This window comes from Zosterops lateralis, assembly GCF_965231275.1.
Source record: "Zosterops lateralis genome assembly, chromosome: 17".
Lineage (NCBI taxonomy): Eukaryota > Metazoa > Chordata > Aves > Passeriformes > Zosteropidae > Zosterops > Zosterops lateralis.
In genome coordinates this window covers 12756565-13024166 of record NC_139777.1, presented here as the reverse complement: position 1 = coordinate 13024166, position 267602 = coordinate 12756565, and the positions used below count along the sequence as shown (strand labels likewise).

General features: G+C 51.4%; 11 protein-coding genes and 1 long non-coding RNA gene across 25 annotated transcripts in view; 6 read left to right on the top strand and 6 right to left on the bottom strand.

Moving 5' to 3' along the window:
• The first annotated feature begins 34035 nt into the window (after positions 1-34035).
• Positions 34036-224879, top strand: LOC310916337. Its single transcript, XR_014591282.1, has 2 exons — positions 34036-34339; positions 224774-224879. It is a non-coding gene; the product is annotated as an uncharacterized lncRNA (long non-coding RNA).
• LHX5 (LIM homeobox 5) lies at positions 91118-98006 on the top strand (the record flags this gene model as incomplete). The annotated part of the gene is made up of 5 exons (XM_083873969.1): positions 91118-92166; positions 93807-94030; positions 95104-95381; positions 96533-96698; positions 97639-98006. The coding sequence occupies exons 1-5, from the start codon at positions 91994-91996 to the stop codon at positions 98004-98006; spliced, it is 1209 nt and encodes a 402-aa protein (XP_083730095.1). The 5' UTR covers positions 91118-91993.
• Positions 102131-110979, bottom strand: LOC310916558 (putative phospholipase B-like 2). Its single transcript, XM_083874177.1, has 21 exons — positions 110749-110979; positions 110516-110609; positions 110272-110430; positions 109755-109855; positions 108846-109060; positions 108682-108776; positions 108451-108611; positions 108237-108332; positions 107858-107929; positions 107606-107758; positions 107345-107507; positions 107064-107228; positions 105131-105182; positions 104214-104329; positions 103745-103930; positions 103616-103655; positions 103386-103525; positions 103063-103151; positions 102730-102957; positions 102520-102644; positions 102131-102425 (listed from the first exon to the last, which is right to left on the bottom strand). The coding sequence occupies exons 1-21, from the start codon at positions 110961-110963 to the stop codon at positions 102232-102234; spliced, it is 2859 nt and encodes a 952-aa protein (XP_083730303.1). The 5' UTR covers positions 110964-110979; the 3' UTR covers positions 102131-102231.
• On the top strand, positions 111517-117524 carry SLC8B1 (solute carrier family 8 member B1). Of its 4 annotated transcripts, none has more exons than XM_083874040.1 (15): positions 111517-112540; positions 112962-113114; positions 113198-113250; positions 113345-113403; positions 113619-113723; positions 113816-113983; positions 114100-114207; positions 114293-114349; positions 114550-114680; positions 114798-114939; positions 115299-115420; positions 115607-115760; positions 115848-115928; positions 116454-116518; positions 116603-117524. In XM_083874040.1, exons 1-15 carry the CDS (start codon positions 112418-112420, stop codon positions 116798-116800), a joined length of 1719 nt encoding a protein of 572 aa, XP_083730166.1. In that variant the 5' UTR covers positions 111517-112417; the 3' UTR covers positions 116801-117524. The 4 variants fall into 4 exon arrangements, with proteins under 4 accessions (XP_083730166.1, XP_083730167.1, XP_083730168.1 ...); XM_083874041.1 differs by lacking the exon at positions 111517-112540 and adding an exon at positions 112549-112815 and having other exon boundaries at positions 116690-117524; XM_083874042.1 differs by lacking the exon at positions 111517-112540 and adding an exon at positions 112549-112815 and having other exon boundaries at positions 116685-117524.
• Positions 118459-161345, bottom strand: TPCN1 (two pore segment channel 1). Of its 2 annotated transcripts, none has more exons than XM_083874037.1 (26): positions 160725-161345; positions 143027-143151; positions 140413-140589; positions 139481-139594; positions 138666-138796; positions 136863-136951; positions 136268-136302; positions 135660-135718; positions 134828-134927; positions 133776-133892; positions 132779-132903; positions 131529-131577; positions 131266-131329; positions 130422-130466; positions 129617-129673; positions 129473-129526; positions 129055-129127; positions 128749-128856; positions 127465-127536; positions 126521-126610; positions 125712-125827; positions 124981-125027; positions 124380-124533; positions 122932-123068; positions 122137-122217; positions 118459-121097 (listed from the first exon to the last, which is right to left on the bottom strand). In XM_083874037.1, exons 1-26 carry the CDS (start codon positions 160834-160836, stop codon positions 120975-120977), a joined length of 2454 nt encoding a protein of 817 aa, XP_083730163.1. In that variant the 5' UTR covers positions 160837-161345; the 3' UTR covers positions 118459-120974. The 2 variants fall into 2 exon arrangements, with proteins under 2 accessions (XP_083730163.1, XP_083730164.1); XM_083874038.1 differs by lacking the exon at positions 160725-161345 and adding an exon at positions 145797-145851.
• Positions 162563-165951, bottom strand: RITA1 (RBPJ interacting and tubulin associated 1; the record flags this gene model as incomplete). The annotated part of the gene is made up of 2 exons (XM_083874176.1): positions 162563-165552; positions 165731-165951. 2 exons carry the CDS (start codon positions 165949-165951, stop codon positions 165018-165020), a joined length of 756 nt encoding a protein of 251 aa, XP_083730302.1. The 3' UTR covers positions 162563-165017.
• Positions 166034-171404, top strand: DDX54 (DEAD-box helicase 54; the record flags this gene model as incomplete). Its single annotated transcript, XM_083874070.1, has 20 exons — positions 166034-166075; positions 166462-166597; positions 166684-166754; positions 166831-167016; positions 167105-167154; positions 167263-167304; positions 167550-167645; positions 167755-167876; positions 168040-168101; positions 168228-168359; positions 168613-168823; positions 169091-169225; positions 169459-169680; positions 169770-169843; positions 169934-170131; positions 170283-170428; positions 170501-170614; positions 170703-170807; positions 170989-171092; positions 171181-171404. The coding sequence occupies 20 exons, from the start codon at positions 166034-166036 to the stop codon at positions 171402-171404; spliced, it is 2472 nt and encodes an 823-aa protein (XP_083730196.1).
• Positions 171582-175021, bottom strand: CFAP73 (cilia and flagella associated protein 73; the record flags this gene model as incomplete). Its single annotated transcript, XM_083874049.1, has 8 exons — positions 171582-171863; positions 172034-172192; positions 172463-172684; positions 172786-172986; positions 173054-173158; positions 173298-173421; positions 173891-174096; positions 174980-175021. 8 exons carry the CDS (start codon positions 175019-175021, stop codon positions 171582-171584), a joined length of 1341 nt encoding a protein of 446 aa, XP_083730175.1.
• VSIG10 (V-set and immunoglobulin domain containing 10) lies at positions 173498-180728 on the bottom strand. Its single transcript, XM_083874043.1, has 8 exons — positions 180624-180728; positions 180125-180409; positions 177029-177310; positions 175980-176273; positions 175772-175882; positions 175506-175518; positions 175231-175391; positions 173498-175114 (listed from the first exon to the last, which is right to left on the bottom strand). Exons 1-8 carry the CDS (start codon positions 180706-180708, stop codon positions 175047-175049), a joined length of 1299 nt encoding a protein of 432 aa, XP_083730169.1. The 5' UTR covers positions 180709-180728; the 3' UTR covers positions 173498-175046.
• PEBP1 (phosphatidylethanolamine binding protein 1) lies at positions 181495-183863 on the top strand. Its single transcript, XM_083873814.1, has 4 exons — positions 181495-181707; positions 182016-182125; positions 182724-182824; positions 183028-183863. Exons 1-4 carry the CDS (start codon positions 181573-181575, stop codon positions 183243-183245), a joined length of 564 nt encoding a protein of 187 aa, XP_083729940.1. The 5' UTR covers positions 181495-181572; the 3' UTR covers positions 183246-183863.
• Positions 183620-260729, bottom strand: TAOK3 (TAO kinase 3). 10 transcript variants are annotated; one of them, XM_083873812.1, is made up of 22 exons: positions 260604-260729; positions 259855-259917; positions 227718-227807; positions 226329-226545; positions 224022-224093; positions 222997-223098; positions 222671-222716; positions 221928-222024; positions 219893-220006; positions 218561-218652; positions 216539-216632; positions 215097-215178; positions 211949-212116; positions 208960-209166; positions 200857-200991; positions 192529-192765; positions 191645-191773; positions 190723-190926; positions 188265-188504; positions 186941-187153; positions 186402-186584; positions 183620-186322 (listed from the first exon to the last, which is right to left on the bottom strand). In XM_083873812.1, exons 4-22 carry the CDS (start codon positions 226446-226448, stop codon positions 186161-186163), a joined length of 2697 nt encoding a protein of 898 aa, XP_083729938.1. In that variant the 5' UTR covers positions 226449-226545; positions 227718-227807; positions 259855-259917; positions 260604-260729; the 3' UTR covers positions 183620-186160. The 10 variants fall into 10 exon arrangements, with proteins under 10 accessions (XP_083729938.1, XP_083729930.1, XP_083729939.1 ...); XM_083873804.1 differs by having other exon boundaries at positions 226329-226542; XM_083873813.1 differs by having other exon boundaries at positions 227718-227802.
• A 3683-nt stretch (positions 260730-264412) lies between these two features.
• SUDS3 (SDS3 homolog, SIN3A corepressor complex component) overlaps positions 264413-267602 on the top strand; it is a 19193-nt gene continuing 16003 nt past the window's right edge. Inside the window, exons 1-4 of the mRNA XM_083874270.1 lie at positions 264413-264587; positions 266106-266175; positions 267104-267159; positions 267487-267558. Coding sequence (XP_083730396.1) covers positions 264428-264587; positions 266106-266175; positions 267104-267159; positions 267487-267558 — 358 coding nt within the window. The 5' untranslated portion in view covers positions 264413-264427. The remainder of the gene's footprint in view (positions 264588-266105; positions 266176-267103; positions 267160-267486; positions 267559-267602) is intronic.

The window sequence follows — 267602 nt, the reverse complement described above, 5'->3', positions numbered from 1 at the left end:
GTGTGGGGGGGGGGGGGGGTGTGAGGAAATTTTGGGGGGCTGAATCCAGCCCCAAAGCACTGGGAGAAGTTCCTTCCCCTGAGTGTGCTGCCCTTCTGCTGCCTGCCTCAGTTTCCCTTCCATTGTCTCTGATTTTCAGCCTTCTAATTGTTTCTCATTCTTACTGAAGCTTTTTCACGGTTTAAACATAAACAAAGACTGATGTTTTTGTAAACAAAATTCTTTCCAGGGGTAAAGACAAAGTGATGGACTTCTGAGTTGACCACTGGGGTCAGAGAGGTGGTTCTTTCATCCCCCAATCCTTAATCAAATTCTAAATCCTATTTAAACCCCAAATCATAATAAACTTTCTCTGCTCACCTTCTAAACCTGACGGGTGAGTGTCGTTCCTTCCTGTCGTGCTTGCGACATTCCATCACCTCTGTAAGGGACCCATCACATCCTCCATGGGGAAAACCACAGGGTTATGTGCTGAGGGGCCAGATCCTACCCCAGGGAGTGCAAAGAATCCCCAAACCGGGGGGTTTCACCAGCTGGGGTGGGCCAGGGTGGCTCAACAGCCAGGGAAAACCCTCTGCTCCCATTCAGAGCTGAAAACCATATCAGCTGCAGCGAGCTGTCCTTGCTCGGGTGCCCATCCACAGCCCAGAGCTGCGTGCCCGAGGCCGTGGCAGGGTTTTGGGGCACAGGCAGGCAGAGGATCCTGCAGCAGGACCGTGCTGCAGCCTGCTTCCCATCCCTGCACCGAGCAGGAGAGGGAGAGAGCGGGAGGGAAGCAGGAGGGAAAGGACGTGTCAAATCAATCATATTTAAACAAAAGCCTCTTCGGCCCAAGGGCCCTTTTAAAAGCTGCTTATTTAATTAAAAGTCCCATTTTCCATATTTATGGCCCTTATTCAGTTAAATATTAACCGCCTGGGCCAGGGCTGGTTTGTTCTTTGGGAAGAGGCAGAGTTGGGAGGTTCATTAGGGGTTTATCAGGCAGATGGATGGAGGGAGGGATGTGGGACAGCTCATGTGGGCTCCTGACAGTGCCTGGGGACTGTGGGCATGACACCTCCACTGCCCTGTCACCTTCCAGCAGGACACAGGGTTAAATATAGGGGAATTGGAGCTGTTGGGATGGTGTGGGAGACCAGCAGGGACAGGTCCTGCAGGAAACCACCTGAAACACAACACCAGGCACAGCTTATGTACCCAGATCCCCTAGGCTGTGGCAGAATAATCATAAAACCACCTCAGTTTTTCCCTGGGGTCACTGGTTCCTGGCCAGGACTGTTTCCCCCAGGACACTATTCCCAGCAGAGTGTGAGAACCATGGCTGTGCCAGCCCCAGCTCTGCTGGGTTTGACATCTCAGGGCTGGACAAACCTCACTGAGGGTTCATCTGTGGTGTCACTGCTCCAGGCTGGCCTTTGGCACCTGGGAGCAGGACAACACCCATCTGAGGGGCTCCTTGGAGCCATGGAGGGGCCAGAGCAGCTCAGCTGGCTGCAGTGAGCCGGGGGTGGCTCCAGGAGATGTGGGAATGAGGAAAAGCTGGAGTTTGTTTGGGTTGGAGGGTGGCCAGGTGGTTCCATCGCTGTGCCGTGGGCAGGGACACCCTCCCCTAGAAGGGAGGAAGGGAAAACCACGGAGCAGAGGAGCAGCCGTGCTCCAGAGGGGTCTGCGGGACCAACCCCTCACCTGGCCCCAGTACTGGATCCCCTCAGCGCTGGATCCTGCTTGGGATGAGCTAGGGGATGCCCTGTGAAAGCTGCAGGGGAGTGGAGCTCACCTGGACAGACAGCTCTGAGCTCTGTCCACCCTTTTCCCGCTAATTTTTTGGGAGCTAGTAAATCACCCCCGTGCAGCTTCACTCCCGGCACGGCGGGGAACGCGGGGGGAGCGACGGGAGCATCACCAAACCCAAAGAACGGGACACGGAGCGCGGGGACCCTGCCCGGGGAGGGCGGTGCCGGCGGGGCAGGGAATGAAACGGAGCCGGTGATTTCCTCCGGGGAGCTGGGCAGGGAGGAGGGAGGGGGTGGCGGCAGGAGAGGGAGAGACACCGGGTTATCAGAGAAGTGTGAAGACAATAATGCAATCTGACATTTCTGAAATGAGACCCCCCGGTTGCCCTGGCAACGGCTCACGTGGGACCGGCTCCCGGGAGACGGCTCCGAGATGTGCTATAAATGATGTTTGATTAGAATTTAAATCATTTAGGCGGAGAGAAGATAGGCCTTTTGTCAGCGCGGGGACCCGCGGGGGTCACCCAGCCAGCAGCTGCCGGCCCGGGGAGCGGGCCCGGGGGTCACCCCGGGGATGGATCCTGCCCTGCCGGGACAAGAGGCGGCTCCCGGCCGCAGCAAACACGGCACGGCAGGAGGACTGAGGTGCCTCTGAGCCCTGGGGATGGAGCTGGCACCCGGAGCTGGCATCTCGGCAGCCTCACCTGAGCTTGGGTTTCTCCCCAGCTGGGGCAAAGCCACCGAAACTCTGCCGCGGCTTCCCCTGGCTGAAAGCCTGAGCTTTTCCCGGGCTTTAATTGAGATAATGACACTTCAGGATTAATTCTGCCTCCCTGAAAGTTTCCTTCAGGTGCAGGGAAGGCAGCACGGTGTCACTGCAAGGGGAGAGCCCTTCCCCGGACTGCCTCGGGGGATGTGCCCAGGTTCTCCCCACCGCCTCCACACCCGGGAAATTCTCCAGCAATCCAGAGCTGCTTGGGGGCTGGAGGCTGGAATTTTGCTGGACAACCATCCCCTGAGCATTCCCTGCTCTTTCCAGCTCCCTGGCACGCAGTGAAGCCCTTTTTTTTTTTTTTTTTCCTGTACAAAGCCTTCCTTGGGATGAAATAAATTCCCCTGGCTCCGGGAGCTTGGAGGACTTCATGCCTGGAGCAGCAGAGCTGGAGCCGGGGTCAGCAGCCGTGGTTTATGTTCCTGCCGTGCCCAGAGTGCAGCTGGGGGGCTCCTGGGGTGAGGGAGGGCTCCAGGGGACCAGGTCAGGGCAGCCTCATCTCAGGACAAGGCCTCTGCTTGGCACAAAGGGCTCGGGGTCACTGGGTTCCTATGGGGACACTGCCCCAGTCAGCCCAGCTGGCGTCACCCAGCTCAGTCAGGAGATGACCTGAAGGCATCTGGACCTTCTTCTGAGGTCTCAGGGGTGGTGGCACCCTCAGAGCCAGGAGGCCACCCAATTGTGGGAAGCTTTGAGCAGCTGTTGATTTGCTTTGATATCAACCAGCCTGGGCTGAGACTGAGTGAGGAGCAGAAGTGCCTGAGTCCCCAGCTGGTGGGAGAACAGTGTTAGAAGCAAACCAGCAGCTAGGCACAGCCTCTTTTCCTGGGAAATTTTAAATTTCCTTGCCATGATTTAGATCCAACGAATCTTTAGAGCTTGCTTTTCAATTCCCCCAAAAATGCCATCTGATCATGAAATTAGAGCTAAACTAATAAGTCTCAACAAATATTAATCTAATGAATTTAGCTCCTTTCTGTTTGTGGACCAGCAAAGAGGGGAATTGCAATGTTCTCATATGTATTAATTATGTGAATGTATTCACCAGACCTTTCCTGACTGCTTTGGGCTGGAGCCTTGTTCAGGAACATTCTGAGTTTTGTTTCATGCTCGTGACCACCCTGTACATTCAGCTGTGGGTTTGGGGAAAGAACTCAACCAAGGGGAGCCTGGATCTTGAAATCATTAAATGGCTTGTGTTGGGAGGGACCTTGAAGCTCATCCCATCCCAGCCCCTGTGGCGGCCAAGGGACAAGAGCAGGTTGCTCCAAGCCCATCCAACCTGGCCTTGTCTTGCGAGCTTTGCTGTAGAATTCCCCACTTCTGATGGTCTTTGATTTCAAATGGACTCTCTGAGTGTCTGTAGGATGAGCTGGGTGGGAGGAGAAGCCTTAAGTTATGTAGGTTCTGGATGTGCACGTGTTTTGGGGTGAGGGATGCACAGGGCTGGGCTTGAGGGCTGGAAGAGGCTCCTGGACACCTCTGGGTGGTTTTGGTGGGAATCTCCACAGCTATAAAATCACTGATGAACATCTGGGGTATCTCCAGCCAGGTCTGGGCTGTTGATTTATTGACAGATGTTGTATTTGGAGTGGTGATGAGCTCTTCCCTCAGGGAGCAGTTCAGCTCTCACCTGGCCAGGGCAGTGTTTGGGCTCCTCAAACCACCCCAGCAAGCTCTGCCAGCCCAAAATCTCTGTTCCTGTGCTCCTGTGTGGCTGCAGAGCCAGCCCAGCTCAGGGGTGCAGGGTTTCAGGCAAGACCTGCTCAGTTGGAGCCCTCCCTTCTCTCTGCTCTGGAAGTGGATTTTGGAGCAGGAGAATCCCTGGGCAAGGTCCCACCTGCTCCCAGGGCCAGAGCAGGGCACCTGAATTAAAGGTGCTCTGCTCAGCTCTGGAGCCTCTCTGCTGGGAGGAAGCCTGGGCAGTGGGGCCAGAGGGTTGGCACTGGGGGTCTGGGGACTGGATTTCCCTCCTCCAGCCCATCATTTGGGATTTGGGCACCCCCTGTTTGGTGAGAGGGACAGAGAGAGCTCTGCCCTGTGGGGTGTGGGCAGGAGGGGCTGGCTCAGGGCCCCACTGCGGTGACACCTCGTTAATTGGCCGGGGCTGGAAGTGCAAACCACGGCAGGAACGGGCTTGTCCCTGCCCGGAAAGGAGCCCTGCAGCCCGGCATGGACAGAACCTGTCACTTCTGGGTGGGGCCAGGAGGAAAAACTAACGGGGTTTGCTCCAGTTCAGAAGTGAATTCAACACCAGCTCCACCTGTGCCACCTCACAGAAATGCAGAACTGCTTTTTGTTGGTTCCCTAGCAGCACTTTGCTTTTTGGGGCTCACCCTGCACACATTGGGACACTCCCCTGGGTGCCACCTGCACCAGCTCCTGTGCCCTCCTGGATGCTGATCCCTGACAGAGCCTTAAGGAGCTGGAGTGGCCCAAGGCAATAAAGGCTGATCCAGAACGGACATAAAACTAAATATATGGCTGTGTCTGATTAAAGACAAATTATTTTTGGCAAATATTAATGTTCCAGCAGGAGCGGCACAGCAGCCACTTCAGCACTCCTGGGAACGGTTCTCTATTTCCTTCCAGCTTTGCAGTTTGATGTTTGAAATACCCACCCAGGGCTGGTGCATCCTTCTGTGGGATGGGCTGGGGACAAGGACAGGGAGAGGCAGCCCTTGTCACCTCCCTGGCACTGGCTGCTCCTTTTCCCTGCCTGGAAGTGTGGGGAAAAGCTGTGTTTGCACCTCAGCTGAGGTCTGCAGCACCTGGCTGTGGAGAGGCTTTTCCCACTGGGAAAATACCAGTGCAGGGAGCTGGGAAGGGCAGTGCCTTTGTTTTCATCACAAAGCTCCTGGCAGTGGGAAGGGAAGCTTCTGGGTGTGGTGGCCTTGGGAAAAGCTGATCCTTGGGAAGGGTCAGGGTTGGTTCAGGGATGGTGCTGCTACACTGGTTTGCACTGGGGAAACCTGGAGAGGAACTGCTAATAAAGGCCTGGAGTGACAGGGGAAAGGGGGATGGCCTGAAATTGACAGAGGACAGGGTTAAGTGGGATATTGGGATTAAATTCCTCTCTGTGAGGGTGCTGAGGCCCTGGCACAGGGTGCCCAGAGAAGCTATGGTTGCCCCTGGATATCTGGAAGTGCCCAAGGCCAGGCTGGATGGGGCTTGGAGCAGTCTGGGACAGTGGAAGGTGTCCCTGCCCATGGCAGGGCTGGAATGGGATGAGTTTTAAGCTCCTTCCAACCCAAACCATGCCTGATTCCCGAGCCCCTGAAATCTGCCAAAGTCCCTGGCCAAGAGGAGAGGCCCCAGCCCTGCTCCTGGGAAGGCTCTGAGCAAAGCACAGAGCCAAGAGCTGCTGCTGGGGCCGGTGACCAGCAGCACCTCTGTCTGCCTGCACCATCTCTGTGACCTCCCTGCGACCTGTGACATCTCCAGAGCAGGAAGAGCCATCGTCCCCCTCTGTCTGGCTGCTCACAGCCGTGGCTCTGCCTGATGGCAGCACCGAGGGAGGGGGTGACAGGCACCAGCACGGCCGGGACACTCAGGGGAGCAGCTCCTCTCGCTGCCTGAAGCTCTTCTGCTGCCAGTGTCTCCCTCCCAGGTGTCCATTTCCCAAAACAGGCCTCTGCTTAACCCTCCCCACACCCCAACCACTGCAGGATCCACCTCCTGAACTCGCCTGATTTTTATCTTTTTTTAATTTTTTTTTTCTTTATCTCTAGACATTTGCGGTTTCCCCTCGTGCTAATGCAGGCCTCTTCCATCACCAAAACGCCTCGGGGGCAGAGGCAAATGGCACCGGGAGCGCCGGGAGCGGGGACAGCGGGAGCAGATGGGGCCGCTCCTCCTCCGCCGGCAGCAGCTCCAGACCCTCGGTGCCTCTCGGTGCACCCACCCTCTGACCCCCTCGGCGCTGAAATTCCTCCTCTTTTTCTCTTTTTTCTTGGAATATCTCCGCGTCCTGGCGCTGTTTGCTGCCCAGCTGTGCGCGCCTTTTGCTCCGGCCCTTTGGCTCATGAATATTCAGGCCAGGAGCCCAGGTTGTGGCTGCTCGGTGCTGGAAAAGCCTCAGGGCCGATCCCGGTGTCCTGGGGATGCGGAAAGGGGAAGAAAAGTGGGAGTCTGGCAAAGCTAAACCCATTTCTGCGATTGTCTCGCAGCTCGAGGGCAGAAATCCCTTCATTTCTCCGTGGGAAATCGGAGGATGGATCCGTGTCGGGTCCTGCTGAGGCAGCGGCGTGTGAGAGGAGGGGGATTGGGGGTGGTTTGGGTCCATCCCACACCCTTCAGTGCCGTGGGGAGGTGGCACCAAGACCCCAATCCCCTCCGCAGGGTCTGTAGGGAATCCCTCCTGCTGCTGGAGCGGGGATGGGCACCCCGAGTGGGCACGGGGTGGGGGTTCTGCCTGCTCGGGGTGACAAGGGACATCCCAAACCCCCCCTCGAAGGCCAGGAAAGCTTGGATGGCCACGCTGGGCCGTGCCCCATCCCTCCTGCAGGCGGGGAATGTCCCTCAGCATCCCCCAGCCGCCTCTCCCCGTGTGCACCGCCGAGCTGGGCATGCAGCAGCGCCCCGGATAATAAACAACCAGAGCTTAGTGAAGCTGTTCGGCCAAATTTACACCTTTCCCCGGCCCGCGGAGGGGCGGGCAGGAGCCGCGGCCGCTCCCCTTGATGGCCGCATCCATCACGGGCTATAAATGGCCCCGCTCCAGGAGGTATCGAGCGGGGCCGGGCCCGGCTGTGTCAGCTCCCCTCGTCCATCACCGGCCGGGGACAGCGCTGGCAGCCGGCACCGCCAGCTCAGGGATGCTCCGGGAGCGGGAGAAGCGGCGGGATCCGTTTCCCTGCCAGCAGCCGCACAGAGACCAGGGTGGCACAGTGGCCACAGTGGCACAAGGAGGGCAGGGGCTGCAACCTTTTAAAAAGGGAGTTTTACAGGCATTGCTGATAACTTTGCACAGCTCAGGAAGGTGGCTTTGCTCCAGCTCCTCGATTCTCTCGGAAGCCACGGTGCTTCTTTCTGTCTCCCAGCTCTTGTTTTGTCTCAGTTCCCATCTCCTCTTGCAAGCACCGTTCGAGTGCCTCTTACCTATTTATTTCCTCTAATGGCATCAGCCTACAAGTGGCTGAACAGTTAAAATGAACACCATCACGATGGGTTTCTCTTTTTCTCTTTGCCCTTGCATCCACTCTGCAAATGGGGATTTTTTTTGCTCTCCTCTAGCTGCATTCCCAAGGGGTTGGGCCTGTCCCTTTCTCTCTGTCCCCCTTCTGAGAGAATGTCAACCCAACTGCAGGAATGCAGAGAGGTCTGGAAACACAGAGGTCTCAAAACGTGCTCCTGTGCTTTTGGGGTGCAGGCTGGGGCCTGGAGGGAGCAGATCTTTGATGTCTTCACCCAATGGAGCTGGAGGAGCAGTGCTGGGTGCCTAGCCCTGCTGCAAGGAGGGGAGTTCTCCTGCAGAACAGGGAATCAAACAGGGGTTTGAGGGAAGGGATTTCCTCAGAGGGAAGGGGTTGTGTGGACCTTCCCTATTGCTTGGTGCTCCCAGTGTTTTCCTGGCTTTCCTCTAAACCCCCTGCTCCCCATCCTGCTGGGATGGAGCTGTTGTGCTCCTGTGGTGGTAACCAGGGTGGGATCCTGCTTCTGGGAACATGGGTAGCCATGGAAAGTATCTCCTGCCCGGGCTGTGGGGATGTTTGGGGGGACAAAGGAACCTTTTTCCAGGTGGTTCAGCCTGGAACCACCCCTGGGGTGTGACGGGTGCTGACACAGCTGCTGTGACCCTGAGCTTTCCCCTCACTGTATGAATCCATATCCACATATTCCAGCTGCCTTGGTGGTTAATGCAGCTCAGCTCCTCCAAGTTTATTGCTCAGAAGTTCAGAGCAACTTCAGACCCCAAAAAATGTTGGTTTCCCCTCTCCAAACTATTCTTCTCTGGTGCTGGCAACCAGCAATTTCAACATCCCAAAGCTCATGAGGAGGGTGAGGGATCTTCCTCCTCAAGCTGGGCTGAATGAGGAAAAAACGAAGATTGCAAACAAACCTCTTGTAATTGATGGGGTTAACAGAAACTTCTCTGCTGGATTTGAAGGGAACAGATAGTATTGCCAGGCCAAAGCTTTGGGAATGGAGTCACCTTTCTGCTGCTCCTTCCTTCTCCCCACTGTCCCCAAACTAACCTGAGTGACTCCACAGGTCCGAGACTTGAACATACCCAGAATTTAGTGATTCCTGAGTGTTTGGGGAGGGGTGGGAGTCAGTGCTGGGGGGGATCCAGCCCCTCCAGCCAGGGCCCAACTCAGGGTGCAGGAACTGGTGCCAGGGGCCCCAGTGTTGGGGCACCATTTCTAATTTCCAAGCTGCTGCCTTTCCCTGGGATCCCAGGCAGGCAGGAGCCCCTCATCGGGACCTCAGGGCTGCTTTGGGAATCGCTGTGGGGCAATGCTGCACAGCAGGGACAGGGAAAATCCCACTCCGCTGCTGGGATAAATGGGATTTAGGGGAGATCTGGACGGTACCAGGGGAGTTCCCCAACAACCTGAGCTCGTGGTCCCCGTGTCCCCCCAGCCCAGACCCTGCACCCCAGCTCCTTATCCATCCCCAGTCCTCATCCCTCCCCAAGCCTTCATCCATGCCCAGCCCCTCATCCACCCCCAGCCCCTCATCCACCCCCAGCCCCTCATCCATCCCCAGCCCCGGGTCCCAGCTGCAGGACGGGCTGGAGCTCGGGCTGCTCCGAGCTCTTCCTGCCTCGGGCCGCCTCTCCCGCCCTGGGCGTTCTCCATCCCCATCCTCCCCCACGGCTCTGCTTTCCTGCTTCTTTCCTCACAGCTGCTTTCTCCTTCTGCTCCTGCTCCCCTCTCGCTCCCTCCACTCTGCCTCAGAGACACACATAACTCTCCCGTGAAATATATACAGTGTAAATATATAAAAAGCCGGCGTTTGCCTGCTGCTTATGTATTCATGAAATAGTAAATAAATTTTATGGGATAATGTGAAGGCTGCCAGGGAGCAGGAGGATGAAAACTAACCCCTAATGAGGCTCCGTGTCAGTTTGGCACACTCGGGATCGATCTGCCGCTTCCATTTAGCGCCCGAGCGTGGGGCGGGGGGGAGGAGGCGCTTCCCCGGCGTGGCCTCGGCGGCGACGCCGCGGTGACGGTCACCGGGTCACGGGCTCGGGGACAGCACCGGGCTGGGGCCGGGGGTGCTCAGGGGGAGCTCTGGGAGGGTGCAAAACGGGGCTGGGGGAGCGTTTCTGGGGAGGGGAGGCTCAGACTGCCTTGGGGAGAGATGTGGGGACGGAGGCAGGGAGGGATGCAGGGATGCGGGCAGGGATGCAGGCAGGGATGCAGGGATACAGGCAGGGATATAGGGAGGCAGGCAGGCATGCAGGCCGGGGTACAGGGATGCGGGCAGGGATGCAGGCAGGGATGCAGGGATGCAGGCAGGGATATAGGGAGGCAGGCAGGCATGCAGGCCGGGGTACAGGGATGCGGGCAGGGATGCAGGAAGGGATGCAGGGATATAGGGATGCAGGGGGGCAGGGATGCAAGGATGCAGGTAGGGATGCAGGCAGGGATGCAGGGATGCACAAGGATGTGTGCAGGGAAGGATGCAGGGTCGGGATCAAGCTTGCACAAAGAGGGATGCAGGGTTGGGTGCAGACCTGTGTGAGGGGAGATGCAGCGAGGGATGACAGGTGGGAAACAGGTCTGCACAGGGAGGAATGTGGGGAAGGATACAGGGAAGGATGCAGGCAGAAGTGCATGGAGGGATGCAGGAAAGGATGTGGGGAGGGATGCAGGGAGGGGTGCAGGCAGAGATGCAGGGATGCAGGGATTCAAGGATGCAGGCAGGGATGCAGGCAGGGATATAGGGATGCAGGGATGCAGGTAGGGATGCAGGGATATAGGGATGGAGGGATGGAGGCAGGGATGCAGGGATACCCAAGGAGGGGTGCAGGGAAGGATGCAGGTTGGGATGAAGCTTGCACAAAGAAGGATGCAGGGTTGGGTGCAGGCTTGTGTGAGGGGAGGTACAGGGAAGGATGACAGGTGGGAAACAGGTCTGCACAGGGAGGAATGTGGGGGAGGATGCAGGGAAGGACACAGGCAGAAATGCATGGAGGGATACAGGGATGCAGGCGGGGACGGATGCAGGGAGGGATACAGGGGTGCACGGATGCAGGCACGGATGCAGGCAGGGATGCAGACAGGGATGGAGGGATGCAGGCAGGGATGCAGACAGGGATGGAGGGATGCAGGCAGGGATGCAGGCAGGGATGCAGGGAGGCAGGGAGGGATGCAGGGATGCAGGCAGGGATGCAGGAGCCTTGCAGAGGTTTCCAGGCCACAGAGAGGACAGAGCCCTCAGCAGGCAGAGAGGAGCTCTGGGGGTGGCAGGGTGGGGAGGGGCTGCAGGGTTGGGGCACAGCCAAGTGAGAGCCAAACTGCAGCTCCCTCAGCCTTGCTGCTGATTTTGGCCACGCAGGAGGGGCTGAGCTCCATCTTCCATCCTTCCGCTGAGACCCTCCCCTGGGAAAAAGCAGCTCCTGGGGCTCACCCAGGGCTGAGCAGAGCTGGGGTTCTGCAATCCTCCCCCAGGGAGCAGCTCCAGCAGGGATGGAGCAGGGTGATGGCTGCCCTTGGCACATGAAGATCCCCTTGCTCCTGTTATGTCCTCCCAGAAGGAACAGTGGGGACACAGGGTGTGGTGAGAGGGGAGCTGGGCTGGGGTTTGGCAGGACCCAGTGAGACCCTGGGCACCCCACAGCCCTGTGGGGCTCAGCCTTCCCACAGGAACTGCCCTGTCTTGGAAGGGCTGTGAGTGCAGGACAGCAGGGTTTGCCCCAGGGCTGGGTCCTGGGCATGGATATGCCCCAAACATGGTTTGGGGTTATTTGGATATGATACAGCTTCTCCTTTAATTCGGGGTTTGAGAAATAGGGTCATACATAACAGGGGAAAAGCAGAAAAAAAATGAGTGTGTGCTTCCAAACTCCTGGGGATGTGGGAATTATTGGGCACACCTGGAAAGCTCCCTCACTTTTTGTAGCTAAAAACCCAGCCTGGGTTGGAAAGGAGGCAGAAATGTTGGTCTGGTTGATACTCTGAGTCAGCTGCAGGTCAGCAAAGTGGGAATACCATGCCAGGCACTCCTGTATCGTTCCAGGCATCCCTGAAAATTTATGGCTTCATTTAGAGAACAGCCAAAGTGCCTGATGGAATGCCAGAGGGGATGAGAAATATTTACACACAGAAACACATTGAATTTTATCCTCTCTGGTGCACCCAGCTCGAAGCCACCTTTGGGTGCAGTGTAGGGGAGTCCAGCAGGATGGATGCAGGATGCTGCTGCCGCTGGAATTTTGGCTTTGGATGGGTTTTCCATCCAGGCTCTGAGGAAAAGCAGAGGTTTTTCCAGCCTGTGGCAGTGCCGTGTTGGGGGAGGCAGCAGCGTTTCCCCTCCAGCGTCCTCAGCAGAGCTGCCCCGCGCGGGGCACAGGGCTTTGAAGAGTCATATTCGGGGTATTCACTGCGCTGTTTCATTCCCGATCACCATCCTCACCCGGAGGACAGCTGGACCCGGATCTCCGGTGCTTTCTGTGCCTTGTGAGGAGCTGCAGAGAGGACCGGGCTCAGCCCCACACGGCCCCAGCCCCTCTCCCGCAGCCCCCGCGGCTCCCACGGGGCGGGACGAGCTCCGGGTGCCGCTGGCTCCCCTCGGCCTCCGCCTCCGGCCCTTCCCTCCCTCCCTCCCTCCCGCGCCGCCTCCTCCCTCCTTCCCTCCCTCCCTCCCCCCTCGTATTTTTTTTATGGACGGAATGAGATGGAGAAGTAAAAATTATTAACCCCGAGGTCAGCGCTGGCTGCCTCATTCCTCTCTAGCTTCAAGCACTTTCTCCCTCATCTGTTTCACAGACAGCGATGTTCGGCTCAACACATTTGCATATACTTATTGCCTTTTTTTTTTTTTTTTTTTTAGTCTTTATCTATTTATTTATTTTTAAAGAGACAGAGCTGCTCCTGCCTCTTTTATTTTTTTTTTCTCCTCCTGTGAGTTTTCCCCAGCCTCTCTTTGGGATTCGATTCAGGCAGAGCTCACTGAGGGAGTGCAGGACCTGCAGGGATGCTGGGCTTCTCTCTCCTCCTCCCACCTCGATCTCACCGCCGCTTTTTTTCCACGTTTTCCCTAGAAAATGGCTGAGTTGTCCCTCCTGGTGCTGAGGGAGCAGGAGCAGGGTGGAGAATGGCCAGAGGGATGGATCCATCTTGCTCTTCATGGCTGTATTTCCCTCTGGAGAAGCGATGGGGAAAGGCCCCAGGAAAATCCTGGTGGTCCAAAGCAGGGTGGAGACGGAAACTGCTCACCATTCCTGGGCCGTTCCTGGGCTTCTCATGGATGCCATGGCCAAGCACAGCTGGCTCCTCCAAAAAGTCATCAGCACATGGCAAAACCTGCACCCTCATTGAGGAGGCAGCACCCTCAGGCTCAGCATTCTCCTCCTCTTCACCACAGAGAAGCTTCAAGGAACAGCAAGGAGGGGGAAAGAAAAAAAAAATGTAAAAAATAAATTTAAAATTCAGCATTGTTATATCTTAAGCTCAGCATCTCCCCAAAACCCCTGGCAGATAGATATCCATTATGGTCCGGCAGCTATTAGAGGCGCGGGAAGGAGGGAAGGGAAGGAAATGAACGCCGGGGTGAGAAGAGAAAATTCATAGCCCAGCTGATACGCCATGATAAATAATTATGAGTTATTAATTTTAAATTACATCTTTAATGCGTTGCATGATTTTAATTCCCACCACAGTATTAATATAGGGGCTGTGGGTTTGATTAATTTAAAGCGGAACAGAAAGGTGTCGATCCCCAGTGCTGCCGGGGCCCTCTCGGGGCTGCGCGGGGATTTATCCCGGGGTGAGGGTTGGGATGGCTGATCCTGTGCTGTGGGGTGGATGGGAATAGCCCAAATAGGGTGTGATTTGTGGGGTGGACAACAGCAAAGGGGTTTAAGAGCCCACAGCTGTTTCATTTCAGAAGGAATCCATGAGGGTAGAGCGTCACAGGAGAGCTGGGAGCCCCCAGGTGGATGAAGGCAGCCAGAAATCCTCCCTCAAGCGCTGCATTCCAAATCCAAATCCCGACAAAAAACAGGGATCATCATCACCAAACCCCACCGGGTGCCCCCACGCTCAGCCCCCACCCCCCTGCACCGCTCCACCAGGGCCAGGGAGCTGCTCCAAGTTTGCTCGGCGAGTAAAACTTCCCCTGAGTGTGACAATCGCTTTAGCTCCCCAGCGAGGATTTACCGGGCTTCTGTTATCTCGTTGAAAGTCGGAGTTCTCCAAATGGGCATGAGAGAGCACCCGGAGAGGTCAGAGCCAGTTAGGCTGCACAGCCGTTCAAAGCCCCCTTCCAAGCGGCATTAAAGACGGGATTAAGTCTAAGAGGGTTATGGAGGGAGGAGTAAAACAGCCTTGTCCTGCACACAGCGCCGAGATAAGGCTCTGTTCTCTAGGTGTGAATTCCCGCGTGTGCAGGCCCAGGCACTCCGGGCTTTGCGGCACAAATTGGAGGGATAATGCCGGAGGCGGCGGGATCAAGCGGCAGCCGAGGCGGCCCCCGGCGGGAGCGGGACCAGGGTGGGGCCAGCCCCGCTATTTATGGGATTGTTTAATCCGGGGAGCCGCGGCACAGGCGGCCTCCTCCTCTTGTGGGGCACAGGGATGTGGGGCGCACCCCGCTCCCATCTCGCCTCCCCAGGAAGGGCTGGGAGTGGCTTTGGAGTCGAGGCTGGGTTGGATGTTGTCCTGAAGCATCACATTATTCTGAAGGATCTTCTCCTGCAGCATCACGTTGTCCTGCTGCATCCCCATGGCCAACACCTCTGTGGGGTCACACGGTGCTCCCTGAGCCCCAGAGTGAGGGGGTTCTCTCACTTTTCCTGTCGCCCTGGTTTTCAGCCTTCTGATGATTGTTTACATGTTTCTACTGAAGATTCTCACGCATGAAACATAAACAAGTAGATTGTTTTCTCATCCCTCTCTGCAATGGACTGCTGGTTTGACCACTGAGGTCACAGGGGTGTTCCTCTCATCTCCCAATCCTTGTTCACATTCCAAATCCTATTTAAACCCCAAATCATAATAAACTGCCCTTCTTTTCTTCATCACTTCAACCTGATGGTGAATCTCGTTTCTTTCATGTTGTGAACAGCAACATCTTCCCCTTTCTCAGGGCTGGAATGGGGTTTGGAAAGGATTCCCACTTCCTCCTGCAATGGGGTTTAGAAAGGATTCCCACATCCTCCTGTATCTTCCTAGGAGGTGGAGCCTGATGGAGCTCCCTGTGCTCTGCCCAAGAGGAGACACAACCCTGAAATCCTCATGGCAGGGGGGGTTTGCTTAGGATTAGGATGGGGATGGGAATGGGATGAGATGAGGCTGGGGATGGGAATGGGATGAGGTTGGAGATGGGGATGGGATGGAGATGGGATGGGGATGGAATGGAGATGGGATGGGGATGGGATGAGACGACATTGGGGATGGGGATGGGATGAGGTTGGGGATGGGATGGGGATGGGATGGGGATGGGGACAGGATGGGATGGGAAGGGGATAGGGCTCGAGCACCAGTTACATTTATCTTCCCAGCCCCTCTAGGCAGCCAGGGAAAGGCCCAGCCTACGGAATGCTCCTCACCAAGCACCCTCCAAGGACAGTGGGATCTTCCCTGTTGGATCCATCCACGTCTTGCTTCGACACCCTCCGTGTGTTTCCCAGCCCCAGGAGGTGCTGCTGGCAGAGGGAGCAGGAGCTGAGTGGGATTTGAGCCTCTCCCAAGTGCCGTGTTTGCGTTTTCCCTTTTCTTGGCCGGGTCCCGAGGCCGCTCTGGGAAGAGCCAGGTGCCAGAGCTCTGCCTGCACGCTCAGAGCCTGTTCAATTAAACAGTTCAGGGAATTAACTGCGTGCCACGAGCTGCAGCAAACCCGCTCACAGCCAGGGACGGCTGGATTTGCTCCTGGCCAAAAAACCCCCAGGGAAACAACAATAATAAAGAAGGATAACCGAGTCCCTGCCTGCTGCATGGAGCCTTTGCTTTCTTCTTTTGCCTTTCTTCCTTTTCTTTCCCAGCTGGGAGGGCTGTAGGTCAGGATGCTGCTCCCTCAGGAGATGACTGGGATGGGGATGCCTGGAGCTGTGGCTTGGCTGGAGCCTCCCTTTTCCTCAGAGCCCAGGAGGGATTTGCCAGGGCTGGCAGGCAGGAGAGCTCCAGGCTCAGCCCAAGGTCAAAGCCTGGCTGGGCCTGTCCCAAGCAGGCAGAGCTCAGCTCACCCAGGCCAAGCATTCAGGTTTTGCCTTCCCAAATGTCCCCTGGTGTTTTGGAGCATCTCCTGGGTGGCTTCATGCCCTGTCTGCTCATGGCCCTGTCCCAGCACTTGGCCCTCACTCTCTCCTCGCTGCTGATTTTTTTTTGTCCTGTGTGTCCCATTGCCCTTCCCTGTGCCAGGCAGGGCTGGGTGTTCCTGCTGCCCATCGCAAGGGGTTTGGGCACACAGGGAATCCCCATCCTGCCTATCCCCAGAGCAGGGAACAGAACTGGTTTTTTTTCCAAGAGAGCTCAGAGGCACTTTTCTACTTAGAAAAGTGGTTTCCTCTCCAAAGACAAAAAAAAAAAAAAAAAAAAAAAAAAAAAAAAAAAAAAAAAAAAAAAAAAAATCGAGTGAAGAGTGGAAGCATTTCCACACCTACAGATCTCACCCAGGGGATTTTCCAGGGCAGGTTTTCCTTGGTGCTGCCTTGGGATGCAGGGATGGAGCCCCACTGGCTCCACACCCACACTGTGATGCCCATTTGCTGCATCCAGGGGTTTTTATCCTCCCTCTGCCATACTCAGATAAGGATTTTGGGTGAAGGGACTGGTCAAAGCTCCCTGTTTGCTTCCAGCGCTCTGAGCCCTGGACTTGGGATCTGTCCCCAGTGGCTGGAGCAGGGCTCCCTCCCCACACCGCTGTCAGGGAGAAGATGTAGAGCAATCAAGCTCTGTGCTGCAAATATTAATTATCCACTAACTGCTCTCCAGGCAGCCATTAGCTCCCAGCTCTCCGACAGCTGTTCCCAGCCCCAGGGATGCTCCGCAGGGGGAGCAGCCAGGAGGGGGCAGGGGACTGCCAGGGAAGGGGTCCCCACGCTGCTGTGTCCCCAGGGGTGGGGGAACCACTGAGAGCAGGGAGGGTTTGGGCACTGGGGCTTTGCTTTCTGGGAAAAATGTTCCCATTCCAGCGTTTTTAGGGTTCGTTCTTTCCATCAGTTTCCCATCCCTCCCACAGGAGGGTGAGGAGGATTTGCTGTCACCAGGAATTTCACCTGTCCCCGTTGTTTTGTCTCACTAAAGAGATCTCAGTATGGTCACTTGTGACGTCCTCATCCTCTGGCTCCTTTTCCAGATGTTTTTTGTTCAGTCCCACTCCCACCCTTACCCTGATGCATCACAAACCTCTTCCATTTTCCTACTTCTTGGGCAAATCCAGCTTTTTTTTCCCCTTGATCCCCCTGTTGGCCACAGTTGGGGTGAGGCCACACCAAAGGGGGGTTACCCACAGCCCCCCAGTGCCCCTGGAGCCCCCCCCCCCCCCCCCCCCCTCAGCCCAACCTCTCCATCACCCCACAGATTTTGGCCCTGATTGCACCGAGGAGCTGCAAAGGAGGAGGGAAATCCCTCAGCACCCTCATTTCCAAGGATGGGAAGCATCACCCAAGTCCTAGAGGGGCACACCAAGCTCCCAGGGCACAGCAGGATGCACACCCAGGGCTGATCCCACCACGGATCCCACATCCCTCCTTCCCCCCATCTCCCACAGGCAGAGACACCAGTGAGGAGCTCGTTAATGAAATAAATGAGTGAGGTGGGCCCGTGCTGGTATAAATCTCTCTGAGAGAGCATTCAGACGTTCCATATTTGAGCTGGCCATCATTTAAATTACTGCTCTGCCTCCCCTCAGCCCAGCCCCTTATTACCAGGGGTTTAATGCTCAGGGCTTAATTGCCATCGCTGGCGAGCTCCCCCTCCAAGCTCTCATCGGGAATTAGCTGCTTCTCCTGCCCACTCATCATCCACCCAGCCCAGGAGGCTCCAAACCAGCCAGGGAGAAGGGCTGGGTGACTCTCAAGGGCTTTCCTGGGCTCCAAGGAAGAGCCCCTTGTCATGGGAGCTGCCTGGAGAGTTCAGAATAATTCTGTATAATTGAATGTTTTCCTCCAGTTGCCCGGGGAGCATCTGGGAATGTCTGGAGAAGCTGTTGGAAGCAGGAGATGTCTTCTAAAAGAAGTGGGGATGGCTTCCACCTTCCTTTTGTCCCTATTCATCCTCCTGCCCTGGAGGATTCACTGCCATCTCCCTTCCTTATCTACCAGAGACAGGAATTGTCACCCAAGAGCTGGAGTTGTCCCATCCCTAGAAGTGTTCAAGGACAGGGGTAGTGGAAGGGAGGGTGGAATAAGATGGGCTTGAAGGGCCCTTCCAACCCAAACCATTCCATGATTCTGGGACTTTTTCCCTTCAAGAAGAGACAGGGAAAGGGCAAAAGGATTGTGAAGGACCAGGCTGAGAGCAGGGACCACTTTCTGGAAGGAGGGAGATGGGACCAAAAGGGAACAATTTTGCCTCTCTAGAAAATGAGCCAGAGGATGAGAGGCTTCCAAGAAAGATTTTGTGACCCTGGGAAGGTGAGATTGTTCAGCAAGCCAAGAGGAAAGGAGGAAAATAATAAGAAAAGGTAAAAAAATAGGGAAAAAACCGTATATTAAAACATACAGTGTGTGCTCATCTCTTGAGGAGGAGGATCCCAAAAGAGCTCAGAATTCAGGCCAGCTTTGCCAAGGGGTCCAGTGCAGAGTGGAAAAACCCTATGAATCCCCAGAAAAAGGTGAATGTTTCAGGTTTGGACATTTTCCAGTGGAAACACTTGCCCACCTTGCTGCAAAACCAGATTTCCTTTACCAAACTTGCCTCTAACCCAACCCAAAACCACTGCAGTGATTTCTGTGTGTCCTGCAGAGCCCCAGGGCAGCAGAGCCTTGTGCCAAGTGCCAAACTCGAGGTCACACAGGTGGCAGAGGGCACAAAAGGGATGCCAGAGGGGCGTGGAGTGGTCCAGGGGGTCCCAGGGATGCTGATCCCAGCAGGGCAGAGCCCGGCACGGGGGAAGGGATCAGTAATTGGCAGCGGGGGCTCGGCTGCCCTTTCCGTGGCATCGTGTTTAATTGCACTGGCTGCCGGTTCAGGGGAAGAGCTGCTCGGGGGCCTTATCTCTGCTTTCACCATTTTTCTTTCTGGGAAATGAAGTTAAAAATCCCTTCACAGCAGCTCCAGCGGAAAAAAAATTAGTCCCATATCACTATTTAACATGCACTGCTAAAAACTAGATAAACACAGGCCGTCACTTGGAGATTAGCTCCTCACATGACTAAATGATTTATTTAGAAGATTCCTTCTTTTCTCTCCCGCTCCCTTTCTCTCTCTCTCTCTCTCTCTCTCCCCTTTCCTTGGCTAAGAACATATTAATCAGAAATTAGAGGCAGGCTGAGGGATGGAGAACGGGCTGACAAAGAGCAAACAGGGAGAAAGGGGGAAAGGGGAGCAGGGGCTGAAGGAAGAGAGGATGTGAGGAAGGTAGGGGGGAAAATGGGATGGGGGAAGGAGATGGAAAAGGCTTGAGGGGGACCAAAAAATGGATAAAGAGGGAAACCTGAGAGGGGGAGAAATGGGGACCAAGCAGGGAAGAGGGGGCTGCAAAGGTGAAAGAGTGGAGGGCAGGAATGAAAGCGAGGGGAAAAAAACGTCTAGAGGGAGGTGGGAAAGAGCCCTAATTGTGTGCGGCAGGAATGCGCAGGGCTTAGCCCGCGCCCCGGGGGACTCCTGGCCCTGAATGATTAAGGTACTTATCAGGCAAGGAGCTCCGGAGGGGCACGGAGCAGCCCCCCGCCCCTGTAAGCCTCCCTGCCGGCCGGGGCTGGGGGGATTGCAGCCCCCAGCCCCGCTCCCCCGCTCCAGGTGTTGGCGATAAGAGCATCCCCGCTTGGCCCTGCCCGGCCTTTCCGCATCCCTGCTCCGCCGGGAGGGACCAGCGGGGCCGGGGGCTCCTCGCTGGGGATTTGCGAGAGCGGGATAAAGGGAGAAACAACCCTGGCAGGATTAAAGGGGAGGGGTCTCTGCTGGGATAGGTGCTGTGCAGTGTCCCTTTTCTTTTATCCACATAGATAACCAGGCCCAGAGGCTGAGGCCTACAACGATAAGGAGATTAGGAGGATTGCCTCATTTGTAGTGAGATCCTCCAGCAGGGATATTGGGCTCTCTATAGACCCACCAGAAGGTTATCTAAATAGGCTAGACTTGAACTAACCCGGAGCCGAGCCCCGGGGGACACTCCCGGGACAAAGCAGGGCTGGGAGGGAGGGGATGGGCCGGAGGATGCCAGGGATGGGGGAAGGATGGGCCAGGGGATGCCAGGGATGGGGGAAGGATGGGCCAGGGGATGCCAGGGATGGGGGAAGGATGGGCCAAGGGATGCCAGGGATGTGGGGAGGTATCACCCTGATTTTTCAGCTTTCTGATTGTTTTACATTCTTGCGTTGGAGTTCTCACCTATTGAAACATAAACAGAGTAGATTGTTTTCACATTCCTCTCTGTGATGGACTGCTGGTTTGACCACTAGGGTCAGAGAGGTGTTCCTCTTGTTCCCCAATCTTTGACCCAAAAATTATATATATATATATATATATATATAAAATTATCCCCCAAATCCAAAAAAATATATAAGTTGGGATTCCCAAAATAAAGTCCTTTTTTTTCTCACTCTCAATTTGACGGGTGAGCATCTTTCTTTCATGTCCTCTTGTGACAGAGAATATGGGCCAGAGGATACCAGGGATGTGGGGAGGATGGGCCAGGGGATGCTGCCCTTATCCAGGGATTTCCACATGGACATCCCGTGCTCACAGTGACATCCCTGCCCATTCCCCCAGCTGTGACCCTGCTCCTGCCCAAGTGGCACTTTGGGATGCTGCAGGATAGTGGCTGAGGCACACAGGAAGGATTTGTCCCCAGGCTGGGATGCTGGGACAGGCAGGACAATGGGGAATTCAGCATCCATTGGCACCAAGAGGAGCTCACCTGGTCACCTGTCCCTGCACAGCTCTGGCACTGCCACCACAGCTCTCCCACCCTACTCCACACCAGGTGCCCTCAGTGCCCAGGAATTCCATCCCCAAACCTGCCCCTGTGGGTCATTATTTATTTTTCTGTCAGACTGAGCATCTGCAAGGTGGGAATTGGAGTTCAATTCAACATATACAAAAATAGGATTTAACTTTTTTTTTAATACATTAACCAAATCTTATATAAGCTGAATAAATAAGAATAAAAAGTCTTGCATGTCCTACACATTAAACAGGATAAATTCTGGGAAGATTGGGAATGTTGTCTGCAGCAACAGACCCAAACCTCTCAACAAACCAGTCTTCACTCAGCTTTCTCCTGCTCAAGTGGAAAGACAAAACCACATTTTCCTGCCTTCAGCCTTCCAATTCCCCTCCCAGCTTGGACAAACCAGTCTTTAAGCAGCACCCATCGAGGAAATTGAAATAAAATAAGAGATATTTTACACACTGGATGTTATTAGCAAGGGCCACTCTGGTAATTTGGGGTTTAGGTACTTAGCAGACAACTTTTGGATGGTTCAGTAATTTAACTTCCTTAAAAATTTCAGCAGCAAATATGTACAGCTATCTTTTTATGTATGTACATAAAATTGAACATATATATTTAATTTCAGTGTGAATAGATTATACTAACTTCAGGCTTTAACACAAGTTTACCATAATGTTAACTTTAATTTTAATTTGATTAAGTTTTTAAGGCAAATGTAATTCATTTAAATTAAAAAGTCCAGCTTCAATAAAAAATCGGATTTTAATTATAACATCCACCTTTTCATTTCTTTTTTTTTTTTTTTTTTTTAGTTGATTTGGATCCCTCTCCTTTGCTCAGAATTATAAGCAACTGTCCTCAAGCATCGTGGGGGTGACTGTGGTCACTGGAGTCAGCCCCAGTCAGAGCCAGACCATCCTCAGGAGCCTGTCCATCACCTCCATGAGCTGCATCTCCTTTAGTTCCACATCCATGGGCCAAGTTTGAGAGGAGGAGCAGGGATTGGAGTGATCCAGCCTGGCCTTGGGCACTGCCAGGGATCCAGGGGCAGCCACAGCTTCTCTGGGGACCCTGTGCCAGGGCCTGTCCACCCTCCCAGGGAACAATTCCTGCCCAATATCCCACCCAGCCCTGCCCTCTGGCAGTGGGGAGCCACTCCCTGTGTCCTGTCCCTCCATCCCCTGTCCCCAGTCCCTCTCCAGCTCTCCTGGAGCCCCTTTAGGCCCTGCCAGGGGCTCTGAGCTCTCCCTGGAGCCTTCTGTTCTCCAGGTGAGCACTCCCAGCTCCCCCAGCCTGGCTCCAGAGCAGAGGAGCTCCAGCCCCGGGAGCATCTTTGGATCTGCTGCAGCAGCTCCAGGTCCCTCCTGTGCTGGCTCTGAGCTGGGCTCTCACCTGGGCGAGGCAGCGGGGCACAACTCCTCATTCCTGCTGCCCACCCTGTGGATCAGCCCGGCCCAGGGAAGGACTGATGGGATGGTGACCACTCCCAGCTCTACCCAAGAGGGTCCAAGCGCTGCTGGAGCCGGGACTCGGGCACTGGGCAGCGGAGCTGTGCCCCCATCTCCCCCGGCAGGGCGGGCATCATCCCCCCATTCCCGGGAGGACGCGGGCAGGGATCGCTCCTGCAGCCTCCGTGCCGCTGCTTATCTCCGCTCCTGACTCCGGGAGCCTGGGAATGATTTTTTTTTTCCATGCACACCAGGCCTTTCTATTCCTCCCACGGTGTTTTTTCCCTCCCTCCTCGCCGTGCCCGCCCCAGCCGGGAGCGCGGCGCTGCTCGGGCCGCCTGACAGCTCTGCACGCAGCATCCTCCTCTCCTCCTCCTCCTCCTCCCCGCGCCGCTCGCTCCTCTTCCCTCCTTTCCCCCTCCTCCTTTTTTTTTTTTTTTTTTTTTTTTTTTTTTTTTTTTTTTTTTTTCTTTACACTCCTTTCTCCTTCCTCTTTATTTTATCTCGATTTGCCACAAATCTATCCCTCTCCAGAGCAGCTGCCATCTTTGTTCTTGGCCATTATCAGCGGCGGCGCACGGCCGGGCCGCGCTGCCGAGCAGACAATTGCTGACTAATAGACTGTCTGAGAGCCTTTGTCAGGGGTGGCCGAGGCGGATCTGTCACCGTGTCCTGTCACCTGTGCCGCCCTGACACCCGGCGACAGCGCCCTGGGACGGGGAAAGGGCTGGGAATGGGGGGGAAAAAAAATTAGGAGGTGGAGGAGGGAAGGATAGAAGGGGGAGAAGGAGAAGGAGAAGGAGAAGGAGAAGGAGAAGGAGAAGGAGGAAGAGGAAGGAGAAGAGGAAGAAGAAGAAGAAGAAGAAGAAGAAGAAGAAGAAGAAGAAGAAGAAGAAGAAGAAGAAGAAGAAGAAATGAAGAAGGAAATATAGGCAAAGAGGGGAGGAGGGGAAGAAGAAAGAACAAGATCAAAAGAAAAGGGGAAGAAGAAGGAAAGAAGAAAGAAAAGAAGAAGGAAGAAAAAAGAGAACCAAAGAAGGAAAAAAAAAAAAAAGAGGGAGGGGGGGGAAGAAAGGGGAGGGGGGAAGAAAAGCAAGAAGACCAAAAGAAAAGGGAGTGGGGGAAGGAAAAAAAAAAAAAAGAAAAAAAAAAAAAAAAGGAAAAGAGAAGATCCAAGTAAAAGCAAGAAAGAAGAAAAGAAAAAGAAAAGAAAAGAAAAGAAAAGAAAAGAAAAGAAAAGAAAAGAAAAGAAAAGAAAAGAAAAGAAAAGAAAAGAAAAGAAAAGAAAAGAAAAGAAAAGAAAAGAAAAGAAAAGAAAAGAAAAGAAAAGAAAAGAAAAGAAAAGAAAAGAAAAGAAAGAAAAGGAAGAAAAAAAAGAGGGGGAAAAATCTTCTCTAAGGAGAGAAAAAAGTGGAAAGTGGAGGGAAAAGAAGCAAGAGGGCAAAGAAAGAGGAAAATAGAAAGAAAATAGTTTAAAAGAGGAAAATAGAAGAAGAAAAAAAGAATAAAACAAGAGGGGGAAAGGAAGGAAACAGATGGAAGATAAGGGGAGAAAGAAGGAAAAAAAGGGAGAAGACATTTTTTAAAGGGCAGAGAGAGAGAAGGGGGAAAAGGAAAAAGGAAGAAATGGAAGGCAAATTAAGAAAGGCAGAAGAAAGCAGAGTAAAAGGGGCAGAGCCCGGGCGGACTCTGGATGCTCGGGGCAGGGGGAGCAGCTCGGGCCGTGCTCCCTGTCCCGGCCCAGCGGGGGTGGCGCTGGGACATCCCTGTCCCCACACTCACCGGGGCTCTGTCCGTGCCAGGGGCTTCTTTCTCCCCTCAAAGGCAGTTTGGGGGGCCCAGGCTGCTGAGCTAGGCTGGGCTTCTCTTGGGGTCACCCCACAATTTTCCAGTGCTTTCCCTGGCTCCCACCTCCCGCCAGCCTTTGAGCCCATCAGCTCCCGGGCGGATGGAGAGGGAAGGGGCGAGGCCCCAGTTCCACCGGTCCTGAGGCTCTGCAGTTCCCCTGGAAGTGCTCGGGTGACGTCTGGGACTGGGATCTGAAACAACAGCTGCCAAGGGCAGCAAAGGGCGATCAGAGTGGTCCTGGGGATGCTGGGGGGATCCCCACTCGCCCCCTGGAGCACACACGATTATCCCGGCTGGGATATGGAGCCTCTGTGCCCAAAATAAAGTGTTGTGGCAGAGAAACACCAAGGACCCTCACCCGGCAGTGCTGCTGTGCTCAGGGGCTGAACCCTCGCCCTCCAGGGCTCCGTGGGATGATGTCCCGGGCCGGGCATGAGAATGTGGGACAGGAGCCCCATTCCTGCCCCCACAGCAGCCCCCCAGCCCGGCAGGGGCTGCCCAGTGCCCCAGCTGCTCCCTGAGCTCCCGAGGAGGGCAACAAGGAGAAAGAGGCGACCTTTTGGCCTGAATTCTTTGAAGTTTGGGAGTTCAATTCCCTCCCTCACCCCAAAGGCCCTGAAAGAAGCAGTTCAGTGACAACACCAGCCCCGTGAGCGGGACGGTGCCTGCAGGGAGGGAAGGAGGGGACACGGCAGGGCTAGAGGGACACGGTGAGGACACAGGGGACACGTGAAGGACACAGGGGACATGGTGAGGACACAGGGGACACGGGGAGGACACAGGGGACACGGCTCCCGGCAGAACTCCGGCGCTCCCTGCGGGATGCATCCTGCGGGCTGCGCCGGGGCCAGGCGGGAGCGGCGAACGGCAGAGGGGGCTACAGGTCAGGAGGAGCGGGGACACGGCGGGGACACGGCAGGGGACAGGCACGGAGCAGCTCAGGGCTGCCAGGCCGTGCAGAGGGGGGGCTGCATCTACCCCGGGCTGGGATAGAACCGGGGGGGCACTGAGGGCACCACAACCCCGGGATTCAGCGGCAAAACGCCGACATCTGTCCCCCACCGGGGCCCAGGTGGCTTGGCCAGAGCCGAGCCGGACCCCAAAAAGCAGCAGGGCTGTCGGGGGAGGCAGCTCCATGCCGAGCATTGCTGCTCAGAGCGTGTGCACACAAGGTGAGAGGAGCTGAATTGGTGATTTCCCCAGCGGGTTCTGCTCCCGCTTGCTGTAAAGTTGTGAACAAAATGACCGGCCATGCATTGAACGGGCTTACATCGCTCTCCATATGGAAATGAAGATAATCCAAGTCTCAGCTTTGTGTTCTCCAGGAGGGAGCAGGGAGGGAGCGGGGGGATGGGGGGATGGGGCAGGCTGGGGCTGGGAGATGGATCCGGCCCCAAACCCCCCTCCCTCCTCGGCCAGGCTTCATCCCGAGCCAGCACCGCCGCGCTGGGGGGGCGAACACTTTTTGGGGACACATCAGCACCAGTTCCCAGAACCTGGACAGCCCCACTCAAAGCCGAGGCGGACCGTGCACACACTGAAATCCGAGCCTCCTGTCCTGACATCCCCTCTGGAATATTTGGTTGCATAATTCAGCCGGTCTCTGCCTCTCACACACACTGAGACACACACACACATCCCACCCACCCACGCCTGTTTGTTCCAAATAATAACAAAGAAGGATTATTCTCCCTAAACAAAGTCTTGCTAATTAGAGAGACATTTTTTTTATTTGTCACTTGTAAACCCCTTGAAGCGCTGTTAACAACTCGTTTAACAAAGGCAGGAAAACTCCAATGAGCAAATAAATAAATTATTTGGAATTAGGTCCGAAATGAAATCATCCTTCACTGGGCAGTTTTTAAGGCTGTGGTTTGTGTGTTTGCCTCTGGATGTTGGCTGGTTTGCCGCTGGAGAGGACGACATCCTGCAGCGCCGTGTTGGTTTATGCACTTTGCCATTTGCGTGGCTTGGTTTCAGTTCCGTTCCTCCCTTCGGGGTCTCTTTTTGTTGTACAAACCTGCAGGAACACACCGCTGACATCAGGAAGAGCTGCTGGATCGGCCTCGAGGAGCAGGAGGGGATGGGGGATCAGGATCCTGCCCTGCCTCTGTGTATTTATTATTTCTTTATAATATATTTTTATTTAATATTTTTATATTTCATATTTTTTATTTCTCTTGGCCACCCCGCAGGAGCCACTGGGGCCCTCAGTGCTGAATCAACGCTCGCAGCAGGGTCAGGGATGGAGACATCCTGCCCTGGTGTGATTGTCCCCACTGCGGGCTGCAGGGCTGAAAGGTGGCCACGAGAGATGAGCACCAGGCTGGGCCAAGTGGGCTCAGTAACAGCCAGAGGGGCTATTCCCGCAGCAGGGAGAGCTTTGCCCTGTAGGAGCCCTTCCCCAGGGCACTGGGATGCTGCACTTCCAGCGCCACCCCAAAAAACTCCTGTGCGGTCGGCAGCTTTTCTCCCGCTGTCCCCACCGCCTCCAGCAGGTCCCGGTGGGAGCAAATCCTCAGCGTGAGCTTTTCCCACCTTTCCCCGTGGATCAAACAGACATCCCGGCTTAGCTCGATGTCTTGGCTCCCCCTGTAGCCGCTGCCGAGAGAGGCACCCCCAGTCCCCCCCGAGCAGAGGGGGGCCAGCCGGGGCTCCCCCTGCCCTGCCAGCCCAGGCACTGCCCCGCGGCTCCCCAGGTGCCACCCTCACCCCAAACCCCTCCTCTGGGGGGTCCCTGTGCTCCTCCAACAGGGACAGGGACAGGGACAGGGACAGGGACAGGGACAGGGACAGGGACAGGGACAGGGACAGGGACAGGGACAGCGCTGGCTGAGCCCGAGCTGGGTCAGAAATGTCGCACGGCACGGCGGAGGGACAGCCCTGCCCCGCAGGTGTCGGAGCCACGCTCAGGGAGCTTTGGCCCCACGGCAGGGACATGGAGGCGGCTGGAAATGGGGACAGCCTCTCCATCACAGCACCCCGCGCTGGCAAATTGCCGTGACTTAACAAATTCCCGCTGCCGAGCTGAGCTGTGGAAATCGCTCCAGTGCACGTTCCCAGCCCCCTGCACATGTGCAGGCAGCGCTTTGCTTCTTTTTTTTTTTTTTTTTTTTTTTTTTTTTTTTTTTTTTTTTTTGCTTAAGCCACATTTTCCTGCGCCGCTCGCCTGAAGGGTCACCTGGCAGCGGGGGACGGCCGTCAGCGGGTCCTCAGCCAGTGTCACCTCCCTCGGGACACGGGTTTGGCAGCCGGGCATGGTCCTGCACCCCTGGGCTCCCCCCACCCTCGGCGGGGGCTTCAGCTGGATCCCATCCCCAGGGAGCTGTGCCCAGCCTGGCGAGCACCTCACCCCGCCCCAAGCGTTTGGGATTTTCTGGGATCGCTTTGTGCCTCATCCCATTGCACAGCAAGGCTTTGTAGGCGGTCAGGGGCATTTTGGAGCAGAATCCACCCTCATCCTGAATTTTATTTCCTTTAGGGTTGTCCGGTGGGGTGAGATCTGCCCACATGGGATGGGGCTGCTCCTTTCTTCCTTTCCCCACAAGAAAAGGGGATGAAATCGAGCTAAGCATGAGATTTTACCCAGGGCTGTGGCAGCTTTTGTGTCCTGAGACAAGAACTGAGGGATCCTCACGGAAAATCCCCCTCTCAGCAGGGATCTGGTGCCACTCCGTGCCCCCCAAGCACTCAAGGCAGCGAGGGGAGCACCAGGTGACAAATGACCTGGGACAGGCAGCGTCAGATATTGGATAAAAGCCATTTGTACACGTTCCTGAGCCCATGGACACGGCAGGATCACAGTCTGCCCAGCCAGGAGTTATTCCCACATAGGTTGGGCTGGGAGGAGGAGAGGATTTGTGGCAGGAGTCCAACAAAACCCAGAATTAATGGGATGAGTTTCTAGAAAATAAGAAAAATGGAGCAGCTTCTCCTCCAAGGGCTGAGATCTGAGCCTGGGGGCACCTGTGCTCAACCCCTCCTGTCACCCTGATTTTGGGGACACGAGTGGCAGGGCCAGGCTGGCACCTACAGGCAGGTTTTGCAGAGGTGGGGGGGAGAGATGATGTCCCCGAGGTCTGGGCCACACTGTGACAACGTGGGTGTGCACTCGGCCCCGCTGCAAAAATCAAGGCTGACTGGTTAATTAAAGACTTGGGCCCCGAGATCTGCTTATTCAGGTCTGTGGTAGCACTGCCATAAAATTGTCACGCCCCATTTCCCAGCAGGGACTGAGGCAGCTCCTGGAGGAGCCGCTGGCTCCGTGTGGAAGGGGCTCCTCTGCTCCCCCCGGGGTCATTTCCCGTGTGCCGCAGCATCACAGGCAGCTTTTGTCCTGGGCAAGCTCAGCAACAGCTCTCACCCTGTCCGGGTGGAGCTCAAAGCCTGAATTTGGGCATCCATCCATCCATCCCTCCATCCATTCGTGAGGCCGTCCCCAGGAGAGAGCAGCCAGAAAACCTCGGAGCTGCCCACGGGCTCCTCTCGGCACACCCAGAGAAGCCACAAAGTACAAGCACAAACCCCCCGCGGGATGTGCCCACACTGAGTGACACCCAGAGCTGGGGGGGGCTCTGGCTCCTCACCCACCCCAAACCACGGGGAAATCACCCAAATCTGGCTCGTTCCTGCAGAATCAGGCAGCTCCCTCTGCCTGGGCATCTCCCTTTAGCATCCCAGCCCCTCATTCCCGGCTTCAGAGCCGCCCCCAGCCCCGCTCTGCACCACACGACCCCTGGAGGGGCGATTTGGGGTGGGGGAGAGCAGGGGAGGGGAGGTGGGGAGGTTTGGGGGGGGGTGGTTTGCCATGTATGCTTTTTATTTCAGTAATTCTTTTATCTTGTTCTCGCACCCTGAACAGTATAAGCGTTCATCAAAGTAATTGACGTGGATGAAATTAGCGCTTCCTGCTATGTCGGACAGATAAACTTTGCTGAATATTGATTTTGCACAAAGAAAATGACATGTGCTTGGTCCTCACCCTTTATCTGGACGGAGCAGGGAGATGCTGGGGGAGGCAGGGGGGAAGGAGGCGAGCCTCCGCTGGAGAAGCATCCATAAGAATTACTTTTATCTCTTCTTCCACGAGAAGACAACAGGAGATAAGGTTGGGAGGCAGTGGGGGGGAGGCGGGAGGGGGGAATGAAGGAGAGAAGCCCAGCAGAGACCTCCGCCGTGGGTTGGGAGCCGGGCTGGAAGGGGCTGGGGGCTCTTTGTGCGTGGCTGCCCGGGCAGCAGCGGGGTCTGGAGAGAGATAATCGCCTTTTCAGGGCTGGGAAATGCCGGGGGAGAGTGGAGAGAAACGCGGGGTTGTCTTTCCCCTCCCCGGACTCCTTGGCTGGGGTTGTCCTGGGGTGCTCTCCTGGAGGAGGGGCAGCTCCCTGCGGTGGGACATGGCAGGACGATGTGACAGCCCCTCCTGCCCCTTGGGCTGGATCTGCAGCGCTTGGGAGCGCTGGGAACGGTGTGTGAACATCTCCGGGGTTGTGGGAAGGGAAAAGAAATCCACAGGGAGCGCTGCCAGGAGAAGATTTGACTTTGGAGCTTCATTTTCCCTGCTTTGAGCTGCTGGAAAGCAAAGCATCTCTGCCCGACCCCATCCTGCTGCTTCCCTCGGGCCACACGGGGGGCAGAGCCAGGGGTCACCCACCAAACACACCCCAAAATGTCCTTCTGCTCCCTGGGGACCCGTCCCCTGCTCCAGCCCTGGCACAGCAGAGGATTGACACCAACACCAGGCTCCAGGGAAAGGTGCTAGGGGAACAAAGCCTTGCCAGGTGCCTGTTTTCCCAGAGAAAGGGCCAAAGGTGGCCCTGGAGAAGCACATGGGGTATTTCACAGGGTGAACAACAAACCACCCAGCTCTGAGTGCTCCAAAGGCTTTAGGGAAACTCATTTATCCACCTTGGCCTGTCCCCGGGGCTGGGCCTCCCTGGAGGAACCAGGCAGGGTCACCAGTTCCTGGGGACACCACCTGCCAGGGTTACCACTGGGCTCCATAGGGTCTATAGGGTCTATAGGGGTCTGTGGGTGCCCATAAGGTTCTATTGGGGCCCACCCATAGGGGTTGATCCCTGTTGATCACCACTGATCCCTATTGATCCCCACTGGATCTATAAGTGCCTGTACAGATCTATAGGATCTATAGGGGTCTGTGGGCACCTATAGGATTTTATTTGGGCCCATAGGGGTTGATATCTTTTGATTGCCATTGATCCCTATTGGATCTATAGGTGCCTGTACAGATCTATGGGGTCTATAGGGTATCTATTGGGGATTTATAGGGTATCTATAGGGGATCTGCAGGGGATCTATAGGAGTTCTATCCATAGGGGAGCTATAGGGTATCCACTGATCTATAGGATATCTACAGGATCCATAGGGGTTTATAGGGTGTCTATACGGTATCCATAGGGGTCCATAGGGTGTCTGTAGGGTATCCATAGGTCCCACCTGCATCCCTCAGCCAGGTCTCCAGCAGCAGTTTCGCCTTGCACAGGGCAGGATGTGGGATATCTATGGGTACCTGTTTGGGATATAGGGTATCTATAGGGTATCTATAGGGTATCTATAGGGTATCTATAGGGTATCTAGAGGGTCCAGGACAGCTTGTGCAAAGCCTGACACTCCTGACAACACAGCCTGACTCATGAAGTGCTCGGGGCACTCAGTAAAGTGCCAAAACTCTCCCTGTGTGAGGCTCAGAGAGCCACGAGGATGGGCCTGGGGAAGGAGAGGCTGGGCAAGGAGCAGCTCCTGCTCCCTGTGCTGGCCAGTGGGGATTTTGTATCTCATTTATGGGTATTTTATATAGAAAGGCTGAAACAGGGGATGTAGAAAGTAATTATCCTGAATTTCCCACCTGGTGCTGAGTAGGGCTGGGCATGGAACAGAAGGTGAGGCAGGAGAGGCCAGGAGATGGATTTAGGGGGGAATTCTGCTCTTCCCTGAGCACATCCCCATATGGAGCTACAAGCAGAGCTGGACAGTTTGGTTCAGTTTGGACGGGAAAGTGTGGCTCAAATGAGCTTCTCTGGGTGATGGTGGCAGGTTCTTTACTTGGATTCACTGAGAGATGGTGCTATGAAGCTCCAGCAAATCCCTCTCCTGCAGGAAAGGTTCTTCCTATACAAGGTCCCCTTGGCCCTTTATTATTTCTGCAGGCTAAACCACAGGAGCTGGAATCTTGTCCACACATTCCCAAGGCCCTGGGCTCACACCCCCTCACACTGAGCTGAACAATCCGTGTTTAGTGGCTAAAAATCCAGAGTGTCACTGGTGGCCTGGGGATTTCCCAGGTGCAGCTGAGCCCTCCAAAGACGCCAAGATCTTCCCTCAGTCTGGCTGTGCTGGTGAAATGCTCTGCTGGGCCAACACCACCTCCCAGCTCTCCTATTCCCCCAAATCCTGCTGGGGAGCAGCTCAGACCTTGCCAGTGCAGAGCCAATAAAAGTCTGCAGTGTCCCAGAGTGCTAAAAATGACTCCTTAAAACACCGTGGGGATGAGGCAGCCCAACCCAGCACCCATTTCACTTCCCACATCCCACCAGCAGCTCAGGAGCAGACAGCCCCTTCAGCTTTCCTGGGAATATCCACACCTGATCCCGTATCACCAATCCCTTTCCATCTGGGGCACTAGGAGCCATTTCTGGGACTGTTTCCCCAGGGTAATGTTCCCTTGGGAAGGCTCCATTTAAACCCTTTGCACCCTCATGCACCAGCAGAGATTTAACAGCCCTGGTGGATTTGTTCTGCTTCCCACCTCCCGTGGGGGTTTCCTCCATCCTTGGGTAAAGGGAAGCCAGGTTTCATCTCAGCTGGATCATTACAATTTCTGACTTCTCTTTCTTGATTTTTTTTATTCCTCTAGATATATTAGGCCTTGGGAAAAAGAATAAAAAAAGGCAGCCTTTGGTTGCTGCCTGTATTTTCTAGACACAGTGGCCTGACATTGAGAGCAAACAGTTATTAAATAAACGCATTGTTAGGCATGCTTTTAGTCCTGACACCTCTGGTAAATCTGCATTTATTATTTAGTGAATTAAGTGGTTTTAAATCAAGTTATAATCGGTGGGTGCCCTTGTGCTCGGTATTTTATATCCTCCTGTGCCTGCTTTGTTTGCAATTTCTGTACTATTTCTTTAGGTGCATTATATATTTTCCTTGAAATACCATCACAGGCCTCTCATGTGGGTCCCCAGCTTCCCAGGAATGCTCCTGCCATTAACAGTTTGATGTCCAGCCCTGTCCCTGCCCCCCCCCCCCACGTCCCCTCCTGTCCAGGTCTATCCCATGAAAAGAGACCTTTGTAAAATTCTCTTTATTGCTGAATTTCACTGACAGCAGTTTATGGGCTCAGAGCTTGGAAGGATTTTCCTGCAGGAGACAGAGGATGTTCAGAGATGCTCATGGACCCCAGGACTGGTGGCCTCAGGGCTTGTGAGGCAAAGGGGAGGTGCCACCTGGCATGAGGCAGCACCAGCCTGACCTCAGCAGCCCTTGGGGTCTCTCACTCTGCTTTTCTTCTGTTGAAAAGGTGCTGGGGAGCAGAAGCTGAGTGAAAGCTGGGTCACTTCAAGCTCAGGTTGGTGTTTTGGTCACCTCAGCAGCACCACAAATGCCATCTGCCACCCTGCCCATGTATGTGAAGTCCCTCCTGTCTCCTCCCTGGGCTTGCCCAGCAGCAATGTGGCTTCCTAAGGAAGGGGACACTCTTGCTGGAGGGCTCTGTCCCCTCCACGCCTGTCCCTCTCCACTCTCCCCCACCTGCCCCCTGTCCCTGGGAAATGCCAAGCACAGTTCAGGAGGAAAGAGCTCTCTGCTGCTCTGTGCTCCCTCCATCCCAGTCACTCCTCAGGCTGCAGCCACCCCTCACATCCCATCCCTGTGTCCTCCATCTCATCCCCCAGCAAACCCCAGCTTCCCATGCCCGAGATCCTCCCCAGTTCAGGCTGGAGCAGCACTTGCACCACCAGTTCCTCCCCAGAGCTCTCCTGCAGCCAGAGCTGGGCCAAGCACTGCACTCCTGCCATGGCTCTTCCAGCCTGAGATCACTGGGCACCTACCTCTCCAGGGGTGGGGTGTTCATTTCTCCATGGCATGGTCACCTCCAGCTCCCCAGAATGTGGTCATGTCCATTTATCCATCACGTGGTGACCTTCATCTCTCCATGGCGTGGTCACCTCCATTTTCCATGGTGTGGTCACTCCATCTCTCCATGGTGTGGTCACTTCCATCTCTCCATGGTGTGGTCACCTCCATTTTCCATGGTGTGGTCACTCCATCTCTCCATGGTGTGGTCACTTCCATCTCTCCATGGTGTGGTCACCTCCATCCTCCATGACATGGTCACCTCTATCTCTCCATGGTGTGGTGACACCCAATTTTACATGGTGTGGTCACCTCCATCTCTCCATGATGTAGTGACCCCCAGTTTTCCATGGTGTGGTCACCCCCATCTCTCCATGGTGTGGTCACCTCCATTTTCCATGGAGTGGTCACCCCCATCTCTCCATGGTGCGGTCACCTCCATCCTCCATGGTGTGGTCAGCTCTATTTTCCATGGTGTGGTCACCTTCATCTCTCCATGGTGTGGTCACCTCCATTTTCCATGGCCTCCTGTGACCTGGAATGGTCAGGACAGAGCCTGGACATATCACCCTGCACGGCACCACCCTCTGTGCCAAGGATGAGGTGTAAGAATCACCTCACCCAACTTTCTGGTGTCTTTAGTGAGCTACCAAACCCTGCCCTAGCTGAGCCCTGCTTTGTGGCCCCACCCATGACGTTTCTTGACTCACAAATGTGCAGAGGAAAGGGCTTGACCCAAACCCCATCATTCTCCAGGGTGACTTCCCGCCAGCCTGGCAGGAAACCCTGCCCTCCCTCCCCTCTTGATTGCCCAGGTGCTGTTCTTCCTGCCCCTGGCTGTTGTCCTCTCTGTCACACGTCGTGACACCCAGCTCAGCCCCACCTTGGTGGTGGTGCCTGTGCCCACACACTGCCCTCCTCATCCCACCCTGGGGTTGCTGCATCCCATCCTCCCCCCACGACCGACCTCCCTCCCTGTCCCCCTCTACGCCTGTTTTCCCATTTATCTCCTTTGCCTGGTGAATATACATAAATATGAGCAACTGTGTCTGCCAGTGACCTTACCTGCCCTGACTAAATTCATGTAGTGTCTGTGAAGATAATTCGAAAGCCATAAGAAGATAATAAAAAAGGAAAGATAAAAAAAAAAAAAAAAAAAAAAAAAAAAAAAAAAAAAAAAAAAAAAAAAAAAAAAAAAAGGGCAAGCATTGTGGTTTGTATTCTCTTATCTAACCTTCTGCAGGCCCCGGGTGGGAGTGCAGTCCCTCGCTATTTAAAGGGATGCTGCAGCTGGGAACTGCACGAGGCAGCTGCTCACAGGCAGAGGGATGGCACAGCCATGAGTGCCACCAGAGACAGGGCTGCTCAGCTCCTTGTCCTCTCTGCAGTGCTCATGGGTGTCCTTCTGGGTGGGGAGCGGAAATCCTACTGCCAGCAAAATCCCCCTCTACAACATCAGCCTGGCCTGATCCTCTCCCCTACCCAAATCTGAGGGGACACCCCAGCAGGGACAACCATGGAGACAGCAAAGAGATGTAGGACCCCAGCACAAGCAGCTGTTGCAAAGACTGAGCTTGGAAAGAGAAAAACACATCTTGGGTGTGATTTTTATGGGGTTTATTCATCTAAAAAATCCCGCTGCAGCTGGAGGCAGGAGAGGGCATTGACTGCAGGGACGGAGGGAATTATCACAGGTGTCATCACTGCCGTGTCATCTCGGAGCAGGAGGGCTTGTCAGATAGACGGGAGCCAAAGTGATCCAGGGGAACAAAACACGGCAACGAGACCCCAAGGAGATAAAGCAGCAGGCTGGGGAGAGAAATCCTGAGATTTCCCTAGCTCCAAGGAATGCAGCAATCTCTGAAATCGCTTCTGAAATCGAACCTCCGCTGTCCCAGCCGTGCTGCTGGGGCCTGGCTGTGCCCATCCTGCCCTGGCCTTGAGGGCTCACACCAAAACCAACTCAAGCTACCCTGAAATCCCTCAGAGTTTTGCCCAAAAAACCCACTTTGAGGTTTTTTCCCCCCCTCTTAGCTTTGTGGCTTTGCGCTGCTGGAGTCTAAGCATGACGAGCCAAACTATCACAGAGCTGGGAATGAAAAGCTTTGGAAGAAACAAAAAAAAAAACCTCAATGTGCAAATAAAGTTTGTGGTTAATGGGGTCACCACAGCTCTGGGTGTGGATCTAGCAGGTCTCAGCCCTCAGGAGCAGAGGGATGCTTGCAGGGAGCCAGGTGCTCATCCTTTATGGCTCAGGCCACGATGCTGAAGCATTCAGAGCTCCTTGGGTGAGGACACTCCCTGGGTGACAATTCTCCCTTGGTGTGAGCAAACCCCAATCCCCAGAGGAAGAGGAGGTGGGAGAACACAGAACTCCTCACCCCTGGCAACCAGGGCAGCAGGTAGGACCTGATGGAGAAGGTCCTGACAGGAAAGAGACATGGGGACTGAGACAGGGACAGGGACAGGGACAGGGACAGGCAGCGAGACGAGGGACACCCAGAGGGGGGACAGGGACACACCGCCCCTCCCCGGCGCCCACCCCCCGGACACGGCGGGGCCTTTCTGCCGCCTTTGTTCGGCAGCTCCGGAGTGGTGCCGCCACAAAGGCGGGGGTGAAAGGGGTTAATTCGGGGGACAGAGGTAGGATGTGAAGATGCAGAGCAGGACAATGGGCCGCCTTCCTCTTTTGTCAGCGCGGCCATTGTGCGGCGTGTGAAAAATGAAATCTGTTTCATTTTCCTCCCAGATGCGAGCGGGCGCCTCTATTTAGAAGCCATCAAAAAAAGCAATCCAAGTGCTCCCGGGGGTGGGGGGAGCTCCGGGGGGGTGCAGCCCTGCCAGCCACGGGTGTCCCCCACCCCACAACTCCCTCCATTTATTTATTTATTTGGCGTTTGACATTAATTTGGATTTAACCCACTCCCTGCCTCCGGCGCTCAAGTGGCTGAAACAATGCGGGAAGTCAGCGGGGCGAGGTTTGGGAAGGACCAGGGGTTGGCAGGAGCAGGGCAGAGGAGGTTGGGATGAGCTCCCAGCTCTCCGTGACCATCCCTCTGCATGCCCAACCTTGTCCCCTGCTGCATCCCTCAGTCCTCTTCTATTTTTGCAGCAACTGATAATCAATAATTGCCCTTCATCCTTGCAGAAGCAGATGAAAGTGGAAGGAAACCCAGTCCCACCGCTCTCTCCCCCCTCCTATCTCTGCCCAAACCAATCCCCGGGTTCGCTACCAACGTGAGAAATTTTCACCTCCAGAGAAGGTGTGAAACTTGGCAGTTTTGTTCCCTCCAAAGGGAATTACAGCTCTTGCAGAATGCAAACAAACAAACAAATGCAAATTAACCGGGGAAAACACGGTGTTGTTGTTTGGTTTTTTTTTTCAATACACGTTTTAACATTTGCCTCAAATTAACAAATCCAGCTGGAAACTCTCAAGTTTTATTTTTTTTTCCCATCCAAACCCACAGCTGGTTGTCCCTTAGGATGCTGGTGTGGGTGACAGTCACCTGGCAGCAGGGGGGAATTTGGAATCCCTGAACCCCAAATCTGCTACAAGAACCACCCAAAAAACACCCCAAAAACCAGAAGGGAAGGTGAGCAGAGCACAGGACGCTGGAGAGGGGAGTTGGAATCACCATCCTCCTGCTGCTGGGAGCTCCCTCCTCCAGAGCAGCCATCTGAGCCCAAATAAACCCATCCCAGCCATGCCAGGGGGCACTGCCAGCTCTGTCCTGCCTCCCTCAGGCTCCCCAACCCCTTGGGCTGGCCATGACCACATGTGGACAGGACCATGATGCTCATCTCTTCTGCACAGCCCCATCCCTTGTGTGGTTTGGGATCTTCCCCACTCCCACTGGGTGATGGAGGACACTGGGTTGGAGCCAGTGCTGCTGGTGGCAGCTCTGTGAAGGGCAGGTTTGGTAGCCAGGACACTTCCAAAGGTCCTTTCAGGTCTGTAGTCACCACATCAGTGTGGTGGTGGTGGGGAGGGAGGGAGGCCCTGTGGAGGTGACAGACATGCCCAGGGATCCTGGGGGATCCTGTCCAGGGATCCTGGAGCAGAGGACAGGATTTATCTGCTGCTGGAGCCTCTCAGCAGCTTCATTCCTAGTCAGGGGACACATATCCTGCTCCTCCTCCCATCCCCAAACACCCACGGACACACTGCTGTCACCACGGGCAGAGGTTGGGGCTGGAGGGTGACAAGAGGACGTGACTCACAACCAACTTTTCCCAGCGACAGCAGGTGTGACTGGAGGGAGGGAGCACAGGTCAGGACCATCCTCCTCCTCCTCCTCTCCTCCTCGCTGGCTCTTTGTGCCAGAGCCGGGCAGATGGGGGTCCCTGCCAGCTCGGTGGCCACAGCCCGGCCTCATCTGCCAGCCAATAACCCCGCGCTCCTCTCCACCTCGGCATTGTGTCCTCACACGTGTCCCCAGACGTGTCCCAGCCTTCTGGCAGCACCGGGTGGGCTCCAGCCCCTCGGCATCCCGGGAGAGGCGGCGGGTGGGACCCCACGGCCGGGGGAAAGGCAGGATGGCAACTTGGCGGAGAGAGCGTGGGTGTCAGATCGCATAAATCAAGCTCCAGAGCCTTCCTATTTAACACACTCTTCCCCTTCGAGTTGTCAGTGAAACCGTTAATTAATTAGCTAATCCCGCAATGAAGTGGATTCTAAATGGATCTCCCCTCCCTTCCCCCCATTTAGGTAATTACTGCTGAGGGAGCTTTTGTCAGAGTAATTTTCCAGCAGGGACAGCCCCGGCTGGCGGAGGGAGATGAATTTAAAGGGGGGAGGAAATAATAATGCAGGAGGGGGGATGAAGGAGGGTTCCTCCTGCAGGGCAGTGCACTTTGGAGCCACGGCAGGGCCAGGACACCCCTGTCCTGGCCTCTCCTGGCCCAGGTGACCACCACAGGACATGTCCAGCACCCACGTGTGGGACAGGGGGGAAAGGACATCCCGACCTGCTCCAAGCTGCTCCTAAAGTGGTGCCACAGCACCAGCCCAGCTTCTCTGTGCTCACACAGGGGCTCCATCTGCTCCCTGCCTCCCCCAGGACACGGCCAGGCTCTGGACAACACCAGAGTGCTCCATGAAAGGCCATTGAATGGGACTCTGAACACAACCTGATCTGGGGGGAGATGTCCCTGCCCATGGAACAAGATGATTTTTAAGGTCCCTTCCAGCCCAAACCCTTCCATGACTTCCTGATCCCTGCAATGGGGGTGGAAAAGTCCTGGCAGGTTTCCTACACCAGGTCACCCCTGTCACACCAGGTCACCCCTGTCTGTCCCCCCTTGACACTGTTTTACACCACAACAACACAGATTCTGAGCTTCAGAAGGCTGAAAATGACTCCTTTATTTTGGGGATGTGTCTCGCTTTTATACTATTTTACACACAGATCAATTTGATTGGTGACACAAAGACAAACCTCTTCACTCCCATTGGTCAGAGCAGAGGGACAGCAAGGAGAAGTCCCTCCTGGGGAAAGGAATGAATAACAAAGTTACAGTTTACAAAAATACTTCTCTTGTTTACAGAAAATTCCCTGGGAAGGGAATTTCAGAAAACCAAAACACTTCAAGCACAAAACCAGGGCTACATCCCCCTCACCCAGCACCTCTCAGCTACACCTTGACTACGTCCCCCTCTGAAGAGCTCCCCACAAGAACCTGGGCAGTAGGAATAAAGAAAAAAACCCAAACCCTCCAGGGGGGTTTCTTTTCCAAGCCAAGCAAATGGGGATGGGGTTTCCATGGCTGAGCAGAGGAATCAGCCTGGAGGAATCAGCCCAGCACCTGTTGGGGCATTTATTTCAGAGTCAAGGCACCAGAATAGCACTGGCACATCAGGAGCAGCACTTCTCCCTCATATCTTGCACTTTCCATGCCCCTGCACAGCTCTGAGTCCTTTTTTCTTCCTCACTGTGTCAAGCAAAGTTTCTGAGTGAAGATTTTTTCAAAGGCAGGCCGGGTTTCAGATCCTCAGCTCGGCTGTGTCCAGCAGAGATAGGGCAGGAGTGGTGGCAGCTGCCTGCTGCAGCCCAGCCGCCTTTGAACTGCCCAAATCAAAGGACACTGCTGGAAAATCACAGCTCGCCTCTCGTCTTCGTACAGAGGAATCTCTGGGTGCTGACAAATCCCACAAAGCTGCAAATCCACCCTCCCCCAGCCCATTCCCAAGGGGAGGTCTGATGGGAGGCAGAAATGGGAGTTTTGGGGTTTTCTCCCCGACCTTAAAAAATCTCCTGGGGGTATTTCTATGTGCTGGGCTGAGGAAACAGGGTGAGAGCTCCTTCCAATGGGCACTAGAGCTTCCAAGGAGAGTTTGCTCCTCACAACAGGAAAATCTGTTCACTGAAGGGAGGTTGCTCTAATTTAACAGGTGCCTGCAGCCTGTCTGCAGGGCAAACATTCCCATCTCTTCAAGAGGTTCTCTGAGCAGCCAGCCTGCACCTGGCAAAGAGAGCCACAATTTCCATCCTTTCCCACATACTGATTTCCCCTGGGACACAGAGAAGCCATGTCTCCTTTTGGAAGCTTGCTGTGTCCTACCAAGCTCCCAGACAAACCTAATTACTCCCCAAAATAACCTGAGAGAAGCACAGGTGGTGAAGGCAGAATTCCTCTTTCTGACTCTGGGAGTGCAACCAGTGGGGTGGTACAGATAAAAGTGTTTTCATACCCTGTTTTCTTAAGGATTTCCCCAAATACAGCTGGGGGGAAACAGGGATGGAGCTCTGCAGTTTGTCATGACTTCATTCTGCTGGTGGTGCAGGACTTCCCACTCCCATCCTTTCATGTGGTTTCTCCTCTTCCAGCTGCCTGCAAAGTCTGGCAGGGGCAGCTCTTGGTTGTTTCTCCTCCCAAGGAATAGATTAAACTTCAGCATTTCACTCTAGAAACCAAAAATAAAATTAAAAATAACTGCCCAGGCCAGTCTGGAGGAATGCTGGAGGTACCCTGGGCATGGGGGTTTTCTGATCCAGTACTGGTGAGGACCCCAGACATGCTTGGGAGGGAATCATGAGGCTCTGCTAAGAGCATGGAAGATCTTATATAAGTTGTCATGGAAATCTGGGTGTTTTTAGAGTTAAGGCCAGGACATCTGAGAGGCTGAGCAGGACACAGCAGGTGTGTCTGGTGGTTCAGATTTGGACTGTAAAATCAAAACCTAACACAAGGCAAGGGGTCAACACTGCACTCAAAGGATGCTGTCATGGGCAGCAGCATGGATGAGACCGTGTGAGGGGCACTGCTGATCTCTGATGGGAAACCAGGCCCAAAACCTCACCCAAACCTCTGCAGCTGGGCCACACCACCCTGGGACATACCAACCCTTCACCAGACGCTCCCATGGAAGGGTTGCTCCCAGCAAGACAGCAGCAAGAGGGCTCAAACCAGCCCAGCCCGTTGTTCTCCATCCCTCCGTCGCAGCGGCACAGGCTGTGCCTGGTTTTGATCCGCGTCTCCCCTCTCACTCTTGGCACAACCCAGGGTGCTCAGCTGGAAAATTCAGACCGGGGATGAACCCAGAGGGGCATTCGGAGCCAGCAGAGAGGGAGAGCTGGCGGGAGCTGCTTTGTGGCATCACTGCCATGCCTGGCGCGGGTGTCCCTGCCCAGTGACACAGCACTGTCCCTGCCCAGTGGCACAGCACTGTTCCTGCCCGGGTGGCACCGCACTGTCCCTGCCCGGGTGGCACCGCACTGTCCCTGCCCGGGTGGCACTGCACTGTCCCTGCCCGGTGACACCGCACTGTCCCTGCCCAGTGGCACCGCACTGTCCCTGCCCAGTGACACCGCACTGTCCCTGCCCGGGTGGCACCGCACTGTCCCTGCCCAGTGGCACCGCACTGTTCCTGCCCGGGTGGCACCGCACTGTCCCTGCCCGGGTGGCACTGCACTGTCCCTGCCCGGTGACACCGCACTGTCCCTGCCCGGTGACACCGCACTGTCCCTGCCCGGGTGGCACCGCACTGTCCCTGCCCGGGTGGCACTGCACTGTCCCTGCCCGGTGACACCGCACTGTCCCTGCCCGGTGGCACCCCGCTGTCCCTGCCCGGGTGGCACTGCACTGTCCCTGCCCAGTGGCACCGCACTGTCCCTGCCCAGTGACACCGCACTGTCCCTGCCCGGGTGGCACTGCACTGTCCCTGCCCAGTGGCACCGCACTGTCCCTGCCCGGTGACACAGCACTGCTCCTGCCCGGGTGGCACCGCACTGTCCCTGCCTGGTGGCACCGCACTGTCCCTGCCCGGGTGGCACCGCACTGTCCCTGCCCGGTGACACCGCACTGTCCCTGCCCGGGTGGCACTGCACTGTCCCTGCCCGGTGACACCGCACTGTCCCTGCCCGGTGACACCGCACTGTCCCTGCCCGGGTGGCACCGCACTGTCCCTGCCCGGTGACACCGCACTGTCCCTGCCCGGTGGCACCGCACTGTCCCTGCCCGGGTGGCACTGCACTGTCCCTGCCCGGTGACACCGCACTGTCCCTGCCCAGTGGCACCCCGCTGTCCCTGCCCGGTGACACCGCACTGTCCCTGCCCAGTGGCACCCCGCTGTCCCTGCCCGGTGACACCGCACTGTCCCTGCCCAGTGGCACCCCGCTGTCCCTGCCCGGTGACACCGCACTGTCCCTGCCCAGTGGCACCCCGCTGTCCCTGCCCGGTGGCACTGCACTGTCCCTGCCCGGTGACACCGCACTGTCCCTGCCCGGTGGCACCGCACTGTCCCTGCCCGGTGACACCGCACTGTCCCTGCCCGGTGGCACTGCACTGTCCCTGCCCGGTGACACGGCGCTGTGTCACCGCGCCGCCCTGGCTGTGCCGTCGCTCGCTGCCGGCCTGGGTAAATGAGCGCTGACAGCCGCGGCTCCCGGGCAGCTGGCGCGGGCAGAGGTCCAAGGTCAGCTAAGTGTTTAATGGGCCTCCTGCGAGGACCTGTGATGAAAGGCGGGCTGCGGAGGAGGGAGCATATGTCACCGCCTGCGCTCCGGGCTGGTTCCAGCGACACGGGGACGCTTCCCGTCGCTTTCCCAGAGCCGTCTCCCTTCCCAACAGCGCGGCAGGGACTGCTGTGGCCTTTAGTGACTCCAGCGTGAGTGACAGACACCTGGGTGCCCGGGTCCTGCCAGGACAAAGGAACTGCCGCTCTCCAGACAGCCACGACCCAAATCGAACCCAAATTAGGTTTGGTCCTGGCTCTGACTGGGGTCTCCCTGTGTTAATTTAGACCCAAGGCTGAGCAGGGGAAGGGAAAGGTCTGTGCACATTCACAGCACTGTGATCAGGGGAAACACAGTCCAAACACAGCACCTGGACCATCATGGTCCTTCACACCCCTTGTCCAAGCACAGCTGGAGCCAAGCAGCCCTGGCACCTCAGCACAGTGCTGTGGCACTGGGAAAACATGTTCACAAGCCACAAACAGCAATTAATGACCAGCTGGTTTATTGTTTGGACCTGGTGATCTTAGAGGGCTTTCCCAACCTTTAAGATTCTCTGATTTCAGCAGAATAGCCTCAACTGCCATTCCAAAATGAAAAGGATGTTACACTCTGACTCAATGTCTTGGAGTTGCTGAAAGCATTTTGGCTTGTGAAGTCCCCTGTTAAATCTATTGGATTTCATTACCATAACTACCACACTCTGTAGTGCCTCCACACAGCCACTGGTGACTCTCATGTATAAAACAACGCCTGGATGAATTTGGTGATTTCAGGTCGGTTTCGTGTGTCTGGCAGTTTGATAACCTCAAACAGCCACTCTTTAACCAGGCACCTTCCAGTCAAGGAAGAAAACCCTTTCCCACTGCTGCAGCCAAAGGCTCAGGGTTGTGGCCTCACCAGGGCCACTGGGTACAAAGAACCATCCAAATAAAAAACAGCCTTCTGAGCCCAAACAGAGCTGAAGTCACACTCGTTCCTTTGCAAAACCTCTTGCCTTTCTCCAAAGGGAAACAGGAGCCATCTCTGCCCCTGTCCCACTCCAGCTTTCCCTCCTCCACCCCTCCATAACCTGGCTCATGACTCTTCCCCTGAGCAAACTCACACGAAATCAGGGTTGTGCTCACCCTGATCAGCTGCCTGGCCATGGGTGACATCCCAGGAAAACCCTGTCCAGCCTCGTGTTTCTCCACATTTCTGAGGGCTGGCAGCAGAGCAGAGCTTGGCTGCAGGGGAGGCTGCTCCAACATCCACCACCGTGTGCACCTCAGCCTGATCTCACACAGCTCCCAGATTTTGGGGGCTGGAAAGGAAGAACAGGGGATGTGGGGAAGAGCAGAGGGCTGGTGCTGAGCTGCACGTCTGGGTGTGAAGCAGCGGGGAGAGGAGGCCTTTGGGGACACAAGATGTGAGGTTTGCTTTTGCAGACTGAATCAAACGTTGGGAAGCTGGTGAATTAGCTGTGTTTGCTGAGCAAACGCTGCCAGGGAGGGATAGGCAGAGCAGGAGTGTTTAAGCACACAGTCCTTTATTTGCTAGCAAACATCTCCAGCTCCTCCTCTCCCTCCCCTGCTCCTCTGCACGCCTTCCCCAGCCTGTGCTCCAAAGAGGTTGGATGATGCCTTCCAAGAGGAGGAGGGGGGAGATCCCCCTGGGAGAAGCATTCCCTTTCACCAAGGCACCTTTTCTTTCACCAGGGCAGCCAAGAGGAGAGTGGAGTCAGAACGTTCTGTCCAAAATAAATTATTAAATACAGTTGTGATTCTTTGGGCTGTGTTTGCCACCTCAAACAAGAGCTGAGCTCTGGATGGACACACTGAGGGCGCTGCAGGACACCAGGCAGCCACAGGGACTTGGGTGAAGCTGGCTCTGCTGAAGACTCGGGGCCCAGTTGCAGAGCAGAACTGCTCCCTGACAGTCAAGATTGGATGGGGGGTTTTTTGGCCTCCTTTTTGGCTCTTTGGGTTGTGATGCTGATCCCAAACCCCTCTCCCAGCTGCAATTCCATTGATAGGGAGGAAGTAACTGAGGCTGTTCAGGAGCTGCTGTGGGAACATGTCCTTGTCCCTTGGCCAGGAGCAGCTGTGCCAAACTGGAGTGCCAGGTCCTCTGTGGTGCCAGGCCCATGTCCAGGTACAAGGTGAGAAGTGTCACCTCTGTCACTGGGACTGGCAGGTGAGGGTGGAGCTGCAAAAGAAGGATCTGGAGGAAGAGGTGAATGCACCAGAGAGGTGAATTCCACCTCACGGCCAGGGGTTGATCAGGATTCAACTCATAGAGAGCAGCCAAAAGTGCTTTCATTTGAGATGTTCATCATTTCATGTGCTCTGGAGTGCCTGCACTCTGAATGTGATCATCACCCTTCCCTGTCTGGGCCTCAGCAGCCCCTCATTTGTGTGTCCAGAACTGAGCAGCACCTGGTGGGCTGAGCAGCAGCACTGGGAGCTCCAGGGTGACCCTCAGCCCATCCCTGCCAGACATTTGTCCTCCTGCCTGGGAGTTCTGGTAGGTTTTCCTCAATGAAGAGGAGAAAGGATGGAACCTATGCTGTCCATCACTTCTTGGCTCCAAAGCAAGCCCAGACACATCTCTGTAAACTCTTGCTGGAAAACCAGGCGGCCCATCCACCCTGAAATTCCTCCCAGTTACCTGCTGAAGTCCGACATCCCTCCGCTCCTGGGTGTTCCTAAACCTCCTCCCACATTCCTCAGGCCTCCCCACCACACTCCAGGCTGCTCCAACCTTTGGCCAACAACCACCTGGCACAAATCATCCTCCAGCTCCTGCAAAGCTGCTGGGGCCGGATGCCACCTCCATTCATAAAACATCCTCTCCCCCCGCCACCAGCAACTGCTGGAGCAGCTTTTATGGAACAATCTTAATGTCCATTCACCCTTTGAAGGCCAGGTGCTTGGACAGCAGCTGTGCTCCACACGCTGCTGCCTGAATTACTCCTGGCTGGCAACGTGCGAATCATTCATTATTAAACTGCTCATGTGCTGGGCCTGAGGCTTAATCCAATGCCACCACCGTGGATACAGGAGCAATGCAGCCATCTGGAAGAGCAGGAACACCCTTTGTGCCTGCCTCTGTCAGCAGTACCACTGCCCTTCGTGGTGGTGGTGGTTCTAAGGTTTTTTATGGTTTTCTCTCACCCGAGATTTCAAGGCTGGTGGTTTGTGTGGGCTCGAGGGAGTGTTTTTCCCTCTTGACCTCTGAAGGATTTAGGGTCTGCTGTCTGACTCTGTGTCTCTATGTCTATGCTGAGCTCAGTGTGATGCAAGAATGATGCGGAGTCTCAAGGTCTTGGTTTTCTTGGTTTCTTGTGTTCTTTATTATTTCTTATCTTACAATTCTCTGTGTCCAGCCAAGATGTTCATAGCAGCCTGGACACAAGGTGACTCCCCCCTGTGATGGGAGGTCGCTACCTCTTATACAGATAACTACGTACCCATTATTTACAATTCTGTGCCAAAGTCTATCACCTACACTAGAAGGGTCATTTGTACTTTGACCCGATCCACTGAAACTCCCCTGTGCCCACGTCACTGCAGAAGATGGATGCCAAGGGAGAAGAAGAACCCAGAGCACCACTCTAAAATCTCCATCTTGTCCCTTTGCATCTACATTCTAAAAACCCAAAACTACAAAATCTTCTACCTGGTGATAACTACACTACTCTCTGTCACATGTTTGTGACTTGTAATTCTTCTCTGTTTGGAAGTTTTTCTCATGAACCAAAATCAAAGACTGTGTCTTTCTGGGCTCCGTGACAGGCAAACCCCCCTGCACAGACTCCAGACCCTCTTTCTCGGGTCCCAGGTCTCTCTACCGAGGTCTGTGACTTCCCAGGGCTCCCAGAGGGATGCCCTGGACTCCAACAGTGGTGGCAGGTTTAATGCTCCTCCAAGGGAAAGCTGTGCCCTGGCAGCCCAGAGGAAAGGCATCAGAAATGGAAATACACCAAACGAGGCTTCCTCGAGGTGCAGGTTGGTGGTGGTGACAAATCTCCACTGCAGAAGCGGAGCAGTGCTGGTCCAGCGTTGGGAGCTTGGTCTGGGATTAGTGGGAGAAATTGCTGGGGAGGGGAAGAGTCTCATGGCCCTACCTGGCTAATTCCTGGCTTTTCTCTGGTGCATGTTGTTGTTGGGAGCTGGATCTAATTAGTCATTGCAGGAAATGCCTCAGCTTCTCCCGTTCCCTCCTGCTCCAGGGGGAATGGGGGAAGTTAATCCAGGCCAACGTGGGGACAAACCCTCTTGTGACAGCAGGCCCTGATCCCATCATTTGCTCTGCAAATGCCCAGGCACACCAAACCATCCCAGAAGACTTGGACAGTGCACCTGAGCTCCCTCACCAAAAAAAAACACCCACAGGCAGCACCACCAGCACCCTGAGAGGGCAGAAAGGAGAAGGGAGGAGGAATCTTCCCTGTGCTTCATCCCTGCTCCAGGGGAAGGGGCAGCTTCTATCCCCCAGGCAAAGGGGAGCTCAAAGCACCATCCTACAACAGTCCCAGGCACAACCAGGGCATGAACCAGACCCAGGCTCTACCCAGGAGTGGGGGAGAAGCTCCTGACAATAGGTTCAAGGTCCATCCAGGAGGAAGAACCAGAGACAGGCAGAGATACAACACAGTCCAGAGAGGAAACAAAGGCACAGGGACATCCTTAAGCGGAGACCCAGGGCCACAGGCACAGGTGGGTGACCCCACCGAGGCTGGTTGGAGCAAGGAAAGGTAGGCAGAGCTCTCAGGGCCCTGACAAGGCTCATCTCTGCATCCCCATTCCTTCCCTGTCAGGTATCAACTCAATAAAGATATGACCCCACCATGAGATCTTTTCATTCAGGTACCTGCCCTTGTCCCTTTTCCTTTTCTTGCAGGGCAAGACACTGAAGGGGTTTGTTCTCTCAGTGCAGAGGGCCTGGCTTGCAGAGGGCCTGGCTTGCAGAGGGAGCTCATGGTGAGATGAGCACCTGGAGCTGGTGATGTCCCTGTTTCCAGGATCCCAGCCTGACAGACCTCCAGCTCTCTCTGCCCATGTGGCCGTGTCTCACCGTGTTCATTAGTTGGCTGGGACTAATTAGCTAAAACCTCTGACTCCATTCAGTGTTGGAGCTCTGTCTCCAGGCTGAGCTGTGTTCTAACTCATGCAGGCTGCTGAGCATGGCCTGTATAGCCCAAAATATCGTGGTGGTGGCCAGTGCTCAGACAGCCCTGTGAGCTCTTCCCTGTGAGCGTGGCTTTGATTGAGTGCAAAGTATTCAGCATTAGAGGCAAGCCCACGGCTCTGATTTACTCCGAGGTCAAAAGGTGGGACAGGAGAAGAGGAAGGAATTTATCACCTCTTGCTGCAGAGCCAGCACAGGGAGATGTGTCCCTGTGCTCCATCATCTGCAGTGCACAGCTGGCTATAAAGGCACATCTCCCTTTCTCTACTGGGGCAGTGATCTCCAGGAGCAGGGCAGAGCAGAGATGTGTTTTGGTGGCCTGTCTAACACCTTTACAGGTCGCTGAATCATGGAATTATGGAATGGTTTGGGTTGGAACAGATCCTAAAGCTCACCCAGTTCCTAACTCCCACCATGGACAGGGAAACCTCCCACTAGGTCAGGTTGCTTAGAGCCCCACCCAGCCTGGCTGCTCTTCTTCCTCTCCCTGTGCCTTCTCCAGGCTTTCCTGATGCCTCCATCAGCCTCAGCTTCCCAGGCAGAGCTGGAAGAAAGGAGCAGGGACATCACAGCTCAGAGAGCTGCTCCACAAACACCAGGTTTGACCCAAATGTTTTTTGGGGTTTTTTTTCTGCTTGCAGATCCTGGCTGTTTGCAGACCTAGTGCCAGTTTAGAGCACTGGTTTTCATCAGACTCAAGTGTGACTCAGAGAGAAACCAACTGGGAGGGATTCTACATTCCACTGGCCTTGGAAACCAGTGCAGGAACTCACCCTCACTTGTGGATGTGTCGATCCCTTCCCCTGCTCCAGGTTTTCTGTCCCCAGGAGAGCCAGCTGGGTCTGCACCATGCTGGCAGCAGGAGCATCCACAACCCCTGATCAGAGCCATGTGCCAGGATGGGGAACTGTTCCTCCTGCACAGAGCTCAGCACGGCCACTTCTCTTATCAGCTACTGCAGGCTGATAACAGTGACCTCGACCAGCTGGGAGATCTTGGAGATCACACCTGAGGCTTCCTGTGGATGGGGTGAAAGGGTGAGGGCCAGCAGATTCAATCTCTTTGCTGTTGTTGTTTCCAGCCATGAAGCTGAACCGCTCCTTGAGCTTCTGGGACTAAACTGTGGGCAAATGGGCCCTTCTGATCCCAGAGGGTTGGTGACTGGGAGCCTGGGCAGGTATTCCCAGCCCTGAGCTTTGGAGAGGGTGGTTTACAGCCTGGTGCTCAGAGATGTTCCCCCTGCAGGCAGGTCTGTCCTGGGTAAATGTGGCAGAAGACCGACCTCTCCCTCAGAGTCCAGTGGCTGGAGGGGCCTCTGCTCTGCTGGCCTTTGTACCTGTGCAGGCACCCCAGGCCTGTGGTGGAGTCTCCAGCCCATCCTTGTACCCTGGGGACACTCCCCAGCCCCAGCAGCCCTTGGACAGCCCTGGGTGTGAAATCTGGCTGCATCCTCCAAGGCTGGCTGGCTCCTCAGCCCTTCCCTCCTGAAGGGCTTTGCCATATGTCCTACACCTGGGACTGAATAAAGCTGTTTGATCCCCTGGATAAAGCTTCCTGGGATCAAAACCCACAGCAAAAACCAGTCAGGGAGAGCCTCCGGAGCCCTCCAGGGTGGCTCAGGTGTGTCCAGATGCACGTGTGGGCACACACACACACACACTGCTCCCCATCTCCTCTCCCTCCTCCTGCTCCTTCTCCCTTTTTCATCCCTCTGAAAGGAAACCTGATGGTTTCTGGGCTTTGTTGGTGGTTAGGAGGACACTGGATAAAGAGTCTGAGAAAGTGAAAGAGGGTGCACAGGGCTGCGGGAGAAGAAGGAGGGCAGAGCAGGAGAAGGAGGGATTCTCGGTATCTACAAGGGAATTAAGGCGCTTTTACCAGAGTGAAGAAATCAGCTAAAGAATGGCAGGCGAACAAAAGCAGCAAGGCTATGGACAAGTCTCTCTGAATAGATCCAGATCCCCTTAAGTTTGTAACACCCCCTACACACTTCTTTTTGTCCCCTTCCCCCCCTTAAGCCTTTGCTCCTCACTCCTTCCAAGAACAAATGCAGAGCAAGGGGAAAGAAAAAAAAAAAAAAACCACACCGAAAGAAACCACACCACCGCAAGGGAGGGGAGGAATGGAAGAAAGCTAAAAAAAAAAAAAAAAAAAAAAAAAAAAATCAAATAAAATAAAAGGTAATCCTCAGCCACTTTGCCCCTCTGGGGGCTGCTCTGGGCCAGATTAAAGGTCCGGTGTGAAACCATTCTGCTATTCAGATGCGATAAGCAGGATTTACAAGCAAAGAGAAAGAGAGAAAAGAATGGGCGAGAGGAGAAAAGGAGAATTATTTGTGTCTCTTAATACTTGTTAAGCACTTCTCTTTTGCTAGACCAGACAAGACACAGCTATGCTCAAAGTCCGTGCACAATCCTGCCCGCTTGTCCAACACCCCCCCCCGCTCCCTCCCTCCCTCCCTGCCCTCCACTTTCTTTGCTCTCCCCCTCCAAAAGCAAGCCAGGCAACACTTTGTTGCTACTGAGCTGAAATTGGTCTCCTCTCCGAGCGGCACACAAAGAGAATGGCAATTAACCTTCCTGTTCCCTGGTGACAGCGATCTAATCAGGGCTGCGCCCAGGCCCTGCCAGCGGCCCGGAGGCAGCGCCTTTGTGCGGGGCGGGGGGCGCGGGGAGGGGGGCCCGGGGCACGGGTTGGGCGCTCCGTGCGCTGCCAGCTCGGATTAGCTCAGCCCTGGCCTGGGAGAGAAGGATCCAGCGCTTGGGGTGTGAGTCGGCGTCAGCAACACCCCTGAGAACCTGTTGGAAGCAGGACACAAATGTGCTGTTCCAAAGGATGGAGCGACGCAACCGCGGAAAATTCCAACGGAACCGGGGTTGTATTACTATAATGCTAAACTTTCTGGTAATAGTTTACATACTTTTTTGCAAAGTCTCTCAAAACAATCTATATTGTTTTCATTCCTCTCAGTAATAGACTTCTGTATTAACCACTGAAGTCAGAGAGGTGTTCCTCTCAATAACCAATCCTTAACCAAATCCCAAATACTATAAAAACCCTAAATCATAATAAACTATCCTTCTTTTCCCTGCTTCTACCTGACGGGTAAGTGTAGTTCTTTTTGTGTCCCTAACTGTAACAGGGTTGTTCATCCTGGAGGAGAAAAGGAGACCTCAGTGCCTGAAGGGGCTCCAAGAGAGCTGGGAACAAACTTCTTGTCAGGGCCTGCAGCAACAGGATGAGGGGTCATGAATTTAAACTTTAAAAAGGGAGGTTCAGGAGAGATGTAAGGAAGATTATTTTTTTTTATGCTGGAGGTGATGAAGTGCTGGAGTGGTGGCAGATGCTCCAACCCTGGAAACAACTCCAGGTCACGTTAAATGGGGCTCTCAGTGACCTGGTGGTTGATCTGGGTGGCCCTCAGAGGACACTTCCAACCCAAACCACTCCTTGATTCCATGAAATTCTGGCCCAGTGCAGGCCTGGTCCTAATTAGGTTGCCCTAATTTCTGGTGGCCCCCTGGAGGCAGAGCAGCAGCAGGAAGCCTCAAAAACACTGCAGGAGGGGTCTGGGGGTGACTTGGCGGAACCCCAGGTGGAGGCAGGACCATCCTGTGGAGCTGAATGGTCCAAGCACTCCTGAGGTCCAAACCTGGAGTGTTTGTCATCTCCTCAGCTCTGCTGCTCATGGAGGATTAATCAATCAATCAATCCTGGCTGCTCCTTCGTGTTCCTGGAAACTGGATGATGGGACCACGATCCCTGTGGGAGGAAGAAGGGAAAGGCCAGCCCAGCCTCCCATCACCAGCACTTCTCTGGATGAGGAAGGCACTTGTGGTGCTTCACAGGCAAGAACTACATGCTGAGCCCTGCAAACAAAATCCTTGGGTTTAAAACTTCTATAGAAGCTTTTTCCTTTCCTTTTTTTTTTTTTTTTTTTTTTTTTTTTTTTTTTTTTTTTTTTTGTTGAAAATAGGGTTGTTCGAAAAGCCACAACCATCCTTTACAAAATAACCACTATTCAGCAGTGGCACTTTTCAGCAATACTCCTCTACTTCGTGTTTTTCCGTTTTTGTGAGGGTTGGGGATGAGGAACAGCCTGTGCATTACTAGAAGACCAAGATGTAAGTGCTGGGTTTGTGCTGCGTTTGAGGGAGAAAACATGAACTCCTGAAGGTCAGTCAAAAACAGAGAAATGTTTTCTTTTTTTAAACCTCTGGAAAAATCCTTCTACTGAGCATTTCTCTAATTGTGACAATGAGTGAGGCAGGGGTCTCAGAATCAGCCTTTTGCCTTACCTTAGATCCCAGCAAAGCAGGAAAATGATAGTGAATTGTCCCTCTTGCAGACAAAAAACAACCCAACCCAATAAACACCACCCCTACCACCCCCAAAAAACTCCAAACTCAATTCACTTTTTTTTCTTCTCTTGTTAGTTCTAAGAAAAAAAATCTTGAAACTGTTGCTAAACCGGTGAAAATTCACCTCTTCCTCATGTATTAGAACTAATTTTTTCCTTTGGTGGCCAAGCAGAAGACCTGCACCTACAGCTTGAAGACAACCTGATGGGAGATGGATATTCCAGTTTGGAGATTTGGAATCCCACCCATGTAGGAAACCTTGTCCATAAAAACCAATTCCTGATAAGTTTTGTAGTGTGGAGCTTAAAGTTTGGAGCCTTCTGGTGGCGGAGGGCTCTTCCAAGGCCTGGCTCAACCTCAATGACAACTGCAATCCAAAAAGGTGCCAACAGCTGGAGCTTCCTAACCTGCTTAGAGGCCTCCCTGGTCCCCCAGGAGCGGAGTGGATTGAGGGAATCCCGTTCCTGAGCTCACCCAGGACCGAGCATTAGGAAGGCGATCAAGTCTCTGCTCTGCCTCCCTGCACCGCAGCGCTTCGGGGGATGATTGCATCCACCTCCGAGAGATAGGCACAAACATCTCAATTACACCTAAGGAGGAGCGTAATTGAGCCTAAATTGATTCAAACAGAGGCAATTAAAGCAAAACTCGGCCCCCCTCTGGGACGCCGAGGCGCGGCTTATTCCGAACTCATAACCACAACAAAAAACAATCATTACAGGGCAGGGTGGCAGCCCTCCCCTCCAGCCAGGTTAAACCATCGTGGGGGATGTCCGGCCCTCCCCTGCAGGCTCCCGGGGCGCGGAGCGGCCTTTCAGCACCATGGCCAGCGGCGGGGCCCTTCCCTGTCCTGTCCCTGGGCTTTCCGTGTCCTTTCCCTGGACTTTCCCTGTCCTCTCCCTTGGCTCTCCCTGTCCTCTCCCTGGGCTTTCCCTTGTCTTTTCCCTGAGCTTTCCTGGCTCTCTCCCTGCCCACTCCCTGCCCGCTCTGTGCTTTCTCCTTGCCCTCTCCTTTCTCCTTCCCTGTTCGTTCTTTGCCCTCTCCCTGCCCCATCCATGCCCACTTCCTGCCCGTTCCTTTCCCTCTCCCGGCCCTCTCCTGGCCTATTTTTGTCCTCTCTCTGCCCGTTCCTTGCCTTCTCCCTGCCCTCTCCCTGCCCTCTCCCTGTCCTCTCCCTGTCCTCCCCCGGCCCTCTCCTTGCCCTCTCTCTGCTCGGCCCTGCTCTCTCCCTTTTCCTGCCCTCTCCCTTTCCCTGCCCTTTCCCTGCCCGCTGAGCCCAGGGCTGCCCACAAGGGATGCTGCTCCTTCCGCTCCACCCCGAGCCCAGCACGGGTCCCGCGGTGTTCCCTCCGTGCAGGGAGCGGCTGAGGCCGTTTGGATTGTTCTGCCTGCAGGAGACCCAGGCTGCAGCTTCCTCAGGGTGGGGGGAGTGCAGGGACAGCTCCGATCTCAGCTCCCTGTGACAAGGACAGGACCCAGGGAATGGCTGGAGCTGTGTCAGAGGATGTTGAGGTTGGATTTTAGGAGAATGTTCTTCCCCCAGAGGGTGCTGAGCACTGCCCAGGCTCCCCAGGGAACGGGCACAGCCCTGAGGCTGCCGGAGCTCCAGGAGCCTTTGGACAGCACTCCAGAGATGCCCAGGGTGGGATTGCTGGGGTCCCTGGGATTGCAGGGCCAGGAGTTGGACTCCATGATCCTTGTAGTCCCTTCCCACTCGGGATATTCCATTGTTCTGATTCCTCACAGTGACAGATTCCTTCCATTCCATCACAGTGCCATGGCAAGGGCTCAGTGAACTCTGCTTCCCGTGGGTGTTTCTCCATCCTGGGCTAGGTGGAGGCTGGATACATCCCCAGATCACCAGATCAACATCTGGGACTGAGAGGGACCACTGGACGCCACCTACCCACCCTCCCTTCCCAAGCAGAGCCCCCAGAGCTCCCCACTCGGGATTGTGTCCAACAGGTTCTGGCTATCTCCAGACAAGGAGACTCCACCAATCTCTCTGGACATCCTGAGGGAATTCTCCCCAACCTTCAGATGGAACTTCACTCTCAGTTTCTGCACCACCAAGCAGAGACTGGTCCATCCTCCTGCCACCCCCCTTCAGACACCCCTGGGGTCCCCTCCCAGCCTGCCCTGCTCCAGGATCAGCGTTGCTCTGTGTGGAGAGCAAACAAGAAGCATCAATTAGAAGTAATTACCACCCCCTCCCCATAACTTAAGAGGCTAATATTAGCCTTCATTTTTAAGAAAGGTAATTTGACGACCATAAATTACAATTATAAAAACTTCATTAGAGTCGGTAGCAATCCATCCACCATTGTTCTAATTACACACTGTAGGAGTAATGAATGCTAATGGTTTAATGTACAATAATTACCACAATTGAAAAATAATAATAATACAGAACAACCTCAGTTATCCAAATGTCATGGGGGACGCGGAATGGGTTGGGGTAATCGTGGTTTCAGATAATTGAGGGGCTCTTCAGCGTGATTAATAGGTGATGTGACCTCTGGGTGGGGAATGAGGAGTTTAAAATGAATGCAGCATGGTCAAGTGAGGGAAAGCACCGTGCAGGGAGGGAAAGTCAGGCACCTTCTGTCTTAGCTTGGAATTTCACTGGACATTTTCGACTTGAAGTAAACAAGGTGCAACTGAACTGTGGCACCTCCTGATGATTTCTGGGCGTGGTTGGCAGGGTTTTAAAGCAGAAATATGTGACCGTATTTGAAATGATGGGCAGAGCACAATTCCAGCCCCTTGCAGCACAGAGGCCACGCTGGATGTAGGTTTTTCCAGGTGGGATGGGGCTTCAGGAGGTCTTCAATCCAACCTTTTGTCCATAGCAAGCCCAACACGGGATTCAGACCAGGTTTTTCAGGCATTTGTCTTGAACCTCCAAAGATGGGGATTCCATCTTTTCCATTGTCCCCTATTCCCCTCCTCATTTATTCTCACGGTGTGAATTTTATTTCCTTCTATCCCATCAGATCCTCTTGGAGCATCCCAGGCTAAGGCATCAATTCCCACAGCCCTTTAGCCAGCCCTGGTTTTGTCAGGCATCCCTGGAGGCTGAAAGAAGATCCCATCCATGTCCCAGGGACTGATTAGGAACAATGAATTCTTGATACGCTTCCTCTTTAATAGCATCCTCATTTATAAAAACGCAGATAATATATCAATGGAAATTAACTTCACACTTTCCTTACCCTGGCAGGTTGAGCTGCAGGTGAATGCAATGTAATTAAGAAATTAAAAGGTAATTTCCACATATGCTTTCTGCTAATCTAACTCGGCAATCATTTAATTTACAGCAGGGGGACTGGCAAGGAGGGAAGCCAAAATAAATAAGATAATAGTGGGCTTAATCGCTCCGTGGAATGGAGAAGGAGTTGAGAGGTGTCTATGTGGAGCCACAGGGAGAGGTGAGGTGACCCCTCCAGTGCTGCTGATTCAAAGCCAAGCTTGCTTTTAATTTCATTTCCAAGAGTTCAGACTTTGAGCCACCCAAGTTTTCTAAAAGAACTTTTTAAAAAGTTAGCTTTACATTTCCTCTTAAAGTTTTTTTGTTCTATTTCCTGCAATTGATTGTTTCCACGGCACCTGACAATTTTGACTTCAAGATCTCCACAGAAGAGTACAATTTTATTTTTCTGGATCACTGAATCTTTTCCCATTCTCAGCAGCTGAGATGTTCAGAGCAGTTAACAAGGAGCAGCTTTGCACTGGGAAGCCCCTGGGGAAACTGAGGCACACAATGACCAAAAGCATTTTCTCAGCTTCAGCCACAGCCAGCGATTCCCCTCCCTGGCCCCTCCATCCCGCACCTCCCTGTGCCCCGGGGAGGATGCAGGGATGCCGGGGAGAGGATTTGGGCTGGAACACCTGGAGCCATGCATGCCAGAGCCGCCTCAATAGAGGCAGCAGCTCCAGCCGCGGGGCCTCAGCGGGGGATGCTCCTCATGGAACTCCGGCTTTTTGTTCCCAAACCTGAGCTGGGCAGGGGGGCTCCTTCCTACCCCCCTGTTTGAGCCCGTCCCCTCCTCCACCCCCTGCGCCCCTCCGTGCAGGAGCTGAGCTGCTTCCTCTCCTTCCCTGGGGTCCCAGAAGCATTCATATGGGAGCTTAATCCTCCAGAGGTGTGGGGACATGGGATTAGTGGTGGTCCTGGAGAGAGGAGGCCCAGCTCCCCTCCCAGCAATCAGTGCCAGCCAGACCCTCCTGGAGCCCCTGTCCTTGGGACAGCAGGACAGCAAGGACCAAAGGACCCTGTGCCTCCGTGCCAGTGAGGCTTTGGTGGCTGCTGTGCAACCCCTGAACGGGCCTGCATTATCCCCTCTCAATAATTTATCTGATGAGTTGCAGCCTGCTTTTGCCGAATGAATTATTCCCAAAGCAGAGGGAGGTTATATTTGTACTCTTCAAGCAGCTCTAGAAATGGTCAAATAATATTTGCCCAGCAAATTGTTAAACGGCAATTCCTCTGTCACTCACCAAGTAAATTATTCACTGAGCACTTGTTTACCTGTAAGCCGGGGCTCCCTGCCTGCTGTGCCCTGCCTGTGCCCTGTCCAATTCCTGCTCCCTGTGCCCTGTCCAGTCTCTGTGCCCTGTGCCCTGTCCAGTCCCTGTGCCCTGTGCCCTGTCCAGTCCCTGCTCCCTCTGCCCTGCTTGTGCCCTGTCCAGTCTCTGTGCCCTGTCCAGTCTCTGTGCCCTGTCCAGTCTCTGTGCCCTGTCCAGTCCCTGCCTGTGCCCCGCTTATGCCCTGTGCCCTGTCCAGTCCCTGCTTGTGCCCTGCCTGTGTCCTGTCCAGTCCCCTGTGCCCTGTCCAGTCCCTGTGCCCTGTGCCCTGTGCCCTGTCCGGTCCCTGGAGCAGGAAGGCACCTGAGCAAACAGGCAAAGGGGGGCACATCTGCCTGCACCCCTGAAACCTGGCCAGGGTCTGTGCTCCCTTAGGAATGGGGATGGGGAAAAGTTTCTGGGAAGCATGTCTGGAACTGGACAATTCCTTCAATGACCCTTCCAGTCTAAAGTCTCACTTTTCCTCCCTCTTTTTCCCTTCCCCTTTCCCTTTTCTCCTGACTTTCAATTTTCCCCTTTTCTCCTGTTCCCCTCTTCCCCTTTCCTTCCATTTGCCCCTTCCCTGCCCTTCCCCTCTGTTTCCCCCTCCTATCCCTCTCTCTCCCCTATACACACACACAAATTCCTGGCTCAGCCGAGCTCCATGCAGGTTCTATTTCCCCCTGCATTTCCCCATGCATGGGCTGGGACAGCCTGGGCTCTCCAGCCGCTAATTCACTGATTGGAAAATGTTCCAGGGCAGGAGCAGGGAGCCAAGGGGAGGGGGAGCCGGGAGGGATGAGATGGGAGTTCTCAAACTGCGAGCCCTAATACCAAGCATGTGGCCATATATTATTTTAATAAAGCCAGCACATCCTGCGCTCACGACAGCTGCTCTTCCCTTTCTCTCATCCTGTGAATCTCATTTATTCCTCATTAGCAAAATCACCTGTTTGTCAAATAGGGACAGAGCTGTAAGACATTAAATTGTGTGAGGGCTGCCGGGGGCCTGGGGAGAGCAGGGAAGAGCAGGAGGAGGAGATCCTGTGCACAGATTGAAGCCAGGACTGCACCAAGATCTCTTGAAGGTTGAGATGGAAACGAGAATTTGGGGCAGTGGATTATCCAGCTGCTTCAAGCACTCTCATTTTCTGTTCCCTCTGCCTGTTCTCAGCATCCTGGGGAATGACGCTGTGCCCAGCACCTGTGTGCAGGAGGGGTTCAGGTGCACCCACTCCCTCTTCACCCATCACCTCTTGAGCAGCAAACAATTTAAGTCCACGGTCGCCCACCAGCAAACAATTTTCCCTTTTGGAAGAGGTCAGGTACAAAATTTCTGAATCACCATTATTGGTTTGCGTTTTCCGTAAATTGAGCAAAGGCGCTGGTGGGACTGGCCTGTTCTCTCCAGGGTTTTGATGAATCAGGATTTTCCACTAACATTATAAAAAAAGTCCCTGGACTGCACTAAATTAAGTGTCTGTCTCCCCCCCCCCCCCCCCAGCCTGGCAATGGAGGCTTTTTTTGCTGGTTTTGCAGCTTGCTCGCTGCTTTTCCTAATGCCAGCCCCAGCTTTTTGCTTTATCAGTTGAGTGACACGAGGAGGAACAGCTGGCTGCAAACCAAGCTTTTCTGGTTTGCTGAAATTCCCCCTGTTTTGGGGAGATTTGGAGGGTTTGGTTCGAATTGGATCCCACCCAACCATGTGTGTGGGAAAGATACAGGGAGAAACTTGGGGAGAACAGGGAGATCTCGGATCCCAGCCCTGCTGTATGGTTTGGGTGTTCCCGGGACCTCCTTGCCAAATGCCAGGGGGAAAAGCCCAGACAGCAGCTCCTGTGGCTGCAGCCTCTTCAGGAAAGCCTGAAACTCCACGTTTTTCCCAGGAGGCTCTATTGCAGTTTGGAAAACTCCAGCTGGTGTGGGAGGGTTTGATCCAGCGCTGAGATGAGTTCAGGGATGTGCCGTGGGAAGCTGTGCCCTGCTCTGCAGCCAGGGGCTGGCCAGGGGGACATCTGCTGACTTCAGGCCTCTGTCCCCAGGTGAGCTGGGCCAGTCTGATATCAGCAGTGGGCATCATCAGCTCTCAGGAGGGTCATTTTTAAACTTGAGGGATTAGGAGGTGAAGGAGAGCACATTGTCTGTGCACCATTTTTCTACTTTTTTGTGTACTACTCCCTTTGCTCCTCTTCCTTTATTTTTTTTTCTCTTGTTCTGACTATCCCTCCATCCTCTCTTCATCATCATCATCATCATCATATATTTTTCTCACATTTCCCTTCCCCAGCACACTTTCCTCTACTTCCTCCCAATTTTCCACCCCTTTCCCCATCCAGCTCCTCTCCCCACCTCGTCATCTTCCCCCTGCTGTCGAATCCTTCCTCTTGACCCTCTGCACATCTCCCTATCTCCATCTCACAACCTCTTTCCATCTTGGGGGATGGAAAGTGTCCCAACCTGGTGCTCCACAGGTCCTGGAGCCTCAAGCCCAGCTCACTGCATATCTCAGGCCTTAGGGGGACACTCTGTGAGCCAGCTCCAGGCTTGCCTGCAGGACTAGGGTGACAACAGTGGCCCTGTCCCATCTTCCAGCTGCCTTTAATGCACCTGCCTGGCTCCTGTCCCTGCTGCAGAGCAGGAAAGGCAGAACCTGCCTGTGCAGGGTCCAGGAATCCAGAGGTGGATGTGCTGCCTCATGTCCAGAGGGATCATCCCACAACCCCTCATTCCCTCCATCCCCTCCTGTCATGGTTACCAGCAATGTCCCTTCTCTGCAGAGCAGCCCCATGTTCCCCTTCCCCACCCTCGTGGCAATGCCACCGTGTCCCCCCCGCCGGCCTCGTCCCCCCCCCTTCCCTCCTCTCTCTCTCTCTCTGAAAGTCATCAGGCCTAGCGAGGTCTTCTCCCACTTATGCAGCTCATGAATATTTAACAGCATCTGCTCTGGAGGCGATAAAGCCTACCAATCCTTGACAAATATGGCCTAATCTTTTCAATTTCGGGGTGCAAATATTCCTTCAGAGTCCTGTTTGTCACCTAGATTAATGACTCTGGCTCCCATAAGCCTTTGGTGCTAATTCAAGTGGTGGCTGCGCGGCCGGCGCATGGCGAGGGATGCTGGGACACATCTGAAGGAGAGATTACTCACTCGAGGGCCCTTGGCTGCGGGGTTTTGTCCCTCCCGTGGCAGTGGGGACCAGCAGGGGGGTCTGGGTGTTTGTTTGTTTGTTCCTCTTGGCGGCTCCCGAACATCCATCCTGGACCTGGTGAGGTGGAGGAGGGATGGGGAGTGAGGAGAGGGGAGGGGAGGGGGGAGTCCCCAATTCCTGCTGCTCTTCCCTGTCACTAGAGGACACGAAAGAACTACACTCACACATCAAATTGAGAAGTGATGAGGAGAGAAAGAGTTTATTTATGATTTGGGGTTTATATAGGGTTTGAAATTTGTTCAAGGATGGGGGGACAAGAGTAACACCTCTCTGACCCCAATGGTCAACTTAAAAGTTTATCAACTTGTCCTTCCCCCTGGAAAATATCAGGTTTTGGTTTTGTTACAAGCATGAGAAAGCTCCAGTAGAAATGTAAAACAATTAGAAGGCTGAAAAATCAGAGCAACATTTCCCCCGTGGATGGGGTGTGGCAGGAGACGTGGGCTTGTCTCCATCCCTGGCTCCAGGGCCCCGAGTGAAGCTCCATCCTGGAGCTTTAGTTTTGTGCCTGAGATGTTTTGGTTTTCTGAAATTCTTTTTCCAGAGAATCTTCTGTAAACAAGAGAGCTGTTTTTGCAAGCTGTACCTATGTTATTCATTCCTTTTCCTAAGAGGGACTTCTTTGATGTCCCTCTGCTCTGACCAATGTGAGTGAAGAGGTTTCTCTTTGTGTCACCAATCAAATTGGTCTGTGTGTAAAATAGTATAAAAGGGAGACACATCCCAAAAATAAAAGAGGCATTTTCAGCCTTCTGAAGATCAGATCTGTGTCATTGTGGTGTCAAACAGCGTCACCATTCCAGGGAGGGTAGGCTGAAACCTGGGACACAGCAGCCAGAGAAAAGAGGGAAGTCTTCTTCCAGCCCATTCCAGGACTCCTCCTCACATCCTGGTGCAGATGTGGGGTGTAGGGCTGGGCAGTGCCCAGCTCTGGGCCATGGTCTGTAGGTTTTTGGTAGATCTGGCTGGTGCTGGAGCTGTCAGAGCCGCAGCAATCCCCAGGCCAACACCTGGCACAGCCCCGGCACCTCCGGGCACACAACCCCGGCTGCTGGTGTTTGTTTGTGCCCTGATCCCGAGAGAAAAGTACCAAGGGGAGTGAGCAGCGCTGGGTGGGAGGGGCTGGAAATCGATGCCGGAGCTGATCCGTGCTATTGACGACTTGGCTGAGGCGCTGGTGGCTCCCATCCCCTGTCCCCGAGCCCGCAGGGGCTGTCCCCATCACCGGGGCTGCTGCGGGGACACTCCCAGGCCGCCTCAGCACAGCAAAGGCATTAACGGCGGCCAGAAATCGAAGATTTGTTATTATCCAGCAGGGGAACAATGGCCTGGCTGGTGTATCCATCACCACTCCGGCCTTCGGGGCTGGGAATATGTTGAGATTGCAGATTATTTATTTATACTGGAGAGGTGGGGGATGCTGGTGGCCCAGAGGAAGAGGTTTTCTCCTCTGTGCTCCACCCTGATTTGTCCAAAGGTTCTGGGGCCCTGACTGACAGCAGATCGAGGTCCTGCAGTTTGGAGCATCCTTCAGCTGAAAAGAAAGAAATGTTGAGATTTACTGGAAATTTGCAGATGAAACTCCCAGCACCATCAGTTTGCATTGCAAGGAAGCTCCTTGGGATGGGAGACTTTTGGAAAGAAGGTCCAGAGAAACCACTGGTCCTCTTGATCCAAAATTATTTATTAAATTCTCTCTAATGGAAGTATCTAAGAAGGTCCAGTCTGGAGGGTGTGAAACCTTTAAGGTTCTCATAAATATCATTTTTTTGGCTCTGAATGAGAAGATTTGGTAAGGGTAGGACAGCCCTAAACTGACGGCTCAGCTCTGCACCGGGGAGCTGATGTTCCCTTGAAAAATGACCTGACTTGGGTGCAGCAATGAAGAGATGAAGAGATTGAACCAAAAACCTTTTTCCCGTGGTGGCAGCAATCCTGGGTGTATACAGGAAAATGATCCTGAGTTAAATGTCCTTGCTGCTGCTCGATGGGAAAAAACTTCCACCTGATATAGGGAACTGCAGAGCGCAGTGAATATTTACAGCTCATGAGCAGGAAGGCTTTATTTTTAGTTTTAGCAGAAAATGCTTCCTCAGCCAGAGAAAAATACAATTGTGGATAAAATGAAAGTGTGAAAACATCTCTTCCCCCCCCCCCCCCTTTTTTTTTTTCTTTTTTTAGTAAGCAATAATCAGAAAAATGCTACTTTTCACCAGTTACAAACAGAAGGAAAACTTCTGAACAAAGCAAATGAAAACTTCTGGGTTTGTTTCCACCTTAGAATACCTAAGGACAAAAAAAAACCTACAAGCCTGATTTCCCTACTCGGCTCCTCATTTGGGCTTTGCAGCCGATGGTCACCCAGTTTTTGGTTTTCCTCAGCTGATCCCACACCTGCTCCATGCTGGGAATTCAGGGCAGCGTTTGCAGCCCCAGCCCGGGGGGGTCGAGCCCCCCAAACCCCCCGAGTGCCCATCCCCAGGGCCGGGAGGGAGGTGCAGCCACCCTGAATCCCATCCCAGCCATACCCCAGAGACTCAATGGAGTCTGGGATTGAACTGGGAGGGATGGGAGGCCAGCACAGCTCCAGGGAAAGTTGAAAAGCCCGGCTCAGCAGGATAAAATCCCGCTGCAATGCAAGGGGATGGTCCGAGCAGTGCATCCTCCGCCTCATCCCCTTCCCTACCTCCATCACCCACCCTTGTCCTTGGGGAAAAACCCAAAACCATCACGGCAGCCTCTGGAATTTCCCCTGCCGTGGTCCCCGTGCAGAGGGCTGGGACGTGCCCTGCTGTGAGGCGGCACCGCCCGCCCCTGTCCGTGCCCCATGCCCGGGGTGGGGACCGCGACACCGGGGCGCTGGGGACCATCCCACAGCCGCCTGTGCTGGTATGTCCGTGCTGCTTCCCGCTGCTCCCTGCCCCCTCTCCTTCTATTTTCACCCCCTCTGAACAGTCTCCGAACGCCTTTGTAATACCGCAGCATCGTTAGGGCCCTCCTGAACACCGGGGCGGGGCGGGGGAGAGAGCGGCTCATTAGCCGGCCCGCTTTGAAGTGGGCTCTGTTTGGGGTTCATTTGTATGCCGGCAGAAGGGAAACCTCTGTGTTTCAAGGATGTTTTTCTGGAGGGGCTTCCTGGAAACATAACAAACATGACCCCGAGGAGCGCTCCCCCAGCCCGGCAGAGGCGGGCGGGAGATGAAACGCGGGGCTGGGCTCGGCACAAAGGCAGCGCCGCTGCCGCCGGCAGCACGGCCAAGTTCCCTTGGAGAGCACCGGGGCTGGCACGGAGTTATTTGTGGCACAAGCCGTCTCTGTCTGAGGGATACAGAATTCCTGGCTCGGCCCCGCATCCTCCCGCCCCACCTGTGCCCAAAGGGCATCTCCTTCCAAGAGAATTCCTCCCCCTGAGATGGGCAGGGAGGCGGGATGGCACTCATGAGATCAGCTGCCTCAGGGACCCGTCCAGCCTGGCCTGGAACGCTCCCAGAGGTCACAGATCAGCCCAAAGAGGTGCCAGGTTGGGTCCCTGCTCTGTGCTCCTGACAGAGCAGAGCCAGGGCCGGTGACTCTGAGAGGCCATCCCCCCCTCTGTCTTCAAGGCGAAGGAATCTTGAGCTCCAGGGTGTGTGCAGGGATCTCAAAAGACATTCCCGAGGTGCTCTGCCTGCTCGCTGCCCTGCCAGGGTGAAGGGCGGACACCTCCATGCCTCCCCAGCCAGCGGCTGCCCTCAGGGCACGGCCGGTGGGAATTTCCAGAAGAGGAAGAAGCCATCCTGGATAAACAGAACATGGATGTCTGCACCACCTCCCTCACCCTCTGTGCCTCCCTTTCTCCGCCCGCTTCTCCCCGGCTCGGTCTCGCTGCGCCTCCCGTGCTCCCCCCACCTCTCCCGCGGCGCTGGCGGCAACAGGGAGCGCTGGGGAAAGACGGATGGAAGTGACACGCGAGCTCCAGCGTGACCGCCGGGCTGATGCATGGGGAGCCGTCACTGGGAGCCCCGAGTGCCACAGATGCCGGACTGACCTCCTCTGCCCAGGGGTCAAGGGGGTTTGAAGGGCAGCGTGGGAGGAAAACAATGCCCTGTGTTTTGTCCGTGCTCCTGCCGGCACCTGGAGCACCTCAGTGGTGTTTTAGAGCGTTGTCGCCGTGCTGGGCTCTTCATCTCTGCCAGCAAAGCAGCAGAGAGTCATCCCAAATCTCCTTCTCCTCCTGCACTCCCAGCCCTGAGGGAGCACTGGCTCTCTCAGCACCGGGATGCCGAATCCATAATACGTTTTGCAAGCACCGGTCAAAGCCCAGAGCTGACAGTGGTGGGGAGTTCTTCCATCCTCTGCATCCCTCCTGAGGTCCCTCTCTGTCACCTCACCGAGCTCAGGTGTCTCAGGGCAGGCTGAGAGCAGAGCCAGAGCTGACAAGTTCCCTGGTTGGGACAACTGTGCTGGATCCTGGAGCTGCTGGACTGGCACAGGGGACCACTGTGGGCTTGTGGAGTCATCTAATGGGGAAAAGATTTCATCCTTGGGATGGATCTCTGGGGTCTCCTGCCTTCAACTTCCCCAAGGCAAACCTCACCAAAACCTTCACCTCAAATCTGTAGCACAGCATTGACAGGATGGAAGTTCATTCCTCTGGTATATTGTCATATCCTTTGAGTTGAAGATCCAGTGGACTCCAGCCTGGGCAATATTGTCAGACAAATTCACTGTTCTTCAAATTGCTGCCTCAGGTTGGCTGGGAAATTCAGCTCAAAGCCACAGATTCCTGTCACATTTGGCAAAGCAGCCTGCCTAAATAAATGTGTTTTTAACAGAGATACCACACTGGAGAAGTTGGATCATTTTAACTTGATGTTTTCAACTGAAGTGAAACAAATTCAGATCTTTCATTTCCCTTTGATGAAGGACTAAAAACACGTTAAAAATAGTATGAGCTGCTTTATTTTTAACCAGTCATTTCAGTCAACTCAAAAGAAGAAAAAAATCCTTTTGGGGGTGGGGAGGTGAGGAATGAATTTTTTTTCCCCAGTTAATCAGCCAAGATGAACCAGGATCTGGGAATTTGGTGTGCCAGGTCCTGTTGCTTCCAAGGAAGCTCAGGGAAAGGCACAGAGGTGACAGCCCCGGGTGGGGGGACACTGCCCAGCCATGGCCACAACCCCAAACCGGTGTGTAGAGCCAGCAGGTTGTCTGAGCTGGCTCTGCCTCCTCTCTGCGCTGTAATCCTGCCAGGAGAAGCGCTTGGAAAAGAGCAAGGAAGGCACAGCCATCCAAGGCTGGACAGATGCGGCCAGTTGGCAGCAGCCGCTAAATTAGCAGCCAATTTCCCGTGCACAACCTGGGGACCTGGGCTTTCAGCTGAGCACATTAAGGCTGGAGCCCCTTTTAATTGCTGTAGATCTTAACATGTGTCCCTCAACTCTGGGGTCCCTGACAGCCTGGACAAAGGCAGCTCTCAGAGTGGGGGAAATGCTGTTACCTGCTTTGTTTAGGGTCTTTCTCCAGACTTGGTGCCATTGACGTGGGCAGATTCAGGGTTTGGAGCTGATTTCTCTCTTACCCCAGCATAGAGAGCAGGCAGAAGCACCATCCCTACATTTCCTACTCCATGGATACCAGAAGTTGAGGACAAGGCTGGGGATCAGCAGGGCTGCAGCAAGCCCGGGATGTGCTTGAGGCAGGACAGGGAGCTGAGAAAGCTGTGAGACCCTTAGCAGGTCCTGTCAGCCTTATTCACACCTTATCAGATGGGGGAAGCCCAAAGGGCTGCGAGGGAGGTAATTAATCTTGGTCTCGAGCAGAAAGGCTCCTGGAGAGGAGGGGGGAGGTCAAAATGAGGCTGGTTTGAGGAGAGATGGGAACTCGGAGAACGCTTGAATGCTTTTTTTGCCCTTAATGTGAAGTTCACCCCAGATCTGAAGACACCTTTGTACTTCCCCCCCGATTTAATTTGGATTTTTATTTGGGATCATCAGTTTCTCCTCACCATAAAACACATCATCATCACTGTAAAGCACTTTTATGACACCTTTATCTGATTATCTGAAAGCACTTAATCAGCATTAACTCATTAAGCTTCCCCAGGCCGCCTTGGGAGGGAGGGAGGAAGGGGTTGGTGCTGGATTCCAGCGAGCATCCCTTGGTCTCCAGCTCCACAAGCATTCCAGAGGGAATTCCCTCCTTTCTTCCACAGATGAAGGCTGAGGTGGGCAGACACAAGGGTTCCTTGGCTGGCTGACCTGCAGCATCTTGCAGGAGTTAAAGGAAAACCACCACACAGAGATGTTCAGCATCCCCAGAGAGGGGCTAGGAGTGGCCCTTGAGATGGAATTGGAGTTCACCTGCTAGAATTTGTCCTAAAACAATACAGAATATAGTACAGTGTTGTTTAAACAACCCCTCCATCTTGTGTGTTTTTGGAAAAAGTGAAAATGTTGGAGGAAATACCAGTTTGTTTTGTGTCAGCAGAGAACAAATCTCACTTGGGGAGCTGTGGAACTTGCTGAGCCCCAGCACTGAGTCACTGGATTTGGCCCTGAGGATAAAGGCCTTGAGTACCTTCACCAGGCTTTTTGTGGGTGTTGGCTGCTCCCCTCACACGGACACCTCGGACTCTCTCCAGGAGCACACCGGGACAAGGCCACTCCTGCCCACAGCAGCAGCAGCCCTCAGTTGTTCAGGGATGGCCATTCCCCGGCTTTCCATGGCAAATTAGACCCCTGGAAAGGGGTTGTGGGCAGGGCTGCCCATCTGCTCTTGTTTTTGTCCCTCAATTAGGGCTCATTTCCCCTGTGCTCACTGTGGTTCATTGGTTTCCGCTTCACGTTCCGCGTGGTTTGCAGACACCACCACGGAGCAGCTCTGGGCTGCCTCCAGAGAGCTTGTGCCTTTGGATTCTGGTCATCCTTCTCCCCACACCCTTTCTTCCCTCCTCTTTCCTGATGGTTTTTGGCCCCCCAGGCTCATTCAGACAGCACTGCCCTGGGCCAGCTCAAAGAGCAGACCCTGACCAAGGCACTCCAGGGATGCACCAGCAGCACCCACCCACCCATCATTTCACCCCAGCGTGTTCTCAGACAGCTCCAGACCTCTCTGCAGAACCTCCTCTACCACCAGGGCAGGACTTCTCCCCCACATCCATGTCTCCCACAGCTCCCCTGCCATTTCCTCCTGATCCAAATCGTTCCTCCCTCTTTGCTGCTTATCTCCAGCAGTCCCATCACCTGTGCGGGGATTTTCCCTGCAGATGTGGAGCAGGTCCTTGATCATGCACAGGGAAGGTGGCACAGCCACATGGACCATCAGGGTGTCTGGGCTGGGCCTGAGATCCCCCTAGGTCCCTCTCAATCCCACAGTGCCCAAACCTTCCACTCTTTTCTTCAGCAGAAATTTGATGCAAACATCTGTCCTGAAACTCAGGGCAGCAGGAGTGAAGGGATAATGCTGCTAGGAATGACACAGAAGAGGAAACCCAGAGCTTAGCAAGACTGGAGGGTTTGTGCTGAGAATTAGGGATAAAGATCAGCTATTTCTGAGACTCCTTCAGCAGCATGAGCTTGAGGGGAAAAACATTTGCCTCTGGACTCAGAGAGGTGGCTAGTTTTTGACTTTTGGCCTAACTGAATAACGTGGTGTGTGTTTGGGACTGGATTAGAAGTCCAGATTTCACATCCTGGGAAAATCTGCCTGAGTTTAGGGAGAAAAAATGGAGTTAGATGGGAAAAAACCCAGATCCTGGTGTTGGAAGGACTTTGTGCCCCCCATCTCACCCAAGGGTTTGGGGTGCCAAGGACCTGGCTCTGCCAGGCTGCCAGTGCTGGGAACTGCCCCTGGGTGGGCTTGGGGACAAATGGGGGGTCTCCCACACAGCCCCAGATGGCAAAGCTGGTGGGTAGCGCCCCAGGGCAGGGCAGGGGCTCAGGAATGATCTGGGGGCTTTGCCCTCCTTGGGTTGCCTTGGGGGCCATGGTTTGGTGACCGCTCCCCAAAACCTCAGACAGAGCCAAAGCATCATTTTGCCTCCTCAAATCAAATCATTAGAGATTCTTTGGTTCATATAAAATAAATTTTAAAACCCCCTTGGCATGTCTGTGTTAGGTAACAGAAGTTCATGAAGGGATCTTCCTGTTTGAGCTCCTGTCCTGACTTTTCCTTGGCTGTCTGGAGGGTGGTGCTGCTCCCTCAATCCAGCCATTTTTACCTCCCAAAGATATTATTATTTAATTCCCTTTGCAGCTGCCTGCAGCTCTCGATGGCCAAGCAGTTCTTCGACTGATTTAAAAAAAAAAAAAAAAAAAAAAAAAAAAAAAAATAAAAAAAGAGTCGAGCATCAGTCAGTAAATCAGTGGCAAGAGAAATGCTGAATCGTTAAATCTCCCACTGTAACCTATTTTAGCTGGGTTTAGAACATATATCCAGGGCTGTGCATGGAGGCAACAGGCTTTGAAGGCAAAACCAAAATGAAACACTCCAGGGAAAGCAGAGCAATCCCTGGTTTTCATGGTTGTGGCCAAGGTAGGTCCAGTTCCTGCCTGAAGGTAAAAATCCTTTCCCTTGTGAAAAACTGTGGAGTTTGAATTTGTCCTGAGTAAAAATTTAGAAATAAAACTAATTTTTTTTTTTAAGTGGGGATTTTAAGTCAGGCCCAGAAGGGAATCATGCAAACTCAGAGCTGGTTTCTGAGCCCTGGCCGCACCTCTGGGCTGGGCAGGTCTGAGAGTGAGGCACCAATTACTGTAATCCTGCTTCACCAGCACAGGGAGAGGTGACTCCTGTCCCATAGAGTGGGAACACCCAGACAGGACACAAGTGCTCATCCTCCCCATTCCACAGCCCATAAATGCATCTGATCCAGTCTAGTGGGGAAGTGAGAAGGAGAACTCAGCTCTGGGATGCAACAGCTGCTCTTTCTCTACTCACTGCCTGTCTCTTTTCTCCCTCTTTAGCAGCTGGAGAAATGAGTTCTAGATGTTGGGCAAAACACCCCAGAGCCATCCTGTCCTGGGGAACCTGCTGGGCTCAGCCATTATTAACAGATATTTGCACTGTTTGAGCCTCTTGCCAGTGGGCTGAAAGTGTTGGAAGCCCCCAATGAGCTGTGAGGAGATGATGATACTGACAGAGCACCACTGGGAGCTCTGTCCTGCCTCATGGCCGTGGCCAGAGCCTCTTGTCCCATGGATTGGCCTTCAGGAAGAGTCCCTGCAGAGGTGTTTTCTTACAGAATGCAGAGCACCCAGCCCTCCCCAGATTTTCCCTTTCCCTCCAGCAGAGTGGGGCCAACCCCCCAGCCCTGCTGCTGCTGCCCAGAGCAGCCTCACACCGTGGTGAGGGATAGCAACATCACCCTCACAGGGGCTGGAGAGCAGCAATCCCCTTGGAAAACTGCCCCAGCAGAGCCATTTTTAGCCCAGATCAGGCTGTTTCTTGCCCTCTATGAGCATTTTCCTGCTTGCTCCCAGGTAGAGGGACCATTTGCTTCCCTCGTTTTTGGGGCAGCAAAGAAGAAGCAGAAGGGCAGAAGCTCCATCTGAGCATGTACATCCAGCCTCATCCTTGTGCTGGAAGGATCCTGCTGGGCCCAGAGCACAGCCAGGGCATCTCCCCAGCTCCCACAGGACCCTGTTCCCAGGCCCGTTCTTGCTGCTGTCACCTCCCCAGGCTGTACCAGCTCCAAGGGGTCAGTGGGGAAGCAGAGGCCTCAGCCCTGCCCTGGTGCCTCCCAGGGGAGCTCAGTGATGTTCACACTCTTCCAGCTCAGAGCTCGATTCAAACCTGGATAAGGGGATCCCACTCCGGCAGTGGTTTCCTCACAGCAGTGACTTTAGTAGAAGAGGTTTTGCAGTTTCAGAGGGAGAGAGCTGGGGGCTCTCTGAGCTCCCACGGGGCCCTTCCTCCAGGCTGGCACTGCAGATCCTCAGGGAACTTCAGCCAGATGTTCACATCAAACCCTGAAAGCAAAGAGACAAACAGGTGAGTGTGTGGGTGACAGAGAGGAGATGAAGGGAAGAATGGAATGGCAGGATGGGCTCAGGGACGGAGGGAGGCATGCAGGCAGGGGATGAGGAGCAGCAGACACTTGACTGATGGATTCAGTAGACAGGAGGCACATCAGTGCGTTATTTCCTCCTTTTCCTTCTCCCTGGAGCAGAGCAGAGCAGAGCACGGCCAGCCCTGGGGAGCAGGGGAGCCCGGCGGCAAGCGGGGACATGAGGCAGCAGCAGGGGAGGCCGGGCGGGGGTCCCAGCCCTCCGCCGTGCCCCGGCCGGCCCGAGCGTCTGTTCCCTTTGAAGTGAGGGACCGGCGGAGGCGCCGCCGGAGAGGATCTGGCAGGTCGGCACTTCTGCTCTGCGGCGGCCTCAGAACAAGAGGATTGGCTCCCCTCCCTCCGGCACACGGCTCTCCCGCCCCTCGGCGCTCCCCGTTGAACGGCAGCCCAGCCGGCAAGCCCCGACAATCTCCCCGTCCCCCCCAGCCCAACCTCATTGTCCCCGGGAGATGCCTCCTTTCCCCCTCCCCACCTCTCCCTTCTCTTCCTGGCAAATTCTCCCCCTCCTCCTGGATCCAGCCGCTCTCATAATAGCATCCTTTTCATGGAGACAAATTGTCCAGCCGGGGGCTGCACCTGAGGGCTTTCGCCCTTTAACAAATAGCCTTTTAATTTTCTGCCAGAAGGGCATGGAGAGGGGGGGAGAGGGAAAAGGGGGGCTGGAGAGGGGGCTGCACAGAGGAGAGAGAATCAATCAGACATCCATCTTCATCATTGCTGCCAAGGGACCATTTGCACTGGCTGGATGCCCCTGGGGGAAGGTGGGGTGAAAAAGAGAAGAGGTTGGGGTGAGAGGGGGGCAGGAGGCTGTGAGAGGTTGGCGAGGGAGGGGGGCCACAAAGCTTCGTGGCTTCTGAAATCCACATGGAATGGTTTGTGTGGCCCTCCAGATAAATAAACAGCTACCCTTGGAGCCCAGGGAAGAAGGGAGGAGAGGGTTCTTTTCCAGCTCTTACTCTGCTCTCCAAAGAGGTTGGGTAAAATCCAAAAGTCAGTCAGCAGCTCTGGCCTGGGGCACAGCAGCAGCCAAGGGGAGCCTGTTCAGGCCATTCCTGTGCCCCTGGAAATGGGGAACTCCAGGTGAGAGGAAGAACAAAGAGACTCGGGGAGAAGCTCCAGCAGCACCTTCTCCTTCCAGGATGAGCTTATCACAAACAGCACACACAGCTCCTACAGCCCGGCAGAGGGGTCAGAGGAGCTCCAAATTCTCCTCTCCCTGGTGGCTGGGCAGGTGAAACCACCACGTCATTTGCCTCTCCTCGCCTCCAGATTCTCTCCTGCAAAGGGATATCAAGCCACAGTATCAGCTTTAGCTGGAATATGTCGCCTCTCCCACCAAAAAAAAAAAAAAAAAAAAAAAAAAAAAAAAAAAAAAAAAAAGCAAGGAGGTTAATTAGATGTTTGCAATCCAATTTACGTGTTGTTTGTGAAACCAGCATTTCAGCTGTAACCCAGCCTGGGAGCCCCCCGTGCCCTCGCTCTTTTGCTAAATTTATTTCACAGCTTTGCAGAACTGCCTCAGCCGGGTCAGAACTCTTCCATTATCATTTTATCGCTGCCTCTTACTCTGTAATTACAAGCTGCTTCCCTCGCCCCCCTCCCTCCTCTCCTTCCCTCCTTCTCCAGCCCCCTCCAAGCACAAGGTGGGAGATGCTGGTCTTGCTTTAAGCTCCTTCCACGATTTGTCTCACCCACTGAGGCCGGGGACAGCTTGGCCCTGCTTGCAGCAGATAAGCCAGGGAAGATGGCTGGGGAAGCAGGGGGAGGATGCTGCTCTCCAGTCCCCCCTCCCCAAGGATTAAAATATTCAGATGCACCGATGAATAGCAATGAGAGCTGGAAATGAAGGCCTGGAAGCTCAGAGCTGTAGAGGTTGGAGTCAAGCTGGCAGGAAGGGGATGAGCTGCAGAGTCATGGAAGGCTGTGGCACGTCCCCTCGAGTGTCCTGGGCCGACCCTCAGCTGTTCCCAGGGACTGGGATGAACCAAAGTTGTGCCAGGAGAGACACAGAGATGTTCAGAGCTCTCACCTATGCCCTGTGGGAGTGTGCAGAGAGGCTTTGGGAGCCCTGCTGGCCAACATTCCCAGCCCATTCCAGCGGGAGGGAAAGGCCCTTGAGGAGCATCTCAAAGCCAGCATCTCCCTGGGCTTCCAGCAGCCCCACACAGTACAGCCAGCCATGGGGACTGGAGCCCGGGGCTGGCAGGGCCACCAGAGGACTGTCCCCAGGCAACAGGGTCACTGGGCCCCCTGGAGCAGCAGCAGGACCCCCAGAGCAGGCACCCTCTGTCTCAGACCCTCCCCAAAGCACCCGCCTCCACCAAGGGGAAGGCTCCCCAGGGAAGGAGCAAAACTCAGGCTGAAGGGCTGGGAAATTCAGGGAGAGGAAGGGACAGGCAGAGGGATGTCCACACCTCTGGGGCTCTGTAACCGTGGGGATGAGGCATCACAAGACCACAAAAGTGAGTTTGGGATGGAGGTGGCTCCTGTCCCTGCCCTGGGAGAAAGAGCCACTGCCCTGCTGTGGGGACAGGGCCCGGATGCAGCTGGACACAGCCAGCAGGGCCCTGCTTTGTTGTAAAATTTGGCTTCCTTTCAGTCACCTGTGAGCATGAATCAGACAAGAACTCGCAGGCAGCATGAATACACACACACACAGGGCCAGCTCAATTGCCCATGAGAAGGTTCATGTAATTAACAGGCAGCCAGCTTTTCTTTCATGTGACAAAGGAAGGATGGGAGGGCTGGGAGGGTGTTTTTCTGTCCCCATCCCCTGAGAGCAAGTTCCAGCAGGCCTGTTCACAGGAGCAGGGAGCACAGCACAGCCTGTGAGCAGGAGCCCAGGGGCAGGGAGGGATGTACCACAGGCCCCTGATTTCCCTCCATGCACAAACTGGGTCCTTTCCCATCCTTGGGAGGGTTAAAGCCTTTCCTCTGCTAAACCCACAGTGCAGGGTTTAGCCCCTGTTTGATAAAATGGCACAGGAATGGATCTTTCTGCTGAGCAATCCCCTACCCTGTACTGGAATCCCTCCCAAGATCACTGGGGCCAGCATTTATCTCACATTCATCCCACACCCACCCCACAAACACCAAAATTTCCAGCTCTGGAGCACACCCGGCTCTACCTGTGCTGTTCAGCCCAGTGTCCACAGCCACACAGGCAGCACGGAGCACAAAGACACCTCGGTCCCTCCCTAAAACAACGATTAAAGCCCCTGCTCGGAGCTGAGGATGCCATCCCCTCCCTCCGCCGCCGAGGAACATTAAAACCCCATTAACCTGGGGTTCTTGTTAATCATGCAACATTACCCAGTGGGGACAGCCCTGACGTGTGAGTGCCCGGCTCCCCCGGCCCGGCTCCAGGTGACACAGGAGAAGGTGGGATTGGTTTATAACCGCGCAGGGCAGCTCCACATAATGAATTTCCTGCATGGGGAAGCTTCGCTGAGATTGGAAATAATCACCCCGAGGCGAGGCAGGGACCGGACTGCAGCCGCCTCTCACCCTGCGGAGGATAATCCCCTTTGTGACTGGGCTAAGGGCAAGGAGAGGAAACCACGATTCATCATGTGCTTGAACCACATCCAGCTTCTGGAAGATGATTTCTGGTCCTGCTACTGAGCCAACCCCATGGCTGGAGAGATCCCAGTCCAAAATCAACCCCTGCACTCAGGAGGTGATCATTTTGGAGACCTCCCAACACTGTTTTACACCACAACAACGCAAAAACTTTGACTTCAGAAGGCTGAAAAAATGGCTCTTTTATTGTTGGGATGTGTCTCCCTTTTTATACCATTCTACACAGACCAATTCAATTGGTGAAACAAAGACAAACTTTTTCAATCACATTGGTCAGACCAGAGGGACATCAAGAAGAAGTCCCTCCTAGGGAAAAAATGTAAACAGATTCGCAGTTACCAAAACATGTTTCTTATTTACAGAAAATTCCCTGGGAAAGGAATTTCAGAAAACCAAAACGTCAGGCACAAACCAGGGCTACACCCTCCTGGGACCGCAGAGGGGACACCTTCAGCACAGCCTGGACAGGTGAATGCCAGGGGAGCAAAGCTTCTGCCTGCCCGTGTGCATGGAGGCTGGAGCCCCATCAAACCCTCACAGCTCAGTGATATTAAAGCTTTCCCCTCATGCATAGAAGCAGGCAGGGGGGCTAATTGCTTCTTATGACACTATAATGGTAGGACTATTTACACTAGATTAAAATCCAATCCATAATGAGGTATAATAACTTTGCAAATGCCAGGATTTGTCAAAGGGTGAGGAGCGCCACCGAGACAGAGCTGAGCGGCCTCGGACTTGGGTCTGAGCCCTGCCATGGGAGGAAAGAGCTCTCAGCAGAGGTTTTGTTGGATTCTTCCTCTTCGGTTGCTTCTTCCATAGGTAAAGCAGAAGGGCTGGTGGAAGGGAGCATGGATTATGTTGTTTTACACCACAACAACACAGATTCTGAGATTCAGAAGGCTGAAATGACTCCTTTATTTTTGGGATGTGTCTCCATTTTATACTATTTTACACAGACCAATTTGATTGGTGACAAAAAAGGCAAACCTCTTCAATCACATTGGTCAGAGCAGAGGGACATTAAGAAGTTGTCCCTCCTAGGGAAAGGAATGAATAATAACATAAATACAGTTACAAAAAACATAAATACAGTTACAAAAACATTTCTTGTGTTAACAGAAAATTCCCTAGGAAAAGAATTTTAGAAAACCAAAACACTTCAGGCACGAAACCAGGACTACACATGGGGATGAGCATGGCCCTGGAACAGCTTTACAGCCACACACTGCCCAGAGCAAGGGGCTCTGCTGTGCCTGGAGTAGGGGAAATGTGTGGGCAAGAGGTTGGATCAACCACAGAGCTGCTGGGCTTTCCCTCAGGAACAGAGCTCCTTCCCCAGGAAAGTTTTGTTCCAGAGGCTGAGAAACCAAAGTCATGCTGGGATCCACTGAGGCAGCCTCTGGACCAGGATCAGGCACTCCTGTGGAAAACCTCCATTGCTGGATGTCACACACCTCAGAAAGTCACCCTCCCTGCCCAGTGTCACCATGACCCTTCCCAGTCCCCCCCAGTCCCATCCCAGCACCCCTCCAATGACAGAGCACACACACATGGCCCCAGCACTGCCCTCTCCCCCCTGGGGTCCCCCTGCAGTCAGGGGGGTGTTTGTCTCACAGGAAAGCCAGGCCTGGGGTTGGATCCAGCTTGGATCTGCTCCGTGCCTCTCCACCCCGTGTTTACGGATGTGACCTTGAGTGAGCCCAGCAACACATCACTCCTGACAGGCTCAAAAGAGGAATTTATTTATTCCCTGCCAATGACATGGACTGATGGTGCCCTCTGAATTCCAAATAGGACTCAGCTCTGTTTGGCAGTCTGGGTGGCTGTGCTGGAGAACAGGCAGGGGAAAGAGCCCACCAAGCTCCATTTCCAAAGGGAATGTTGCTGCCCAGATCCCAGGGCTCAGTGCAGTCCCTGGATCCTGCCCAGCAGGCTCAGTGCAGTGCTGGCCCCTTCCACGGGGGTTTAGGGAATGGAACTCAGGTGTGCCGTGGTCACAGAGGTCTTCTGATGGATATCAGCCCCAGAGAGTTCTCCAAAGGCCTTGCCAGCACCAGAGGGGGACTGCACAAGACAAGTCCCAGGATAAAGGGGGTGAAGGGGTGCTCAGGTAAGCGTGAGCCCCAGAGTGCTGACGTGAGTCACTCTCCCAATGCCACCAAGCTCTCCAAGCATTCCCACACCTCTGTTTGCACCCAGAACCACCCATCTGCTAAAAATCCAGATGGCAGAGCCTCCAGAAAAGCAGTTCCTCAGCACACAAGGCTGTGAATTTGTCACCAGTCATGCTGGACATTCAGTACCCCCAGCTCATCACTGCTGGATCACACACACCAAGGACAAGGAAAATGGGAAGGAATATTGATTTCCTGAAGGGTGAGGCCATCTCCTCCAAACAAACTCTTCTCTGATGGGATCACTGGAAGAGCCACCCTGTGCACAAGAACACAGGAGGAGAGCTGAGTTATAAAAATAGCAAAAACCTTAACACATCCCGTGCTCCGAAGAAAATCAGCTGAGCCTCAAGCACAACAAAAACAAACTGAATTGTACCAAACTGACATTCACCTCAGCAAAGGGCTCTTCCTGGCTCCATGGAGCATTTTCCCCACGCCCAACATGAGCCTGTCCCATCAGCAGGGCACAGCAAGCCCCATTCCAACCTCTCCAAGAAATGTGGGTGCTTTTGGTTGGATTGAAGCCTCGTCCTCAGCTGGTGGCAGAGCCAGGAGGGTCCTGGCAGCCACAGGAGTGGCCAAGGAACCCTCTATCCTTGGAAGGCATGGGCTGCCCACCAGCCCCAGGGCTCTGCTGCGGTACAGGGGGTGTGGGGACAGGGGAGAGCAGGGGTAGGACCATGGAAGGGGCACCTGGACACACCCTGCCTCATGGAGGGGCTGTCAGGTCTGAGGGAGAACCCAAAAAAGCAGAGCTGCCCCTCACACAATTATACAGATCCTTCCTAAGGGGAGATGCTCATAAGGTCACCCTCCAGCAGAACATGCAGGTGTTGGATGTATAAATATGTTCAAGCTGTAAAAGAGGAGGTGTCAAGGAACTCAGCAAAGGGAATGAGGCTCAGGAAGACCTCTGACCTCATGGCATCTCCAGCATCAATCCAAGAAGTTTCTTGGCCAGAGTTTGAAGCAATTATCTTCTGGCAAACCTGCTGCCCTTCGACTCACCAGCGCTGAAAAGAAAACCACCATTTTTTTTCCCCCATTCTGTTTTTGTTTGTGAGAGCGAGAGTGAGTGGGAGCGGGCAGAGGAGCAGAAAGGGATGGAGGGGATGGCACAGCATCCCAATTGGAAAGAGCCAGTGGCCACTGCCCAAGTAAAATTCCAACTTTATGACATAATGGGTTTTTTCTAACCAGCGCTTGCTATTAACTTCAGCACTGGCTTAAACTCCTTGGCCTCAGGCACGAGCAGAGCAGAGCTCACACACTGTAAATGTTAATACTGCTTGAGCACTGTAATAAGCTAAAAGGTGGATGCAAGATCTGGCACATTAATTCCTTTTTTCATCTTTTTAGCACATTTCAGGGTAATATGAATAATAAATATTTGAGCTCATGAAGGTTAACGGATGGATAACCCTGGAGACTGGGACTCCCCAGGTAGGAAGGCAGCAGTTCCTTTCCACATGTCACTGTCTCCAGCAGCGAGCCAGGGAATTTGCCTCCTCCTGAGAAGTCAGAGTTTCCTCTTGGCAGGGAAGAGTTTGACATTAAAAGTTGTTGCCTGGCACATTTGTGCACACTTCAAATGTTTGGGCTGGGGAATGAGTAGAGGTGGATGTTTCCAAGGATCACAGGGCAAACCTATGAAGGGAGGGAAACCTTCTCTATTCCAGCACAAGCTCTGTTCCCATGGAACAAGAGCCAGATTTGGTCAGCAAAGGGCCCTCAAAGCTTTTTAGGCATCTAATTCCTCATGCAGGCAGCTCTGGATTCACCTGAGGCTTGGTGGCAGAGCAAGGGAGCTGAGCCTGCACCTCCAGAATTTTAAATTCCATATGAGGGAATGTCCTAAAGGCAGAGCACTGCATGGGCCTGACCCAGATGTCACTATCAGCCCCAAGGCTCCTGTTTTGCAGGTCTAATTTAGGCTTTGGTGTCTGTCAAGCCACAGCCACACAACAGCCCAAGGGGAGCAGCTGGGTGCAAAGCTCTGCTGGAGCTGGCACACTCTGCACATCACCTCTGGATCACAGAAACGTGGAGAACAGAAAGTCACATTACTTTGGCACCCACTCAGGTGCCACAGGAGTGCCCCAGCCCATCCCAGAGCCACGTGTGAGCTCCCAGGGAAGCACCTAGAGCAGATGAGGAAGATCTAATCCCAAACAAGGACCATGTCAGGAGACAAAGGATAGTTCTGGTGACCCAGGGAAAGGTTTGAAACCTGTGCTTAGAGAGCAAACACTGGCACATGAGAATTCCCATTGCTGATCTATCACCAGAGACCTGGCAGGCAGGAGCACTTGCTGGGAGAGAAGGGCTGGGGATGAACAGGAGTGTGATCCCTGGGGATGGAGGATGTGGGGCTTCCCCAGATTCCATCTGCTCTGGCAGCTTTGTCTTGTTGACCCTCATGGTACAGACAACACCATGTCTGACAAGCCATCTTGCTGGGAAAGCCCTGATATTCCAGCAGAAACCCTAAAATCCTACTACCACTTTCCTCCGTGGTCCCAGGCAGGTGGACACGAGCCCTGTGGGACACAGGGACAGCCAGGGCACAAACCAGCTGGCCTGGGTGTCACTGGAGGTGAAGCTGCAGGAGGAAGGTCCTGGCTGTGCAGGGATGAAATCCCCGTCCTGCGCTGGTGCAGGAGCTGCGGGGGCTGCTGGGGACAGAGATGCTGCATTCCCCACTTAAATCCCTGACATTCCCATCCCCACCATGGTGCACCTCAGGAAACTGGGATAGGCAGAGAGCACCGGGCTGGAGCTGCTCAGGGAGGACAGTCAGGGGCTGGCAGGGCAGGCTGGAGGAGCCCAGGACGGAGAGGGGAGCCAGGAGGGAATCGGGGTCACCCTGCCAGCCTCTGGGACCCTCAGCACGGGGAGCAGCCCCTGGAAGAGCCGGGGGAGGTGGAGCCGGGGGACTGCGGGCGCTGCTCACCCTGCGCCTCCCCGGGCACGGCTGCGCATCTTCAGCGAAGGTCGGCCCGGGGAGGGGGAGCTGCCCCCCGTCCTTTGGGGGTGCCTGGATGCCGTGCGAGGGCAGCCCTGAGCCCCCCACCATCCCTGCAGCCTCCCCCGCTCGCCTTTCGCTCTGCTCGCTGTGCCGTGACCGCCGAGCCCCCCTCCCTTGGCGATCCTTGGGGGATATCAAGGGCAAGGAAGAGAAGGGTTACCTGGAGGAAAGGGTTGCTAAGCAACCCCTCCCCCCGACCCCCCCCCAAAGCACCGCAAACCCAAAACTCGTTCCAGGCCTGCAACCAGATTAGCATATTAATGAGGCTGTAATTTCCCCGGAATTGTCTGCACGTCTATGCCCGCTCACAGCACACTGGCCCAGGAGTTTGCTATGCAAATAAACTGGTTTTACAGGCTGTGGCTTAATTAACTCATCAAGTTCATCTTCCTAACAAAAAAGGCAGACTAACTGCAGATTAATGGACCTGTGTTTGCTCTTCTTTCTCTCCCCCTGTCACCCGCTCCCTCCCGGAGGCACTGCCTCCCTGCAGATCCTTCCTTCCATCTCCGGCCACTCCAGCCTCAGCGCTGGGGAGATCCTCCAGCCCGGCGAGGAGATAAATCCTGGGAAAAGAGATGGGGAGGGAGGGGGGGGAAGGAATCTTAACACCGCTTCCAGCAGAGTCGGGGAGGTTTCCTCATCGACTTCAAGGGGAATAAGATGGATCAGGCCTCGAGGATGGTAATTACGCCTTCAGTCGAAGCTGGCAGGTGACCACTTATGAGAAGGAGGTGGCACACGGTGACGCTGTCTCTTTAAAATGCTTGTCTCCGTGCGGATCAGGGCTCGGGGATTTTGGGGAGGCGGATTAAGGTGCCATTTCTAGGGGAGCTCTGGCAATCCCGCTCCTTCCCTAACGGCGCGGGGTCAGGGCAGGCGAGAGGGATGTTCTCCCTCCTGGGTTAATCAGCGAGGCCCTTCCTGCCCGCATCCCATGCTCACAGGCAAGATGTCTTTTGAAAACCACTCCCAAAAAAAAGGTAAATATAAGGATTTGCAGAGTCACCGAGGGAAAAGTTCAGTCTGTATTCAACAGCAAATCCCCGGGCTGGGAAAATTCCTTTGAACATCAACATCGTTATGATTTCGCCTTCCTTTCCCTACTTCTCTGCCACCCTCTTCCTTCCCTGGGAGGAGGGAAGGAGTTTCCTGTGGAGCCCGGACAGGGCACAGATGTCCCCGGGTCGCTGCCACCGAGGCTGGAAGCAGGAGGAGCCGGCCGGGAGCGCTCAGCCCCCGGGCTGTGTGTGAAGTGACTCCAGTCGGAGATGAAATGTCTGAGCGGATCTTTCCCCTTTTAATTCCGGCTGTATTGTTAGTTAATTGTAGTTTGAGCTCCAGGGAGGTTTTCCACGGCTCAGAAGGTGGCCTGGGACACTGAATTCAGAGCCTGGGGTGGGAATGATTGCTTTGCCATAGATTGTGCCAGCCCTGAGCCCTGAGGAGTGCAGAGCCCTGACTCCCCAAAAAGCAACGGGACACGGAGGAGCAGTTAAATATCTGCAGGGAGGGGGGCTGAGCACGGACCAGGCTCCTCGGAAGTGCCAGGCAAGAGGAGAAGAGGAACGGGCAAGGACTGACGCCCAGGAAGTTCCACCTGAACATGAGGAAGAGCTTCTTTCCTGTGGCCAAGCACTGGCACAGGTTGCCCAGGGAGGGTGTGGAGTCTCCTCACTGGAGGTGTCCCTGAACCATCTGGACACAATCCTGTGCTCTGGGATGACCCTGCTGCAGCAGAGAGCTTGGACCAGATGACCTGACTGTGTTCCCTCCCAGCCTGCCCCCTGCTGTGACTCTGGTGACCCCACGGCCATCCAGCCGGGGCCCTTGGCTTCCCACCCGTGGTGGCCACAGAAAACCCTGTAGCCACACTCTCACAGCCCCTCTCAGGCCACTGGAATCTCCCCATGCAATCCCCCACTTTTGGCTCTGTGGGGTGGGAAGGGGCTGGTTTGCAGTCAAAGACCTCCTGGCTGCTCCAGGCACTCAGCTCTGCAATTTCTCCTCAAGAAAGCTCTGCAGAGCTTCACACCTCCCTTGAAGGTCTGGGAGCATTCAAATGACACCGAGCTGAAGACCATCCCTCTCCCAGCTTTTGGAATGGATTTAAGTTGAAGCTTTCTTGCTATATTTGGTTTAGACTGGACAAAGTCCTTGAAAAAAATCTAACTGTACTCAGAAGCTTCTCTGCATTCACAGGAAAATGGACTGGCTGACCTAAAAGGTCTTTTCCATCTTTAATTTCTGTGGCTGCATGATTCATCCCTCTTCTTTGAAAGTGTTTCCTACATGAAACGTCTCATCGAAGGAAAAAAAATTATACTAAATAATCTTTTTTTTTCATTTCCTCTCCTCATTGTCAGAGCCTGGGAGAGGTGAGGGCTGTGTCTGCTCCCACATGAACCCAGCAATGGAAGAGAAAAGGCAAACCAGGGCTCAGCTTAGCAGCCAGGAAGGAAGCTGCTCATGCCAGGTGGGGTAGGAGGAGTTATGCTGGAGTTCTCCTGCTTCCCAGGAGCACAGATGTTCCTCACTTCCTCAGATCAGGAGAAAACGCTGAGCTGGAGAGCCACAGCCATCTCCCCAGGACAGAGGAACAGCCACATCCCAAGCGAGGAGAGGACATCCCTCAGGCTGCTGCTCTCAGGAGATAAAATAACAGTTCCTCGGGATGTTCTCAGGAATCAGCTCTGGGTTCAGCATTCGTAACATCCTCCAGGAATTTCTCCCCCAAGAGCTTGCTCAGTTTCCTCTCAGTTCTAGAGATAACTGCTTGCAAGAAGGACAGTTTGTCTTAGATTTTGCTTCTGCCACCCTCACCCAAAGGCACGAAATGGAGTTTGGTCCCCCAAACGTTTGGAAATGCTGCCAAAGGCATCACATAACCTCAGAAAGGAAGCAAAAAACTCCTCAGGTTAGCCAAGACCTTCCCCTGGGAATGCACAAGTTTCCGTCTTACAGCAGCCCTGCATGGGGAGAGAACTGGGAATTACCCCATTGAGGGCACAGGACAGATCCCTTGGCTCGTGGCCACCAGGCCACCCCTCAGCCCCCACCCATCCCTGAGGCCCTCCCCCAGTCCTGTACAACCCCAGAAATGAAGTTGTCCCATTCCTGCATCCCTTCACTCTCTGGACTCCTAATTCCCCAAGTGCAGGGCTTGTCTCTTCTCCCACGGCTCTCTGGTGACTCCCTTCCCATGAGGGACAAACTGAAGACCACCAAATTATTCCTATTTTTCCATTGGATGATGCCTTTCAATCCAAGCCATGAACGGATCATTCCTTTCCCGCATGTACACCAGGAAAACATCTACTTTCACTGCCATAAAATTTGAGTGTGAAGTTGGATGCAGGCTCACATGAGGTGATTTCCAGAAAGGCTGGAAGGGGAGCTGCTGTGTTTTGGGGCTGGCACCCCACTCGAAGCCACTAATTTGATGGAATAGGGATAGGAGGGCAATGAGGAGAGAGCTGCTGTCCCCAAAATGAGGGGAAGAGGGGAAAACAAAAGGGACAAACCCCTGCAGGAAGGCAAAGTCAGCATCCCATCTTGGCTTACTTTTCAGTGAGGTTTTGCCAGGGATTTGGGGATCAGAGGTGGTTTGAATGATAATTACCCATCCTCAGCTGTCACCCAAGGGTTGTTTATGTGAAGAATCGTTGTGACCATAATATAGGACTTTCAGCTCTTTTTATTTCGTTGATTTAGTGGATTTTTTTTCATTCCCTCGTTTCTTCCATTTTCTGGAAGCGCTATAAACCCAAAGTCCTCTAGCATCACCCCTCCCTGCAAAATGCAGATTTTATTTTTTTTAAAACAAAGACTAAAGCTGAAGTGCTTACAGTCAGGGAATCACCAAAAATTTGAACACTTGCCAGGTACCATTTCCACCCTTAAGAAGTACCAATCCTTTTTCCAGATGACATTCCAGGACATTGATTTTTTTTTTCTCTTTTTTTTTTTTTTTTTCCTCCAACATCGCTGCTACTTCAACAGAAGGGGGAAAAAACGGGCTTTCTTATACAGAAGAGGCGATCCAAGAGGTGGAAAACTGGACCTACACAAGGCGAGCTTTGAAATTAAAATCCGCCCTTTCAGGATTAACGAGGAGAGTGATAAAACAAGGGAACGAATTTACAGAGGGAGACATCAACCCCTCAGCTGGCAGCCGGCCGCGGGGGGAGGCTGCTGCCTGCCCACGAGTTGTGGGGCAGGAGATGCAAAATTCACCCCCAGCTCGCACTCCGTGGGAGGTCAGGCTCCACGCTCGCCGGGGTCCCTTCTGGCCCTAAAATCTATGAATCTATTGATGCTCTGAGGCTTAAAAAGCAGCAGCTGCTCCTAGGCAGCACCTAGTTCTCATAAGCATTTGGAATAATGGATCCATATTGTGCCAATGCATACTAATGTTAATATACATTTGCGGCGCACAATGTGATGGCTTTGGAGACACCCAGGTGTCAGATGGAATCAGTGTCACTGACACACCGTACCAGGACTCTGCTGCAGGTCCCTGTTGGCTTCTCCAGCGGGAAGCTTTGGATCCTTGGAAATTATTGTGTTTGTCCCTTATGTTTCTGTAGGGGAAAAAAATAAAAATTACAAAGGAATTGTACGGGGCTCCAGCGCAGGATTGGTGCCTGGGGTTTGCAGGCAGCCAAAGGCTTGTGCAGGGTTTGGGATGGGGATGGGAGGCAAAACAAAGAGAGGAGCTGTGCGAGGTGTGCCCGAGGAGTTCAGAGCCTTCTGCTCTCCCTGGTGATCTCCTCTCATGCACCAACGTGAAGAAATTCAGAGTCAGGGCTAGGGGCTGCTCCCTACTGAAGTCTGAAGAAGTTGTACAAAGCGTTTGTGAGCCAAGAACCTGAGCCTGCCTCTGCCGGGTTTAACCCCCCCCAGCTTTCAAGTGCAGGCTCAGGTTCATCTTCCTCACAGAACGAAAATGCAAGAACAGAAGGAAGATTTCTCTCCTGCAAAGGGAGAATGGCTTCTTTGGTCGCTGCTTCGGGACTGTGGGGGCACAGGAGGAACAGGCTCCCCCCTCCAGCCCCACTCCTTCCACACCCACAAACCATGTGCGGGTGTGCAAGTGGAGAGAAGGGCTCGGGGTGTGGGGTGTAGGGGGAAGGTTTGCAGCCCTGACCTGCCCTGGGTGCTTTGTGAGGGTTTAGAGCACTTGTGGGACACCTTCACATTCATAAACACACACAAATACCTCATCCTCTCATAATCAGCACCAGCCTGGCCTAAAATCCCTGCCCGAACTTCTCATGCTGATATGAGCCCACACGGGAAGCTGCCCATTTCTTTACAGGAATTCAGGACACGGCGCCCAGCAAGTCCTCAACTCTTTGAATGCTCATTATTCTGATTGTCTAATCAGTCCCAGTGCTCGGGACAAGGGGATTTTGTCATCACCCAGGCACGGCAAGGGTTAAGGTTGACCCTGCCTTGGGACTCGCCCAGGCTGGACTGATCCTTGGCCATCCCCATCTCCCTGTGTGAGGAGTTACTGCCAATGGAAAACTAAACCTGTGTTCTTCTCCTGATGGTTTGTTTGTTTGTTTCCCCTTACCATTAAAAAATAAAATTAAAACCTACCAGAAATAATAAAAGAAAATAATTAAAGAAACCAAGAGCTTCCCAAGCCCCCAGGGACTCCGATCCCCTTTAAGCCCTGCACAGCCCCACATGGTCCCCTGCTTCTGGATCTTCTTTCCTGTCTTCCAGACACCCTGGGAAGCCCAAGATATCCAGATATCATCGGAATACCCCCTCAGTCAGAGCAGGTGGAGCTGTTCTCGTGGTCCTCATTGTGATTAAGGTAGGCAGGTGTGCATTTCCAGTGAGGACTTGTCAGCAGAATGAAGCGGGGATGGAGGAGCGGGGAATGCAGGAGAAAGAGAAAGCAGCGTGGCCCTGTGCCCAGGCGACAGTGACAGTCCGAGCACACCGAGCACAACTGCACATTAGGCAGCTGATGAGGTTAGAGAGGTCCCGTGCAGTGTTCCCGTTCCCTGAGGCGATGGAGGAATTATCCCATCCCTGCCCAACGTGAGGCGCTTCTGCCCCGGCCTCTCCCCTGGGCTGTGAAACCGGTGTCGGAGCGACCTAGGCCAAACTCAGCCCCATTCCCGGTCCCTGGACAACCCCAGATAGCGCCCTCTCCTCTGACCTGCACAGAGACAGAGAAAAACCTCATTCCTTGATATAAAAATCTGGATGTGAGGGATGGTTCAGCTCCCCCGGAGCCTGGGTACGTCAGAGAAGGCAGGGCCACGGAGATGGGTGTAGCAGGGGGAATGTGCGTGTGGAAGGGCTGCTTTTGTGTGTAACGTGGCACAGGGACGCGTTTCCGAGCCGCGGAGCGCTGAGGAACGAGGATTTGGGGCGCGGGTGCGAGCAGGGGCCGTGGACACGCCTGGAGGAATGCGGGGAATGTGCGGGGCGGGCGGCGAGCGCAGCCAAGGGAGATGCAGGAGAGGATGAGGCAGACAAAGAGCTCTGCGGGCGGGCAGGGGGACACCCCCAGCCCTTCCCCGGGGAGATCCCGGCCAGCCCTGGGGGGGGCACCCCGCAGGCGGCCCCTGCTCGCTGTCCCGGGAGTGCTTTGGCTGTGTGAGTGTGTAAGGACAGGAGCGATGGCACAAACACCCGATACTCGGGGTTCGCCGCTCCGTTTTCCCCCCGATGGGGCTCCCCCCTGGGCTGGCACCGCTCAGACCCCGCATTTTTGGGGCTCGTTTTTAATCGCAGCCACTGTAAAATGAAAATAAACCCTCGCTGAGATCCCGCCTGTCCCGAGAGGCGCCCAGGGCTGGTGCCCGCAGGCAGAGGGGGGTCCTGGGCAGCACCCAGAGCTCCCCTCGGGATGAAGGACTGAGGGGGCATTGCGGGGGTCCAGTGGGTGTCTGATAATTCTGCCGAGGTGTGGGGAAAATTTCCAGTCCCTCTGGCCTAGGCGGTTCGCTGTGGGAGAAGAGAAACGGGAAGTGAGAGAAAAGCAGAGAGGGACAGAGGGATGGGAAGGGAATGTGTGAGGAATGAAAGGGGGAAACGAAAAATAAAACAGCAGAGGGTGTGGGGAGAGAGAAAGGAAGAGAAAAGGAGGAAGAATCGGGAGAGGAAAAGAGAAGGAACTGAGGGAGGAAAAAAGAAAAGGAGACAAATAAGAAAGATAATGAGGGGGAAACGGAGGGGAAAAAACAAAAGGAGAGAAACATAAAAAATAAAATAAGAAAAACACAAGGAAAAAAAGAGATAAATATGTGGGGAAAGGAGAAAAATAACAAGAAGAACAACAGAAAATAAATAAAAGAGAAAAACGGGAGGGGAAACAGAGAAACAGAGAAATACAGAAAACCAGGAAAAATATAAGAAAAAAGGGAGAAAACAAAAAGTAAAAAAATCAGAGAGGGGAAGATCGAGGTGGAGAGGAGGAAGGCGATGGAGAACAGGGCAGGGTGGAGGGGACAGCCGTGCCCGGTGCCCGCAGAACGAGGCGGGGGCCGGGGGCGGCCGGGCCGGCGGGGCCGCGCGGTTCAGCACCCTGGAGAGCTCCGGGGCTCCGGCGGGACACCGGGGACACCGAGGGGAACACGGCGGGACCGGGGCCGGGCAAGGCTCGGGGCCGCCATCCCAGCGGGTTCCTCCCTGCCGGGGCTCAGCCCTGCCCGAGGCATCGCCGTCAGATCCGTCCTGGCGCGGGACTCCTCTTCCACTCGGGGCGTGGAAGGCAAGGAGCGGCGTGGCTGCTCCACTTTCCCCCTGAAAACCGCCCCCTCTCCCCTCCCGTGGAGCTGTTCCCCCTCCCTTGCCGTCCCCCTTGGCTTCGGGGCGCGCTCAGCCCCCCCCCCCCCGTGTCCCCCCGTGTGTCCCCCCATGTCCCCCCGCCATGCCCGCCCGCAGCGCGGTGGGAGCGCTGCGCTCCCCTCATCCCTCCCGCAGGTGCGGCCCCAGCGCTCCCCCCGCCCCGTTCCCCAAACAAACCCAAGGGAAGGGAGTAGGACCCCCAAGGGAGGGGCGCAGCCTCGCCCCGACAGCTTTGGGGGTCCCGTTTGAGACCCCTGGCAGTGCTCTGCTCAGCCGCGACCCCCGCCGGGAGCCCCGGGGCGACCTCCCTTCCCCAGAGCCCCCAGGTCCAGCCCTGCCCCCCGTGTGCCCCCCGACCCCCCCAGCCCGCTCCGGGGGCTCCTGCCCCGCCAGCGCGGAGCTCCCCACGCACCGGCTCGCTCCGTCCCGCCGCTGCTATTGCGGAGCTCCGCGCTTGCCGCCGGCTTTTCTCATGCAGATTCCCTCTTTCACACCTCCCAAACAAAAGCAAACGGGGGCATCGCCTCGCCGTGTCAACACACACGCTCATTAGCGGGGAGGCGGCGGGGGGAGCGGGTGGGAACGGCTCGAGCAGCCGCTCCGGGGGGGCGGTCGCATCGACGGGAGGGTTGTTGTAGCGGGCCGGGGATCACTCGAAGGAAATTTGGAGCGAGTTCTTTTGCCGCATCCCCCTCAAGTCACTAAGTTTCCAAAGGTGTGGGTTTGCCCGTCTCCGGCTCGGTTCTGTCAGCACACGCTGCTCACAGCCGGGTTTGCCCGCCCGCGGTTCGGCAGCGCGGGGAGCGGCACCAACGGGAGCTCCGGGAGAGCGGGACCCCGAGCACGGCCGGCTTAGCCCCGGGGAACCGCCGGGATGGGGGTCCCGGGATCCTGCTGGAGCCACGAAGGGCTAGGGGTGCAATTAAAGCTTCGCCAATTACTGCAACCCCCAAGGAAAAAAAAAAAAAAAAAAAAAAAAAAAAAAAAAAAAAAAAAAAAAACACCACCTGGTTAAAATGGCTGTGGAGAAGGCGGGGGGTGACCGAGGAGAAGCCGCACCTCGCTCGGCGCTGGCCGCCCCCAGAGCCGGCAGCCGCAGCCCGGCCGGGGTCCCGCGGGGTCTCGGGGCGCTCCGGGGGCCGCGCTGAGCACCGAGCCCGCACCGACGGCTCCCCGAGCGCCGGCGGCACCCGTCGCTCTGCCTCCGCTCGAGATTTTTGTGTCTTCACTTTGGCTTGCAATTTATTTCCTTTTTTTTTTTTTTTTTTTTTTTTTTTTTTTTTTTTGTGGTGTGGTTTTGTTTCGCTTTTTTCCCGTCAAACCGCCTCAACAGAGCCCGGTCCCGCGGCCGCTCCGCCTCTCCCGGAGCTTCTCCCTGTGCCCGCCGGCACCGCCGCTCGTTTTGTGCCTTTTCTTCCACCGAAACCCCGTGCCGGAGCCCGGAGGGAAGGAAGCAAAATTATTCGTTAGAATGAAGTAAAAGGGATTTTTAAAAAAACCCGAATTTAAAAAATCCCCCGGTTGTTGGTTTGTATTTGGGCTGCGGTGCGGCTGGAGGGTTCGGATTGTTTGTTTTCCTTTTCACACCCCCCGGCGATTCCGTGGGGAGCGAGGAGCTGGGGCGTCCCCTGTCCCCGGCACCTTCCTCGGGCCCCTTTTGGGCTGGGGAGGAGGGGGAGAAGCGGCCGTGGGTGGGGTGGGGGCTGCGTGGGGCTCTGTGCGGGGCGGGGGGCCCGCATTGTTCGGCGCCGCTGTGCGCTCACACTCACACTCACACTCACACTCACACTCACCCCGTGTGTGTCCCCCCCCCGCCCCAATAACACGGAAATTTCCATGTCCCAGCTGCTTTCCCCTTTTAACCTTGGTATTAATTTAGGACGGATCTTTTTAAGCAGCCCTATAATGCATTCAGACGCTGCTGGAGGTTTATCTTTTTTTTCCTTTCTTTCTTTTTTTTTTTTCCTTTTTTTTTTTTCTACCGTGGGTTATATTTACACCCAAAACAAAATAATTACACTTTTGTTGGCGAGAGAAAGCTGGTGATTAGACTGTGGCTCTTTGCAGCAAACCCTTTCTCAGTGGTACACCAGGACAATTTTTCACGGCTGGGTGAAATCAGACGCGGGAGGTAATGAATCCTGTGAGCTATTTAAATTTACAATTTGTAACGCAGTCACTCAGAAACGCCTATGGCCCGGCGAGGAGATGCTTGCTGGGTTTGTTTAATGTTAAAACCTGCCCCGTCCCCCCTCTTACCAGGGGAAAGGAGGGGAGCGCGGGGGGAGCAGCCGGAGGAGCGCGGAGCCGCCGCCTCCCACCGCGCCCGGGCTCGGCATCCTCGGGCCGGCCCCGGCCCCGCTCCGCGCTCCTTTCCCGGCCTCATCGCCGCCTGCAACTCCCCCCCAAAAAATAGTTGGTAATATCTACAAAGTCGGCGGCGGAGCATCCGAACGGATAGATAATTAATTACAAAACACAGGGGGGAATATGCAAACCGCGTATTACAAATTCTACAGGGCTTAACTGATTGGAAACAGATTATTATCTTGTTTGTCTTTTGTCTGTTTCATTTATCCCTCTGCCGTCTGTTGTGTTGTAAGTTGATACACTTTATTCTTGAAAGGGGATTTTTTTTTCTCCCCTCTAATAATATAGTAAATTCCATCGACATCTTGTATGAGCGACGCTGCTTCTCCACGCATTACCCTGTTAAAACACAAAAGGTTTATTAGTTACATATAGGCGGTCTTAGGGGCCCTGAATTGCCATCTGTTACCGTGGGGGAATGTGGCTGGGGGGAGTTTCTTGGGGCTCGGGGTGGTTTTCCCCCCTCCTCCCTTTCCCCTTGGATTTATTTATTCCTTGACTTTGGAGCGAAGAAGGGGGAGCCGAGAGCGGGCGCGGGGAGCAGGGGACGGGGTGGGGGGTCCCGGGAGGGGAGCAGAGGGTGGCCGGGAGGGGACCCCCGGGGCTGTGAGGAGAGCGGGAGAGCGGCGCGGGCACCAAGAGGAGCGCGGGTGCCGCTCCCGCAGCCTGCGCGGCCTCTCCATACGGCCCGGATGAATCATGCAGAGGTTTATCCACAGGGCACGGCAGGCTGCGGGGGCTCGGCCCAGTGGAGCCGGTGCGGTGTGAGCGCACATCCCCGCCCAGGGACCTGCGGCCCCTCCGTATCCCGGCTTTTCCCCGCCGAGCGCGGAGCGGGGCCTGCCCGGTGCTCCCGCTGCCCCGGCCCCGCTCCCGTGCTGGATCCTGCCCCGAAATCCGGGATGTGTGGGCTCCGCACGTCCCCGCACGTCCCCGCACGTCCCCGCGCCGCTCCGCGGCTCCCAAATTCCTCAGGAGCGCCCAGGGAATCCCGCAAACTTGGGCGATCGGCCGTGGGTCCGCTCCCTCCTCCTTCCCGTGCCTTCGCCTTCCTTGCCCGTTTCTCCCCCTTTTAACTCGCTGCAGTTTTCATTTCCTTTCTTCTCTCTTCCCTGGATTTTTTTCCTTCTTCTGTCTTTGTTTTCTTTTCTTCCTCCTCCACTTCTTTTCTCCCTCGTTCTGCCGCTTTTCTTTCACCCTTCCCTTTTGGTTTCCATTCTTTTCTATTCTCGCCGTTCTTTTTGTCTTTTTATTTCTTTCCTCCGTTTATTTTCCCTTTTCCCTTCTTTTTTTCCTTCATTTTTCCCCATCTTCTTCCTTGCCTTCTTTATTTCTATGTATTTTTTCCTTTTGTTAATTTATTTCTTCTTTCTTTCCTTCTTTGCCTTTCCTTTATTTTTTCTTCGTTTTTGTCTGTTTTTCCTGTCTCTTCTTAGTTTCTTCCTTTTTCATTTCCTTTAATGTATTTTTCCTTTCTCTCTCTCCTTTTTCCTTTATCTATCTCTTTTTTTCCGTCATACATTTTCTCCTTTTCCTCCTGCCCTTTTCCTCTTTTTATTTCCCTTTTCCTTCTCTTTTATTTTTCCTCCCTGAACCTCTTCTTCCTGTGTATTTTCTTTTTTCGATTCTCTCTCTTTCCACAACCGTCCCTACACACAAAACCAGCTCCGCTTCCCGCCGATGTCCTCGCGGATTTGTTGAGATTTTAAGGTGGGGTTTGTTTTTCTTTTTTTTTGGGGGGGGGGGGTTGTTGTTGTTTTTTTATTATTTTTTCTTGCCGCTGCCAGGAGCATTTTCCAGCATCAGAATGCTCCAGAGCCACGGGTTACTTCAGGCAGAAAAAAGGGAAAAATTAAAAATAAATTCTAAAAAAATATAAATGAGGGGGTTTTTTTTAATATAAAAATTCAGGGATTTTGGCTAGAGGAAACGACGGGGAATGGGAAGGAAGGTTCGGCCTTCACCTGCCCCGCCGCTTTCCTCCTCCTCCTCCTCGCACAGCCGGACCCCGGAGCTGCCTCGTCCCCTCCCGAAATCCCCGGGAAACAGAGGGAGACCCGCAGCCCCCAGGGCCAGGCTGGATCTTCCTCCCCAAAACCCGCCCCGAGCCCGGGCCGGGGCCGCTCCTGTCCCTCCCGCGGGGTCTCAGCTCCGCCGCACCTGGAATTAAAGAGAAAACTCAGTGTGGGAGGGGGAACCCCCCGGGCCCGGGGGACAAAGGCCGGGGGGGCTCGGGGGGGCCGCATACCTCCGGGGGAACTTTTCATCCCTCTCCTCTGCGGGAAGGAGCCCCCGGCCTCCTCCCCGTCCCCTCCAACCCCTTCCCCCTCCCAAATACACCCCCCCTCTTCTTTTCCCCACTTGTTGCTCTCCCAAACAAAAGCATCTCTTCCCCTTGTGCAAAACAAATAAAAACCCCCCAAAAACCAGGTGATGCTCTGGCCCAGAGAGAGCAACTCGGGACCCCCATCTCCAAACCGAGCATCTCTTGAAAAGAAACAAACGCCAATTAAATTAAAAACTAAAGGAAAACCGGCGGGGACAGCGGTTTTTTGGCCGTGCCCCCCCCGGCCCCCAGCCAGGTGCGTACTCACTTCTCGGCCCAGGTACAAGGCACCCTCAACAATAGAGGCGCGTTGTTTTTTTCCCTCTGTGCCAAGCACAAGGGCCGGAGCCAATTTAGATATGCTATAAATTAAGAGGTTGCCATGACGACCTGCCCGCCATTGGCCGCCTCCCGGGTGACGCGGCGCTCGGCGTCACCAAATCTGAATAAGGATGCGCGAATTACTAAGGCGGGGGACAAAGCTGGCGATGGGGACAGCATGAGAGTGGCGGCGCGGCGGCGGCGGAGCACAGCGAGGCACCGGGGCCGCCGGCTGCAAGGGGGGGTTCATGCGCCCCTCCCGCCGCGCCCGCTGCCGCAGAGCCCGCCGCTCCCGGGCCGCTCCGCACACGCACCGGAGGGCGATTCCGGGGGCTCTTTAGTATTATTGTTGTTGTTATTATTTCTCGGATTGTTTTTGGGGGCGGGGGGGGGCTCGTCGTTTTTTGCCTCCCGTCGCCGAGGCTCCGGAGAGAAGAGGGGGAAGAACTTGACAGCGGCCCCGCTGCCCTCCCGTGAATTTTTTGTTGTTGCTTCTTCTATATTTTTTTAGGGTTTTTTTTTTAATTTTAATTTCGTTCGATTTTATTTTCTCTTTTTTTTTTTTTAATTTTTATTTTATTTTTATTCGCCTTCATTTTATTCTATTTTGATTTATTTTCATTTGATTTCTTTTGATTTGATTATATTATTTCTTTTCCTACCTTTTTATTATTTAATTTTATTTTTGCATTATTTTCCTCTGCTTCTTTTTTTTTCTTTTTTTTTTCTTTTTTTTTTTGTTTTGTTTTGTTTTGTTTTTGTTTTTGTTTTTGTTTTGTTTTGTTTGATCGGTCGGTTTTGGTTTTGGTGGGGGTTTTTTTGTTTGTTTCTGGGGCTTTTTTTTTTTTTTTTTTTTTTTTTTTTTTTTTGCCGCCGCCGTGTGCCGGCGCGGGGCTGGCTTCTCCTTTTGAGCGTCTCCATCCCCCGGCGGAGGTTATGATGGTGCATTGTGCGGGCTGCGAGAGGCCGATTTTGGACCGGTTCCTACTGAACGTCTTGGACAGGGCATGGCACATCAAATGCGTCCAGTGCTGCGAGTGCAAGTGCAACCTGACCGAGAAATGCTTCTCCAGGGAAGGGAAACTCTACTGCAAAAATGACTTTTTCAGGTGAGGAAAAGCCGGGGAGAGGAGGGTGAGGAGCCCTTCATCCCTGGGAGCTTTGGGGAACTCAGGGGGGTTCCCCTCCCGTCCCTGCGCTGCCCCGCGGCTCCGTGGGGAGCAGCCCCCGGCCTGGGGGAGCCTCGGGGGGACCCGCTGCTGCAGCCTGGGCTGGGGGCGGCGAGGCTGTGCCCCCTCCCCATCTCCCCATCACCTTCCCCCGTCGTGCCAGGCCTGGGTGACATCTGGGGACCGTCTGTGTCCTCCACCCCGAGCCCGGCCCGGCACCCCCAATCCCCTTCCCAGGACCGCAGGCCCCGGTGAAGAGGATGACTAAAACCTCCTCCCCGCACCCTAAAGGCCCCTAATGACCGCGCTAAGGTGCCGGGAGGGAATTAGGGGCCGGCGTGGCCAAGGGGGGGCCGTGACTTATGGCTCCTAATGCTCGCTCTACATCAACGTCACGGAGCGGCCAGGGGGGCACAACTTGTGCCGCGGTCCCAGGGGGGAAAGGGGGGACTCTGGGAGCCCCCCGGGACCTCCGGGACCCCGCAGAGACAGCCCCCGCTCCCCTTGCTGGAGGCAGATTTTTTGTTTCTATGGGGTTTTTTTGTTTGTTTGTTTGGGGGGGTTGAGGGCTTTGATTTTTTTTTTTTTTTTTTTTTTTTGCTTGGTTTATTTTTTTTTTCCTTTTGTAATTTTCGGTTTTGTTTGTTCTGTCTGTTTGGAGGGTTTTGTTGGAATTTTTTTGTTGTTGTTTTGTTTTGCTGAGGGGTTTATGTTTCGTTCTTATTGTTGCTTTTTTGGGAGGGATTTGTTTTGTGGGGTTTGTGGCAGGTTTTAGTTATTTGGTTTCGTTTCTTTTTCCTTTTTTTTTTTTTTTCCCTTGGGAGATCGTTTCCAGCAGATTCAAATTCCCTGAATTTTTTTCTTTTTTTTTTTCTTTTTTTTTATTAATTAAAAAAATCTTCTGGGCGAAAAAAAAAAACAAAACAAAACAAAAACACACCTAAACGCAGACCCGCTGTGGGAAGGAAAGGAAAAGCGGAGATTTCCAAAGCACTCTTTCTTCCCCACCTGGAAAAATTCCCCCTCCGGAGAGCGGGACGAGCTGGGGACCGAAAGCCGGGCTTGGGACCGTGGGACGCTTTGGGAAGCTCATTCCCCTCCTGCTGTTCCGACCTCCGCACCCGCCTCTCCCTTTCTCCGTCTCTCCGGCCGTGATCGGCCCCGTTTTCCCCGCGGGGTTTTCGGGCCGGAGCCCCTCGTTCCCCTCCCGGGAGGCACCGGCTGAACCGAAATCCTGCCCCGCGGAGCGCGGGGGGACCCCCGGCCGCTCTGTCCTCCCGAGAGTCCCTTCTGGGGCCAAATCCCAGCGAGGACGCTCCTCTGTGTGTGTCCCCAGGGTGGGGACACCCCAAACTGGCGCTTTGCCCATCCCAGGGCTGCGCGGGGATGAAGGCTCTGCTCATCCTCGCCCCAAAGGTGCTGTTCGCCCTTTCCCCATAGTCTTCCATCGGGAGATGCTGGAGGATCTGGGCGGTGGGATTTGAGGAGGGGGCTCGGTACCGCACACACACACACACACAGCTCCCGCCGCGGCCCAGCTTTGCCGGGGCTCCAGCTCTCGCTTTTCTCCCCCTTCCCAGGAGGTTTGGTACCAAATGCGCCGGCTGCTCCCAAGGGATCTCTCCCAGTGACCTCGTCCGCAAAGCCCGGAATAAAGTCTTTCACCTGAACTGTTTCACCTGCATGGTCTGCAACAAGCAGCTCTCTACGGGCGAGGAACTCTATATCATCGACGAAAACAAATTTGTTTGCAAAGAGGATTATTTGAACTCTCCCAGTTTGAAGGAAGGCAGCCTCAACTCAGGTACGAGCTGCTCAGCCCGCCCACCGCTCCGTCCCCGCCGTCGGTTCCTCCCGGCGGCACCTCCGGGCCGGCCAGGAGGTTTGGATTTGTGGGGTGAGGGGCCGCACCCCTCGGCCGGCTGATCCGTCGGGGGAGGGAGTGATTTGGGGTGAAAGGCTCCGAAGCGGGTGATGCTGTCACCTCCGTGACACCCCCTGGTGGGACGCGGACACGCGCGGGATGCGCTCCCCGCTCCAGCCTCGGCTCCCGCCCCGCGCACGGCCCCTCCGGCAGCGGGGATGCGGGCCGGGGGGAGCCAGGATCCCCCCGAGGGCTGCCCCGGGAGCCCCCCACTCCCCAGAGCCCCCCCTGCGAGTGTGCCCGGTTCCCCCCGCGCCGTGGGCCTGATCCTTCGCCTCCTTTCACCCAGAGGCAAAGCTCCCATTTGACTTCCTTGGAAGCTGTCTCTGCGTCAGGAGAGCAGGGCCAGGCCCCCTCCTGCTGTCCCAGCCATGCCGGGCGCCCCTGCTCACCCCCTTCCGCGGGCTCTCTCTCCGTCCAGCACCCGGGGCCGGATCCTGCCACGCCAGTCAGTGGGGCCGCTGCTGTGAGCGAGGCGAGTAGAGCTTGGCCTTGGGGGGGTGCTGGCTGAGGGTCCCCGGGGGGAACACGGGTGCTGGGGGCGGGGGACGAGCCAGGCTCCAGGCAGCCACCGGGGACTCCCCAAACCCCGACAGGGACACCGCTGTCGTTTTTCCCAGTGGCGCGTCCCGCTTTCCCGGCGCGGGGGGTCCAAGGGGAGCGCGGGGGGCAGCGGTGGGCCTGGGGGATCGCCCCCTCCCCAGCTCCCCCCCCTCCGGCACGGTGCACAGGGCTGGAGCGGGCGGCGCCCGCCCGGAGCTCCGCGTGGTGTTGGGGGGGTGATGCTTTAGGGGAACCAGCGGGGCAGAAACCGTCTGCACCCCTTGCTGCTCTCCAGCATCCCCCAAACCCTCTCCTGGACAGCAGGCGGGCCGGGGAGGACAGAGGAGAGGGGGGTCAGTCTCTCCCCTAAGTCATCCACCCCCCCTCTCCTCTCTGGGTCTCCTTTACAGTGTCCTCATGTACAGACAGGAGTTTGTCCCCGGATCTCCAGGACCCCATGCAGGACGACACCAAGGAAACGGACAACTCGACCTCCTCGGACAAGGAGACCACCAACAACGAGAACGAGGAGCAGAACTCGGGCACCAAGCGGAGGGGCCCCCGCACCACCATTAAAGCCAAGCAGCTGGAGACCCTCAAAGCCGCCTTCGCCGCCACCCCCAAACCCACCCGCCACATCCGGGAGCAGCTGGCCCAGGAGACCGGCCTCAACATGAGAGTCATCCAGGTAGGACAGCCCCGGCGCCCCGGGGGCGAGGGGAAGGGTCCCGCTGGGAGCACAGGCTGTTGGAGACTGTGAGAGCCTTCCCCAGGTGCCGGGAAAGGGTCGGGACACCGAGGTTGGTCCCTCAAGGAATGGGAACGGGCCATTTGTCCCCTCCCAGCGTCACCTCAGGCCCAGCCCTGCAGTTTCCCCACTCTCTCGTGGCTGAGCGGGGATCCCCCAGCCCACGGGGAGGGGTGAAAACCATTCCCCAAACACGGAGCAGCCTGGTTTTGCGCGGGGCCGGGCGGGATCCCCGGCGTGCCGGGAGATGGATGCTCCAGCCTTGAGGAAGCGAGGAGCATCCATCGCTCTCTGCAGGCAGCCGCCACTTCCTCACCGCCCTGCCCCCGTGAAGAAAATCCCTGCGGAAATGCGGGGATTAATGGGCTTTAATAGAGGCATTAATAGGGGAGGACTCTCCGGCTTTGCCGGGAGCGGAGCTGCGATTCCCGGCTCCCGGCAGAGGGGAGCGCGAGTCCCGCGGGAGAGCGCTGTGCTCGTCCCTCTGAGCTGCCCCATCCCCGGGGAAGCGAGACAATAATCCAGGCGCCCCACAGGGCTGCTGAGGCGTGCGGTTCGGTGGAGGCAACGCCCGTGGAGAGGCGGCCGCGTCTCCCCTTTCCCTTTTATTCGCATCCTCACCACCGGCTGCTCTGACTCCCTGCCTGCCGTCCCGGTGTTCATCCCGCTGCTCCCCGCCTTCTGCCTGCTTCTGCCGTGATCCAGAGCCCCATCCCCTTTTTCCTTCCCACCTTTTCTCTCTTCTTTCCCCTATCCACAGGAGAAAATTCCCCCTCCTGCATTTTCCAGTTGCAGGGACAGAGAGGCTGAGGATGTGCGTGTGGGGATGCAGCCGGGGAAGGAGGGGCAGGATTTTAAATAACCTGGTTATTTGTGGGGCGCGGCGTCCCCGTATGCTTTTTGAGTCAGCAGCAGCAGGAAAGGGGGTCGGTGTTGGTAAAAAAAAAAATACCCAGATGTTGGAAAATTGTGGGTGGATATTGTGGGCGCAAGATTTCCCGGGAGCAGACTTTGGGGGGCGGGATGCCGGTGACCCAGAGGGGTCCCTGCTGGCCCATCCCCGGCGGGCACTGACCCCAGCCCGGCCGCAGGTGTGGTTCCAGAACCGGCGGTCGAAGGAGCGGCGGATGAAGCAGCTGAGCGCGCTGGGCGCCCGGCGGCACGCGTTCTTCCGCAGCCCCCGCAGGATGCGGCCCCTCGGCGGCCGCCTCGACGAGTCCGAGATGCTCGGCTCCACGCCCTACACGTACTACGGAGGTGAGGCGCGGCCCGCGGGCTCCCTGCCCCGTCCCCCCTGTCTCTCCTCCTTTGTTCCCCGGCTCCCGTTCCCCGCGCGTTTCCCCCGGCCGCTCTCACACGCGTCCCCGCGGGCGCGCACACGCGGAGCCGGCCCCACGCAGCCCCACGGCATCGCGGGGCCCCTCTCCCGCGAACAAAGCCCCAGCTGCGGGGCTTTTGTCCCCCTTTCAGGCCGCATTTGTTCCAATTACCTCCCGGGCCCGCAGCATATGGAAGGTCAGTGCGGCCCGACGGGACGGGATGGGCGCAGCGGGGCGGCCCCGCGCCCCCCTTCTCCCCCAGCTCCCCGCAGAGCCCCCCCAAAAGCTGCGTTTTCAAAGCCTCCCATCTGAGCAGGGGCTTTCCAGGCACCTCTTGTTGCCCTGCAGTTAGTTCCAGCTTTCCAAGCTGCTTAAACCCGTACATGAATTCCACATTATATATATATATATTTAATGTATTTTTCCTATATATATAATTTCCCCAATGTACACATATATTTTCCCATTATATACATTTTTCCAGTTATATATTTATTTTTGCCCATTCTTTTTATATCTATCTTTTTTCCCATTCCCTTTTTATATACGTATATATATAAATATATATCCATGTTATTTTTTTTCCTCCTCATTAATTAACCACTAAACTGAGCCCATTTTCCCGGCCCCTTCACCTCTCCCAGGCCGGATTCCCTGCCCTCTCTCACTCCGGGCTGGGCAAAGAGAGGGTGATGGTCAATGCAGCTTTTAGGGCGGGCTCATTTCTCTCAGGGTGGACTCAAACCGCACCCGCCCTTCGGGAGCCAGCAGAGCGTTCTGGAGGGGACAGCAGGGGGCTGGTTTGGGGTGCAGCGGGATTTCGGGAGGTTTTTATCCCCAGGAGACCCGATCCATCCTTTTTCCCGCCCTCCCCACAGATTACCAAGGTGACTACTACGGGCCGGGAGGCAACTATGACTTTTTCCCCCACGGGCCGCCCTCCCAAGCCCAGTCCCCGGCCGACTCCAGCTACCTTCAGAACTCAGGACCCGGCTCCACACCCCTGGGACCCTTGGAGCCCCCCTTAAGCGGACACCACTCCTCAGAAAACCAAAGGTACACGGATATGATCTCGCACCCCGACACCCCCAGCCCCGAGCCGGGGATGACGGGCTCGCTGCACCCCATCCCGGGGGAGGTCTTCAGCGGGGGGCCCAGCCCGCCCTTCTCCATGTCCAGCAATAGCGGCTACAGCGGGGCTCTGTCGCACCCCAACCCGGAGCTCAGCGAGGCGGCGGTGTGGTAGGCCCGGCGTGGGCACGCGTGTGCGGGGGGAAAAACCCCCCTGGTCCCCCCCAGCCCACGCGTGTCCCCCTCCTCGCCCCGCAGTCACGGATAAAGCCGCCCCCGCCCGATGCCAAAGCGCATCCCGGCATCCGCCCGTCCTCCCCATCCCCGCAGCCCCCGGGACCTCGGGGTCGCCCCGCTACCTCCCCACTCCCGGCACCTTCCCCCCGATACTTTTTTTTTGGGGGGGGGGGAGCAATGAAAGGTGCCCAGCCCTGCAGAGCCCGCCGGAGTCGGGACCAGCGCCCCTCGGACCAAAGCTGAACTCGCCTGGACACGGGTCCCACCGCCCCGGCGGCACCGCGGGAGGGGGGGCTGCGGCAGGGCTCCCCCCCTGCTAATTAGCATCCTTTTTAATTATCCCCTACCACAGGAAGGCGGTGGGGAAACGGGGAATAGCAGGAATAACCCCCTCTTCCCCCTCCCTGCCCTCGTTTTTATTGTTCCCGTTTTACCCCCGAGGAGAAGGTGGGTTCGGACGCGGTTTGTGGCGGTGGGGAGGAGGAGGAGGGGGCTGTGCGGGGGCCGGGCCCGGGGCTGCCCCAGTGCCCGGCTGAGATCGGGCTCCCACGTGGTGGAACAGACGGCAGAAAGAGGCAGAAACAGGAGGAAAAAAAAAATAAAAACATAACAACAACAACAAAAATAAAACCCCAAACAAACAACGAACCCCAGAACTAAACCAAGCCAACCACGACAGCAGAAATTTCACCCGAGCCTCAACGCCGAGTCCCACCCCAACGATTCCCAGAGGCTCCGTCAGTTTAAGGATGTATTATAGTTTTTGCTTCTAGTTTCTTTATTTTGTATAAAGGAGAAACAAATAAAGTATGTTTTTGTGTTTACTGATTATTTATTGTACTTTAGTCATCGGAGGCTCCGAATTTTTCTATTTTGAAGGCAGGGAGGGGATGGCACCGGGGAGGGGGTGAGAGCATAGAGGGGGGGGGGGGGGAATAAAAGGAAGGAGAATGGAAAAGGAAAGAAAAAAAAAGTTGTTTTCTGAAAGCGTCGTGGGTTTCCTGTCCCCGCTGCCTCTTGCGGAGGCTGTTAGTGTGAATGGCTCTTGTTGTTCAATGTGAATAAAAAACCTTTTAGTTACCTACTGTTCGGTCACCTGGTCCCTTTCATTTTATTTTATTTTATTTTAATTTAACACAAGCCCGTGAGAAGTGCTGGCCGGGCTCCCCCACTGTCACCCAGCCCTGCGTGGGGTCCGGGGGAGCCACTCCCCTGGGTGGGCGGTGTGCACCTGGACCAGGTGATGCTGCTGCATCCCCCCCACCCCGTACCCCAGCTCAGCCCCATTTCCCCCCAGTCCCGCGCCTCTCTGGAGCTGGGAAGAGGCACATTACCCAGCTCAGCCCCTTCCCCCGCAGCAGACAGCACAATGCACGAATTCTTTCTCCTGAGGGGCACCTAAGACCCTCCCAGAGCCGCCCAGGGGCTCCTGCAGCCCTCCTGGCAGAGCAGCCCAAGGGGCAGCCTCGGGGGTCACCCCAAGTGGGGGTTCAGCAGTCTCATCAGCAGCTTTGGCCCCATTTTCCCTGGGTACACTGCTGGCAGGAGTGGGGGGCCTCCTCCCCAGCGCCCCAGCTCTCTCTCCTTCTTTCTATCCCTCGAGATGCAAAAATAAAAAGTCCCAGGCAGGCTGCAGCTCTGAACTAATATTTAAAATGCAAAATCATGGCAGAGTTTTTCGGTCCCCCCTCCCCCCTTGTCTTGCAGTAAAACGATATAAACAGAATAAATTACCTTCCCTTGCTGGCTTATGAGAGTCCCTCTCTCCTGACCTGAATTTTAAGTCCTGGCTCGGTTGTAGCACGGAGCACCGATGATTTATGGAAAGCCAGTCACTTCTCTGCATATTTTCTCTGTTCAGCCAAGTGGTGGAATTTATCCTTCCTATACCATTACTGGCATTAATAACGGGGTGGCCAACGAGCCAGGCCGAGCCCCGAGGGAGCCCTCAGCCAGGAGCTGGGGCCAGCACAGACGCTGGTGTCCCCTCACCCCCAACACAAGAAAAAAACACCTTCTCTCCTTTTCACAAAGGAGGAAACTGAGGCAAGAGCACAGCTGGCTGTTCTCCTGGGCTTCAGCACTCCCAGGTTGTCGGTGTCAGCAGTAATGGGGACTTTTTATAAAGAGAAGATGATGTGTTCATAAATAACCCTCTCACAGCATCATTTTGAGGAGATATAAAATGGTTAATCACTGAGTGAACACTGGTTGCTATAATTGTATTATTATTATCATTATTATTAATTCAAAACCCAAGGCTGAGGGTTGTTTTTAGGCTGCTGGGACACCCCATCTCTGAGACCTGCACAGAAGAGGCTGCAGGAGGGATGGGGATGATGCTCCAAGCTGTCACCTCCCAGGCTGGAGGGTGGCAGGAGGATGGGACTCAGCAGGAACAGCCACCACAGCAGGGATGATCCCAAGGAATAATCCCCTGGCACGGAGGAGCTCTGCAGCTCTGAGCTGGGTGCAGGAGCAAAACCCGAAGTCCCCATCACCACAGAGGTCCCAGAAAGGCAGCAGCACTCGGGATTCCTGCCTGTCTCCAGCTGCAGAGTCACCACAGGACACCCGCTGGGGCCAAGCCACCCTACAGTGTGTCCCCGGCCACCCTGCACCTCACATCGCCCTGCTGGGGACACTCAAAGCTCAATGACCCCAAGGGCCAAGTGCCCACTCACGAAGGCAAGGAGGGGAAAACTCCCTGTTGGGCGCTTGGGGGAGTCACCCCAAACCCCACAGTCCCACTCATGTCACCACCAGCAGTGACCCTCCTGTGGGACCATGCTGGGGAATCACCATCGTGAGCTCCTGACCCCCACCCCGAGCAGAATCACGGGAATAAATCCCTTTTTAAAAGCTGTTGGGCAAACACCAAAGCTATTAGGGGTATATTTTTTTTCTTTTCCTGACTTTATTGCCTTTTTTTTTTTTTTTTTTTTTTTTTTTTTGGAAGGGGAAGGTCTGCAGAAGGTGGAAAGTAATCAGGTTTTGGACCTGGGATAAAAAATAGCTGGAGTAGGTTGGGCTGACTCCTTATAATTAATAGTGTGCCTCGTAATAGGATTCTCCAGCCTTCGGTGCTCCCTGGAAACACCTTTTTACATAAGGTATTGCTCGCGATGGAGTGGCAGAGCTTTGATTTATGGGGGTTTGGCCTCCACGGAGCACCTGGGGAGGCGGCCTGGGCGGTGGGAGGTGCAGGGCCAAGGGGCTGAGGGCAGGGAGGGGTTTCTGGGGGGGTTTCAGCCAGGTCAGAGGAAAGGGCTGTGTGGGTGAGCTGGTCCTGGGCCTGACGCCCTTCTGTTCCAAAAGGGAGGAGGATGAGTGAGGTTTGGGGGCTGCAAAAGGTTTGTCTCCCTCCCCAACATCGCACAGAGGATGGGAGTACCAGCAGGAGCAAAACCCCGCATCGCCCCGAATGGGAGGAAGGAGAGGGGAGAAATGTTGAGAGGATACAAAAGAAAAACCCCAGGAGGCGCCACAGCAAAGGGCTAAAAGCGAACACAGCACTGCAGAATGGAAATGTGGGAGAGCAGGAGAGCCTGAGGGAAAGGGAGAATGGGAAAAAGAGTGGGATGGGGGGAAAAAGGGATCTTAGAGGGTCTAGGATGGGGTATATCCCCTCCTCCTGTTAGAGCACCTCGGAGCCCGCTGGTGTTAAACCTGGCCGGGGATCCCCGCGGATAAATCACCGTAACGAGAGCGTTGTTCTTCTCGTCTGGCCACAGCCAACGTGGCAGGAACGGCAGAAGATCGTATTAATTAATAATCATTACAATAATAATGCATAAAGACAGTAGCAAAGTAATTAGTCAGAGACGGAGCGTTTGCTAATTGCGGTGGGGAGCGGCAGACCAAACAGCCTGGGGAGGGAGCAGAGGGGGCGGAGGGTTGTAGGGAGGATACCTGGCACATCCCAGGGGAAAAGTGGGATGTGCGGACCCCAGTCCCGCCCTCAGCACAGGCACCACCACCCTGGCTCCATCCCCGCCTGCAGTGCGACCCCCGTGCCTCAGTTTCCCCGTCCCTGCATGGGCGCTGTGTGCTGCAAAAGGCTGCATGAAGAGGCCGGGCCCGCGTCCCCAGGCTTTATTTCGGTTATTTCGGAAGGAAAGCAAGCAGAATGTGCTCTGTCCCACCCCCTGCCCGGCCGGGCGTCACTCCATCCCCAGCTGGCTCTTCAGGGCCCGCAGCTGGGCCGTGTGGATGTTGCTCCCGCCGCACACCACGATCACCACGGAGCCCAGCGGGGTCGGCAGCCGCCCCTCCCGCTGCAGCCGCTGCAGCCGCCCCGAGTAGAGCACGGCCAGGGGGGCTCCGCACGCCGACTCCACCAGCATCCGCTCGTCATCTGCGGGGACCAGCGCGGGGGACATTGGGGACACCAATGGGGCACAGCACCCTGCCTCCAGCCACCCCCGAGTGTCCCTGTCACCCCCGCTCACCCAGGAACTGCTCCACAGCCCGCACGGCCTCGGTGTCCTCCACCACCTGGGAGATGATCTGGCACTCCCGGGCACACTCCAGCGCCCGTGCCGCCACCGTCTTGGCCGCCAGGCAGGTGGCCACGCTGGGGGACAGGAGGGGATAAGGTGGGCAAGGCCAGGACGCCTCGGTGAGCCCCCGCCTGGCTCCCTGCACGCCCGGCTGCTCACCTGGTGATGTCGGGCAGGGTGACGAGCCGGCCGGCTTTGAGCGCCTCGTGGAAGCTGTGGGCTCCCAGCGTCTCGGCGGCGATGATGGGGACATCCTGCCAGCCCACCTGGTGCAGGCCGGCCACCACACCGGCCAGCAGCCCCCCGCCACCCACCGCCACCACGATGACGCCTGGTTTGGCCTCCAGAGAGTCCTTCAGCTCCCGGACCAGGCTGGAGTGACCCTCCCTGCAGGGTGAGGGGCAGCGGGATGCAGCCTGGGAACTCCCCCGGGCCAGCCTGGATCCCGGGGATGGGGACCGGGGGCAGGAGCCGAGACCTGGCAGCACTCACCACACCAAGGGGTGATCGAAGGGGTGGATGTTGACCCAGCCCTCTGTCTTAGCCAGCTCCTGGGCTCTGCTGTTGGCATCATCCCACACCTGGGATGTGGGGGCAAGGGGCGGCTCAGCAGGGCTCCATAGAGCCCTGACAACCCCGGGATGGGTCCCTTGTCACTGCAGGGCTGGGGGACACCAGAAGAGGTTTCCCAAGGTGACCCTGCTGTGATGCTGGGGGTGCAGGAGGGGGACACTTCGGGATGGGGTTTTCCAATGAGCAGGTGAGGTCAGGCTCAGCCCCCTCTGGACCCCCCCAGACCCCACATTTGGGGGTACCTTGCCATAGACCTCGACCGTGGCCCCCAGGTCCTCCAGTTTGCGCACGGGGGTGGGGCCGCTGCTGCTGGGGACCACCACGGTGATGGGCAGCCCCAGCTCCCGGGCTGCGAACGCCGCTGCCAGACCCGCGTTTCCTCCTGTGGACAGCGGGAGTCAGGCACGGCTCCACCCCCTGTACATCCCCACATTCCTCAGGACAGCATCCCCCCAGCTCGGGATGGAGTTACCTGAGGAGCAGACGAAGTGGTGGCAGCCCTTCTTGGCAGCCTGAAAGGCAGGAGAGAAAGAGGGGAGGGGGCGGCTGTGGTCCCCCGCTGTGCCCCCGTGAGGGCAGGAGCAGCCATTCCCACACTCACAGCCTGGCACTGGTGCCCAATGCCCCGGATCTTGAAGGATCCCGAGGGCTGGACGTTCTCCAGCTTCATGAAGACCTTGATGCCCACGACCTTGGAGAGGGGCAGGCTCTCCAGGACGGGCGAAACGACGTGGAAGGGCTTCTGTCCCCCCACAGGCTGGGCTGCCATGGCCTGACAACGGATGCTCTGCCAGGGAGAGGCGGTGGAGTCACCAGCTGCTCCTCACGGGTCCCCCCGCAGCCCCGATGCCCACTCCGGGCTCGGTGCGGAGCACAGAGGCTCTGGGTAGGGACAGGGCTGTTCCCAGCGTCCCCTCCCATCTCTAGGATGCAGCAGCAGCCATGAGCTCTCCCTGGAAGACCCCAGGACAGGCTGTGCCACCCCCTCCTCCATCCTCGTGGTCCCCAGAGCCCCGGTGTCCCCCGGTGCCCCTCGCACGCCCTGTCCTGTAACCCGGGGCGGGCATTACCTGGTGTCCCGTGGGACCTCGCTGCGTGTCCTCACCCACCGCCGAGCCTGGGAACACAACGGGGAGAGGAAGAGGTGGTGTCCGAGGGGCCGTGCCGGTGTCCCCACGTCCCCGTGCTCAGTCACGCCGCGGGGCAAGGGGCAGGGGTCAGACATTGCCCCGGCGCCGCTGTTTGCTCAGCCCGGGGCGGGTTTTACGGCCGGGGCTGGAGCGGTGCCGAAGCCGCCGGCCATGGCCGGGCACGCTGCCGGGTGACACAAACGCGAGTGGCCCCGCCAGCCAGACCCCCGCGGCTCTCACATGCCCGGGAGATGGGATGTGGGCTCCCAGGAGATGGGGGGAAGAGTAAATGCAGCTCACAAATTATTTTGGGGGCCCTCCAGGGTTTGCACTGGGTGTTATCAGGTGGGGCCAGAAACACGTACCAGCAGATTTTTAGGGTTTTGCCCCTGAGCCTCTGGTGTAGCCAGGGCAGCCTACACACCTCAAACCCCCAGCCAAGACACCTCTCATTGCCTCCAAATGAGCCATCACACCCTTGCCAAGCCCTCACCCCATGGCAGCCCTTGAATCCTCTCCAAGCTTCACATCCCAGGGGGGCTCAGCCCCTCCAGCTGGGGGAGACCCCTGGGATGAGCCCCCCCAGCTCCAGCTGGGCACCCCATGGACAGAGATCGCCCCTGAGAGAAGGGCTGTGCCAAGAGACCCAGCCAGAGGCTGGCCCAGACCCAAGGTCCAGCAGCCCCCAGGCAAAGCAGGCAGAGTCCCCTCCTTTCCTCTGGGACCCCTCCTTGTCACCCAGCCCTGGTGACAGCCCCAGGGTAAGAGTCCTACCTGTGCTCTGAGGGGCTGGTGGTGTCCACAGCAGGCAAGGAGGAGGAAGGTGGGGTCTGGAGGAAGGCCCAGCCCTGGCTCACAGCCCCGCAGCCGCAGAAGGTTCCTCTGCTGCTGTGGCCAAGCTGAAGCAGCCTGGAAGCAGAGGGCACAAGGAGTCCCGAGGGGGGACACTGCACTGGGACAAACACACGCCAAACAGGGAACCCCACACTGTGCCCAGTGCTGCCCCAGTGCCAGGCAGAGAGCAGTGAAACTAGAACACACCATTTCAGTCCCCTGAACCAAACTGTTCTGCAGCAGAACCCCCCAGAGCACCACTGCTGGCAGGCAGTGAGCAGAGGGAGAGCTCTGGAGCAGCCCTGTTCCTCATGGAGCTGATCTTTGGTGCCAACAGAACATCCCTGCTTCCCACACCACCCTTGGGCTCCCGAGTGACCAGCACAGAGCACAGCACTGCACCTCTGCACAGAGCCATGCTGCTTTTGGGACATGGGGCCTAGAAAAGAGGGCAATGAGGATGATTTCTTGAATGGGGGCATTGAGGGGGACACAGCTCCAGCTCCTCTCTCTGGGGCCCTTTGGAATAACTCCCCTGTCCCACAGTAGAGAGAGACTGCAGCCACTTCCATGAGGGTGGGACAGCAGCAGGAGCTGGGAAAGGGGTGCAAGAAGCCTCCTCCAGCTCACAGGGATGAGGCTGGACATCCCCTTGGGGAGGACACCACATTTCAGCTCAGCCCAGGGGTGCTACAGGCTCCCTTTCCACCTCATACCCACCTTCCTGCCCCTCTTCTGCTCCCCTTTGGCTCCATCCCTGCTGTGAGGAAGGCATGCCAAGGTGTCACCTGGTCACTTCCCTTGGCCAGAGTCCCTGGCTGACACTGTGCCAGCAGCTAGGATGATATTTAACAACTTTTTGTTGGTTTTTCCACTTTTAAGGAAACTGAAAAAAGGGAAATCAGCTACCCTGCAGCCCTTCCAGCATGCCCTGTTCCTCCTTGCTGCTCCCTCAACCAGCGATGGTGATCTGTCTGGGGAAACTGAGGCACAGGGACCCCAAAAGCAGCCCCCCTTCCACAGTAACTCACACACCATGGGGACATGAGGGGACACAGGCTTAGATAACCCCAATTTACCTGCAATCCCAGCACAGTGAGGTACGGACACCCCACCTTCCCCAGGGCACCCATCCCGGCTTTTGGGGTGCCAGCACCCCAACAGCCCAGAGCTGCTTCCTCACACCCCTCCACAGCCCCCAGGGCCCCTGGCCCCGGTGGGAACCTGGCACCTTCAAAGCGCTGCCGAGCCGCAGCTCATTAATCCCCCAGTAATGACCTCGTTACTCCTAACGAGGCAGAGCGGATCAAGGGAGCTGCCTAAGAGGATTTTGCACCGCGGGTTTTGGGGATGGGGGCACACAGGTGCCAGAGGAAAGGAAGACAAAAGGCATCAGGATGGTCTGCTGCTCCTGGGGGCTGAGCAGTGGGGCTGCCCCATTCCAGCAGCACAGAACCCATCACAACCTGCACCTCAAAAGCCCCGGCCCCACTGGCCACACACCCTCCCACCAGCAGAGGAGCAGAATGTCCTGTTAATGCGGAAGACCCCCGTGTGAGCCCAACCCTAAGAGAAGCCACCAGAGAACCTCAGCAGAGAGCAAAGCACGGCCACCAGCACAGAGCACTTTATTTGCCACAGCCAAACCAGCTCACTGCCCTCCTGCCTGCCCTGAGGGCGAGCCCCAGCCTCACATGATGCCCCTTTTCTGGGAAGAGCCCCCCACAAACCAGGCAGCAGCGACCAGGAGAAGGGACTGGAGAGCCCCATAGCAGGGAGGGGACACCTGGGCTCAGCCCCTTGTGCAGCACAGCCAGGACCCTGAGAGGCAGAAAGAACAGGGTGTATTACAGAGCTGAGACCGCCCCCCCCTCACACCCAGCTGCCCCCACAGAGGGATCCCCCACAGGACAGACGCCCACGGATGGACAGATGGACAGGCCCAGAAGCTGCTCAGTCCCAGTGGACCTTGACTGGGGGGAAGGTCCAGAGGTCGGGGTGGCCCATGTGGAGCAGGGAGCTGCAGGGGGACGTGCTCCAGCGGAAGGGGGGCACATCATCCCAGGCAGGGCCACTGACTGCCACCAGCCCAAAGGTGGGGACCATGCCTGAGGAGGTGACCTGCAGACGGGGACACAAACCAGGACAGCGAGTCAGCACTGGGGATGGGCTGCACAGCCCTGGAGAGCTGCTGGGCCCCAAGGAGGAGCCCGTGCAGGGCTGCCTGGGGGACACACCTTCATGTCAATGCCACCGTGGCAGCGCTGGCGCAGGGCAGGGAAGGGGTAGGTGCCGTTGGAAGGGTTGAGGTCGGAGCGGGCCGAGATGGCGTTCTCAGCGTTCTGGGGCGGGTCACAGCCCCTGCACCGCGACAGCGGGTCCTGCAGGTAGTTGTTAGACCTGCAGGAAGGGCCGGGAGAGAGCCACGGTGAGGACATGGAAAAAGCCCAGCAAATTCCTGGGTGGAACGGGCAGGTCTGAGGGTCCCCAGCACACACCGCATCAGGCGGATCATGGAGTCCAGGTCGTGCACCAGCGTCTGGTTCCGGCGGAAGATCTGGGCACGGGGGTTCTTGTCGTAGGTGAACCAGTCGCCGTATTTCTTCACCAGCTCCAGGTTCCCACTGGCATTGAAGATCTCCTCGAAGTACCTGGGGTGGGGGAACCCAGCAAGTTGGCATCAAGGGGGTGCAAGGTGAGCATTGCTGCCCCTCTGTCCAGGGCAGGCCACGGGGAGGGATGGCACTCACGGCACGTTGTAGCTGGCCCAGTAGCCCTGCTGGTACAGCAGCTCTGTCTTATCAGCCACCACCACCAAGCCCCTGTGCTGGGAAGAACAGCACTGGTCAGAGCAGAGGGGGAAAAAGCCACTGGGGATAGTGGGAGACATGCTGAGCTGGGGGGAACACATACTGGGGGTCCCACCCCAGCCAGAGGTGCTGGGCACCCATCACCTCAGTACCAGCACCCCCAGAGCCTTTAGCCACAGACACACCCCTGCGTATCTGTGTGTCACATCACCCTGTAACCACCCACTGAGCTCAGTAGGCCACACACTCACGACTTTCCAAAACCCACAGGGATGGGAGAGGAGACAGCAGGGGCTCAGGGAGGAATGGAGCCACTCACGGGATTTGCTCCAGCACTGTCAGCACGCCTGGCGCCAGGCTCGCTCTGCCCGGTTTGAAGGCATTGTAGTCCACCACCATCCACTGGTTGTTGTACCTGGCATGGAGAGCAAGGAATGCATCCCTCTGGCAGCATGGGCACCCTCCATCCCATCCCATCCCATCCCACCCCTCCAGGACCATCCCCAGACCCCACCCCACCCCAGCCCACTCACGTGCCGCTGTTGAAGCGTCGGAAGACCGTGGCCCACTCGGGCCCACTGCGGGCCAGCCGGTTGGCCACGATGTTCCTCAGCCATTCCAGGACGCTGCCCCGGGGCTCCAGGTACTTCCACAGGGCCGGGTTGTTGTTCCCAATGGTGGTTTCCAGCGTGACCTGCAGGGCAGAGAGTGATGGGGAGGGCAGCAGGGCCGGGGAAAGGCCCCTGAGGACCAGACCCACTCACCAACCCGCTGCTGAGGATGTAGAAGTCATCCACGGAGAAGATGGTGCCAGGGTAGGAAGAGAACACCTGGATGCTCCCAGGGATCTGAGACTTGCCTGGAGGGGGGATGCAGAGGTGTCAGAGTGGGGGTGTGAGGGGCAGCCCCCCCAGCCCAGCCCACGCACCGCCGGCCGAGGTGCGGAAGGGCAGCGTGTATTTCTTGATGATGCGCAGCATGGCCTGGTAGGAGCTCCAGGTGTCGTGGGCCACCAGCAGGTCCCGGTGGCCGGGCAGCAGCTTCACGAGAGCCGAGCAGGAGCCCGAGCCCAGGACACGCTGCGGGGAGGAGCGGTTCAGGGCAGACTCCAGGTCCTCCAGGTCACCCCCCAACTGCAGCAGCCTGGGGGAAAGCAAGGCGTAAGATGTCAAGTGAGGGATGCCCCAGCCTTGGAGCTGAGCTGGCTCAGAGCTCTGTGTCTGTCTGCCCATCTCCACCACACCCCAGTGCAGGCACCCTGGTGTCGCTCTGATTTTTTGGCCTTCTGATTGTTTCTCATTTCTACTGCAGTTTTCTCAGACTTGTAACAAAAACAAAGACTGATGTTTGGTAAATAATGCATTCCTTTCCAGGGAGAAGGACAAATTGATGAACTTCTGAGTTGGCCACTGGGGTCAGAGGGGTGTTCCTCTCGTCCCCCAATCCTTGACCAAATCCCAAAAACTATGTAAGTTGAAATCCCCAAATAAACTTCCCTTTTCTTTTTCATCTCACATCCTGACGGGTAAGTATAGTTCTTTTCGTGTCCTCTTGCAACACCCTGGTAGCATGAGCAGGGAGGAAAGGGGGAGCACAGCAGCAGGGAAACTGAGGCAGGGGTTGTGGGGGGAACACACCACCCAGCCCATGGGGTGGGGCACAATCTGCCTTGGTTCTGTCCCTCCCCAGCAGCAGAAAACAAGTGCCCAGACAAAGTGGACAAAGCGGGTTGGGAGTAGAACTGGCTGTTTCTGGACATGCAGGAATTGTCCCCACAGCTCTCCAAACCCTGGGACAACCATCCCCCACTCTCCACCACCTCTGAGAAGGAGCTTACAGGAAGCCAAAGGGTGCCAGGGTGATCCTGCCCCTGGGGAAGTCCAGGCGCCTGTTGTAGCTGTCCTCCAGCCCCTTCAGCTGCAGCAGGGCCAGGCGCACCTGGGGACAGGGGACAGAGCTGGCACTCAGCTCCTCTGAGGAGGCAGGCTGAGAGGCTTGGGGGACAGGCTCCCTCATTCCCCCAGGGGACAGAGCAGATCAGTTGGGTCTCAGTGCTGTTGCAGAGGCACAGGGGGAAGTGTCACTGTCAGCAAGGTCATGACTCAGCAGCCACAGCTAAGGGTGACAAAGCCACATCCCGTGCACCCCAACTGCAGCATGCGAGGCTCTGGCGAGGAGAAAGTCACGAGTCACCTCTACTCACCCCAGGAAGGGGGATGACCACATCCCTGTCATGCTGCCTGGAACCCAGCCAGGACAGCTCACTGCCCTGTCCTGTCCTCTGGATGAGAGGCCCAGGAGGATCCCGGGAGGTTCCCTGGGGGGTTCCCCGGGTGGGGGTTCCCCATCCTCACCTGGTGCCAATACTCAGGGTCTTGCCCTTTTGCCATCTGCTCCTCCATCCAGGCCAGGTTGGCCTCCAGGTAGTTCCGCAGCTTCTGGCAGTACTCGCTCTCGTACTTGAAGGGGCCGCAGTAGCCCACCATGGTGTTCATCCAGTGCATGTACATCAGCTGGGGGACAGGGCGGCAGTGTCACTGCTGTACAGCAGCCCGGGGAGGGGCCAGGGCAGGCATTTCTGGAGGGGTGCCCCCTTACCTGCTCGGTGACGGCAGCCTCGGCGAGCCCAGCAGCGTAGGCCTGCAGGCTGTCATTGTACGAGGCGTTGGTGGTCACCTCCAGGAACGCCCAGCTGTGGGGACACGGTTACGGCGGGTCACGGACACGGCTGGGACAAGCCATCCCACCGACTGCTGGGCTCCCCCACGGCCACCCTGTCCCCGCTGGGCTCCATGCGGTCCCCGTCCCGTCCCGTCCCAGCAGGGTCATACCCGACGTGAGGGATGCGGTCATCGAGGCTGGCCCAGGCGACCGCGCCGGGGTGGCGGCCGGGGAGGACGCGCAGCCGCTCGGAGCCGGGCTCCAGCAGCACGGAGACATTGCGGGGCACCGGGGGTGGGACTGCGCCGGCCGGGACGGCGGAGAGGAGCGGGGACAGGAAAGGGGACAGGAGGGAGGCCAGCAGCAGCGCCCGCGGGGCCGCCATGGCGGGGACACCGAGGGGCGGGGCGAGGGAAGGGCCACGCCCCCGGTAGTGCAGGTTGTGAATGGGCGGGGCCGGGGCGGGGCTTCATTGTGACCACGCCCTCACGGTGCCCGCCTGGGCAATGGAGCGGGATTGGGGCGGAGCGTCAGCGTGGCCACGCCCCCCGCGGCATTGCCGTGTATCAATGGGCTGGGCTTTGTTTGGGGGCGGGGTGTAGGTTGGCCACGCCCTCCGGATGGCCGATATGTTATTACTTCACATGGGGCGGGGCAGGGGGCGGGGCTTCTGGCGTGGCCACGCCCCCGGGCGCTCTGAGGCGGCGGGGACTCCTCAGACCCCACACAACACCCCTGTCCCCCCCATGGGACCCCACGCTCCCACCGCGCCTCTCCCCGCGCCGCAGGAGATGTGTGCCGGTTCCCTCCTCCCTGCCCCAGCCGTGCCCGCCTTTGGGAACACGCGTGGACCCCTGGCGTGAGCAGCCCGGCCCCCGGCGTGTCCCTGTGCTCGGGGCAGGGCGAACACTCGAGGTGCTGATGCCTCCCCTGGGCCCCCGAGCCGCGGCAGCCCCGGCCTTGTGCAATTCCTTTCACCTCTTCCCCGGGGAGAAGGGCAGAATGCAGCTTCGGGGAGAAACTGGCCAGGGTGGGAAATGGATCTGTGAATCCCATCAGGATCTTGGAGCTCCGGCCGTGGGGGCCAACCTGCACCCCACAAACAGGGCACGGCGCCTGCACGGGGCACGGCTGAGGCTGGGCTGTCCCGGGGCTGGGGACACCGGCGCAGGGGTCCCGGAGCTGGGGACACCGGTTCCCGGAGTGTCACCCCAAAGGGGGGCTGTAGGTGGGTGTCCCGGCCTGGGAGGGACGGGCCGGAGCAGGGGGCCGCGGGTGTCCCCTCCCCGCGGGCAGCCGCGTGGGAAAGTGTCGCTGTCGCTTTAAGGGCGGAGGGTGGCGGCCCCTTTAAGGCGGGGGGGCCGGCAGGGCTCGGCTGCCCGCGCACGGCAGAGGGGCCGCGCCGACACGGTGGGGCCGCGCCGCGGGTGGGTCCCCGGGTACCCCCGTCCATCCCCGCATCCCCCCGGGATCCCCCACCGCCGCCGGGGTCCCCGTCCCCACCCCCACCCGCACCGCCGCCTCTCTGTCCCCGCTCTGTCCTCGTGAGGGGGTCCCCTGGTCCTTCTCCGTGGGGTGTGGGTGCTGTTCCCCCTCCCTTCGCTCGGGGTGGCCCCGGGCTGAGACCCCGGCGGGGACGGGCTCCATCTGCCCAAGAGACGCTCTGCTTTTTATCCGTTTTATTATTTTTAGCATTCGTTATAATTTCCTATTTTAATATTAATTTTTAACCGCTCCTCGCCCCGCCCGGGGAGCGCGGGATGGGGGTCCGGGGGCAGCCCCCGCTCTCTGCCCCCGGGGACCGCGGCCGGTGGTAGGTGTCCCCAGGGCCAGGGGACCATGGGGCTGGCCGGGGTGCTCAGCCTGGCCGGGGCGCTGCCGGCGGGGACCCCGCTGCTGCTGGACGTGAGGCACACGCTCCCTGCCGGGGGGGATGCTCTGAGCCACGGACGGGACCTGGATGTAAGTCTGGGGGCCGCGCTAGGATTTTGGGGGGGACGCCGGGAGGGATTTGGGCGCTGCCGGGGTGGTGGAGTCCCGTCCCGTCCCTGTTTTCCATGTCCCCGCCATCGCAGCAGGGATCTCAGCAGGATTTCCTCCGCTGCTGGTTTTCTCCTCCGAAAACCTCGCTGCTTGCCAGGCCGGCGCCTTCCCACGGCCGGGGGTGGGTGTGGGGACAAGGGCTTCCACCTCTGCTGGCCCGGGCACAGCCCTCGACCCACGCACGTGTAGCACAGGTGGGGAAACTGAGGCGGGTGTGACAGCGGCCTGCCGAGAGCAGCCCTTGTGGGGGCAGTGTCCCCTCGGGGTGGCCGTGGCAGCCCTCGGGAGGGCGGTGGGTGCTCGGGGGGCCCGGCCAAGCCCCCTCCCCTGTGCCCCGCAGTGCTGGGAGGTTCGGAAGCACAACAGCTCCGAGTGGTGCCACTTCATCCGGACCAACCCCGACTGCCGGCTGGACGGAGGCTTCCTCGACTATCTCGATGGGGTCTTCTGTGTCTTCCCGCCCCGGCTGCTGCCCCTGGCTGTCACCCTCTATGTAAGGACGGGAAGGGGCGGTGCTGGGGATGCTCTGCTGTGGGGCCGTGTGGTGAGGACCTGCTGACCCCCCTGACCCCACAGGCTCTCTGGCTCCTGTACCTGTTCATCATCCTCGGTGTGACAGCGGAGAAGTTGTGAGTGGCCCCGCAGAGAAGGGGAGTGACCAGGAGCCCCATGGTCCCCAAGTAGCCCCATCAGCTCTCTCTGTCTCCTTTTCTGCCCTTCCAGCTTCTGCCCCAATTTATCAGCCATCTCCACCAACCTGAAGCTGTCCCACAACGTGGCAGTATCCTTGGCAAATCACAGGGGCCTCTCAGCCAGGGTAGGAGAGGTGGCTGTGACAGGGTCACAGGGAGGCTGTGACTCGGCACCATGCCAGGGGAAACCAGTTCAGAGGGTGAGCTGGAGGTGACAGCAGGACAAGTGGTCATGGGCTGGCACTGGACAGGGTAGGCACAGGGAGGAGGACACCAGGTCTTTTCCTTGACGACCCCTCTCCATGGTGTCACCTTCCTGGCCTTTGGAAATGGGGCACCTGATGTCTTCAGTGCTGTGGTGGCCTTCTCCGACCCCCGGACAGCGGGGCTGGCCATCGGGGCCATCTTTGGTAAGGGGACTCCACTGCCGTGTCCTCACGGAGTGACATTTTGGAGCTGTGGGGTGTTCCCACGTCCCGAGAGAGTCGTGCTGTGTTGGCAGGTGCTGGTGTGTTTGTGACCACGGTGGTGGCCGGGGGCATTGCCCTGGTGAAGCCCTTCACAGCCGCCTCCAGGCCCTTCCTCAGGGATGTCATCTTCTACATGGTGGCCGTCTTCCTCACCTTCGTGGTCCTCTATGTGGGCAGGATCAGGCTGGGAGAGGCTCTGGGTGAGCGCTATGGGAGCTGGGGATGGTGGGAGCAGCCTGGGGGCAATGGGGGCAGCCTGGGGGTGATGTGGCAGCCTGGAGGTGCTGTGACCCCCCCCATCACTCCCCCATCTCAGGTTACCTGGGGCTCTACGTGTTCTATGTGCTCACCGTGGTGCTCTGCACCTGCATCCACCGGCGGCAGCGGGGGGATGGGCTGGCCCCTCCCGGGCCCTGGGAGCCAGGTAAGGACTGCCCAGCCGGGATGGGACCCCCAGCCCCAATTGTGTGTTCCCTTCCACTGCCCCTGCCCACTCCTATTCCCCACAGAGATGCCAACAGACATCGAAGAGCCGGAGGCCTCGAGCACAAACAGTGGGGACTATGGTATGTTGTTCCCTGTGGGCTCAGGGCTGGCTCTGCTCCGTCCTCAGGGGTCCCAGAGCCCCCCAGGCTGCTGCAGGTGGGACTGAGCCTGTGGGGTGACTGAGCCCGTGGGGACACACAGGGAGCTGCAGCGCCATGCTGGAAGGGCTGGGTGGGACAGGGAAGCCCCCACCCTGCTCAGTCCCTGTGGCCCCTCACAGGGGAGGAGTACCGGCCCCTGCTGCCCTCCCAGGAGACCTCCCTGCGCATCCTCACCATGGCCCTCAGCCCCCTGGACTACCGCAAGTGGAGGAGGAAGCCCTGGTACTGGCGGCTCTTCAAGGCCTTCAAGGTGAGTAGGGGGCAACACGAGCCAGGAGGAGCCCCCCAAGGGGGGGACTTTGCTGTGGAGTTGGGAGCAGGTCATGGGGACCTGGCAGGATGTCCCAGCTGGATGTCCCCATGCCAGGTGCCCGTGGAGCTGGTGCTGCTGCTCACCGTTCCCGTTGTGGACCCTGACAAGGATGACCTGAACTGGAGGAGACCCCTCAACTGCCTGCACATCCTTACCAGCCCCCTGCTCTGCGTCCTCACCCTCAAGTCAGGCGCCTGTAAGAGCCTGGGGCAGTCCCAGCTTCCAGGAGGGGACAGGACTGAGATGGCCAGCAAAGCCCTGGGGACTGCAGGAGCCCTTCAGAGCTGGCTTCCCATTGTGGGGAGGAAGGATGGGCAGGGGAGAGCCAAGCTGTCTTTGCAGCTTGATACACACTCACAAGGGTGGAGGACTTGGGCCTCCCTGCAACCAGGTACTGGGGAAAATGGAGCAGGCCTGGCCTGTCTGGGGAAACTGAGGCACAGAGGGGAGCAGCTCTGTTTGGTGGCTTTAACTGACAAGGCTTTACCTCCTACCTCAAGCCTGGTGGGATCCTGTCCCAGCCTCTCTGATGCCTCCTCTCCCCACTATGTGCAGATGGGCTGTACCAGATCCAGGGCATCTTCCCAGTCTGGGGACTGGTCACAGTGGTAGCCTCTGCCCTGGCCTTCATCATCTTCATCACCACGAGCAATGAGGAGCCACCCAAGTATCACTGTGTATGTAAGGTGTCCCCCAGCCCTGAACACCCATCAGAGACCAGCACAGCCTGCTCCAGACTGGGCTGAGGGTCCTGGGGCAGAGCAGAAGCTGGACCTCTCTCCCAAGTCCCCAGGAGGGACTCTAGGAGGTGTGCAGGGCCCTGTGGGATGTACTGAGGACCAGCTTGCTCCTCTTTCTGTCAGGTGTTTGCCTTCCTTGGGTTTTTGGCCAGTGCCATGTGGATCAATGCTGCGGCCACGGAGCTGGTGAACATCCTGCGGACCCTGGGCATCATCTTCCAGCTCAGCAACACCGTGCTGGGCCTGACACTGCTGGCCTGGGGCAACAGCATCGGCGGTGAGGGCTCTGCTGCTCCCCAGTGCCCCCCTGGCACACCTTGGGGTCCCCCTGCCATCCTCAAGGTGCCCTTTTCTCCCTGTGCAGACACCTTCTCCGACCTCACCATGGCCCGGCAGGGCTATCCCCGCATGGCCTTCTCCGCCTGCTTCGGGGGCATCATCTTCAGTATCCTGTGGCTGCCAGGGCCAGGGGGGTGGCACGTGGGGCAGGAGCTGCCCAAATTTCCCTGCCTGCAACCCAGGGAGAGGCCCTTATGTTGCGGGATCACTGGGGAGGAGCTGGGCAGGATCCATCCCAGAGTCCCTCCAATGCTGCAAACCCCACAGTGTTCCCACAGTGCAAGGGACACAGGTACTTGGGAGGGGCGGGGATGAAGCCAGCAGTACCCCCCTGTCCCCACAGCTGCCACAGCCCCAGCAGGGTGGGAGTTTGGGCTGGATTGTGGCAGATTTGGGATTTGCCAAAGGGAAGGAGGGGAGGGGGCTGTGCCTTGCTCTGGTGGGTTTTGGGTGGTCTCCAGACCAGGCTGAAGCCTCTCCTGGAGCACTCAGGGTTGTATTCACCAGAGAGAGAGAATGCTTTAGCCAGGAGGTGCAGGAAGGAGGAGGATGTGGGGCAGAGGGATGTGCTCAGTGCTGTTGCTCCCTGGAGCTCTCCTGTGCTGTGTGTCCATCCTGAACGTGCTCCCAGACATCCTGGTCGGCGTGGGCCTGGGCTGCCTGCTGCAGATGACCAGCAGCCAGCCGCTGGTGAAGGTAAGGCTGTGGTGACTTGGGGACACGGGCCAGGCTGGCAGCACCACCCCGGTGTCACTCCACATCACCCTCCTGTCCCCACAGCTGGAGCCTGACAGCCCCCTGGTGTGGGTGCTGGCCGTGGCGCTGGGGTTGAGCCTGGTGTTCTCCTTTGTGACGGTGCCAGCGCAGTGCTTCCAGCTGGGAAAGGCCTATGGAGTCTGCCTCATCACCTACTACCTGGTGTTCCTGTGCGTGGCCCTGCTCACAGAGTTCAGGGTGATCCACTTCTCCACCCCATGAACAGCCCCGGGACATCCAGCCCTGGATCTCGCTCTGTCCCCCCACTGCACTGGGGTCTTGCTGTCCCCTCCCCTGTCCCTGGCAGGGGGACAAGGGCACCTCGACCTCACCGTGCTGCTGGAGGTGCCAACCCAGCCCTGGGCTGCTGCTGTCCTTTGGGGAAGGAGCTGTCAGTGCCCACATCCTCTCCTCACTCTTTAATCCGTGTAATTTAAGGAACTCTGGGCAGGAGCAACATCCAGACCTCAGCTGGGTCTGGTTGCAGGACCAGAGAATGGGGAAGCTCTAACTCAGGGGCACAGCAGGAGAGGTTTAGCCTCCTCAGCTCCCTGCAGTGCTCTGGGACAGAGCTGGGGCAGTTGTGAACCTGCCAAGGCCCAGGCACGTGTTTGTCTGTGGGCAGGACTGTCCCTGTTGGCACCATGGGCTGGAACAGCAGACAGGGCAGAGCCAGGCAGGGTTAAGGGGACACACTGGGTTTAGTGCAAGCAAAGCCTGAAGGAAGAACAAACACCAAACCAAGGGAGGCTGGTTTCCCCTGCTTTTTTTAGTAATGTTTTTTAACCTGAGTTTCAGATCCTACTTTTCTCCTCCTCCTGGGGTGGGCAGAGCTGTAGGAAAGGACTTGGAGGTTTCCACACACAGTGTTGACCTCTGGCAGGACTAGATTTAGGCACTGTAAAATAACTGCAATAAAAAAAAAAATAAGACAAACAAACACAAACCCAACCTTGACTTTTGCCTCCTGCAAGGGCCTTTCCTCCTCCTCTGTGCTGGTGTGACATAGCCCTGACTCAGCACGGAGCCTTTGGAGGGGAGAGGGAACAGCCAGGACACAGAACCCTGGGAGGCCCAGAGTGGTTTTTCCTGGGGGAGTGGGGAAGTGGTTTCTAGTAGCTGATGTCCCCAGAGCCATCACGTGCTGCCACACTGGGAACGGCCACAGCACAGGGTCAGCACAGCTCAGTCCCTGGGGACAGGGACTCCTGCAGGGCCCACAGGGCCAGGGGAATGGGATGTGTGGGCTGGTGGTTCTGCTCCCCAGCTGGAGGGTCCACAGGACACAATGTGGAAAGCAAATTGTCACTCCAGAGGGACACCCACAGCCCTGCTCCATGGGAGAGTGGCTTGTTGGGCAAACACCACAACTGTCAGACCTGGTTCTTCCTTCTTTACTCCTGGGCCTGCAGCATTTCTCCTTTTTCTAACAGATACCAGCAGCTTTCACAAAAAGTAACACTGCCTTGTGCCTGCAGCCATTGGCTCTGCCCCGACCTCTCTCCAGGACACAACGCCCACTTCCTGCCACGGGCAGGGCTAGAGCAATCCAAACCCTGACCAAAGTCCCGGGACAGAGGTGCAGGTTCAAACAGTTCTCCTGGCCTCAACACTGCACCTTTCAGCTTTCAAAAACCCAACTCTGAAAGCATCATCTTGATGTTTAGGGGAAAACCTGGCAGGGGGAAGGCAGAGGGGAAGGCGGGCTTCAGAATGTCCTGAACAGGAATGTGGAGCAGCTCAGCGGGGCATGCAAACAAAATATTCCCAACACAAGCACTTGCCACCGGGCAGGCTCCTGTTCAAACACTGGAAATGCTCCAGCCTGGCCAAACCCCACCCCTGGAATAACACAGGAAGGAGGAAAGGAAGCCGCAGCCTTTACGAAGCTGAGGATGCTCTTTATTAGTGCGCCTGAAAAAAAATCTAGAGAACATCTGACAGACACGTCCATAAAATCGGGGTTTGTTTGTTTGTTTTTTTTTAATATAAACAAAACGCCAGCATACAAAATCCTGCAGTGCTTCCTCCCGTGCTCCCTTACAAAATGATTGTCTCCATCGTCAGTCTATGTGTCGGGGGAGGGAGAGGAGGATAAATAGAAGGGGATGCCCCGTACTCAAACTTTGTTTCCTTCCAAAGTCATATGGAAGAAGCAAACTCCTGCCACCCTCCTTGGGTTTTAGAAAAATAATGAACACGGTGGGTAATGTGGGGGAGGATCAACACCTTGGAGGCAGCAGCCTGACCCCCAGCCCTCCAGGGAGCCCTTTATTGCATCATCAGTGGTCAGTGCCTTCCTCAACAGAGCTTAAAGCCACAGCTCTTTCACACCCAGAAAACACCAAAAAAAAAAAAAAAAAAAAAAAAAAAAGGTCACTGACAGCCCTGCCATGAGAAATTGGCTGTAGGGGAAGGGGAATGTGGAGATTAAACACAGCCACATTTTTTTTCCCCACTAACCTTCATAATGCTCATTCATTCTGGCCACAACTTAAAGCACAATAAACACCCTCTCCTGCAGCCCCAGGACTAATCTGGATAAACCTCCCGGGCTGCAACTCCATGCAGAGCAACTGCAAGAGCAACAACTGCACTGCTCGTTAATTTGTGGCTGAATTTATGGTTTGGAAAACAGCCCTTTAAGGTCCTTCACGGGTCAGCTCAGAAGTAGTTTCATACCTGCAAGTATCCAGAAAGGAAACAAAGAGCTGCTGTGAGGCACCCAGGGAATTTGGCAAGGGTTGGGAGCAGCCACTGGTGCGTGTGTGCTGCTCTCCCACTCCTGCCAAGTGCTCCCACTGTGCCATGAAGGGAGAGATTTCCAGAAGCAGCTCTGTCTCGCCTTCCTCTGAAAATCTCACCCACCCAGGAGATGCTCCTGAGCTGCCCAGGGAGGAGGATCAGCCCTCTCCTGCTGTCCTTGTGCCACGAGGTGAGGCCACCAAGGAAAAGACAGGCAAAGGGACAAAGGGGATGGGGACACAGATCTCCCACTGCCTGACGCACCTGGAGGAAGGGGGAAGCCTCCCCAGGAAGCTCCACTCTTTGTCTGAACCTGAGGAAAGATCCAAACAGCAAGAGGTGAGGGAACCTCACAGTTTCCAGGGACTTCCAGCCTCCGGAACTTCCACCACTGACAGGGAAAAGAGGGACTTGGAGAGAGAAATGGTGACAACTGATGACACAACTGCCACAATCCCACAAACGTGGCAGAGCTGGGAAGGGATCCCTTTTCCTCCTGCCTCCTCATCCCTCAGCTCTCAGGTGCAGAAAAGCAGACATGTGAGAAGAATCCTTGTCTTCCACATTCCTCCTGCACCCAAAATCCAGGGGAACACCAGAGGTCTTCAGTGGATCTTCCCAAGATCCGACTGAGCTGATGTTTTCCAGCCTAAGAAACATTCCTGCAAGGGAAGAGCCCCAGTGTGTGCTGGGACTTGCCCAGCTGGACTGAGGACTGACCAGCAGGACTGTGAGATGCTCAGGAGCCCTTCTTAACACAGAGTCAGGCAGAAAAAAAACCAGACTTGGAGCTGTGAAACCTTCCATTCTTCTTCCCAGTCATTTATGGGAGCTAAGGACCAGCCAGAGAGGTTTCACAGAGCAGGTCAGAACAGTCGCATCCCCCTGCAGAACCCTCCTCCCTGAACAGAGAGGAGGTTTGGGGTCTGCAGAGGTGACCCCAAGCCCAGGCAGTGCCAGGGGCAGGACTGACCGGCAGCAATGCAGATACAGAAGAGACAGAGTCTCCAAAGCCCTGTCCCACCTATAACCAAACACGACGAGGTGCTGGCCCCCAGTTCTGCCTCAGAACTGCTCAGGGACAGCAAAATTCAGTATTCAGAGCTGGAGCTACTACAGGGTGCTCATCTAGGTGTGCCAAAAAGGAGGGGGAGGGCAGGCTGCCCTTCCAAAAGTGCTGAGATTTCACACCACCTCCCCTTTCTTTGCATAAGGAAGGCGGAGAAGAAACAAAAACTCACTCCCTGATCTTTTGTCCCTAGGTTAATGGTGCCCTTTGAGCAACAGGGATCTTTCAAAAGGGCCGAAGTTTTACTGTTAAGCAGATGACTTCAGCGAATTCCCTGCTGTTAATGGATTACACATCCCTTTCCCCAAGGTCTGTTAGTGGTGAGACAAGCAGCAGGAGCTGAAGCCTGGGAAGGGGCTCTGAGGGACAAAGGCTGTGCTGAGCATGGGCATCACGCTCAACCTGTGTGCAGCAGCCTTCCCCAGAGCCCCCTGGGCCTCGGGCTTCTCAGCAACCACTGCTGGGGGCGAGATTTGATCCCTACACTGGTACACGGACAGATCTATATACAGCCTCCCAAAAGACAGCCCGGGGAGGAATACTCTAGGTTATTGCATAGAAGGTGGCTTGCATTAGCTAGGCCTAAATGACAGTCTGGGAGCGTTGTCGGAGGCTCAGGGGCTTCAGAGAGCTGCTGGAGGCAGAGGCAGGCTCCTGCAGTGGTGGCTGAGATTCCTCTTTCCTGGAGTGCTCCTCGTACCATTCCTGCAGTGGGGGGGGTAAAGAGGCAGGGATCAGGCTGTGCCCCTCACACCCCCAAAGGGCACAGCCTGCTGTCACTGCCATGTGAGGGGACATTTTAAAGGCACTGAGGGCTCTTTCCTAAGGCCTGGATCCAGCCTAACCTCCTGGAACAACCCAGCTACAACTGCAGCATGGCTGTGCTGGAGGCACTGAGACCTTGCCACCCACAGCCCAAGGAAACTTCCCTCCCTCAGGATGTCCCTCCTGAACACCCAGGGCTTGAGTACAGCCCTTCCCATGATGTCTGGGACTTGCAGAGCTGCTCCTGGGGCTGGGCAGCTCCCAGGGTGTCCCAGATGTCACATCCCCCTGTCACAGACTGAGCAGGCAGGAAGTTTCTCTGCAGATGACCCAACCCCATGGTAAATAATGTGCATTTTCCTCAGGAGGACTCAAGACTCATCCCCAGCCCGTCTGCTCTGGGGACAAAGAACAGATTCAAATGATCACAAGATTAATTCTTTCAGCACTAATGATTACATTAGCCCACAACCTTCAACTGCCCTTGTCAGGACAGTGACCCATGGCAGAAAGCTCCTGACTGATGACACTGGCAGGAAGGTGCTAAAATCCCAGGGAATCTGCTGATTGACTTGTCTCCCATCTTGCTCAGCCTGCAAACCAGGCAGCCCTGCCTGGGCCAAGCCCTGCTTTCTGTGTCAGACAGACACGCCTAAGCTCAAACACGACCACATTCCAGAGGTTTAAGAGCCCTGAGCTCAGCAGCCAAGCCCCAGGCAGCACCAAACTGAGCTCACAGCCCCAGCAGGCACCTGGGGAGCCCAGGGCAGCTCAGCAGAGCAGAAGTGCCTGTGCACACCCCCAGTGTGATAACTGTGACTGGCCTGACACAGAGCTGAGGAGCTCTGATGTGCTCTATGGTGTAACAAACCCCTGGTCTCAGAGGAAAGCAGCCCCCAGGGTTTGAAAGGATGAGCTGTTATTCCAGGGAATGTCCTCACCACAGACTTGGTGGCAGCTCCAGCTCAGGCCCACATACCTGTATCTCCTCCTCATACATCTTCATACTCAGATCACTCTTGGTCCTCGACCTCCGTCCCAGGAACACTGTTGACATTTGCTAAAGAGTTGGGGCAAGGAGGAGGAAACACCAACAAAGACATTCATCAGTCACTGAGCAGCTGGATCTGTCCTGGAACTGGAGGCATCCCTCCTGTGGACACCCATCACCCCCTGATGAGCTCAGACCACCCCAGGCTCCTTCTGTTGTCACCTGAGAGGCTGCAACCCCTGTCCTGTGTCATGGTGACATAGGGGTATCATGGCCAATGTTAAAACAACCACTTCAGCCTTTCCCACATGCATGAGACAACAGTTCTGAGGCAAGAGCTCATATTCTCAATTTAGAATGTTTTAGAATGGAAGCATAAGCAGTGCCATGGGGAAAGGAAGGACCTGGAATCAATGCCATGATGTTCCTGTAAAATGCTCCAGGACTGTCCAAGCCTCAGTGTGTGATGGCACAGAAAGAGAGGCAGAATTATGAGATACTGCCTTCCTTAGAGGAAAACTAAATATGCTTTTTTCCACTCAGCACAGGGCCAGGACAGCTCTAAGGGAAGTCTGCAGGCAGCAGGGATGAGCTTTTGCCAAGGCTATGCAAGGAGCAGCTGCTGCTTTTCTAGACCAGCAAATTCTGTGCTGCTGCAGAGTCTCTCCAGCTCAGCCCCCAACACTACAGAGGCAGGTGGATCTTCTCTCTCTAGACAGACAAAGTGGGGCCCTGGCAGACCTCCCTCCTCTGAAGGTGAGAACCCACAGAGCTTCCTCTTACCCCATATTTGTCCATCTGCAGCACGATCTTCTGCAGCTGAGCTGTTTCAGTGGCAGCTGAAGTCCTCTTGTACAGCTCAATTATGCCAATCACCTCCTCCTTGGAGATCTCCTTCTCCAGCACAATGCCATTATCTTCTGGAGAGGCAAGAAACAAAAAGAGGTTAAAAAAAAACAAAGTCTCCAAGACGAGCATTGCTTCAACAGCTGCTACAATCACCCTGGAAAGCAAAGCCTAAAGCACACAGGACCAAGCCAGAGGTCAGGTACAGCCTGTACCTGCTTTTGTGACTAGAATATGGATATGCTTGACCTCCAACAAGGCAGAGACAAAATTAACTAGTGTGTAGGGCCAGCAAACCTTCTGACTCAAACTGTTCTCATCAGGCTCCCTGGTATCTTGAAAAAAAAAAAATCTTGTAGCTTTTTTGCTAGCCTATAAATTAAGAAATCATGTAACCACATAAGAGTTGCTGCCTTTTGACTTTCACCTGCCTAAGAGAGCTTGGGAGTCCTGGGCTAACCAATCTCCTTCACTGCTTCCTTCAAACTGGGTGCAGGCAGGATCCCAAGTGTTTCCCTAATTAACAGCTCCCGGGCCACACAAATCTGATCTTGTGGCACCTAAAAAACCAGGGGGCTGGGGCCTTCATCTGAAGGAATAGCAGGAGAAGAGCTGTAAGCCATTAGTGTGGCTTTGGCACTTGAATTAAAAGGTCAGGAAGGTGCCTGCAGTTCCAGACCTCCCAGCTCAGGAGAAAAAGGACAGTGAGTAAATGATGAGGGGGAAAGGAGAGCTCAGTCACTGCCAGTTCCTAGAGGAAAAACCATGTACAATATCAGCACAGAATCAGCAGACTAAGTACAACCAGAAAATGTGGGAAGCACTGGACAGGCAGTGTCTGCTGTCCCCCAGCTCGTGGCAAAAACTCCTGGCAAATCACCTTGGAGAGACATCCTGCCATCAGTGAGTGCATTAGTGAGGAAGGGAAATTGGTTTTAAAAAATTATCAACCTTCTCTTCCGGTCAGGTCCCTCATTGAGCTTTGCTACATCATTGCTGCAATGTTTCCTAGAAACTTTGTGTGAAATGCACAAGGACTTCCTACTTTCAAAGAATTTGGTTGAAATGGCTCAAGTGCCTGAAGTTTGTGCGCGTGTGTGTGCGTGTGCGTGTGTGTGTGTGTGTGCAAACATATTGACAGATAAAACCCACAAAAATACACCCACACATGCTTTTTGGGGAATTCTGGGGGGAGAGATGAGGGGCAGAGCAGAAAGAAATATCACACAAAAGCAAAATAATTACCTCAGGATGTCAGGATTAAAAAAAAATAAGATAATAAAAAAATATGTTCTTTTCCTGGCCAATTCTATTCTCTCCTAGAGACATAAAGTACCAGGGAGGGAAGACCCAACGCTGTAGGTCAGCTAGGCCTCAGTTCTGACCTTCTGAATCCTGGCTCTTGCGGGTGTAGTTCATGCGGAAGACAAAAGCGTCCAGGATGAAAGCCACAATGATTGTCATCACCACCATGGTCACAATGTAGAAGATCATGAAGTACAGACGGCTCCAGTGGGTGGTTTGGGATGTCACCCCTTCCTAAAGAGGAGAAGGAAGAAGTGAGCAGTGCACAAAAGAAGGGAGAGGTGCTGTTAGCTGCTTGTCAAGGGGCACAAAGCAGCATAAACACTCTGGCCCCAGGGACTGTTTGTGCAACGCTCAATGCCCCAACAGGTCCTCACAGCTCAAAAGAGAGGTTCCTACAGGCAAACACACAGAACATCCAAAGCTGGTGGCTGTAAGAGCCACTGTGCCACGAGGACACAGCTTGGACAGCAGGGTGACAAAGTGGAGCACAGGGTAACTTCATTTGTCCAGCCTGTGAAGCTTGAAAACGTGCCCAGCAGCATGGCAGGGGTTAAATGCCTCCCAACAGGCAGGAGCCAAAAGATATCTGGCAACAAGTCACCGTGGGAGGAAAGCATTGGTGGTGTGGAAGGTGTGCCTGAGCTGACAGAGCCTGTGCTGCCTGCAGGGCTCACTCACCATGATGATGTACCAGTCATTGACCACCGTCAGCTCAAACAGCGTCACTGCGCAGGAGAGGGAGAAAACACACACAGGTAACTGTTTTATCCATCCTGACCTGTTCTACAGTCATTTTCAGATAAAGTATCTGACAGGGAAGACTGACACAAGACAGCAAAGTCTGAATAAAGAGCAAATCCAGAGAGAATGTAGACCCTCCTCACTGCAATGACTTCACACAAAGGGGGTCAGATCCACAGAAACTGCAGCATGGCTTCATCTCTGTTTTTCCTAAAGAAACCAGACCTGACCCTTCACCAGAGAGCATGGAGACCTCTGAAATCTCCAGGAGATAAGCATTCTGCTCACATATTAGGAAAAATCATGGAGAGTAATCAACACATTCAAATTATTCTTCATCAAAGGTTTTAAAGAGAGGCATCGCTGTTGGTTCTTTAGAAGGGAAGTGATTTAATGCCCTCCTTAAACACCTCTGGTCTGATCACCTGCCAGAACTGATCTCCTGGCTTCCAGCTGGCTCTGAGAGACCTCTGCTTACCCTGCAAAGCAGCCCTGGCACAATTAGTCAACTGGAGCTCTCCAGACAGAAAGAGCAGGATGCTGAGTGAGGTGCATTAGCAGGACTCCCTGGGAGAGTCCCAGGCTCACATGAGCATTACAGCATTACAGAGCCATCCAGCTCTGCAGGAACACAGGATAATCTTTTCTAGGGACAAAAGTGCCCTTACCAAAGCTGTTCAGAATGTTGTCAAAGTTGTTGAGATAGTAATAACCTTCTTCCACAACTGTTTTGTTGCCAACTGTGTGGTTCACCCAGCGGTAGGAATCTGCGACTGTGCTTGTGCTGGTTGGAGAAAACAGGACAAAGAATCAGCAGAGACTGGAAAAGCAAGGAAAACCTAAAAAGTTATAAATACCAGCCCCTCTAGAAGCAATTTCTAGAAGAAGAGTGGCAATTTGTATATCTTGGCCAACACTTGTCTTTTCCTCTGGAAGGAATCCTCTCTCCTTCACAGCTCAGCACAAGCACAGGGAGCACACCAGAGTCTTTCTAATCATTCAGCAAATATTATACCAGAGAAACCGAGAGTATGAGTTCATGCTCACACCCTTTAAGCTTGGCATTTCCAAGTGGTCTGCCATCATTAAAGGTGAAAAGGGATCAGGATAGCACCAGGTGAATTTATGTTGGGTGAATTTGTTGCTGGACAAGCAACTCTGGCATCACAGAAACAGAATGGTTTGTGTAGGAAAGGACATTTAAAGCTCAACCAGTTCCTGCCATGGGCAGAGACATCTTCCACCATCCCAGGCTGCCCCAAGCCCCATCCAACCTGGCCTTGGACACTTCCAGGGATTCAGGGGCAAGAGAAATGAAGTATCTCCTGGATTTTTGCCACATGTTGCCTCAGCTACAAAACTCCATTCAGCCCCATCCTCAGGCCACTTCTCCACAGGGAAATGGAGCTGCCAGAGCTCCCTGCTGCTGGCTCAGCACCAAAAGGACTCTTGAGGGGGCTGGATTTGAGGTACTCACTTGCAGCAGTTGGGGTAGACCACGCCAGCAAAGAACTCCATGCCAACGATGGCAAAGCAATAGTAGAAGATCAGCAGGGTTAAACCCAGGCTGGAGGCAGAAAACAGAAAGAGTACTGTGCTGCTGAAGAATTGCTAAGGCAGGGGAACACAAAATCCTGGGCTGGTTGCTCTGGGAGGAATTCCCAATGGATGGGAAGCAGCACTGGAAACCCCAGCCCACCCTCCCTGCTGCTCTGGCCCTGCAGCTCTTGGCCTGCTCCCATTCAGGGAGCCCTTGGACAAGGAGTTTGCCACTCACTGAAGAGAGAAACTAAAGAGCAGCCTGGATACCCTCCCAGTCTGTCCTTTTCTGTTAAATAAACATCTCTCCACAGCTCCTTTACTAAAGAACACCACACACTGTTTCTGCCCTCTCCACATCCTTGGATGCAGGGACTGTGCCAAGAGCAGGGCTCTCCAGCCAACTCAGCCTCCTGCAGGGGAAGCAGGGCTGAGGAGGCCCCACTTGAGGCCACACTCAAGCCCCAGGCTCCCTCTGCCCCACCATTTCACAATAATGCTCTCCAGGGGCTCTGCTGAGGACAGGGGAGCATCTGGGGCTGAGGGGATTCCTGCCAATGTTCTTCCCACATGGGGCTTCATCTCTCAGCAAGAGCTGGGATGGGGAGAAAAATTAAAACAAGCAGGGATTCCCAGTTATCCTCACACAAAAGCAGGAGGAGGCCCAGGGTGCTGGAGTGTTGCTGCTCCAAGGAATTGGAAGATGAACACTCCACTGGTTAAGAAGAATCAGATCACTGACAGATGAGAGCATAAATCCCTTCAGCAGGTTGGACAGGTGCCTATCCTGACCCCAAACCTTCACTCCCCTGTTCCTGCCATCACCCCAAGAGCAGAATTGGTAAAAATTGGTAAAAAAACCCCAAAAAGCTAAACTGGTACCTGGCCATGCGAGGGAACAGCTCAAACATGGTGTCCAGGACGTTCCTGTAGCGCTTCTTCAGTTTGAACAGCCTAGAAGGAGACACCAGGAGTTATCCACAGCCTGCAGCTCTCCTGGTGTCGGGGGAAAGAGCTGAAAGGACAATCCCAGCTCTCTCTACCTCACAGGTCAATGACAGGGAGGTTTCCTGACACCTCACTGCTCTCGCTCAGGTGGTCCCTGCTCACCTCTCAGTGTCCTGCTGTCCCATCAATGTTGATGACACATTCAACTGTTTACAGGACTGAGGATCTTGGAGGGGGGGGGGGGGGGGGAAGGGCTGTCTTTTTACATGGCACGATGCATAAACAGCTATTTAAAACTCCTAAAAATTGTAAGAACTTACTCTAGTCCTGTGTACAGGGTCAGGATTCATTCCTGCTTCCCCAAAGACACAAGCTTTTCTGTGTTTCCCCCATGACCCGAATAAAAACTGATGAAAGAAAACTACACTGTGCCTGCTAATTTAAGATTTGGCAACCCCATCAGCCTTTAGAGAGAAACACAGCTGCCAAACAGGCTTTGGCAGGGGAGGAACAGAGAAAACAATTTTTTTCTTTCCTCTCTTGAGTGTCATGAAGTGTTTTGAAAATCCTCACTGAAGAGCTAAATTACATTAGCTTGTTTTTAATGAAACATTTCGCCTCAAAAATCCCTTCCCCCTGTGGCTCTGGAGGTGTTTGTGAAGGTGAGTGTACCTGGACATGAGAGGGTTAATCAGCCCTAGCTCTCTGAATTTTAGAGAGGTTACAGACCATGGTGCTGTTCAAAGTGTGAGGTGCAGTTAGAGCAGGGCAGTACTTCACCCTAGAAAGCAGCATCCTTTGAAAACTGTAATTTCTGGTAATTCAATGGAAATTATTAAACTGGCTCAGACCATCTCACCCTGACAGGAAAGCTTTTCTCTGAACAGCCTCAGACAATTTAGAGGAGGTGTAAGAACCCCACGAAGGCAGACACAGGATAATCTGCCCCCAGTAAATCCCTTGATCTCTATTAGAGATCAGCTTAAGCTCCAAAGCACGGGGTTTTCATATCCCATCCCAAGTTTTCGTTATCGTTCCCTCTGATAACTCAGGCTAATCTCATTACCCCACGCAATTCCCGTCGGCCACGGTCACGTTCCCACTGAGCAATCCCTGCCCTCTCCTGCTAAGGAGCTCAGTCCCCAGTGGGGCTGATGGAAAACAAGCCTGTTTGTTCCCACCTGCTCTCTGGAATCCCCTCTGCCTTTCCCAGCTCACCTCAGCAGCTGGAGGGGCCGCAGGACCACGATGAAGTAAAAGGGCTCCATGTTAAACGCCAGGGTCATGAGCCCCAAAAACGCAAACAGGGTGACTGAGAAGTCAAAGCTGGGAAGAAAAAATAAAATAAAATCAATGTAAGAGCAGTGATTTATCAGCAGAGAAGAGGGATTGGTGCTGCTCCAGCCTAACAAAATGCATGAGGCCAGGGGCAGAAGAGCTGTAAGAGTTTGCTGATGGACTTCTCTCTACAGGCTCAGCTTGGAAGTTGATGTTTCCAACCCAAAAAGATGAATGTGCACTTACAGATTCCAGCCTGAGGACAGGTACTCCACAGGCCCCAGCCCAGTGGTCTTCAGGAGCAGCTCCACACCATAGACTGCAAAACAAGAGGGATCAGGGATGAGCAGCACCACAGGAAAGGCTCATGGGAAGGTTTGCCCTCACGGATGTGTGGTGACTAAAAGGTTTTTGAAGAGGGGTTTAACAGACCCCACCCATCCTCCTCATTCTCAGTGAGGTGCCCAAGAGACTTTTCTCCTCCAAATCAACACATTTCCCTGTGTTCAGGGAGATTTCTCTCTGGAAAAGTCTACAAAACAATCCCTGCCAGGCACACCATTGTTCTGGATGGAGGCTCTACACCCATGGTTAAGTTTTAACTTCAATTCCCTTCCCAGCTCCTCAGGAAATGACACAGCCCTGTTGGGAGGTATCAGCTTACTTGTGAGGAAGACTATGTAGCTCCATGGGACATTCCTGGAGAAGAAATTCCCTCCTGCAAGACACAAGAACAGCTTTCTCAAGTCTTCTCTTGTTTCCAATCCCCCAGCACCACAGTCAAGGACCAAACTGTGATGTTTCCTACCTTGCAACATGAAGGTTTCAACAAGAATCCAAATTCCATTGACAGCCACCACAGTGTCTGGAAAACAAAGATAAAACCCATAGCAAAACCACTCCTGGATATCCATTTCTCAGGCTAACAAAAAGAATACAATATGGGACAAGTGGCAGGGTCATTGGTTCCTACTCAATGAACAAACTGAACTCATAAATTGGGATTCTTCCCCTATGTCTTCCCCCACGCCTTTAAGAGATGCAGTGCAAAGCCTTTATGTTCAAAAAGAAACAAAACTAAAAAAAAAAAGCAACCAACCCCCAAATTACTGAGTAGGAACAAATCATTTAGAAGCCAGCAGATAGCACCAGGAGGAAGCACTCTTTCTCCTCTAGAGAAGAGAAGCACAGACTCCTTCTCACAGCCAGCTCAGTTGCCAAGCAATCCCTCCAGCAGTGAGGACACTCTCAGCTCCTTGGGAGCAGAATGTGCCTGACTGGATAGGCACTGCCTCATCCAGCATCCTCCAGCTGCAAGATAAACCCCCCAAGGTTTGGGACAGCTGATCACCAACCCACCTACATACAACAAGCTGCCTCCTCCAGCACCAGCCCCACAGGGGGGTGAGCCAGGGAACCTCTCCAGAACTAGAGCTGAGAGCCCAGGCTGCTGGTACAATGAAGCAGTTCCCTCCCTCTCCACCAAAACTCCAAAATTTGTCCATGAACCACAGCTGAGGCCACACCAAGTCCTTGGAGGGCTGGCAGACACAGCACAGCAGAGCCACATGAGTCAGGGAGCCAAAGAGAGACAGCTCATGATTCCTACTCACACATAGTGTACTGGAACACACGGGACTTCACCAGGATGTTGATGCCTGTGTGAAGGAAAGGATGACAAAATGAGTGTTTACACCATCCTCCACACCACAGATCCCTCTGTCTTCTCCTGAAGAGCCATTTTCCTCACCAATCCTCAGCACAGAAGCTGAGCAGATCAGCAGATGATTAGCTTTCACTTTTCAGGAACAAGTTTAAATATCCTTTAGAATTTCATCAGCAATGAAGTCATTATCCTTAGCCCCCAAGATGCTCTGTTTTGTCTCCATGTGGTAATTCTGGGGTGTGGACAGAGGTAAATGCTCTGTCCATGTTGGGAACAATAAGGAGAGTTGGGAACATCAGCAGAGCTCTGAGGGCTCCTGTGGCAGCTGTATTTGGATCAGAGGGTGTCAGCAGTTCCCCAGGAGCACACAACATCTCAGAAGAGCTGCAAGTTCTTAATTCTGAATGGTTACAACCAATCAGGAACCTTGGGACACAGGAGGTGAATTGGCAAGAGATGGCTCTGATGGGGGTTTCAGGCCTCTTTTCCCTTCCCAAACTGCTGTCCTTGACCTGAATGGGAGCTGCAACCACATCCTGGGACCAGGCAGCCCTAACAGCTTTTGTGACAACCTCAATCCCACTCCAGAGTCACTGCAGGAATATTTGCAGGACAGAAATCTTCCCTGGAGAGTCTGAATCCAAGTCTCTGGCCTCAGGGGATACACAGGGACTTGGTTAGAAGGCCTTCCCTCAGCTGTTTGCCAGGGAGAAAGTCCCTTCAGAGTGTCTTTGTAAGGACACACTCTTCCTGTCAGCTGAACACAGACTGCCATGAGAAAAGTGTGTTACCTTTAAAAATAAGGAAGGCAGTCCGTGGCAGGTCATCAAACCAGTGCTCGCGGTTCCGTTTGGCCTAAGAGCAGAACAGCCACGGTCAGCAGCAGCCAGAGCCACATCCATGCCAAAAAAAAGGGCAGGGAGGGAGACCCACCTTACCCTTACCACCTGCTTCTCTTAAATTGCCTTTGTTTCTTACCCAGCTCCTCTCTAACCACTCATTTTCTCTTCCTCCCACACACCGTTCCCTTCTTCACCACCCAACAAACTCTTACCTTCCATTTTAAGCCAACAACTTCATAGAAATTGTAAAAATCCTTTAGACTGCAAAATAGAAAGAAACATCTGATCAGAGCCTTGAGGGTGACCAGCCCCTTAATTGTCCTTGTCAGACATCACCAGTGGAGAGTCCCTGGAAGTTATTAACTCCTTATCAGAACTGCAGCCACAGCTGATAGAACTCAACAGTGACCTCTTCCCAGCCTGGCCAAAGGTTCCTGACTGACAATAGCAAGAATCTCCTTTCTGTAATGCTTCAGCCCTTAAGGGAAATTCTGACTACTGAACTCCAGAATTTTACCACTAAGAGGAAAGACCTGAGCTTAGATGCCAACTCCATGGGATGGAGATTGCACTGCTCTTCATGAAGAAGTCTTGGACTGCCTTAATTACTCATACAGTCCTTTTCTAACGTCTTTGCACATTTTCTTTTCAAGGTAAAAATGAAGTTTGAAAAAGGACATGAAAGCAAAGAAACTCATAGAACATGAGTGCCAGTCTAGGTGCTCGAGGTCAGGCCTGTAACAGCTTTTATGTGTCTGCAAGTGAGGATGCTGAACTTCTCAGGCTCTTACTGGTGACATCGGTGCCCAAATTTCAAAACTCAGTCTTTCTCCTTGTGCCATTTTCAATACTTCTCTGTGGCACTTGACTTCAAGGAGAAGCATCAGCACCAGTTTCATAGGAGAGTCACTTGGAACCTGTCTGTGGCCAGAACAAAGGAAAAGGAAAAGAAGGTCTCCTGCTCTAATTCCTTCTGCTCTCTTGCTGGCTGGAGTTAGCTGCACCCACCCCCCACCAGAATGGCAATTCTCTGCCTCATAACACAGAGGATGGCAGCCCTGAAAGCAGCAGCAGAACCAAATTTTAATTAACAAAACCCTGGGGGGGACAGCCAGCTGCTGGATAAAAGCACAAACGTGTTAAGCTGCGAGGCTGCGCTGCGTGAGGAAACGCTCCTCGCAGGCTGCAGCGCTGCTCCCCAGCTCCTGCCTCTGCTCTGGCAGGGGACTGGGAAGCAGCTCCTGCCTGTGAGTGCCAGCACAGCGCTGTATCCACCAGAGGGCACGCAGGAACTCCAGCACCTCCCGAGGAAAACCTCAGCTCTCAGGGTACCCATCCCTCCCAGCTTCCCACAAAACCTCTTCCTATTCCCACATGTCAGAAAGTGCTCATTCCATAAACCCAGCCATTCTCTCCAAAGCACAGCCCAGCTGCAGGGAGTGCAGCAGCAGGACCATCCTACCTGACTAAAGGGGTATTGCTCTGGTTCAGTGCTTTGAAGGTGAGATATCTCTCCCTGGCACACATCCGAGGCTTGTAGAACCGCAGCAGCCCTTCAAAGTGCTTGAAGGAAATTCCAGACGGCCTCTGGCAACAAAGGAAGGATGTCAGGGGCAGCAGCATCAGGCAGGAATACACAGAGGCTTTTAATTCTCACTCTGGATTTGTTTTAAGCAGGATTTCATACATTATTACTGAGCCCCCTAAGTACCCTGAGCTATTACTTCAACATACCAAGCTCATCCCAGGGCACAGAGATCAGAAAGCCTGTTTGGCAATTGGTCCCTCCAGAAAATGCAGAACTGTTCCCTGTTGCCCCATCACCTGAAAATTGTCCAACCAGACATCCCAAGCAAGAGTTCAACCCCTCTTCTTGGGAAATTAGCAGGCAGCCTAACAGATCCCACCATGGCACTTTTTAAAGACCATCAGCTATGTGCACTAAACATGAACTCATCTACCATAAGTGGGTTAGTTATTTCTGGGTCTCATTTCTCTTGCTGCTCCAACAAGTTAAGCAAGAAATCAACCTTCTCCCCACAGCTCTTGTCCCTGTAAAAAGTTGTTTGTAGGTGAACTCCTCCTGTTTCTGCACTGTTCACTTGTGCAGGTTCTGGAAAATAGATTCTATCTTCAATTATATGACCCATCCCTCCTCTCAGTAGTGATGCTTGGTAAGCCAAACCAAGTCCTCAAGTGACCCAGACTGAATCAGAGAGAAATCAATGATCCCATGCACTCCAGAACAGATTTCCCTCATTTTACCAAGCCATAACCTCACTCAGGGCTGAAATTCAGAGCGCTCTATTTTTCTCCAGAAACAGATATGAACAAGTTTACATGAATGAAAAAACCACCAGCCCGTGGTGAGTCTGATCACAATCAGCAGAGACAAATGCCCTGTTTTTGGAGGTGCTGCTGAAGCAGCCCAGCCCAGGGTGCTGCTGACACAGCTGTACCTGTTTGGTGACCAGCAGCCGGTACGCGTGCTGGATGGCCGTGCGCTTGTGCAGCAGCAGGGACTTGAACTTCCTCTTCTCAATGTCATTGAAAGTGTCAAACACAACAGCCAGAAGCTGAGAAGACAGGAGAAAAAAAAAAAAAGTGCTGTTTTGACCCTTATAGTCTGCAGGGTTTCAGGGAAGCAAGGAGAGGCACTGCCCGCAGCAGGAATGCTGATGGAGGTGGGATGGAGTCGGTGAGGTCATCCTGGCACAAGGGATCCCACAAAGGGACCCCAAGGCTCACAGCTCTGATCCACTTTTTGGAGTAGGTTCAGATTTTCTGGCCTCTCAACACTTGCTAGTGGATTTTAAGAGCTGTAGCTAAACCACACAAATGCCAGCAGAAAACCATATCAAAAGACTTACTAAAGCACCCTGATCTGTTCTTGGAAAGCAGGGTTTGAGGGCTGCTCTCTGCACTCACCCTTCCTGGGAGCTTTGGCTAACACACAGCAAAGCTAACTCTCCATCTGGGAAGGCACTGAAATCCAACCACAAGCATCAAATCCCCCACCCTGGGCTGCAGAATTCCTCAGCTCCTTTGGCAAGCCCTTTTCCAGCACTCACATCCCTCCCCTGGGCAGCCATGCTCTCACTCTGCAGTGATCAGCACTGCAGTCCTGCCATACTGAGTAATTCCATCCCCTTCAAACTGATTTACAAAGTATTTCGGGCAAGTCCAGATAATAAAATGCCATTTTATGATAAATAATTAAGACAGAGAAGGATAATAAATTTCAAGCAACTGAGTATGTCACTCCAAGCACAATATTAATGGGAGAGTAGTTGAAAGATGCTCATATAATTTGGTTTTCTGTGATTTAGTTCAATTCCTCGTGGTTAGACATTAAAAGAGTTCTATCTGTAGCCAAGCTGCCATTTCTAGAAGTATTCTGCCAAAGGGTCTGAGATGATTGCAGAGCAGTTCTGGGAATGGGGAAGTTTCTGCTGAGCAGGGAGCTCCAAAACCAGGCAGAGGGAAGTGAAGTGCTCCCCTGGGGACTCACCAAGTTCATGATGAAGTAGAGCTCAATGGAGAGGTACACGATGAAGAAGACACAGGACCAGGGGTTCCGGGCGTAGGAAGGCATCATCACATCGGGGAAACTGCATCCCAAAGGACACAAGGGTAACAAAATAACTCATGGTGCACATCCCACTGCACAGGCAACAGGCACAGGGGATGTGTGTGTATATAAATGCACATCTAAAGATATGCACATTTTTTATATAAAACTCGTGAAAAAAAAAAATAAGGCAAAGCATGTTCCTGGCACATGCCAAACACCAAATGGGATTTGTGATGTGGTTAAGGGCTGTGCTTTGATACTTAACAACAGCAGTGCAGCCTCGGTGCAGGTGTTACAACTTCAGATTTATTCCATCCTTTGCTAATTTCCTAATCCTCAGGGCTCTCCCTGACAGCAGATCAATATGTACTCACTGCTGTTATCCCAATTTCCTAGCAGACAGGTGAACTGCAGCACAGGAATAGAAAGTTACTTCTCAACAGTGAGCTGTTGGCTGAGTTAAGGAGCACAAACACAAATTTTCCCTTCTTGGACCAAGGCCTAACAAAGCTGTTTCCCCTCTTATTGCCCTCACAGTGATGAAGATGTCTGAGTCCTGAGAGATAACTCTTCAGCTGAGGTCACAGTGTCCTAAAGTAAAATGGAATACCAGATCTTCCCATGCAGGCTGACCCTGGACATCTCTCTCTGTCAGACAGAGCAAAGAGGTCACCCATCTGAGACAGAGCATTTCTGCAGATAAATTCTTGGCTCTGCCAGACTCCTTTGGGACAAAGGGACAGACTGAGATGGAAGAGCATGAACTTACTTTGAAGTGGTCAGAAGCACGAAGAGATTCACCAGGCTGTTCTCTAAGGTATTGAAGTACTGAAAGAAATAAATTCCCATGACAAAATGCAAGCAAGAATTCACAGGGACATTTTGTTCAAAGAAACAACCAGTCCCCCCACCCCTATGGATGTGGCACTCCCACAGTTCCCTGATGCCTTCTCTAGGGAAAAGTACTTCAGCACTGGGCCTTTCTAAAGTTCCCTGAGAAATGCTGTGTGAAGGGTTAAACCAAAAGCACATTTTTACAGCCACAGCCTGGGCAACAGTAGGAACCAGTGGCTGCTGGACTCTGACCACAGCAGTGGAAGTGGCCAAGCTTTGCCCCAGACACCACCCCTGGGGACAGTGGCAAGTGGCTCTTTTGGCTGAATGAAGGCATCAAGAACAAGGAACAACTCTGAGAATGTTCCCTTTGGGACATCCTGTCCTGGAGGGACTTCCTTCCACAGCCTTCCTCCCCAGCAGAGGGTAAAGCAGGGTGACACTGCCAGGCAGCCTCAGAGCAGCCAGGGTTTGGTCTCACATGGAATAAACTATCACTGCACTGTCAGGTTGGATTCTTAATGAAAGAGTCAAGATACTCACTGGATCCGAGTGGTTAGGAGAAAACAAGTAGAAACCTAAAGAGACAGCAGAGAAAACAGAGGAGAGAAAGGAGAAAGGAAAAACAAAATTAAAGTCGGTTCAATGTCAAGCAGTGGAGCAGCTCCCAAAGGGAAGGTCCCACACTAACAGTAAATCCTCTCTGACACCCTCAATCTGGAAGACTTTTCCCCACAGAGATTTCCCAATAGATGTTATTGGCATTTCACTGTTCCTTTTGGAAAATAAACTTTCTGGGGATGGTTTGGATTGTAGCAGGTACACTCCAGACACAGGCATTTGTGAAACTGCCAGCATTGAGGAAGAGTTGGTGGAAGCAGAGCTTGAAAACACACACCAGTGACTGTGCTCGGGAAGAGGTCAAAAGGACTTTTGTCTCAAAATCAAACACTCAGCTTTCAGATTTTTTGGATGTTTTAACTCTGCCTTCCAGATGACTGCAGATGAAATGGGATAAAGGGAAGATCCTGGCAACACTTTGAATCTGATCAGCTTTATTTTCATGCAGGCTGTTCATGTTGCTTTTGGACAATCACTGGTTAAGAGCATCACTTCACCATCCATAAATACAACTCACCCAGAATAGCAAAAATCACCATGAAGAAAAGCAGGAGGAGAAGGATGTCAATAAATGGTGGGAGGGACTGGAAGATCTGTCGCAGATTTCTGAGAAAATATGAAAACATTAATAAACTAAAATTTGCACTTTTACTCCTCCACATTGTCAGGGGAAAGAAAAAAAACTCACCACCACCACCCCACACTTGAGGGCTTTCTTCCCACTCCCTCCAAGGATTAAAAGTAGAAAGCTTGCTAAATCAAGATCATTTCCAAGCTACCCATCTGTCCTTTGCAGTCAGCTCTCAGGTACTGCAAACAACATTAATGTCATGCTGTCAACCCTCCTTCTCCAGACTAAAGAGCAGCCCTGATTCACTGTGCAGTCTCCAGGCAAGGCAAGGAGCAGAGCCAATGCAGCCACACTCCTGGGCTGGTCTCTGAGGTGCTTTATACACCCAAGCCCTGAGTACCATCAGCACACCCACACTTAGGTCACAACAGAACCATCTCCAACACAAACACCAGTGAAAGACACTGATTTTCCTGGGATGCCTGAAGAATTTGAGTGCTTTCCTGCTGAGATGTGCCAAAACATGGGGAACCATTTGCTGAGATTTTGGCACATCTTCATTGAAGACTAGAAGCTGGGTAGTTGTAAAAGCAAGTCTTTTATTACATCAGTTAAATCCTATGAAGGTAAAGTTATTAGAGTCTATAGCACTACGCAGAAGTCTTCTAAGATAAAGTCCTGAGCAGCAATAAAGGCAACAGCACCCTTATTCCATGTTCCCTTAGCGTCTCCTTCTAACATTCTTAGTGCATTACTTTTAGCCAATCAGGCTTAAACATGAACTCTCTACAAAGTGTTGGACCTATCTTAAGCTAAAATTGATGTTCCGATTTTTGTAAATTCTTACACAAATTCTGCACATATAGTTCTATCTAGGGATTTCTAGCAAGGCTAACATTATTTTTGTTATGACTAGAATTTAACTAACTTTGCAAAAAGTAAGATTACTGAACTATAAACTAGGTACTAGGTCTCTTTCTTGCTGACTAACACAGGCTCTTATTTTTAAGGCACTTAAAAATCTTGTATTTATTTGAAACTAAACGTGCATTTCTACTTCATATCTGGGTGGGTTCACGTATCTTAACTTCTCAGAAGGTTTTAACACAGTCTTCACATCTTTAGACACTCCTGGGCCTGTGTAAATAAGGCCTGGGGTGATACAGGTTAATATGTGGTCAGAGTGCAATGAACCACATGTAAATGTATCAATCTCTGAGGGTTCAGCTTTTGCAGAGAAGTGGCTAAAATTAATTAGCGAGACTGCTCTTCAGAGGTGTTTTGTAAAACAAAAGCTTTAATAAAGAAAAATAACAAAATAAGAAACGTTACAGAAAACAAAAGATAAGCCAGGCGCAGGTGTCTGAGAAAACTTCTGACACCTGGCTAAAACACTCCAAAAAACCCTTCTTCTTCTTCTTCTTCTTTTGTGCTCCTTCCTAAATACTGAATGTTTCAGGAGGGCCAAACTGGCTTGCAGCCAATGAATTTAACAACAGGCTTTGAGTTACACTCTCAGAGCCCAGTCCATTCTCTTGTGCTGGCCCTGAGCCAATTACATCAGAGAGAAAAACACAGAACTTTCGAGCTAAACTTCCTAAAACGTCTAAAGGTAAACTGAAACTCTTTCCCTATATGGAAAACACCTGCTGGGTGTGGGAAATGCATTCCCATACAGGGGAATTTGTACCTCAACACCTTTCCCCTCCAGCCCAGCCCCAGGAAGGAGGGCAGAGCCCCCAGCATCACCTCCTGACAGCCCCGCAGTAGCGACAGTCCACCAGGAAGATGCAGCGCAGGGCGCGGGTGATGCGCACGTGCGATGTCTGCCGCACCAGCACCACGATGGCCTCGACGAACTGCACCAACAGCACACATGTCTGCAAGAAATCAGAGGCAAAGCTCTGGCTGAACACCTGTTTGTCTGGACGTTCAAAGGACGGGAGGTGTCCCTGAGAGTTTTGGGATCTTGCATATGAATCATCTGGCAGCCGGGACACAGCGACATCCCTGCACTAATATTTAATCTGGTGTGGGTTTAACTCCACACTCCGAGGGTCCAGCCTTGCAGAAAAGTGGCTGTAATAATTAGCAAGACTGCTTCTCCAAGATGCTTTGTAAATCAAAAGATTTAATAATGAAAAAAATAACAAAGTAAACAAAATGTTGCAGAAAACCAATAATAAAGCTGTGCACAGGTGCCTGAGAAACCTCAGACAGCCTGTTAAGACATCTCAAAAAGCCTTTACTTTCTTTTGTGCTCTTTCTTAAATACTGACTGTTTTAGAAGGGGTAACTTGGATTGCAGCCAATAGAGAGGGATACAGGGTTTGAAGAACAGTGACAGGATCCAGTAGATGCTTCTCTTTGGCCCTAAGCCAATCCTTGTCAGAAGGCTATGAAAGAATCCAGGTAGACTTCCTAAAACGTCAGAGGTAAACTGAAACTCTTTCCCTATTTGGAAACACCTGTTGGAGGTGTGGGGATTGCATCACTACAATCTGGCTCTTTGGGTCTTGGAGGTGCTAAAGGAGAAACTCCAACCATCAAGCAGACAAACTCACCTTGACCATAGTCCTTTTGTGCCTGATGAAGGTGTGGAAGCCCAGCCACCTCATCTTCATGGAGAGCTCAAAGACGACCACGATTAATGCAAACAGCTCCAGGGTTGCATGGACCTGCCACGGCACAGGGCTGGTGAGAACAGCAGCAGGGCAGAGGCCACACTCCTGCCTCTCCTGCCCCTCTGAGCATCACCCTGTGGTATGCAGGAAAATCCCAAGCCACTCTTTTAAAGCTAACACAGCACTGTTTTTCAAAATTTCTACATCTACTGCTTTGTGCTTTTATTAAAGCCTGTGCAATTTTTCTCTAAGCAGTACCAGGCCAAAATTTCCTGAAATCTATGTCACTTCTGGGCTCCAGCAACACAGAAAAAAAAACCTTACTGACACATTTCAAACAAAAGGCCAAGACATCAACAACTTGAGCAGAAACACTTTGAAAAAGAGATGGAGACTGTGATTTTCTTAGTGAAACACAGAAGGAGAGCTGCTGGGCAGAGAGATTCTATAGAGAGAAGGGTTTTCTCTTCGATTAGATACTCTGGAGAATCACAGGGAGGGTCCTGATCTGTGCTGCTGGGGTAATGGCACCAGCCTTGACAACAACTTTGAAGCCACCCCATCAAAGCACACAGACTGTTGAGTTATTTCACGAAAAAGGAAAAAAACCCCACCCATTTCTGTTACAAAATTAAGAACTGCACAAATCGATAACACAAAACAAGTGTCACTTTCATTGTGGTCTGCCCAGATCAAATGCAAAAAGGAAGTTTTTCTGTCTGGCCTATCTGCTGCCAACCATTTACAGAACAAGCCAGGTGGATTTTTTTTCCCTCTTATTGCCTCCTCCTTCCTCTCTGTCTAGCCCTCGTTTTCCTCTTTCCCACACTGCAGAGCAAGCAGAGTGTCCCATGCAGCCCCCAGATACTCACAAAGATGCCCAGACGGAGCATGGGGACTGCTGGAGCCTCACAGAGGGACAGCAGCAGGAGCAGCAGGGCCGTGCTCAGCTCCATCAGGTAGAAAAGGTGGTTGTGTACAAAGAGGTAGGCAGCGAGTGCTTTGGCATTTTTGGGGTGAGTGAAGAACTTGTCGTTGTTTTCTCCTTCCTAGGGCAGCAGGAATAAAGAAGGGAACAGCATTAGTGACTCTCAGTGCTATGAAAGAGTGAAGAATGCAGACTTTTATAGGGATTAGATACAATTCCCAACAGACTATTGCCTTTTACAGCCTGTTGTTGACGTGTTTATTGAGGAACGAACTCTACACACACGGGACATCCTCTTCTGTTCATAACCACATTTCAATGTAATGAAACTCTTTAATATCCACAATCTCCTGCTTCAGAAACCCCTGAGCCTTTTCACAATGAGACAGAGAGTTTATAAAGGCAGGCAAAGAAACTTCAGCCAACATCCCAACAAAAACACAGCACTTCATTTACTTGCAACTATTTCCACATGTTTATAGACTTATTTGATTAAACTTCTCCAGGACAGAACATGAAAACACCCAGATAAGCTCCAGGGCACCTGGCTGACAGTTGTTCCTCCTTATCTTGGCCTTGCAAAATGTCTGGGAGAAAACACTGGAGCACACACAGTGTTTTCTGCTTCAGGAATGTAAGACAGACTCCATGAAAAATTAACAAGTCTCTATGTTGATTTGTCATTCCTTCTTAACTAGAAAGCTTAATTAACATTAAAAGGTCAGATACTCCATCTCAACACTTTGCCTACAACTGATTTTCAAACAGCTATGTCGTGACTATTTTTACCCCTAGGATGAAACTTAGTTCAGGGAGATTTTAGAGGGTTTTCATGCAGAACCACCCAACAGCTTCTTCTCTCTCTCTCTCAAGTCAACAGTTTTGGCAAGGGAGCTTTTGTCACTCACAGGAAACTTGCTGCCTCTTGGGAACTGTCATAAGAGATCACTTTTCCCCAGCAGGGCCACACAGATGCACAAGAAGTGGTGAGATTTTATTTAAATTAACATCTTTCCAGGCAGGCAATTACTGCAAGGACAGTCAAGCTATTACCATCAAAGCAGAATAGCTGTGATTGCAAATGGATAACGAGGTCAGGGAACTCTCCTTTAGGAAGTGAAGTATTCTCCAGACTCGCCCAGGAGAGGGTTCCCAATGCTTCTCACTTATTCCAGCTCACACAGGGTTTTAGAACAAACACTGCTGGGTCAGAGAGCTGGGCTGGAGCAGGACACAGAGCCCTGCAAAGAGCCAAGGCTGAGATCAGCAGGGTCATTCCCATCCACGCCTGGCAGAACACACTTGCAGAATGACAAACAGCCTCAATCCTGCCTCTTGGGAGCCAGGCAGTTCCAAACATGGCTGGACAGCAAAGCCCTCGTACCCACACCCGACACTTGCCTGCAGCCACTGCTCACAAAACTCTCTTTAAGTGATTCTACTTCATTTCAAGGACAGTGTCATCGTGGCCATTGGTCAAGGCAGCAGCAGCAATCATCCCTATCCGAAGGGCCAGGCCTGCTGTGCCCATTACCATCAGAGCTGCTGCAGCTCAATGACCCTTTGCAGAGCTGCTCCAATAATCAGGAGTTTAAACAAAAGCCTGGGGGGAAGGCTGGAGCCACCCTGCCATTGTCAGGGCTGCTCCAGCACACCACGGAGCTCAAGTGTTGCCAAGGTCCAGCCTACACTGTTTTAAAATATCTGAGAAGTGAGATTTCTCAGTCCTGTGGGGTCAGAGCGGGGAAGAACAAATGGTTTCTCTCACCTTGCAGTGGCTTAAACAAAAAAGAAATCCAACTGGGTCCAAAGCACCTCAGAGCTTTGAAAGGGAATGAAGAGAAGGAAGGATGGACTCTAATGGAATCAGCAATAATTTCAGACTGGCCAGCTCTGGGAGAAGCTCGGTTTTGATGGCTAATTCCTCACACCAGTTGAACAGCAAGCTTAAAAACACAAACCTTTTGTTGCAGTAAGGATGGTGGTTCTGGTAACTGAAGTATGGGTGGGGTTTGATTCTTCATTGTTTTAAATATTATAAATTTTGCTCCTGGGCTGATCCTAATCCCAGCATCTTTTAATCCTGTAGAAATCAAGACCACTGCTTTCTCTCATACCTCACATGACCTGCAGGACTTGACTGACACTAACTGGGCCACCCACCCACCCCATGGCCAAGGCAGGAGTGGGACCTGCACTTCCAGAACAGGAGACTTCCCCAGGAGGGCACTGACCATTCCCCCTGGAGCGACTGTAGAGATGAAAAGATAATCTGTGACCAGCTACAGAAATCTCCATGCCAAGGTGGCAGAACTGTGCATGTGCTGAACCCCCAGCCACTAAAGTCCTTGGGAGATGGTGGGTATTTTGCTGTTCAGTTGCTCCAAATGACTTCCAAAGCCCATCTGGAGGCACCTCCAGCACTGCCCCACTCCTGAAGCAAAATCCATGGCAAAGCACCAAATTTTCAGCCCCAAAACAGAAGCTGTTTGTTTCCCATGACCAAGAACCACCATAGCTGGTGCAGACCATCCTCCCCCCTCCCCAGCAGGGCTCACCTGGAGGTAGATGGCTGCCTCTTGGTAGTTCATCTCCCAGTTGTGGCGGGCAGAGCTCTGCTGGGCACAACACTCCCTGGCCGCGGGGCTGGAGGCGTCATTGACCACGTCGTAGCTGCCTCCATCTGCATCAGAGAAACAGGGATTGACCATCAGGGAAGCTGGGATGGAGGAGCACGAGGCTCTGGGATCACAGACAGGCAGAGGAGCTGGGAAAGTGGCAGCTTGCACATTGACAAATGGACTCTTGGCAGGTAGGAGCTTTAAAGAGACACTCAGACCCAGCACTTGCACACGGGAATGCTCCCAGAAGATCATCAGAAGAGACAGATTCCTATTCAATACAGCAGGCAGCTCTCCTGGCTCACAGGTGTGTGCTGTCATGCCTGAAGCTTGCTAGCAGCATCAGACACTATAACCAGGCAGGTAACAGCCACCAGCCTCCCAGGATGCCCAGCTCAGGGAAGAGAAGAGGGTTTGCTGAAGGAGCAAGAAGCTGTTGCACATGTCCTTGGAGCAGAGGTCATGGAAGGATGGACACAGCACTGTCCCTGCCATGGGACACTAATGTGAGGAGAGAAGCTGTCAGTATTTTGAGTGGAAAGCCCCATTTCTCACAGCACTTCAGAGTCACTAAGTAACACATCTTCACAGCACTCTGAGGTGCTGCTAAGTACTGATACCTCTCTGATGCAAACAAATTGCAAGATGAATTTTCTGTTCACACTCCGCACATTGATTCTAAAACTTCTGAGTGCCTGTCCTCCTCACCAGCAAAGAACTATAGAACAATGCCATACTGAACATTTGAACCAGATTTTGTAAATTAAGATTTTGTTTAATAAACCCTAAAACAATTCAATTGCAAAAAAGCAACTCCCAAGAACAGCTACATATACACAATGTCCTTCCCATGGGAGAGTTACACAGGGCATGTCTGTAAACTCCAAAATAATTGCTAGTTTTGCATTCTGCAGCCTCAGTACTATTAAGACAGATGAAAACTAAGCAAGAAGACAATTACTGTACAAGAAGAGAATGTCACTTGGTTTCTCCTTCTGGGACTGGGGGTTTTATTTTACCTTTGACAAAGAATACTGGGCAGAGAACCTACAGCAGTGAGATCTGCTTAGGGTCTGTGGTGGAGCTGGCCACACTCTCAGTTCTCCAGAGTTTCAATCATTTCCCACATCACATGGCTGTTCCTGCTTTCAGAAGAGACTTCCCTCCTCCAGTCCCTCATGTTCCCAAAGCGGGTACATGTGAAATGGAGCTTGCCAGCACAACAGTGCTGATTTCCCCCTTATTTGATGAGCACAGGAGCTGTGGTGTGGCAGCTCGCTCTCCATGTGTTCCAAGTTGTTATCTGAGAGTGGGCAAAAAAGCACCACGAGGTTCTCTTCCCCTCTCATGACAGCCTGCTGAAGATTTGCTGTGACAAAATAATCCTCGATGAATTACTGATTCAGTCTCTCCAGAACACCCTCTGGAGTGGAGAGGGAGTCCATGCCAAAAACTCTGCACCCGCCAAGAGAAATGGCACCATGTGCTCCTGGCAGAGGCAGGGAGTGGGAAGGAATCAGAACCCCCCCACCAGTGCACAGCCACAGCTGCCTCTCCCACCCCCAAAATCAAATCAAGACAACCTTTCTCTGGGGTTTGTGAAGACCATCCAGATTGCACACTCAGGTTGCTGAGCGATCTGCAGCACAAAGCCTGTTTCTCTTCCTTGCTTCCCCCACACCCTTAAAATACCACTCAAAATCTGGACAAATGTTTGAATGAGGCCGGTTCCTCCCCCACAGCCCTTGATTTAGCACAGTTCTTGAAAAAAAAAAAAAAACCTGAATTATGGAGTTTTTATTTATCCATGGAGCTGGAATGGCAGCCTTCTAGTTTGTCTGCTTTTTAACTAGGATGACAGCCATATGCAAAAATCAGAAGCGTTATATTGCAAGCTCTAAAAAGTTCTTAATGTTATTATTTACAAAGCTTTTGCTGGGGATGTGTCTCAAAAAGACAGACCCCCTCAAACTGCAGCCTGAGAGCAAAACCTTTTTACATTTTATGCTTAACAGTTACAGGAGGAGCACCAGAACCTGGACTTTACGTTACAGAATATACAAAATTTAAGAGGATCAAAACACACTGTGGCCAAAACAGCAAAGGTTTGTAGCATTAACCTAAACACCAACACGCTGGACCCTGCCAAAAGATGCCAAAATCACCTTTAACCCTGAAGCAGCTCTTTTGCAAAAATTAACTTCCCTGGAAAGGACTGACACTAGGAATAGACACACCCCAGCAAAAACCCAGGACAGGACCCAGCTCAGTGCTTCCCACAGAAGCTGAAAACAGTGGAGCTGTCCCAGCTCTGAGACCAAGGCTGCAAATACCAAACAGCACTCAGAGATGCAAATCAGAACCGAGAAACAGCTCCAGAAATCAAGATGCTTTCCTGCTGTCTGAACCAGGCACAGCCAACAGAAAATGCACTGAAGTGTTCCGGTGGGGAGCTGCATTTTGTGGATCAGCTCCTTTCCCCGTCAGGTACCAGAAGGTTGATCTAGCATCCCTGAGGCAACAGCATCATCTGGGTCATAAATAATAATAAAAAATAATAATAAATTTGAAGAGCAGCTCTCTGACTGTGTGCTTGGCAGCCCTCCAGCGAGCTAATTTCCTCAGCTGCTCCCATGATAACAATGACACAGACTAATGCAAGCTCGGCTCCGCTCGTGCTGCACCGACATCCCCGACGGCGTTTTACCATCAGTATGGAGCTCAATGAGATAGGAGGATCTCTCCACGGGGCTCCCGGAATCCTCGAAGTAGATGGCAGGAGGCAGCTCTCTCCACTGCATGGCAGCCGGCGGTGCTGGCAGCCGGGCACAGCCCCAGCTCCTCCCGCCTCGCTGCGAGAGCCGCTCCTCGATCGCGCCGCTTCCTCAAGGGAAAGCTCCGCGCAGAAAAGGGAAAGCTGCGCGCAGAAAGGCTCCGCTCCGTGCTGCCTGCAGAACTGAGCGGCTTCTCTCTCTCTCCCCTCCCCTCTGAGTGAGGAAGGTGGCTCAGACCTCAGTGAGATCCTCTCCCTGGGTGTTTCCGAGGGGGAGATTTCGGAAGGCTGAGCCGCAGGACGAGGAGCGGCTGCCAGGCACAAGCGTGCTCTTGGAGCGGGGACGCGTGTGCTGCGCTCTGGTGTTTTGGCATTTAGCACGACTTGCTCACCAAGCGAGCGAGCACGATGAGCTAAACGGGAGAAGGAGTCAGAAGTGCTGAGCAGGCAGCATGGCAAGGAATCTCCAGCGCAAAAAAAAAAAAAAAAAAAAAAAAAAAAAAAAAAAAAAAAAAGGTATTTCAAAGTTCGCAGCGCAAGGGGCACGCCGAAAGGAAGCGAGGTCACAGATGGCAAAGCTTCCTTCCTTACACTTGTGTAACTTATCCCAGTCGTTCCCTGAAAAGAGACACAGGGAGGGAGGGGGGAAAAAGAAAAGAGGAAAAAAAAAAAGGCAAAAAGGAAAAGCAAAACCAGCTGGCTGCTTACACAAGGCATCCGGAACGAGACTGCCGGGACTCCAGCATTTCCATTCAGTGCAGCAGAGCATGCTCCTGTGTAAATAGTTTCCATATGTCATCATTACAATAAAAAACAAAAAAACAAGGAAGAAAGAGAAGGAGCATAAACTTTCCAGAGCCCAAACCTCTCCCCTCTGCAAAACAAATTCCCTGCTTACAGGAAGGAAAAACTCTCCACGGGCTGAGAGCAAACAAACTCCTCTCTCTTTCAGAGAGCCATGGGGGATCTCCAGGGCAGAGCTGAGAGGGGAATAAGGGACAGAAAACATCCACAGGAGGGTGGGATAAATCACCCTTCCCAGCCAGCTATTATATATCAAACTGAAGTCACTCTGGAATTCCATGGGGTTTGGTGTCTGCACTCCTTCAAATAAATATATTTTTTTAAATTCCAACGAAGTAGTAACCTCCTACAAATTCAAAAAGTTATAAACCAACCCTACAGGGCGGCTCTTCCATTTGCCTCAGAGCTCCCCCAGTCTGGCTCTCATTAGCCAGTTTGCCAGATGTTCTGCTTTCCAGATAGCACACACTATTTTATGGCCTTGCACTGAAACAGACTGAGATTCCCTAACTGGCTCATTGCCTGGCTCCAAATCTTCACTGGACTTACCAGGGCTTTCTCCTAAATGCCTGAGGATGCTTTGGATGCTAGTTTCCACCCTGCCCAGATATTGCTATTTTAGCAAGTACATCTATGATGACATGTGAAGGCAGAAGTGACATAAATCAGCAAAAAATACCCTTATTCTGTCATTCATACTGTTCACACATCACTTGTGGAGTCCATGTAAGATGCAATATGCAAGTGAGTTCCATGAGTGAGTAATATTTCTCTTGACGGGCAAAAAAATAAATGCGAAGGACACACAACTTGGGAGACAGGACACAGCTTCATTCACCTGGCCTTGCATAGTCCCAGATTCACCAAAAGAGGGAGGAGGAAGGAAGGCATCTCCTCCTGCATTTGGGAAAGGTCAAACTATCCAGGGCATAGGGTCTGGGCAGCTCCAGCCACCAGTGTGAGTTCAAGTGTTCAAGGCTGGATGGGGCTTGGAGCAACCTGTTCCAGTGGAATGTGTCTGTTCCTTCCAACCCAAAGCATTCTATGAATTTTACCATTCTACCATTCAGTTGGAGCCTTTTTTTTTTTTTTTTTTTCAGGCTTTTCATTCCTCAATGCCATAACCCCCTCTGTTTCTCACACTCTCCACCTTCACTGGATCTGTAATTCCCAAACTCATCCACAGAGCCCAAGTTTTTGGTTTAATACAAACATCAGCAGGCATCCCACAGCACTGAAGATGAGCCCATGGACGAAGGCAGATCCTAGCAGGATCAAAGGTTCTCTTGGTATTTCCTGGATCTCCTGAGCTCACATCGAAGACCTGTCCCAGTGCAGGATCCCTGTGCTGGCTGAGGTTTCTGGCTCTCAGTGACGCTGTTCCCTGAGGCTGTGGTGAGGATGGACAGGGAAAAGGAGAAGGACAGCACTCCAGAAGCACTCCTCTCTCCTAGAAAGCTCTCATCAGCTGCACCACAGGGAACACTCACTACAGAAGATGTAAATCCATATAAAACCATGGAAACAAGGTAGATGCCTATCCTTCCCCAACACAATCTGTGCAGGCATCTTCAGTCCCAAAGCCAAGATTTTAAGTCAAGTACTGGAGTCGTCCCAGCACCTGTGATGGAATTTTCTCTTCCAAGGGCTCACAAGCCATGCAGCTTCACCTCCAGAGGATTAATCTTCCCTCCCTACTCCAAAGAGGCTGATAAGGAACTGCCCCTTCCAAGCACTGAGGCACAAACACACATGCACTTGTCTCTTCAAGGCCAGGCTCACCTACCTGGGAGGAAAAAAAAAAGCTGGAAGCTGCCTGGAAAGCACAGCTGGTCTGGCACTTGGCCACACATCTCAGAGGTGAGGCAGACAGACAGGGAAATCACTGCCTTTGCTGCCTGATTGCCAGTTCAGCACCATGCCAACAGGAGCATCACCGGACTGGTCATTGTGGCCCAAAATGTCTTAATGCCTGTCCTGTCTCAGGAGACATTGTGGGAAGGAATAGAACAGCCACAGGGATGTCTAAACAATTGGCTGTCAGTTTGTTGCCCAGGAAAAAAGGGCATCTCCAACAGTGAGCAGTGCCAAGCCCTTCTGCTACAAGAGAAATAATCTACTTTGGAATATTTCAAGCCAGCGTAACTGAGTCATGCTCCTCCTTGGAGGCAACAGCACAGCAGAAACATATGCAGAGGCCTCAGGGCTCTTTGTCTTACTGTATTCTCACAGCACTCGCTGTGAAGCTCAACAAATAAAGTCACTTCAGCTTCCTATTTAACACGGGAAAGTTTTTTTTTTTTAAAGAACACGGATGTTGCTGCTTCCTGTCAGCGGTAAAAGGCAACCGTCCTCGCCCCGACTCAAGGATGAAGCGAGTTCCTCCAGCCCCAACACAAGCTCACATCATGCCTTCATCACCACAGGGAGCTGAATCCTCGTGAAGGAGGAGCAGATGTCCCTCAGCATGGTAAGTCACATTTTATATATCATTGCCTCTTCTCAGTCGTGCTGCCGGAGCTTCTTCCACGGAAGGCAGCTTATGCCCAGCGCTGTTTAATTAGGGGACCAGTGTATCCTCGCTAACATCTGCACTGCACACATGTAAAACCCCCAGTGCACCATGCCAGAAGAGCTGCAGCATGGTAGGAAATGGTTTAGTCCCAGCAGAAAGCCTGGCTCCATCCAGCTCCTGCTCTGAGCGAGGCAGAGCCAGTTAACCCTTTGCTCTGTAAACTCCAAAATAATTTCCATTTTTGCATTCTGCAGCATCAGTGCTATTAAGACAGATGGAAACTAGGCAAGAAGACAATTACTGTACAAAAAGTGAATATCACTTCAAAAAGTGAATGTCACGGGAGAAGAGCCACGATGATTCACTCGGATATTCACTTCCTGCGCCACCCTCTTGGAGACAGAGACATTTGTAAGGAAGAATTTTTTAAAAAATAAAATTAAATTAAAGACTTCCAGGAAAATAAGGATGAGGGTAATTTTACCCATCTACAGCAGCCAAGCTCAGTTGGTTGGAGATCCTCATCTGTGCAGTTCACTGCCTCGTCTCCCCAGGACACCTGCTCTCCTCTGATCTCATCCCTGAGTCACTCTGGCTTCTTTTTTTTGCCTCTTGAAATATTATGTGGGAAGTTTTGGCCAGGAACTGTTTGATCCTGGGACAACTTTCACTCCTGAATTCACAGCAGCAAGAGGCAGAGGGGCAGATCCCTCCTTTTTGGGATGTTTGGGATCCATAACTAGGTTAGCAAGACTTCAGCAGCTGAAGATGAAGTGACAGATGCAAACCACCCCCTTTGTAAGCCCTGTTCCACAAAGCTGCCTCCTGACAGATGTGGGATTCAATCCTCCTGCTTCTGAGAGTCCATGAAATATCACAGGGAGAGCTGGAACCAGGCATTCCTTCAGTATAAAACTGTGGATCACAGGAGTTGCTTCTTGTTAACAGAGCTGCAAAGCCAAATCCAAAGCACTTTTATTCAGTAGAAGTCCACAAAATGAAAGGTTACATTAGGAAGCTATAATTAAGAATCTCGCTCATGTCAAGCCAAATTGCTGCCAGTTTCATATCCTTTATTTCTTATCTTAACAAATGAACCACAACATCACAAAAAGGAGAAGCCAAAGCCACAACAGAAGGATCACCTACAACTCACATTATCCATCCTTTCAGCAGCCAATATGCTCCATAATCTCATCAGTGCGATCGTATCACGGCAACAAAGGCTTTACACACACTGAGATAAAATTATACCATAACTGGAATTAAATATCTGAGTCATTGAGGGGCTCCATGGAACAACTAATGAATGGGAATAACAATTGGAAACAGTTAAGGCTTTGCTGAACCGAACCAAAAAGGAAAAAGAGAAGAGACAACTCTGCCTAAGGCAGAGGGAGAGGCCAGACGTGAAATACACACACACATTTCTAATTCATAATTTTTGAGGAAGTAATGGAAAGAGACAATATCAAAGTTCCCTCAGCTATAGCATTTCTTTAACATATCCTGTTACATGAAGGAATTTCCTCTTTTTGTTCCAAAAAGGGAAACCAGCATCTCCTGCTTTTAACACATTAAAGATCTGCTTTGGCTTTGGTAACAACACAATGTCAGCAGTTTAAGAGCACGTTCCTCATTTCAATTCTCCAAAGCAGAGCTTTTGGATTTCCCTGATGCAGTTTGGAAAGATGTTTGATTAAGCTGCAATCTGGCCTTTTTAACGAGAGCAGTGTGCTGCCAGGACTGACTGCCAGCTCCAGCCGCCAGCAGCTCTCCAGGGAAGTCACAAAGTTAGCAGTGGGAAGCAGAGAGGAAGCTCTTCCCTTTGGGAGAAACCAGGATTAATTTGGGTAGCAAAGCCCCAGCATGGCCAAAGCAGCACTAGAATGAAGATGGCAGTAATAAGGTATGTGCCTTACTGACATTTTTTTTCCCTGAATAAAGAGGGATAGCAGGAAAACTACATCAATTTAAAAGTTAAATAACAAACTCTCAATATCTTACCATGACAGGCTGAGACCAATTAAAGTTATTTGCTGCGGTGCAGCAATGATAAGGAGGTAATTGTGTTTTGTCGTGTTAGAACACGATTCCTTTGAAATACAACACTGCCACATCTCCTCTGCCTTGTCCTTCAGACAGGAAAGAGAAGCTGCCAACTTCAGAGGAAGACACATGTAAAAGAGCAGGGAAAACCCCAGCCCCAAGTGCTGAGGAACTGTTCTCCATTAGGAGAAAAAGGCTTCTGCAGATGTGGTGGAAACCACTGCTGGCAGGAACTGAAGGTTGCACTTAATGGCTGGAGAGGAAGGAAGGAGTTCAACCACTAATGTGACATCTGCTGAACAGCTGGTTTTCCCTCAACTGGTCCTTACTTCCAGTCCTACAGCCCTCACACTGAACCACATCTTCATAAAACGGGGAGCTTTGACTTCAAAAGTCTTACACACACACAAAAAAATATCCTTTGAGCTACTGCTGTCTACCCATTGTTTTGCCTGGAAATCTTGGCTGGTTGGCCTGCAATCTCCTGCCTGGTGCAAAACACCTTATGGGGCTGAAAGACACTCTCATTGCAGTGTACAGACTGCCTCAGCTGCAGCCTTAAAAATCAAAAGTCATCTGCTGATTTTTAAATGCCAACCTTTAGAATCAGCTGTTTAATCTGTATTTACTGTGGGGATGGAAGGATAGGTCATACAATGACTGTGTCATCTGGCTTTTCAGCAAATGTAGAATACATTCAGTATTTCTTGAGCTTCCCTGTAGCACTACTGGAGTGTTAAACCCTGAACTCCTGACAGGCTGGACTCATTTAATGTCCTTTAGAGGACCTTTAACTCTTCAGGATTTTTCCTCCACCCCTATTTCTTCATTTGATATATATTTATCTACATATCTGTATCTCTTTTGTGTTAGCTAGCCCAGGCATGCTGGTACTGTGACTTTTTGCTGACTCTCCAATAGCTTCAAAGCTCCCATGAACATTTATGTTTTCTATGCATTTGTGTTGCCTCAAAGCATAGAAGATCTTGAATTAAGTCTTTTCCTTTGCCACCCCTAGAGATAAGGTCCTGCCACCAGGCTCGCAATTGAAAGGAAAGGGCTTTGACTTGGCCACTTCACCCCTCAAATGTCAAAATTTTCTTCAGTGCTCCCAGGATTGATCACTTACTCTTAATTCTACAGGCATTTCCTCATTTGGTTAATGAAGATGGGGAACACATTTGTGCACTCTAGTGAAATCCACTTGGCTTTTGTGCCATAAACTTTCTCAAATCTGCGGGGGATAGTGAAAACTCTCTCTCTCTGCAAAACAAAGTTGGAATAAAACACAGGCATTCCCCAGTGGCAATGCAGAAACACACAAGTTATGTGGAAACACAAGTGTAGCTGAGATATCTACCCCACATAATCAGGGGGTTTTACACGGCTATGCAGAGAGACACATCCTTCCCCCACACGAGCAGGCGAGAAAAAGCCTTTTGTTCCACACAGACATCACCAGATCATGATTGTAAAAGCAGCACTGGATGCTCCAAACTCCCATGGTATGATTCAAACCACAGCATCTCCTCTTGCCACACTCAGGGTCTGTCACCAAGCTCACCTTTGCTGCCTGTGGTTTTATGTTTGCTGAATTTTGTTTGCTAAACTTAGTGTAGTGGTTTGAGTGTATACTTTTGTATACTTTTTTTTTGTGAGATATGATTAGAAGAAGCAAAGTAGGCTTAAATTTAAAGATAAATAGATTTATTTATATGTACAAAAAAAGAGAAAAAATAAAATAAAAAAACCAAATGAAACTTCTAAATGCATATTTTCCTTTTATAAACTGTTGACTTTCTTGTGAACATAACTTGTGATTTTTAATTAGTTTTACTATGTAAACATAATTTTTCATTATTTTGGGAGAGGAGTCTCTCTAGAGTCTCATGGAGATATTCACTATAAAAAAAAACCAGGCTGGTGGCTCTTAATGTCACAAATTTGCAACTGCTTGGAGTTTTTGCAGATTGTGCAGCTTTACTTATTAATAGCTTTTCTTTTGGTTACTCATGGGCTTTTTAGCATATTTGGGGTACTGTTCAAGAACGGATTTTTAATATAAAACAAGGATTCTTTTCTTCTATGTCTAAAATTGTCTCTGTGTTAAAAGAACTGGGGACATAAGGCCCAGGTGAGTGAGGCACAGGTGCCCCAGCTCCCCGCGGAACCGCTCACCGTGAGCAGATGGCCCAAACCCCAACGCTGCTCCTGCAGCTCCCCGGATAGAAAAAAAAAGCAGCCATGTGAAAACCAGCCTTCCTCTCCACATGCAAAAAGCAATTATGTTAAAGACACAGACAGAGAGAGAGAGAGAGCCCTGCGAGGTCCAGATCAAAAGCCAGAGACATGGGAGGCAGGAGAAAAGACCGATCAAATTCGCCGCACTCTTCCCGGCTTAAGGATCAGAAATGGAGCGTTCTGGCTCATAAATTCTACTTCCAGCAAATTCAAGCCTAAATCCCCTGAAGGCAATAAGGAAAAGGCAATCAACAACAACTCTAACCACTTCACAGATGCTCCTGTTTAGTTTATACAGCACTTCTTACAGCACTGAAATGGGTAAAATGGGATTTCAACGCAGGGGGGCTGACGGCAGCAGGCAGGATTCCTCAGTGAAGATACCAAGGGCAAAGGAAGTTCTGAGAAGCATCATATTGGTTATGATGAGTGAACTCAGCGTGCTCAGCCTTTGCTCATTTTAATCTGCCAGTACGCAGGCTTGGCTGAACTGAACATCCTGCATCTACAGTGCCTTAAAAATCCACAGGAACCACGAAATGAGAGGGGAAACGAACAAACTGATGCGTTCCCTGGGAAGCCATGAAAAAACTAATCACTATTTGTTTCCAACTGTTGTTCCGCTTCTTGAGCCAAATGTTTCCAAGTCAGCTGTAGCGGCTGAGGAGTGACCGGTTCGAGCTGGAAAGTTGACAATTTAAAATTGCAGCTCCAACGCTTTTCAAACTCCTTAACATCTTTTATAATTCCAGGACCACCTGTTCAAAAAAGCCCTCTGATGACAAGACACATGCCTTTATCCCACATTTCCCAATGAAAGCAATCAGCTCAGGGAGGAAACACCTAAGGCTACCCTGTTCTGCTCTCACTCCAAAAAGGTGGGAGTTGTGCTGGAGAAGGGGCACACAAAGGGCAGGGGGTCCCTCCCTCCCTCACAGCATCATCACTCCCATCTTGGGGAAGGGAGTGTGGAGCTTCCAGACTCCTTGCCCCACTCTGCAGTATCCCCCTGGATTTACAGCAAGACTATCTCCATCCCCAGTGCTCCAGGAGATGACAAAGGAGAAAGAACCATTTGACTCCAGGATAATGGAACACTAACCCAAGTCTTCTCTACCTTATAGAGGCAGTTACCAGCTCAGATTTGAACAGCATGGGGCATTCAAGACAAAAATCACTGTGATTTTTTTTTTCCTTTCACTGCGTGAAAGAGTCAACAGTGCAGAGATTCTGTTTGACAGAGCATCCTACTGTGAGACACACAACGTGTGTATTGTGCAAACCAACCTCCTGCAGAGCTCAGAAAACAAGGGAGGCTTGGAAAAAATACCCACAATGACTGTAGCCCTCAATACCTCCTGGTACTTTACTGTGCTTGGGGTTCTTCCTCTACAGGCTCCACACTCACAGAGCCACGGTGAGAATGTCTCCACACAAATGCTTTGGAGTTTTGGACAACACAGGGCTCTTTCTCATGAAAGAAAGACACCAGCTCTACCCAAATATTTAAGCACAGCCCTGCCTTAAAACCTGAATCCTCAAGACAAGCAAGATTCCAGGGGGATGGTTCAGAGCAGAAAGATATTTTTCACTGTTTCTAACATCATAGTAAAAGATCCCCAACATCTTCTAAAAAGCAGCATTTCCCTCCTTCCTCTGAGCTTACAGAGCTCATCACCCAGGGAAACGAATTGTACTGAAGGAGAAAACAATAATCTCCTTATGTTTTGGGTGTTCGTTTCCCTTTCCAAGATTTTCACTCCTCACTCATCTCAGAAGCAGTTTTGCTTCGCTTTCCTTGCTTAAAACATTCATTTTAAGTCATCTAGGCCAGGAAAGGATTAGAGGAGCCCTGGCAGAAGTTGCAGAATGCAAGGCTGTTAGGTCAGAGAAATGAGACTTTCAGAGGCATAACCAACAATCCACCACAAAACCACCACTCATGCTTTGAAAAAAAAAAAAAAATCCCCTCTCTATAAATTTTAAGCAGGTGCACATTAAGAAAAATGAATCATGCACAGCGATGCAAAACAGCACCTCCTCATAACAAAGGAATGAAGCCTCCCTGTCCACTCCCACACCAGTTGTAATCAGCACTTTCCAGGTGAGATTGTGACCCACAGTGGCATTTACCTGACTTACCCTAGGTGCAAGGAGGAGCTGCTCCAGCAGCAGAACCAGCCTGCTTCCCAAAATGAGATCCCAGCCCTGTGCTCTGGCCATGTTTCACCTCTAAAGGCAGCAGCAGAAGCGCTGCTGCTGCTGGAACTAATTAAAGGCAAATTGGTAGAACTAGGGGCCATGGTGTGAGAAAATATCCTGCATAGCATCCAAGAAAGCCACCAGATAATCCAAAAGGCTGTTTAAGAGCCTGGCTGTCAGAAATCTTGGAATCTGCCAGGTCCAATGCAAGCAGTTGCCTGTTCCCTCATCCCCTTCATTCCTTCACCTTAATTAGCTACAGCATTTCATACCCAGTGCCTCAGTCCAAACAGCCACCCCTGAAACCCTTCCTTCCACACAAGGATCAAAACCTACAGATCCTGAAGGATTTATTAAACCCACCAGGTGGCTGACATTTGAAATGCCTCTTTCAAATGCCTCTTTCAAATGCCTCTTTTCCTCCAAAGGTAGCAAGACCAGAATGCCCTCACAGCAGTTCAAGAAGCACAGGTCCCAAAAGTTTGTGTGCTTGCAGCATTTTCCCAAAGGTCACAGGTTTATTCTCTGCTTCCTCAGCCCTTTAGTAGTTGTTCTACACCTGGAAATCTCACCCATGGCAGGATGGTGGAACAGGATGAGTTTTCAGGCCTCTCCAACCCAAACCATTCCAGGATTCTCTGAGATGATTCCATAACCAGATGGGCTGAAGCTGTGGACAGATTTAACTCGCTCACTGCCAATACAAACGAGTTCTGGAACCACATCCAGCTCAGAAGAGATTTCTGTCACATCAGGTTTGGCTACCAAACACATCAAAATCCAGGTAATTCCCATGCCTTAAAAAGAACATTACTGCCCCAAATCCCAGGTGTCTACCTGGGGCTTAGTAAACGATTTTTTTTGTTGTTGTTTTTAAGAAAAGACAAGTTTGTTGTCTACAACATCCATTAATGCTGTAATTAGACTCTGTGCTCAGAACCACCACCTGAGCCTCCACCAGCCAGTTACAAAAGGAACAGCTTTGTTGAAAGCCCCTCCCCACATTCCATCAGGGAACTGTCCCAATGCAGGGGCAGAGGGCCCCTTCCAGCCCTGTGGGAAGCCCAGCACATCCCACACCCTCCCCTACAGGCACAGCCAACAGGCCCTGGGCTTTCCTCACCCACATTCCTCACCAAACACGCCTGGGGCAGCCACTCCAACCTCCACCAACAGAGAAATCTCCTTTTCTTCCCACACCTTGGGCCACCTGCTCATTCCCAGCAGTGACAGGCATATATTCACCTTCCCAAATAATTCACCTTCCCAAAAGGCCAGGCTGGCTCTGGCTTTCCTGACAATTCACTTCTCAGGCAGCAGAAAGTGAGATTGCAAAGGCACCTCACTCAAAGTTGTAACTTCCCATTTCCCAACAATCCTTCTAGAAAACATCACTCTTGGCTGTTGCAGTTGTTCCCCCACCTCCCCAATAATTACTTTTTACCTCAATAGCAGATGCAGTTGCTTTCTTGTAAAAAACCCTGAGTTGAAAGATGACTTCTTTCCCCCTGCCATCCCCCATTGTGTGGGGAATCAGACAATATCCCATTGTTCTGTGTACAACACTCCCAGCTGTACTTTCTGCTCTGAACACACTGAAACTCTACTTGAGGCTGCAGCAATTTCCATGCAGGAGGCAAAGGAGAATCTTGTATCTGATCTAATACAGGATAAATCAATGTGCACTCATTTATTGTTTATGGCTCCCATCAGCTCAAGGAGAGACACTGTCCTAGAGTTTCAAGGCTATCCACGCTGCCTTTGTAGATGGAAAACAGACAATGCACTTAGGAGGTATTTTGAGAGCTCTGTTCAAATATTTCCCAGGAGTTCAGGAGGGATGGGAAATCACTAAACCCCGGCAGGTTCTCATCACTCTGAGGACAGGATTTTGGGAAAGGCCACAGCCAGGTTCGCATCTCCCTTCTTGCCTTCTTTAGAAATTCAGTTTCCTATTAGTCATTGCCCTCAGGCAGGGGCTGGGGAGCTTAATTGGAGTTCGAATGGAGATGCTCAGATAAGATGTGCTGGGGAAGGGCAATATCACATTCATTACTCTGGACCCAGGTGATGCAAGAGCTTCTCCCTGTCTCCTTCAGCTGCTGGAGCTGCAAAGAAAAATCTCCCGGCCTCTACACGGGGCAGTCAGAAAACCACCAGCACCACAGGGACCACATTTTTCTGGATGTGGTCTGAATTCCTGTCAACTTTGCGGGATTCTGACCCTTTGTGGTGGCTGCAGATGGGAGCTCCCTGGAAACCCTGTATCCCAGCACAAGCCAAGCAAGGCAGAGTTTAATATTCCTCCCCATGCAAGTATTTTCTCTCATTAAATGCTTAAGAGCTGGAGGATTTGGGAGATTAATTTTTGCAGCTGGACATTTTCTTTAAGAATGCAATTTTCCAGACAATTTTCTCTTTTAGCCGTCTTTTATTCTAACCCCAAGACACCCACTTACCCAGGAGAGGACTTCCTGCAAGGTTTGGAAAGGAATTCACTCCTGCACTTCAGCCCTTTCTTTTTACATCTGCTACAGGCTAGCTTTCAGAAAAACCTGTTTCTACTCATTTCAGCCCAGAAGCTTTTCTCCAGTTCCAGGCAATCAACACCAAGAATCCACAACTACAAATTCATTTATCCAAAGACCTGACTGGAACAAAGCCAGACCATGGACAGGGTTGTGGGGGGTTTTTTTTTGTTTGTTTGTTTGTTTGTTTGTTTTTTAATTTAGAAGCACAAGAAGTTCCTTAAAAATCACAAGAGCTGATACACTGACCCACACAGGCACACAGCACTCAGTGACATGGCTGTGACAGGCTAGAGAATGGACTAAAATGTAGAGTTTGTGCACACAGGAACACAAAGCAAGAGTCAGATTTAATTATTAGCAACCTCAAACCTGTGATTGAACAAGGGGCAGCTACAGCCACTCTGTCCTTCCCCAGGTGTCACCTGGAAGAGGATGGTGGGTCCCTCACTGCAAACAGTCCCAGCCTGTTTAGGAGACACACCTCCAGTAAAAGTTTTGTGTTTAACCTGTCATTGAATCCCTTGGAGTTGATGATGGCTAAGCACAGTAATGAGGGAGGTGTTCCTCCAAATTCTGGCTGAATATTCAATTGTGAGAGTTTAGCCAAGGGAAGACAAAGCCAGAAGGAAAGAGCCTCCTGACTTTCCCTGTCCCCATGTCCTCATCATCACCCTGGCAGTCTCTCTCTCTCTCCCCTGACAAGGACTTCTCACACACTTTTTCCCTGGAAAAGAAAAGCTTCTGCCTGAAAACGTGACACCACACAGTTCTGTTAATGCCATTTCAGTCCTCAGCAGCCAAGGGCAGGCAGAGCAGAGGGGACACATTTGAGTCCCCACAGCCTCCACGAGACACAACTTTGCTGCATTTCACAGCAGATTTTCTGTGCAGGCAAAGAGCAAAAGCTGGACTACACGTGCTGGTCTTTAAACAAGCTTACTTTTGCCAGGGCTGGTGTCAGTGTGCTCACTCCCTGATTTAAGCTTCCCACTTCCCAGAGATAAACGTGCCTTTCAAGTTGTTGATGCCAGCCTTCCCCTCCTAATCCTTCATCCCACCCTGACTTCAGAAGGCTCTGTATCATTCCCTATCGCTTCCATGGCATAAGCTTTATATTTCTGCAGCAAATCCATCTTTAACAGTGATTAAAACACACAAATAAGAGACATTTCATTCGAAGGATCCCAGGAAATGAGTTCTCAAAACCACACAGCGACCCTGTAAGAAGCACAAAATTGGTCCCTAAAGAACTTCCCTGTATTTCAATGTGGAGAATTTTATTTATTAATACATTCATTCTCATGCCTGTGCTTTAACACAGTCATGCTGGCTCCAAGCAATTGTTAAGCCTCACACAACTTCTTCTTTGAGGGGATGGGAGGCGGGGGAAAGAAAGAGGGAAGAGTGATTAAAATTAGTCACAAGGAATCCTATAAATACACCCGTGGATGGAGGAAGAAATCTCTCTTCTATTGAACTTAAAAATAGAGGGCTAAACTTTAAAAGACAAACAGATGGGATGAAGCAAGGATAAAACAGAGCTTAGAGAAAGTCAACTGGGCAATTTAGTCAGGGATCTGTATTTTGGGGTGGCAGAGGAGGAGGAGGAGGGAGGAAGAATGTTGATTATCCAAAATTAATTCTTGAGTTGGGAAGTCAAGAAAGAGAAAATTAAGGGAACCCATCTTATTGCAAGAAGAATCAAATCTCAGGGGCAGTATGGCACAGAGGTATAATGTGGAAAAAAGAGATGCCTGGCTAGGAAATGATGCATTTGTTCCAAATGTTCAGCCTGTGGCAGCAAGGGCTGGAACAGGATCACAAGACCTGTGTGTGTGCACCTGCAACTGGAAGTCAGGAGGATGTGATGGACAAAACTGCACAGATACATCCAGCGAGGTGCAACACCCACCAGAAACTCTCTGAACACGCTCAGACACATGTGCTGGCCACATCCAACCTGCTGAGGGCTTTAAAGGAGAAAAGGAAAGCTTCTGAGGGATGGTGGCTGTTGTTTTCCCCCTCCCAGTGTTCACAGGCTGGCTATGCCCCACCAAACAGCCAGGGACAACATGAATATATTGTCTAAAAGAACTCCGGGTCCTTTGATAAGAACACAATAAAGACGTGGAAGGGATTTATCAACACTTCCCTTCTTGGGAAAAAAAAAATCAGGATGTAAACTAGGAACAGACAAAACAAGCCTCACAAAGCACAGATGTTTGTGGTGCTGGAAAATGCCACATGAGGGAACTGCAGTGGGACAGTGCCAGGGGAAGGAGACACTCTGGGACAACGTGCAGGAAAGGGCTTAAGGTCATGGGGGAACTACAAAATTGTGTGTTGGAAACAGCACTGGCAGGGCCTGCCCGGCCCCGCGGGGTCACTCGGGGCAGTGAGCAACAAGCAGCACATGCAGCAACTTCCCGACCTGCTTTTACCGGGCAGCCCCAGGACTGTGAGAGCCCCGGGAAGAGCAGGCAGCCCAACGAGACAAACACAACGACAAAGGGCTCTTACTTTCGTTCGGCAGCTCCTCCCGGTCCAGCTCGTCCAGAGGGGCTGAGGCGCTGCTCCCGCTGTCGTCCAGGGTGAGAATCAGGGGAACATCATCGTCCATGCTCACCGCCATCCCGGCCCTCCCGCGGCTCCCGCAGCTCTAAACGGCGCTGTCTGTGCAGTTCCAGGCGGGACACGCTGGTGTCAGAAGCTGTTCCCGGCCAGCCCTCGGCCGGGGCTGCCTGCCGGGCATAGGGACACCGCACTGCGCGCTCCCATCTCCGGACACCACAGCTCCCGACAGGACCCAGCCGCTCGCTCCCCCAAAGCAGCGCAGGACACTGGACTCGACGGATCTGTGCCGAAGCTCCGCTCACAGCGCCAGGCCGGGGCTGCCTATCCCGCAGCACAGCGGGGACGCAGCAGGAACCGATCCTCGGCAAACTCCTGAGGCCGCGGCACCGGCCGTGAGGCAGCCGGGGCCGGCATGGCGCTAAGTGTCCCGGTCACACATGGCTCTGCACCGCAGCCGGGGAAGAGAAGGCGGGAGCGCCGGGGGCCGCCCGGAGACCGCGCACATCAAGTTCCGGAGGGTTGTTGTTGGGTTTTTTTTTTAACTGCGCGATGCCACAAGGTCACGGGTTTCTCTAAAAGGTGATGGAAAAGGAAAATGAAGCAGGCCCGGGACTGCGCCGCGGGGACAGTTCACAGCCGCTGTCCCGGTCCAGCAAGAGGGACACCGGCACGGCGCTGTCACCGCGCTGGGGAGGCCTGGCCCGGCGCCCTCCCCGCGCCCTCCTCCCAGCCCTGGGTGAACCTGCTCCTCACCAGCCCCCCGTGCCCGTGTGTCCCCGGGACTCCCCGGACCCTCCAAACCCTCCCGGGACCGCCCGGCCCGGCCCGGCCCGGCCCGGCCCGGGACCCCCCGCGCCCCCCGGCCCGTCCCGGCTCCTCCGAACCGGCGCCCGCAGCGACGCGGCTCCTCCGCGCCCCGCCCCCTTTCTCCCATTGGCTGCTACAGCGCTGGTCACGCCCAAAAGGGCGGGGCCTCCTCACTCCCGCCAATCCGCGCGCCGCGCCTGCCTCCACCCCTGCCAGAGGCTCGGCGTTATTCCCACCTCCCCTCCCCACGCACTCCGCCTCGCCAGTGGATAGAAGCGCTGTCCCTCAAGACATACGGGGGCGCTGATTGGTCCGAGCTGGAGGGGGAGGGCTCTGGGAGAGAGAGAAGCGCGAGCTGCCATTGGCTGAGCCGAAGCCACGCCCCCGGGTCAGGGAGGAAAGGCGCGGTCACCGAGCAACGGCGGAACGCGGGCGGGATCGGCTCGGGGACTCTGAGGGGACCAGGCCCGGCACCCCCAGCCGCTCCCCGCCTGGGACACCCGCCTTTCCCCGCTCCGCATGGAGACAACGTCCCTGTTCGCAGGCCGCGCTGGCGGCAGGAATGAGTCGAGCCCCGAGCGCAGTAGGTGCTGTGAGGGGTACCCAGGAGCACTGGCCCTCAAAAGGTCCTGCAGGAGACGAAGCCTGTCAAGGTCGGGCTGCTGCCTCTGTCAAGTTATCACCCGGCTCCTGCCAGCTACGCTGGTTTGTGGAGTGTGCCCGCTCCATCCCAATGCTCTGCTGACTGCAGTGGAAAACAGCCCTGCAGCACACAACTTTAATGCCCAAGTAAGCAACAAGTCAAAGAGTCAGGGTGGAGTCAAAGGTGGAGAGAGATTTATCGGTGCTGAGCGGGCAGAAAAATGAGGGCAGCAGCAGGGAGGATCCTCAGCTTGATTGAGGCATCTGTATCAACAACCCTGGCTGAGCTGAGCGCCAGTGACACCGGACAGGCTGGATCTGGAGGTAGGAAACAACTGAACATTTCCCCCACGTCATTTTATTCAGATTTAATGAGGGTTTTTTTTCCATGTGAGCACCAGTTCCAGCAGGTTTTGCTCTCATGCTGGGCTGCACAGCTCTGGCAGAACAAGAGGACAGGGCAACATTAAAGCACCAATGCGAGGGAGAATCATGGAACAAAATGCAAACAACCCATTTGTACTTAACCAACATTGTTCTCATGTGTAAATAGCAAGGAAGTGCCAGTTCTGACCTCCTGGAAGCCCTTGGTGACAACCTGGGCCAGTGTGGGACAGGAAAGTGTGGCTGATGACATGAGCTCTAGTTTCCTCCACTGATTCCTTGGACCCTGAGCACAGCAGTGCGGGTAAAGTGGCCAATCCTGGCCACACAAGCCACTGTCAGCTTGATTTTCAGATAAAAATCTCTCTTATTTTAAGAGACTTCCTCTTTCAAGGACTCCAGCTCTCCGAAATCGCACTGGTTCAGTTCTGTGCTGCTGCAATTCCAGGGCAGTTCCCTCAGTTTGCTGACAACTCCCCTGGCTGGATCTGACTCACCCAGCTGCTGCTGGGGAACAGCGTTCCTGCTCCTGTGTTAATCCTCAACCCTCTTGTCTCCATCTAGTGTCCAAATCACATCTGGATTCTCTCCCAGCCCAGGGAGACCTGGAGCCTTCACAGCTTGCAGGTGACTGTGCCCACGTCCCAAACACAGCTGATCAGGCTCAGACTGACACCAGCATTCCCAACCCCTCCTCTGAGAAGGCCACAATTGTTTTGTGTCCCTCCAGTTTTACCCCAGGTGGAGAAGAGCTGCTGGATTGCCTCTGTGGGAAGCAAAAGGAGAGATCCAAGAGCTTGGAGCTAATCACAAGGATCCTCACTCACCTTCTCAGGTTATAATAATGTCAGGTTATTCTTGCTTCCTATCAGGGCAAGAAATGAGCAGAAATTCCCCTCAGCACAGGCTCCTGGCTGGCTCAAGCTCCATGTGCTGGAGTGGGTCAAGGCCTGATCCTGCTGCTGCTCAAGGTGCAATAAAATCATTTCTGGGGGCAGAATGATGCTCTGAACCTGGCTTGATGTGTCCTTGGGTAGTTTTGAGTGTTTCCCTCAGCATGGGAGTTATCAAACTCCCAGTAACCTCAGCAGCTCCTCACTGCAGCCTCCCTCCCCAGTGAGCAGTGACTGCAAACCCCAAGTCACTCACCCCATGTCCTTTATCCACCTCCGTACAGACAGAGCTGCTTGTTCCCACCTCAGCAAAGGAAGTGGAGGAGTTTTGGAGGTGCACAGATCAGACAGCAGCATCCCACAAATCCCAGATTTGTCTCAGAGCACTTATTTGGTTACACCATGGCACTGCTGTGAGCACCAGCCACACAATTATGGATCTACTCAGCACCTCCTCATCACCACGAGCTGCCAAAATTCCCACTCAGATCCTTCTCTGTCACAAACCCCATCCATCCTTTTGCCAGCAGGATGCAGGACAATGCTTTCCTCACCTTTGTGCTCCTCCTCCCTTGTCCTGCTTTGTTAGAGGAGTCCACAAGGCGTTGGTGACACAAAGCAAGGACAGCAGGGAGACACCAAGGCATACCCATGCATACAGGCAGAGGGAATGGAGCTCATTTCCTGGAGAAGGGAACCTTTTGGGGGGGTCTCAGAGCAGCCTCTCAATACCTGCAAAGAGGAGGTGGCCATGAGGGTTGGGCCAAGGTTTGTGCTCAGGTGCAGAATGAGAGAACAGACACAAAATCAAACTAGAAAGGCTATGACTGGATAAAGGGAGAATTTTCACCCTGAGGGCAGTGGAGCAGTGGGAAGAAGGCCAGAGGGGCTGTTGCAGCCTCTATTCTTAGGGGTTTCCACCACCTGACTGGACCTGCCTTGAGCAGGTCAGACTAGGGATATCCTGCATTCCCACAGGCACGAGCACAGGTGGGATGGAGCAGGACTCCTCTCACCACACATGGTCAGCAAAGGTCCCTGTCAGGAGCCTCAGACCTCAACTGCCCCAGCTGGGACCCCACCCCAGCAGCACCCCCTGTGCTGGGAGCTCCATGGAGCTCACACCTTTCTGTGCCCACGGAGCTACACTGTCCATGTACCTGTGCCTGGACAGGCCCTGGACTGCACTTTGGGTACTCCAGTCTCCTGCTGCTCCAACCTCCCAGCTGGATTTCCCAGACAGCAGGAACCTCCTCTGACAACCACTGGACATCACAGGAAGCAGCTGTTCCCACCAAGGCTATCCCACTGTGGTGTTGTGGGGTTGTGCCCTGAATGAGAGATCATTGCTCCCAGCACTGTGGTCACCTTTGGCTCCTGGCTTGTTTTCTGGCATGGAAGAGCCCCATCCTTCCTTTCCAGCCACAGAAAAGCCCATGGTCTTCACGGGCTTGGTCACAGGGAGGCCTCAGGTAGACTAAGGCTGTGTGTACATCCAGAGGGACATTTGGCATCACTTCCAGGGAGGTCTGGCTTTGCAGCCACCTGCTGCCTTGGCACTCTTGAGCACAGGAGATCCAGACATGCTGTTGGACCGACCCCTCACCAGAGGGCCCTGGGGGTCAGCAGGGGTTGTTGGAAGGCTCTGGTTCTTCCACTTTTCTGTGCCGAGGTTGGAGGACAGGTGAATCCTGTCTGGAGGGGTGCCCAGCCGGCTGGCAGACTGGGAACGTCCTCTGCCAGGAGCACCCCAGCCTTTGGAGCAAGCATCGCTCCTGGGATGCCTCCAGGCACACAACTTCTCCTCGTGGCCGGGCTCAGATGTGGCCGGAGGCGCAGTAGCCGGAGGGTGGACGGCTCGCAGGGGAGTCTCCCTGCAGTGCGGGGAAAGGCCAGGGTGGTTTCGGGGGGCAGGTGGGGGGCTCCAGAGCAGCGAATGGAGCTTGGCTACATCTTCTTTCCTCATCCGCGGAGCTGCCCAGGCAGGACCCTGAGGCTTGGCACCAAACAGGGACTCGTCACAGAAACTCGGAGCGTGGCCTCGGGACCTTGGAGGGCGACAAGCGGAGAAACGCGTGTTGGTTACAGTGGAAAATCAGAGGGGGAGCGACCGAGAGCCGGCGGGGCAGTCGAAGGGCTCGTAGGGCACCCGGGGACACCGACGCGGAGCGAGCCCCGAACCCTGGGACAGCGGAGATCCGAGGAGCTCCCCGAGCCACCGCTCACCTGCCCTGACTCCCGGGCCGGGAGCTGCCGGCTGCGGGAGCCGCCGGGGCCGCCCAAGGCGGCGGGAAGGCGGGCGGCGGCGGGCGGGCCCCCGCGGGGCGGCCGAACAGCGACTCATCCACGAAGGACGGCCGCACCCGGCGGCGGCCCCGGGGGCCCCGCGGCGGGCGAACGGCGGCGGCAGCGGAACCATGGTCTGTGACCGGCCCCGCAGCCCGCATGGCCGAGCCCCGGGGCGGGCACGGGCCGGGCCGGCCCCTTCCGTCCCCGCCCCCGCCACGTGGTTCCGCCGCCGGTACCGACATGGCGCCGCTGCGCGCCCGCCGCCAGCCCCGCGCACCGCCGGTACGGGGACGGGAGAGGACGGGACGGGACGGGACGGGACGGAACGGGGTGGGAGTGGGACGGGAGCGCGCCTGAGCGAGGCGTATCCCTGCACCCCGTGCCGCCGTGCCCGGTACTGGGGCCCCGGTCTCCATGTGCCGGTGTCCACAGTACCGGTATCCTTAGTGCCAGCGCCCCCAGCGCCCGTATTCCTGGTACGCGTGTTCCCACTACCTGTATCCCAGTGCCAGTGTCCCCAGTACCAATATCTTAGTACCAGTGTCCCAGTGCCAATGTCCCCAGTATCCACAGTCACCAGCACTGGTGCCCCTGCCTGCCATGCCAGCAGTGCAGAGCTGCAGTGACCCTGACCCCCATCACCACAGCCATGTCCCTGCTGTCCCCAGGTCCCTGCGACCCCACTGCCCGCCTTCCCTACCACGGCCGAGGAGGACGATGGCGCCGATGCTGAGCTGGACACTCAGGCCATGGTGCGGGCCCAGAATCAGAAGAAGAAGAAATCCGGAGGCTTCCAGTCCATGGGTGCGTGTGAGGCAGGGGACAACTGTCCCTGGGATAAGGACGGTCCCCTCCTGCCCGTGCTGCCTCACTTTTCCCTGTTCCCCTAGGCCTCAGCTACCCTGTCTTCAAGGGTATCATGAAGAAGGGCTACAAGGTGCCCACGCCCATCCAGAGGAAGGTGAGCATGGGGAGCGGTGGGTTTCTGTCCCAGGGGGTGGCAGTGGGACAGTGACAGTGACGGTGGTGTCCCACAGACCATCCCCGCCATCCTGCGTGGGCGGGATGTGGTGGCCATGGCACGGACGGGCAGCGGGAAGACGGCCTGTTTCCTCATCCCCATGTTCGAGCGGCTCAAGGCGCCCAGCCAGGCCGGGGCACGCGCCCTCATCCTCTCGCCCACCCGGGAGCTGGCCCTGCAGACCCTGAAGTTCACCAAGGAGGTAGAGGGGACGTGGGGGTGAGTGGGAACAATGGGGGCCATGGGCTTGGGTTTACATCCCGCCAATGTGTTTCTTCTTCACCCTGCAGCTGGGCAAGTTCACTGGCTTGAAGACAGCCCTGATCCTGGGAGGAGACAAGTAAGCTGTCCCTATGTCCCCTTCAATCCCTGCTTCCATGAGCCTCCCCAAAACCTGGTGAGAGGCTGAGCTGCCCGGTGCCACCCCAGTCTCTCCCCTCTCTCACAGGATGGAGGACCAGTTTGCTGCCCTGCACGAGAACCCTGACATGTGAGTGAGGCACAGGGAGGGGACCCAGTGGGGAAATGGTCACCCCAGCCATCTGGGGACATCACTGGTGTTTAGAGCTGGTGTGCCTGATGGACATTCCAGGTGTTCCCTTGGAGCAACTTCCTGTGGGATAACAGGGTCTCTATTGTGTCATCTTTGGGTTAGATTTGGGACCCGCTCCCAGGATGGTGTGGGGACACTGTCTCCCCCTCGGCCTGGTCCTGTCACCACCTCTGTCTCCACAGAATCATAGCTACCCCCGGGCGCCTGGTGCACGTGGCAGTGGAGATGAAGCTGAAGCTGCACACCGTGGAGTACGTGGTGTTCGATGAGGCCGACAGGTCAGCAGGGCACAGGGGCGTCCCCAGGGCTAGCAGTGTCCCCAGACAGTGAGAGGCCCAGGGAGTGGCAGGGAGGGACCTGCCACGTCCCATATCCCATCCCCTGCAGGCTCTTTGAGATGGGCTTTGCTGAGCAGCTCCAGGAGATCATTGCCCGGCTCCCAGACTGCCACCAGACCGTGCTGTTCTCCGCCACGCTGCCCAAGCTGCTCGTCGAGTTTGCCCGGGCTGGTGAGGAGCTGGGGGCAGGTGGCACTGGGGAAAGGGACAGGGCAGTGTCCCGCAGCCAGGCTGAGCCTGGCACTGGGAAAGCCAAGCTGGATTAATGCTGAGCCAAGTGGGTGTCCTCAGCAGCACATCCCATATGTGACTCATGTCCTGTGTGTCACCACAGGCCTCACTGAGCCGATGCTGATCCGCCTGGATGTGGAGTCCAAGCTGAGTGAGCAGCTCAAGGTGAGATGAGCTGGGGAAGTTCGAGACGGGCTTTGTGCCCCCTGCCCCCTGCAAGCCACCTGCTCCCAAGGAGGGGACTAGGGTGGCAGTGATGGCACAGGGCTGAGCGCTGCCCTCATGCTGCAGCTGGCATTCTTCCACGTGCGTGGGGACGACAAACCAGCTGTGCTGCTCCACCTGCTCCGCAGCGTGGTGAAGCCCCAGGACCAGACAGTTGTCTTCGTGGCCACCAAGCACCACACGGAGTATCTGAGGGAGGTAAGTGGCATTTGGGGGTGCCCGTGTAGGGTCTGCAGCTGTGGCAGGCCCCTGCTGGAATCTCTCCCTCTGTTCACTGGGTTGAAGGAGAAATCCCAGAATATGTAAACGTGGAGGAGCTGCATCCATTCACCCCCCAGGGAGAGGAGGAAGCACAGTGGAATTTGGAGGTCCAGGTGGCCACTCTGGAGTCTCTGTCCCCTGTCTCTCTGCTGAGAGAACGTCCATCGAAGCTCTTTTCCCCCTTTCCCAGCTACTGACAGCGCAGGGCATCCGCTGCACCCACATCTACAGCTCTCTGGACCAGACTGCCCGCAAGATCAACATTGCCAAGTTCTCCCAGGGCAAGTGCCCAGTGCTGCTGGTCACCGATGTGGCTGCCCGGGGGCTGGACATCCCCATGCTGGACAATGTCATCAACTTCAGCTTCCCCGCCAAGGGCAAGCTGTTCCTGCATCGTGTCGGTGGGTGCCAGTGGGTGTGTTGTGATATTGAGGGACAGATTGGGGACAAAACAGTGTCCCTGATGTCCCAGCTGGACAGTTAGGGCTCTTGGGAGCAGGACTGGTACCTTGCCTGTAGGGCTTCCCCTTGCCCCTTCCCCAGCCATCCCCTGTCCATTGCCAGCCATGCCCCCATGGTAAATATCATGTGTGGAGACTGCCAGGGACACCAGGGAGTCCCTGGGCTGGCTCAGTATGGTTTCCCCATTCTCCTCTTGCCCTTGGCAGGCCGTGTGGCTCGAGCTGGCCGGAGTGGCACTGCCTACTCTCTGGTGGCTCCTGATGAGATGCCCTACGTGTTCGACCTCCACCTCTTCCTGGGCCGCCCGCTCGTCCTCGCCGGAGCCCAGGAGATGCCTGCTGGTGAGGGGTGGCTGTGTGGCCACTGAGGTGTTATCCTTGGCCACTGATGGAGTTTGTGGTCTTGTGGTGGGCCCTCACACAGTGGGGTAATGGGGAAAATTTGGTGGTGTGGGCTGTGATACACCCTGGGTGTGGGGGATTAAGCAGTGCCAAGCTCCTTGGAGCTGTCAGCTGTGCTCTGATAAATCTAGGGTGGATGCTGGGGAGATGACAGGGTGTCCCCTGGGCTGCAGATGCTGGCGGGGTCCTGGGCCGTGTCCCCCAGAGCCTGGTGGATGATGAGGAATGCCTGCTGCTGACGGACCACGAGGGCTCTCTGGAGCTGAGCAGCCTCCGCCGCGTGGCAGACAACGCCCACAAGCAGTACCTGCGCTCCCGGCCTGGCCCCTCGCCAGAGTCCATCAAGAGGGCCAAGGACCTGGATGTGTCCCAGCTGGGCATGCACCCCCTCTTCAGTGAGTGCTGAGGGGATGCCCAGGGAGGGGACCCTGTTGCCCTCCCCAGGAAACTGATCTGAGCCCCTCTCCTTGCCTGCCTTCCCCAGGAGCTCGTTTTGAAGACACCGAGCTGCAGAGGCTGAAGTTGGTAGATAGCATCAAAACCTACAAGTCCAAGGCAGTGAGTTGAGACTTGGGATGGGATTGGGATGGGATTGGGATGGGATGCCCATGTGGCTCACTAGGAATCGTGCTCCTGCCCTGGGGACAGACCATCTTTGAAATCAATGCCACATCCCGGACACCAGCCAGCACCGTGATGCGATCGAAGCGGCACCACGACCGTGCCCTGATTGAGAAGTTCCAGCGTGGGCAGCAGGAGAAGCGGGCAGCAGCACTTAAAGGGCAGGCGGTGTCCCTGGCCCCTCCCGAGCCCCAGGATGGGGAAGGAGAGCAGGAAGACCTCCAGGTAATGGAGTCATGGATGGGGTCAACTGCTGCAGAGCTGCATTGGCCTGCTGCTGGCAGCACCAGGGTCCCCAGATTGTGCTAGGGCTTGGGGGCTGGTGTAGAGACTTGGGGGGACATGGCTCCCAAATTCCTCCACTGTCCCCATCCAGGATGTGTTCTCCAATGTGGGGGGCCAGAAGCGAAAACGGGGCCGAGGAGGAGAAGATGGTCCCAGGAAAAAGCCACAGCAGCCGGCACAGCAGGATGAGGACTTCTACATCCCATATCGGCCCAAGGACTTTGAGAGTGAGCGGGGGTAAGTCTGGGGGGGCTCCTGCTGCTGTCCCATCCCATCCCAGGGGGCTGCTCTGATCACCCCCTTTTGCAGGCTGAGTGTGGGCGGCGACGGCAGCGCCTTCGAGCAGCAGGCGGCCGGGGCCGTGCTGGATCTCATGGGCGACGAGAACCACAACCTCAACAAGAGCAAGCAGCTGCTCAAGTGGTGAGTGTTGGGTTTGCCAATGGGCTGGAGGGAGAATCGGGGCTGGGGGTGGCACTGCTTGGTCCCACCACCCTTCTGTCTCTCGCAGGGACCGCAAGAAGAAGCGGTTTGTGGGGCAGACGGGCCAGCAGGACAAGAAGAAGGTGCGGACGGAGAGCGGGCGCTACATCAGCAGCTCCTACAAGAACAACCTGTATCCTGCCATGGGCACTGCTGCCTGCCTGGGCTAGGAGCTGTGGGAGCAAGGCTGGACCCACATGTTGGGTCACCATCCCCTGCCAGGGCAGCAGCCAGGGGAGGGAGCACAGTCAGACAACCTCAGCACAGGGTCAAATGAGGAGTCACCACATGGTTCCTTAACCTGCCCATCCCAGCTATGAGAAGTGGAAGCAGAAGTACAAGGTCGACGAGCGGGATGAGGATGAGGAAGGGCCACGCAGTAGAGAACAGTTCAGAGGGAAGCACAGGCGTGGGCAGGGTGAGTACCTGAAACAGGCAGCAGAGCCCTGCCTTGCTCCCCTCAGGCTGACTGTCCCCTGCCCTGACACAGCCGTGTCTCCGTGCAGGGCCCACGCAGCCCCCGGCGCAGGGCAGGGTGCGCTCAGAGCTGAAGAACAAGCAGCAGATCCTGAAGCAGCGCAAGAAGGCGGCCAAGCAGCGCTTCCTGCAGAGCGGGGGCCTGAAGCGCCTCAAGGCCCGCAACCGGCAGCGGGTGCAGGAGCTGCGGCAAATGGCCTTCGGGCGCCGGGCGGGCACAGCCAAGAAGGGCAAGCTGAGGAAGAGGATGTAGGGGACACGTCCCCTGGGCTGGGGGTTGGGGAAGGGGACAGTAAATATTGGCTGGTTTTGAATCCCAGCTCCTCTCTGTCCTTGCTCCAAGCATCCTGGGGTAATTCTTTCCCTAGAGACACAAGAACAAGCAGGTGCTGTGGCTGCACTGCTGGATGTATTTTGATGTGAAACACCGTCAGAGATGCCAACAAGAGCTCGCTCCTCCTCCTCCCCCTGCCTGGGGTGCTCTGTGCAGGAGGGAACCTTGGGAGTGCCCTGGCCCTGCCTGGGTGTGGTGCCACCCCAGCCTGCCTGTGCCACTGCCATCCATGTTGCCTCTTGACGTGGTGTTTCCAGACTTGCATGGAATTATATCCATCCCCAGGGATCCTGTGGCTCCATGCTGGCCCTGGCAGCCTCTTCCCAGCCCCAGGTGCAGGCAAGTGTCCCCAGGGGCTATTCCTGGCCCTGAAGCAGCCTGGCACCCCTGTGGTGCTATGGGTGTGTGCCAGTGGCACAGATGTCAGCCAGGCCCTGTATGCAGAGCAGCACCTGTGGAGATGGAAGCCTAATGTCACAGCCACCCAAGGATGTCAATGTCCTTGTGAGTCCCCAGCCCCACTGCCCCGGGGAGAGGATTCTGCTGACCATGTCCAACTGGGCCTTTGTGTCCTCCTGGGCTCTGTCCATGGGGATCCTGAGCTGTGCAGTGGTTTGTTGGAAGAGGTTCAGCACAGCCAGCTTGATCTGCCCCAGCAGCAGGGTCTTCTGGGTGGCTGTGCTCTGGATGTGGCTCCAGCAGGACTCCTGGGGGACAGAGGGAGCCCCTGGCCACTGCCCTGAGTCCTTCTGCACCCCCCAGGCCAGGGCCAGGGGGACCCAGGAGTCCTGGCTGTGTACCTTCCCCATGCAGAGCTGCTGCTTTTTGGGCATTTAGGGATCCTCAGTTCAGCCCAGACAGTGGAGCCCAACTTGGCACCTCCACCACATTGGGCATCTCCCTTATGCAGCATCCCTGGGGTCTGTACTGCTGCCCCTCTGCTTGGGGGGTCCTTGGGCACCCTCCATGCCCCTTACCCACTGGAGCACATCTTGGCGGGCAACCTCCAGGCGTGCGTGGAGCCGGGCCAGCTCGTTCCTGGTGCCCAGGAGCTGGATGCCGGTGTCCTGACGGTACCGCTGGAGCTGTGCCCTGCCCTGGGCCACTAGCTTCTGCCCGGCTTCTGCCTCCCGTGCCAGGGCTGCCCGCATCCCCTCCAGCATCCCGAAATGCCCCAGCATGGCCGGCACGTCCAGGAACTGGGCAGTGGGAGGCGGCTGAGAGGCCGCAGGGCTGGAGGGGTGACCCCTCCCAGAGGCTCGGGGACACGCAGGGCGGCAATGCAGGACACCAAGCTCACCTGCCCCATCCTGGCCAGCACGTCCCTCAGGTAGTCCCCGAAGGGCCGGAGGCTCCGCAGGCGCTGGGCCAGGCGCTCCCTGTGCCGCAGCAGCTGCTCCAGCTCCCGCTGCAGCCGGGCCGCCTCATCCCGCTCCGCCGCCGCCCGCGCCCGCTCCTCGTCCGCCCGGCGCAGCGCCCGCTCCCGCCTGGCCGCCACCGCCTGCGCCGAGGGCACGGGGTCAGCGGCCACCCTCCGCCCGGCCCGGCCCCGGCCCCCGGCCCGGCACCTTGAGGAAGGACTCAAATCTGAGCGCGGCGTCCCGGTGCTGCTCTTGCCTCCGGGCCAGCTGCTGCCGGCGCTGCGCCAGGCGCTCCATCCGCTGCTGAAACTCCTGCGGGATTGCAGGGTGCAGAGAGCATCGGCCCACGCTTGTGCAGCCCAGGGCGCCAGCCCGTGGATAGCCGGGGACATGCCTGTCAGCCGCCTTGTCCCCACGGCACACCTACAGAGCCCGGGGAGGGGACGCTCACCTGCCGCTGGTTGTGCAGCTCCCGCTCCACCTCCGCCACCTCCCGCCTCTTCAGGAGCACTCGAGTAGATGGCGGGAGCGTGGCGGACACCGTCCTGCCGCGGGCTGCGCGCAGCTCGGCCGGGCTACGGAGGGAAAGCCTGGGCAGGGCACCTGCCACCGCGGCACGGCAGGGCCACCGCTGCCCCCGGGGCTCAGCGCGGGAAGCCTGGCCCGCTCCCCCGTGTGTGCAGGCATTGTCAGGAGCCACACAGGGCACTCATGTTCGTGCCCACCCTCGTTCCCGCCCATTCTCCCCCACTTGGAGACTCCCAGTACCAGTGTTGTTCCCCAGGGAAGGAAGGACAAGTCACACCACAAGCTCAGCTTTCTTGATAGAACCGGCGGAACGCCCCTGCATCCCCCCCAGCCCGTGGTTGCAGTGTCCTCTCCACCCTGGGAGCCTCAGTTGGGGACACTGCACCCCACCCAGTGACACCCATCCTGGCAGTGGCACCCGGAGATGGGAACACAAATCGACATCCCGGGGCACACAGGACATGCTGCCAACCCTTTGGTCACTTGCCGGGGAGAGGGCAGAGGGGTGTCACTCACAGCAGCCGCAGCTTGTCCCGCAAAGTCGCTCGCAGCCGCTCCTCCAGCTCAGAGTCCATCTCGGCCCGTGCCTCCTCCTCGCCCAGGGGCCTGCGGAGGAGCTGGGACCGGGACAGACGAGGTGGCGGCAGCACAACAGAGTTGCCAGGGGCAGCCAGAGGCTCCCGCAGCTCCCTGGGATTCTCCTGGCTTGGCTCCGAGCGCCGCTGTGAGGGCGCAGTGCTGGGCAGAGGGAATGCACCAGGGCTGCTTGCAGAGAGGGTCCCACTCAGCCCTCAAACCATCCCCTCCTTCCACACACACTGTTCCCTCCAGCCCTCAGACCCTGCTCCAGCCCCTCAGAACCCTCCATTCAGGCTCCATGGCCCTTCAGAGACCACTGTGCACAGCTGGACCCCAACCACCATCCCCTCCCTGTCCCCCTCAGCTCCATCTCACACTGGGATGGCTCAGACCTCCTGACTTTACCCACAACACAGACCCTGCCTCTCTCTGTGTCCCAGGAGTGCTTCCTTTCCACTGCACAGGCCATCAGGTCCACTGAGATCCCCTGTGTGCTGCCAGGTCCCCTTTGTCACCCCATATGTGTGCTCATGTCCCCATTACCCTACACCCACACTTGACAATGAACACAGTAACTCCTGACTTGGACACAGAGCAACACTGCAGAAGGAATAGGGGAAAAATATTTATAATACAAACAATTCAGCCTCCCCAGAGTCAGCATCACCCAGGTCCTGCCCCCACCCCTTGTTTCTTCTCTTGCCCCAAGACCACTGTGGCCCCGTGGTGACTTTCTCCATCCCGGAGCTGCTCATGGGGACTGAGCCAGAATTCCCACGTGGGAATTTGAGTCCGTCACAGGCATCGGAGTGAGGGGGTGTTCCCATGCTCTGCCTGTGCTGGGTGTCACCTTGTTTTAGGGACACCCAAGACAAGGAGGAAAATGGAAGAGGAGAGAAGGAATAGAGAAACGTGGCTGGGGAAGGACAGAGTGAAACTGGAAGGGGCAGGTGCAGAAAGAGCTGGGAAAGCTTTCCCTAAAGTGTCCTGGGGCAGGACACTGACAGCCTGTGCTCAGCCACACACAGTGAGGGTCTGCTTGATGCTGGATTCCAGCTGGAGCTCCATGTGCTTCCTCAAGGAGGGAGAGAAGCTATGAGCCTTGTGTCTCTTCTCTCACTTGCTGTGGAGAGACCCCGCCATGGAGCTCATCATCATCACCTACACAGAGCAGAGAGCAGCAGCATCTCAGCCATGACAGCCACCAAGAATTCCTCCCTCCCTGGCAGCTGCTCTGGGAAGACCCACAGCTCAGCAGGGAGCAGGGGGCTCCTCACCTTCCATTAGGTGGTTCAGGTGAGCAGCCTGGGCTCTGCTCCCACTGACCAGTGCCATGGCCTCATGCTCGGCGCAGCTGCTCAGGGCCTCCTCAGACCCCTTCCCCTCCTCGTCATCTTCAGAGTCCACTAGCACTAACACATCCCCTGAGTCTGCATTCCTGGGAACAGCAGAGTAAGAGCTGGAGGAAAGGCTGAGGAGAGCCTGTTCGCTGTCCTACAGGAAGGCTGAGTAGTGATGCCATGAGGGACAGGGCTGAGAAATGTCAACTCACCTGAATGCAGCACCTGAATGGGAGAGAAAATAGAGAAGACAGCATTAGAAACTGCCCCTCTGGGAGTGCCACTGGATTTACAGGACTGGACAACCCCTGCCAATCCTGTCTCCATGTCTGTGCCTCCCCCAGACAGTCACTGGCAGCCCCATGCAGAGGCACAGATGTGGCAGTGACCTTCCCAGACAACCCTGACTGACTCCAGCACACAGGGAGGGATAAGCAGGTTAGGGATAAAGCCCTAGGAAGGAGGAACCAATCCCTACCTCTGAGGCACAGGAGGGGATTGTAGTACAACACAACCCCGGTGACAGTGAGAACAGCCAGGATGGACAGGACCACCACAGCACCCACAACCCCAACAATGTTCACTGGCTCTGCAGAGAGAGGACACAGATGGATGAGGAATTCTCAGCGCAAGCCAAATAGCAGGTGTGCTGTATCCCCAGGCCCTCCTGCCACAGCCCCACTCACGTTTCACTGTGAGGCAGACAAAGAGCTCCCTGAGCCCCACGGGGTTCTGGGCCTTGCAGACGTAGCAGCCGCCGTCGGTGCCCTGGGAGCAGTTCTGGATGGTGAGCCGGGACACGTTGCCCTCCTGGGCGATAAGGAACCTACCCCCGGGCTGGATCTCCACTTCGGGCTGGGTGATGTCTCTCAGCCAGCTGAGCCGAGCTGCCGGCGTGCTCTCGGTCACCCGGCACGTCAGGGTCACATTGTCACCCACAAAGCACGTCTGGGGGGGATCAGATTCCAAGGAAGGGAGTTCTGAACAGCCCCCGGGGAGAAGAAAACAAAAACAAGAGGAAGGAGTGGAGGCAATTAACATAACGAGCAATCGAGCTTCTGGCTGATTAATAATCATTAACAGAAGGGAGGCAGGCAGGAGTCTGGGAGCTGAGTGCTATGGGTTTGGCATTTGGCTCACCCAGGAGCCTCCCAAGGAGTGCCCTGAGCAGCTTTTATGGTGTTCAGTCCCTTCTGACACCTGTCTTCATGTCCCCAGGGAAAAACAGTCTGAGGGTAGCCAGCAGGTAGATGGCAGAGAGGGGAAGAGCAGCCCAGGCATTATTTTCCTTGGGATCAGCAGAGCTCTTGTGAAGCCTTGACAACCCTTGGAAAATAAACACAGCCCAGATTTTCACCAGCCACTCAGATCCTGGAGATGCCTGAAGGGTACACACAACCCTTAAACCTAACCCTACCAAACCTCATCTGAAGCTGCCCACAGACCCTAAACCATGTCTCACTTTCACGCAGGTGTGTGGAAACTTTTCACAGTGAAAACACTGCTGGGGTGAAATTTGTTGGCCCCTGAAGATGGACCCAAAACGCAGCTCACCTAGAACTCTGCTGTGATGGATCTCAGCTGCAGGATATCTGTACCTCATGCTGCACATGTGCCCTGTCATGCTACCTCCTGGCTTCCCTGACCTACCCAGTGCTATGGAGAGCAGGGAATGATCAGGGTACCCACCTGCCCCACCTTCATTAACAGTTAATGAGACAGCAAATCCACTCACTTATCTCCACAGTGCAGGCAGGCTGCTCCTGCTTCACCACGTGGCTGCCCACACACTTGAAGACTTTTCGGTGGGCGAGGTGGGAGCTGTTCAGTGTCTCCACGTGGGTGTCCGAGGAGCTGGTGGAGCTGATGACCCAGCTGGAGTTCTCCAAATCCTGCCCCTCTTCTCTCCAGTGCAGGGTGGGGTGTGGGTACCCCCCGGGCCAGCTGCAGAACAGCTGCAGCATCAGCCCTGACGAGGAGGTCTCAGCCCAGCACTTTGGGGTTGCCTGTGGTGGATCTATCAGCGAGGACAGCACATGGTCAGAAACACTTGCTGGGCTGGTATTTGTCATCATTCCCCACGAAAAATCTTTCCTGTTTTCCTTTCAAGTCTTGCTCCCTGACCTGCATCCCACAGCCCCAGGCATGCACAGCTGTAAGTGACAGCCAGTAGGGACCAAGAGGGGCTGTCAGAGTCTCTACAGCCAAGCCTTGAGGGAGGGAAAAAATTATTGCCACAGCTTTATCCATTGGAAATCAGATAAACACAGCAGGAGAATGAAATCCCACTGCCCTGGTCCTCACAGCACCGCTGCCAGGGAGAGACACCACTGAGTCATCCCTCGAGAACAAGGCACAGTCCTGGCTCTCTCCCAGCTGCTCCTTCCACACACAGATCCACACACGTGCTGATTTAACAGCCAGAGGGATTCTGAACTCTGATCCAGGCAGAATTAACAGGCTGTGCCCCTGCCTGTGCCTAATGCAGCACTGAACGAGCCCCCACTAACAGATCAAACCAAAGCAAGCCCCACCCCAGAGGTGTCAGAGGGATGTCTGAGGCTTATTTTGGGGAGCATTTATTCAGGGGACTTTGAAATTACTTGAATTAATTAAAGAAACCATCATGGTAAACCCTCACATGAGCTGCAAGAACACACCTTCCTGGGCCTTGGCTCTCCAGGACCTGTACCCACACCTCAGGTGATCTTTGAAACCATCCAGCTCTGGCAAGAAAGTTCTCTGCAACACTCCCTGTGTCCCAGCTCTGGGGAGGATCAAACTGCTCCCAAACCCTGGCTGTGGTTAATAGGGCATCCTGACAGCCTGAGCCAGCAGAAACTGCCCCACAGTTATGAGGAACAGCTCTTCCAGGATGTCCAGGTGGACACAGCCCCTCCAGGATGCCCAGGTGGACACAGCTCTTTCAGGATGTCCAGCCAGAGCTGTGCTTTCTGTGCTGACCTCAGGAACAGTCTCCTGAAGCCATTAGCTTTACATCCTGAACTCCCAGGCTCCCCCAGCACAACTCTGTTTAAAGAAGTCTTCTCCCACAAAGTTAACAAACCAAAAGCCTAAAAATCTCCACCCTCCCAACCTCACAAAACACCAGCAAAAAAGACCTGCTGTGGTTTGACCCACAGAAGAGCCAACAGTGCTCACATCAAGCCACACACAGATGTGCCAAGGAATCCTTGGAGGTGTGGAATTGCACGTCTCCTTCACAGGTGCTTCCCATCCAAAACAAACACAGAATCACAGCCCAAGGCAGGGCTGCACCTTTGTCCTGTCACTAGAATGTTTACTCTATTGCTTGTGGGGTTTTCAAAGTGAAGTTTTAAACAAAAAGAGAACTTTTTGGTATCACCCATGGCACGGGAAGACTGTCAGCTGGTTACTCCCACATAAAACCTCTGCATATCCTGGGAGGCTCTTCCACAGCAGTGCTAAGTCTGTGTCCAAAGTTTGCTCCAGCCCAGGGTAAGATGTTCTAGCAACAAGGATTGCCAAAAAACGGGGCTCTGCTACAGGTCAGAGGTTAAAGTTCTAACTTTTGCTGACGCCCCTCCTGGTGACCTAAAGCATTTCCAGAAATCTCTTTCTCACCTATCAAAGAGGATGTTCACATCACTTGGAAATTAGTCGACACAATTAATTCCAGACTAATAAATGAAGTTCAGAGTGCAGCACCAACGCTTAGCACCCTGTAAATATGTTTTGCTCCCAGGTGTTCTGCCCCAGTGCTCCAGATTTGGGGCTCCCCACTCCTAAGCCCAATGCCTACATTTCTACTCCCTGAAGCAGCCTGGGGTTCAATCCTTCCACACCCCATCTGCACGTTCCTTGTTGCAGGAAGAGAATTTCTGTTCCTGTAAACTTTCAAGAGGTTAATCTGTACAAAACAGGCGCAGTGTTTACACACAGGTAGAAGGAAGGAACACCCTGAAGGCAAACAGGTCTCGTACATGGGAAGAACAGTGAGAAAGGAAAGAACCAAAGGAGTACAGAGGGTCATAATCGGAAAAGCAGAGGATTTTCCCTCTTCCCCGTCCTGAAGGGACCAAGAGTGGCACCAGGCACAGGACCTGTGCTCCCTGCTAATCTGGAGGGGACTGTTCCCATGGAATACATGAGGCATCAGGGCAAAATAATGATTCCCCGGCAGAAGCAGGAAGGATTAATTGGCTTGAGCGCTTTCCAGCCTGAACTTCTACCTGTGCTCTGAACACTTCTAAGGGAATGAATGGATGAAATAAAGATGGAAAAGGGAGAGAGCACCAGAAGACACAGAAGGGCTGAAAGAACTGGCCTGTGCTGATAACAGGGACGTTCTCAGGACACTGCTCCCATGTAAACCCGAGGAATTTCGTGCTCCCATCAATGTAGGACTCCTCAGCTAGGAAGAGTTCTCCCACTGAAAGGATGGCACCAAGGAATGGCAAAGCACATCTATCCCAAACAAGGGAAAGCAGACAGCGAGCAGCAGCCCCTACCCCAAGCTTTATGGAGACTCAAGTCAGCCAGATTCTGAGGCAAAGGAATAGCTCCCTGGAATAGCTACAATGAATAGAAGATGTGCCCAAAAACTTGTTTATCGCCAGCAACGAAGAAGAGACACAGCAAGGACTTGAGAGCTGGCATTTCCCCTGCATATGCCAGATCTGTGACAGGCCATTTGGACACACATTTTGCTGCTCGTGAGCACACGTGAAAGAGATTCTGCACAACAAAGCTGTTTGCACTTTCTAAATATTATTTTTCCACCAGCGCCGGATGAATTTGGGGACGTGGAAGGCCGAGGGCAGGAAGCTCAACTGTGGGGATGACTTACTGGCCACCAGGAGCTGCACCCTGTGCTCATGGTCCGTCTTGTTCAGCACTTCCCTGCAGGTGTAGTTGCCCTCGTCCTGCACTCGCAGCTCTGTGATGCTCAGGGAGCTGTTGTCCACCAGGGAGAAGCGGACGTCCGGGGGGAAGGAGACCCTCGAGGAGAAGAGAGGCGGGAAGGAGTGCGGGTCCCCTTGGAACCACACCACCTCCGTGGCTTCCTTGGACACGTTCCGGCACAACAGGAGGATGCTTCCTCCCACCTGCCCAAAGACCACTTCGTCTGTTCCTGGAAGAGAGAAGGGACGGCGTTAGGGATGTGGGGAACGGGCAAAGCTGCCTTCTGCCAGCAAAGACCTGCGTATCTGCTCTCTGTCAGCCCCTCTGAAGAGCTTCTTAAGCGACTGCTGATGGACCTCTAAGGTGACTAAAACCATCCAGCGCAGACCAGGCTCAGGAAAAGGGACACAGCTCCCTGTTCCCCTCCCCTCAGCCCGCGCTACCTGCGGCCTCCCGGCGCGGCACCAGCCTCCAGACGCAAAGGGCGAGGAAGAGCCGCGCCGACGGCATCCCGCCGAGGAGCTGCATGGCTCTGTGCCGCCGCCAGAGCCCCGCGGAGGCGGTGCTGCTCGGCCGCCGCCCCGGCGAGAGGCCTGGGCAGGGCGGGCGTGCCCGGCCGGGGAGACCCGCCCGCCACGGCCCGTGAGGGGCCCGTGACGGGGTCGTCCGTCGGGTCCCGCCGCCTCAGAGCCGCCGCTTTGCGCGGTCGCCATCTTGGGCCCCCCTCAGCCCCGCCCGCCATCTTGGGGTCACCTCGCTCCCCCCTCGGCCCCGAGGGGCGGCCCCAGCGGAGCGGGGCTGGTGCTGCCGCCGGGGACCGCCCGCGGATCGCGTGTTGGGGCTGAAGACAGCGGTGTTAGTTGAGTGGTGTTCGGTGAGTGGTGTACTCTATGGGGTCAGCGACCCCGCGGCCAGAGAGCTGCTCTAATCCACCCACTTAGAGACACCCCACAAGCAGCAGCGCGGGAAGAGCAGAGATAAAACGATTATTCCTCTGTGTAACCCCGCAGCAAAGGCGGTAACCACGCAACTATCCTCGGGTTTTCCAGGACATCTTACACACGGCAGCTTGGAAGCACTAAGGCGTGAAGCAGAGCGCTGGGACCCAAAGGGCTGCCCCACTGGGCCCTGGCACATTAATTATTAATTAACCTAATTAGCGATAGGGGTGATAGTGCTGGCCCAGGTAACTGGAGCTCGGCCAGCCGCCCTCGGCTCCGCCTGGGGGCGCCATAGACCTGGCCCGGGGGAGGCCAGCGGTGCATCTCCACCAATGGGAGAGGAACATGGCGGCGTCTCCACCAATGGGAGGGGAGTGGGGCGGTGCCTCCGCCAAGGATTAGGGTGAGCGGGAGGCAGCTCGCGGGAGCTGTTGCAGCCACAAACGTCGCCATGCCGGTAGACTTGTCCAAATGGGACGGGCCGCTGAGCCTCGCCGAGGTGGAGCAGAAGCCGGCGCACCCGCTGAGGGTCAAGTATGGCTCCGTGGAGATCGACGAGCTGGGCAAGGTGCTCACGCCCACTCAGGTGAGCGGCAGCCGGCCCTGCGCGCGGGGGTTGGCGCGGCAAAATGGCGGGACGCGGTGAGGCCTCTCGCTGTCGCTCCGGCAACTGCCGCCGGAGCTTCACCGGGTGCGGGGGCAGAGAGAGGGGCTGAGCTTCGGGGGCGGCCGTACCGCGGGAGAGAAGGCCCGTGGCTCTCACAGCCGGGGCGAGCTGGCACGAATGGCCTTGAACCCTTCGCTGCTGCCAGCGCAAGTTGTGCTGGCCCGGTGTGCAAGGGCAGGTGGCTGCCGCTGACAGCGGGGCCGGTGCTAACTGGGTCATCCCTGCAGGTCCAGCATCGCCCCACCAGCATCGAGTGGGATGGCTGCGATCCCCAGAAGCTTTACACCCTGGTTCTCACAGACCCTGATGCGCCCAGTCGGAAGGACCCAAAGTTCAGGTAATGGGGATGGACAGCTCCGTGTCTTGCATGGGGAAAAAGGAGCATCTCTCTTGGGCTGAGCAGAGGCTTAAGGAGGGGGATTGTGCTCTGCCTAAGGTGCAGCTGTAGGACTGTGGATTGTCATAGAAATCGTGTCCTTGCATCTCTCCTTGAGCCAGGGACACCATCGGGAGGACCAGCTGTTCTTATCAGGATACAAGGGTGTTATCTTATCGGGGTATTCAAAGGTCCGTTGTAGCGGGAGCAGCACAGCAGTTGTTTGCTCTGATTTAGCACATATGTGGGTTGAAATTAGGTCTTTGCTGGTGGCAGAATCTTAAATCTGGGACTAGCTCACCTTCCTCAAGTCAGCCTCAGCAGTGTGTGGAATACCCACTCTCAGAGGTCAGGCTGTGGGTTTCCTGGTTTTGGCAGGCTGTGCATCCCAGTGAAGCAGTGCCTGCTCTGGGACTGGTGCTCTTCGGGTTTGGCAGACCAGGAGTGGCAGCTGTTTGTTTATCCCATGCTGACAGCCTCGTGGAAAAGCACAGCAGCTTGGAGTGACAAAGGGTCTTCTTATCTGCCAGTTTGACTGTTGTTTGCCTTTTCCTTTCAGAGAGTGGCATCACTTCCTGGTGACCAACATGAAAGGCAACAATGTGAGCAGCGGGACCGTGATGTCGGATTATGTTGGCTCCGGGCCTCCCAAGGGAACAGGTCGGTACCTGCAGTGGTGCTACAGGGTTCACACCCAGTGCTGATGAAGGCTGGGGAGGGAGGGCAGCCTGCAGGGAACTCCCTGTGGAGACAATGCATGAGCAGGGCTCAAGCCTATCTAGTACATCTCCCCTAAGCTCCATCCTTGTTACCCAGCCGTGGGGTCACCTGTGATCAGGGTGGTGACGCTGTCCTCCCCGCAGGGCTGCACCGCTACGTGTGGCTGGTGTACGAGCAGCCTCAGCAGCTGGCCTGCAGCGAGCCCGTGCTGTCCAACCGCTCTGGGGACAAGCGCGGCAAGTTCAAGGTGGCCACCTTCCGCAGCAAGTACGGGCTGGGGGCGCCCGTGGCCGGCACCTGCTACCAGGCCGAGTGGGATGACTACGTGCCCAAGCTCTACGAGCAGCTCTCGGGGAAGTAGGGCCACGGCCCGAGGGGCACAGCAGCACCTGTGGGTGGGGCCGGGCACGGCGCTGTAGTTGTGTTTTGTTCATGAGTTGAACCCAACTGTCCCGCTATGACCGCTGCAAATGTCACTCTGTTGCTGTCTCTGCTGTCCCTGTGTCCAGGCCTGTGCTGGTGCCCGTGGTATCGTAGCTAGAGAGCTGCTGATGGGTGTCTCTGCAAGGGCCACTCCATCCTAAAACTGACCTGCTTAAGGGAATCAAAAGCCTTTGTGAATTAGTGTCAATTCAGGGGGTCTCTGGTGTCTTGGGATGGCTTCAGGGGGCAGGGGTGTGGGTACACAACCACTTTGGGGTGGGTGCTGGCTGTGGAAACTCCTTTTTCCAGGAGAGGAGAGGGCAGTCAAAGGGAAACTTCCTCCTCTTTTTTTTGTCTTTCTCCCTTCCTACATTTGGCCAGTGCCTCCACATCACCACTACAGTAGTGAAGGTGCAGCTCAAGGGGGAGACAGGAGCTGGCCTAGAGCACTTCCTTCTGTTCTCTGCTGCCACTCAAAGCTGAGACCACTTTGTTTTGTTCAGCCCTGTGGTGATCTGCGCTCTACTCACAGTGCAATTAAAAACTTCTCAAGGTACCTGGTGTGCTTGGTTGTCTTCTTGGGGGACAAGGGCAGTGCTCAGGGAGCAGTGGGATGGGGTTTTTGTGTTCCTGGGATGAGGCTGGACCCTGTGCCTGAGACTCACTGCTGCTGGAGGGACACAGCTCAAAGCCATTGTGTGTTTCTATCTTAACATTCCTAAGCTTCAGTTCCTTCCCAAGAGCTCTCCCCACACTCCACAGACCAGTGGGGGCTCCTTCCCTCCACAGAAGCACCCACATCACCACAGCAGATCTGACACGCCAACAGTCTGGGCACCAGCAGCTTTACTGACCTGAAGCCACCTCCCAGCCCAGCTGCAGGTCCCAGGTGCTCTTCCTGCTCCTCCAGCAGCTTTACAGTGAGGACTGGGGGTGTCTCCCAAGTGCCTGGAGCAGAAGTGAGCCTTTGGTAGAGCCTGATGGCTAAACAGAGGTAAAAAAGGTGAAGCCAATGCAGTTCAACTTCATGGAATCAGGAGCCTTTCCCTTTTTTTTCAAGCTGCTGTATCAAAGCTCTGCAGTGACAAAGAGGAAGCAGCAGCAGCATCCCTGTGAAAATTGGGGATTCCAGAACTCAGGTGGGTGGTGCTGCCCCAGGGCACTTTCATCAGCCCAGCAATTAAACCATTTCACCAGGATCGATGGTTTTCCAGGACTCCTGACCAAGGCTCACCACAGTTAAGTGGAGCAGAGCTCACAAGGCTGATCCATCCTGAGACTGCTCAGGCTGGGAGGAGGACATTAAAAAAATAAAAATCCATTACCCTGGAAACCTCCAGTGTCAGGAACGGAAGCCCGGAGGTTCCTCCAGCCCCAGGCTGAGGGACATCTCTGGAACGGGACACCTGTGGAATGTGTCCCCTCCCCGTCCCCACCTTGCACCTGTGCTGGGCCACAAGCCACCCCTCCCACAATGATACAGCCAGGCATCGTGATGAACACTTTTATTTACAAATATAATTAAAAGCTCTGACAGTTATTCATGCTCTTCCCTGGAACCTGAAAAATGTTTTTGTTGTTTTGTTGGTTTTTTTGTCCTTTTTTTTGTTAGGTTTTTTTTTAAAGTGCATGCAAAAGAAGTAAAGCCTTTTTTTTTCTCTTTTTATTGTAAGAAAATACACAGTTTGAAAGTGTGAATAATGCAATATTTATGACCAAGATCATGGGGTTGGGGGTGGATTTGGAGGAGGAACAAAAAAAAAACAAACAAAAACAAAACCCCAAAAAACAAAAGAAAAACTGAAAAGGGCTGGGATGATCTAACAGACAGTGTTCAGCTCCAGAACAGAACTGGAGAGTGGGGGGTGGCTGGAGCAGGAAGGAAGGGGGGGAAAGAAGTAAAAAAATTTTTGATCAGAGAAACAGTTAAAATACAATATGAAAATAAGTAAAAGCTCTCCTTAAATTCCTTCTATACACAAAATACACGATTTGACAAAGCCCAATTTGTGCTACTGGGATCCTGTGGGCTCATTTAAGTGTATTCACATTCTCTGCGACAGCAGAAAATGATTTATGATACAATCAAGAATATGCCCAGGGGCCAGGGCTTGTCCCTGCTGCCCCTGGCATGGTTCTCCTAAAAATCACCACGTCATCGCCCGCCCCTCCCCACCCCCAAAAAAGTAATAATATGTCACCACTGATATGTACAGCACGATTAAGTTTTTTTTCTTTTCTGTAAAATGTATCAAATTTTTTTTTCAATCTTTAATAAATTTTTTTTTTATTATTTAATTATTCCTGATGAATAAATACCAAAAAAATAAAAATAAAATAAAATTATGCAGCAGCTAGTTAAGGTAAGGCTGCGGATTCAGTCTCTCTCCCCCTGGGATCGTAGATATCTTTTAATTATTAATATTTTTTTGCTTGTACTTTCATTGATTGGTGGTAAAATGAGTGATTGCTCAGAAGCAACATACATCCACTTGGTGGTTTTTTTTAATATATATTTTTTTTTCTCCATTAAAATCGTCTCCAAAGTTTTCACTGAAACATTTTTAATCATTGCACAGAGACATCAATACTGTGACATACTATGGAAAAGACTGCCAGGAGCTGTCCTGCACCAGGATGTGACGGGGGAAAGGGGCCCCTGATGGATAAGAATATACAGGCACTGGTCCGACACGATGTCAGTAAGAGAGACAGAAAGAGAGAGAGCACGCCCGTCAACATGGGGAATGTTGGGTTTGCAAGTTTTATCCTTACTTTGTTTGCTTTTTGTGGTTTTTGTTGGGTTTTTTTTTTGTTGGTTTTTTTTTTTTTTAATGGCAAAGAAATTTAACCTCATCTATAGTCCTCCTTGGGATATTCTAATGCGACCAAATTCCCGAAGCCCATCCGCAGGCTCTCCATGTCAAATGTCTCAATCTCCCGCTCCTGCCTTTCCAACAGAAACTTGATCCTCTCGCTGCGTTCCTTCTGGAGGGCGGCGAGCTCCTCTTCGATCTGCAATGAGCACAGTCAGCAGCCCCTCAGCACGGCCCCACCCTGCCCCGTGTCCCCAAAAATCCCCTCTGGAACCCACCTTCTGCTCCAGGTGTGCCCTGCGCAGTGACACCCGCTGCTCCAGTTTCTGGAGTTCCCTTTCATGCTGTGCTTCTGTCTGCATCTTAATTTTGCTCTGGTACGCGTTGAGCAGCTCCATCTCCTGCTGGAGTTGCAGTCTCAGGGCTTGGCATTCTGCTTCCTGGGCCTCGTCCAGCCGGAGCTGTGAGAGCATCGGGAAAACAACACTCAAACCCCCGCTGGGAATTCCTCTGCTCTCACACAAATCACACACGACTCTTTCTTCCCAAAAGAGTGTTGGTGGCAGAGGGAGAAAACAGGAAAGGCTTTCATGAACAGCAGCTTCTCTGCTCACACTGAGGCAGAGCCTCAGAAGATTCAATCCTAAACCCCAGCACGGGAGGGGAGCAGGGGAAGGACGCGTGTTCCACAGGAGTTACTCCAAGAGGGAAAGTGCCATCTGATGTGTTATTTAAACACTTCATAATTCAGTGGCTGGAGACGTCCCCCCCCAGGGTGCTGCCAGGCCCCAGAGCTCCCCGAGCCCCCTGCACATACCGCCTGCGAGGCCATCATCTCATTGATGCTCTGCTCATACTGCTCGGCCAGGATGGCAAGCTTCCGTGTCTGCTCATCCTTCAGGCTCTTCAGAATTGTCTTGTGCTCACTCTTTGGAGTTACTTCCAGCTGGTGATTCTTCAGTGCTTTGTACTGCTTAGTTTGCACTTTGCATGTGTCCTGGAACTGCTTTTTGATCTGCATTTCCATAGCCTGCCAAGGAAGGAACGATGCGACGTGAAGACCACCAAGGGCTTTGGGAATGGAGAGTTTGTGGTACGTCCACATGGGTGGGGTGGTGGAAACCACAGCTCCCCTGGGCGTGCTTCCCCCAGGGATTCACCAGCAGCAGCAGCAGCTCAGGCCCTGCTGCAGCCTGGCCAGGAACACCCAACCAGGTCACTTCCATCCTCTGCCCCTGCTTCCTGCAGATCACCCAGCCCCCATTCACCTGCCTCCCAAAACACATTTGCTTTTTCACAGCATCATTCCCCTTCCATGTCCTTCCCACCTCAACCTTGCACTATGCAGAGGCTGCAGATCTGAGAACTAACAAGGGTGTGACAGAGTGACAGCAATGTGCCTTCTGTCTGGTGGCCAGGGACCCCAGGGAACAGCTGGAGCTGTGTCAGGGGAGGTTGAGGTTGGATTTTAGGAGAAGGTTCTTTCCCAGAGGGTGCTGGGCACTGCCCAGGCTCCCCAGGGAATGGGCACAGCCCCGAGGCTGCCAGAGCTCCAGGAGCCTTTGGACAGCACTCCAGGGATGCCCAGGGTGGGATTGCTGGGGGTGTCTGTGCAGGGCCAGAATCTGGACTCGATCTGTGGGGCCCTTCCCACTCAGGATATTCCATGATTCTGTGACACTGGAGGAGGAACATGCGTCTCCCACAGAGAGCAGCTCAGAAGTGTGTAACCACACTGGGGTGTGCACAGAGCTCAGCACACACTCAGAGTGCTCTGTGTTCTCTCTGGACTCTGAAAGCACCACCAACTATCTCTCCTCATCATTCTAAGCTGACAACAGTGAGGACCTGAACCATACACAGCTTGTCAGAAACAACTTTTGTGACACTTTGCTTAGGACTGGACTATTTTACCCAACAGCTTCAATTAGCACAGCACTTTAACAACCCTCTGTGAGCTATCCCAGCCCACAGAGAGCCTCCCTTATCCAGACCTGCTGTGTGCAAAGGGAGGGGATGCAAGGGAGAGCACAGGGTGTGGAGAGCAGTGGTCTCACAGCACGGGTGCTGCATAGAGGAGGCACAGACAGGAGGACAGACGCTGGAGGAGGAAGAGGAGGAGGAAGGGAAGCTTGCAGCACCTTCAGGTTCTTTGGTTGCTGCCGGAGCTCCATGAAATGCTTCCTGTGCAGCTCCCGCTCGCGGCGCTTGTTGTACTCCAGCTGGTTCTCGAGCTCGGTCTGGTGCTGCAGGCGGATGAGGTCCATGCGCAGCTTCTGCAGCGTGTGCAGCTGCCGGTACTCCAGCTCCCGCGTGGACTCGTCGTGCCGGATCAGCATCGCGTGCTCCATCTCCTTCTGCGTCCGCTTCTTGTTCAGCTCCTGCGCACACACACACGGCTCAGCGGGGCGGCCACCAGCCCCAGGGTCCTGCTCGCTGCTCTGCACAGCCACAGGGGCTTCAAGTGTCGCGGGGAAACACAAACCCAGCAGTGCCGTGGGCACGCTAACAGTGACCACCCATCCGTCCCTCCCTCCAGCCCCTGCTCCTCTGGCAGCTCTGGGATGGCCCCGGGAGTCCCCAGCAGGTGGCATTAGGACCCCACACAAGCCCCTTGTGCCTGCAGAAACTCAGCAGCTTTCAATGAACACATCCCAGGGTGCTCAGGGCTGAGGTGACAGAATCGTGGCTTTTGTCTGGTTTGAATTCCCCTGTGCCCCTAGTGGGTACTGGGAATGAGCTCCCCCCCATGACCTGCACTAGAGAGTGGTCAGTCAGAGGACTATGGCTCTAACGTCATCTCAGCTGAGAAAATGAATTGTCCAGGTGGGATTTGCCCAAGGTGCAGCACGTTTCTAAAATAAGCCCAAGGCTCAGAGGGTTTTGCAGTGTCCACCAAGAGCTCCTGCACAGGGTGTCCACAGTCCAGGAAAACCTTCCCCAAGCTACAAGGCCAGGAAGGAAAAGACACCTGTTCTCTCCCTGATTACTGCAAGTATTTGTGTCTGAAGGTGTCAGCCACATCCTGTGCAGCACCGAGCTGACTCCAGCTGTACCCCTTCACTGACAGTGCTGGTGCATCCCTGATCCAGGCTCAGGTTACAGCCTCAGCGCTGTGCTCCTTGCTGCATCAGGCAGGCACAGCAGGGCTGCCCCACCCCACACACAGGGAGAGCCCACTGCTGCCTCAGCCTAATGAGTTTCTGCAGCAGAAGCAAAAAAATGTAATTATTCTGAGCTGCTGCTCACATGTGGTCATCCTGTTGTAACTCTCAACAGGAGCACCTGCAAACTTCAGCCCCTGTGGCTGCTACATCTGGGACAAGTTTGAGCTGAGAGAATGGGGAAGGAAACAGGGCCAGGGTTTCCCTCTGCCCTCCTGGCCCTGAGGGTGTTTACATTTAAGCAAAACTCGACCCCTGACAGCCAAGATTAAAAATTACATGTACTGGTGTGCCAAAATAACTTCCCACTGGCACAAAGGCAGGTGGGGCACTGACCAGGCAGGGAGCTGTGGCACATGTGCCTGCATCCCAGGATAGCTCAGCCAGCCTCTCCCAAACCCATTCCACACAGCATAAATACACACAGTCATTCCACTTCCCTCAAACACTTTCTCATTTGCAAAAAACCATCTGTGGTTAGTTAAAATATGGAAAACACATATTGAAAGTGTTATTTACTTCAGGTGATCCAAGTAGTTAGTACTGGCACATTTGAATTAGCAGGGATGTAATTTTCAGGAAATAAAAACTCAGTTCATTCTGAAAATTAGGTCTCTCCTAAGAGCTTAAATGCAGGAGGTCAGAGGTGTGGTCCTGGTTAAATGCCATGCTAAGTAACTGACCTTTGCTCTCATCCCTGCCACAGAGCTGACATGCTGTGATAAGGGTGCTCAAATTTTGAATTTTTGGAGTCAATTGTTTTCAGGGTGCCTGGGTTGAGATATCTGCATCTCAGCAAAGCAGCCCCAGGCACATCAGGACCCAAGGGCAGCAAAGCTCTGAACAAGTACGAAATACACTGGAAAACCTGAGGATAGCAGGGCCAAGCACAATTGGAATTTTTGACCACTCCTCACTCAGTTTTCACTAAAACACCCTCTCAACTGACAGTCTTTATCCAAAAATAACATCAGTGAAGAATTCAGACACTACAGTGATGGCCACAAGAACATCTCCAAGTGGAGACTCTTCCTCCAAGGAGGTGTTTGACCAGAGTAGCCTTGAGCTAAGGGGCAAAAACCAACAGGGGGAAGCAGGATGTGAAAAGCTGCTCCTTGACGACCCATATCCCCATCCCACTGCTCTCCCTGACCCTCCCCACAGCCCAGACTGGGGCAGGACCCCCAGACCACCACTGAGGAGCTGGGATGAAGCATCAGGCCCAGGGAAGGGGCCCACAGAGTGTTTCTGTCTGCAGCCAACGCTACCATCCCTCAACTGACCAAAGCAGCCACAGCTGCATGGAAAACCATTTCCCAAAACTTTTCTTACGCTTTTCTCAGTTCTATTTAGCAACTAGAAACATGAAGACCTAACTTCAGCCAAGCTAAAGCAGTTAAAGAAAGGCTGGGAGAAGAAGTGAGGAGTGCCATACTTCCCGAATGTTCTGCTGCTCCATCTCGTGCCTCTTGATCATCGTTTTTCTCTTGAAGAAACGGCAGTTTTTGTCGTAGTAGAGTCTCTGCTGGCTGAGAAGCTGGGCCTCCTCTTCAGCCTGTGTGTGCTGCAGGTTCTCTTTGTGTTTGGATATCCTTTCTTGTTTCTCTTTCTTGGGCGTGCTGTGGTCCTCATTCATTTCCTGCAGGGTCAAAACAAGGCTTTCCTCAGCACCACAGTGACACAGGGCTTGGGGGACCTTCCTGGCTCCTCCTCTGCCATTCAGTTCATGAAAGGACACCAAAATCCCACTACAAAACCAACAGAACCAGACTATCACCTGGCCATGCTCAGCCCTGCTGCCCCTACAGCTGTACCAGGACCCACACCAAGAGTAGGAGGAAAAGCGATCACTGAGCTCCTTGATAATAAATTTCCCACCTTTACCTTAAGAGCAAATTATTTTTGTAATGTGGTGGAGAAACTACTTAAATAATGCATTTTGGCACAGATAAGCTACATGTGAAGTTACTTCTCTTCCTAATTTATGTAAGTGATCACAGGGCTTTTAGTCAAGGGACACTGAATGGCTGCTCTGATTACTTGGAAAAAAAAAAAACAGATGAGGAGAAAGGGGAAGAAGAACTCTCTGTGAAGTCCCATTTTCCCTCATCACCCTTAGTTTCAAAGATTCTGCTCTACAGCAAATTGTGAAGGCACCTGTAGCCACCCTCACAAATTGTTCTGGAAATGCTGCCAGATGCTCCCAGTTCCTGAAAATTTACTTGCTGAGAATCCAAATTTGCTTCCAAGCCTGACAGTATCCCTTAAATCCCAGGGCTGGCCCAGGTTTATCAGAATGAAAGACTGGTTTGTGTTCATTCCACACCCCTTCAGCCCCAAAAATGAGGATTTCTTGCCTCTTTAATCTTTTCTTTGCAAAGCTTGTATTGTTTCTTCTGACTTTCTAAAAAGGTCGCCAGGTCTTTCTTTTGCTGAGCCAAAATCTGTTGCTGGAATTTCTTTTCATCTGCTGCAGCTGCCTTTGCCTGCAATGTACAGAGGGGAAAAAAATAACAATTAAACAAAAAGAAAAAAAGGTGAGTGTGCAGAACCCAGCACAAATCGGTGTTGTGGTTTTTGGTCAGTCATTTTGATGACTGTGCTAGGCAAAGCCATGAGCACTCAGCCACAGGAAAGCTGCTGGCACAGAAAATGCTCACAATAAGCCCAAGGGCCTCCCTGTGCTTATCTCTCCACCAAAACCACCCCAGAGGGCACAACACCCAGTTTATTACATGGATTAATGTGCTGATTTTTAGACAGAATGACAGCTTTGTCATCCCCTTGGCTGAGGCAAAGCTCCCACCAAGGTCTCCATGGCCCCTTTTATGCAGCTGTGGCACTGGCGGATGCCAATGGAGTGCCCATCAGCCAGAAAGGTGACTCTAGGCTGCTTCACTAGGGAGCACAAGGTCACAGAATCACTGGGTTGGAAAAGACCTCCAAGATCATTGAGTCGAACCCAGCCCTAACACCTCGACTAAACCCTGGCACCAAGTGCCACATCCAATCTTGTTTTAAACACATCAGGGATGGTGACTCCACCACCTCCCCATGCAGACCATTCCAATACCTTTTCACCCTTTCTTAGTAAAAAACTTTTTCCTTAACATCCAACTTAAATTTCCCTTGGGGCAGCTTTAAGACTGTTGCTCTGCACGTCAGACCACGGGTTTGAGCAGCAGCTCCCACAGCCCCCCTTGGACACCTCAGATCCTCAGGGACAGCTCCCCGCGCTCACCTCCTTCTCCATCACAGCCACCTGCTTCTTGGCCAGCTTCTCCAGTTCGATGGACGAGTTGTTGGCATGTGTCTCCACCTCCTTCTGCAGCTTGAGGCGGTGCTCGTCCATCTCGGCCTTCAACTTGTTCTCCAGGGCGATCAGCTGCTTCTGGTGCTGGCGCCGCATCCGCTTATATCCTGACATCTGTTCCCGCAGCTCGTTCTCCTGCTCATGCTCATGGATCTGTCTTGTAACCTGCAGTCAGGGACAGGCAACAAGTGCTTCATGGCCTTGCTTCACACACAGGCCATGCTTGAGGCTCGCTGCAACCCAGGCCCTGCTCTGCTGTGCTCTCAGGAGCCAACAGGTTTCAGAGGTGCTGCTGCTCAGTTTCACAGAGCCACAAGATTTCTCTCTCCTAACTGTTGGCCCCCATCTTTTCCTGAGATTTTTATGTGTTTTCAGTAACACTGCAGAAAATGCCATGTTACAAATAAAGGAAGAGATTGGTTACTGATCGCTCCAGGACACACTGGAGCAGATCTGGAAACAAAGGTGGATGATGGACAACATTCTTCAGACACAGCGAACAATCTTACTCAGACACAGCACTCAGATCCTGAGGGTGGCACGGACTCCCAAGATGCTGCCAGAACCCTCCTAAGCCACCCGTTCTTTCCTTCCTCTTCAAGTCACCTCCATGGCAATTCAATCCCTCAACATCTATTTTCTGCTATGAGGAGCCTCCTTCAAAATTTCCCCTTAAAATTCAAGATGATGACAGACTGAGCTCATTCCTTCCCAGAATTGAAAGTTTTCTAACAAGGGAACACTGTTCTGGAACTGTGTGCTCTTAACAAGATTGATCAGATGGTCTAAGCAGATTTTAAACCCTGCTCAGCTGAAACAAACTCACAAGTTCCACATTCATTTTCATGCCCAAGTGTATCCATGTGAAAGGAAGGAGAAAAAAAACCCCAACAGGCTGTGCCAAAAATGTTCAGAATAAAATGCAAATGGTGATGCTTCCATTTCAAAAGAAGAAAAGTGTCCAAGACTGGTTTTTATTTTTTTAAAGACAGTCTCAGGAACTTCACTTATGAAGATCTGGTGATCATTTATAGGACCTGAGAACCAAAAGCTTGGTACGTGTGTGGAACTGCCGCCCCTGATTCTGTGCAAGGGGACCTTTGCTTTCACACTTAAATGTGAAGAGCTCAGTCCTTTGAAGGTGATCACTGAAGCTTTATGAACCAAGAGTCCTTCCTGCAGCCAGCAAGAGCCCAGCCTTCCTGATGGATTCCTCCAGAGCAGCCCCAAAACCTGGCCCCTACTAGGGTGCTGCTGTCATTTGAAGGCAGTTTTGTGGAGATTTTTTTAAGTTCAGGTGAAGGATGGGATACACCTACAGAGCTGGGAAGGTTCAGGTTCAACAGAGGAGCAGCTGCTTTAGGGAGCTGCCATCCCAGTGCACTTGCTGGCTCCAGGGCTGGGAGGTGACAAGAAGCCAAGTCAGAGCTCCAAAATCAACAGATGAACACCCTGACTGAGGTCACCCATGGCAGACAGCAAGTGCCACCTGTCTCAGCCCAAATGACTCCCAGCACTTGGGAGGAGTATGAAGAGGAACTCAGGAAGAGCCTCCCAAAGACTGCAAAGGAACCAAAGAACCAGCCTGATCACAGCCCTGTCAGATTCAGGCTGATCACTTCAGTGAGGCTGAGTATCCACCAGGACGTGATGATGGACAAACCACCTCCTTCCTGCAAGAAACTTCAGGATGTCATTTTGGAGTAGGTGGGATTAAATACACTTACACCTCAGCAACTGGTGTAACAGAGCAGCCTGCACATTCCTGAGACCCAAACAGATGTAAGGCAGCCACCAGGAGTATTGTAGGAATGACCACAGCAACACAAACACCGTGTGAGCCCTGTGTTCTGCTCCAGTACAAAAGGCTTTTGGTTTTTCCCCGTGTACCAAGGACAGCCATACTTGGAAGAAGTTGGGAAGTGTTCCTAGGAACTTGCACATTTCAGTCAAGTTCAGCAAGAATAAGATCTCTGCCAGAAGCTCCCAGGTAAGGAAGATTTCTCTGAGAATCCAAGTTAATGATAAGAGGCAGATGCCAGGTAAGACACACAGACCACCAACATTTCACACATGCCACTGACAACGTTCAGGGACCTCCAGCTGGGACAGAACAGCCTTGGTCAGGCACTTGAAGAGAAACTGGAGATCTGGGAGCCACCAGCAGTACAAGATCTTCCTGGATGTACTATTTTTGGGGCCCGGCCCTTTTGTGAGCAATGGGATGTTCTGCACAGCACACTACGTTCCCAGACGTTGGCAGAACAAAGCAAACAGCAAGAGCTTAAGAAAAAATGGATCTAAGGATCCTCCAGCAAGTTTGCCAGTCTCCTTTGGTCTGATCTCTAATGAGATGTAGAACGTGCACTTATTTACAGCAAAACTCATTAACTTTTATCCTTGTTTTTTTCCCTGCTCCTCTGCACCCCATTTCCAATTTTGCTCAGCTTTATCATGACAAGAATTCCATCTTGGAAAGATTTCCCATGAAATCTAGGATATTTATCCCTAACAATAGGATGCAATTGCTAATTACAAGCCTAGCTGATAAAGCCTTCCAGTCACAACAGAAGATGAGACATTAAAAAGTCAGAAGAAAACAAAAGCAGTGTCTCATCCCAAAAATGAGAGAGCAGAGCAGCAGACATAGTGGACATCTCATGGATTTAATGTCTGTGTTCAGCAAGCTCATGATAAAGACTTCATTTATCACCATAATCTCCAGTCAAGTCCAACACTCCTCAGGACAGTCTTCAAAGACAACATCTGCACATGGTGATCTCAGGGATGGGAGAATGTGGAAGAAAGGAACATTAGTTACTGAACATGCCCAGTTCAGTACCAGAGAAGTCCTTCAGACTATGAATGAATAAAGGATTATGGTTTTAAAGATTAAGCCCCTAATGAATGAACAGCTCCAGCAACCATTTTAGCAAGAAAATTTGGGGATGCTCCAGTAGTCACCTTTCTGGTGCTCCTAGACAGAGACTCTTGGAACTCCATGTACTATTGGAATATCCCGAGTGGGAAGGGCCCACAGGGATCATGGAGTCCAACCCCTGGCCCTGCACAGACACCCCCCAGCAATCCCATCCTGGGCATCCCTGGAGTGCTGTCCAAAAGCTCCTGGAGCTCTGGCAGCCTCAGGGCCGTGCCCATTCCCTGGGGAGCCTGAGCAGTGCTCAGCACCCTCTGGGAAAGAACCTTCTCCTAAAATCCAACCTCAACCTCCTCTGACACAGCTCCAGCCATTCCCTGGGTCCTGTCCCTGGTCACAGAGAGCAGAGGTTGGAGCTGCCCCTCAGAAAGAAGTCCACAAACACAACCCCACAGATCATCATGAGGCAAAAGGTGATAACTACAAAATTTGTTCTCCATATAACCAGGAAACATCAGGATCCTTCATACCAGAAGGCTGCAGTTTCCTGGTCTCCCTGCAGCACACAACAATCAATCAGGTCATCAGGAAAACCAAAAACCTGTATAAACCAGAACAGCTTTTATTAAGGTATGACATTTTCTCAGTTTCTTATCTCTCTGCATCTTTGGCACACACAGAACTGAGAACAGAGATGTCTTTTCCAACCGACTCCCACAGGCAGTTCATTTGCCATAAAATCCAAACTTTCTTTCACCCCTCCAAGATTTTAGCTTTACGTAAGGAAGTTGAGCTCACAACTTCTCCTCCAAACCAGCAGCTGTTTAGAGTTCCCTTTTCTACGCTGTTTATCCAAGATACTGAACCCTCTCCTGAAGGACAGGAATTCTCACCTCTTGATAACCAAAATTCTGAGCTGCTTGGTGCTGGAGGAAGCAAAGCTCTGAGCAAAACACTGCCAGCTGCTTCTCACAGAAAGAGGAGATGAGAAAGAATAAGTCCAAAATTTTAGAGGAAACGTCTACAAAGGCAGCAGCCAGATGAGTCCATTGGGAGAAACTCAACCCTCTGGAATCAAACATCAAGGCTTCAGTGGAAGAGGGTACAAGGGAACAGTTCCATGTGAAGGTACCTGGATCTGGAGTCAGGCTGCCCTGGTGCCACTTTCCTGGCCACATCCAGGGAATCCTGCTCACATGGACACAGACACTTGGCTCTGCAGGCCCCAGATGAGATCACATCATTCTTCTGCTGGCATTTGGATTTCAAAGAGAACACCAAGGCCTTTGATAGAGTCCTCACTGTCTGATCTTTCTATGAAATGTCACAGATGTGAGGGAGGAACCCTTCCCTGTGAGGGTGGGCAGGCCCTGGCACAGGGTGCCCAGAGAAGCTGTGGCTGCCCCTGGATCCCTGGCAGTGTCCAAGGCCAGGCTGGATGGGGACTGGAGCAGCCTGGGATAGTGAAGGTGTCCCTGCCCATGGCAGGGGGTGGAATGAGATGAGCTTTAAGATGCTTTCTAACCCAAGCCATTCTGGGATTCTATGAAGTTTTAACTACTTGATCATTGCCTTTGAAAACTGTAAAAGCAGCTGTTGAGGAGATGCATGAGGCAGAGGGGACCTCAGGGGTCAAGCTTGAAAGACACCCAGAAGTGCAGATCAATGCAGCTCTGAAGAGATTCAAAAAACAGCTTTCCCTTGAAAACATGGAGAGGTGTAGTCTCATCAACATGCAGAACCTCTGCCCTTCTTTTCAAACAACAGCTTGCTGAGCTTCAAGAGATTTCTGGTTGTAACTTTTAATTTATGGATCAATGATAATCTGTGAAATAACATGGAGATGTAGGTGCCTGGTCTCCATTTCAGATGGCAACTTTTACTCCAACATCAGAAATATGCAGGGTGTTTTCCACCCCTGTTCCAGCCTGTTCCAGGTGAGTGGAACTGTTACCATTCCAGGTGAATGGGTACTGTTAACCCACAAAACTGATTAAAGAGAAAAGTGATCCAGGATAAAATGACTACTAAAATTGCTGACTGAATTATGACCAAAGTTAAGCTCCTTCATCTTTCTTACCCACATTTGCTCATTTTTCATTATTTTCTTTCATCTGAGCAATATTAAAGCACTACTGCAAGACTCAAAAGGGGATCTCCACAGCCTGTTTTTTTGTGGATAGTTCACTTGACTATTTTCTCTGGAGGTCTGTCCAGTTTCCTTCATATTCACATGATGCTTTTGCAGAGTAACAGGGCAAGGGAATCACTCTTCAAACCATGGGGTCACTTGAAGTGCTCATCTGCCTAATATAAGTTCCTCTGTGACCTCTGCACTCCCTGAAATTGCTTCAGCTTGTTTTTGGAAAGAGACTCAACTTGAACCTTGGATTACTTTCAGGAATGCCAGTCTTACCTCCATCTGCAATATCCTGATCTATGGGGAGGAGAGCAAGGCCTTGAGGGCCCCAGACCCTGGACTGCACCAGCAGGAACAGCTGTGGAGTGACCAGCCCCAGACTTGGTGCTTTTCTTCTAAAAACACTGCCCTGGTCTCATGTTTGGGGGTGGTTTTCAGTAAATCCCATAAAAGGAAGTTCTTACACCCAAATATCATCCCATATTATTGAATTTGGGGCCAGAACTCCCATTTTTGATTCTCTGCAATGCAGGCCACCTGATGCTCCCAACTGCACAACATTTCTGTGTCTGGGAAGACGTTCCCAGCTGCTGAGAAATGGGCAGCAGCCAGGATGTAAGAAACCATCAAAACTTGCTGGTTTGCTTGTTTGCAACCACTGTGGGATCTTGAGCACCCAATTCACACAGGAAAAATCTTTTCCAGCTGCCATTGAAAGAGTGAATTAACACAGAGAGATGAATAAAGCCTGAATTTCTGGCTTGGGACTACAAATTCCAGGAATGTTCAGATCTTTCTCCCTATGTCAGCTCCATCACTAACCTTGTCCTCCCCATAAATACTGGACAGGGAAGCAGGAAGATGATCTCCCTTGGCCAGAGGAGCAGCAGCATCCAGCACCTCCCTCCCCACTGATATCCAGGCACTGAATGGTGACAATGATAAAAAGTGCTCCAACACAAGCACTGGCATCCAAATTCTGTGCAATGAATTTAAACTTTTATTTTTTCACCCCAGATTTCCATTCTGGAACATGAAGAGGTGAGAGTGGAAGACCATTAAAGGGAAAGCTCATCAGCATGAAATATTTCTGTGGCAAACACAGGGACAGTTCTGCCCCACCACACAACCTCAGAAGTAAGAACAGGACACACCAACACCTCCTGGAGTGCTCAGGTGGTGTGATGGGAACTTCCCTCTGCACTGGGAACGGGAGATGTGTGTGTATGATGGGAACAACAGACCACGTTCCACAGAAAACCCAAAAAATAAAAGCTCTCCAAAAAACCTTCCATCTTCCCCACCCAAATTTTTATCTTGATCATCACTTGGTCATTGAAGCAGAGATTCAGCAAATCCAGTTGTGTAAAGAATTAAGGCAGACACAATCCTAGCCCCACAGGAGGCTGCCATGGGATTTAGGAGTGACCTTGGGATATCAGCTGTCTTCCCCAGAGCTCAGGAAGCTGTGGGATACCTCTCAGCCCTTATTTTCATTAGCTCCCAAAGAGGCCTAGCCATGCAATCCCTTCAAGCCACCCAGGTAGCCCAGGGGTGACATTTCCAAGGAAGAGAGGAGTTCTGGGCTCTGCTGCTGAAGGCAGGCCACAAGGTGCAGCAGCTTTGCACAGGGAGTAAAAGAACATGAATATATTCATCACACATATCAATTTATCAATGAAATTGCATGTCTGGAGTATGATACATGAGTCATTCATCATTTCTGCCCTCCAGCCAACCTAACTGGGTCCTACTTTTATCTGCTCAGTGCAGGCAGTAGAAGAGCTGGCAGTACACTGGGTGCAAACACACACATACACTCAAAAAGGAAAAATTCCCAGGGCAGAGGGTCTCCAAGAGAGCAGGGATCCTGCCCATCAGGTGTGCTGCATGAAGTCCTCTAACACACACATTTCTAGGTCACTCTAAACTGGGGGGAGCAGGGGACACCAGCCTGGGGGGCACTCAGGGTATGGGCACCCAGAAATACACCTACAAAAGATGGGACTCAGATGCTCCCAGGAAGCATCTGGGCAGAAGCCTGAATGCCACAGCATCATTTTAGATTTTAACAGCAGCAGCAGCAACAATCACACAGAAAAGATTTGGGCTGCTGGCACTGCTGCTGCTGCTTCTCTCCAGTCACAACCTTTAGCTGTGGTCACACACACACCTCCCCACCCCATGTCTTGTGCATGCAGGAATGGGAAAGGATTCTGGGGATGCAGAAATGGTGGTCTGGAAGGAGAACCCCCATGGTGGAGGCAGGAGAGAGCGGGAAGGGGAGGGCTCGCTGGTGTAATTTCGGGGTTGGTCCGGGATGATGTCATAGCACTGAGCAAGTGCCATGGCCAAACCGTGGGGACTTTCTAACGCTTCCCGTCCATCTGACCTCTAATACCAGCAGGCTGAAATATTTAATAGGACATTCATTTTCCCTCGGAAGGGCCATTTTTCACTGCTTTCCCTGGAAAAGGCTGCTCGCAGCCCGGGTGGATGCGGGGTGGGGGAGGCGGCACACAACTAACTCTTCCGGCACACACCCCTTTCCCTACTACAAAGGCATCCACAGCAATCACATTTGCAATAGTACAAATCTTGATGGATTCGTCCCATCCCCCTCCCCTTTGTAAGCCCACAGCCCGCTGTAAGCCCTCTCTCTCCCTTATCGCAGCCCAGCAATCCTTCCAAGGGATCAGGCTGCAAAATGCAGTCACGGTACAGTTGGTTGAAATAAATGAATGAATGAAAAAAAAAAAAAAAAAAAAAAAAAAAAAAAAAAAGAACCACCAAAAAAAACCCACCAAAAAAAAACAACAACCAGGCAGCAGCTCAGGGCGGACAGCAGCGATCTTATTGTTCCCAAACCCATCTGCATCTGCATCTCCACGGCGTTCCCGGCAGCTCTCACACACCTCACACACACTTTATGCACATGCAGATAAATATATTAACAAAAGGGACAGGTGGGAAATGGAGGCTGAGGCGGGGGGGTGGGGATGAGACGGTATTAACTTCACCCAGGAAGGTGGGTTATTTCACACTGGAAATGCACAGAGAAATTAAACATATTTCACATATACATCTCTCTCTCTCACACACACACACAGAGGTAAAATCTTTCAGTGCAATATCCAGTTGCTATGCCAACAGCACCAACAGCCCGGGCAGCGATGGCAGCGAGGGGCCGCGGAGCGGGGTGGGATGGGATGGGGTGGGGTGGGATGGGGGCTCTTACCAAAGATGCTGATTTGATTGTGGCAAAGCGCTCTCGGTTCCGGTAGTGGAGGGCCTGATTCTGCACTGACTGGGTAGGCCGCACCTCAGGCCTGCGATCCCTGTGGCCCACCTCATCCCTTATAAATACATGATCCTGCAGAAATGGATAAAAACAAGGAGAAAGTCCGGCTGTGCTCTTCCCGCGGCGGCTGCCTCTCTCTCACCCCTCTGTCTGCACAAGCGCGGCTGTAGGAGAGGCATAGTTCAGCTCTCTGCTTAGCCCCGGCAGCTCCCACCGTACAAAATGAATAAGCAACACATTGCAGCTCGGCGTGTCAGCTGATCGCTAGCAGGATGCCTCTGAATCCCTGGATCGGGCTGGCTTTTTTTTTTTTTTTTAATCTCTTTTTTTTTTTTTTTTTTTTTTTTTTTTTAAACCTCCAGTATTACATATGTGCCAGAAAAAAAGCGAGCCGGGAGCAGAAAGCAGAGCAGGGCGATCGGAGTCCTCGGGAAGGTCGGGTTCAAGCACTGCAACCCAGCGATCCTGGTGAAAACGTGATTCCCATGTCTAGGCACGGAGATCCTGTTCCCTTTTAACACCACGGCAACATCCTGCCTCATTCCCTTTGCCGAGCGGTGTGTCCTCGATAGGGTTTCTTTGTCCCTCGTTTGCTATCTGCTGTGGGGGACAAGCATCCTGGCTAAATCCACGGCAGGCTGGAGAGGACCAGGAAAGCCTCCGTGACCACTCAGGGATCCTGCTTTCCAGTCATGATCCTGCACAGTTCTAGCACTTTCTCTCCACAGCCCACAAAGGATTTTTTTTTTTTTTTTCCTTTTAAAGCAACAGCTCCCAGGTTTTAGCAGGAATGGTTCCCGGTGCAGCTTCTCTCCTGCTCCCCTGGCAAGGCTATGCCGGGAGCGGCTGTGTCTTTCCCAAACGGCATGGGTGAATTTGGGAATGGGACAAAGCTCCAGGAGAAACCCTCCTCAGAAAGGCCAGCAAAAAAACCACACCACCACAATTTTTCCCAACTGGAATGGTGGAAAGCCAAAAGCCAGCACACCTGCACGCTGCACCTTGGGGATGGAGCAGCCTTTGGACACCCGGCACGCCCCGGCACAGTCTTGGCTCTGCAGGACCACACTGTAACACACCACAGTGTCATGACTCCCATCCTCAACCTCCAGCTCCTAAAACCTCACAGGAAGACTGGGATTCTTCCTGAATTAAATCAAGTTTCCAGTTCTCTGGGGTGAAAAATAAAGGCTGCCAGTGCCTAGAAAGCCCTTGCATAGAAGAGCTGCCTCCATGAGCAGGAGCAGCTCTGCCACCCTGCCATGCCCCAGCAGACACCAGGGAGGTCAGAGAGCCCCAGAGTGAGAAAGCAGCCACCATGGAATGGTGTCTCCATCAGGACACTCCTGTCAACCCCACACTCCTTTCCCACCCCCCAGACACCTCGTTTTCCCCTTTACTGGCCTCTATTTCCAGACTCAGACCCACACACTCAAACTCAAAAAGTTTAAACTCAACCCTTTTCAAAAGGATTCTGGAAATGAGTTCAAGCAAAAGCCAGTTAGGTGCAAAAGTGCTGATATTAAGAGCTGAACATGGCATTGATTAAAAGTCCTTTAACCCCAAACCTTTCCTTATCCTTCCTTTTGAGTGCTCCCAGTCCATGCTCACCTTCCCCTTGCCTTTGCACAGTGCCCAAGGCCATCGCAGAGCCAAGTGTGCACCAGCTCCTCTACACTCGCACGTGGGACACAGAATGACCCAAAGCAACTAAAAAGGACAGTTCTCCACAGAGATATGGAGTGTCACGAAAAGCTGCAGTTTCATTTTGTATTGGTCATCCTTATACTAGGCCTTTGTGACAGCGTCTGACAGGAAACCCAGTGAGACCACAAGAGAAATCACTGAAAATTGGGCTGATCTCAGATTTCCAACTTGTGCACATTGGTGTGACAGGCAGAGCTCTTAGACTTGCCCACATTCCTGATAAAGGCACATCTGAGCCTCTTGAGCAGCCATCCCCAAAAAATCCTGATGGAACATTTAAAGTCCAGCAACACCACCCAATTTAATCTGACCCACGGCCTCACCAGAGGGATCTCAAATCTCAAACCCTGTAGTGAAGATCTACACCAGATTCACCCACCTGAAGCACAGAGGGAACCACAGCACACAGGAGTCACCAGTGCTGTACTCCAGCCATGAAATGAAGGTGTGGACAGGACAAATGTCACCCCTGGTCACACACAGAGCCTGCAGCAGCACCTGTGAATGCACAGGGTTCCCAAGGCCTGCTAAGCAATACTCCAACCCCTGGATCATCTTCCTGATCTTCATTATGTTGGTAATGGCAGCGGGAATGGGAAATATTAAATCCAGAGAAGCTGTAAAAAATTACTGAAAAAAACCCCCCAACTTTTTAAATGGGCATTCAAGGCTTTTCAGAATGCTCCAAAACACCACCTAAAATACTAAGTTTAAGTTGCAATTGCTTTTTATGCTGGAAAATTAATCTGTGATTTATTTTTTGTTATCCAAGAGGTGGATTTTTAGAGGGCAGAGCGTCACCCCGGCCTTGTTTTATGGGATCTCTGGTTACCTCAGTGCACATGAGAAGCTCAGAGCAGAATTAAATTGCCCTTCAGGAATGTGAATTAACCACATTCTGCACTTCAAACTCAGTTGGGCAAGGAATGGGAAAATTCCTTTGCAACTGAGCAAGCCAAAGGACCAATTTCAAGGGGACAAAAAACTCAGTGATTGTCCTTGGCACCCCTTAATCCAGGATCTGAGCATTCTGCAGCAGACAGGCACCCACCAACTCTCAGCTAAGGCCAGGGAACCTTCACAGGTACAACATTCCTTTGGAAAGTCCCATTATCAAAAATAAAAGCACTTGGCATGAAGAGTTACCAAATCTAACAGGTCCCAATGCCCTAGGGACAGGTGGTAAAGAGAAATAAACCTACAAGTAGCCACATATCTCCACCAGCCTTCCTCGGATGAGGTGACTGACAAACATTTCCCTACAAACCCAGAAAAATAGAATTTTGCCACTTTTATTTTAAAATAAAATCCTTCTCCCAAAAACTTGCTAAGAGACACTGCAGTCATAACTGTTGGCACAGATAAGGAAATTTTGTTTCCAACTTTTAGCTTCAGATGTGTGGGAAACAAAGACCAAAATTGGCACCTCAGCTCAAGGCACCCAGTAAGTAAAATCTGACTGAAAGCACTCCAGAAACTCATCAAGTTTGAGTCAAGGTACCTCTCAGCCCCAATTCTGCACTTAATACCCTGGTTTATCTTTAAAATAATGTATCTTCTGTATACACTTCATTTTTCCACCTGTTGTCTGTGGTGTTTTTGCAATATTTGCCTTAAGGATGCAACTTAGGGCATGCCCAGCTCACAACTCACTCATTACAATCCTTTTATTCAGGGCCAACAATCCAGAATCTTCAACTTCCTACCCAAGGAATAATTTGTTCCTCTGACTGTATCATGCACATGAACAGTTTTCAGGTTGATCAAAACAAAGGGGGGGGTTTGTCTGGGACGTTGCCAGGACAAAACCTTTCTCAAATATTCCCACAGCATTATCTGACCAGAGCTGGGGGAGCTCCCAGTGGTTTAAGTGGTGCCTCCAGCTGGATCTGAATGGCAGCTCCTGGTGTATTGTCTGAGCACCTCACAGTGAGTTTGTGTCAAACCACGAGTCCAAAACCCACTGCAGAGTGGATTGTCTGAGTCCCATCCTAGGGGATCACACACTGTCCCATCACACACTGTCTTTTTTTCATCGTTCTCCTCGCTGAAAAAAGGCCTTTACCATCCCAATTCTGCCCAGCCCAAAGCTGGGACACTCCACCTTCTCCTCAGGAGGAACACTCCCTTTCACACTGGGGTTTTTTGCTGCGCACACCAAACAAAACCTCCCCAGACCCAGGAGAGCTCGTTAACTGCAAGGGCTGCCAGGCTCCTACACAAACAGGAAAGGCAATTTCCAGGCCACACGAAGGACTTCCATGGAATTGCAGCAAATCCCTGCTTTCCAGGAATTTAAAGAGCAAGGAAAACAACAGTGTGGCACCGTTTGTCTCAATACACCGCATTAAGTGCCTCGATAATGGACAGAGAGTGTTAAGCTCTCTCCATGCACAAAATTCCACACAAATGCTGAAATTAATTGGAGCAGCAACAGGAGATGTGCACAGGTTAATTTACAGGATCTGGGAAGTCGCTCAAGTTGCAGCAGTTATTGCAAAGGTACTTTATTATTACAGACATTGGGTGAGAATTTGTGATGATCAACTACAAAGATCCTCTTTCCCATCTTTTTGTTATAAACCAGATCTCAATCACAAGACCTCCCTGATACTTTACTACCCAGGTTTCAGAAAGCACTGATGATTTTAAGACTGAAGTAAGAAACAGCAACAGCTGAGTACTGCAGTTGAAAAAAAACCCCAATATTGTACTGGCTTTTTGTTTAGATTAAAAGATTACAACATCTTATTATTATAGTTTTGCAGAAATAAAATAATAATAAATTCATTGAGGACAATGAAATAATATTTCTGGGAAGCCACCTGTGCCCACATTTACCAGCAGCTGAACAAAACAGGTGACAAAACATCTCTGATGCACCAGCTGATGCCTATACTCACTTTATTGTCTTCCTCTGGCAGCCAAAAATCTTTATCCTCATTTTTAAGATTAATTAACTGATATTTATCTGATTTTAAAATCTGGGTTACATATCTTTGAAGCACAATGTATTTGGAGTTTAACTCCCTGCCCCATTTTGTCATTTTTAGGGGCTCCCAGGTACAACTGGGTTTGTATCAGAGCTGTCACTTCCTCCTCAGCTCTCAACCCAGGCAGATGAACAACTCCTAAAGGGAGATGGATGTGAGAATGTGCATCCATGGGCAAGATGATGCTTGGATGCAGTAGCAGAGTTATTTAACTATATTCAGAAGAGACTCAGAGTTTTTACACTGAACATACTGAAATGTACATGGTGGAGCTCACCAACCTGCAAAAGGGCAAGGAAAACTTCCTCATCCAAGCCACACATCTGAATTTCCTGAAAAGAATATGCTGGTGAGCAGGGTTTGATCCCAAGGATGGGCTTCCTGCCTCAGTAGCTCACATGATTGCCATTTCTTTTCCTCCCAGGAGTTCAGGACACAGCTATAAACTAAACAACACGAAAAGCTCCACATTCAATAATGGCTTGTGAATATTTTCAATATTTTATTCCTGTTCAGTGATTTTTCTTCCAGCCTAACAGGAGTACTCTGACAGGTGGGAGTCACCTTTGCTCTAAGCACAAGTTTAAAACCATGGAGCTCTGCTGTGCTGTGGAAGGGATAAGGCTGTGCCTGTTTTCCACAGAGGATTCATCCCAAATGCAGCAAACCCCAAAGCACCTTGGCTGCCATGAACTAGCATAGCCAGTGACAATTAACCAGATCAGAACAGGTCATTTCACTTACCCTGTGACCACAAAACATTTTTGGAAGTTACAGCCAACTAGCAGCTGTTAAAAAAAAGAAAGAAAATGAGTTGTTTACAAGTGTTTTGACTCCATCAGCCTCTTCCCTAAGCCTCTGCCTCAGGGTAGCTGGTCACAGATGCCAGGAGTGCTCCTTGGGGATGCCTGAGGCTTCTCCCACCAAGCACCACACAGGGATGGGCTGCTTCTGATCTCCTCCAGGCCAAGGCCACCCCAGCCTGGCCCTGCACACCTGGCAGGAAGCACTGAAGGCTGAGAATTGCATCTCACACCACCAAAGACTCCTCCATCCTACATTTTACTTGCACGTGAAATTCTGGGGCTGTGGCCCGAAACTCCAAAAGGCCTCTGACACTTTGGAGCTTTAAGCCACAGAAAACACCAACACTCCAGGCTATTTTGCCATCTTGGACCCTTTTCACAATCTGGAGGTTGATAATTAACACATTTGTGGAACATCACAATTTTACACAATACTTTTGACTTCACCCGAGTCAAAACCATCTCGTACGTGACCCTGTAGCACAAAATGCTGCTTCTCTTCATCAGTATTTTCTTTTCAGCCTTTAAAGGCTGATGGAATGCAAAACAAGAGCTTAAATTAAACTTAAGCCTCAGGTTCTTCCCACTGTGCTTGTGAGGGGCTCCAGAGGGATACCTAAAACTCAGCCTCATCCCAGTTTCCAGAAACGCAGTTAAAGTACAAAGACAAATTGAAATCTTGGCAGAACAAGGAACTTTACCTTGAAAATAAAGTGGGATGTATGTGGATATAAACCTTCCTGAAATGTCCAGCTCTAATTTTAGTCTCTTCACATATATTAATATGCACACAACACACACGAAGAAGTTTTCCATTTGAAATTGCATTCCCCAAAGGAACAAAAGACAAAAAATAATGTACTATATTAAAACAATATATTTGCAGACTGCAATATGTCCTGCCACACAGAGTCCAAATCTGCTTTATGAATTACACGCAGCAGAATGGAACATTTTCCAATGGAGAAGGAATCTACTCCAAGGATCAGCAGTCCTAGCCAATCATAACTGTTTTGTGAAGACCATCAGTACAGACCTGGGCTTTCTGCTCCCAAAATTACCCTAAAACACCTGTGTTAAGTGATCTAGAAGTGGTTTCTTTTATAATACTTCAGTTACAAGTGTGCAAGACACCCCAAGTTTTTTCCCAAACCAGATCAAAACTTCCCTGTGGTGTCTTGTTTGTGCATCCTACTCAACTGAACAGCTACACACAAGTCTAGGAGGACTGAAATCCTCCGTTTGTACTTCACAAGTGTCATACAACCATTATAAAACATAATATTAGTCTTAAGCAGGAACTCTACTCCTTTCACAAATGCCATTTATGTCTAGCGGGAGCAGCTCATGTTTTGTTTTTATCAACTGTAATGACTTTGAGCAGTCATTATAACCCATGGATCCTGTGTAAATCAGTCCCTCAAATTTCCATTTTAATGCATATGTAAATATGGCTATTTAACAATGTGAAAATCAAGTTAACACACATTTTGAAAGCCTATACCAAATAAGAAAAAGCTCCAATCACAACCACCCAAAACATCCATCAGTGGTGCTGCTCTTCATTCAGGACAGTTCCAAGGGCTGGCATTTGGTACCCAACACATTATTTTCACCTTTCTGAATCAACAATCTTCTCTAAAGATGCTGCCAAGTGTCTTTAGGAAAGAGGCAAACCCCTGAAATCTTTTCAACTTCTCTGCCAGTATCTTTAAATATGTAAGTCCATGTTTTGTTGAAGACAAAGTTTTTCAATAGTTCTTAATATCCAACAATACAAACCTTGCATTTCAGGAGGAAAAACTGCTTTCAAATATTTAGTTAGTTACAACCGAGCTTTACTGTAACCTTACAAATGAGAAATTAATACTTTTCATGCTGCTGCAATGTTTCAGCTCCTCTGGCAAAAAGCAAACATACACTTTGAAGTTCCTTGCAAATGAAACCAACACGACCAACCAATCATTTTGCTGCCCACTAGCAAATGACACTGCCAAGGCCAAGCCAAAACTATTTTAGTTAAACAGTGGAGATGAGATGCAGGCTTACAGCTAGGCAACCTTAGCTCAATATCCAGGCCTAAGAAAATGAAAAGCATCAGATCACAGCATGCAGCAAAGGAGCAGGAAAGCATTGAGTGGAACTTGATTTCAAACGTACCTTGTGGGAAGGATCCAAAGTTCTGCACACTTCCACTCCCCACAAGGAAAATCCAAGTGTAGGGCAGGTTTTAATCACTCACTGTGCCTGGCAGAGGGTTAGCTTGGCTGCCAGGACCAGCACAGAACACAGGACAGGCATTCCCAAGGAAACAAGGATGTCCCAAGCAGAGAGGAAGAGGTACACATGCAGGGCTGGGCATGCGAGGAGGCTGGGTGACCCTGCCTAGGCACTGACAGCTCTTTCAGTAAGAGCCTCTTCTCATGGGCAGAGGTTCTTTACATGCTTTTAAAGACAAAAACCACACAGAAGTTGACTCTGGCAAGCCCAGCAGCAGGTCCTGCTCTCAGCACAGAGCACCAGGACACACGTACCTTCTTGTGAACAACGGAGGAGGTGGAATTAATGGTGCTCTCATCACTATGCATCATGACCAGCTCAGGGCTGCTCTCATCCAGGACCTCCTGCATGCTGCTCACACTGCTGCTCTGGCTGCCTGTGCTCACAGACATGCTGGGGATGGAATGGTTGCTGCCCAGACTGTCCATCTTCCTATTCAGGTTTGTTCCATGCTCACTGTCCTATAAAACAAGGGGCACCAGTTACAGATCCCGCAGGAGATCACCTGCTCAGTGTGTGCCTGCAATGCCCAGAGTTTCTTTTAAAGGTGACTCTGCAGACTTCAAGGACCTTTGGGTATTATTTTGCCGACTGCATATCTCAAAGAGCTGTTTGGGTTCTGGAATGCTCCATATGGGGCAGGCAGTTTCTGCCTTTTCCCCTGTAATCTGGTTAAATTAGGTTTCAAGCCAGTTTTTTTCCACATATCCTTAAGTCTGGGCATGGCTCTTGGTTTGATAGGAGACATCCAGAAATACTGGATGGCTGGTGGAAGGAGCCTCATAATTAAGAGAAACAATCCAAGTTTGAATTAAAACAATGCTTCAAGTCAGGATCTGCTATAACACATTTCCTGAATCAGAAAATATACAAGACAACGAACACATTTATTATTTGATACGTTCTACACGGTGTAGAGGTTTTAACCTCTGTGTCCCAAGCAGTCAGCAATTCGATTTTATCAAGCTAAAAACCCCTTGAATCTTGTGTTTGCAGCCAAGATAAAGGTGAGTGAAGCATCTCAGCAGCTGACTCAGACAAGGCTGCATTATTACAGGGGTTAAAACTTGGATATACATAAATAAAGATTCCTCATATATGAGGTATTTTTGATTTTACAGACAGATAAGGAGTTGGCAGCCTTTTTTCTTCTTCCATACCCATAGGAATACAATAATGCCAGAGGTATGCACTTAGTCTGGACTGATTTAGAGAATTTATGGAGTCCTTTGTAATTAACTAGTGGCACCAAAGAGGCTCGCAAGGAGCTAACAGTGAGGACAGAACTCTGAACATCCTTCAGCTCCTGGGGTGAAGCAGCCTTGACTCACTGAAATGAGCAGACTACTGCTGCACCCAGTTTACCCTGGCCTCTGAAGGGAGCTTGGGGAGAATTCCATTACAAATCAATTAACGGGGAACTCATTTTGTTGGAGACCGACAGAAAGATAAAATTGAGACTTGACAGATTTGCCTTTGATTGTGTGATTATTTTTTAAGCAATCAGCAGATCATTCAGAGCCTGCGTGAGAGCACTTAAAATCCAGAATAATACTATTTTACAGAGAACATAAGCACAGGGGAATGATGAAAATATTTTCAGGATGCTTATATAGAGTTGCAGAAGAAATCATATAATGAAGGCTCTGAGGCTGTGTAATTAATGAATGTTTATGCAGGAAGGACAGAGATGAGATTGCATATGCAACCTTAGCAATGGCTTCCTGACTTCAACTTTCACCTTCTTGGAAGGGCTCTGAGGAAAAAGCATTAGTAATATTTCGCATGTTAAAAGATTTTTAAGGCTCATCTTCCACCTTCGAAAGCCCAAGGTCGAAGAAGAAGTGCCTGGTGGCATTTCCAGTGGGGCAGGTTCTGTCCCCAGTTCAGCAGGAACTGCAGCACGTGCTGGGTCTGCTCTCCCTGCCCAGTTAGTGACACACACATGAGCAGTGACACCTCCTGTGGTGGGACAGGGCTCAGGGTCAGTGCAGAGCATGCTGTGCACATGCAGAGTGTCAGCTGCATCCCTGCCATCCCTCAGATACAATAGCTCTTCTCCCTGCTTTCTTCAGGAGCAGGGACAGGAGGAACAGAAGACACACCTTGGAGCCAAACATTACCGCGAGTTTGGAAGTGTTCAACAGGCAAGTGGGAAATCCATTCCCTGGATTCTGCTGCCCTGTCATGTGCAGGGAGAGAAACTGGAAGGTTTCAGTGCACAAGTCTGACAATCCCCCAGTCCCTAGCTGAGCCCCAGGTCTGGAAGCTGGAGGGGACCTTCGATCACAGTGGTTGCTGTTCTTGCTCCTTTGGGGCATTCTTCACGGGGAGGGGGAGCACAAAGTGCCAGTTCCCTCCTTCTGCAGCTCCACCTGAGACCCACGTGCTCATTTCTTCAACCAGTTTAGCTTTAAAGGAGCATTTGACACCCTCAAACCTCAAACCCAAGCCCCTGAAGATCCTCTGAGCTTGGGCACCTTGCTGTGTGTTACAGCCTCACTCCACCGGAGCACAAGGAACACAGACATCCATTTGTCTGTCAGTGTTTTTCATTGAGAAGCAGCCGTGGATTTATTTATGCATTGTGCCTGCACCAAGTGACATTAATTTCCATCTAAGCTCATCAATTGAAAAATGACTGGTTTCCTTCTCTCAGCCACAGTTAGGGTCAATTATCTTACACTGATTAAGTGGGTTGTTTATTACAAGATTTAAACTGAAGCTGCATTTTAGGTCTTTAACCTCTTTCTTCTTTAACATTAAAGAAATTTTTAAAAATAAGTCTTACTAATTCGGTGATCTGCTTTTCAGCTCATGAGAGGCCAATTACTTTACAGTAAAGTTATGGTAATTGAAAAATATTAACATTAATGGAGTTGTTTTGACTGTGCAGATGAGAAAGAAAAGCCTGGGCTGTCAAAGACCCTCCTCCACACAGGCTGGGAGCCACTTCTCAGAGAGAACCTCCCTCAGAATGAGTTTCTTCCCTAAGGCTTCCAAAAGAAAGGGCAGCACTGGAAATAATCCAAAGTTTCACATGTACAGTAATTGGCAGTTTTAACACTGAGCAAGGACTACTATCACTCATTATCCTCTCCTGCCTGTCTGCTGATCCAGATGATATTCCAACAATATTCCACATCTAGGCTGCGCTTGTTCTGCCACCACTAAGCACAGGAACATCTCCCTGGCCCTAAAATTCCTTGTAACAGTGTAAATGGGGTAACAAACCCTGAGTACCTCCTCCTCCTCCTGGGACTCGTTCAGGGGGCCGTTGCGTGTCTCCTGGAACAGGATTTTCTTCATTTTCCTGTACTGCAGGTTGTCCAGCTCCCTCACTGCATCCTTGGTCCTCTGGATGAGGTCTATGAGCACCCTGGGAGGTCGCTCCCGGCGGACAAAATCGTGCTGGGTTAGAGGAAACAGAACACCTCATTTCAGACTCTGGGGTGAAACCAGTGACAGTGGGGCACTTTTCAGACCCCTGAAGTGACAGCTCCCATTCTATAGTTTATCTGTTCATATTCAGTAACTAGTAATACCCTTTCTCAAAGACTCCAAACACCCTGAGCTGGTCCTGGGGTCAGGTTTTCTGAGCTCTCCAAGCTACAGATGATTTGTCCCTTCCTGAGCTGGTTCACTCAAAACACACAAGGTGACACTTCGAACTTTGGAGGCACAGGAATGAACAAAATGCATCCAGAACAAAGAAGAATCAACCTGTGAAGGTTTTCCTGCATCCATCTATTCCAATTTGAACATAAAACCAGCAAGGAGACCACAAAGTTTATTTATACCTAAAGCTTCTGCAGCCAGAGTTGAAATCAAATCAGGCTCTTGCCAACTCCTGCACAGATTTTAAGTGCAGACTTAAATTCTTTAATGGTATTGAAGAACACGATTAAAGCCTCTTCTCTGATTTATCAGATACATTCTCCTGAACTGTACAGCTGGCATTGGATAAAGTCTCCAGCTTCTCCATTTAACCTTGGCTAAAGCAGACACCCTGAATGCACACTTGACAATACTCTATATGGCATCCCTATGGCTGGGTGTGCTGCTCAGTAGTTCCCAAGGGGGATGGTTTCAGGGCACAAACATCCTCTACAAGCTTGCAGAAAAATCTACAGTGAAAACAGAAAAATTTGCAATGGAAAAAAAAAAGTTGGCCAAAAAAAAGTTGTTCTCTACTGAACATTGCAAATGCCACAAGGGGCTTTTGTTAGAGCCTCAACAGCTGGAGCCACCTGCAAGGAAATGCTCAGGAGAGTCACCTTTGCCTGCTCAGGCTCACAGCTCTCCAGTGAGCTCAGCTCCAGAGTGAATTCATCCCCTGGAGCTGGAGTAACCAGCACATGGAGCTCCTGCCCTAAAACGGGAGCCTTCAACAAAAGAGCTGAAAGGATGAGCTGATCATCTTTTAATGATGTGTAAATAAACAAGGGAAGCATCATGCCACAAGCTGATTTCTTGTTTTTAACTGAATTCAAACTTGTGCATTTGAGTTTTGCTAGTGGGGACAGCCAGTCATTTCAGTACCCATTTTTTGATTGTAGTGATGGTGTTTATTTTTGAATCAGAGCTAAAAGTTCTAAACATCATTTCACACAGAAACAAAATGAATCATTTCTGCTCCTCAATGCAGATAACCACCATTTATTTCTCTGTGAACAGTAACAATCTGCAGCTTATTTATGATTAGGAAAAAAAGGAACCCATTTTTATCTCATTGTACATCATTTTTAGAAAGCAGTGAGGCATTTGGAACCATGATCCTGAACCTAAATCCATTCTATGTGTGCACTCAAATATTAAAATGTGACCATATGAAAAGTGTAGGGCAGACAAAGACAAATAAAATATAAATCTAAAATACAGAATATACAGGATTTCAGACTCAGATCTCAGCTCTAATTGTTTGTACAGACTCCAGCCCAAAGTACTCCTGAAACCACATCCTTCAATGAACTCAGCCTGTTCCTAGAGAGCAGCAAGGCTGCCAATCCTCAGGAATGAATCATTCCAAAACCCACAACATAAACCTATTAGCTGGTCAGAGTGCTACAAGTAGAACCAGGGAACAAAACACTGATTTTTTGCCACAGCACAAATGTACCACAGGAAATAAAAAAAAAAAAAAAATATACCAGGTGCCAAAGGGAGCACAAACAGCTCCTTCATCATTTACCTGGAGAGGTCACTGGCACCGGCAGCCAGAGGGAGAGCTGGGCTAATAATCAATTTTAAAGAAAGGCAATACTTAAAAGCCAAAGCCTGATGGAAAAGGGGCTGGACAGGACTTCACCCCCCCTACCTCCTAATGGAAGGCTGCTCCTGAATTTCCCAAAAGTAAATCCCTTGGAGCTGTAAACAGTTCCTCTATTTCCCAGGTAAACTGAACCCAAATGACTTAAACTGGAAGTGATTTATGATACACTGACAAAACCTTGGCAAACTCTGCATACATCACTCCTAGGTCCCCCTCCTACAGGTTCTTGGCAATTACGGACCTGTAAAAAACCCTTCCAAAATGATCCAGTTATTTTCAAAACAAGTTTAATTAATTGAGTTCAGTATAGAAACCATTAAAGGGATTTAAACAACTTTTGGGTCTGGTGGTTTGATTAGGGGAGGAAGCCAGCTATGGCCTATCCCCTTAATGCTACTTTTAACTGCTAAGTGTGATGCATGAATGGAGGGGAAAAAGAAAACCAAAAAAGCCAACCAGAGAGTGGATTCTTGTAAGGGCAAATATTTGTTCACCATCTTTGCAATTATTTTGGTAGACAAACAGATTTCCCCCCACATTTCTGGAAAAGATTTGATACAGTGGCTTCCCCCCAGGTGTTACCAGCTTTGGCCAGCCCTGGCACCACTGCAACACAGGGGTCTTTGAGCCAGTGAAGCAGAGTCACTACTAAAGCGCAGAAGAATTGAGAGACGGGACCCTCCGTGGAGGCAGCAACTGAGGTTTATTCCACCTCAGGGCCGAGGCTCCGAGTAACAGGGAGACAGACAGAGACACCTCAAACCCCTGAGAGTTACAGTTTCTAAAGGGGGGAAGGAACACGTGGGACGGCAGAGCATGGGGACCAATAACAGGGACTCAGGGTACATAATATAACTTGTAGGAGGGGGAAGCCCTGACTCCAACCAACCACCCGAGAGTCTTTCCCAGAAGTTTCTAGACACTGGGAGAGGTCCCAGATTGACTGGCAGGGCCAGGTGCCATGTAAACAACAAGATTGACAGGTAACTGCTTTATGGTCCTAACAATAGGGAGAATAAGGGGTAACAGGGCATGAACTATGCAATATTAACACATAACATATCAGCAAAGGATAACCATTAGAACTCATCAACCCACTGCCACAATTTGATAAATTACCCGTAACAAATCTGTTGATGATGGCCTTTCCTGAGGTATTTTCTGTAAGCAGTAATCAACAAATCCCCTAAAGGAGTCTGACCTGCAAATAAAAAAAAATTTAAAAATCTAAATGAAAAAAAGCTTGGGATCTGGAATATATTCAAACTTAGTGCAAAGCAAAAGAAAAACACTGACTAATTTGTTCTTAAGTTCTAAGGCAGAGAAAGCAACTGTTTTTTTTTTCAAATTCCAAGTTGATTTCATCAATTCTTTCCCAGTTAAAGGTTGTTAAAACAACATGGACATACAACTATCCCTGAGCACAAACTGAAAACCAAGTTAGAACTATGTGTACCAGACACTATTTATGATTTTACTTCAACTGCTTAAAAACAAATGACAGTGGAATTATTGGGAACTCCAGAAATGCACTCACTGATCTCTGGGAGGTTACAGAGGGAAAAGCTCCTCAAGGCTCAGTTCAACACTTGAGGCTTTATTTGAGGTTTTATCCCAACTGGAAACAAGGAAACTGATCTTTTCTGTGCCACTGGACTCAAAAAGAGCACAAAAGGCACCTTGGTAACTCCAGGAGAGCAAACAGGGCACTGTAAACAAGTTCTTGTCAAGAACACTGATGTGCTGTGTTTATCCAGAGCTGTCTCTGCTCTGCACTGCAAATCCTGCACAGAATGTGGGGATCATGCTGCAGGCAGCAGAGCAAGCTCCTGGAACCTTGAAAAATGAGTAAAACATGGAAGATGAAATAAGGAAACTGGAGTGCTCTTGATAAAATTATCAGCAATTAAACAGTTGTGCTACTCAAATGCCCAGCAGAGAAATGGGGGAACTTCACACCTCACCAGGAGCTTTTGTTTCAAAAGCCTTCTGCAGACTCTGCCAAGCATCACCCCACAGCAACAATCCAATCTTGGGTACAGGGAACAGGGCAAGCCCTTTGCTCTCACAGGATAACAAAGTGTTCTTGTACCCAAGCTCAGATTCTGGAACAAGCCTGGAGCACGGGGAGTATTCACTGGCCACAGAGCTCTGAGGGCTTTTGGAGTCACCCACTGACAAAAATATCCAATTACCTCCACATTCTCCTCCCTGTCTCCACATTTCAGCTGCACAGCAATGCTAACAACTTTTCTGCCAACAGGGATCTCTGGCAGCTGGAAATTTTGCTGATGCTGAGCCATGGCTGGTTTAACACACCTGAGAATATTTTAATTCCTACAGCAGCTACACCCCAGAATTAACTCCTCCACACTTTTAGATTGTAGAACAGCCAGAGTGACAGAAGGTCAAAACTGAGCCAGCCTACACAAGATTTGAGATCTCACACAAATCACAGCACTGCAACCAACACATTCATTGTCAGGCTTGAGCTATGCAGTGTCACAGGGCATTTCCAGGGAAATAAACAAAAAAAAAGCAGCTGTTAATGGTTCTCTTACCATTCATTTGATTGTAACCTAGGGGAATCGTTCTGGGCTATGTGATATAAGGCACTCATTGCATTCATGTTGAAAAGTGGAGGTTTCCTTTCAGCTGGAAAGAGAAAAGAACAGAAAGGTGTGATAAGGCTGTCTGGAAAGAAATGAGAAATGGATGGAAGTATGGGCAGGGTATCACTGCTAAATCAATACTCAGTGCTGTTGTCATCACACTTAGGCTGATTATTTTAATATTCCAAGTTAGACCAGGACACCCACTCAAGGAAAGCTGCTATTCACTTGGAAAGGGATGAAAAAATCCAAAGAGAGCAGGATACAAATTATAAGGAAGAGTCTGCAGTAAAATTTACTTGAACTGCAACATCTCACACCTGTTCTGCTGTGGCAAAACCAGCTGAAACTGAGTGAAACTAATCTTACGCACAGTTCAGGGTCAGGACATGCAGTATCAGTCCCTACAGACCTTTGATACACTGCTGGAACATGTGGATTACAGGAAAAAGTGGCTGCCTGCCTCATTTATCACTGCAAGTGGGACAGGTTACCAAATTCACTTGCCAAATGCGCCATGAACTCCCTCTCACTGAAATCTTCCCAGTCCTTGCACCAAGAGAACACCTGCCCAGCAGCTCCTGACCTCTCAAGGAGGGCAGAACTCAGAGTTCTGCTTCTCACCAAGGTCAGTGGTGCCAGGATTTCTCAATTCTTTCCATAGCCAGAGCAGTCCCTTGCCATGCAGGGAAACCACCACATCTGCTTTTCCTTAATCACTGTTTACTTCAGCTACACGAGGAATTAAGACATCAGCATTCAAAGAAAGCCAAGTGCTGCTCAACAAGAGATTTCCTGCCACTGCTGCCCGACCTTGTGTTTAGACTGGGAATCATGCAAAGGCAAAGTCTGAAGTTTAAAAAAGCTTAATGCTTCTTAAATGGGTATTTTTAAGGAAAAAAAATCCATTATCTCTGTAAAGTGGCTTTGAGGTTCCTGAGTAAAAAGCTTCACAGAAATTCTGGTACTGTATCTACAGAGGGCTGCAGAGTCTCTCTCCTACTGCTGTGATTTACTCCTTGAGAGGCTGTGACACACCTGAACTCCATACAAACAAAAATCATTGGCCATGCACAACAACAGAAGCCTAAAACTTCCAATTCTGGCATTCTTTATATCAAAATACAGACTGAGTCAGCATGCTGGCACATGAAATATAGCCATGTTAGTTACTGGTTATCTACACCATCTCAATTCTAGAGACAACATTTCTTCTGCACATCCCCCTCTTTGTTATCTCACACATTTCTGCTGATTAAACATTCACCAATGACATTTTCAGTGAACTCACCCACACAATATTGGTGTACAGCTGTTAAGTAGAATTCACACCAAGACTGATTTTTGAAAATAATCTACTCAGCACATGCAGTGTCAATATTCAAACTTGAAACACACACTTAAGAGTCTACTCTGTGTACCTGCCATCACATCCACCTCTGCTCCAGGCTCTGTGGATGTGTATCATTTGCCCTTTGCAGTGCAAACCCTTTTCTTCTCCTCATGTAAAGAACCTGTCCACGATGATTCATGGAACAAACTTTTCAGCCGAGACTGAAGATTTTTGTTTCAGACAGCAGGGAAGAAGAATTGAGAATTAAATGTAGGTCCCTTCTGACACACAATCCTTGGGACACCAGTTCCCTTGACACAACAGTTGGGACAACTTTCTCAGAGTGCAGCTTGGAAAACACAGATGACAAATCATGGTTTCCTCTCACTCAAGAGCAAAATGCTCTGGTTCTGCAGGGACTAACTGAGCACACCAGACTAACACGAAAGCACAGTGCATTAGTGGCTTGCTCTTAATTTGCCAGCAAAGAAAAACATTTAACTCAACTGTCAGAGTCTTCCAAGTCAGGCGTTTTAAAGGGAAAAAATTGATGAGGAATGAGGATCTTCCCTTTTTGCAGGAGCTTCTAACACAGTGCAGAGTCAATTACCCACCTCAGTTGCTGTGTGTGCACTCACCTAACTCGATGCAGGTGATCCCCAGGGACCAGACATCCACCTTCCCATCGTACTGCCCCTCGTCCATCGCAAGGATCACCTCTGGTGCCATCCTGCCAACCACAGAGCAAAGGCTGCCTTAGGGACACACAGGGTCACTCCAAGCACAACAACTGAGGTGGTCTCATCCCGTTTACCAGAGACACAGACCAGGAGAGACAGCGGGGAGCTGAGGAAAAGTGTGCGGAACAGAACAAGGTCTGACCACACCAACTATTTGTCACAGGAAGGGGGAAAAGCAAGAGAGGAAAGAGGGGAAAAGCAAGAGAGGAAAGAGGGGGAAAAGCAAGAGAGGAAAGAGGGGGAAAAGCCAGAGAGGAAGGGAGGAGAAAGAAAGAGGAAAAGGGGAAAGAAAAAGAGGGGAAACAGGAGAAAAAAAAAGGGGAGAGGGAGGGAGGAAAAAAAGGAGAGAGGGAGGGAGGAAAAAAGGGGGAAAGGGATGAAGAAAAAAAGGGGAAAGGGAGGAAGAAAAACGGGTCAACCCAATAATTTTCCTGTTAGCAGAATACACTAGCACATGGGAGACCCCCCATTTCCAAAGGCATTGTAGCTGCAGGCTGACAGCAAGGGCTGGGAGAGCCCTGAAGGCACCCCTTGCACCCTCCCCCAGGCTCCCCCTTGGCACACCAGGAGCATTTCAGCAGACAAATGCAGCCTGTGGGTGCAGCTGTGAATGGGAACAGGGAAATTGGGAACAGCGGGGACATACAGTGGTCCAGGACAAAGGGATGAAGTGAGGACACAGAAGCAGCAGGCCCAGCCTGCAAAAATTCAGCCTCCTAAATTGTGTTCTTCCAAAAAAAGGCTTCCTGCCAAACGGCCTCATTCCAAGGCTGGGCCATGGTGACCTTGCAGCACTGCCTGGGGCTTCTGCCACAAAATCAATGGAGCGTGGAGCTGTGCTGGTCCTTGGTGCTGGGAATGCCAAGGAACTCGGGTGACCCTTCAGTAATTCCTTCAAAACAGGATTTAAGTAGCTGTGTGACTTCCAGCCCAACTAACAGGATCTCCTTTCTCCATGAGTGTCTCAGTCCCATCACCTGTGGCAAGTATGAGTTATTTTTAAGCCAATGGCATTGCAAGAGTGGAGCCATGTCCAAGCACTGCACAGCCTAAACATCTCCTTATGGACCCTGAGGAAGGACAGATTTCCTGAAGATCTGGACACAAGGATGTCAGGAAAACTGCCTGGCTAATGAAGATTTTATCCAGGTATTATTATTGTATTGTGAAGCACTGGAAAGGGAAGAGAGCAGTTTTATAAAGGACTAAAGCACTGCAGGCTTCACTCACCAGTAAGGCGTTCCCACAAAAGAGTTGGCAGGGGAGACTATAGATGCAGACCCAAAATCAGCGAGTTTCACTTGACCTGGTTCTGTTAGAAGAATATTTCCAGCTTTAATATCCCTTTAATGGAGAAAATAAGAGAAAAACAAAGTAATTTAGCACAATGCAAATTCTGGTGAGATGCCTTTGTCTGCAATTTGTAATGCTGGGACAGAGACACAGAGAGGAATTCACTGACTGTTTCAGCAGCAAGCTCAGAGTAACCTCTATTCCGCCATTCCCTGGACAGCACTGCTTCAAAAGTAGTATTATGGAATATTTCATCCACAAGTGCTACTCGTACATCCCAACACTTCTGTGGCAGGACAAGTGCTGAAGTCTTGTGTGTTCAAGAATGAACACCTCAAAAGGACAAGAGAGACAGCACAGGCTGTCCCCTTTGCTGTCACCTCCACTGCCAACTTCTCTGTACAACAGCCAGAGGGATGGAACATCTCTCCCACAAGGAAAGGCTGAGAGAACTGGAATTGTTTAGCCTGGAAAAAGGCAGCTTCAGGGTGACCTAACTCTCGCCTTACACTACCTGAAGGGAGCCTACAAGAAAGATGGAGAGAGATTTATTCCCTATTTACAAGGGATGGAGGGACAGGACACAGGGAATGGCTTCCCATTGACAGACAGCAGAGTTAGATGGGAAATTAGGAAGGAATCCTTCCCTATAAGGGTGATGAGGCCTTGGCATAGATGCCCAGAGCAGCTGTGGTTGCCCCTGGATCCCTGGCAGTGTCCAAGGCCAGGCTGGACAGGGCTTGGAGCAACCTGGGATAGTGGAAGGTGTCCCTGCCCATGGCGGGGCTGACACTGGATGGACTTTAAAGTCCCTTCCAAGCCAAACCATGCTGTGATTCTATACCACGGCTCAACAGCCACATCAGGTATCAATAACATATCTGCCTGCCTTGTGCCTGCAATTAATTAACAAAAACAACAACAATCCCCTCCTTTTCCATCCCCAGCGCGACCCGGGAGCAGCCGCGCGGGGCCTGCAGTGCCGCTCCCTCGTCACCAGGTGGCGCCCCCGGCCTAGGTCCCCGCGCGGGGCCGGACCCGCGGGACTCGCTCCCAAAATCGGGTCCCTGACCCCAAAATCGGGTCCCTGACCCCAAAACCGGGTCCCCCGACCCCAAAATCGGGTCCTCGACCCCAAAATCCTACCCCTTCTCCCTCAGCCTGGCCGTTCCCACTGGCAGAGAAACTTCTCCCTGGGGCTGTGCCCAGCACCACAGCGCTGCTCCCCGCCCAGCCAGGGCTCTCGGCCTCTCGCCTCCCCCTTTTCTGCCACAGCAGCCACAAAACCGGGAATGTGTCGCTGCTTCTCATTTCTGGGTGAGCAGACTGGCCTCCCCACCTCAGCAGGTAAAAGGTGGAATAGCCTTTGGATGAAATCCAGGTCACAGGATAGCTGGGGTTGGAAGGGACCTCTGGAGATCACTCAGTCCAACCCCTCTGGTGCAGGTGACCCAGGAATGTGTCCAGGTGGGTGGGGAATATCTCCTGAGAGGGAAAAATCCAAACCCTCCCTGGGCAGCTGTTCCAGGGCTCTGCCACCTTCCATGGAAAAGTGATTTTTCTGCCACCTTCCATGGAAAAATGCTTTGATTTCTCCTCAGGTAGTTTTATCCTCCACTTCCACCACCCAAAATTGTACTTCCATCACACCTCTGTGGCCCCTCTGCTAACAAAAACCAGGCCATGCAAAACTAATAGAGTTTTACTTATTCACATGTAAATATGAAAAAATATCTAGTCTTAGAAATAGCCTAGCTCAGTGAACTCCAATTTATTTGGCACATTTAGGGTGATACTCTTTAGTGCAACATTCCTGTGTAGCCTTTGTTACCCAGGGTCTGTACACAACAATTGCCAACAAGGCAGAGAAAATGTTGGTAGAGTAATTTTTTCCAAGGCTGTTTAAAGCCAGTGAAGCAGCTTTGAGACTCCAGGGAGCAGCAGATGGACAGGGCAGCAGCTCCAGGCTCACCTGTGGATCCTACAGTGGGAGTGCAGGTAGGCCAGCCCCTGCAAGGCACCGTGGGTGATGGCAGCAATCTCCACTTCCTGGAGTGGTTTCTTGTGAACTATGGGGGCAAAAAAAATAAGAAAATAAAACAAAACAGAAGAAAATAAATGGGATGGTTTCCTGAGAAAGTGTAGAAAGTGGTTTTTTTGTAAAGAAAGGAATCCCACCTATCTGCTACAAAGAGAAATTAGGGAAGAATTCGTCCCTGTGAGGGTTTTAAGGTCCCTCCCAACCCAAACCATTCTGTGATCCTGTGATTTTAGCCCCCAAGGAACACTAGTTTTTGTAAACTTTGCCTTTGACTCCCTATTTTGACTTAGATTCCCCTATTTCTTTACAGGTGCTTGTTCCGGTGTTGAGGTCACATCAACCTGTTCTAAAACCCATCTGTAACTATTCCCGCACACTGCAAGGCAAGTAATCTCTGCAGGATTTTATTATGGATATTCCAAAAACAGGCAGCCTAAAAAGGCACAGATTACAGGAACATACCTGTACACTTTTATACCTTAATGTGACAAAATTAAAATGTGTATGCCAACTATCTGTATCACTAGGAAAACCTCAAATTCTTCCTAGAGAATGGAGCAGGACAGACAGACCCCCTCTACCACCTGCAAAACCCCACTCTGGGGAAATACCCTCCCATCAAACTCAGGTGGGGGGCACTAGCAAAAAGAAAATCCAGGATGTATCAAACTTACCTTCTAGCAAATCAGAAGCTGATCCTAAACAGTACTCCATAACCAACTGCAAAAGAAGAGAACATCACATCTTCAAATATCTCTGGAAGCATTTTGAAATTAGAAAACATCTTTACATTCCAAATTTAAATCACATGGTGGCTTTAACGCCCCGATTAAGGAAAAAAAAAAAAAAGTAAGTAGTAGGTTTTGTTAGTTTCCCATCAGAAGATGCAATATCTGACTTTATTTTAGTACTGTTCACCACAGGCCCAAAGCTGTTTCAGTGCCTGTGTTGAGGATTTGAGTGCTGCAGTGTCCACCTGCCCTAAATGCCCCTCACTCACCCACGCCGTGTGCTCCTTCAGGTAACAGCCCTTGTACTCTATGGTGTTGGGGTGCTTCAGCTGTTGCAGAAACTTGACTTCTTTGATGATATCCTGCCATTTCTAATAAAAAACAAAAACAAAAACAAAAAACAACAAACAAAAAACAACAAAGCAAAAAGTATAAATACATTTCTCTTCTTAATCCTCTACATCCTTTCATGCACCACACACTGTAGGACAGTCTGAAAAGTGACCACGAAACTATTTTACAACATGAAGATGCAAAAGCAGTGTTGTAAAAGCACAGCTGTAAATCAGTTGTCTGGGTCTTTATTGCACTGAGATACCCCCAAGATATATTTAACAACTTCAGGACTGCCAGAGTATCCTTTTTCTCATTTTAACTGCAATACATTTTACTTAAATGCTGCTGCTTTGCAAATTGAAGTGTTCAAGCCCCAAAGTTAGTAAGAAACTACAGAGAGTAGCAGTGAGCTCCTGACCTTCTGTAACACAGCACAAAACCACTGACATTTGGGAGATCAACAAGAAAGCAAGGAAAAATGAGTTTAAACCACCCCTGTTTGCTCTTAACAAACAAACACACCCTGCACATCCACACACCAGTCCAAAGGAACAGTGGGTCCAAGTTCCACACAAAAATAAGAGGAATGAGCAACAACTGAAATGAGACTGAGATTAGTAGGTCTTTGGAATTTGATAGATTCTCAAGAGTTTAGAGAGCTGTGCTCCAGTGGCCAGTGTGCTCTTAACACACTTCTTAGGAAAATTATTTCTGAAACAAGCCCCATTCAGGCATTCTGAATCCCCACTCACTTCCTTAAACTGAGCTATTTGTCAAAATTTGCATAAACTCATTTTCTCTCCCCAAACCTCCACGATTCCCATGTAAAGGAGCAGCAGCTCCTGCATTAAAATCTGTTCTGTTGGGGTCAAACCAGAGCTGCAGCTCATTTCACTGCTCAGATTTCCACTGGAGCTGCCACAGCTCCTGAATGCACAATTGCCTTTATTCCTCTTACCTCATTCGTTTGCTTTCCACTATAGGACATCTTCTTGACTGCCACCACCTCATTAGTGTGGGAATTCGTAGCCTGGAGTAGGGAAAGAGAAATATTGGAAAAAAAAGCAAGAAATAGACTGAAAAAAATCTTCATTTTTTCCCTGCCTCCCCACGGAGTGAGCTGTGCCTGTGGCAAATGCAGGCTTCTTTCACCTGTATTCTTGCAAGCTCCTACACCTCAGAGACATCTTCCTCAGAATAAGATTTACCACACAACTATTAGGACATTTTTCCCTGGTTTTATCTGTCCATATCCACTGTTCCTCCCTTAGACTTTGTGCTACTTTTCTCTATTGATATGTAAAGGGCCCAATATTGCACCTACTGAGAACCTGCAAAACACAGTTTTATTGGAATTGCAGTAGAAACAATTTTAGGTGAACATTTCGCAAAATGTTCGCCAAAGAAACAAAGTAGTGTATCAAAATCTCCATGATTTCATCCAGAAACTCCATACAACACTGACATTCTTAAATAGCTATTTCAATTTCCAGCTTCAAGAAGATGATTCAACCTGGAATTTTTCTCAATTAAAAAGCTTTCCTTTCACTGCACTAGATCTTAGTTTTGCAATGAAGACTATGCAGCTATCAAAATTCTACTTTTCTGCAGCCTGGATGATGCAGGGATGGTAACTGGAGGCTAAAACCTCAAGTTTGGAAAGATCTCTCCTTGCCTGGAAAGGCACTGCCCTCATTTCTGCATGTTAAGGGTAAAAAAAAAAATTTAAAAAAAAAAAAAAAAAAAAAAAAAAAAAAAAAAAAAAAAAAAAAAAAAAAAAAAAATCAAGTTTTTTGTCTTAAAACAGTTGCTGAAATCTCTGTACCTCCAACCATTTTTGGGACAAAAAAAAATTAGTGACAGTTAAAAGCTTAAACTATAATAGGAGCTAAATGTAGTAAATCCTCCTTTCAAGTAATGTATTAACTAATGACATTTTTTGAGGCATGTAGGGACTTCAAAGAAAAACTCTGTTGAGTGAACCAGTGGAGCACAGGAATTACTGAAGGGAGGTGACACAGGCCCCTGACAGCACACACTCCTCAAATGAGATAAAGAACACTGAAAATGAGTAACTCTGGGATAAGGCAAAGCCCTCCCCCACCACTTGCCACCCTGATTCAGCACAGAGAAGATCAAGAGTGTTCTACTCAGATGTATTAATGCTTTCTTTCTGCCTGTCACATAAATTCCAAGGAGCTCCACCTGACCATGGTATCTGTCCTTCCAGCTGGGATTTGTCACTGAAGGACACAATGCCATGTTCCCAGAGCTGTGGGGAAAGTTCTGGCTGCACCAAGTGCTTGGGATGCTCTTGGCTGAGACAACTCCCAGGGCTGTATGAGCACACCTGGGGAACAGCCACTTGCTGAAGCAGTTTTGGGCCTATTTGAGACAACACCTTGAGAAATTATATTGTTATCCCTCAAAACACAACATGAAATACTTACACGACATGAAATTTAAGGTTCCTCTCCTTAAAAGGTTCCACCAACACCTCCATCACTTCACAGAACTTCAAACAGTAAATTGGAATGTTTAAAATAACTCATGCTACCTATGGCCAGCTAGAGGTGTCAGGGATCTTCTCTAAATACTTTACTGTCTGATATTAAGAAACCCAGTTCCAGTGAACCTGATCCTCCTGAGTGGCTGACCATGGTCCCAAGCAGCTTTAATTTGGTTTTAACTGATTTTTTCAGTATTGATTCTATTTCAGTCTCACTAATGTCAACTGGATTATAATTATTTCCAATTCCAGCATTTGGGACTTGGCTTTGTTTGATACCAACTGTAAAAGCATCATTTTTCTCATTTCCAGATTAAATTCTCTTGCCTGTATCAATGAATGCCATACATCCTTCCTGCTTCAGTTCCCATTCCTCTGAGGACTCTCTCTTTGTTTTTGTCATAAAGGAATTTGCAGTGATTTCCAAGCATGTGAACTCCAAGTACCTTGAAACTCCAGTTTGGCAAATGAATTTTCAGCTGTTTAAATTCAACTTTCAGCATCAAACACCACAAAACACCATATACTTGACCTGGATAGTTGGATGCACTATTAAGACTACAATAAATACAGCTGGAACATTAAAGAGATCAGGAGTGGTTTGGAAACACTTATTTTTGAGATGTGCTATCACAAAATGAATGCACACAAAGCACTAAAAACTCAAAGAACACCTTCTTCTACAAATGCTCAAAAGCCACCAAAACATCATTTGAAAAGAGTCGGTTCTCCAAAAAAAGAAAGAACTCTACTTACAAAGTAAACTGCTCCAAAACTTCCATGTCCAATTTCATGCAAACCCACGAATATTTCCTCAGGATCATCTTTGTAGAACAGGTCAGCTATTTCCGGGTCCTTTGGCACCCCTTTGCGCATGGTGAAGCGTGTTAGGAACTGGTTTGTGCTCTCAGGTCCCAACCAATTCCTTCCTTCATCGACAACTCCGTTTGCAGACAGCTCTCCTCAGCACCTGCTGGGAAAGTTCATCTTTCATCTGCTTCCCTTGCACGTGTTTCTGTTCACACTCCTCTGACAGCAAAATGAGAGGAAACACTTCCAGCAGCAATAGGCTTCCCCATTGCTTCCTCCCTCCAGCTAATTCTTTTTAATTATTAGTCCTATTTAGATAGAGAGATTAAAATGCATTCAGGATACAACAGCTCCTTATCTCACACAGGAAGCAAGTGCTGCAGTGACACTGAAGTCCACTTGAATTCAAGAGTCCTGTTGCTATGCAAAACATCCTGTGACAGGAGTTTGTTATTCTTCACGCTGGGCTCCCAATGTGTCAGGTTTTAGACTCTCTCTGTTGTTCCTCCTACTTTCCTGGGCTGTTTGCTTTGTTTCTCTACTCCCAATTGCCAGCTGGTGCTGGTGGAAAGTCAGCTGCTATTCCACAGCAACATTTTGTAGCCATGTAATTGTTATTTCTCTATTTATTTACTCAGAGCTGAATGACAGCCAGTGCTGCTGGATTGTGATTGCTCCCAGCACATGGAATTGCTTTTGAAGAATCCTAAACTCCGTGGTATAAGGCAGATTTTTGCCACCTTAAACTCTTCCCTTAGCACAGAACGGAGCTGCATCTAAAAGAAAATTTTCAATATTCATCCCCAAAATTTTATTTGTGTAGAAAAGGAAACATCCTAGTATCAGGAATTTTCCATTTCTTAACAAAACATCTCGAAAAATCTGCATTGACTCATTAAATAATGGTATGCAAAGTACTGATGGGGGCCTTCACTCATCTGCTTTTGGCTTGTGAAACACAGCAGAGGAGCTGCAGCTGAGTCACCTGGAGCAGTTTCCACCAGTCTGGAGCAAGTCTCAGAGCTACTTTCACATCTGTGGTTCAGCACTTCACTTACTGAAGCCACATCTTGTCAGTGAACAAACTCCTGCAAACACACACCAGAACCTTCAGCCTATACCATGATATAAGCCAGGCCAACATTTAATGGGAGACCAGCTGAAATGTAACAATCAGATAAATTTTAAGCTAAAACACACATAGAAAAGGCTTTAGAAGGTTTTGGACTTCAAGTGCTATCTGGATGAATGTAGAATTTTGGCCTGGTGCTGAGTCAGCCTCCCTGGCTCAGGGTCAGTGATGGAGCAAGGGGAGATGCAGGGAGAGGAGCTCACCTGGATAACTGTGGCACCAACCATGCTCCGTGGCTCACATTCCTTCCAGCAGCATTGTCCCGTGCTCCCAGCCTTCCAGACTCTCCTATTCTGCAAAGAAAAACAAGGATCTGTATTTAGAAAAGTGATTTTGAAGTTTTACACCTTATCCTAACCCACAAAAGCACCACATCCAGTAAAGGCCAGTGACTACAGGCCCCCACTGGAAAGCACAAGAAGTGGTTGGGAATGCTAATGGTGTTTCTTTAGGTGAGGATAAGCATTTCCTCCAAAGCCCTTGGACTATGTATCATTAGAGGACAGAAAACCAGGAAAAAGAGGTTAAATGCCAGTTTCTTTGGCTTTATAAAGACTCAGGCTTGCTAGGGCACAGGAGTTCCCTCTCAGACCCTGCTTTTTAGATCATCTATAAAAGGGACAATGGTTAGAAAAAATCCCCATCCCTGGAAGCATCCAAGGCCAGGCTGGACAGGGCTTGGAGCAACCTGGGATAGTGGAAGGTGTCCCTGCCACGGCAGGGGAGAGGAACTGGATGGGCTTTAAGGTTCCAACCCAAACCATTCCACGACTCTGTGAGAAGCCAACAAAAGCTGGATCCACCACTTTGACTCTCTGTGTTCTACCTGATGACACACAAGATGCCAGGGAAAGTCCTGGGCATTACTAAGTCAAGCACTGCTGAATTCCACCAGGGAGAGTATGAGCAATGAAAAGATGGAAAAGGAGTGGCAGCCAGTGAGCCCCATCAGCTGAAATCAGGTCACAGTGAGGGATGTCACCCACAGCAGCCACCCCCTCCCAGCGGTGCAGGAACACCCCCAAAGAGCCACTGCTGTCCCCTCAGGGGTGTGGGACACAGGGAGAGCTGGGAATCAACCTGAACTCATGGAAAATGTTATCCTGTAGCTACATGCACAGCAGAAATGCTTCCAAGTTAAGCACAGTGCAATAGCTACATTGCCAAATTCTGAATTAATAGGCACCTGATTTAATGACACACTAACTCATGGTTTCCTTTATTAGGGAAAAAATAAATGAGCAGACATCTTCTTGCTAATACTTAACATTACCAAAAATGTTATTTTTGTTACTTTATCTCATCACAAGCCAATACTACTGAGCTGTTAAAAGGCTATTTGAAGAGCACCAAAAAAAGGTCCTGCAATGTTTTGCTTTGTAAAAAAAAAATATCTCCAGTATAAACAAAAGCCAGATGAATGAAATGATTATTCATTTTCAGCTGATTGGCCTCACCCAAAGGTGCTATATTTACTACAGCCCTGCAGACAGGGCAAAGAATGCAGTTTTTCAGGTCTGACATTCTTCAGCCAACAGAAAAATCCATCTGGCTTTAAAAAAATAAAAACAAACTGATGGAGAAAACAATTTATCCATCTCCAGTCAAATGAATCCCTCTGCCATTAAGAAAGCCTGTGCAGCTCCAGTATTCAAGGTATTTAAAATGGGAGGTTAATGTCAATACTTAAGAGTTAAGCCCCAAGTAATAATGTCATTTTCCAATTAGGGCAGACACGAGTAGCGAGGCAAGTAAATCTGCTCAGTAAATCTGCTCAGCAGGACTATTATTTCCCAGTAATGAATAACAAAAAACTTAGGATGGAAAGTGTATCAAGAGCAACCTGAGTTGTGTTGACTGAACATGATCAAAGAGTGATCCATATGAGCTTATAAACACTGAGAGCCCTCTGCACTGACACCAGCACAGCAGCAGATCCACAGTTTGGGTCTTGGACAGTACAAAACACCACAGACTGGCAAACATCATACTGCTTCCATTTGGGCTGGCAAGGTCACAGATCCTTAACATCACAACTCTCCTCTAAATGTGTGGAGACTGAAATAAAAATGGTTTCAATCAAGGCAGATCACTGTAAGAGTTGAGTGCCATTAGCAGAAAAAACTTAAGTTCAAGGTATGGTCAATTTGAGCAGGTTCTTTTCATTACCAAAGTGCTGAATTAATACACCAAGAAATAAGTTCTGTTAGAACCTGATATCTGCTTTTCATCCTTGTAAAGCAGCATTTGAGACTCTATATGTCCTGAAGACCTCAAAAGGAAATATCATTAATCACAGTGGCAGTGACTTAGCGGAGTTACAAATGACTCAAGATTTTGAGGCTTTGGGAGATCAACATTTTGTTCAGACAGCAGAGTTTCCTCAATGCCAAGCAAACCTCCCATTTAAAAATCATGAATTAACTGCTTTTGCTACAGGTGTCTGCACAAAGGTTCTCTCCTACTGCTTCCAACTTCCAGGTGCAGCATTAGTAACAACAGAAAACATAAAGAACAAAAAACAACTGGAAGCACTTTTAAGAGGAGCTAAACTACCAACATTTCCAAATAATCCATGGATTTAAAACTGTGTCAATAAGATAAACTTGAGAACTCAAAGTGTGTGGCTTGTGAAAACAGAGTTTGAATTGAATCTCCCAGCACCACAGGGCTGTTTCCAATGTGCCCAGAAACGCAAAAAAAAAATTAATTTTAGTTCCAACTACACCAGGGTACTTCCCAAAACAAGGACAAAGTTTTCCACTTCATGCAGAAAAACAAACTACAGGAAACAGGGTGGACCAGCAGCAGATTCCACTCAGAGGAGGAGCAACATGACATGGCTCATGCACCCATTTTTAGATGCCTATTTTGAGGGGAATAAATTCACACCAGAATTATTTTCCCAAGAATAGCAAGCACAGAGCCCCATTTCATCACTTCAGTCTCTCTAAAACCCGGAATACAATGTAAAGAAGAAAATTCTGAGATAAATTTAGCTGATAACTGTCCTGAGTAAGAAACCTTTCGAGCTTGAAGTAAGGAAGGTGCTCAAGTTCCCATGCAGACCTCACCCACAGACTGACACGGCTTTGTTGGTTTGATTTGGGAAGGTTTTGTGTTTTTAAGAAGCTGGAGTTCTTCCCCTTCCCTTTAATTGGTGCATATGGCTGACTGGCCAGGCCAAACACAAACACTCCATCCTGGGCTGATTCCCTGACATGAAGACCACAGCCTCGGATGAACAGCCCACTGTTTTAGAGAAGATTTCTGGAGAACACTCTGGAACCTCCATGTTTTAAGCTGTTCAGTGTCATTTCTTTCATTGTTAAGAACTACTTTCCCAGCTAACTTGATGCAAGTGAACACAACATATGTGTTTTTTCCAGGCATTTCACCCATTTTAATGCTCAAGCCAGTCAGATTCACATACCTGGCACAGAAACTCAAGCTACGGACAGGGCATACAAAAAGCAACCTCCACTACTAATTTAAGCCTTTGTTTGCTTAAATTAATCACCAATTCCAAGACACTCAGGAAAGATTTCACTCTGGTCTAGAAGCAGCAAGTCCTCTCACGTCCTTCCCTCATATTTCTCTGAAGCAAAATGATTCATTCAATATGGAACAGAAACAGAAGGTACCCAGTGACCTTCAGCAGGAAAGACAAATATTCCTGAGCATTTGGGGATCTGCAGATATCAGGGCAGGGTGCCCCGAGGGCACAGAGCAGGAGGAGCAGCCTCAGGAAATCGGGACACAGTCTGCCAGGAAAGCTGGACAATGTGAACAGAGCCACACCAGTGGTACCAGCAGCAGCTCCTCAAACACCACCTCCATTGCTTGGCTTTTCCAAGGAATAACTTCCCAGAACATCCCAGTCAATGCCACACACCATTCCTATCAACATCTGGGTGCAACCACAGCTCCTCAGCACCTCCAGCTGCTGAAGAGAAGTGCAGGAATTTCCCTTTGGAGTGTTTGGCTGCACAGTGCACCTGGAATTCTATGCCAGCACTGCTCAGGGTGTCCAGAGCTCGTGTGTGCATCAGGTCAGGAGGAGTTCACACATTACTCATGCTAATAAAACCCTGAATCACAACTGTTCTGACCCAGGCCATGGCTACACGCTGCCCCTGGGGTATGAAATCCAGCTAATAACTTGCAGGGCTTGTTGGAGATAAAAACCAGCTTTTTTTTTTTTTTTTCTTCTTCTGATGAGGAGCAGTAGTTTTAAAGGAAACATTCAATTTATAATTTCCCCCATGACCTTTTGCTGCACTATTTGTGCAGCAAAAGAAATAAACTTATTAAAAAATTTAAATATAAGACATCCTTATTAAAAAAAAATAAAATCAGTGGGCTTGAAGTCAAGAAACAATCAGTTTTAGTCATGGGGAATGTTTCAACAAGTATGAAATCAAGCCACAGGCCAGCCCTCCCCAAAGGAATAGTCCCACTTGTGCTCTGGAATTCTACTGCTTTGCTAAATATGTATAATCATAGCTACCCAAAATCATGGGGTAAGGCCTGGGCTTTAGTTTAAAAGTCAAACAGCATCATTCTCACAACAGATATGTAATGAAAAACCAAAAGGCACTGGGTGTAGCTTCCCAATAGTTTTCCTGTTGAATTTAAAACAATTTAATGAAATATGTATGCCCTTGTTAAGTTTGAGGGTAATTAACGTGTCTTGGATTAGAACCCTTATTTTAGCATAAAATCTAGAGAGCATTGTTAGAGTTTCTCAGGTTTATTTAACAAGATTAAACACTTTCAGTCATGAAATAAACCTTGCCTAATTAAAGATAAAGGGAAGAAAGAAAGGCTTCCTGCTCCCAGCAACAACATTTCATAATATTTCATCATGGCACACTTGAAATAATTCAGCAGTACATCTGGAGGGGAGGAAGGATCCATGAATCATTTTAAACCCTAACATACATAAGCCCAAATAACATCATACACAGAAATACAGATTTCATCAGATCTTCTCACCAAAACATCTCTAAAAAGCACCACAGATGGGTCATGAGATTGTGAAAATTGCCTCCCTATTTTCATAATTTTTTTTTCTTCTCTTTAGTGTTTTTATCAGGCTCTTCATCACGTTGCTTAAAACTCCAGACCGTTATAAATTGATGAGTATTATGCTGTATGTGCTGCTCAGAGGCACAAATAAGTCATCGGATTTGTTTGTGGAAGCCTCAAGAGGCACCAACACACTCAGAGTTTCCTACCTATTAATGTAATGGCTTCCAAAGAGCTGGATCCATTTTGTGGCTTAAAGCTATTTTTAGGTACTTTTGAAAAAAGAGTTTATATTTTGACTATCACATAATCGAGAAAAATGAAACAAAAACTCCATCCAGCAACTAACAAATCCATTTCCAGAGCTTTCCAGAGTGTCCAGTGAGCTCTGAGCTGCTCCAACTCACCTGCATTACAACTCAGAGCTGTAGGATCCCCATGGGGGACACTGAAGCCACCACAGTGGCCACCAGGTCATTTAAATAGGCTGAAACCTCATCCCCTCCTCCAGTTCAAATTCTCCTGAAGTGTAAGAAGCGACTGCCACAGTAACTCCGAACACAACAAAATTCTTTGTATTTTAAAAGCAGTTTCCTTATCATGACTTAGATGGCCTGACTTCTGATTTGTCCCTTAAAGGCAGAAACTGCAGGGTCTGTTATATTTAATTACCTGAAGTTAACACAAATATGTTACTGGACAGTTACTGTGTGCTAGTCAAGGAAAAGGTGTGTTTTAGGAGAGGCACATGAACATATTTACATAAAAAAAGCCTGAGATGCCATTTGGGGCAAAATATGATTTCATTATGTAAGTGCAGGGCAGTGAGTAACAGTCCTGGCGTAGTTACATGGATTTTGTCATAACATTATCTGACTTTGAAAAAGGAGTTTTCTATTTAAAAATCCTGTTTATTCTCTTTGTGCAAGAAAACGTAAACTCAGGTACTGATTTTCTGGAAGCTGCATCACAGTAAAAATGGCCAGAAGGGATCATGCAGAAGGAGGTCCTCACACAAAGCAAGGAAACAGATACAGGCTGTGTGCATGAAGGAGGAAAAGACGAGACATTCCCTGGTCATGCAGGGTGAGAACACCTCTCACAACAAACCAAATTGTAGGGTTTTAACTTTTCTCTTCTCTTTGAAGGGACAGGGGAAGGGATGTGTGAAGCACATTCTTCATGATTCTAAGAAAATCCAGGAATCTTCACCATGACTGACTATTAATAAAACAACTCCAAACACCAATTTTACAAGAAGGTGAGCTGCACAGTGCTGTGTATGTTATTCCTCCTCTCTGTGGATAAAAGGGAAAGGTTCCTCATCCTGATCTGCTGCTGGTTTATGACGCAGAGAAAGCCACAGCCCTCCAACACATCTCCACACCATTCCCAACCTGGCTTTCCACACTCCCATGATATATGTCCCCCAAGACAACCTCCTTTTCACTGTGTTATACTTCCCCCTTTCTCTGCCCCCTGAATCTCTCCCTGCTACAACTTCTCCTTTCTCAGCCCTCCTTCCTTCCTGCCTGCTCTGTGCCAGGCAGAGATAACACTGTAGGAAACAGCCTTTTGGACTACTTCAGCTTATCATTTCTGCTCTGCCTGCCCTCACTGACTCCAGCACATCCAGCTCTCCTCCTGACCTATTTATAGGCACAACTGCAAGCATTAACATAAATAACAGGAATTTGTTCCACACTGGTATCATCAGAAATGGCTACACCTGTCTCGTTCAGGTGCCAAAGTCTGCTTTAGGAGTGGAGTTAAAGGAGAAAAAGCTTATTTAGGAAAACCCAAAAATCTCCATTTCTCATGGGAATATTATTATTAACGGATGATAGACTTAATCTAGCAGGTACCAGCCAAGGAAGTATCAGTCATTAATATTACATGACTTACCCACTGGCTTTATAAGTTTATTCTTTTATAACCTGCAATTTTTATGGCCATTAATAAAAGAGACAGAAGTGAAATATGAGTGGCTAACATCCAAAAATCTCCTTATTATCATCTAATAACTGAGTCCAAGAAGAGACTGTTTATCCTCTATGAAAAGAGCATTGCATGGCTGAAAGTCTGGAAAGAAGAAACATGTGCTGCTTTTATTCACAAAGAACTCAAAGTTTGTTTTATCACTCATCAAATGTATTTGTAAGACAGCCCCCTCTTGGATCCCTCTTTTTTGGGATAATTTTAAAACCCTTATGACAATTACAGCCCTTCACTGCATGCAGAAGTTATCATAGTTATCATGAAAATACCGAAATATATTTTCATGAATTAAGAAAGTAATAAAGAAGGGTTTTTTTCCTGCCACAATACAGCAAACCACCCCCAAACAGTACAGAGACTGTTGAGATGGAAAGAAAACCCACAGTGAATGATGCCAGTTTTCAGGCAGGGGTATAAGTGGGAATAATGAATGGCCCCTTCCAGGTTGGAGGCTATAATGGGGATCACACATGATGGGGGGGAAAGGAAATTTAAGAAGAAAATAAAGAAAAAATAAGGAAGAAAACCCTTATTATATTATAATATATATATAATTATATAATATATATAATTTGACAATATTATATATTGTCAAATATATCCATTACAAGTTCCAGAGTAAAGTTAAGGAAGAATACCAAAAAAAAACAAAACAAAACAAAACAAAACAAAAAAAAAAAAAAAAAAAAAAAAAAAAAAAAAAAAAAAAAACCAAACCAACACCAAACAAAACAAAACAAACAAAACAAAAACAAAACAAAACAAAAAAAAACCACCAAACTACCACCACAAAATAAAGAAGAAAAAAACCCACCCCAACCTAAAAACAAAACCAAAACACACCACAACCAAAATCCCGCAGAATTCTAAACTGAAAGAACTATTTTGCTTCAGCAGATAAAAAAATAAATCTGAGTTAAGACTGAAATTACAGCTACCGCACCATGCCATTATTCCCATTATATGAGAATATACAGCACCCAGACTCTTTAAATAATTGGATAACTGAGAGGCCCAAGTCTGTGATTTCAGCCTTAAGTTTTGTCATCTTGGGTTTTATCAGGTCAGAAAATGTTAATGTTGCTTTAATGCAGAAAAACTACAATTTTAAATTAGAACTGGAAGGCAAACAAAAAATTGCTTCACTGAGCACTGGAATCAGACGTGTAAAATGAACTTAATATTGCAGCTCAAGTCAGAGCCTTGTTCAGGCAGATTTTTGGTTCCATCAAAGGGAGGTTGGCAGACGCAGGGACAAGGAGAAAGTCACCTGGATTAGGATACACCCACCACCTGTCCCCTCAGCAATCTCTCTTCACTGTTTTTTTAATTAGCATTGTAGCACTGAAGAATCACTACATAGTTTTAACTGACTTTTATTGTCATTTTAAATAATCTATGCTTAAATTTCATTTTTCCACTCGAAATTCCAAATGCAAGTTTCAGTGCTGCATCCTCGTGCACAAGGACGTCCTCAGATGAGCTTTAATGTGCTGAGATTTAATATTTCAGAATGTTAAAGGCAGAGAGAGAAAAAAAAAAAAAGAGATCACTAAACTCAAAGTGCTTGGTGTAAAGAGAACAAGGCAAAACTAAGGGGAAAATAAGGGATGTGACTAATCTTCCCACAGGCAGAAAAAAAGTAGAGTTTGTCTCGCAGGACCCAGTGGGTCCTTTTAGGAAAAGTGGAAGGTAGATCACCATGGAAACTGAGTATTTTATGAGCTACTTCAGCAGTGCAATTTGCTATGATATGAACATAATCAGGCAAGCAGCAGTTCCCTTCCAACCAACAAGAAAAGCTTTTAGCACAAACAGGGAGTGCATTTCTGCCTGCTGGAACTCCCAAAAAAAGAAAAACAGATGCTGCAAAAGACACCACGGGTACCAGTTGGAGAAAACATTATCAAAACTTCAGTCCAAATTTCTGGTCACTGATGGAGCCATCTGAGGACTCACAGAGCCCAGGAAAAGAAACCATCAGGAGGGGAGGGTCAAACTTCCTCACTGCTGGTCCAGCTTCTGTGTCAAGTCCAAAATCACATCAGATCACTGCACAAAAATACCAAGTGACAGCGTTTGGGAGGGGGGCTGTGAGGACAAGGGGAGCTTCTGTGGGTGGCAGTGATGGACACTTATGGCATTTGAGGGCAGGGGGGACAGGCAAGAGAAATTCAGGTCAGAGACATTCATTAAAACAAGAAACTATAATGAAAAGGATAGCAAAGCAAAATGAAAGGCCACCATAATTTGGAAACATCTCTATTTCTGCATGAGAAGCTAAGGAGCTGGCAGCTGGTGTTGGAATGTATGCTCAATGGCTAACAAAAATTCAGGCTCACTGGCAAACGCTGCACAGGAAGAACCATGTGGAGATTGCTCTAAGATATGACTGAGCTTTATTTTTGCTCTAATGATAATTTACTATTTTGAATCGCCACCAAAAGCCACTGAGCAGTTTTCTATTTTTGAGATAGCTGCTGGAGTAATGACACAGATTTGTGTACACTGAATTAGCACCACTAAAATGGTTTTTGGTCACTTATCTGATAGATAATATTAATTCATAGCAGAGGTGATAAATCATTGTGTTAAAAACACACAGAGCCAGGCCCACCTTGAGTGACTCAGACCTGAAAGATCTCAGCAGCAGAACAGGGGCTGGTAAAACGCATTTGGTACAAAAATAGGGTAACAGACAGCAGTAGTAATATTTTCAGCTACTCCACACATTGCTTTATTTTAAATTAATTGTAACCACACAGGAAAAAGACCTGGGGGTTGCTGCAGACAGCTCTCTGAAAACATCTGCTCAGCAAGCAGAGGCAGTCAAAAATAGGCAAATAGAGTGCTGGGATAAAAACCATGGCAAAAAGTATGGGTGGACATAAAAATATTACATGTTTCTATTCTGATTACAGCAACAAAGCCTTCTCAATCAATGAATTCACCCATTTGCAATAATACTGAGTGCAAAGCTCAGAAAGAAGAGCTCAGGTAACTGGTAACTGTAGTGGAAAACAGAAAATTTTCACTTTGGTGAGGAGCCCACAAGGGCTGCCCAAGCCCAGGACCGAGGCAGAATCCCAGCAGCACCTCCCAGGGTTTTGTCCCCATCCCTCAGGAGATCCAGTTCAGCCTGTCCCTGCACCACACACTACTTCCCTGGGGATTTACTTCAGAAGTTCTCTCTCGATCCAGAATTTCACAGTAAATCCCTGGCAGACTCCTACCAGAATCCAGCATGTTCCCTCCTCACTTCACTCTTTTCTTCCCTTCACATACACCTGCTCAAACCATCTGACTCCAAACTTGCTGTTATCCTGACAAGTAACAAAAAACCTGTTTTAAGCCGTGCTTACTGTTCCTAGTAAGAAATTATCCTTGCCAAATATTACAGCTCTATTTGTTATGGCACTTCAGTGTATTCCAATATCTAGAACAACAGCTGAAGAAAATGAATAAAAACTCTTGATCTATTTCATATTTCTATGGCAAATTTCTGTAGTAAGGAGAGAAAAACCTCTTCTTCCTTTCTGTAGATTTGTTTTCCTCTAACAGACAAATTCCAGTTATATTTTCTAGGGCTCCAGGAGAACTGTCAGACTTATTCCAAGGATGTTCTGGGAATCAGAGCTATCTGAAGTATGGTTACTGTAGATAAAACACTGATCAAAACCTCAAACAGCATTCCATGGATCCTGTCATCACCAAGGCCGGCTCAGGACTGGTCCTCACTGATAAACAACTACATTTGACCATGGCCAGAGCTAAAACATTACAAATATTGCCATGAAGCAGCATCCCAATGTTCCACAATCTCCTTATTTGATCTAAACAACTTTCTCAGAGCCACTTGAGCAGCTGAAGCCCAGTGCTTTCCAGAGAGAGATGTTCAGGCATCACTTAACCACTCAGAGCTTTGTTTATTTGGACAGATATTGAGATAAAATAGCTCCAAGCCACCATGACTGTGTGAGCAAGGCCCTGGTTATACAAGTGCTTATTTCCATCCTCTGCTGTAGCAAGGCTGTCTTTGCAGGGGAAAAAAACCCCAAAGCTCGAGACCACTAGATAAGGCTGGGCATCCTTGATTCTCAGTCTTGACTTTTGACAGAAACTCCCTGTTTTCTATTTTAAAAAAATATCCACTACATTATTTTCCTGCAAGCCTTGCCTTGAAAGCAATGCTAAACAAAACAGGCTTTGAAGGCTGTAGTAAAATTTCAGTATCGTAATCTTAAATCTCATGCAATTAAGCAATTAAACTTTTCTAAGAGAAACCAAAATGGTCTTTTTGCTGAATAAAACGTCTATAGTTCATTCACTGATATGATCTCGATGCCCTACTTGTTACCATTTTAACCAGGGGGAAAAAAAAAGCCTGAATGGAGATTAAATAGAACATGAGGTTTTTGTCTAAAGACAACTAATCTTAACTGCTACAGTAAAGCTTTCATCACCAGGAATGTCTCTGCCAACAGTGTTTTCCCCTGCAGGCAATGTTGTTGGACTTAAATCAGAAAAAAAAAAAAAAAAAATCAGTCATTTACGTCAGTCTATCCCAGTTCTGCTTTCTATTAAGACAGACTGAAGTCCTTCCCCAGCAGCAGGGCTGGATAAACCTCCTGTGCTCCCACATTTCATTCTCCTCTCGGTTCATGATGTGAACCTCACCTGCACAGGGGGTGGATACTCAGCTTAAATTCCTCTAAGAAATGTATTTATGTGAGATACACATTTCTAAACCACAAAAATACACCCTTCAGCATTAAAGACAAATTCTTCTGAAATAATACAACTTTTTTTTTCCAGTTAAAAATATACAAACATCTATTCAACCACTCCTACCTTGTGATTATAGTTTCTTTTCCATTTACTTTTCATAACTTGGATTTTGAAAAAGTGTGTGTTGAGGAAAAAGAGCAGGAAAATTAGGTTTGAGGGCTTTGACACCTTTGTTAAGCAAGATATCAATAGATGAAGCCAATTTTCCCCTCATAAAGAATATCACCCGACCCCACTGTAGCCCCAGAAGCACTAGACATGCCCAGAGGATAAAGGTTTTCTGCTGTCTGATGATATTCTGCATAGACCTGAAGGTATTTGTGCAGGGAGATGTCAGTGCCCACGAGAAAATACTAATTTTTGGATCCATAACAAGTTGACATACAAGAAAAGGATGTTCAGTTTCTCAGAGAAATGGCCCCCTCACTTAACCCTTCAGAGAATATAAATATTATTTTGCTTTGCAGATGGGAGAAATTAAAGCGTTTTGCCTGAGAGTGAAGGTTTTCAGAACCATTTTATCAGGCTTAACCATCCTCCTATCACAGAAAAGAATGGCAGATATATACTCTTTTTTTTTGTGACAGATATATACTTTAAATAAGGCCATCCTCTGTTTTTTACAACCTAGAATTACTTTTAACTCTCTAAAAGAAAGTCCATGTGAAGGATTCTGCATACACACCTGTCAATCCAACACCCCAAATAACAGTAATTCTCTAAAAAAACACAGAAAGGGTATTTTTAAGTGAGAGAATAGACACAAACACACTCAACTCCAATGCTGGTACATCCTTTGCCTTCCCATTCCCCGAAGCCAAATTCCCGCTGCCTCCCTGCGCGCCCTCAGAAGAGTTTCTCTTTTCATGGCATGTTCTGTACAAGAGTCTTAAACATTAATTAAGCCTAACAGTCCTCAGAGATGTTAGCACTGCTATAAAAAGGCTTCTGGATCGAGTGGCTACTGAAGGAACTGGCATCTGATCAAATTTTCAAGAGTTATGCTCCCTGCTTTATGAATAAATCAAGGAATTACCAGTTTTTGAAAGTCTCCAGCACTACTTGGTGCCTCGTGTACATATTAACAGCCCTATTTTATGGATTCAGCAACCAAAGCATAATGAACCTAAGGGGATATTTGTAGTAAAACTATGAAAAGATCCAATCCCATTGTCTAAGTGAGGAATATTTTTAGTTGGGGACAGCATCTCATTGCAGGGCTCATTATTTTGTTCTGGTTAATTTTAAGCACAGCTGAGACACTATGAATGAAACATGTTTTTCCTGCAGACTGAGGCATATTGCCACTAATCAAAGGAATGAAAAATTCTTGTATTAACTAATAAATTTGTGATAGCTCAGTCTTTTACTTTATGGTCATGTCCACCCAAAATGCTGAAGGAGCTCAGGGCACTTTAGAAAGTCACCTGGATCAGGGTCATTATTGTACAGCAGCTTCCAGGCTCCTAGAAAAGGATACTTTAGACAGGAAGAATGGGGAAAAAATGCTTTTATGAGTCTTCCTAACTAATCAATACCTAGTACAAATGTATAACTAGATCTAATATGAGAACGAGAATGGTCTTAGAAGGGCTACCCTGAGTTTTGCACATACAATTTTAAAGCTGTTGCCTCCAAGGAGGGAAAGCCTTCAGGGGAAGCTGTACTGAACTCTTCTGCTAAAGCTTTTTGTATTAAATAACTGTACATTTTAGTGATTTTTTTCTTTATATTATTGAAAAGAATCGATACTTTCAAAAGTGAAACTACAGGGGAAAAACACCAAATATTTGTATACAAACAACACACAGCAGAACTGAATACTTCTAACCCAACCAAATTTAAGTTTTATGTGACTTTGGGGGAAAAAAAATCAGAAATAACCACAGAATTTATCTCACAAACTCAAACAGAGAAGCTTCTAACCATTTGAGATGATGCTGTTGGAAAAACTAAGCCACACATTTCTTTGGTGAGAAGCAAACTTTCCCAGAGAGAACATGAGGAGCACAGCAAGGTTACAGAGCAAGCCTATACTGTGCTTAAACTCTCCATTAATCATAGATGAAGGCCAGCAGAGGAACTGCCTCTCCTCATCTTGCTCTCTAGGGAAGTGCAGCACGGCGAGGTTCAGCTCCAGGCTTCCTCTTTTCCAGGGACGGGGCCCCCTCCCTGTCCCACCTACCCCAGGCTGAGCTGGGAACCACCAGCTGGGCCTGGCTTTGCAGAACTGCCTCCTTGGCCAAATGCAAGGCTGCAGTTTCCCACTGAGAGCTGCTGCTCGCTGCAGCACCGCTACAGCAAAAGCCCATTTCTGCAATCCAGAGCAGAAGGAAGCAAAGCGCTTTAAGGACTCGCTCTTCTCCCAGGAAAACATCAGGTGACAATGTAATTCCATCCTTCCTCAGATATTTCAGTGAGTGCCGAGGAAGATAAGGCACACATTGCCCATTCCGTGTTTCTGAACAAAGGAACTGCCACCCAAAATCCAGGGCTGAGAAACCCAGCCAGTGTTTTTCTGTTCACTTCCAGATTAGCCTCCAACACCACGATGTGGGACCTTCCCAACCTGACAAGCCCCACATTAAAATATAGTCATAAGAAATATGACATATTGAATATGACATATGAAATACGACACATATCATCAGGAAGATAAGGACCACACATCCTGGGCAGTCAAAGGAGTAAATTCAGGGGATGTTCCCCAAGAATGAGATGGTCCTGTGTTTCCAGGTCTTACGTATTCTACACAAAGGAGGTGGGTAAGGGCATCCCACAGAGCCCTGTACACACCAACAGCCTGGCATTCCACTGCTTCCCACAGCTTTACCTTTTACTCTCAACCCTCCCTTAGCTATGGAAAAGAGCAAGCCATAAGGATCTCTTGGATTTGAAGTGGGTCTGGACACAACAGCACTCCACTGACACTCTGGGGCTCCTCTGGAGCACCATGTGCCTCTAGGCAAGGTCCATCCCTGCGTGAGAATCCAGACTTCCACATGGGAAGAAACAGGCACACGAGCTGCTGAAGGAGCAGGTTGGGTTTATTTGGATAATGCAGAAATGAGAAGTGATCCTGAGACTTCACAAGCCAGAGCTCAGTATCTCATCTGGCATGTTCAGCTTGCAGGAGGAGCCACTCCCTTCCACATCCTTTCAAAGTGCCTCTGTCCTCTTCTCCTCCACCCTTGTGCCTCCTCCAGGGCAGGAAGGAGCTGTGCTCCATGCCAGGCACCCCCAGCACCTCCAGCCCAGCAGCTCCTTGTCCCTTCAATTCCCAGCACACTGGACATCCCAGCAGGGCACAGCTCTAGGACGTGTTTGATCCCATCCTCCTTGTGCTGTTGTGATCCCACTGAATGCAAACCTGCACCTTAACACGCCCTCCAGAGGCCCTTGTGAGCCTGCTGGCCATGGCACAGCACTCCCAGACTCATTTCTGTATCTGGGATCAGCAGGTACCCAGCAACTCCCCAGGAGAACAGACCCATCACCAGCAACACAATCTGCTGCTGCTGAGGGCCTGGAACTGCTTGGGAGTGGCATGAAAAAAAAATATGGGGAAGGTTTCTCAGAATTATAAAGTTCTAAAAATAGAGACACCCCCCGTGACAGCAGGGTAAAACTGAAATTTCAAAGCAGAAACACCTTTTCGCAGTAGTGCCACAGGACAAGAAAGGGAAGAAAGCATCATCACGTTTTATAAAGGCTTTACTTAAGCATCCTCATTAAAAAGGGATAAATAGTAGCAGTGTGTAATTATTGCAGTAATCCAACATATTTTTGTGTCCCCAACACTCAATTAAATTTATTGAGACTCCAGAGCTACCATACACAGCTTGAGAGCGTGTAGCATCTGCTACTTCCAAGATGAGTCATGGTAGGAAATTCCCCTGTATTTTCTAGGAACCAGCCAGGCAGCCAGTGATTGAAACAGTGATGTGACTGTATATAACACCCACACAAATGAGAAGAAGTAACTTCTATCAATACATGTACATTATATTTAACATACTCGCTGCAGATTTCAAATAAGAGATTACAATTAGCTTGTTTTGGGAAAATATTCCCCAGTTTAATTTGAACGCAACGTAAATTTTGCCAAGAAACGTTAAAGGTCAGAAGAGACTGGAAGAACATAAACTAATTTAAATAAATTGCAGAAATTTGAGGACATTTTGAAGAAGGGAAGTAAATATGCAACAAAGTAGCACCACACAGCACTTTGCCTCCATTTTCAAGTGTTGCATCACTAACTCTATAACCTCTCACCACATCTGTCTCTCCCCAAACTTTAAATAATCTCAATTTCCACCCTGCACCTTCTGTTTGAGACAAAACTAGAGAAAACCAAACTCCTCACCTTCTGCCTTCCCTCCAAAACACCAGACTAGAAATGACTCATTTTTAATAGCCATGCTGCTTCCTGCATGCCCAGATGTTCCAAATAACGGAGATCCTTTGTGTTCACTCTGCCAACAGCTGGATCTGTCACTGTCTCCTCACTCAGACCTGTGACAGCCCCACGAGAGCCTCTCCAAGGACACCATCCACAGCAGCTGCTGTCTAGATGGGCCTCTAGAGTAAATCCTGAACTTAAAAGCATCCTGGTCATGTCCACCTCTCCCTTCCAAACAAGTTACCACCTTAACACTGTGATGTGCAAAATTTAAATTTACCTGAGGTTTGAGGTAAGCCAGAATGATTTGGATTTTAAGAGTCAGGTCACATTACTAGATGGTCCCTAAGGAAGGAAGGCAGCCTCACTGACAGCACACAACTAGTTCTTACTTAGCAGGTACTGAGTCTTTTGTTAGGAGAAAAAAAAAAAAAAAAAAAAAAAAAAAAAAAAAAAAAAAAAAAAAAATCAACATTCAACAAAAAATTCATTCAAACCAAACTCAGGAAGTTATTTTATACTGTGTCGATCAATTTCAGTATTTTTAGTCCATGATCAAAACAGCTGCAAAGAAAGTGAGTGGATGCAAGACTGAGATGAAGATTCACACAGTTTTGGAGTACTGCTAAAGACACATTTTTGGGTTTGACTTCTAATCTGAGGAGAGCTCAGACATTTGTGTGCAAGCAGCCAACTAATAACCCTTCCAGATAAGGCCTGAGGCTCCTAGAATTACCAAACAGCAGCAGTCTCACCTTCAGAGAGTACACCATGGCCTTCTTGAATTACCAGGACTCTTGATAAAAATCCAGTAGGACAAAAGAGAAATTCCACCTCACTTTTGAATACCTGAAAGTCACATCCTCATTCATCAATGGAGAGAGCCTAAAACAAATCCACCACAAACCAGCAACTGGAAGGATATCTGCTTACACAAGAACCATGGACAAAGAACAAGACTCACTAATTTTCACCAAGGAAGGGACTGCAAAGAGGGTCAAAAGCCCTGCGTTTGAGGACAAAAAAACCTATTTGCTATCCCAATAAAAGGATAAATCCAGAAGTGAGAGTTTCCTTTTACTGAGAATGAGTCCCTAGACTCAGGCAGGCTCCCTCTCCAACCCCAGGCCAGTCTTCAGCTCTCTTAAAGACAAAACTTTGGGTGAATTGTGACACCACTCATTTCTCTGCAATATTTATACTGACAATGAAGTTCTCCAAGTATGAAATTAAATATATATTTCCACCTAGTTTAGCTAAATGTGGCATCCATTTTGAATAGTCTGTCACGTTATTATAATAAATTAGCAGTACTATGTCAACAAGGACAAAGAGAACAACTAACAAAGAGAGTTTCCCCAGCACTCATAGAACCCCATTGTCAGCATCAGAAGTCAGCTAAAATGATTTTTTTTTTCCCCAGACACTGAATTTTCTTTAGAAGATTTCTGATCAGGGACTTTTCAGAAAACACCTGATGTAAAGTAAAGCTGGAATTCTTTGCAAATATTGACACTAAGTTAAAGGTTTGTTCCAAAGTATCAGATCACTACAGCTGGCAGCAGTAAACTGAAGCACAGACCAGGCTGCAGGAATCCATAGTCGGTTTTAGTTCTGAAGGAGAGTATCAATTTTATCAGAATTTCTTCCTTTTCAGACATCATATGGCCTTCAATTGCTCAGCAGCCCTCATTCAATACCAAAGCAGAATCCACAGATGTCAACACAATCATATTAATACAGTGTCTTGTTTCTAGCAATCAGTGCTACAAAGAGGAGAAGACACAAAATATGAATATTACAACCAAAACTTCTATGTTCACAAATCTACTCAATTCCCAGGTCCCTCCAGCTTTCCCAAAAACACAAATCCAAATTCCCTGAAACACCAGGAAAGAGCATAGACAGGTCTGTGCATACCATGGCCTCCATTTGCCCTTATGCATTTTAAGTTATGCTACAGGAAGTAGAACTGAAACACAAACCAAACCAGATTTGTCAGAGATCTCTGGGAGTCTGAAGAGCAGCTCATGGGCAGCTGTGACAGGAAACCTGCACAGCAAAATGGCTATAAGACATTTGTCATGTGTCACCTTTCTAGGGAAGTGCCAGCTGCAGGCCCAGGAGCTGGCACCAGTATGAGAAGTGTGGCTAATGTCAGTAATTATGTGCATTATATAAGGTGTGCTTGCAACACTCCCATTTCCTTCTCCATAAAGATTAAAACTGTGGCTTCTAAGTAGCTTAACTGTTCAATGGTGAAAGCACAGCACTGCTGGCTCCCAAGAAGTGCAGGAACTGATTTTCCAAACCAAGGTTTAAGATCCAGCAATGTCTCCAAGCACTACGGGCTGCTGGGCACACGAGGTCACTCATGGCCAGAAGCTCCACCTCAGGAACATCTGCAGAATCCGTGCAGTGACCTGGCTGCCCCAATTTGAGCTTCAGCTGCCAGTGCCCAGGAAGCACAGCATCCCTGAGGGGCCCTGATGGGATGCAGAAGGAGCTCAGCTCTCAGCACAGCATTGCACAGCCTGAATTACACTCACAGGAATTCTACACTGCACCTAGGCACTCACCTAGCCTGGATAAAAGGAGGACCTAAAGATTTTACTTCTGCTGGCACTGGATGAATAAGTAGATTTAAAATGCTCTTTTCCACAGAGGATGATTCAGCTACCCCACTATACACACACAGAACATGTATAGCTTCAAAATGCTTCTTAAAAAAACAGCAACCTACCCAGAAATGCATCTGCATGAACCCTTCAATGTACAGACCACCAGCTCTCAGCACTGCATCATTCATAGCTCTGGTAAAGAGCTGAATGTGAGCACTGCCATTTCTATATTGTGTTTTAAAACCCATTTCATGTCCATTACTGCTGTGTGTTACTCAGGAAGACACAATTCCCACAGCATGTGCAGAGTAACACACAGGCAAACACCCCCCAGCCTGCCATGGGGACATGAACCAACCACTATACTGCAAATATGACCTCTGGCTTCTGTGTCTGCAGTGTAAAACAGCTCCCAAATGTGGAAGTGAAATGTCAATATCAAGCTTAAAAATTAATAAATGAGCTGAGGAAGCCCCTGCGCTGTGCAAGGCCAGGACAAGGAGTGTTTTGTCACCAAAGATTAGGTAATACACAAGAACACCAAGGGAAGTACAAGCAGAAGGGACATTACACATCTGAATGATTAAGACATTTAACCATTTAATTCATTTCCATCATCACAGTGCCCTTACAGCTCTTTCAATCACAGAATCAACACAAAGGCTAAGGAAAGAATCCAAGCATGCACGCTGAAGTGCAGCATTCCAAACACGGGCTCCCAGAACTTCCTCATCCTCCCCTCCTATCACTCATGGCCAGAAGGGACTGGACTTACTGAGAAAGTGAGATAAAGTAACAGTCAAAACAAACACAAACTGCCCTGTAAATCTCAAAGGGTAACCCCAGGCAAACACTCAACAAACCCGAGAGATTTTAAAGGCTGCACAGAAAATATGTCCTTCAAAAGGCTGCACTATCTTCCCAAACAGGGACACACAGAGCACTTTAAGGACAAGGAACAAGATGACCAGCACATAAAGAGAAGTGCATTGCACTCATTTGAAGCATGTTTTTGACAGCCAATTAAAATATATCATCATTAAAATTAAATACAAGCCAGCAAAAGCTTTTCAAACTAATCCCACAGCAATATCTGATTTGTGTTCTAGTATGGTTTGGGATCTGGGTTGAAGTCAGTCCCAACACAGGCAGCAGAGCTCTTTATCTGCCTGCCCTGAGTTCCACACCTCAGCAGATAAATTTGGCAGCCTTACACATGGGCTCAAGATTTCCATTTGAGCTATCAGAGGTTTCTTGATTCAATCCAGTAAATGCACCATTTGGCATCTGATTTAGGAGAGAGGATAACATTTTAAAGCTGCTTCTAACAACAGTGGAGTATGCCCAGACTACTGCAGAAAGATCCTGGAAAAGCTACAAGGAATTCAGACGGTTAAAGGTTCTTCTGGCACAATCAGCCTGGAAATGCCCCTTTGCCCTGGAAATGCCTTTTGGCCCTGTCCTTCCTTCCAGCGTGGATTTATTGAACCCATAATTGAAGGCATTCGCCATCAGGTCTGTCTGATTTCAGGTCAGACACTCTAGGCTTCACTGCAGCTTCTTCAACAGAAAATGTGAAAGGGCCACCACCACCAACACTGGCAAAGACAGACTGATCCCAAAGCTCAGCAAGTGAAATGGGATTTGGGGAAAGTAAATCCTTCAAGACGAACATAAAAAAATGTTTTGGTCATAGAGAAAAACTGATCTCTACCATACACCTGTTCTCCCAATAGAAAAAAACAACTCGCTCTAGATCACAAGACTTCAGTCTTTTACAGCCAAACTGAGTCAGCATGAGACAGTTTAAAGCAGTAGGAAAATAATCTCAAAACTCTATGCCCTGGTACATAAACTGCTTGTGTGGTGCTTACTGTGGCAAGCAGAAGACTTCCATTTATGCAAACATCCTTCATTTTCTTTGAGAAAGCTGGAATAACCACTATTAATGCTGCAGCAAATGCACATGGCTATGCACTTGACCTAAGGATTGCTGAGTTTTGGTGGCATTTAATCACATCAATATGGGGGGGAAGAGGCAGGGAGCCAGGAAAACATCACTGTGTGCCTTCAGAAAACTTGTTATTTTTAACAGTGCAGTTTAAGATCAGCAACCCTGAAGCAAAATGGTCAGAACATTTTCTTCCACCGGTGTTGACAGCACACCAGGAGCTTTCAGAGGGCGAGTATTTCAGGCCAGTGCAGAGATCCCAGGAAGGAAAGCTCACCCACTGTGGCAAAAACCAGCATAAGAAGGGTGAGTTTATCCATCCATTATGCTGAAGAGCTTAAAATAGAAACATTCTATATGTCTCACCTCAGGCCAGGATGAACAACTGAACAGAAGTGAATCACTGTTACAGCAAATGACTGGAAAACACTGATGGAAACTGAGGCTATCTTCTGCCTCTCCCTGCAACCCATGAAAAAGTCCTTATTGCTGTGTGTTTTTAAAGGAGGGAACAAAATCAGATTCACTATTTTCCCTTTTTTCTTTAATTAAGCTGGAGAAAGAGAGACTGATCTATTAAAAAGCCTCACCTCTCCTCATAATCCCTACTATACCTCTATCCTGACCCATAGATGCACAACTGCAGAAACCAACAGAAGACAGACACTTGGGAAATGCATCACACCCAGTCCTGCAGCTATGGAAGTTTAATTAAAAACTTACAATTTTCAATGAATAAAATTGGGGTGAAGAACTCATGTCTTTTCTGCATTCTGGTATGAAAAAAAAAAACCTCTTTGAAACAGTAACTGAGAGCTTAATTTACCAAACACTGATTAACAAGAAAAAACCCAAAATTCACATTCAAAATGCTAAAAATACTCAGCCAGCTGCAATTCCCACCTTAGGCAGGCAGGCAGAAGTGCTTTGCAGTCCCCCTCCCCAAGCATACACACACACACACTTCCTTCTTCATTGCAACATTAGAGGCTCAACCCGACGCTAACAAGCCACCAAGTCCTGCCCAGAACTCAAAGTCACGCCCCAGTAATCACTTAAAATAAGCTCTAAGTACAAGTGGTTAAAAAGAAAAAAAAAATGAATTTACTCAGCTTCAGTTTTGGTTTTAATTCCAAAATATTTTGACTTGTCGTAAAACAGAAAAGCAATTTTCATTTGAGGTTTGCTCCCTCTACCCAGATGTCTCATTAGCTCTCTTTTTTTTCCAATCTCACTGTAGAACATCAGCACATTCATTTACCTCAATGCCATGCCAATACAGGGATCAAACCCCTGAACATGCAGCCTCTTAAGGAGGACATTTTAAGGTGCATTTGATCTTTACTTTTCTACATAGAACACACAGGATGAAAGAAATTGTGGGGGAAGGAGAGGAAAAAAAAAAAAAAGGAAATGTACGATAATGTAAAAATTAAAATTCAGTTGTGCAGATGGCCCACTCAAAGGTGGTCCAAGACATCAGAGTGATCTACAAGAGCAGCAAAGATCCTCCAAAATCTTTGCAAGCTCCCAATAAAAAGGCAAAGTCTTCTCCCCTGACCTGACCTAAAAAAAAGGCAGCACACAAATTCCTGAACAAGAAAACCCCTGTACACTACATACAGATTTTCCCCTGAGAAGACAGAATACATCCTGTGACAGTTTATGGAATCAAAAGTTTAAAAAATAATAATTTTTATTCTACTGGTGTCCTGATACCAAAAAGTCCAACAAACCCCCACATAGCACAATGGAAGGCTCCAGGTCATGGAGCTGGCATCATCCTGCTCCAGAGGGAACAAACAATACCTGCTGGGCACAGCAGCCTGGGCAGGGTGTGGACATCCCCAAACAGGAACCAAAACCTTCCCCAGCGCACGCACAGGCAGCTCCCTGGCCACCTCTTACCACCAGCTTTTGCTCTTTGGTGGTTAAATCCCCTGCTTTTTAAACACCAAGCTAACCACCACAACTGTCCCACCAGCACAGCCACCCCTTCACTCATTAAGACAAGGAGCTTTGTGAGGTTTCTTCACTCTCTGCTCAGCTGGGGGAGGCAGATCCTGCCCCACATCCCCCTGCCACAAACCCAGCAGCAAACCCTCGTGCTTCTGCACCAAGAGCACTCAGAAGTTCCTCCTGCCGGGGTGAGTGGGGAACCCTTCACCTCCATAATCCCATCTCTGACACAACTTCCAAGCTGCTGGGATACAGAGGCACAGGACACAGAGGGGGTTTCATCCTGCCCCTCAGCCTGGCTTTGCAGGAGTTCCTAATTTATGAATGATGACACCAGTTAAACGTCCCCTTTGTTCAGAGACAGATGTAAATATGAAAGTTTTTCTGACTTCCTCTCTCCACACCCTTGAGGCTCTCACCCACAGCTTCACTGACAGCAGCTGCAAAGGCTCTCTGGATGGGGAGGCCCTGTCACCAGGAGCCAAATGCTCTTTAAACTGAAATGTTTTATTCTTTAAACACCCACCACCAATTCCCTAGATGGCTTTGGAAGCCAGGTGGGCTTAGCAGTGCTCAGAAAGGCTTCTCTTGTGCTGCACTGTTTACCCAAAATAATGATCTTCCTGAAGAAAAAACAAACAAACACTCCTCATTTGTGTTAATGACACAGTCTATTTGTAGACTAAATTGGTGCTTCCTTTTCTAACTTTAGGATCTTGGTTCTATACTGCAAGTAATTCTCACACTTAAACAACAAATAGGATTTAATATTACAAATTAACCTTTCACCTCCACATGATTCCTGGCATGTGGTGCCATGGCCTAACATTTAAAAAAGCCCCTGTATATCTGAAATATGAAATACAACTTCATGTCTGGGAACACCTGTATCATCATCTAGTCAATATTGTCAGTGCCTTAATACAAACATTCTGCTTGGGATTTTTCCCCACTTTTTAAGGCAGGGATACCTGTCCATGTAGATGATAAAACACTGAGCAATGAACATACAGAAAATTGTCTCAGCCTTTCAGAAAAGCCTTTCCTTGGTTAAATCTGAATACAAAACCTTAAAAAAAAAAAAGGAGGTGCAAGTAATACAAAGCATCAAATTTGAGATTCCTAAAAAAAGCAATTAAAATAAATAAAACCCAGTGAAAGGAGGGAGAGCTAACAACGATTCAAGTCTTCCCCAGAACAACTCAAATGCTGCTGGACCCAACCCATGCCCAAGAAACAGAAAGTGAAACTTGTTAATTTACTCATCAACAGAAATCCAACAGAGGCGTGGGAGAGGTTTTTTTTTTTATTTATTTTATATATATTTTTAGAAAAATACTCACAGTGTAATTTAGTAGGAGAAGTTTGTACCATCCATCCTCATCCTGTCTGTTCCTATCTCCAAATCTCTGGCTTTGCTACCCCTGGTTATTTCACAGCTGGATCAGTTTGCTAATTTGAACCATCCTCTTGTAGCACAAAGGTTTGTGCCAACCCAGTTCAGTGGGAGAAAGGAGAGGTGGAAAAACAGCTGGTTTTGACTCAGCACTAAAATCAGCTCAAAATGAATATTAATTTGCAGACTCATGATTTTAAATTCACAACCAATCCATTTCCTGCTCCCAACCCCTGATCCCTACCTCCTTCAGCCCTGTGTTTCAACAGGAATCCAAGTTTCTCTTTTTCTTCCACTCAATACATTTCCAATCTGCCAAGACACAGAAAACAACTTTTGTATATAATAATGAAGAGATAAAACTGCAAAAATAAATAAAACTGTCTGGATTTGGACCTCGAGCTGTCAAGGCTGAACCTTGACTTTCAAGTGAGTGTGAATTTTAAGAAAGTTATTAAAGTTTAATGAGGTGCTATTGCTAATGACTAACAAGGTTACTTGGTGTGGGAAATAAACACTGGTACCTAGCTTTCCCAAAAATGGGGATTCTGCCTTTCCTTGCATAGTTATGTTATTATAATGGTGGCCAGAAGAGAAAAAATTTTGATACTTTCTAACTATACTATCAAATTAATTTAAACGCCACAACGTGAGTATTCACACAAAAGTTTCACAGATTGTCAAAAAACCTGAGTTGAAGATCATCAGATCTAAGAGGTTTTTAATAGTTGGTTTGTACCTTTTAATAGTTGGTTTATGCCTTTTAACTAAAATTTCTGTTGCCTAAAACACTTTTGTAAGGATTTTTTATTATTTTGTCCAATTTACAAAGCCAAAGCAGGGCGAATCCTGAGTTAGGCAGACACACAGGAGCAACTCAGCTGATTATCCAGCATTTCTTTGGGCATGAAGGTGCTAAGGGCTCACTAGTGGCAGAATAAGTCATCATCACGATGCAGAACTGCCAAAATTCACTGAGGCTATGGCATGACCTGCATGCAAAGCCAGCCGTGAAATCACGGCGAAGCGCTCGGGGCAGGCTCCAACATCCCTGCATATGCTCCAGCTCTGCTCCAGACCACTGGAATTGCAGCAGCCTGCATCTACCCAGGGTAATTGCAGGTGAAGCCAGGGAACAGCCACTATCAGAGCTTCAGCTATTAAGGCTCCTTAATGAATGGTGTAACAATAACCCAGGCTTAACCAGTTCTCTCATTGCAGGACCTTAACCATAATAAGCCCTTTGAAAATTCCTCCAGTGTTTTCCAAAGATCTTACAGCATGAAGCTACTAACTGTGCTCTCACAGCCTGTAAGGCAGGTATTAGTCAGCCTTTATTTTTTTTTTTTCATTTAAGTACAGATAAAAAGTGAGGCAGAAAGCTGGCAAACAACTTCCCTGTGGATACACAGCTGACTAGTGGCATGCAGAATCCAGATCTTCCAGATTCCAGCCCTGTCATCAGGCAAAAGGCCATCATTAAGAGGAAAGAAATTAGTCTGGTCTTATAAATAGCATTTGAATATAAGCCTTGCTAAAATATTTGCAAGGAGTTGACCTTAAACACCAGCAGAGCTGCACTGGTAGCCTGGGGCTCCAGGCACCAGCTTGCACAGCACTGGGACTGGGATCCCGTCCCTCTGCCTCCCTGGATGCCTCCAGAGCCTGGATCCAGCACAAACTGTCCAACAGATCAGACCACAATCTCATCTGACCACTTCTGGTTTGGGCTCAGCGTATCAAAAAACCTAAGACTGGTCTAAAAATATAAACAGCACTGCTCTAAAATACTCAGGTAGGCAGGAAAAAGCAAATTAACAACGAGCCTGAGTCAGCAACTTTCTCCTGCTTTAAAGCAGCAAGTCAGACTGGCAGAAATCTCCCTGTAACATAAGAACTGGAAACCTTCAATGTAGAAAAGGTGCCCAACACACCTGAAATCTGGGGCATTTGTCCAAGTTAATCATTCAAACTACTCAGACTGTATTATCACACACTTACTGTAATTTTTGCAAGTCTCGAATGTCTAAGTGAGATATATTTTGATTTATGGCTTTTCCATATGGCACTACAAAGAAGCAGAATTTTTTCTGTACTACAGCTTCAATACCTGCAACAGGTCTAACTCCTGGGCCACAATTCCTGCAGCAAAATACTACATGAAATACTGATTTTTGCAACAGAAATCCTCTTACATCTCATTCTGTAAGAATCTAACTTCATTTGAAGCAATGTACTTTCTAAAGGCAACCCTATGATACCAAGTGGAAAACTACAAAAGCAGAGTTAAAGCAAGCAGAAGAAAAAATAAGACTTTATGTAACAAAATAGTAATTCCTGTAGTTACTCATTTATTCTGGTTTTAGGTACCTGTGCTGCTCCCTCTCAGCCATGTGGGCCATGCCCAAGTGCTGAATACAAAACCTCTAAACCACAACAGGAGCTCTCAGTCCAAGGGAAGAGCTGGAAATGGAAAATTTGTTATCTCCTGTGGGGATCCTCCATGGAGGAAAGACACCACAGATAAAAGGCACACAAGAAATTTTGAGAAAAAGCTGCCTGAGTGGAAGAACAATTTGGAAGGGTTTTTTTATTTCTATTCCTCACTTTAGCAGCTAACTGTTGTTACAGACAGGAGAGCCATAAAATCCTATTTTTGGCTGTCTGCTTCCCAAATGACAGAAAACTCCTGACTCTGAGAACATGAACATCTCACACTGGAACTAAAGGCTCATGTCTCTTAATGAAAAAGCAGCAGAGAGAAAATTCCCTGTGTCCTGCCCAGGAACACTCAACTCCCTGGATTATTATGCATTAAAGCACCACTGGACTGTGGCACAGCAGATGAGACCTGACTCTCAACAGAGCCTGTTTCCATCCCAGCTCACATTTAGGGCTCAATTATCTTATCTGCTCTGCCACTCGCATACTTTCCAGATAAGAAATGTTTTTCCCCTCTTTTGAAGAGCTAAAACTGACACCACTACCAGTGTTGAGATTAGAAATGCTAGAAATTAAAATTCATTTGAGCTAATGCTTTCTTAAAAAATATCTAATGTGCAGGCTAAGGCTGGGAATTAGGGTTAATTGAGATGCTGTGTGAGAGTTTTAACACCAGCAGGATGTTCCACAAGGGGAAAGGGAGCAGGGTCCCCACTCCAGTTTCCCCACAGGGTTTAGGTCAACCATCAGTTCATCTCCAGTTGAGAAATGCTCAGGAGTTGGGAGGGAGGGGAAAAAGCCTGTTTTCCTCTTCCAATCTATGACTAAGGATGAGGCAAGCAAAGGGAGGATCTAAGATCCTGAAGGCAATGGTTAACAAGAGGTCATTAGTTAATTCCCTCAAGGGTAGATATGACTTCCTTTTATTAAATAACAGCAGTTTTTAATGATGTCAAATATCTGTTGCCATTCTAAAGGACACAGCACACTCAAACCCGAACCAGGCAGAATAAGCAGAGATACACAAGAAACCCTTAACTTAGAGGCAGATTGTCACTAGCCAAATAAGGAGGAAAAAAGGCACATATGATTTTTATCCCAAAAGTTTACAACATATATTCTTCCTTAATTATGTATTTTTGGCCTAACAAAAGCAAATTTAGCATAAAGTCTGTTTTAATCAGTACTTTAAGATATCCAAATAAACTGTTTGAGTCATTAGAAAAAAAGGCAAACACAAGCACCATTCTAAGGTTTAAATGAAGTTTCTTGCTTAAATAATTTCTAAAAAAGTTTAATCAATGAACATTTATGACCAGCCATTAATTACCAGTACGACCACAGCACCTGGGACCTTCAGTTACCCTGCAGCAAGACCCTTCAAAGCCAGAGCAGAAGCAATGCCTGCTCTGGAAAGATTACAATCATCCAAAGATGAATAGTTAAGAAACACAGGAGAGCACAAGGAAATAGGTGACTGGAATTTATGTTCTATGTAGCTGCACTTTAGTCCACTTTCCCTCATGCACTAGAAGGACCAAGGTGTGTGTTTGTTTTCTCTCTCTGCCTCAGTAAAAAAAAACCCCAACCCTCCAGAAGTCACATAAAGACAAAAAAAAAAAAAAAAAAAAAAAGTGTTTTGGTCAATTTACAGTAAGACAGGAAGAAAACTATTTATTCATTTTAAATTTTAATACCTCTGCCTCCCATCTGAGAGAGAAAGGATTTCTTTTTTCTTTTCAGGTTTTTTAAGCTGTCATCCCACAGAGCCAGACTATACCACAGTAAAAAAGGGCAGACACACGACTTTTGGAAGCATTCTGTTGCCATTTAAAGGAATCCTTTGAAATTACTACACAACACAGTAGTGCACCCAATACAAACCAACAGCCAGAGCTGTTTGCAAGCTTTCTGCTCAGTGTTAGACTGAAAACCCCAACCCTTTTTGCTGTGTAATAAATCAGTGCTCCACGTTTAACAATTTTCAGTGGTACCATATGCTACGTAGTCCCATATGTTCCATTACAAGGGAGAAAACATCATCTCAACATGAATCATCACTGACTGTGTTCCTGTAAATCTGGCTTAAACACTCACAACGTTCAAGGGCAACCCTAAATAAATCTGCTCAATATTATGCCAGTTTCTGTGCAACAGAATCACAGCTCACATATAAAAAATAAAGGGAAAAATGAGGTTTAATGTAGGAAGTGAGCACAGCCTGCATCTCTCTAAAAACAGACTCACCACAACGTCTGGCACACGCTCATCAGTTCCAATCTAATAATGACACCCTGCTCCAAAATGTTGATGGTATCTGGTAGTCCCAACACCTTTCATCCTAAACTGCTTGATATGTGTGGAAATGCATACACTGCACGCAAGATTCATTCCTCCCAGTGCCAGGTTCTGCACCACAGTGATCCTGGGGAGTGGTTTGCAGGAAAGTAACAAACCCATGTGTGTGTTTCAGACTCCAGGGAATGCAGCTGGAAGTGTATGGTTTATTCAGGATTTTGGGTTAACATCTCCACTCTCACAGTGACAATTTCTTAGGGAAGTACAAACAGCTTTTTCTCCCTCTTCCCAAGGACAGCGTCAACCGATGCACAAAAACTGCTCACCTCAAATCAAACTCATGGAAGACATCATGGTCATCATTTGCCATTCTTCTGAGGAATTTCTTGAGCTCTCAGATAACCCAGCATCACAATTACCAGTGACAGCAGGAAGAGGTGCAAATGGAGGCCAAACTGGGAGAAATGTCCCTATTTGAAAGCCCTTAGTAGCCGAGGAGGGACCACGAGTGACCACACGCAATGACTGGTTTCATTAAATTCTAAATCAACCAGAGTCCAGTTTGACGTAATATACAGGGTGGGGAAAAAAGTAATTACACCAACATCAAGCTATTACCTGTCCAAGGGCATAAGTGCCTAGTCCATTAGCAACTCAGACAAACTTGTTTTGTAAGCTCCCTATATTAAATTTGAAATTTCCCTGCCCTTACAAATTAAACTACCAATTTGTGACACTAACCTGAGAATATAAACAAGAAATCTTCCAACCTGCTCAAATCCGTGTTCTTTGCCATCCTGAATAAGGATGAACTTATTAGCCAACCTAATTTCAGCATTTAACTCATTGAAATAAATTAAAAATAATTTTGAAATTAATATCAGCAGTACTTCAGATTTCTTGAATCTTAGAGCAAAACCTACTGATCTTTAATTTTCTTTTTTTTTTCATATTTCCAACAGGATGTCAGAAGGGAATTCCCATGGTTTAGTTCTACAAAATAAGGGCAACATGTCATGTCAGAAACACTGCTCTTTAATGCTGGAAATGGGGCTTTATAACAATTCAGAAGCTGCCACAATGCCATTAATAACTCAGATATCCAATATCCCTCAGTAGCTCAAGAGATGGATGACCATGCCTGATTAATTTACTTTAATTTCTATTTCAACTTTCCTCCTCGTTAATGAGGGGTTGAGGCTCTCTCAGATGAGAGCTCCTGGCAGGCACTGCCAGTGATGCCCACTGCACGATCACAATGAAAAGTCACAACTTGTGCTGCCCATGTAAAAATCACAGGAGAGATTTCCTTCTTTTTACCCAGAAGGAACTCTGGATTGACCAGATCAATACCTTCTAAAACACACTTCAGTCAGAAAATTAAAACTAAGCTGCCAGAGTAATTTCAGGGAGTGATAAAAAGACTCAGGGAAACTCACTGAGCTGCCCCTGGAAGAACTGATGACCAAGCAGGCACCAGGCAATTGCATCATGTTTATTACACAGCCAAGGGCAATCAGATCCTTCTGGTTTAATCGATGGCCTTCAAATGAAGAAGTAGTTTGAAAATAATAAGCATAAAACAAAATTCTCTTTTGGATGCACTTTTTGAATTTTTCATTGATGCATGGAAGCACATCTATTAATAAAGGTGAGCATGTGCTAAAACAGAATTTTATAGAAATCTACTTCTTGAAAACCTTTGACGCCAAAAGTGCACTTTTATTCAAACTCAGTTTGCTGTAAATATTGTGACTGAACTGTAGAGGGGTCCTGTTAAAAGACTCTGAGCTCTATCTTAAAACAAAAGATCTGTTTCCTAATTAAAAACATTAACCTTAGACACCTTTTTCTGTGTAAAAGCAACAAATAAATAAAAATGAAAGTGTTCCACAAACACCTCCTTCCCTGACATTTCTCATAACCTGGATGTTGCAGTATCTCACAAGGCTGCAGAACAACCTGGAACAAAAAGCTGTAAGAGGAGACAACAACGAGTCTGTGTTCCTTGTCCAAACTCACTGACCACTGCCCTGTCCCTGCTCCTCCTCTGCTCCCCAGCAGTGCAGCAAACTCCAGCCCTGCTCCATACAAACAAAGTTTTTCCTTTAAAATAAGGCAACAGGTTACTCAGAAGGAACAGAACTCATTTCTGCTGAAAGTTTTCCCCATCCAGCAACACATTGTGGAAAAGAAATCTAACAGTAAAACCCTGCTGATGCAAGAGCCACATTTAAAATGCACACAAGTAGAAATATCTCATCTTTAAAAGCTTTGACTTGCTAAGATCCTTTTTAACTGATAATGATGCAACAATGTAAAAGGGAAGTACTTACGGAGAATCACTGTAAGTAATATACAAACACAAATAAGAATTTGTTTGCAATCTGAAAGGCCTCATACAGAGAAGGGTGGATGGAAACAGCCCAGCCCAAGGTTTCCTCAAATCAGATGCCAGAGGAAGTTATATGATGAGCTGGACAGCAAATAAGAAATCTGGATTTGAAAAATGACACATTTATGTAGATAGGAACAGTTTGCAGCCTCACTGTGGGTGCGTGAAAGAATCATCAGATATTTGTATGAAGCTCAGTGTTAAAAGGGAGATTACAGACAGGTGTTTACATTTAAAACATGCCCTAAATTGTTATACTAGCCCCTGAGAACACAAAAATAGCTACCTACCAGAAATAGCCCAGTTTTAAGCTCCTAGAGAAGACAAGCATCTCCCTCCACGAACAATCCACTATCAACACAGAAACACCAACACGTGTCCTCTCATAAATCTGGTACAGGATACATCGAAGTAATGAGCACTGGCAAAACAAGCTGCATCACTCCCAGCACGGCACGATCCTAAACATTTGCTGAAATATGTCAGCAGACCTTGGGGAACAGACTGGAGCCCACTTATTCTCAAACAACATAAGCACCACAAACCACAGCCAGCACTGCTGTAACCCAGTAACTTTAAATCACCCTGTGTTCTATGGAACAACATCCACATGGATCCAGAACCCTCACTGCTTCCACCTTCTTATGTGGATCACTATCCACAGAAATGGGCAGGGAGAATCCAAATCCTTCTGACACAACCAGGGCTGGAATCAGCACAGCCTGCTTTGTTGTTTTTAAACAAACACGGAGCTGCTGCTGGACTATGTGTGAGCCCAGCATTCCACACACCTCCCAGAGCAGTGCCCCACTGGCTTCTCCCCAACCCTGGGGAGAACAGCCCAGCTGGGGACAGCAAACCCAGCACCGAGCTGCTCAGCCCTGCCCAGGCTCAGGAGAAAACCAGGATGCTACTGGGACTACTCAGTGGCTACTGAAGTTTAGAACTACCATAGTTGTAAGATTAGGGAATTCATTCCACTCACGCTCTGAGGAAGGGGGGTGAGGAGACACGAGAAGATGTATTCACGAAACAAAATTCTGAAGGCTTAGTACTTGCCTCGTGTCCTCCTTCCGTCTCCTTCCCACGCAAGTACGAGTGCTGCTCGATGGCATCCAGCACCTACAGCAAATCATTTCTCCGTGTCATTAAAAGGACAGGGACATCTGCTCGCACCAGACCTACGTCATTGCTTCCGACTCCGCTCAAAGCTGACAAAAACGCGGCTCCCTCTTCCCCTGAATTCACCAGGTCACATCCAGCTCGCAGACAGATCCCGGGGTAATCCCAGCGGGGCAGCGCCGCTCACCCGAGCCCTGCCCGGCTCCAGGTGAAGGCAGCCGGCCGCTCTCCCTGCTCTCCTCACGCTCCCACTGGGGCGTTCCCGTCCGCTCGGGGCTGCTCTGCTGGAGCTCCGACTTCCACAGAGCTCCCGGGGACAGCTCCCGGCACACAGGAGAGAGGCAAGGAACGAGAGAGCCAAGAGAGAAGGGAAGGAAGGCGCGGCTGTTCCCGGTCTCCCGGCACGAGGTGCGGGGCAGCTGCCCCTCCGTCCTGCCCCCGGCCGGGCTCTCCCAGACCCCACACTCGCAGCCCCGCGGGAGCTGCCCCGACCCCGAGCAGCCCCGGGGGGCCCCGCCATGAGACAGCCCGGGACGGCGGGCACCGAGCGCCCCGCGCCGCCGCGACACCGGCAAAGTGCCGCTCTCAGCCCCACGGGCGCTGCCAGCCCCAGCGCTGCCCCCTGCCCTCCGCGCCCCGCCGGGACCCGCCTGTCAGCAGCGCCGCTCCCTCTGCCGGTGCCTCACCTGGCCGGCCGGCGGCAGCGGGCCACGTCCGCGGGGCCCCGGCGGGGAGGGACGAGGAGGAGAAGAAGGAGGAGGAGAAGGAGAGGGGGGACGGAGCGTGTCCGCCGGGCCGTGCCCGTCACCGCTTCCTGCCCGGCCCCGCTCGGCGCTCGGCTGCTCCGCCTGGCAGCTCAGGCCGGGCCGCTGAGCGGCGCCGCCTCACGGGGCGCACCTCCCGCGCCATCGGCGCTCGATTGAGGGGCCTGCGCGGGGCTCTGAGGGAGGGGGAATGGCGGGAACGCGCTGTGGGGTCACAGCGAGAGCAGGGCGGCAGTGTGGGGCTCCTAGGAGCTGCAGCGGCCTCGCCCGTGGGGGTTTGTGTCGGGCTCAGGTGTGCGTGAGGGGTGTTAGGGCCCACAGTGGTCTCAGGTGTGTAGGGGGCTGGTTGGGCCCACAGCGGGTTCAGGGGTGTGTGTGAGGGACTTACGGACCTACAGTGGTTTCAGGGGGGTGAGGGGCCGAGCGCTATAGTAACCTCAGGTGTGTGTCGGGGAGGGGGATATTGCGGGTCTCAAGTATGGGAAACGGATGTTGAGGCTCATATCAGGTTCGGGGGGGGGGAGGGGAATGTCAGGGCCCATAATTAGTTCAGAGATGTTTGTGTGTATGTTTGTGTACGTTGTCAGGGTCTGTAGTGGTCCCAAGTTTGGGAGAGTGGGCAGGGACAGATGCTGGGGCCCACAACCAGCTCCTGTGTGAGAGGACAGTGTTTGGGCCCAGTAAAAAGGCAGCTCTGAGTCTTCAGTTCTGTGCTGCAGGTGTTGGGGGAGCCCTGACAGGGACTGTGTGTCCTGTGGAGGTCCCAGCAGGAAGAGGCCCCGTGTACCCAAACAGCAGCAGCTGTGATTTAGCAGCAAAGCCCCAGAGGAAAAGGAACTGTAGCAGAGGTTGAGAGCTCTGGGTTAGGAATTGCTCAGAGCAGAGGCAGAGTAAGGTGAATTCGTGCTGTTTCTGCCACACTTGGTGTCTCCCCACGACCTCTGAACCTAAACACTTCATAACTGTAGAGACTTAGTTGACGGGGGGGTTAATGACTTTGTTTTTCTAAGTAAAACTGAAGGAGCAGAGCTTTATCTGCCCGTGCCTTGTGCAGCCTCATTCTGCCAACTTGCTCCTGACAGCTGTTCCCCTTCTTGGGCTTCTAGAACCATCGTCAGAAAGCCATGTGAAACCACAGGTACAGAAACCTGAGAGCCCTGAGTCCCAGGTGAGGGGTGTTGGTGTGTCCTCTGTCTCACAGGCCAATGTACAATACCAGCTCTTCTCATTGTAGTCCCGAAATTTCACACAGTGAGTTTCCTGTTTATAAGCTGAGCTCCATAAGGTTGTTTTTTTTTACACCTCTCTTTCTTACAAATGGACAGAAGAGCACCGTGAGCAGGACTCATCTGTCAGCAGCTCTGTGAAAAGCTGATGCTGAGCAAGCAGGAGGCAGAGATCTCTCCCCAAACTGAGCGTGCACAAAGCACTGAGTGAGTTGTGAGGAGAACAACAGCTCCGATGGAAGCACGAGCCAAGAACAACAGCTCAGCAGGGAACTTTACACTTTCCCTGACAGCTCCTTGGGGCGGAGACAGTTAAGTTTCTGCGATTGTAAGGGAAACATGGCATTCCTTAAAGCTGAGCCTCCTCCCTCGGGTTCCCACTGAATGCCTGAGAGATGACAGCAGAGGGTGTCTCCAGCAGGCTCCTATTAAACAGGAGGAATTAGCACGGAGGGAGCAATAGCGAGAGCCCAGTTTTGACCACAGAACGAGCTAAAAAGCTTTGCATCAGCAGCAGTTTACAGTGTTTTTACCCACTGGCTGCACACAGCTCCTGGTCAGGGGGGTTCCTGTGCCCTCGTGTTGGTGCCTGCACCTGCCCGAGGTGTGAAGGGCTGTGCTGGGAGGGCGGATCAGCTCCAAACAGAAAGCGCTGAGGCAGCAGTGAGGCAGGGCAGATGATCCTTGGGAGGGCAGCTGTGGTTCAGACACACAACTGGTTTGGTATCCCCAGCTGGAGTACGTGGACAGATGGAACAGATACAGGAAATGGGGGAGAAAGAGGAGATATTCGTGTCTGTAAAGCTCCGAGGGGGCTCTGGTTAGCTCTTGAGTCCTGCAGTCCCGTTTCTATTTTTAGCTCAGTGACTGGATGGCTTTGGAGAGTGATTCGAGGCGGTGGAGCGGGTGTGAGTGTGGGGAGAGGACAAATCCGTGGGCACCAGGCAGCTCATGCGATGTGGCAGCCGCCACCACGCCCTTCCTGTTTCACCCGGGGCCGCGGGCAGCCGTGCCAGCCGCACTGCCTGAGTGAGGAGAAGGGAAAAGGAGGGGTTTCCAAAGTGCTGATAACCCACAGCATTCCTTGGGAAAGCAGAGGTAGTGAGCAGCTCTGGTGGTGTCTCTCCCCTGAACCAAAAACACTCCCAGAAGTTCTGGGAGCTGCTTGGGGGGGGGTGTACTGACTTTTGGCCGTGCCTCAGCCTCGTCCCCTGTTAGAGGCAATATTGACTTAAGGAAAGAGGCACGGAGCATACTTGGCATGGGTGTTCCGAGTTAAAAATTGTCAGTCTGGGCAAACAGACCTTTGGGGTGATCGGCAGGAAAGCCGAGTGAGTGCCTGCTCGGCGTTATCACCGCTCCTTTCAGAACACGGTGTGACCTGGTGGCTGCTCTGGGCACTGAGCACCTGGCTCGGCAGGTTTGGAGAAGCGCTGCAGGTTTTGGAGCTCAGTGCTTCAGATCAAACCCATTTCCTTCCCCTCGGTGAGGTGTTTGTAGTGCCTCAGTGAGTCAATAAGCTGTGCATGTGAGGAATGCACCTCCCAGCTGAAGGTGAGCGATTGGTGTGGCTGTGCTGGAGCTGATGAGATTAATTAGTCCTTCCCAGGTCAATTTGAGCTGCAGAAATAAGATACATGAGATATTTAGTCTGAAATATCACTGTGAGGCATTTTCAGATGGGAGTAGGATTCTACATATGACTCTCACCACAGGATATATACCTTGATCCTTAATTTTGTAGCAATACCTAGTCAGGAGAATAGCCAGTACCTGGCAGATGTGAGCCAGATGTGTGTTCTACAAAAGCTGCTGTTCAGTGGCAAGAGGCACCTGATTTACCTGGGTGAGATCACAATTCTGTCATCAGGCTCTGCTGAGAGTATGGAGGAACAGGGAAGTAATATCTCTATTAAAATACAATAAAATTCCAGAGAGTACAAGTGTCCTAATGAGTCCATCCCCACCGAGGCAAGAGGCAAGGTCCCGTTCTGTGGGGAACAGCTCTGCTGTGCCTAGATCACAGAATCACAGAATGGGTCAGGATGGAAGGGATCACAGTGGGGTCATCTGGTCCAGCAGGGTCATCCCAGACCACATGGCACAGATTGTGTCCAGACGGTTCTGGAATATCCTCAGTGAGGGAGACTCCACAGCCTCTGTGGTCTCTGTCCCGCTGCTCCATCACTGCACAGTAAAGAAGCTCTGCCTCATCTCTACATGGAATTTCCTGTGCATGTTTCTGCCCTATCTCTTGGCACCTCTGAGCAGAACCCGGTCCACGAACACGAGCCCAGGCGGCCACCGCCGAGGAGTCAAACCTCGCCTCCAGCACAACCTAACGCCGTGCCCCGCACTGGTCGGGACCGGGACTCGAACCCGTAACGCTCCGGGGCGCAGAGCCCGCGTTGGCCGAGCGGGGGCGCGGCGGCCCCGGCGCCGCCCGGAAGCGGAAGCGCGGCCGCGGTTCCCGCCGCGGTTGCCGAGCGGCGGCCGCTCCGTCCCGTCCCGCCCGTGGCCATGAGCGCGGCCGGGCTCGTGTCCGCGCCGCCCGCAGCCCCGCCGGGGCCGCCCGCCCCCGCCATGGCCCCCGCGCCCGACTACTACGAGGAGGAAGAGCTGGAGAGCGCCGAGGAGGAGGACGGCGAGCGGAGCGCCCGGGCCCGCGACTCCGACGAGGGTGTGTGGGGAGGGGGCGGGTCGGTGCCCGGGAATGGGGGTGAATGGAGCGGGGACTCTGGTGCGGGTGTGGGTTGAAGGGGACCGCTCCTCACGGCGCTTGGGGAAGGGTTGGGGGCTTAAAGGAGCGGCGGAACACCCGTAGGACACAAGGACCTGTGGGGTTGCAGCGGTTCCCCGCGGAAGAGTAAGGGAGCGAAGCCTTTGGAGAGGTGGAGTTGTTGCTTCCCAGGGGAGCAGACGGCAGTGAGACACGGGAGACCCCTGAGCAGGGGGACTGAGCGGGACAGCAGAGCGAAAACAGTGGAGAAATCCAGTGTATTGGCTCTGTTTCCGTGGTGTGAAGGGGGAAGGACGCAGCTGAGGGAGGAGGTGTGGACAGAAGTACAGCAGTGCAGGGGGGTGTGACAGTACAAGAACCAGAGAGCGGAGGAGGAGAGGAAATTGAAAACCCAGAGTATCCAGGAGTGTAGAGAACTCAAAATTACAGATAAGGACGGTGTAGGAGGATTCTTGGAGAGTGGCTGTTGCTCTCCAAGCAGCAGAGTCCTCCATCCCCTCTGTCCTGATTGTAGATGGGATGATGTTAAAAATGCAGAGGGTGATGGGGTCAGTGAGGGCTCTCCCGACAAAGAGAAAGTTTATTTGTGTCCCAACAAAGTATGGAAGTCCTTTGTGTTGGCCCAGACATTTAAGTACATTTCTTGCAGTTAAAAAACTTCTTGGTTTATCTTTGGTGTGTTTAATTTTATCTTAAGTTTAAACTGCAGTTTAAGAAAAATCTGAGAAAGGTTTGATTTAAGAGGTCGGATCTCCCTTCCATATGTAGGGAATTAACTGTGGTTTAGGTTTCTCAGCTGTGCCCTGTAAAGTCTGGAGGCACTGACCCCTCTTTGGACAAGTAATGGATTCCTGGCTACTCATGTGTTCTAAATAGAAGCCTGAGAACGCCTTGCAGAAAATGAGCAATCCCACAGCGATTTACTTTATTTACAGTTTATATTGTCTACTTATAAAATGCAGCTATCTTTATGGCAGCACTGGCATTGGAGTGTTGAAGCACTAAGTGAAGTGTAGATGAGAAATTCAGATCCCAGCCAGTAACTGCCCTCTTTGGTGAGACCTTTGTGGTCAACCTGAGCAGCACCGAGTGGGTGGAACTCCAGTAACAGGTTTGTGAAATGTTTTCCAGAGCCTTTAGGCTGTGTTTGTCTCACCTCTGTGTGAGTATTAATGTAGAGCCCCTTGTCTTAAACGGGAAGAAGTTCCCAGGCTCTCTGAAGTTGAAGTTGTTTGTGTAAAGCTGCACTGCAAAACTCACAGTTGCAGGAAGATGAGATGTTTCATTTCCCTCATGAATTCATCTCTCAGGTTCTTTGATGCTAAATTGCCTGAGATTCGGGGATTTCTTTTTTATTTGCGTGTTTCCTTGTTTTTCAATAATTTACTGCTTAGTTTCTGTTTTTTTTTTTTTTAAATACTCTTTTAGTTTTAACAAGTTGTTTCTTGCCTCTTTTAGACACTGAGGATGCCAGTGAAACAGACCTGGCAAAGCATGAGGAGGAAGACTTTGTAGAAATGAAAGAACAGTAAGTAACCCATTCCAAATACGAGTAAGGTAATGTTCTATTTACTTGTGGGTTTTGGGGTATTTATTGCCTAAAACTTGGCAAAGTTTTGGGCCAAGATTGGGAGTTTTAAGTGCTTACCCCAATGGAATAGCTCACAAATCCATACACTTGTATTTCTGCTCTCCCCAGTTACTTTCTCTGTTCTATATAAATTGAAGGAATTAAGGGCTGCTGCTGTTTTGGGCAAAGAAATAATTATGAACTCTGGGAGCAAATGGATCCTGCTGCAGACAGATCCTTCAAATAAAATAAAATGAAGGCTCTGCTTTAGATAAGCTAAGGAAAAGTAAGATGGCTATCCAAATGCCTTAAACAATTGAATTCTAGTCTTGAACCAGAAATGAACCTTTGGGAGACTTGAAATAGTTTCTTCATGATGTTTAGGAGCATTTGCAGTATTTTGAGCTCTTACGTACTGACAGAGATCTGTTTTTATACAGGTCAAGGAAACTTGGCCAGTGTTAAACCTCAGATTTATGGTAAAAGAAATGCAGGTTTGCAGCAGCACCAGGAATAGACTTTGGTGGGTTTTAAAATAATGTGGGGAGTTAATACACAGCCAATAAAACTTGACATAGTGCAAGAATGATTCTGCTGTAAAGTTTATGATGTTTGCAGATCTCAATGTCATTTTAGATTTCAAAATAATAATTAAAAAAAGAAACTATTTTATCCCAAATTGTAAACCCATTGTAGAACCAAAGAAGTCTCAGAATTCTTAAGACAGAATGAGAACCTTTCATTGGAATAAAATTCTTTTGGTTTGTAGTTCACTTGTTCTCTGAAGTTCTGAAAAGTTTTTGATTCTGTGTAAACATGTAACTTCAAGAGATGGTGGAATAAACTCTGCGTGCTTGGTGTTTAAAGTTTTCTGCTGTGTTTGCAGGATGTATCAGGACAAACTGGCATCTCTGAAGAGGCAGTTACAGCAGTTGCAGGAAGGTAAGCTTTGAAGAGTAGATTTGTTTTTTATTTTCAGCACTTCTCAAATGTCATAGAAGGATGAGGGTTTTGAAAGATGGGAGCAGCACCTTTCACTACGTGTTGGCTCTCAGCTGTGCTGCAGAGTTAAGATTGTCAGCTGCTTCCCATCTTTTCTCCATCTTAACTCCATTTGTAGTTAAGCCTCTCTGCTAAAACATTTCTTGAAAGGAGTAATCCACTTTTTACAAAAGCAGGGAATGTGCTTTGAGTGGTGTATGACTCCTTGAGGATATTTAATACTTGGGGGGAAAAATACAATGGGAATCTCTAATCTATTTCCACTAGGTACTCTTCAGGAATATCAGAAAAGGATGAAAAAGTTGGACCAGCAGTACAAAGAAAGGATACGAAATGCAGGTAAGTGGAATTTCTCTCTTAAGACACTGCAAATAACTTAAATG

Coding starts and splice junctions, on each gene's coding strand:
- LOC310916558 (XM_083874177.1), bottom strand. CDS start 110,963: ATGGCGGCCCCGCGGGCGCTGCTGCTGGCCTCCCTCCTGTCCCCTTTC. Junction 108,612..108,681: donor ACATCCTCAGCAGCGGGTTG/GTGAGTGGGTCT, acceptor TCTGCCCTGCAG/GTCACGCTGGAAACCACCAT. Junction 103,931..104,213: donor GAGGTCCCACGGGACACCAG/GTAATGCCCGCC, acceptor TCTCCCTGGCAG/AGCATCCGTTGTCAGGCCAT.
- SLC8B1 (XM_083874039.1), top strand. CDS start 112,636: ATGTCCCCGCCATCGCAGCAGGGATCTCAGCAGGATTTCCTCCGCTGC. Junction 113,404..113,618: donor GCTGTCCCACAACGTGGCAG/TATCCTTGGCAA, acceptor CCCCTCTCCATG/GTGTCACCTTCCTGGCCTTT. Junction 113,724..113,815: donor GGCCATCGGGGCCATCTTTG/GTAAGGGGACTC, acceptor CTGTGTTGGCAG/GTGCTGGTGTGTTTGTGACC.
- TPCN1 (XM_083874037.1), bottom strand. CDS start 160,836: ATGGCGGTGAGCATGGACGATGATGTTCCCCTGATTCTCACCCTGGAC. Junction 138,797..139,480: donor ACAAAAGGACTATGGTCAAG/GTGAGTTTGTCT, acceptor GATTTCTTGCAG/ACATGTGTGCTGTTGGTGCA. Junction 130,467..131,265: donor TGCCTTCCTTATTTTTAAAG/GTAACACACTTT, acceptor TCCTTCACACAG/GCATCAACATCCTGGTGAAG.
- VSIG10 (XM_083874043.1), bottom strand. CDS start 180,708: ATGCAGCTCCTCGGCGGGATGCCGTCGGCGCGGCTCTTCCTCGCCCTT. Junction 176,274..177,028: donor TGCCTGCACTGTGGAGATAA/GTGAGTGGATTT, acceptor GGGGCTGTTCAG/AACTCCCTTCCTTGGAATCT. Junction 175,883..175,979: donor TGTCTGCCTCACAGTGAAAC/GTGAGTGGGGCT, acceptor CTCTCTCTGCAG/AGCCAGTGAACATTGTTGGG.
- PEBP1 (XM_083873814.1), top strand. CDS start 181,573: ATGCCGGTAGACTTGTCCAAATGGGACGGGCCGCTGAGCCTCGCCGAG. Junction 181,708..182,015: donor AGGTGCTCACGCCCACTCAG/GTGAGCGGCAGC, acceptor TCATCCCTGCAG/GTCCAGCATCGCCCCACCAG. Junction 182,126..182,723: donor CGGAAGGACCCAAAGTTCAG/GTAATGGGGATG, acceptor TTTTCCTTTCAG/AGAGTGGCATCACTTCCTGG.
- TAOK3 (XM_083873812.1), bottom strand. CDS start 226,448: ATGCGCAAAGGGGTGCCAAAGGACCCGGAAATAGCTGACCTGTTCTAC. Junction 220,007..221,927: donor TCCCACTGTAGGATCCACAG/GTGAGCCTGGAG, acceptor TCTCCATTAAAG/GGATATTAAAGCTGGAAATA. Junction 190,927..191,644: donor GCAAAGAAAAGATTAAAGAG/GCAAGAAATCCT, acceptor TTGACCCTGCAG/GAAATGAATGAGGACCACAG.